The 288,358-nt window shown below is 42.1% G+C and overlaps 1 protein-coding gene and 1 long non-coding RNA gene across 3 annotated transcripts; one reads left to right on the forward strand and one right to left on the reverse strand.

The window, feature by feature from the left end:
• Positions 1-1,237: 1,237 nt before the first annotated feature.
• GALNT7 (polypeptide N-acetylgalactosaminyltransferase 7) lies at positions 1,238-186,295 on the reverse strand. 2 transcript variants are annotated; one of them, XM_075556874.1, is made up of 12 exons: positions 186,103-186,295; positions 86,234-86,694; positions 42,844-43,010; positions 29,353-29,483; positions 29,031-29,110; positions 26,935-27,117; positions 23,882-23,999; positions 17,629-17,751; positions 12,859-13,077; positions 6,904-7,002; positions 5,057-5,185; positions 1,238-1,845 (listed from the first exon to the last, which is right to left on the reverse strand). In XM_075556874.1, the coding sequence occupies exons 1-12, from the start codon at positions 186,226-186,228 to the stop codon at positions 1,708-1,710; spliced, it is 1,974 nt and encodes a 657-aa protein (XP_075412989.1). In that variant the 5' UTR covers positions 186,229-186,295; the 3' UTR covers positions 1,238-1,707. The 2 variants fall into 2 exon arrangements, with proteins under 2 accessions (XP_075412989.1, XP_075412988.1); XM_075556873.1 differs by lacking the exon at positions 26,935-27,117 and adding an exon at positions 26,604-26,786 and having other exon boundaries at positions 186,103-186,293.
• LOC142455208 (uncharacterized) lies at positions 185,926-200,623 on the forward strand. The gene is made up of 2 exons (XR_012785751.1): positions 185,926-187,156; positions 199,544-200,623. It is a non-coding gene; the product is annotated as an uncharacterized LOC142455208 (long non-coding RNA).
• The last annotated feature ends 87,735 nt before the right edge of the window (positions 200,624-288,358 follow it).

The raw sequence follows: 288,358 nt of genomic DNA on the forward strand, positions 1-288,358 counted from the left end.
AAGAGTTGAATGAAAGTTAAAATGGTTGATCACAGATTAGTAGCAAAATACAAATTGGCATTTCAAAAATTATAAATAAAATTCAGTTGTTTAGGATGCTCACTTCTAGGCTTGACTCTCCGTATTTAGAAACTAAGCTTAGAAGAAAGAAATTTGTGGATTATTCTTTGAAACAAATGTAGTTTTCTTCTTTTCTTCTTTTAGGCTTTAATTAAAAATGTGTTACTCTGGCAGTAGTTTGTGAATTCATTTCATTGTAGTATCATTATCAGAAGATAAGAAATGATTAATTTACTTGCCATTTCCCCTTACTCCCAACATTCATAAATTTCGTATTTTAAATCTTTTGGTTAGTATAAGAGAATATAGACATTAAATCTAATTGTTCAGTATTTGGTACTCTTTGAGTAGATATTGTTTTGACAAAATTTTTTAAGTCCAAATAAATTCTTTTCTCTGAAAAGTACTAATAAAAACACACTTCCTAAAAAGAACAAATTAAACACTAGGAATTAACACCCAATCTAACTGAAAATGATTCATATTGTTAACAAACACTTTGTAGATAACCTTATCTTTTTACTTTAAAATATTTAAAAAAGAAAAACATGCAGGGGATTTTATTTGGATGAAGATATAAATGAGACATTAGTTCACTCTTGGCTTCAAAGATTGCTTAGGTTAAAACGCCAGGAGTTTTCTAAAGACTTGATATAAGAAGGGCTTGGAAGTTCTGACCAGGTCAGCATGAACTTTTGACGTGTTTACAGTGGTGTTTTCTTTAAACTGATAATTCATCAAGCTGATAATTATGTGTAGTTTTCTAAGATGACAGGTACTAAGGAAAAAGAACTCCCAAATGTCAGTGAACAATTTTTCTCAATGTTGGAATAACCCTTGGCTTCCTGAGGCATTGGTAATGTTGGGGGGTGAGGGCGTGTATGTCTCACCATCTCCAAACCCAGTAGCCTTCGAATGGTCCATGCTGTCATTTCTTTTCCAAGTCATACAACATTCAACCTCAGAGTAACTGGTAGCACATACATCCCTTTCCAAGTCATAAAGTATTCCTCACACAGGCGACAAGTCCATTGTAACCATCCTCGCAGATTTCATCAAAGGCTCTTGAACTATACACTGAGAAATGAAAGAGGCACTAAATGTGTGCAAGTTCACCTTTCAAAAAAGCAGCATGACTGTGAAGGAAGGCCGCCTTGGCTAATAACCTGTGGCAGTGCTTCAAAAAGATGGACAATTAAATAAAGACGTGACAGGTTGATAATCACCAAGTTATATATGAAATTCCGGTTATGCCAACCTTTTTTCAAGTGTATTAAAAAAAAGATAACAAAACAAACTGCCTTTCAGACCCCTGAGTGTAATCCCAAAGAAGACAACAGTGCTTTCAACTCTGTCTTAATGAAACAGAGCTAAATGCACAAATTACCAATATCATCTTAAGACAGACAGAACAAAAAAAAGATGTAAACATCTACAGAGTTTAAGGTAAAAGCAGTTTTGTAAACAGTAACTGCAGATGATAAATGTTATTGTAAAATCACAGTTTATCAATGTCCTTCAAACTGATTAGGAGGTGCTGGGTTTGGATCTGTCCAGGATCAATAACAGTTGCAGCAGGTTTCAGGCGGTTTCGGTCCTGTCTCAAAGTATGTGTCAGTAGGTAGGTAATTGGTTGCTCTCCTCTTCCTAGACAGTGTGGATGTTGTTCATTTCCCACTTCTGCGTGGCTTTACTGGAGTCACATTTGGAGATGAACACTTGATGGAGGACCTCTGAGCGGTCTAAGCACTTTCCTGAAGGAATGTGAGCGAACTTGTGCAGGGTCTGTAAAACACAGGGAGGGAACCGAATTCAACATGTGGACTGACATGAGAAGCCATAAGGAAATGATTTAAGCCAACTGGATGGGTTTAAAGGAAGCCATACTTCACTCTTTCAATTTCTGTTGTTAGTTCCCCAATTCCTTCTATTGTTCAATCAAGATGTAATACTCAGTCTTCAAATTCAAAGGATGGAAACGCAAATTCATCATCGTCCACTGTAAACCCCCTTCTCTAGTTCCTGTCTTGGCTGATGCTAATACAGTTTCCTCATTGTTAGGATAAAAGGAAGCACTCTATCCTTTCCTTCATTCCACCAATCAGTGACTCTGGTTACCTTCCCATCCCCACTGCACATGTCTTTGTTTACCCTTGCTTCCTCAGTGGCTCTCAAAACCTGGTCCTTGGGCCTCTGGGGTTATCTGGGATCTTTTTGAGAGTTGGTAGGGTACTAATTATTTTCATAATCAAACAAAGATTTTGCCCTTTGAACTTTTTTTTGCCCTTTCTCCTTAGGGCGGAATAGCACTGGTGAGTGAGTCAAAGTGCCCGGACCAAGCAGGAATCTAGGCAATCATGAGGCAGGAGTACCCGCTGTGCTGATGATTGTATGCCTCAGTGCCACAAACAGTAAAACAAGAAAACGCCAATTTCACTTATGAATACCATTGGATGAATAAGAAAACATGACTAATTTTACTAAATTGTGGCCTTTGAGTATACTTTAAAAATATTGCTCTATGAGAGGAAATGGGAACTATGCCTAATGTACTTCTGCTGCCTAGTGGAGTAGGATGGTTATCATCGGGAAGAGCACTTGTAGGACCGGGCTGGGGATGGATTAGCTATTCTTTTCCCTGGGACACCACTTTGACATGAAATAACAACATGAAATATAGACAAATAATTATTCAGATTTGGATTATTCAGATATTCCTGTCACATCAAGAAAAATGAAAATCAATAGTCCCAAACCATTTTTTTTCAAGCAGGAGTTTGACAAACGAGTATCACCATGGACATGGAAGCTTTATCATAGTTACAGACTTCTCTGATGGGACCGGTGGTTACACCTGAATGTGATTTTTGATATTCTAAAAGGATATGTGTCAACATTTCAAAGACCTACATAACTCAAAATGATATACTGTATATGCTCGAGTATAAGCCGACTCGAATATCAGCCAAGGCACCTAATTTACCACAAAAACTGCATTTAAAAAAGGGCTAAAGAAACTTGGCTTATACACGAGTATATGCAGTAACAACTACATAACCAATATTTTCCAAATGAACAATGCATGATGTAACAAAAACACACTGGTAAAAAAATCCACTCAAAGTCTAAGGGAGATGAATGGATTTTAATAAGACAGACATGATTATGCTCACTGATATGACTTCAGGTTCCAACTTGCAAATAGCACTGCACATGTATAATGAGGTTATTGTTACTTTCCCGTGAGTTTAAGACATGATAGCAACGAGTTTGCCTAGGCATTTCTGAACTACTACCACATAAACAGACTGCCTGGGGCTGATGTGTAGGAGGATTCACACCATTCTCAAGAGTGTTTAAGGATCCAGAGACCCAAAAGTTTGGGAACTGCTGCTCCAGCTGATCTTGCTTTAAAAAAAATTACTTCACATTTCCAGAATTATTATCCTAAAATATCAATTGTTTGCTATCACTGCCTTCTGCATGTCAGTTACACTTCAAAACCTAAAAATGAAGTTCAGTGCTCTATCAGGTGATGTGTGCACATTAGGGAAACAAAACCAACCCTGATTCCTAGAACTTCACACTTTTAAGCCATGTCTCTGTTCATCCAGTTTTCATATTTATCTTTCCTGGAAAGTCTTTCTACACCTCAATACATGGTGCAGTGACATAAAACTCACGAAATTCATAAAACACAACCCCTCTCTTGCTTTTCTAAGGTATTTTACTTATTTTTATTTCTAAGTTTTTCCTTCTCTGCTACTTTAGTATAATAAGTTCAAGCAACTTTTTGAATCACTCATTACTGCGATTCACTGAATATTTAATAATTTCTAATGTATACATGCATAGTCAGTGTGGTATCCTTTAAATATCTAAAATGTTCTTTTTATGTAGGGCTTCTTGATAGCAAATCTGCTATTCATTATTTATTTTACTTTGTGAAACCAAGTGCTTTGGTCTGATGGGTTTGTGTGAATCTCCTCTTTCCTAATTTTCTACGAGCTGCCCTGCAGTGGATGTGGACTCACGATGACCCGCCCCTGTGAGTTTCCAAGACTGCAGCTCTACATTGGAGCAGCAAGCCCTGCCTTTCTCCCATGTTGCGGCTGGTGTTCCAAGTGCTGACCTTGCACATGGACCCCATGTAGACCCACTCTGACACCAGGGCTCCTTTAACTTACTAGAAGGCAAACAAACAAACAAATCCAGCAGCTCGCATGTGCTCATCACTTGAAAGTTGTTAATTCCTGAATGATGACAACTAGGAATACGGTCACAAGATCATTGCTACATAGCTTACATAACAGATGGGGTATGACAGCACAGATGAACAAGTGAAACTGAGGCTGCCAGTCTCTTCTAGTTTGAGGCAGTTTTCTTAAGTCGAGGTTTTTGGAAACGATGTATTAATAGATTGGATTTCTCCATTTGCCACCGGACATTCTGTACTCACACCTGAAGGGGAGAAACTACCCTAGCAACCAGTGCCAACTGAAAAACTAAATGTCATAATTAGAGCAAAGGCCACCACTTCCCCGTTTTATTTCTAACACAATGCTAAGGAAACTGTGGAGGCCTCCAGCGCCAACATTTCCATTTGTTTGTCTCTACCGCCACCTGCTGGGTGACAGGAAGCATCAACCAAGGGCTTTCACGGCATCAATACGGAGGCTTCTTAAGGACGTTAAAACTTGGATTTGGACACTGAAACCGTGACGTTGAAAGTCTAATCAAACTCTGCTTTTCCTGTGTGACTGAAATTATCAGTAGGCCTTCCTGCACACCACTATGGCATTATATGACGATATTACACCAGAGAATAAAATGCGTTAATGTGCTAGGCGAACCCATACAAAGGACTAAATGAAAGGAAAATGCAAGCCAACTTGAATGTAAGTTTTATGATTTATTCATCTAAATTCTACATGCTAGGTGTTTTTGAAAAGAAAACATCGTATAATATTATTTTAGAAGTTGAAATGCAAAATACCTTGGAGTACTGCCATTCCTTAAATTCATTTAGATTACAGTGTGTAATCATAACTTTTGATCCATCAGGACCCTTTGTCAAACACTGGTCGTACTGCATGAGCTGATTAGCTTCATTGATTCGGAAAAGCTATAAAAAATAAAAATAACAGGCATCGTCTCTATTAGTACACATACAAAAGTAACTTAGTTCCTAGAAATGAGGTCAATTAATGCATTCATTTTTTTGGGTGTTGAGAATTTTTAAGTTTAAAGATAGAAAGTATACTTGATGGTAAGGAAGACCATTCTTTTTGTTTTTAATCATTTCATGGGGGGGGGGCTCCTACAGCTCTTCTAACAACCCACACATCACTTGTATTGAGCATATTTGTACTTATGTTGCTATCACTATTTTCTTTTTTAAAAATCATTTTATTGGGGGCTCGTACAAGTCTTATCACAATCCATACTTCCATCCCTTGTGTCAAGAACATATGTACATTTGTTGCCATCATCATTCTCAAAACATTTGCCTTCTACTTGAGCCCTTAATATCTGCTGCTCATTTCCCCCCTCCCTCCCCACTCCCCTTTACCTCGTGAACCCTTCATCATTCACATATTATTATTATTGTTTTGTCATATATTACACTGCCTGACGTCTCCCCCTGCCCTCTTCTCTGCTGTCCCTCCCCCAGGGAGGAGGCTATATGTAGATTCCTGTAATCAGTTCCCCCTTTCTACCCCACATTCTCTCCACCCTCAGAGATCACCACTCTCATCACTGGTCCTGGAGGAGTCATCTGTCCTGGAATCCCTGTGTTTCCAGTTGCTATCTGTACCAGTGTACATCCTCTAGTCTAGCCAGATTTGCAAGGTAGAACTGGGATCATGATAGTGGGGGGAAGAAGTATTTAAGAACTAGAGCAAAGTTATATGTTTCATCGTTGCTACCCTGCACCCTGCCTGGTTCATCTCCCCACAACCCCTCAGCAAAGGTGTCCAGTTGGCTAGCATTGGGCTTTGAGTCTCCACTCTGCACTCACCCACATTTTCAATATGATTTTTTGTTCCTTGATGCTTGATACCTGATCCCTTCAACAGCTCGTGGTCACACAGGCTGGTATGTTTCTTCCATGGCTATCACTATTTTCTAAACATTTACTTTCTATTTGAGCCCTTGGTATCAGCTCCCCTTTTTTCCCTCCCTTCACCCACCCTCCCACCTTCACGATCCCTTGATAAACGGAAGACCATTCTTAACACGTAAATAATTATATTTCTTAACTTCTTAGATAGCAAATAGGTTAATTAGTTCATATTTTTATGTATTAACAATGGGGAAAAATGAAAAAAAAAAGAACTTTATCTGATAATAGTGTCACAATCTAAATTAGAGGCAAGAAATACATTTACGTAAAGGATTTTCAAAAAGTTTGTGGAAAAATTCCATTATATTATAATTCCATTTTTAAACAAAATTTTGAAGCCTTTGCATATTAGTGAAATATACACTATGGAAACATTCTAGTGTACTGAAAAAATCTTGTGGAGAACTGAATATTATTTGCCAATAAAGTGCTCAGGGAGTTAGGCTTACAGTTATGGCAGTGACAGAAATACATACCCTTACAAGAATATATGTTAATTTTCCAATGAGTTATAATTCTAGATTCTAATAGGCTCTGTGAAAACCAGTATTATTATCTCCTTCAATTAAGTGAATGTTTTAGCACTGTAAATTTCCACAGAATATTTCATTTTATTCAAACAAACCAAATTAAGAAATTACAACTCTATGATCTGCAAGCCTGGAGGCTCCTGGTGCGGACCAGTTTATATTCAGAAGGAAGGAAAGGTTACTTACCTGGTTACCACCCATGCGGTGGCAGGGGCCCAGCTCAACAATGCCTCCGTTTGTTTTCCCCATACTATCAATGCAGTAAGCAGTTTCCAACCCTCTGATCTAAAAAATGCACAAAGAACCAAAAGTCGGGCTACAGCTGAGATTTTAATGACTGCCACAGAGTCTCAGAAGAAATACCCCAAAGGCTCCTTAGAAGGGAGGATGCTAAGATGTTGGCTCCCTCACTTTGGACATGTTAGTGGGAACAAATCGACCACTAGAGAGGACGTCACCTTGGCGGAGTACGGGCTCAAGGCAATGGACTGAGCCAGAGCAACAATGGGCGCGCCCATGATCAGGGAGATCCAGAGAAGTTCCATTCTGCTATACATGAGGTTATGTACTGCTATAGATGAGTCAAAGCGAGTTCAACAGCAACTACCAGCAAGGCAGTTGATGAAAAGAGGTCCATGCGAAATATTATAGCTCACTGGAAATCTGCGTATGTGCAGTGTTGTACTGTCTCATTGAAACAGTTTATAGGACACTACATCTTTGAAATCAGTTATGGTATTGAAATGAACTAAGGGTATTTATGGGCCAATAGATTTCTACAGAAGAAAAGCAACCACAACAAAACCTAGTTACTATTAAGTAGTGTGTGTGGTGATGCGTGAATGAGGGGAAGTTAGCTAACCACCAGTGCAACTGACACTGGCCTCTCGGGACAGAGCCCCTCCAGCAAGTGGCTCTGGCTGGCACTTCAGTGGTAGCTGCCAGGGGAAGTGGGGGCACGAGTTATGCTTGTGGGCCAGGAAAAGAAGGTTTTCTCTGGTTGTGGATGATGAAGGCGAGACGCAAACATAGATTTTCATTTGACCATGCACACGTTGTATAAAAAATAACATTTTTGGAAACACGGCACATTTCTCAATTATCCATGACTGAATGTAGATATTTTATTTATTTGCCCAGCAGATATTGGCTAAGCATCTGCGATGCTAAGATATTTGAAGATACAAAGCTCCGAGGGTGATGGTGCTCAGGACTCTCCGTCTGTGGGCAGGATGGACGGAGGAGGAGGTCGAGGTGGGGACTCACTACCAAAAGGCCCTCCGAGGAGCTGGCCTTTGAACAGGCAGGGTTTCCCTGAGCCCGGCAGAGAATGCCAAGAGATGAAGTGTAAGGTGTGAGTATCACAATAGGGGAAGATTAAAGAGAAGATGTATTCCGAAGTGAAATTACAAAGGGGAGGGCAGAATACGCCATCCATTCTTTCATAAAAAATTCAATGCATTTTGTGTGCCAGATTTTTTAAAAATTGAAAGAAAATTTTATTAGGGGATCTTGCAGCTCTTATAACAATCTATACATCACTTGTATCATGCATATTTGTACATATGTTGTTGCCATCATTATTTTCTAAACATTTAGTTTCTATATGTTCCCTTGGTATCAGCTCCTCCCCCCCCTGCTCATGACCCCTTCATAAAATTTCATATCTTACACTGACTGCTGTCTCCCTTTCCCCATGGTTTCTGTTGCGCATCTCTCTGGTGTGTGTGTGTGTGATTGTGTGTCAATCATTGTGACAAGTTCCCCCTTTCTCACCTCCTCTCCCCACTTTCCTCTACCCTCCTGGTATTGCTACTCCCATTTGTGGCAGGTTTTGATACCTCACTGAACAATAGAGATGGAGCATTTTTATCTTATACAGAAGGAAAGCCAAAATATAAGGAATAAACACAACAAACAAGTAAATTATCTTAGAAGGTGGTTGTTAGGTGCCACCGACCTACAGCGAGCCTGTGCACAACCGAATGAGACACTGCCTGGCCCTGTGCCAGCCTCACAACTGTTCCTGTGCCCACATAAGGTGATAGACACTATCAAGACAGGGCAAGTTAAGGCTACTATTGTTGGGGGGGAGGAGTAGGGAGGGCTCATTGGGAAAGTGACATCTGAGCAGATGTGAAAGAAATACGTTATTGTTGTTGTTAGATGCCACTGAGCTGATCCTGACCCAGGATGACCTGAGATACCATAACAAAGGGTTCTGTCCCTCGTCATCCTCACAGCTACCTGCTCACGTGCTGGAGTGGACTTCGTGACTTCTATGGTAATGACCGCGAGGGTCTCCCACACTGCCGCTGGCTGGCTACTTCACCGTGTGTGATGATGCCCTAATATTGGTCTTTGGATGACGTGTCCAAAGTAAGCAAGCCAGACAACGTTCCCTTATGAGCCACAGGGTTTCCATTTGCTAATTTTTGGAACTAGATCACCAGCCATTTCTTCCCAGGCAGCATAGCAGTTAGCCACGCCGATGTTTGAGGGAAAGTATCCCAAGGAGATAAAAGAGCCCAAGTCCCAAAGGAGAGCGTGCCGGGGGGAGTGTGAGGCCCAGGGAGGCCCGTGGCCTCGGGTGAAGGGGTGAGTCGGGACAGATAAGGCAGAGAGTAAAGGCACCAGAGAGAGCAGAACCTTGGAAGCTACTAGAAAGGATGTTAGCTTTACTCTCAGTGTAATGGTGGCAACGCCACAAAATCACAGTCCTCCTGCATTAATAGCAGGCTGTAGGAAGCCAAGTCAGTGTTAGTGAGAGAGCATGGTTGGTCCTTAAGAGGGTAAAAGGGGGCAGATGCTGGAGAAATTTTGAGACAGGTGTGGAGAGCGAGAAAAAAATAGGATTAGAAAAAAATACTCCAAAGCTTTTGGCCTGAGAAATTAGCAAAGGTAGGTTGGGGAGGGGAGATAGTTCAATTTTTACATATGTGGAGTTTTAAAATGACTAAAGACATTCAAGTTGAATGTCAAGTAGATGGCTGGATTACTTTGCTGTGGTCGGGGAGAGAGATCAGAGTTTAAGAAATACATTTGAGAGATGGTTTAAACCACTAAGACTGGATAATATATCACCCAAAATAATTTACTCCTTTTCCATAAATGGCACTACACTATTAGAGATGCTGAGAGAAGGTGGTCCTGAGCCCAAGGGACTTATGTTCCAGTTGGGAAGTTACCGTATATACTCGAGTGTAAGCCAACCCGAATATTAGCCGAGGCACCTAATTTTACCACAAAAACTGCATTAAAAATGTGTTGAAAAAACTCAGCTCATACATGAGAATATACAGTGACAAGGATATAGAATAGGAAGGTACTAAGATGAAGTGTGGGTGAAAGATGGATTCATTTTTTACTACTTTTAAGTAGATGAGCAAAGGATTTAGAGAAAGTGTGGCATTTAAATTGCGTCTTCAAGGATGCTGAAGGCTTTGCTTAGTGAAGTGGGTAAAAGGTGGCAGCGTAAGGGAGTAGCTCGAGTATCTTTTGTTGGTGATTCCTTTATTCCCAAACGCTAAATGTTGGGGTTCCTTAAAGGTGGGTTCTAAATGCTCTTCTTTATCGCCATTTTCCTTTTAGTCGATCATTTAGTCTCATAAAACAATCTACCTGTTGATGGTCCCATGTGTATCTCTAAGGTGACTTTAAGTTCGGAATTGGAGAGCCGCCCACCCCAATAGGCACTTAGAGGCTCAGAATGCCAAGGGAGACCCTGCAATCTCTACCCCCCATCGTCTTCCCCATCCCAACGGCCACTTAATCAAACACTCAAAAAATTGGTTAACTCGCATCCCTTTCCCCCACATGCCAGTCCATCAGTGAGGCTTCTGGATCTACCTGGCAGGGAACTGCGCCAATTCACCTGTTCTGCTCCTCCCCACCTCTACTCTTGCCACGTCAGGCCAAGCCGTGATCAGTTCTTCAGGGACCTACCCTAACCTGTCGCTGCTGGTTTGTTTCTGCTTCCTGCACGCACCACAAGTCAGAGGGCAGAACTGTCCCATGGGGTCCTCGGGCTGTTAGCGTCACAGAAACGGCTTGTGAAGCCTCTTCCCACAATGACCCTAGGAGGGGTCAAGCCACCGATCTTTACGTTCATAGTCGAATACAAACTTTTGTGCCACCCATGGACCTGGGCGACCCTAATAGTTTCCTAATTGGCATTCTGGTTTCAACTCTAAATCCTCCAAACATGTTGGTCAAAAACAAAGTATCCATCGACATGGTACCTTTCTGTTTCAAACCCTCCCACATCTTCCTATCCTCACCACGGCCTTCCAGCCCGGCCTGTGTCGGCCTCGCCAGGTCTTTTCCGGCGGCGCTTCTTGACTCAGAACTTCCTCCTCTCTTTGCTTGGAACACCTTTGCCGCTCTGTGCCATTGAGTCCGATTGAGCGTCACCTTCTCAGGGAGGCCTTCTTTACCCTGTCCTTGAGTCCTCCTAACCACGGGGTTATTTTTCTCCCATGGTCCTTGCTACCATCTGCCGTGATCTTCTTTGTTTTTCCTGACTACTGTTGTCTTTCTCCCTACAACTCTAAGAAGAATGAGAGTTCACAAAGGAAAAAGGGCTTTTCTTATTTTCTTTTCTCTAAAAGCGTGGCAAATAGCAGGTCTTCAACAAATGTTTGTTCAATAAATAATTATGAAAAAGCACAGAGACCTGACAGGTCAGGGTACATTTTATGATACCTGTAAGACAGTAGCATAAGGCATGTGGGTGGATGTAATTAGAATCCAGGTTACAAAGGCAGATTTGGAGATATAAAATTGCAGTACAGATTAATGTATTTTTTCCCCCTGATTTTGGTTATTTTCAGTTTCTGTATTTTTAGTTTGAGTGCCTCTTACAGATGGGTGTCTGCACTAGTCTACGGGGACCCAGTGGGGAACACAATCCGGAACAGCATACAGACTGGTGTGGTGACAGCTATGAGAACACATGGCAGGACCGTAGGAGTGCATCTTCTCCAGAGTGGGGCCGATTAAGAAGGGCTTTTCCAGACTGCGATCTTTACTCTGAGAGCAGTGGGTCACGCTGGGAGTAGGCAAGAAAGGCAATGAGTGGTGTTCCTCACTGGTGCAAAAGTTAGTGGGGAGAACGGAGGTAGCTCATCAAACCCTGCAGATAGAATGGGTGATTGGGTGGTGGGGGTAGTTTTAATTATCTGGTAAAAAAGATTGGGGAAGTTATCAGACCATTCCTCCCCATGATTTCCATCAAGAATTTTCTTCTTTCAAATTAGAATGGTGCCCGGCTATCAGATCAACAGCAGCCTGGGTCTTAAAGAACTGTTTTCAAACAGGCAGCCATCCAAGTGAGAATGTCAACTCAGCCCACATGGAAGAAGCCCACCAACATCAGTCACCGAAGGCTTGTAAGTCTAGAATCTGATACTGAAGGAGGGACCAGTATCAGAGGCTACGCTGTGAGCACCCGGTTTGCAGAAGGCGCTGGATGACTGGGAGCCCGAGATACGTTTGTGGCAGCTACACAGGACAGGAACCTCCGGTGATTTCCCTCTATCCAGAATACAGGGATGGGAGCCAAGGGATGACCGCACGGAGGGCATTGGGGAGATGGCTGCACAAGACCCAAAGGATCAACCTGACGTGAACAGTTCACACCTTGTCAGTTGCCACCCTGTCGGTCCCCCTGATGCACATTAGTCTGATCTGGTTTTCAACATTTTCTGTTTCTTGTTTGTTCATATTGGGGTTCATCTCAGATGTGTTATATCATTGAAGGTCACCCTCTTGAGTTTTTGTTATAGTTTTCTGTTTTTCAGTATATGAAACCCAAGATGATGAACCCCTAGAGACAGCAAGTAGAATAAGGGTTTTTCTGGAGGGCGGGGTGGGGCAGTGGTGGTGGTGGGCCGTCTGTGAGGAAAAGGGAGCTGACGTCAAGGAGTTCAGGAAGGACAGGGACGTATGGAACCACGGTAGCAATTGCACACTACTACTTGATGTGAATGAACTATGGGGCGACAATGACGTCTGGGTTCACTCCACTATAATGGTTTTGAAAATAAAAAAGGCTTTTCTTCTTTCATATATACTTTTCATTTCTCACTGCCTTTTAGCAAACACACACCCCTTGAGGCCTGAGTATCAGTTTACACTTACCTCCCCCCAGTCCACGTTTTTGGGTGGTAGAGGGTAATGTGCAGTGATATCATAAGCGATTTCTTCCATGAACCATTTAAAACTCTTGCAGTTGTGATCTTCTCGGAATTTTTTCAGCTCAGATATATCTCCATATGGTAACGCCTTTGATTCAGGACGACTGGCATAGAAGTAGTCTTTGTATTCATCCCACCAAACCTCTACAACTCTGACATAATTCTGTGAACAGAGACATTAATATCAACAATAAAATGTGTAATTATCATAGCTTTCCCGGTGTTACTTACGCTACAGTGAAAAGCCTCACGGCCATCAAGTCACATCCTACTCACAGCAAGCCTACGTGACAGCACACGGCCTGTGGATTTCCAAGACTCTCAGTCTCCCCCGAGCGGACGCTTCCATCTTTCTCGGGAGGAGCAATGGGTGGTGGTTGACCTTGGGGAAAGCAGCTCAGTGTGTACCCGCTCCGCCACCAGAGCGTCTCAGACGAACCATCTGAGACAGGTGGGAGGTGTAACCAACACACAGCCAATTAATCCCAGTGGGGCCTGGGATTGAGTCTAGCAACAAATACGAGTGAGCTAATGGCTTTAATATGTCACTTGCCAAGGCTCATCATGCTATGAATATGCAACCAAAAAAGAGTCATCTATACAGATCCGTGACTACTGAACTGGAAGATCATATCTTCTATGCTGCCTACAGAGGAAGAAATTAAAGACCAGACGAGGTTTATAAAAGCCCAGCTAGACACTGGTTCTGCTTCCAGACTGTTCTCCTTCCAACAGAACAACACACTACTGGCATTCATAGTAAAATCTCATTTCAGGTTAAAATTCCATGTCAGAAGCCATTATGAAAGACAACAGGCTTGCTTTATGTAAAGCTTTATATATATTATTTCATAATATATATATGTTAGGTGCCACTGTTGATATTGTTACAACTATATGAGAACCACTTTATTATAAATCAGAATAAACAGGATCTTTTCCCCACTTGAACAACTAAAAGCACAAACCTTACAAGGCAATAAATGACAAAGCTCTGCCTTTGCAGGCTGTGCTGAATGAAGGAACACGTGCAGGATAGAGTCCCTCCCGGAACGAGCGCACACTCAAGCTATCCCCTCGACCGCTGCTGGCACCATGGACAGATAGTACATATTTTTTTGGCTTCGTGGGACATATGGCCTCTGTCACAACTATGCAACTCTGGCATTGTATGAAAGCATCCATAAATAACATATCAACATGTGGGTGTGGCTGTGTTCCAATACAACATTCAAAGGAGCCAAATGAGTCCTATGGGCAATCGTTCCCTGCGCCCGGTTCTCCCTCACCAGTGGGACACCCACCCTCCAGGTTACGTTCTTTCTAGGCGATACGAGAATTGTCAAGGCGTAAGCGCTTTATTGCCAAGGTCCTTGGGTTCAAAAGAAATTTTTAAGAAGCAGTACATCAGGAGATCACATGGTATTATTGCTAAATACTTTGAATCCATATTAGTGCCTGGATGTAGAGAACAGCTACATGACCCATGTCTAGATACTCAAGAACACAAAACTTAGTGCATCCAAATAAGGTTAAGCTGACCAAAAAGGACACTGGATTGTCAGAGGTCGAGAAAGCCAGAGGGGCACATGCAAGAACTGTTTAGCTTAGTGTTGACTCACTCACAGCCATCAAGCTAACGCTGACTCACAGGGCTCTGCAAGTCAGAGTGGGACCACTCCCCTATGTTTCTGAGTCGTGGCTCTTTAGAGAAGGAGAAAGCTTTGTCTTCCTCCCTTGTGGTGTGACTGCTGACCTTGCAGCAGAGTACCTTAACACACAGCCACTCCGCCAGGGCTCCTGCTCTGTCTTGAAAGAGTGTTTCATTAGGCGGGAAAGGTATTCAGGTCAAATTGAAATGCAAATGACAGATCCCGGTGCACTTGGAGGCCTGGCAAGTCGTTCACAGTCAATGGAATGCAGGATTCACCGAGAAATGTGCTTTAGTTTCCTGAGTGTAAGACAGAAAAAGTGACAGGCCTTCTCTCACAGAGTGGTGTGACAATGAAGGCGACCATCTGTGTAAAGCATTTATTTCTATTTGTACACAGAAATCATCCAATAGCTGTTTGCTATTATTATTAAATGATATTTTAAGAACTTTGAATTTTATGCTTAAGATGGGAAAAAGCAGGCAACTGACATAGATTTAATATTCAGAAGAATACGGCTCTGGTGAATGGAAGGGAAGCAAACTTGATGGCAGAGTGCCAAGTGGGAGGCTATTGAGTCCCCATGGGAGAGAGCTGAGGACCTTGAACAACCTAAGAAGGGACAGGCATTAGAGAGAATCCCCAGGGACTGGGCACGGGGATAGGAAATTCAGGAAAAGCAGCAGCTTTGGTGGGAAAATTGTAAAAGTGCAGCTTAGACTGTGCTGTATGAACTGTATGAGAGAGCTCTCACCGGAAAATTCTAGCGGGCAATTGGCTACAGAAGCCTGAAACTCGAAGGAGGAAGCAGGCTGGGAAACAGACCTGGGTAGCTAGGCACACTAGTGGTGGAAGCAGATGATGCTACGGCTGCAGAAAAACAAGGTCCCCGACAGACACACACTTACGTGTCTGCTGAGCACTACCTTTGTTGGCTCGGTGCTATGATGCTGTCATAGGTGCCGTCGAGCCAGTTCTGACTCAGAATGTCCCCTGTACAAGAGGCCGAGACACTGCCCAATCGTGCGCCAGCCTCCCATTTATTGTCATGCTATTATGACAGCCGCACCGTGTTTTTTTGGTTTTTTTTGAGCGGGTAAGAATTTCCCTCTCATCTCTTTTCCTTTTTTTTCTGGAAGAAATCCTCTTGAACCAATTTGAATGCTTTATCGGCAGCTCCTTATTGTCGGTGCAGCTCCAAGAGGAGGTTCTTTCCTGCCAGGCCGGTGGGTCCTGTGGTAGTCTGGTGCCGTCTTGGACAGCTGCATCTTTCCCCCGTAGCTGAGACTTCATCGATCAGCTCTAATGTCATTTGGCCAGGTGGAAAGTAGTGTTGGCGGACTTACCTCTGTCTCTTTTATGGAGTTCCTTTTGCTTTCCTTACATTGAACCCCGGAAATTGAACACAGCAGCATGGCCTGCATCTCCGAATTTATGAAAGTGGAACCAAAGCCACTTCGCAACTGCTTGGTCAGACAAAGGTCTTTGTCGTCCCAGCAATGAGGTATTCAGCTTCGGGAACCTTCACTGGTTTGGTTCACAACAGAGAAGCCCTCACATGGCTGGAAAACTACCCGATCAACAGCATATCTATCTTCAAGACTACATTATGTCTTCAACTACCCTCCCCAGTTAAAAATTCCCTTTCTCGCGGAGTAAGATGCCTGTGATATTCTCATTTTAGGAACGATACCGAGAGAACCTAGCATATACAGAAGGGTAGGAGACACTGGAATTATGATGACATTTTCTGGGGAAGAGAGCTGGAAGGATCCTTACCCACCACAGTCCGGTTTATGGATAACTTTCTTTCTAACACAAGAAGACTCCTTTATTACAGATCAGAGATGTTCTAAGTGGTGGCACGTCTACTGGTCTTTCAGCTCCTTCAGGCTTGTGATGGCGGACTTTACTGTGACTGCAGAGTTCACGTTAGCTGTCCAGCCCCAATAGCGGCTGTTTTCATGAGAAACCACAGCGCCAGATGCCCACAGCTCGGCTCTTCCTTCCGGCTGTGCTGCAGAAGGAGTACGTGCGTGGGGCATGTTGGCGGGTTCAGGTTTCTTCACTATTTTCCTGAGGGAGGCACCGTAACAGATCCTTTATTTACCCACGATCCCAACCTTCTTGGTGTGTTTGACCATCGAGCCCCCAATAAGCTTCAAGCACAGAGATCAAGGACACTCACCATTTTACTCCAAAAGGCTCCACTATCTTTTCAGGTCCATGAGCTTTGATAAATACATATTACCAATCTTAGTGATGCATCTATGGACCAGTAGATGTGATTTTGATCAACACATTAATTATACTGAAAGACTATGCATTACAATAAAACAATTTGGTTGTTTCTAAATAGTGGTTACATGTTGGGCTGCTAACTGCCAGGTCAGAAGTTCAAAACCACCAGCGTTTCTTTGGGAGAAAGACGAAGCTTTCTACTTCCATCAAAGAGTTCCATTCTCGGAAGCCCATCGGGACAGTTCAACTCTGCCCCAAAGGGTCACTATGAGTTAGAATCGACTTGACAGCAGTGAGGTTGAGTGGAAAGTGTTACAAAGGGACTTTTCCCGTCAGAGAGGTGGGGGAAGGGAGAGGCAGAATGTAACAGGAAAGGGGATCATCACACGATTGTCCTTTGAGTCGCGAGCAATATCAACTACAAGCAACGCTCAGCGACTTGATTTCTTCACTAGAAATATTCCTAATATGACTCCCTTCATTTGATAAAACCTGACAAAAATATTTTACTCTCGTGAATAGCAAAAGCTGGCTGGCATTTTCTTTTCCACTATTTACATACAGAAGTGTCAGTTCTTTTTAAAATGTATTTGAGCTGTTTCCAGGGAACACATGCAGTATAGAAATTCTACTTTCCTTAGATGAGAGATAATGAATCATTTTTAAGAACAGTAAGATATTCCACGAGTAGACATGGTCTAAGTTACAGGTGAGGGCCGGCATGACTGCTGAAACTGCTCAGTGAGCTAACATCTGGTAAGAGACATAAGAGCATGCGACCTACATCTGTAGCTTTCTCCTCTTGTAACGAACAGACTCACCTTCAGAGTTGGAGAAGACCCCACGTAAAGGGGCGGGGGATTTCCCTGCCAGCCGTCAAGACGGTAGATGTGTCCCACACGAGAACAAGGGACGAACAACAATTTGCCACCACACTGCCAAATCTACCAAGGAAAAAGACAAGGAGGACCGATTGAGATGGGAAACGGAAGCTTTGTCTCACACACCTAAATCTAAATGGGAGATAATGCCCACCGAAAGTTCATAAACCAAACAGATTCTGAAATAACTGGCGTGATTGATCAAACTTACAGAACGACTCAGAAGGCCGTAGGGAACACATTACTAGATTGCAGCTCAGGGGTCTCTTCTGCCTCCTTAGAGCTCCTAGCAAGCTTTTCCCAAGGGAACCGCGCACGCTCATGCAGTGCCTTCATTTACAATTTCCATTGCTCACACCTTTCCACCTGGGGGATTATTACAGTAACCCCCAGCTTCCCTCAACTCAAAGCCACCCTTAATTACAGCACGCCGATTATGCTAGCTGAAGGGCAGCTTTGGGTCACCTCATTCCCTTCATTAATGTCTTCAGTGGATCTCCTTTGCTTATCAAATTAAATAAGGGGATTTTAGCTCAGCATCAAAAGCTCTCATGAATATGATCCTAACATACCTGTCCACTTTATCTTCTTGGTTTTTGAATTTTCACTGCGATGCAGGGAAATGACAGAATGGCCTCCATAGACCCATCCCCTGACATTCGCTTTGGCACACGGCCTATTTTGTTAAATCTACATGAGACTTTTTCTTTAAAACAAATGCCAGGCAGGGGGGAAAAAAAACGTTTTCCATTATACTTCAGTAAATTTCAAGACTCTTAAAACTATCAAATATCTAGTATTCACATTTCCTTGTCTTCCTCTGTTTGCTTATGTGTTTTCAATAATTGGTTTACTTAAATCAAGATTCAAATAAAGTTTACATATTGCATTTGGTTACATCTCTTAAACTCTCTGTTCCTCTCTGGGTTCTCCTCCCTTTGTTCCCTTCCTACTTTATTCATTTGATTAGCCAGGTTACTTGTCCTGTTGACTACCTCAAAATCTGCACGCGTCTATTGTTATCTCCATGATGCCAGTGACCATGTCTGCATGTCCTCTGCATTTTCTATAAATTGCTAGACTGATGTATCTAAGCTAGAGCTTGTTGGGGTTTAATTTTGCGGGGAGGAAGCATTAGAGGGGCAAGACTTTGTCATAGGTATTGTCTATATCCTATTGCAGCCACTTGGGCGTACCATAAGGCCCGGCCATCTCCCTTAAAAAAATAGTTTTACTGGCACTTCATCCACATGTCATATAATTCAGTAATTCAATCACCTCAAGAAGGGTTGCACAATCCATCACTACAACCAATGTGAGAACATTTTCTTCTTACTAGCACTCACTGTTATTCACGTAATTATTTAATCGTGGCAAAAATATACACAACAAAACATTGTCCAATTCCACAACTTCTACATGTAAAATTTAGTGCCATTGACTATAATCTTTGTGCTGTACAATTATTAATATCCTTTTCCAAATTATTCCACCACCAAAAAAATATAAGGGGGTACTGCCTCAAAACAGAATTTTTTAAACCAAATCTATGTATTAAAATTTTTTTTAACCAAACAACCTATAACCTAACCTTCAAAGCACTCTCCTTTATACTTAACACATTTGTCAAATCTGCAACTGCATTCTTGGAAACTTGTGACAGCACCTCCCCCGTTTTTTCCTTCACCTCTCTCTCTTTTTTTTTTTTTTGCTGCAAAAGGAAGCTTTATTGTTTCCATTTGGTCCCCAGCTGGGGAGAGGGGCTCCAGGGCGGTGGCGAGCGGACGGGTTGGTTCAGGCAGAGGGGCACAGGCCGGCCGTGGGGAGGCAGAGGGCCCCTGGCAGGTGGCTTGGCGCCGCAGGTTCCTGGTCTTCTTTGAGAGTGAGTCTCTTGACGAGATCCTCGCCCAGTCCAGCCCGGCCTGGGGGCTGGCCAGCCTGCGGAGGTGGGTCAGGAAGTGGTTCTCCAGGAAGTCACAGAGATGAGGGTCGGTGTGAGTGGACCCCACGGCATGCAGGTTCAGAAGAGCCTGGTTGAGTTTTTTCTCCAGGGCTAGGGCAGCTTCCATGGCGTCCAGGGCTCGACCCCACTCATCTTGAGATGGTTTCTGCACATCCCGCGCTGGTTCTGCAGCTTCCAGAGACGCTCGGCGCCCTGCGCTTCTCCTTCGCCAGCTCGCGGAAGTGCCCCCCGCCTTCCAAGGCAACAGCGTCGCGGTTGAAAAAGCAGCCCAGAGAGGCAGGTGTCAGAGGCCTGCAGGTGCAGGTTGACCAGGTGGTGGACGCTGGCCTCCGCGTCGGCGGAATCATTCTGACGGATCTGAGAGCTCATGATGCGACGGTTTGGAGGTCACCACACGCCAAATAAAAGTGTCCGCTGGTCCCAAGAGGACGGGCTGGCTGAGAAGATGGTCCCCAAGTTACTTCCGGAAGGAAACCTGTTGCGTGGCGGAGGGTTGGCGGCAGGGAGTCCCCAGATCTGTTCCGTTCAAACACTGTAGAAGCAAGACACAGCTCCACGGACCGCGGGGCGAGCTTCTCCTTCACCTCTTTTATGTTATCAGATCATTGTCCTTTCATGTCCCTCTTCATTCCCAGAAAAACAAAAATAAGTTGTACGGAGCATAGTACAGTGCAGACATGCAGAGCAAGACAGTCATGCTGTTTTTTTGCCCCAAACTGGCACTCTGAGATGGCTGTGTGAGCAGGTGCATTGTCGTGGTAGAAAAACCAGTCCACTGTCTGCCACAAATCAGGCTTTTTAGGGTTGTCATACACTGTTATGCAATCTTTTCAGAACCCCTAAATAAAAACCTTGATGAACAGTCTGACCTGGTAGAACGAACTCCGAATGCACCATGCCCCTCACATCAAAGAAACACATGACCACCATCTCGATCTTGGATTTCATTTGATGAGCTTTTTTGGGGCGAGGTGATGATCCCACTGGCTTGATTAATGTTTGCTTTCGGGGTCGTAGAATAGCACCAGCTCTCGTCCCCAGGAATGACCCTGGGAAAGAAGTCTGGTCGCTTCGGAGCTGTTCTTTCAAAGCTCTTCATGTTTCCACTCAACCCTCTTTTTCCTGGTCAGTCAGAACCCGAGGCACATCTTCGTAGCGACCCTTCTCATTCCTCAATCTTCCGTTACCCTTCACTGAACCAAGCTCCAAGATAGTGCAGAGAACTTCCCCATCTCTGCAAAGGGCCATCGTCAGTCTTTGAGCACAAGTGCACGAATTGTGTCCACATTTGTGTCCATTCAGGAAGTTGACAGACATCAGCACGCGGTTTGTCATCAATAGACATTTCACTTTTTTTTGAAACAATAAAACCACTCATACACTTGAGTTTTTCCCATAGCGCTGTCCTTGTAAGCTGTGTTCAACATCACAACAGTTTCTGCAGCAGTTTTCCCGAGCAGGAAACACAATCTGCAGCTGCATGCTGTTCTCTTCAATCAGCATAGCAGTTCCATAATCTCCTGTCAACGAGGGCAAAGGGGTGGGCTCTAGCATGCCAATCAGGTCATAACCCAGTGGTTCTCAACCTTCCTGACGCTGCAACCCTTTAACACAAGTTGTGGGGACCTCCACCATAAAAGTATTTTTGTTGCTACTTCATAACTGTAATGTCGTTACTGTTATGAATTGGGGGACCCTTGTGGCAGGGCCATTCGACCCCCAAAGGGGTTGCGACCTACAGGTTGAGAACAGCTGTCATAGCCAATGAGGCCTTTGTGTGGGCATGGCCTTCTCCTGAGGATTCTGGGAACTCCTGTCTTCCTCCCTGGAGGCGGGACACACACTCTCTCTCTGTCTTCCTTTTCCTGCTGTTGAGACTGTCAGAGAGCTAGAGGAAACATCTAGAGACCTGCACCAGCATTGAAATGCTTCCGCTGCCATTGGCTCTACAAGACTTTCTACCCTCTGGCCTGTAATCTTCCTGCATTCGGCATCATTGCATGTGCTGTCTGAAGATTTTATGGACTACCATCGGACACTTGGGCTAATATCGGACTTATGGACTTGATCTGGACTGGACTGGGATGTTTTCTTAATATACAATTGCTTTTTTATATAAAGCTCTTTCTTATATACATGAGTGTCCATGAATTTGTTTTTCTAGTCCATCCAGACTAACATAATTTGCCATCACAAAAAAGAAGGTATGACCAAAGTTGCTTTTATGAAAAAATTCACTGTGACCAAAGAGAACCTTCCCAGGTGATGTCACAGGGTACGCTAACTCCAGCAAGTTGTTCCATGCTCCCGAGGGGAAAATGCATACTAAGAAAGTACGCCCAGCAGAGCATTTTTCATTTTTGGAAAGAGAGGTAAACTCAATGCCTCCTAAGCAACAATGTATCCTCCATCACCCATGGTAACCACTGGCCAAATTTGTTTTCTTTCTTTTTTAGTAGTTTTCTTGATATAGTATTCACATATCATACACTTTCGTAGTTAAATCACATTTTAAGAGTTGTGTATACATCATCACAACCAATGATAATGCTCCCTCCCCCCCCCTCTTGCTTTCATTGATCCCCAATCCCCTTGCCCTCCTCCCATTCCCCAACCCGATCCCCAATAAACCATTGCACCAGTGATTGTCTCTATACATCCAAATCCTTCTGTGCTTCACAAACTGGGAAACCCAACAGAAACAGTAAAAAACAAAAATAGAACAAAATGGTAAGAAGAAAATAATAGTACAAATAATAATATAAAGATAAAAATAAAGAGTAAGAAAGAAAAGACCACCATCAACATTAAAAAGCCAGAGAAGAAATTTCTGTCCTGGAACCAGTGAGAAGTACTTGAGCCTACAGCAAATTCAGGCTGGGTCAAGAGGGAGGTCAACCCATGGTTCAATCCACCATAATCAGGTTTATAATAATCCCTCAGTAAAGCTATTTGAATACTGTGCCTTCGGCTAGAGGGGTCTGCCAGAGGCTTAATCTGACTAGATACTCTGAAGATGGATCTGGGGCTCCCACTGTCCTCCATAGCCTTCTATAAATTGGGTGTTCACAATTTAAGCTCTCATACTTTTTCTTTCATCATATTTAGATTTTTTTATCATCATCTTTAGATCCCCGCCTCCCCAACCATCCTCCTTAAGCTCTGATTGTGAATCGGGTGAAAGTTTACAGAACAGATAATCAGTTTTATATTTAGCAATTCATATACATTTTGTCTTGTCTCATTCCTCATAAGCTCCTCAATGTAACATCACTTATTCCACTTTCTCCCTGTTTACTGTCTCTATTCTTTCTTTCCTGATAAGTCTGAACTTTGTCCTTGGGAGTAATGAAGAGTTTTAAAAATCTCAAATGATTGACTATTATTCTAAGATATGTACCCCACTAGTGCTATTGTTCCCCTTACAGAACTGTCTATTGTTTGGCTAAAAATTGAGTTATAGAGGTTAGTTCATTTCCAGACCTGAAGGTTGACCATAGGCCACGTAGGCCACAGGAGTTTTACCATGCTATCCAACCAGTAAGCCCTGTCCTCTTCATAATTTTTAGTTTTGTTCCACATTTTTCTCCCACTCTCTCCAGGACCTTCTAATATGATCCCTCTCAGAGCAGATGATGGCGGTAGCTGGGCACCATCTAGCTCTTCTGGGTTCACAGGTGTGAAGACTGAGGTTTGCATGGTCCATTAGCCTACTGGACTACTAATTTCTATGTGTCTTTGATTTTTAGCACTTTTCCTTCCTCCATGTAGGGAGAGACCAGGAGTTATACTGCTCACAAGTTTCAAACCCACAGCTGCTCCTCACCAGAGCAGAATGCAGGTAGGGCCTTGTCTTTGTGGACTAAGTTATGACAATTGAACTTGGCCCATTTTATCTTCTTCTGCATACCCTCCTTAGTCATACTAGAAGGAGCCCTAGTGGCGTAGTGGTTACTAGTTGGGCAGCACACCACCAAGTCAGCAGTTCAAAACCACCAGCAGCTCTGTGGGAGAAACATGAGGCTTTCTACTCCCGTACAGAGTTAAGTTCTGAGTTCAAATTTTGCTTTATGTTACCAAAAGGCATACACATTTTATTACTTATTTTTAATAATTTGGAGAAGTGCATGATATTGCCTTCCCCCCCACCCCTCAAAGAAACCAGTCTTAAGTGATAGTCAAAGACCAGTAAATACTTACAAAGCTATTTTTGTTTCAATGAAATCTTACCTTGTATGAGATCTCAAAGTTTTCGCCACCCCAAATCTGCAGACCTGGATCATAGAGACCTAATTCAAAGAAGAACTCACGTTCGATGGCAAATAATCCACCAGCCATAGCTGGGGACCTATTAAAAAGAAACAGCAGTAACCATTACAAATCAACCCTTGATATTCTCTATGCTTACAGACAATAAAACTGTTTGGAAAACAGCTCAATGCACACAATTTAAAACAAAACCCTAAACAAAAGCCTGATGGTCAAACATGAAGAAATGATAAAATCTTCACAAATTATTAATATCTCCTCAAATTTAGTATGATTTAAAACTGAAATAGAATTACATAGTTTATCTTAAATCAGAACATTGCTTCAGTTCTCCATTAGAGGGAGCCTTGGTTCCTTTATTGATATAAAAATTAAGCTGTTTTGGTTGAAAAGGAACTTCTCTTTCATTCTTGAAAACACTGAGCCACACAGCCGCGGTCTGCTGACCGTTCCCGCAATGAGTTATGAATCATTCTAGGATGAGCGAAGCCATACACCATGGAACTAGTCTGCCATTTTTTAATTTTATAGCTCAGGGCCTTGCAAATAAGGATGTAAATCATGGCAGAACAGCCACAGTTCCCAGAGTCTGCACATGTAGCACAGAAACGACACAGGAGAATTAGACAGAGCGATTTACTCTGTCAGGGGGTGTAATGCAGCCCGGTGAGTTGTGAGGTTTATTCAAATAGGATCCTGAGTTTGGTTCTTTCGGGGGACAAGAAAAAAAACCAACTTGGTAGCTTTTTAGGGACAAGTCACTTCCACGACTGAGAGACGTGACAGCTGGGATAATTCCCAGCCTCCTCTCTGGCTCACACGGAGGCAGCATACGTAGCTTCTCATTAATGCATCATGGCTCGTCACTCGATTCTCCTACGAGGGTGCCTTTGCTTATCATCACACCTGATAGCCAACCTACCACTACAGAGAAAGCCTGCTGAGTCTACCTTGAAAACATCTCAATTCTTTCTCTTTCCAACTTCACTGCTGCCACCAAAACATCGGTGCTTGGACTAGGGAAGCACCTCCCTAATCTCTCTCCTTTATTCTGCACTGTCTTCAATTTTAATCTGCAGAGCAGAATCAAATCCTCCACAAGGGCCTGCAGGGTGCTTCATTCTCTGCCTCCTGGAGAGGCTAGATATGGTTCCCCAAGATGGTCACTCAAGTGGATAAAAAATAAATTATGGGATATTTTCAATACTGCTTAGAGAATGCTGTGTAACTCACGAAGCCACATTATCACATTTTGGGTTATATTTTAATGTCACATTTATTTTATACCCACTTAAAATTTATCTAAGGTTATTTGATCTTTAAACATATCTTCACTCATCTCAGTATATATTTGAAAAACCACCTTAATGGTTTAAGGGAAATCGTCAATTTTTCCAGATCACTTGTTTCATTTCTCTTTGCCCACAGAATTGGTAAAAATCACATGAAATCAGCAGGTTTTATTTTTTCCTAGAATGATTTGTTAGGTTAAGCACATGGGAAGTGAATTTCTGAACTATTTAGAATAAGAACTTCAAATGAAAATTTGCAGAGTGTCAAATAAAACCGAAGCTTCTATAATTTCCTTATGTTTGCCATCTCAGTAAGCAGCTGCTGCATCTTGAGAGCCCGCTGGCATTGCTATGGCACCGGGAGCCTTTCCTAGGCAGGGCTCTTGGACCATCAGCAGTGGGACAGAGGCAGAAAACAAAAGCAGAACCATCAGGACAGAACAATGAAATGAGGCGTCACTGGGACAAGGTGACATCTGAGCAAAGATCTCATTTGGAAGCGTTGTTTTGAACCGCAAAACGCTCCGTTTAAAAGACCCAGAGAAGAGTGCAGTGTAAATTGTTCTAGTTGAAGAAATAGAAGAAATAGAAGGGACAGCAGCTGATTTGGGTGTGGATATTCTTTTTTTTAATCAAAGCCTGCGTGAACATGAGCCCTGGTGGGAGAGTGGTGAAAGTGCGTGGCTGTGAGCCCGAAGATCCTTCATGGGAGACCACCTGTAGCTGCCGCCTTGGGCTTGGGCTTCGCTAGAGAGTCAGCCTGGGAAACCCAATGCAGCGCCAGCAGGGTCAAGGTGAGTAGTCCGGATCAGATCAATAACAGCGGTTTTGGTGGGGGGTTCTGATAATGAAGCAACAAAGGGTCGCTGTTCTATTTTCTACAATCACATGTTTTTAGTCATCAGATTTAACTGGGACCAAATTAGTATTAATATATAAAATAGAAATATAAAAAAACTCAACCTTTGTTAGTGCCTTTCATTGTTAATATTAAAGTAGAAACAAAAGCCTTGGATTTTAAGTAATTTATGGTATTTTGAATGTATGGAATAGTATGATTACCAAAATAACAGCATTTGATGTCTACTCTACGAGGACACAAGAGCAGAGATCTTTTTTTTCTTCACTTGCACTTGGAATGATTACCATCTAACATTATTATTTTTTTCCCCAATGGAAAAGTATAATTATGGAGTAGGGCTTGCATTCATGGGAAAGCCAATTACAAGGAAACAACTGTGAATTCAAAGCTCTCACAGTGCAAGCAAGGATGTCCTTTCAAAATCGGAGACAACACAGACAGTTTTAGTAAGTAATTTTGGCTTAGCAGTTCATTAGTAGATTAGCAATTAGTGGAGAAAAGAAAAATATGTAAGTGATTTAGTGATTACCGATATGGTTCAGTTTTTGTCTTTCTCATTCTCTTCTCTTGCTCGTTCAGAGGCACCCGTTTCCAGAGCATACTCCAGTCCCATGCTCCTCGGGCATACCCATCTTCATCACCACCCCCTTGGGGCACAATTTCATATGTGTTGCCATTTATGACATCTATAAGTGGCACAGTGCAAACGGTTCTGTAGTGTGTTGATGACGACAGCAAAGATGAAATGGAAGGGTGTATATGGACCCCCACATTTATACGAGTTCATGGAGAAGGAAAAACAAACAAACAGTACTTAGATAGACAAACATCTAACAACAACACCAAAAAAGAAACTTTACCGATAAGGTTCAGTTTTATATTTTCTTTTGGCCTTTTCCTTGTGGCTCAGAGGAATACGTTTCCAAAGTAAACTCCAGTCCCAGGCCCCTCTGGCAAAACCATCTTCATCCCCACCTTGCTGTGGTTCAATGGAATAATCATTCCCATCTATGTAATCTATTAGAGGCACAGTACATGTAGTTCTGAAACATTTACAGAAAACGAAAATGCATTTAAGAACGCAAACCTGACGAGGTCAGCATGCCTAACCACATTCTCTCTTTTGGTCCTGGGTCTGCTTGTTTCTGCACTAGGGGCTGTTCCATGGAATGGGAAACAGAAGACAAGGACTGTCCCATGAGAGTCAAGGAGCCTGATTTCCTAGAGGAAGGTCAAAAGAGACTGCTCCCTAGTTCTACAGACAAAAACCTTAGGGCAAACAGCCATGTCTCGAGCTTTACAGAACTTTCTCCTTTCTGCTTTTTATTCTACAGGCAACTTTCTTTGGGTAATTTTGTATCATTAAAAAAAATGCTGTATCAGTTACAAGACTTTCCTGTGTGTCATTTTCCCTACCCTACATTAAAAGCGTGTGTGTACATGTAGACAGTCTTTGCTACATTACTGGTAGTGCTACCAACTTTTCTGTTGCTTTCTAATCCTGGGGAAACAGTTATTATGAAAATGTCTCAGTACTTTTGCTTTTCTTCTCGGACCTATGAAAACAGCTTTTCTTGCAGAAAAAAAACCCCAAATGCATTCTTGCTTAAAAAGTGAACAAACAAGCAAAAAAAAAAAAAATCCCTTAAAGTCTGCTGAAGAATTTAAGTAATGGCCCGAAAGTTTGGAGCCAAGAATGTCTTTGTATTCGGGCTTGTGGGCTGAAAGCCAATTAGGTGAAGAGTCAGCATTATAAAGATAAATTGGTACCCTGCCTGCTTCACCATGCATTAGCAAGGCCTTTAAAATGCATTTCTCACAATAGCAAAGATGGCTTTTCATAATCATTTAATACCATGTTTCTGGATGTTTTCTCCCCAAGGAAAGGGGAGAAAATGATGCCATGGGGTCTGGAACTTTGATGTGAGGGAAGTGGATTTAAGACATGTGCTTCAAGCCCTCCAGGGTGCGGCTCCTCACCTGGCAGGGAAGGTTCACTGCCAAACCTCTGCTATTGCACCCAGAAGACTAGCAGTGTTCTCCCGGAGAGATAAAGGACAGCATTAACGTTTCTTCTCATGGGTCTCACGTTTCTAAGTACATGGGAGAATGTCAAGCGTCGAGCTAGGTGTAAGAGCTATCTGATTAGAAGGGAATGCCTTGATTTTCTCAGCTTCGGTAGTATCTTCTGTGAAATGGAGGTTAGAATATTATCTTTCAAGATTGCTGTGAGAGTTAAATCAGATGGCACAGGAAAAATATTTATGACAGGCTTTTACATGAAGCCTTCTGCTGAGTAAATTCTCGAAAGCTCTTTCTTTGCCTTACTCCATTTAGGGCTGGCTTGGCTCGAGTGAGGACTAGAAGGAGGGAAGCTCTGGGCACGAGCTACACGTTCTCTTCTGTTGTTGCAGACATTGTTGGACTTTTCATGGTGGCCACTTTATTTTCACGGACTAGTTGTTTAGTTTCTAATTTTAAAATTTCTGTAGGAGCCCAGACTCGCCACAAGTTGGGTTGGCTCAACCCAATTCAACATCATGCCAAACATCATCCTACCCAATGTAGTAATTTAGAAAACAGTGGGTTTAATTTTAAAGCACACTTCCTCATAGCTTTAAAACTCTTACCCCAGTTAAAAGGGTAATATTAATAATACCCAGAAAAAGCGTTTTTAGAGAGAGGAAGTCTAGTCAGTGAGCCAACCACCAGGTGACTGGAGCATCCTAGGCTTATGCCACATGCCTGAGCCCCTCCGTTTCAATCAGTGCTAAGCAGCCAAGGAGCTCCAAGCAACGGACACCAAGCTAAACGATAACATCTGAACTACAGGGCTTGATGTTGTAGATGGAACTGGAATCAGGCCAATGAGAATATTATTGGTGCTTCTAGGAGGAGGGTTACTTTACTTTTCAATCAGAAAAGAAAAAAAGAAAAAAGCAAGGTAATGTTTTACCTGTCCTTAGATATGGGAGCTACAAGTGGTGCATACCAGTTAACTGCCACCTCACAGTGAGCATCAAGGTATATCAGAACCTTAAAAAAGAGAGGCAGGGTGAAAGAACACTCCTCATTTATGATGCATGCAACTTAAAATCAGATGCTAATGGACATTTAGCACGTTAGTCAATCATGACACAGAAATTCAACTATTAAGGCCAACGTTCTTATTTCAATAATAATAATAATAATTAATTAATTGAAGGGTTTTTAAAAATGTATATATTTTGTTTTTTAAGTCCAAAATGTTGACATTGTAGGCATCAAATATTTCCTACCTGTCCAAGTTTAGCCTTCTGAGCACCAATACTTCGTGCTTGAATTAAACCTTCTCTTCTCTCATTCCGAAATACCTTCACCAGGCCATTCCACTGCTTAATGTAATCATCTAGTTTTTCTTTTAAGTGCTCTATAAGAAAATAGAAATTTAATACACATTAGATTTACATACAGATATGTACACACACATCCCAATGGCACTATTTTAAATTTTATTGAAATTTTGGTGCACGTTGACACAAAATGAGGGTCTCCGTGACACTGGTGACCCTTTTCACGTGTGATCATTCTCATTATTTATTTTCATTCTTGTTCTATGGCTGCTAACTTAACTTCCTTCTGCCCCTCCCCCACTTAGGTTCTCATCTTTGCTTTGGGCTAAATGCTGCCCGCGGCTGAGTCAGTTCTACCTTCTCCTTTGCTCCGGATCCTCCACTTCACAAGGCAAAGTGGTCTCTTCTGCTAACAGGTCTGCAAAAGAGAGAGAGATGAAGTCCCACCATCGTGATTCCAAGAAGCCAGCTGGCTGTATTTCTTCCACACGGCATTTGTTTTTCTGGCAGCCACGGTCTACTCACTATTATTCACCAACCGCCATTCAAAAGCATCGAGTCTTCGTCCTTCGAGCGGCAGTTTTGCTCTGCAGGTCGTTTGCAGATTTCCCCTCAGCAGCTTGCTGTTTTATTTCTTGACTGCTGTTTCCACTCGCGGTGATCATGGCACCAAGGAAAATGAAGTCTTGCAAGGCTTTCCATCTTTTTTTCATTCACCGTGATGTTTGTTCATTATTGGTTCTTTATTGAGATTTTTTTTTTTCCTTGACACTGAGGTGTGATCCATTCTGAAGGATTCAGCTTTGGGTCTTGATCAGCAAGTGCTTCAAGACCTCCTCTTTTTTAGCAAGCAAGGTTGTGTCATCTGCATATCAAAGGTGATTAATCGACCTTTCTCCAATCCTGATGGCACATTCTTCGTCAGATAGCCCAGGTGCTGTGATTATTTATTCAGCCCAAATATTGAATACAGATGGTGAAAAGATACGCCCTTGCCGCACACCTGTCCTGATTTCCAACCATTCAGTGTCCCCTCCTTCTGTCTGAACGGCTGACTCTTGGTCTATGCACAGGTTCTGAATAAGCACAATGAAGTGTTCTGGGATTTCCAATTCGTCACAATGTCATTCACACAGTCGAATGCCTTTGTATGGTCAATAAAGTAAAAATTAACATATTTCCAGTATTCCTTGCTTCCAGTTAAGATCCACTTGGCATCAGCAATATCGTTCATTCAATGCCCTCTTCTGAATTTGGCTTAGATTTCTGGCAGCTCCCTGTTAGTGTACTGCAGAAATTGTCTTTGAACTATCTTTAGCAAAAAGTTTACTTGCATGTTCTATTACTTCCATGCAATATACTACATGATATTGTTCAATAACTTCCACATTCTACTTGGTCACCTTTCATCAGAATGGGCACAGATAGGGATCTCTTCCAATTGGCTGGCCTGGTAGTTGTCTTTCAGGTTACTTGGCATAGATGAGGTACTGCCTACAGCACTGTTTCACTGTGTTGAAATATTTAAATTTGTATGTCAATTGGTCTCATATAGATTCTTTAAAGAAATACAATACTAATGTGTGATATTATTTTATAGCCCAATCTTTTATATGTATAAAAATATATGCACCCCATATGAACATGCACAGACAGACACACACACACACACACACACACACACACACACACAAACACACGGGTACCCCCCAAAATCTGGAATTGCAGTAGAGCGTTTTCAAAGTACACATTTTTCATGCTAGGTGAGCATCTAGCAACTTGCTCTGAGTTAGTGCATCCAGTGGCGTCACCTGGGAAGGTTCTCTCTGGTTACAGTGAATGTTTTCATGAAAGCTGTTTTGCTCAAACCATGTTTTTTTTTTTTTTTTGTTTTTGTGTGTGTGATAGCTGATTTAAAGGAACAGCATGTGACTGCTTGAGAAAACTGTTGCAGAAACTGCTGTGATGTTGAACACAGCTTACAAGGACAGTACTATGGGAAAAACTCAAATGTATGAGTGGTTTTCTCATTTCAAATAAGGTGAAATATCATGAGGGAAGGGGGAGCGGGGAGGGAGGGGAAAATGAGAGATGATGCCAGGGGGTTAGGTGGAGAGCAAATGTTTTGAGAATGATGAGGGCAATGAATGTACAAATGTGCTTTACACAATTGATATATGTATGGATTGTGATAAGAGTTGTATGAGCCCCTAATTCAACGATTTAAAAAAAAGGGTGAAATATCAACTGATGACAAACTTCACTGAGAACATCTGTCAACTTTCTGAATTGAGGAAAATGTTGACTTGTGCATTTGGAAGTCGTTCCACCAGGTCAGACTGTTAATCAAGCTATCTATTGAGAGGTTCGGAAAAGATTGTGTATCAGTTTGCAATGAAAAAAAACCTGATTTGTGGCAGACGGGGGACTGGTTTTGCCACCATGACAATGCACCTGCTCATGCAGCCATCTCAGTGCATCATTTTTGGGCAAAAAGCAACATGCCTCTCTTGCCCCATACACCTTACTCACCTGACCTCGCTCCATGAGACTTCTTTTTGTTTCCATGAATGATGAGAGACATTGAAGGATAACGATTTGATGACATAAAAGAAGCAAAGAAAAGGAAGAGAGGGGGAAAAATGAGGAGGTGGCTTAAGTGGAGAGCAAATGTTTTGAGAATGATAAGGGCAATGGATGTACAAATGTCATTTACACAATTGATTTATGTATGGATTATGATAAGAGTTGTATGAGCCCCTGATAAAATGATTTAAAAAAAAAGAAGCAAAGAAAAAATGAGGGAAGTACTGTCAGCCATCCAAACAGATGAGTTTGAAAAATGTTTCCAAGGATGCAATCACAGATTTGCCAAATGTACTGTGCAATGGAGCATACTTTGAAGGTGATAAGGCTGTTTTGTAAAAAAATTTAAATACATAGGTTTGAAAAAAAAATTGTTTTTGGGTGGGTACTCCATCGTATACCTACAAATGCACACCCATATACCCACATATGCCTTCCTATACATATCTAATAACATATCTAAAGCAAACACATATATGTCTTGGTTGCTAGATGGCTGACGCAAAATTGTGTTACAGTATTTATTTCAATGTACTTTTGTCACCACTCGCCTTGGTCTACAGTAATGCTTTCCCTAATAAACAGGGCTAAACAACAGGTGCTTTGGTTTTAATTTTATATAGATCAAATCAAGTATTTAATCTATAAAGAAGCAAGGTGAAGGGTATTAATTTTAATATGCCTGCAGCAAAATAGACACCCATCCAAATTAATGTCAAATAATTGAGGCCTATATTTCATAAAGGTGGTACAATGGTTATGAGTTGGGCTGCGATCTGCATGGTCAGCAGTTCGAAACCCCCAGCAGTTCCTCAGAAGAAAGAGTGGACCTTCTACTCTGTACAAAATTAGTCTCGAAACCACAAGTCAGCACTGACTCCGTGGCTGCGAGTGTACTTCATAAATATACATTTAAATTCACATCTTGGAGCACTGGGTTGAAGTCTGTTCCCTCTTCCTCTGTGGAGGTATAAACAATACCCTCCCCTTGGGTGGGTTAGTGCCCTGGTTCCCCCGCTACACATGTCTTTTGTCCTCTTTTTTCTCCCAATAATGAGAGTAGTAATACCAGGAGGGGGAGGGGAAGGTAGGGTAGAAAGGGGTGACTGATCACAAGGATTTACATATAACCCCCTCCCTGGGGACGGACAACCGAAAAGTGGGTGAAGGGAGACGTTGGACAGTATAAGACATGACAAAATGATAATAATTTATAAATTATCAAGTGTTCGTGGCGGAGGTGGGGCAGAGAGGGAGGGGTAATATGAGGAGCTCATACCAAGGGCTCAAGTAGAAAGAACATGTCTTAAGAATGATGATGGCAACAAAAGTACAAAGGTGCTTGACACAATAGATGTATGTATGGATTGTGATAAGAGTTGTATGGGCCCCCAGTAAAATGATTTTTAAAAAATTTGTATGTTAATGTCAAACCTAAAAGCCTTTGGGCATACTGTTTACTTTTTTTTCCCATTGTTTACTTTTGACAGAAGCAATTGCTTAAGATTTTGTTTAAAATGTGCTGCCTCTGCGTAATATAAACGGAACTGGTTTGGAAGCAGCACAGCCACGGTGCTCCTTCGAGGCAGGAACGGCGGGACTTCGTTTCACATACTGTGGACGCGTTGTCAGAAGTGACCAGTCCCAGGAGGATATCATACTTGGTATAGTAGAGGGGCAGTGAAATGAGTTAGGCCTTCAAGGAGATGGAGTGATAAGTCCAATTGTGAGGACAGCACAAGACGAGGCAGTGTTTCATCTGTTGTGTATAGGGTCCTTAAGGGTCAGAAGCAACTTTGATGGCATCTAACGACAATGCACAATGCTAAGTGATACTAATGGAATTCACATAGGGAATAGTTTATTTTAAGGAGATCTGGGTGGGTAGTAGTGTAAGCATTGAGTTGCTAACCACTAGGTCAATGGTTCAAAACCACCAGCTGCTCCATGGGAGACAAACGAGGCCACCTGCTCCAGTACATATTTGCAGCCCTGGAAATTCTCTACCGGGTCATTGTGAGTCAGAATCAACTTGTGGCTTTGTTTCTCCCTCGTGTTTACTAGTGCCGTGGGTTAAGCACTGGGCTCAAAACCAGACTGTCAGCAGTTTGCCCTTGCCAGCTCTTGGAGGGCGAAACTGGAGGGAAGTCTGTTTCTGTAACTACTTCCAACCTCAGAAACTCTACAGAGCAGTTGGTTCCACGATGGCAGTGGGCTAAGTGTTGAGCTGCAGATTGCAAGGTCAGCAGTTTGACCCCACAACTGTTGCCTGGGAGACAGATGTGTCAGTCTCCTCCTTTAAAGTCATGCAAGCTTGGAAACCCTGCGGGGCACTGTAAGGAGTATCGTTTATCTAAACATTATTTCGGGGCCATCTTTCTCTAACCACAATTAGTGACAAAAGCTGTTATCTTGGTGTGATGAATATTTCCATCAAGATATTAAGAAAGAGATAGCTTTTTCTCTATTTTAAATACCAACAAGCTAAAAAATACTTTTTTTCATAACTTGGTAGAAAAAAAATATTGTGCTATAAAAATTTGATACGTTTGCCAGAGTTTTCATATCGGCCTACTATTGCAAGAGAACAGCTTTGTATATATCTCCGTGGGCCCATGGAATTGGCTCCCCATAATCATGACTAACTCCTGGATCTATCCTTCAAAGATGCTTTTTGAGGACATACAAGAAATTTTAAACTGCTTAAAAATTTGGCTCATGAAGCACACACAAATGCACAAAATTTAAAGATAAGCTAGTATGATTTAATGGGCAAATCATACTATATACTTAGTACTTTACTCACTTTTAGGGAACTTATTATTAGCAAGACACCCACACATGGGTATTCAGAATTGAGAAGAAAATCTTTCCCTTTTTCTATTCTGACATCGTTTTAATGAGTATTATCTACGTGATTTTCCCCCTCAAGCTAAAGAAAAAAATTTTTAACTTTTTTTTTTTTTTTTCAAATTAAGCCTGAGTTGTACCAAATTGTTACTGGTCGTTAGGAGCCACCGAGTCCCTTCACCGCCAAGGACAACAAAAGGAAACACCAGCTGGGCCTTCCCCACCTCACAATTGTTCTTCTGTTTGAGCTCATGGCTGCAGCCACTGGGTCAATCAAGGCATCTTGTTGAGAGACACTTTCTTTTTTTGCTGCTTCTCTATTTTACCAAGCATGATGTCCTTCTCCAGGAACTGGTCTCTCCTGACAACATGTCGAAATCACATGAGATTTCATCTCTTCATCCTTGCCTCTAAGGAGCATTCTGGCTGTTCTCCTTGACACAGATTTGTCTGTTCTTTAGCAAGTTCACAGCACTTCCAATATTCTTTGCCAGCACTACCAATCAAATGCATCAATGCTTCTTCTGCCTTCCTTATGCAATGTCTAACTTTCATATGTATATGAGGTGGCTGAAAATACCCATGGCTTGGGTCAGGTACACTGTAGTCCTCAAAGCAACATCCTCGCTTTCCAACATATTAAAGAGGTCTTGTGCAGAAGGTTAACCCAATGCAATGTGCATTTGATCTATTGATTGCTGCCTCCATGAGCATTCATTGTGGATCCAGGCAAGATGGAATCCTTGACAACTTCAATCTTTTCTATCTACCATGATGTTACCCATTTATTGGTCATGTTGTTAAGGATTTTAGGCTTCCTTGCATTGAGTTGTAATCCTACTGAAGGCTGCAATCGTTGATCTTCACCAAGGGCCTTTAAGTCCTCACATTCAGCAAGCAAGGTTGTGTCAACTGCCTTCCTCCAATCATCCCACATTCTTCTTCACATAATCCAGTTTCTCTGATGATTTGATTAGGATACAGATTGAATAAATATGGTTAGAGGATACAACCCTGATGCACACCTTTCTGTTTTAAGCCATGTAGTAGTCTTTCTCTGGTTCTGTTCGTGCAGCTGCTTCTTGATCCAGGTACAGGTTCCACAGGAGCACAATATCGTGTTCTGAACGAATTCCCATTCATCTCCAGGCTATCCATAGTTTTGATCCACAAAGATGAATGTCTTAGCATAGTCAAGAAAACATCTTTCTGGTATTCTTTGCTTTGAGCTAAGATCTACCTGACACGAGCAGTAATACCCCCTGTTCCACATCCTTTTCTGAGTCCAGCCTGAACCCCAGGAAGCCACCTGCAACCATTTTGGGGTGAATTTTACTTGCATGTGATATGAAGGATATTGTGTTATAATTTGAGCATTCTGTTAAGTCACCTTTCTTTGGAATGGGTACAAATATGGTTGTCTTACAGGTTGACCATGCAGCAGTGTTCCAAATATCCTGGCAGAGATGAGTCTGCTTTCACTGCTTCTTGAGTTAACTGAAACATTTCAATCAGTACTCCATTAATTCCTTGAGACTGGTTTCTGGCTAATGCTTTCAACGCAGCTTGAACTTTTTCTTCAATACCATTGGTTCTTGCGCATATTTAAATGGTTGAATGTCATGGTTTGTTTTTTTTGGTTCAGAAACTGTAGTTTTTCTATCTTCTTTTTATGTTTCCAGTATAATTCAATATTTTGTCCATACAAGCTTTCAATATTGCAACTCAAGGCTTAAATTTTTTTCATGAGTTCCTTTGGCTTAAGATGTTTAGTGTGATCTTCCTTTTTGATTTTCTAACTCCAGGTCTTTGCACATTTCATTATATTTCACTTTGTCTTCTTGAGCTGTCCTTTGAAAATTTCTATTCAAATCCTGACTTCATCATTTCTTCCATTTGCCTTAGCCACTCCACATTCAGAGCAAGTTTTGGAGCATTTTCTGATATTCAAGTTGATCTTTTATTTCTTGTTTTCAATGATCTTTTGTTTTATTCATGGGTGGTGTTCTTGCACCACGACTTCTGTCCCTAGTGTCCAATGGGTCAAATACGTTCTTGAGATGGTCTCAAAATTGAGGTGGGATAGACTCAAGGTTGTATTTTGGCTCTTGTGGACTTGTTTTAAAGTTTCTTCAACCTCAACCTGAACTTACGTATGATCAAGGAATGGTCTGTGGGGTTTTGTTGTTCGATGACACCGAGTTGGCCCTACCTTATAGGGACTCTGCACAACAGAACACAGAAGCTGATACGGATTTCTTCATTTTCTCTTCCCAAAGAGACAGTCCAGTTGATATCTCTGTATGCGAAGTCCAAGTGCATAGTTTTCTTTTTTGTTGTTGAAAAAAGGTATTTGTGATGAAGAATCTGTTGGCCTTGCGGAGTTCCATCATGTGATCTCCAGCTCCACATTCATCACCAAAAACCCATTTTCCAACCAATATTCCTTCTTATTTCCAACTCTTGCATTCCAAGTATTAATCATTACCAATGCATCTTGACAGGTCCATTCCAGACTACAGACATTGGTAGAATTCGTCAGTTTCTGCATCACTAGCCTTAGAGGCGGGCACATAAATTTGAATAATGGCTGTAGTGACTGGGTTTCCTTGTATGCAGTTCGTGATTGGCTGTGCTGTTTTTGACAATGAACGCAATGCCATTACTCTTGAATTCGTCGTTCTCAACATAGTAAGTCACATGGTTTTCTGATTCAAAATGGCCAATAGTAGTCAATTCCAGCTAACACCTAGATAGAAAGTTCGTCTTTATGCATTCCATTTTTTACAACTTTTATTTTTCCTAGATTTATATTTCATATATTCCAAGTTCTGATTATTAATAGATGTTTACAGCTTTCTTATTTTGAGTCATGCCTCATCAGCAAATGAAGGTCCCAAAGGCTTTACTCCCCCCACATCATTGTGGTTGAGTGTGGTTTGGAAGGAGCTCTTTCTGAACCATATTTTGAGTGCCTTCTGACCTGAGGGGCTCATCTTCCGGCACCATCTTGAATAATACTCTGCTCTATTCATGAGGTTTTCAATGCTTCAATGCTATCCATAGGGTTTTAATGTCTCTGAGTCTAGTATTTTTTAATACCCATTTCTAATTCTACTAGGTGCATTTTTTAATAAGGAAGCTAAATTAGAAACTTTTTTTTTTTGGTAGCCAGGAATGAATTTGTGATCTGTTCTTCAAATTTAGAATCTTGGTTAAAATGGTCCCAGTGGGGGGATACAGCGAAGAATCAAATGACTTCTGACTTCTTTGAGATCTCACATAGACATATTAAAGTTAAGACTCTTCTTGGAGAACAGCGCCTCGGTGAAGTATATGGTTTGTGAATGGCTGCTAATGGGAAAGTTAGTGGTTTGATCCCCCAACCGAAGCCACCGAAGGCCTGGCAATGATCTGCTTCCATTAAAATTATAATCAAGACAACACTACAAAGTAGTTCTACTCTATAACACATGGGATTGCCATAAGTCACCTTGACCACAGCTAACTACAACTTCTTGAGGCTTGTTTTAATCCACATCTAATCCATTCACGTAAGGCCGAGCTTTGTGATTTGGGCTGGCCCAGGAAGTGCGGGTGGAAATGGTAGGGGTCACTTGGTGGCATAAATGTTAAGAGCCAGTCTGGGCTCCACCATGTCCTTTCCTTCCCTCTGCTCCAACATCAGCAATATCTGTGATCAGACTGCTCTGCCAGCCTGGTCCTGAGTGGAAGAAGTAAACTCACAGGGAACTTATACAGTGAGCTGGCGATAATCCTTCCTGTTTTAAAGCCAGAGAACATGGTTGGGTTCTGCCTCAGCTCAACTTTCCCTCAGCTGACTGAAGAATAAATATACAGAAATGTGCTCTACCACGTTTACAGACGACACTGACATTTCCAGGAACCCAGCTGTTATCTTAAGGAGCTCTGGTGATGTAGAACGTCATGAGCAGGGCTGCTCACCACAAGGTCGCAAGTTTGAAACCTCCAGCTGCTGCACGAGAGGATGCAGCTTCCTGCGCCTGTAAAGATTTACTGCCTAGCAAGCCACAGGGGGAGCGCGACCCTGTCCTATCGCGTCACTATGAGGCAGAGTTGACGTGATGGCAGCAAGTTTGAGTGTGTTGAAGAGTTATTTCAAGTGATGTGTGTATAGGAGCATTTTGCCCAAGCTGTTGCGGGAAGAACACATTTTCACTCATGTCAGACTATTTAACAGTGTGTAACCTTAATGAGGATACACATGGCAGATGGCAAACTCACTGTGAAATTAGGGAAACGAAGTAAAGTTAAGTAAAACTCTTTTTTTCCTGTCTAACGATAGCCCAGGTACTCTAAGCTAAGACTGCCAGTGAGTGTTCTCTAACTGTAAGATAAGATGCCCGGTACCAGAGGTCTGTAACAACAGAAGCAAAACCAAAGCAAAGAACAAAAACTAAAGTCCAAAATTCTGTTTTCGTTGTTTGTTTTGGGGGCGGGCGTAAGTATTTATTTTAAGATAGTAAACACCTTTTCACATATTGTCACTCTTAGTTGCTCTGTCTGCTCCCGTGAAGATATCGTCTCAGAAACCCTCAGATATCGTCTCGTTCTACACCGTCTGACGGACTGGAGTCAGCTCGACGGTGCTGGCTAAGCCTTCACCTGTGCTAATAACAGCCACCCACCCAGCAGCAGCAATTCTGACCTGTGCGGACCCCATGTCTTAGAAAGCTGAACTGCTCGCTAGGATTGTCTTGGCTGTAATAGTTACAGACGCAGACAAAGCCCGGGGCGGGTTTGAATCACCAACCAAGTTGAAGGTAAGCTATTTATGCCACGTGAGGACCTTTGGGGCATCTTAAAAATCAATGTCATCCTTGATAGGGGGGGGTTCTTAAAGTTATTTTTGAAGATTTAGGTTTTTCTAAATCTAAAATACATACTACGGTACAACATTAAAACATACTTTCAAATATCTGTTTTGAGACAGGAATAGTATTCTGAATGGAAACATTCCTGTCATAAAGACTTGCCACCAAGATCAGATATTTAAGTCAAATGCACTTGAAGTGACTAAAAATGTTAAATCTATACATTCTCTAGTGTAATTAGAAATACGTGGCTTTAATAAGTGATTACCATATATACTCAAGTATAAGGCAACCTGAATATCAGTTGAGGCACCTAATCTTACCACAAAAACTGCATTAAAGATGTGTTGAAAAACTTGGCTTATACACCAGTATATATAGTAGTTGCACAAAGATGGAGGGAAGAGGTCATGGGCCAGTATTATAAACATATAATGTGTATAAGATCAAGATTCTAGCCACATCCTTGCAAAAACAGAAGAGGTTTAACCAGTTATCTAGGCTGCAGGAGTTTTAAATTAAGTTTTGAGTGAAAGCTACAATGTTTTTAATGGTACTGCATGCTATCTGTAATCTGTCTTTATTTCTACTATTATATTCAGTGGTATCACGACTTACACACAGAAATTCTCTGCAAACCTTATTTGCCAAAAGCAAATATCCTGTTGTTACTGAGTAGTCTGGGTTCTCTGGTCACTTTTCAAAGGTTTCAATTTACTTTTATGATAAGCAAAGAAGGATAAATGAATACCCAGATTAGAGTTTCAGCAACATAATTACATTTTTATTTCGCATGCTGCTTATGGGTCTGCGCTGCAGCATTACCTATCATTTGAGATTTATGTCAACTTAGAGCCAAAACCAGTTTACAATACTGCATGTACCTAGAGAAAAAAATTAAAATTAACCGAAAAACAAAACAAAAACACCCTGTATTTATCTAGAAAACCACTATTCAACCTTTCTTGTCAAACTGAACTGAGACGAACTCAGACTCCCTGACAGCGGTGACAGTTGCTCCCGAGGAAGAACAGGAATAATTTACAAGAGGCATTTTATCTTTATTTAATACCCTCAATTAAGTTGAGGACAATGTAAGCATTAATGGGTACTTCCTATTATAATTAAAAAGAGCCAACCGTTCTAGTAAAATCCAGGCTATCAAACAAGTACATGTAGTTTGACAAATACGGGTAGTTTCAGATGGAAGTGCATTCATATCCTAACTGTATTTTTCATTATTTTAATAACTATTTCTGCGACTGAAGTTTTACACTTATCCCCCAAATTGAGATAGTGTAAGATAGTGACAAACTACACAGGCTGATGAGCTGATGAACTTAAATTAGCTGTTAATTCCTAGTTTTGAGACTTTGGCAAGTTACTTAACATGTATGTGAACAGAATGCTGATCTCCAAACTACTGTTATGTGCCACCCAACTGGATCTGACTCACAGTGACCCCGGGGAGAGGGAATTAAACTCTGTCTGGTCCTGGGCTATTCTCACAATTATTGTTACGTTTGCACCCAGAGTCGCAGCCACTCTGTCAGTTCAACTCCTTCAGGGGCTTCCTAGTTTTCGCTCTCTACTTTACCAAGCATGATGTCCTTTCCAGGGACAAAGCATAAAAGTTAGACAAAGTCTTGCTTGCTCGTTTCTTGCTTCTTCAAATCCTTGTTTCTAAGAAATATTCTGGTTGGTCTTCTCTCGAGATGGAGTTGTGTGTTCTGGTACTTCCCATATTCATCACCAGCGCTACAATTACACGGCACCCATTCCTTTGTGGCCTTTCTGACTCCTTGTCTAGCTTTCACATGCACACAGGTGACTGAAAAACACCTTAGCCCTCAAAGAATGACATCTTTGTTTTTTACACCGAGAGATCTGTGTAGTAGATTTTCCCCAATGCGACATGTTGTTTGGTTTCATGACTGCTGCTTCCGCGAGTGTTGCTTGTAGATCCAAATAAAATGAAATCTTTCACAACTTCAATCTCCATGTAGTACAACTTCTGGGTTATTTGCTTAGCAAACCATATGGTGAAATGATACAACTCTGACACAAACCTTTCCTGATTTTAATCATGCTATAATCCCGCGTTTCGACGAATGCCTATGTACAGGTTCCCCAGGAGCACAATGAAGTGTTGTAGCATTCCCATTCTTTGCGACGGTATCCTTAGTTTGTTATGATCCATAAGCCAAAATGCCTGTGCAAAGCCATTAGAAGAGAAATAACCAGTTTTTTTCCTGGTATTTTCTGTTTTCAGCCAAGATCTGTCTTTGCCAGTAATTGTGTCCCTTGCCCTCTTCTGAATATGGCTGAATTTCCGGAAGGCCCCTGATGATATGCCAATGCAGTTGCTTTTGATGCTCTTCAGCGAACTTTTAATTGCCCAACAAAACTATTGCCCTGAAACAATCTTTAACCCTTAAGCTCTAAACTAAGCCACTCCCTGAAGTCTACTTAAATTCAAGCACGTTTAGCTTAACTAGGAAGAGTGACTGCTTTGAATATTGTCTCTTCTAAGATCTATCTATACAGCATCAAATTGACAACAGTAACTCAAACGATCAGCCCAGGTTCCTCACTTATGAAGCGTTACGTTTATTTTACTCGGGGCGGAACCACTCAGAGAAGGTGAGTCAGAATGCTTGTGAAGCTCAAAGAATATAGTCAGTCAATGCCCCTGAACATGTGGAAATGACTGAATTGGTGTGTGCATTCTCAACAACAACAAAAAGAAATTATTTTAAAAATCCATGCATAAGTTTTGTTAGGAGCAAACTAAATAATTCAAATATAATGTTTGGTACAGTACCAACTTGATAATAAACTTAATAAAAATACTTTCTGTTCTGTTAAAATTCTGATTTGCGACAACCCAATGTTTATATGAATTTGACAATAGTATTTTCAATGTCTGTGATCTTCCAGAAGCAGATGCTTCAAAGTCTTTCCGGTGAGTCACCTGTCGGTGCAATGGAAACTTCAATCTTTTGATTAGCAACCAGCAATGTAAAGTGTTTGCTACGCAGGAGCTAAATCCAAGGTCTTCAAAGACTATTTGGTAATCACATTTATGAAATTGCTAACAGCTTACTTATTTTACAGACAACAACAGCAACTCTATAGCCATTACCTTTATTACTGAAATCATCAATTAATACAATTTCTGCTAAATATTTCCTTGGAGTCCTCTTAATGACACTGTGAACGGTTCTCATGAGAGTGGACCAGCCTTCGTTATGGAAGACCACGACGACACTGGACGTCAACAGGTTCTCATCATAATGCCAGTATCTGCATCTGTGAAGGGAAATGTAATCATATTTATTTGAGACAATCTATAATCCTAAGTGTATTACGATTATGCTGTCTGGTTAGTTGAATTATTACTGACATAACTAAGATCAGTTAACAAAATACAAACATTTCCGTTTTAACAGAAGCATAAGATAGAGAAGCCATGTGATGCAGTTATTCCTAGATAAAGCTACTTCCTAACCAACTATACTTACCGTATGATAAAGAGAACAAATTTTTGAATTAATGCTTCCCAGTTGTGGATACTTATACTATTTACAGGTATCTAGTTTTCCTTTTCCTTTTCAAGACCTAGATCTTAGTTTCCTGAATCAATAAACAAGATAAATGGAGAAAAATCAAAGTTGCTAAGGATTTCACTTTACTTCGATCTAATCAATGCTCATTGAAGCAGCAGTCAAGAGATCGAATGATGTACTGCAGTGGGTAAATCTGCTGCAAAAGACCACTTTAAAGTGTTAAGGAGCAAAGACGTTACTCTGAAGACTAAGGCGCACCTGGCCTCACGCCATGTAATTTTTAATAATGTTATAGACACTCAAAAGCTGGACAATGAATAAGATAGGAAAAGAATGGATGACTTAAATTATGGTGCTGGCAACGGATACAGAAAGCATCACACATTGCTAGAAGAACACACAAAAATCTGTCTTGGAAGAAGTACAGCCATAATGTTGGTTACGAGTGAGACTTGTCATATATTTTGGACATGTTCTCAGGTGAGGCCAGTCTCTGGAAAAGGACATTATTCTTGGCAAAGCAGTAAGTCAGCAGAAAAGAGGAAGACCCTCGACGAGCTGGAGTGACACAGTGGCCACAATGGGTGCAAACACAGCAACAATTGTGAGGGTGGCGCAGTGTACTGTTCCGAGGAGCCGACTGACTCGCAGCACCTAGCAACATCAGACCTGTTTGGTTTCCTTTTTTACGACTGAAGCCTTTGATAGCAGGGAGTTAATTAACCTAAATGCGCCGCTGTGTTTGAAATCTATCTGGTTTAATATGGCTAATATATTTAGGAATTTTAAAAAGGAACGAGGCTGCCTGAGGTATATAGTGGGGATGAAAAATGTACTGCTGAAGGAAAAAGCCAACTTCTACTATTGGTTAGCACTATCAGATTGGCAAAAGAGAGATTTTCATTTTTTCTAGACAAAACTATTTGGAACAGGAATTAACATGTCAGAAGCCTTTCCTCCTTAGAATGAAACCTAAAAGCCACTTGACAGCGAGTTACTCCCAACTCACGGTGACCCAGTGTGCCTGAGGAGCATGGTGACCCGGGTGCTGGCTTTCAGGGGCATATTTCTGGAAGCACATGATGCAGCATTTCTTCCCAGGAGCCTTTGGGACTCTAAACCCTAGCCTCTTGGTTAGCAGCCACGTGTGGTAACCGCACCACCAAGGACCCAACCGCAAACACTGTCTGTGAAGACCAGCCTTACACGGTCAAGAAAGTACGTACGTGGAGTTTCACAGCAGCACGGTGCGGAGAGAGAACGCTCACACACTTGTATTATTTTCTGCTTGGCTATATGGTAAGAAAAGAAAGATATAGACCACTGAGAATGATTTGAGAATCATTGTGTTTATCACTGTCTTAATATGTGGAAGTTTGTATTTTTCAATAAAAATAAATAAAAAGTTTTAAAGGAAGCAGTAAATAAGCTTGTACCACATAGGAAACTAAAATTTAAGCCAAGATACATCGATGCAATAATTAGCAATATCACCTTGATAGCCCATCCTAGCATGTAGCAACCACATCTAGAAAAGGGCCTGGCGTAAGAGAGATGGAAACAATTTTTCTCCTGGTGTTTATTTCTCTTTCCAAACTGGCCTAAATTGCTTTTGTTCCTAGAAGTGATTTTTACAGAACACCAGGTTGAGACTTTTTAACCCACTTAATCTTAATTCTTATATCTACATTTGCTCATTAAATCTGTATTAAGCACCTAACTTCCCCACTTGTCTGTCAGTTTGTCCTACTGTGGTGGCTTGCACGGTGCCGTGATGCTGGAAGCTATGTCATTAGTATGTGAAATATGAGCAGGGCCATCCATGGTGCACAAGTTTCAGAAAGGCATTCAGAGTAAGAACAGACTAGGAAGAAGGAACGGGTGGTTGAGTTATGATGGATTAACCGCTGAAAGCCTTATCAGAGCACTGTTTGATATAGTCCCTGAGACAGAGCACCTCACAGAAAAAGATACTTAAAATACGACTAGGGAAGAGCTGCCTCCTCAAAGTCTAGTCAACCTTGATGATGAGGATGGAACAAAGGACCTTCATTTGTTCAAGGGGCATGACTCAAAGTGAGAAGAAACAGCTATAAACATTCATTAATATTTGGAATGTAAAAAGTATGAATGTAGGAAAAAAGTTGTCAATAAAAACCAGGCATACATAGATTGATATTCTAGGCATTCGTAAACTGAAAGGAACTGGCATTGAACATTTTGAATCAGACAAGCATTTAATGTATTATGCCAAGAATGACAAATAGAGGAGAAATGGTATCACATCCCTCATTAAAAAGAACATGCAAGATCTGTCTTTTAAGATCTTTCTCCAAGTACAATGCTGTGCATGTGATATACCTATATGCCTACAAGGAAAAGACTTCATATAACTGTTATTCAGGTTTTTGAACTAACCACTAAAGCCAGTGATAAAGAAATTGAAGAATTCTACCAACTTCTTCAGTCTGAAATGGATCAAATATTCAATTGAAATTCACTGATAACCACCAGCGATTGGAATGTGAAAATTGGAAGGCTCAGTAATTGGAAAATAGGTCCTCGGTGACAGAATGAACAGAAAATTTGGGATGGACGGTTAGAGCATGTTTTAAGGCTGATGACTTCTTCAATGCCAACATCTGATTTTCAACAACTATACATGTGAGTGTCACGAGATGAAACACACATGAATCGAACTGACTACCTCTGTGGGAAGAGATGATAGAAAATGTTCATCATCGTCAGTCAAAACAAGAACCAGGTCTGACGTGGAAGAGATCATCGATTGCTCTGATGCAAGTTCAATTCGAAGCGGAAGAAAACAAAAGCAAGTCCACAAGAGCCATGCTATGACAGAGAGCACATCTCCATGAATGTAGAGACCATCTCAAGACACTAAGGTATGAAGAATAGTTGAGGTGTGGCATGGCATACAGAGCATCATGCATGAAGAAAGCAAAGGAAATTAGAAAGAAAAGACCAAAATGGATGCAAAATAGACTTGGAGGCTGGCAACGTAGAGTAGCCAAAATGAATGAAAGAAATGATGAAGTAAAAGAGTTGAACAAAAAATTTCAAAAGACAGCTCAAGAAGATCAAGTAAGGCATTATAAGGAAATGTTCTAAGACCTGAAGTTGGAAAACCAAAAGGGAAGAACATGCTCGGCATATTTTAGCTGAAAGAATTGAAGAAAAAGTACAGCACTGAGTTGCAGTGTTGGAGAATGCACAGAACACTGAATGATGAAGTTAGGATCGAGAGAACATGGAAGGAAGATACAGCCTCATAGCAAAACAATAACAAACAACCCAACAACACTCAAACTGATGGGATGGAAAGAAGCCCACGATGCACTGAAGACATTGAAAAACAAGTCTCCAGGAATTGATAGACTACCAATAGAAATGTTTTTTTAAAAATGTAGTGATGGAAGCATTCATGAATCTATACCAAGAAATTTGGAAAACAAAATCAATATTCGGAAGGGCTTTCTTTTTTATTTTTTAAAATACTTTTCTTGGGGGCTCTTACATCTCTTATCACAATCCATACATTCCTCCAATGGATCAAGCACATTTTCACATATGCTGCCATCATCATTTTCAAAGCATTCTCTTCCCACTTGAGCCCGATATCAGCTCCCCATTTCTCCCCACTCCCTTCCCTACGCCCCCTCCCTCAAGAACCCTTGATAAGTTATAGATTATTTTTTCCATATCTTACATCATCCTCTGTCACCCCTCACTTACTTTTCTGTTTTTTTGTCCCCCTGGGAGGGGGTTATAGGTTGATCCTTGTGATCAATTACACCTTTCTCCCCACCCTACCCCCAATCCTCCTGGTATCTCTACTATCATTGTTGACGCTGAGGGGTTTATCTGTTCTGGATTCCCTGTCTTGGGGGCTCTTATCTGTAGCAGTGTACATGTTCTGGTCTAATCCGATTTGTAAAGTAGAATAGAGGTCATGATAGGTGAAGAAAGCACCAAAGAGCTAGAGGAAAGTTGTGGGTTTCAATGGTTCTATACTGCACCCTGACTGCCTCATCTCTTCCCTGTGACCCCTCTGTGAGGGGATCTCCAATAATCTACAGATGGTCATTGGGTCTCCTTTCCATACCAAGCCCCATTCCACCTACCCCACCCCCCACCCCATTCACCTTGGGTATGGCTTTATTCTGGGTCTTAGATGTCTGATACCTGATCCCATTGACACCTCGTGATCACACAGGCTGGTGTGCTTCTTCCATGTAGGCTGTGTTGCTTCTCAGCTAGATGGCCACTTGTTTATCTTCAAGACCTTAAGACTCCACATGCTATATCTTTTGATAGCCAGGCACCATCAGCTTTCTTCACCACATTTGCTTATGCACCCATTTTGTCTTCAGCAATTGTGTTGGGAAGGTTAGCATCACAGAAAGCCAGATTGTTAGAACAAAGTGTTCTTATGTTAAGGGAGTACTTGAGTTGAGGCTCAATGTTCATCTGTAACCTTAATTCTTAACATATGTATGAGTACATAGTTCTATTTCCCTCATTATATATTTACATATGTACAAAGCATTCACCTTTTGATACTTGAGAGTTGATTGTATATATTAGCAATAACAAAGTGAAATTATAGGTTAACATGGAAACATCAACATAATTTACTATTTACTAAGTTTCTGAACAGATGTGTAAGAAGTTGTTTACTGAAAAATGAACTAGTTCACAGATAATTTTCTCTATCTATATAGTAGAAATGCTTGATTTGCAATACTTAATTTATTTTAAATTAAATTTAGGTGAAAAATGCAAATATAACAAAAGGGCGATTTTGATTTAAGTCATCTCTCATGTAAATGTGCATCTGGTTGTTGTTTATCCAAAATCCCTTTTCACTTTCTTCAACAAAATTCTGATTTTGTTTGGATTAGTAATTTAACTAGCTAAAACAATCATGGATGGATGGAAAGCCTGTGAATTGATTATTAAATCTATACCAGCTATGCTTTTAATATCTGCAGTTAAATGTAAGGAATCCTAGTGGTGCAGTAGGTCATGCACTGGGCAGCTAACTACAAGGTCCGAGTTTCAAATCTACCAGGTACTCTGTACAGATTTATAGTTTAGAAAACTCAAAGGGGCAGTCTACTCTGTCTTGTAGGGTTGCTATGAGTCAGAATCAACTGATGGCAGTGGGTATAATTTAATATAAAACCTTGAATTAGTATTTAGTTTCACTGGGTAAAGAAATCTAACTAATCAGTTATGAAAACTTGGCACTTCAGGCTACAAGTCCCTGAGACCCATATGTGCTGTCATTAGTAGAATGTTTTGAGTGTGGGCTGAGAATTGTGTTTGAAAGTTGCTCCTTTTAATTACTGAGAGCTGAATGAAGGTTGAACATGATAGTGGGATAGGAGGAAAGTAAAAAGAAATAGAGTAAAGAGCTAGGAGGCAAAGAGATTTATAGAGGTATAAATATAGGCACGTATAAATGCAAATATATTAATATATAATAGGTCTATGTACATATACTTATATGTTAAGTATCATGGTAGCAGACAGTGACTGAGCCTCTACTCATGTCCTCCCTCCAGGCAAGAACACTGCTCTAAGGATCTGGCATTCTGTGATGCTCTCCTTCTCAACACAATTGCTAAAGATAAAACGGGTGCTTAAGCAAATGTGGTGAAGAAAGCTGGTGGTGCCAAGCTATTTGAAGATATAGCAGCTGGAGCTTAAAGGTCTGAAGTTAAAAAAGTGGCCATCTAGGAGGGAAGCAACAAAGCCCGCATGGAAGAAGCACACCAGCCTGGGTGATTATGAGGTGTTGACGGGATCAGTTAGCAGGTATCAGAGACCCAAAACAAACAGTCATACTGATGTGAATGAGGGAGATTGCAGTGGAGATCCAAAGCTAATCTGTGGACAATTGGACACCCCCACTGAAAAGTCACAAGGAAGGGACAAGTCATCCAGGGTGCAGTATAGCACTGATAAAACACACAACATTCCTCTGTTTTTTAATGCTTACTCTCCCTCCCACCCCCTTACTATCATGACCCCAGTTCTACCTTACAAATCTGGCTAGACAGGAGCATGTACACTGGATAAAAGCTCTCCACACACAGAATCCAGGACAGATTAAACTCCTCAGGAACCATAATGGGAGGAGCGGTACCATAAGGGAAGGTAGGGGAGAAGGGGGAGAAAAAGGGAACTGGTCACAATGATCAACTTATAAACCCCCTACCCCAACCCCCAACGGGGTTGAACAACAGAAAAGTGTGCAGGGAGCCAGTAGATGGTGCTAATATATAAAAATAATAATTTATAATTTATCAAGGGGTCGTGAGAGTGGAAGGGTGGGGGAGAGAGGGGAAAAGAGGAGCTGATATCAAGGGCGCAAGTAGAAAGAAAATGTTTTGAAAAAGATGACAACATATGTACAAATGTGCTTAATATAAGTGATGTATAGATATTTATAAGAGCTATAAGAGTCCCCAATGAAATGATTTATAAAAAAAGGAAGTTATTCCTCTTACCCCTTCTAAAGCTGTGTCTTACTTCTAGAGAATTCACTGAGAGCCTCAAGAAGATGTCATTTTTAAATTCTCGTCCTTTCATTTATTTTTTAGGCATAGAAGACAAATCTTCAATTTGGGAAACTTTTTTCCCTCCTCTAACTATTAACTTTTATTTTTAAATAAATTGAAAGTTTAAATGTCCTTTCTTAATTCCTATAATAAAAGAGTTGAAAAAATCCTAACAACTCACATAGAACAATGCTGAAATGTAACAGCTGAAGAAATCAGTAATGTAAACATAAAATTTAACTTAACATTCAGAAACCTAAGTGCAGTTTCAATGAAAGTAGATTTATTATAGTTAAAACTAATCACTTAAACCCAACAGATTGTGGAAAATGAATTTTATCCATGTATTTAGTTTCTATATACTTTGGTTGAAATGAGAATTGGACCCATGTTAGATTAATTACATTCCTTACAGTACACTACACAAGGCAAATTAAAGGCTCAAAGCCTCAAAAGAAATTTACAAATCAACTTCCCAACTCTCTGGATGTGTTCCAATTTGTCAATGCTTTTCCCAGAAATAATTCAATATAGAGTAGATAACACAGGAGGAATTATTGAGGCTATTATGTTGGATATCACGCCTTTATAAGCATAATCTAACACAGCATTTGACCTGCATGTAGTCTTGAAGCTCACGAGTCCCCAGAACCTTTCTCTCCAAATCACTGCTGAGCCCAAATAGTTCTCATTCGATATTTTTGCAGTTGAACTCTGTAAAATACCATGTCTAAGACTGGGTTTTCTAGAAAAGCAAAACTAATTCACACACACACACACACACACACACACACACAGTTTGGGAAACATTTTTTCTAACTATTCACTTTTATTTTAAAATACATTGAAAGTTTAAATGTCACCCACACCCACACACAACTATTTATATCATTTATCTCCAGGTTGTGGAAGCTGGCGAGTCTCAAATCCAAGGGTGAGGAATCAGATGGAGGTTTCTCCTGATTTACATGGCTGCTGGGCTGATGACCTCAAAACCAGCAGATGAAGGCAGAGGCTGGCTGGTAGCTGAGGTCACATGAGGAGGAGTAATACGCAGGCTCCAGGGGAAGGGAGTGAGACTTGAATCATGCCTCCCTGTAAGGCTGTGATTCAAAATACACCCAGCACTAGTCCTGGTCATTAATGTGCTATTGTTACGAGGTGCTATCAAGCTAGTTCTAACTCACCTTGACCCTGTACCCAGCAGAACAAAATATGGTCTAGACCTCTACCATCCCATTGTTATGTGTAAGACCATTGTTGGAACCTCTGTGTCGATTCATCTCCTTGGTGGTCTCCCCCCTTCGGACAACATGCACAAAGTACGTGAGACGAGGTCTTACCATCCTCCTTCTAAGTAGCACTCTGGCTGTCTTTCGTCCAAGGCAGATTACTTGTTCTTCTGAAGTCCATGGCACTTTAGCATTCATGTCCAACACCATAATTCAAATGGCTAAGTTCTTTCCTGTCTTTGTCATTCATTGTCAAGCTTTCTCATGATTAAAAATATCATGACTTGGGAGCACATTAGTCTTCAGAGAGACATTTTTGCTGTTTAACACTTTAAAGAGCTCTTTTATAGCTGAGTTGCCTGTGAGTCTTTGATTATTTGACTTCCTGATTGCTGCTCTCATGAGCATTCACTGTGGATCCACATAAAATGAACTCCTTGACAATTTAAAAATATTTTCCATTTGTCTGGATGTTGATCATTTGTCCAGTTGTGAGGATTTTTGGTTAAGATTCACAACATGTAAAATGACGGATAATCACCTCCGATAAAAATGGAGGCCGAGTACACAACACTGAGAATCACGCCCCAGTCCAGATGGCACAGAACAGTAACCACCATAGAACGTGTTTGCTCTATCGCACGTTGTACTGCTGGTTTTACATCCATGTTGTAGCAAGCTCTGCACTTGATGGCTTTGTTAGTGAATTAACTATCCCTCCTAAGTTTCTATGCTGACAATGGAATGATGTGATTTCTACTTTTACATCCATTGTTTACTTGGATGAACATGGGAAGGTCAAATGCTGTGCTTTGAAGCTTCCCCTGAGAAGCTGATTTAACTCTATTCATCAACTTGATCTAACAGTACTGCCATTCACACTTCATTACTTTATCTTGTCCTCAGGGATCTGAAGACTTTACTCAAATGCCCTGCTAAAATCAAGATGTATTAGGTTTCAGAGTCTCCTGGTCAAATAGTTCCTATCTTCTTTTAGATGCAATTAAACTTGGTCTCCTTTTCATAAACCATGCTAGAATCTAGTGACAACTGCATTTGAATATTTATAAATGATCAGTGGCAGATTTTCTCTCTCCCATTTTGAAAATGTAGGACAATATTTTCTACCTCCAGTTTCCTAAAATCTTTCCTTTTCTACACTGTACCTCTAGATTACGTTCTCTTAAATTCATTGACAATCCTCCAATATCTACTGATATAATTAATCTATGGCTAAAGGTTTTAGCGAATTTAACACAGTTATGTGTTTTCTTATTTTATTTACATTATCTTCAGACCTAATTCCCTTTTTTGGTTTTGCTTTTTAAATCATTTCATTGGGGGCTCATACAGTTCTTATCACAATCCACACATCAATCGAATCAGGCATGTTTGTACATATGTTGCCCTCATTCTCTTTTAGACATTTACTTCTATTGAGCCCTCGGCACCGGCTATTTTTCTCTCCCCCCTCTCCTCCCCTATCCTTATAATTCCCCAATAGATTATACATTGTTATTATTTTCATCTCTCACCACCGACAGCTATCTCCCTTCCCCCAGGTTTTCTGTTGTTCATCCCCCTGTAGAGATATGTATGGTTATATGTCGATCATTGTGATCGGTTCACCCTTCCTCTCCCTCGCTTCCCCCTACCCTTCCAGCATCACCATTGTCACTCCTGGATTCTGTGTGTCGTAAGCTCCCGTCCCTTTCTATACCTGTGTACATGTTCCAGTCCAGTCTGAACTGGGAAGCAGCACTGGGGTCATGGCAGTGGCGGGTGAAGAAGCCTCAAGGAACCAGAGGAATAGAGTGTGTTTCACTGAAGCTTTACCGCACCCCGGTGACTCATCCCCTCCCTGTGGGCCCTCTGCTGGGAGATTGTCCCACCATCTACAGATGGACTTTACATCTACGCTAATTCCTGTTCAACATGTTGATTACATGACTTTCACTAGAAAGACGACTCCTACACATAGCTACGAAGGAAACAAAAAAGCACAGCACTTAAGTCGATTTTCTTCTATGCGAAAATAACACAATATGCTTACTCTTTGTTATATCTTTCATTCCAAACCGTTTTAAAATACTGTTCTGTTTCCGAGGAAGTAAGTCAAGCTCTGGTGGTTTGATGAGCTATGCTTTGAGCTGCTAACTACAAGGTCATCTATTCGAGCCCCTCGTTGCTGCTCAAGAGAAACATGAAGGAAGTTTTCAACCCACGAACAGATTCAAAATCTCAGAAGACTCACAAGGGGCAGTTCTACTCTGTTCTATAGGGTAGCTAGGAGTTGGAATTGACTTAAAGGCAATCATTTTGATTGGTTTTGAATTATGTCTGGAAGGAATGTCTCTTTATTCCCTGCAAGATGTCTATCACGCATAGTCATGCTGATATATGTTAAGAATGGGGACAGCACAAGGTCATCTTTGCTCTGGCAGAAGGAACCAGCAGTGAACACATGTCTACCTGAGCCTATCAGAGGCCCCTTCCATAGAATCTGGGCTTTTGATACTCTGGTTGGTTCCTATGAAGCTCGACGTTCTCGATTTAAACAATCTTATAAGGAAAGAGTTGGGTAAAACAGCCACTTCCATGAAGCAGCAGAGAAAAGGAGAAAGGTGGGTCCATACACCCTCCAGAATACAGAGCACGTGACTTTGGTTTTCAAAATGTGGGTTCCTAGTTCAAAGTCTTCCATGAAGATAAGGTATCTTTCCTGATGTTGGGTTCTATGACATGCTTTGGTATCCTTTCAAAGGATATCAAATGATCCTGTCATTTTTTTTGGCTTACATTAATTGAATAGATTTGTTTCTATAAATAATGATTATTTTTGGCTTTAAAAGAAAACATAGCAAAAAGCGACTTATGCTCATTGATTATACGAACCGCTGTTGTGCTGACTCCAAACCTCAGCAACCCGACAGGCAGCGTTGCAGAGGGCTGCCGGGGCTGCACATCCTGAGGGACGCAGAGAGTCTCATCTGTCTCCTGAGGAGGAGCGAGGGGTGGGTGCGCCAAGCCACTGTCTTTGACTAGCAGTAGAATGTTGAGCCCAGTGCACAATCAGGACGCATGCCTTCATTATGTTTACATCATCAAATATTTACACTGAGAGATTACAATGCTGGCGTACTCCTCAGAATTCTGGGAACTCCTGGAATTCCTCCTTGGAGGCGAAAGACACTCTCTCTCTGCTCACTCCCCGAGAGACGCTCTACTGACAAGACACATGACGCTACACCCTGGGAGCTGAAGAAGCCACATGGACCTACACTGATGCAACCAGACCTCTGGAGCCAGAAGAGTCACGCAGAGAGCCCTGCCAGCCCTGAGATGCTTACAATGCCACTGGATCCAGAAGACTTCCAACCCACTGGCTGTGATCTTCCTGCATTCAGCATCATTGCACGTATTTCGTGAGTCTCAAGAGGACTTTATAGATTGGTATTGGACGTAGGGACTAATATCATACTTATGGACTTGATCTGGACTGGTTTGGGATACTTCCTTAATGTAGAGTTACTCTTTATAGAAAACCCTCTCTTATACACATATGTGTCCATGAATTTGTTTCTCTAGCCCACACCCTGACTAACAGAATATCCTAGATATTAGTGAGCTGAAATCGACTGGTATTGGTAATTTTCAATCAGACAATCACATGGTTTATTATGCTTGGGATGATAAATTCAAGAGGGATGATCACCATTCATCATCAAAAAGGACATTTCAAGATCTATCATGAAATACAATGCTACCTGTGACATCTACCCACATACATGGAAATCCAGTCAATACAACTATTATTCAAATGTACTTACCAACAACTAACTCTAATGGTGACAAAGTTTAAGAAGTCTACTAACTTCTTCTGAAATTGATTGAACATGAAATCAAAATACATCGATAATTTTAAGTGTTTGGGATAGAAAAGTTGGAAAGAAAGAGGAAGAAATACTAGTTGGAAAATACGGCCTTGCTGATAGAAATGAGGCTGGAAAGGTGACATGACAGAGCTTTCCAAGACCAATGACTTTCTTTAGTTTAAATAACCCACCTTTCCCAAGAACACAAACAGTAACTATACTCATGGGCTTCTCCATATGTATAGTTGGAGACTATACATCAAATTGATGATGTATACCAAGACATCAAATTGATTACAACTGTGGGCAGAGACCATGGAGGGGCTTAAGCCAAGCCAGCGGGGCTGACTGTGAAATTGACTATCAATCTCTCATCTGTAAGTTCAGGTTGAAGATGAAGAAACTTAAAACAAGTCTGCAAAAGCCAAAATATCACTTTGAGTTTATCCCACTAGAATTTCAAGAGCACCTCAAGGGCAGATTTGACTCAGTGGACACTAATGATAGACCTGAGGAGCTGTGAGGTAACATCAAGAACATCGTACACGAAGAAAGCAGAAGACCATTAAACAGACAGGAGGGAAAGGGAAGAACGAAGTAGATGCCAGAAGAGACTCTGAAACTTGCTCGAATCGTAGAGAAGCGCAGGGAAGAAGTGAAGTCAAAAAGCCAAATAGAAATTTTCAAAGGGCAGCTTGAAAAGACAAAGTATTATCGTGAAATGTACAAAACCCTGGAATTAGAAAATCAGAAAGGACGAACGTGCTCAGTATAATCTTAAGTCAAAAGGACTGAAGATAAAATTCAAGCCTGGAGTTACAATACTAGAAGATTCTATGGGCAAAATATTGAACGACAGAGGAAACATCAAAAGAAGATGGAAAGAATACAGCGTCACTGTACCAAAAAGCTGGTAGACGTTCTCTTCCCTTGGGAACTGTACAAAGATCAAGAAGCAGTTGTGTGAGGAGGGAATACTGCCTGGTTTAAAATCATCCAGGTTGTATCCTCTCACCATGCTCAATAGATCTTTAGGCTGCACAAACAGAGAAGATGGATTATCTAAAGAAGAATGTAGCTTCAGGATTGGAAGAGGGCTTATGAATGGCAGTGCAATATGCAGGTGAGACACAATCCTGCTTGCTTAACATGAGCAGGACTTTACAACTCAATGTAAAGACCAAAGCCCTCACCACTGGCCCAATAAGTCACATCGTGATAAATGGAGGAAAGATGAAGTTGCCAACGATTTCATCTTGCTTGGAGCCGTAATCAATGCTCGTAGAAGCTATCAAAGGAGGTCTTGTGTTGGGTTAATCGGCTGACCAAGACCTATTTAAAATGCTGAAGAGCAAGTTTGTCACTTTGAGGACTAAGGTGTGCCTGACTCAAGCCATGGCATTTTTTGTTGCCTCACATGTACGAGAATGTAGGACATTGAATAAGAAGTCTAGAGAAGATCTGATGCATTTGAATTATGGTGCGGTTGAAGTACCATGGGAGGCAAACACACAACACTACATGTCTTAGAAGAAGTACCACCAAAATGCGCCTTAGAAGTGAGACTGGACACACACACACTTTCCCTGATTTTAAACCATGCACTATTCCCTGGTTCTGTTGTAACCATTGCCTGTTAGTCTGTGTACAAGTTCCTCGTGAATATAATTAAGTGTTTTGGAATTCCTATCCTTCCCAATGTTATCCGTAATCTGTTACGATCCACACAATCAAATGCCTTTGCATAATCATTAAAACACAAGTAAATACATTTCTGATCTTTTCCTTTAAGCCAAGACCCATAAAAAAAAAAAGAAGTGAGAATGGCCAGACTTTAGCTCATATACGTTGGAAATCTTGTCAGGAGAGACTCATCCCTGGAAAGGACACCGTGCATGATAAAGTAGAAGTGCAGTGACAAAGAGGCAGACCTTTGACAAGACAGCGTCACACAGTGGCTCCATCAAGGGGTCCACGCGCAATCACTGTGGGGATGGTGTTTATGGAGCACAGGCTTGCTATGAGTCAGACCAAACTCTATAGCAGCCAACAACTGAGTAGGAGGCTGATAAACATTAAAATGAAAAACAAAACAGCAAAAACTGAATTTTGGGGTAGCCTTATTGTCTCACATATCTGCATGGAAATTCTGGTCACAGATTGCTTGGTGGACCTGGGATCTGATTGATGGTCTTACAGTTTTAGAAACTGTATGCCTTTCCACATTAATGTTTGCTGAACAGACTAAGCTCAGGCTGGATGACTCAGCTCTCCTTTAGATAGCTGAATATACAATGATCATATCTTTTTTTTTGTTGTCTTAACCTTTATGTAAACTGTTCTATTTTTGATACTATGGGCTTTTTTATTTTTAAATTTTATTAACATATAATCAAAAGTTAAATGTATAAAAAGAATTGTGCAATCATCACCATAATCAATTCCAAAACACTTTCATTCTTTCTTTACTTAATATCATTAGTTTCCCATTTCCCCACAAACCTCCTCGGTCATTAACAAAGAAAGTATTAATTTAGTTCCAGACTCTATAGATTTAATAAAGCCTTTCTTTTGATTCGCTGCCACTTAATCGATTCTAACTCACAGTGACTCTGTAGGGAAGAGTAGAAGTGCCCCTGTGGATTTTCAAGACTAGTTGTTTATAGGACTAGAAAGACTGGTCACAATAAAGTTTAAGTTATGTCTTGTTTTTTATTTAATAATATTCCAATATTCTATTTCAATGCCTGAAGTGTTATATATTCCTTTTCTTGACTATTAGAAACACTCAGATGACTTGGCTACTCTTCCTCAATGCTCTTATGAATTCTTCTTTATCCATCAGTCCTCCCTTAAAGGTAAAAGTTAAGTACAGATGACCAGAACTCAGTATGCCTTACTATTCTGAAGGATAAAAATGTCAATAAAAGCCCTGTTCTTATTGAAAACATTTTTATGTATTGTGTTGACAGTATTCATTGACTTGATTTCAAAAAATTTCTAGAACTATTATTTATTTCCAGTGTTGTTCTTTTTTTTCCAGTGTTGTTCTATACCATAGAAATATTTACTTAATTTCTTCATCAATGAAATAATTATTAGATGAGGGGGAACTGATCACAAGGATCTGCATATGGTCTCCTCCCTGGAGGATGGACAACAGAAAAGTGGGTGAAGGGAAACGTCGGACAGTGTAAGATATGACAAAATAATAATAATTTATAAATTATCAAGGGTTCATGAGGGAGAGGGGAGTGGGGAGGGAGGGGAAAAATGAGGACCTGATACCAAGGGCTCAAGTAGAAAGAAAATGCTTTAAGAATGATGATGGCAACAAGTGTCCAAATGTGCTTGACACAATGGATTTATGTATGGATTGTGATAAGAGTTGTATGAACCCCAAGAAAATGATTTTAAAAAAAGGAACATAATAAATCTTTAACATCTTTGCCATTAATGTTGGTAGTCAAAATCAATGATCCTGAAATCAATGGTTGGAGTCTATATACGTTTTTAAGTATACCATCTTTCTGGACAAAACTGGTTAAAATTATGGTGATATATATCAACTTTGTTTTGGATTGTCCTATATGGGGTTGGATCTTAAGACAAGAAATCAGAACAAAGATAGAATGGGTTGCCCAAGTATGACCAACTGGAGATTTTAGCTCATCGTGTTTATATCAGATCTACATCTCCCGATGAGCTCAATAAATAAAAAAACAAGTAGCAACCAAATTATTGCCTCTGAACATTTTCTGGGACAGATTTTCTTTTAAGGGCAGAGGTACCCAGATTTGTTTTAAGTCTAATGACTAGTAAGTTAGAAGAAAGGGGAAATTCTTAGCAGAAAAACTTTGATCAGAAATACTCCAGCATATCGTGGCTGGATTAAAATTATATATAATTTTTTTCTTACAAAATTTAATTGTAAATTAGGTGCGGTTCACAGTTCAGATAAACAACCTTGTATTCAACAGTTCAAAGTGCTCATCACACCCCCACCAAGGGACTACGAAATGAGTGACAGAAACCAGCTCCTTATGTAGTTTATGTCACAGAGCAGCCCGGTGATCCAGGGCTCTTGGAAAAATTTGGGTTTGTATTTAGTCCTATTTTCTCCAGCCCTCTGAGACAGCGGATTTCCTGGCAGCCCATAGGCTGCAGCTGTCCATTCATTCACCATGATGTCACTTTTCCTTCAGTTCCCCATCGGGAATCAGGCTGTCCATTATCCACCAACGCCAAGTGTAGTTGGGAATTTACAGTTTCAAACAAGGTAGAGGGGCTTCTGACAAGTGACATGGACTTGGGACGGCTCCGCCTGCAGTCGTTGATAATGTGCACAAGCTCGGGAGCAGAAACTGAAGGTGGCTTTAAACACCCCTTTATCTCAGCCATTCTGTTGACGCTTCTCCCCATGCCACTCAGTGGCTTACAAGCCCAGGCAGGGGAAAGGAGAGTTTCTCCATTTGGAGATACTGTAAGAGAAGACGTCAGAGAACATTCGAGTTGCCAGGTCTCAGGAGCGGTGCCTGACGGGAGATGGCGGTAGGCCCCTGTCCCCAGGGACCTTACACTATAGATTCAGCAGGCAATGAGTACCTAAGCAGCAACAGAACGACCACTTCGGTGAGCCAAGAAGAAATAGGAGAGCCCCACAGAGTCCCAGATACTTTGTTCCTGACCATGTGCTCGCCATCCCTGGCTGACTCTCAGAACTCCTGGAATTCTGGGAAGAATTCTTGCAGAGTATAGTGTCCGAGCCAAATAATGGTGGTTTTTTTTTTTGGTTTGTTTGTTTGCTTTTTTTGCGATTTGCTTTGCTATTATTTGACCCTAGACTGAGGAAATGAATATCGCATTTGGGTTTTACAGTAACCTTTTTGAGGTAGGTAAGAAGAGCATTAATAAAACCCACAAGGAAACTGAGCTCCATTAGGTTATATGGTTTATTCAGTCACACACATGATTCGTGACAAAGGTGGGATTTTAATATCAAATCTTGACTAGCTTTAAGATTTCCTCTAAACCATATCGATATATGTAAAATAGTTCCAAACATGAAAATAAGTTTTCAAAAATTATACATTGGGAATTAATATGCATATCATATTAATTTCATAGTTCAATCACATCAAGCAGTATTGTACAATTGCTCCACCGTTTCCAAACATTCTTTTCCTTCCTGGACTCCTTGACATCAGCTCCTTTTACCCCCGACCCCTCCCCACTCTACCCACACCCCCAACCAAAACCATTTTTTCCCAACTTGCTGTCCCTACAGGTTCAGCATCCTGGGTTTCATATACTGAAACATAGAAAAACATGTAATACAACTTCAGGAAGGTGACCCTTTTGTGCACTATCCAGGGAACACACAGCCACTCCCAGAATAATTGAGTGCCCACTGGTCAATAGCTTGCTGCTTGCTTTTAAGGGTGGATGATACCTGACACATTAGGGAAAACCCAGAATGCCGAACTATTTTTATTGGGTAGCTGTCTTCAAATTTCCCTTTTGAAAAAAGGAAAATACACACAGACAGATGTGTTCAGTTAATGATCTGAACTTCTCAAATCGCCATTTAGGTGGGGAGAGAATCTGGCAGGGAATTCTAGGCCAGGACATATGTTCTTGTACCTTTCTTCACAACTCACTGGGAAAGGGAAAGAACATTCCTCAGTGGGAGCCTTATTTTTGGCTGTCCTGGACTCTCAGTTCCAATGCGAGCTTATATACCATAGCGTGATTTTAGAAGAGTAGCAACTTATTCAACATCAACAATTTGGAGCTGAAACTCACTGCCAACAGGAGTAAGGAGCCCATTAAGGCTTGCATCTTTGACGTAGTTATTAATTTATGCTGCAACCTAGTCCATAAAGAATTTGGGACCGTTTAAAAAGGCACACAGAGAACAACAATATTACAAAAATTTAAAGTAGGAGGAAAAAGCCGATTTAAAAAAATGATGAGACTACGGTGGGGAGCCAAGAATGAGGTCTGAAAAGTGCAAAGCAGAGGGCCCAACCCTGCGAATGGCACCATGTTGAATTGGGCGACCTAGCAGTAAAGATACCCTGTAGCCAGGTCCTTCGTTGTGAAGGTGTCACAGCTGGCTTTAATTTTCAGCAAAGAGAACTGGTGGAGTCTGTCTTTAACGAGCCAGCGGTCCAGGAGAAGAACTACCTCAGTGTGCGGACCAGATGGAGCCTCACGGGCTGATCTTCATTAAGGCTGTCGATGGAGGCTGATGGCAAAGTGCAACTCAGCAAAAACAATTCTGCAGAGACCACGCTGGGAATTGCAGTTCAACACAGATTTGGAAATCACGCACTGCAAACATTCCTTTGGATGCTGATTGAGTCATCTTTTTCCCTTGTTGCCCTCCTATGTGAGCGATCATACGCCTTCTCAACGTACAAGGATTTCGATGAGGAACACACATTGGCTATGGGAGCTCCTGTTTCCAAAAGGAATTTTTCCACGGCTAAGGACCGAAAAGGAGGAATCCACTTATGGAGCTAGCAGTAACTTTAGGTTGGAGTTTGTAAATAATTTCTTAACAAAATTGTGAAGAGGACAGCTGACTCTCAGACCTCCAATCTGAGCTCTAATCTGGGGAGACACAGAATCTTTGCAGAGTAGATAGTGCCTGAGCAAAATAATGGTTTTTTGGACTATGCAATTTTTACTTCTGGAAGCCTTGAAGATGGACCAATATCCCCAAGCTGCGAGGAGGAAGAAGCTCCAGGTCAGTGCTCTCGGAAAGAGTTACAGTCTTGGAAACCCGACAGACAGGCTCATTGTGCAGGAGTCAATGAAGGTGGCTTATGTTCCCATAGCAAAATGGGGAGATGTGCCAGGTCACGTTTTGAAGATTCTCACACCTGTAAAATCCTGATTACAGATGTAAAAAAGAATGTATAAAGGATAATAGCATTTATTAATTTAAAGAACAATTTCTGCGACTAATAGGAATATAATGACTATACTTAATAATTTATCTTGTTAAAAGCATTAGGAAGTCAGGTTGTTCATTTAGCATGCAATATAATTAATTAATCTGTTTGATAAATATTGTGGAGGAGAAAATTAGATAATATTATTACCAAAAAATCATTAGAGTAGTCTACCTCTTTTCCTGTACTAACTGAATTATATTTCTTTCTCTCTTACATCTTTGCTTCATTGTAATTTTCCAGAAAATAAAATCCTTCTGGGGCTACTTAGTCACCAAAAATAAGCCAGAGTTAGTGATTCAAAGGTCTAGGGTTCAACGATTGAGTAGGGCAAGGGAGGAGCTAGAAGGGTCTCACGTGTAAGAACACAGATGCCAGGAAACCTACAATGAAATTTAAGAAAACATTTGGGTTCATTCAGAACCTGGCGGGGAATCCAAGGCCTGCAGGCACGTGAGCACTACAAGTGAGGTCCTTTTAGCATATTGTTATCTGGAGACCGTGTAGACTGATTTGTTCCTGCTTTCCTCAGGGCCCCTGGAGCTCTAGGAAGTCGACAGACAGCCACAGGGGAGACTGGGGCAACCACGGTAAACTACTGGCAAGCTAAGCCTCTGTTCTGTCTGGGTGAGCAGAGCGGAGAACTAGGAAAAACAACACACAAGTAAAATAGCTATTACTCCTTTGATCTAATGATTACACTATGAATTTGTCCTACTGAAAGAGTCGGTGACGGTCAGAGAGATTCAGCCACAAGCTTGTTCATCACAGCAATGGTATGAGAAGTTCGAAAGAGCACAAATGCCCTAAAATAAAGCACTGGTGAAACAAAATATAGGTTATCAATGAGTGGAACATCCGTCACCCAGTTATTAAACTATTGTGGAAAAGTGAGGATGTAAAAAATGTCAGCTACTATGATCGGATAATATAATTTATGAAATAGTAGATTTCATTTTGGGCGGGGCTGGGGGCTGGGGTGGAATCCTATCTCAGTGGTAGGATTATGGGTGCTTTTTATTTTTTTATTCCTTTAAATTTTCTATTAGATTTATACTCTTTTCCTTTGTCACACACACACACACACACACACACACACACACACACACACACAAAACAAAACTATTGCTTATGACAACCACAAGCGCTCGGCTTCATAACCAGAAGACCACAGCGCTGGCGCTCGACCCTGATACCTCTTCCCCAGGACAAGAGCTCCGCCTTCCTGAAAGAATTACATAAAACTCTCCTACGCACTGTGCAGATTACGTGGCTGAAACTCATTGATTCTAAGATGCAAATGAGCATATTTCCTAAAAAGAAAGAAACAGAGAAAGAAAATATCACCCAGATCCAAACCTGTTTTGAATTTGGCAATTAGAACAACCGGACTCTTGGCAATGCTGTGTGTTACAGGACAGAATTGTTCCTTAAACGTTTTCTTTATGGAAGCAGATTTCCAGGCCTTTCTTCAGCAGCACCAGGGGGGTGGGTTACAACAGCCCACCTTTAGGTTAGTGGTTGAGGAGAAAACATTTGTGTCACCGAGGAGTCTTTGCCAATTACGCCCACTCTTTGATTCAATAGCAAGATATTTGATAGATTTACAAATAATGATTAATGTGCTTCAGTGTTTCATTTTTGACGGTTTTCCCCCTTCTTACACATCTAATTCCATCTCATTACAAGGGTGCATTATTTTCCAAAGGTGGGTATTTAAACTTTTTAACAAAACCACCTTATCACCTTCGAAGTACTCTCCATTACGCGTCATAAAATGTGATCCGCACCCCTGCACCCCAGGGAGGGTGCTCCCTAAGAGTCCTGTTGGAAGAAATCTTAAATGAGGGCCAGTTGCCAAGTTTTGGTGTTTTATAATTTTATAACTCCAAAAGGGAAAGCCAGCTCTCTGGAGTTCCAGCATCATGTTTCAAATGTTCCTGAGTAAATACGTTTAATTATCACCATTTCAAAACAAAGTATTTCATACAGCAGAAAAATGCTACCTCTTCAAAGCCATCAGAAGCTTTAGAAATCCTAGATATTTTGAAGCAATTCAGATATACTCAATTATGTTTCTCAAGGGAAAAAAGGTTTGATTTTCAGTTCTTTGAAACTAGCTATTAAGGCGACATCACTTCATTGCAATCTAACGAATTGTACTTATGTATTTAAATGCTCAGCTGGCTACTCAGGTCCACTCGTTTCTGAGAGCTTCTGCGGACGTGTCATGTCATCAGCAGACAGTCCACCCTTATAACACTGACCTCCAGGGTAGTCTTGCACACTTCTTTCAAAGTTTCTTTAATGAAAGGAAGTTTATGCTTCTGTGTGTGTTCCACAGCTTCTTTATTAGTAAGCTAGAAGCAGAACATCAATTTTTATTCACAAAATACTTGTCTTAATTTTTTTTTTAATCTAAACGAAACACAAGGTAATATAGAAGCAATCAAGTTTTAATTACAATTGAAATCACCTGGCTACGCTGCCTTGCTTTCTGAAGCTGATGTTAATCTGTTAAATCTTAATTCTGGGGACCACAGTGACAGTATAAAGGAAAAAATACCTTGCCTTCATTTTTCTCCACATTATTCCCACCTCAATCTCAAGTTTCCCTTCAAAATTCCCTATATCCTTATGTATTATCAATAAGAGTATCTTTGCGCCTGTGCAGGACCGTTGAACTAATGCCTATACTTAAAAAAAAAAAAGGACCTGTATGGCACAATGGCTAAGTGGTAGGTGGCTGCTAACGGAAAGGTCAGTGGTCGGGAAGGACTAGTGGGGACTGCGGAAGAAAAGGCCAGGCGATCTGCTTTCTTCAGAAACAGAGCCTAGGAAATGCTGCCGGGCTTCTTGATTCTGACACGCAGGGTCACAGGGAGTCCCAGGGATGCCAACAACAACAACACAATTACTTCAAACTGTGTTTCACTAGTAGGCTCTAAAACCTTCACACCTTTGTATTGCTTTGTTCTTCACAGGACTTGCAAACAACTTCCGCACAATTACCTAGGAGAAAGTGTTCTAGCTCCCTGTCCTGGGCTGTGACTCCCGAGCTTGGCCCGACTCTATGTCCCCAGACCAGACCTGAAGCAAGAAGCAGGTGTGATGTCCTTTTGTTTGTGTGCTACCTGGCAAGAATTTGAATTATTTCTCTTCAGCATGAAGGAAAAACAAAATCTAAAGTTAATGAATGCTCCTGCAAAAAGTCTGGGCCGGTTCCCAGGAAATTGAACAGATGCAGGATCGCGTGAAAGAGGTGCGTGGGGCCTGAGAGGACGCACTGTGCGATCACATTTGCATGGTCAACAGAACTCTTTGAAACTCTGAGTAGGCCTACCAATCAACAGGCACTATTTCTGCATGAAATCTAATAAATATTCCAAAGCGTGCAGAAAACCTGGGTTTCACTGCTCATGCCAGCGACAGCACCAAGTGCGGCTGCGCCCAGGCTGGCGTGATGCCAATTTCCCGGAGGCCCGTTTAGCGGCAAGACACCTGCAAAAGGAGGTGGAAGGGGCTGGGTGGGGCTGGAAAGGAAGGGTGGGGAGGGAGAAGAAGAATGAACGGTGTGGGTAAACACAATAATAACTAGGTCGGTTTATTTTTGTTCCTTGAATGGAAAGCATTAATGTTCAATTCTTTTGGGTCTTGACATTTCCAGAAGCCATTATCAGGTTTTTTTCTTGGGTGTAAGTTCACAGATGTGAAATATTTGCTCTCTTCCATTGTTAGTGTGACTGAGAGTCAGGCTTAATGGGATGCTGTACATTATGCCAATTAACCCCAGCTCCAGACCTACATATAATAAAGTACATCAAATGCAGATGCACGAAAATTACATGCTCCGATAAAGACAGTTACAAGGGGTCAAATATGAAGTTTGTCACTTTTTTTGAGGGCTTGGCATAAAAGGGAAGCTTGAGAGGTGGTCTGAGTTTAATTCTCTGAGAAAATGATCTAATTGCCAAAATAACCTGCAGGATGTAAGGTCTCAATTAGAATCAAATTTATGCTTTGGAAACAAAGGCTATAATGGAGGACGGCTTTATCAGCAAAAAATTAGGGTTAAATTTCAAACACTGTAAAATATCAGTGCTTCCTGGTTTAAAAAAACACATCCTGAAAACCTCATGAATGTGCGAAAAGAAGAGAAAGATAGTTAGAAATAGTGATAGGGAGACAGAGATAACTTGACTGAGATTGAGAGATAGAAAGAGGGGGGGAGGAGAAGAGAGGAGAGAGAAAGAGATTGATTTAGAACTCAGCAGCAATAAAAATAATCAAAGCCGGTCACAGAGAATGAATCCATTTCACAGAAAAACTATCCTTTGATGGACAATGTGGGCTCAAACTCACATAACAGGGTAAGATAGAATAAAAATAGGGTTAAATTAGAAAACAGATTTATATTCTTAGAACTTGAAAGGTGCTCATGATTATGAAGCATTCACATAGCAACCCCAGTTAGATGGTTTTGAATCATTTATATTCCTGGTGAGTCCACGAGTCTAGAGGAGGAGGGGAGGAGTCGGAGTCTGCATGGCTGATGATTCTGGAGGTAGATCACTAGTTCTTTCTTCCACAGATTTGGCTGGTCTCAAATCTCTACTTTTCAGTTAGCAACTAAATGACTAATTTGTTTACATCATCCCGGATGTCACACTAAACGCTGTGGCCATCTAAAGATTTTTCTTTACTTTCTAAGATGCTGCCATACAAACTGTAGATTCGATCATCTAGAATTTTTAAGCCAATGTAAAAATTAGGCTTAACCTTATGATTTTTTTTAACCTGATGATTTTTCACTGCATTGTCCTCTAGTTGCGTTTCTTAGGTCTAGTGGCACTATAGGGTAAGTGCTGGATTGCTGACTGCCAGGTCATTGGCTCAAACCTACCAGCTGTTCTGCTGGCGACAGATGAAGCTGTCTGCTCCCGGAAAAAATCCCAGCCTCAAAAATTCTGGGGCAGCAATTTTCCACGATGGCAGTAGGTTATTTGCATACATTATGTCTATGTTAAGGACCCTGTGTTTTCTCATTTTTAAAAAAGTAATACTCGAGGGAGGGGGGAGCGGGGGTGGGGAGGGGGAAAAAAGAGGACCTGATGCAAAGGGCTTAAGTGGAGAGCAAATACTTTGAAAATGATTAGGACAAAGAGTGTACGGATGTGCTTTATACAATTGATGTATGTATATGTATGGATTGTGATAGGAGTTGTATGAGCCCCTAATAATGTTTAAAAAAAACTAATATTACAAAAAAAAGTTTTATGAGCCCCCAATAAAATGATTTTTAAAAAACAAACAAACAAACAAAAACAGCAATACTCTCCTTATGTAGTGGGATAACAGAATGCGGTAAACAAGTTGAAGGCAATGGTGAGGACAATAGATTCTAAAGAGGAGGCTGATTGGCATACGACTAGTGTCACGCAGCTTCTGCAGAAGAGAAAGCGCTTCTGTCAGTGTCTCTGTGCTGAACTTGTGGTTGGCAGTTCTGTCTTAACCCACTAGGCCACGGGGATCCTTATAAGGGACGAAAGTGGCCTCTGACCGCTGTGACCCTCAACTAGAGGGGCTAAAGTTACCTTCTCTGCTATAGGACTTATATACACACATGCACACACACATCCATACACATCCATGTATATAGACACATACATATATGTATATATGTAAATGTGTGTACACACACGTACTTTCACCACATTGAATCTTATAATATCTTTGTGGGTTAAGCATTCCTACCCATGGTTTACAGAAGAGGCAGCCAATGGTAACTCTGTGTGGGTTCCCATTCTGAAATGCCACTGCGGCTCTGTGGGCATTCCCCGAGGCATGCCACCACGATGCAGCACCGCTTCCCTCGGGTTGGCACAAAGCTGCAGAAAGGCCATTGCTCAGAGACTCCAAAGCAGGCACACTGCTGAAGATGCTTGCCAGGTAGCACCAAGGCCGTGGTTTCCTGTCACTGCAGGGGCTTCGACACGGAACGGATGCTGCGCTCACACCTCTAGTGTGGAAAGCCACCACCCAGACTTCTGCCATCCATGTGAACGGTGTGAGTGTCAGGGGACAGACGGGGTGTGCGTGTGAGTGTCAGGGGACAGATGGGGGGTGGGGGGGATCCACGGCAGCCCTTCATCCACGACAGTCAGGTTTGCTCAGTCTCTCCACACTGACCCCCTGCTCTTAGACCAGATCCGTTTCTGCTCTCTTCTTGGGAGCTCCTTCCAGAGAAGCTCTTGGGATTTTTTTTCCTTTACTTTTTTGGCACAAGGTGACCCTTGGTTGACGTGCTTCACAGGTTTGCTTAACACAGTTAGACATTCCTGAGTGTAGAGTGACCCAAGTTAGGTTTAAACAGAGCTTCCTGCTACACAGAGTTGGGATTGCATGTGCCCACATTTACGGAGAGTTATTTTGGAATCGAGAACATGTGAGGGGGTTTCAAGAAGTTTGTGAGAAAACGCCATTATTTTACATTCATTTCTTTTGCTCCTAAGTAAAACCAAAACCTATAAAAGTGTTTTATGAATGTGTACCGCATATACAACACTGAAGCAGTCTGATAAATCGGTTTTCCTGAACTTTCGTCTGGTTCGGCGCAAAGTCCCCGGGGGAGAGGTGGGGTGCACACACTCCTGCCAGCTGCATCATCCTGAGAGTCACTTCTCTGTAGCTTTCTGGTTCCTTACGTACAACACGAGGGAACAGAATCAAGCGATCTCTCAGGTGCTCTTCGGCTCTAGAAATTCTACGAACCTATGAAATATTTAATATATTATGATCAAGATTCTAAATGTGCCCAAGCCATTCCTTTTAAAAGCCACCCAGCGACTCTGAGCGTGGAAACTTAAGCACCTAGACCCCATCCATTCTGATCAGCAGTTTATCAGGGCCATCTGAGAAACGAGGCACAAGCAAAGACATGGACTCAGCAAGAGGATGGAGAGGCAAAGCCTCAGAGTAGGATGTGGAAGGAACTGAAGGCAATTCCAAGTTGCTCTAGACAGAGAGCTAGAGAGGGAGGGAGGGAACAAGGGAGGGAGGGAGGGAGAGAGAGAGAGAGAGAGAGAGAGAGAGAGAGAGAGAGAGAGAGAATGTATACCACCACCACAGCTATACCCAGCTAGCAGGTAAGATAGGGCAGTGTGCTTAACCATGCCACAAGCATGGTTCTAACAGCAGGTAAAAAGGCTGATTGGCGGAAGCAGACAGTACTCAAGGACGTGTAGGGGGTGATGGGCATGACACTTCTATGTCCTAAAAGCTTCAAAAGGTTTGTGAGAAAAAAAAGGAATAAAAGGTAACTGTATTTTTCCATGAACATACAAGCCTCCTTGTATGTACAAAAGTGTATCCTGAAAAGTAGCTGGTAAGGATAGAGAAATGGAAATTTCACCCTGGTTTCAGTGGCAGAATGGGTTTTTCCACCCAATGGAGCAAATGGGCACTGCCGTCACGGGGAGGAGGCATCCGCCTCACAGGATCTGTGTTGGGGATGCCACCAGGGAAGCTTGGCAATCTAATGTGGCTGAGTGCCTTCTAGCTAACCCACCCGGCTCTCCTGTGGATTCATCCTGCGCCTGGAGAAACCAAGCAAAGACAAGCTGGCCTGGCATTCGGGGAGCCCATCTGACGCTCTCTCTGCCATGCTGGGCGCACACCAAGCGCACGTTTTGCCAAACAGGGCCAATTGCTAAAGGGCTGGCATCAAAGCAGAGCTTGCCTCTCAGCTAAGTCAAGAGTGAACCCTGCGCCGAGCATTACTTTCTAAGACAGTGGTTCTCAACCTTCCGTCCATACAGTGCCTCATGTGTGGTGACCCCCTGCCATAACATTATTTTGGTTGCTATTTCATCACTGCAGTTTTGCGACTGTGATGAATCAGGCGACCCTGTGAATGGGTCACTATCCATCGAGAACCGCTACTCTAAGAAGAAGAGAGAGAACCTGTCACAGAGGACGCTTAACCCCTCAGTCCTTCCAGAAATCAGCAAGTGCCAACATCTCACCAGAGAGACGCCTCTAAGCTTGAGTGGTAACAGCTGCCTACCGGCTGTGTGCGCCCTGCTTTTACTCCATTTCTGCGTCCAGAGGAGCCCTGCTGGAAGACCCAGGGAGGAACGCACAGACATAAGGCGAATTCATTGGAAAATGGCAGGGCAGCTTGGAAGACATCTACTCTAGGCCAGCAGTCTACCACTGGCTTGAGGAGCTCAGCGGGGGTGTGGGGTAGAAAGAAGTTGGCAACCGCGGCAGCTCCTTCTTTTGACAAACAGCGACACTGAGGCTCAGGGAGCAGTACTTGGAGAGAAAGGCCCACCTGATCCTACAGCGTACCCCAATAATTCACGGCACATTAGGACAGAGGCAGGAGCACCAACACTGAAAGGTGTGTAAACACGCACACACAATACACTCTATCGTGGAGATTCATGGGGAAGAAGAAGACTTATTAATTTATTGTCTTGTAGGGTGGAGTTGTGAGCGGAACGGCTTTTTTCCCCTCACAGAATGCCATTTCACTCGAAAGCGAACCAACAACAGACAAGCTGGTTATCTGGCATTTTCTTGAACGTGACTCCAGAACGCCTGCCGCTTCAAGGAAAAGCGCCGACAGCATTTGTTGCCAATGTTTGTTGTGCTTTTAAGCAAAACTGAGAACATTGAGAAACATTTTCTTGTGAGCTTAACAACTTCTCAGTAGTGAAACTTTCTGGATGAGATGGGAGCGAGGCAGAGACCCCATGATGGGTAGAGAACATCATTATCACCAATATGCTCGGATTCGCTGTCATGAGGTAGCCTGGGACTACCCTCCTCTCTAGTAACTGAGTTCATTTTGTGCCTGGGAATGGTTATCAGCAATGTTTGTCCATGCTGAGTGACCCCGTCTCAGAAGCAGGGACAACTGCACTAGTGAAATACAAAGCCCTGGTTTTCCTCACGGCGTCTTTTCTCTTTTTAAAAGCTCATGTATCGTGGGACCTCCCTTGGGCACTAGCTGAGCATCACGAATAAGTCAATGTGGTACAGAAGCTACAATTTGTAACTTGGCGCCACCATTTTCTAATCATGTGACCTTTAAATTATCTACTGCGCTGAGTCTCACTTTCTCTTCTAGAAATACCGTCAAACAACTCACTCCAGTCACAGGGTGCTCCGTAACTGGGGGCTGATCATCCTGACTGTCGCTTACCCCTTGTCTTCATTAGCTGCTGCAAAGTAAAAATAAGGTCCACAGCCACAGCGACCATTCGTTAGGTAGAACCGGAAGAGACCGCTCACACCTCATCTAAAGTAGCTGAGAATTATTTTCCTAGAAATCATTAAAACGAACTAACTCACTGCCTTCAAGTCACAGTAACCCCACAGAACAGGCAGAACTGCCTCTGTGGGTTTCTGAGACGGTAACTCTTAATGGAAATGAAAGCCTTATTTTCCTCCTGCTGAGCCTCTGCCTGGTGGAATCGAACTGCTGATTTTGGGGTTAGCAGCCCAATGTAACGCTACACCACTGGTACTCCTAAATAAATACCCAAGCAATATCATCTGTTTTTCTGCGCCGGGCTGCATCTTCTAAAAGCCAGCTGGGATGGAGGTAATAGTGATTCTGAATCTCAGAGTAGAACTGTACTCTATAGGTCCCCCCCCAAAAAAATAACCAGTTTGATTGGCAAATAATTTGCATAGCATATAATCCAATAGTTCAACCATATCACAGGGAATTGGACAACCAGCCCCTTATTAGTTTAGGGCACCCCCCCCATGCATGGTTAAATCGCCTTTAAGACTATTTATGCAATCCATCAATTCGAGTGCTCCTTCCCTCATCCCATCTTCATTAGTTTCTTCCGAAATCCCCTTTCCCTCCCTAGCTCCCTCCCACCCTGTTCTCCCTATCTCCCCTTACATCTGTTATCATCATTGTGCCTTTCCTCCCTAGCTCCCTCCCACCCCACCCCTGTATTCCCTGCATCCCCATGTATCCATGATCATCATGCATCCACTCTTTGTGTGCTTCACAGCGGGGAGACCCAATAGAAAATAAAATTCTGCTATGGTGGTCAGGGTAAAAACATTATGGCACACAGACAAAAATACTAATAATGCATAAGTAGGAAAAGACCCCCAACAATTAAAAAAAATCCAGGAATAAATTTCTGTCATGGAGTCTGTAAGAGATACTTGCACCCAGAAGAAATTCAGATCCTGTCTATAGGGTGGCCAACTGGCCGAGTATTGAGTTCTATCCAGCATGACCAAGATTACAATGGCCTCTGCCCAATAGGAAGGCTGGCTGAGACTCCTGCCTGTGGTTAGAGTGGATCTGCCACTGGCTCAGTCTAACCAGATACTCTTTGGGTGGGTTTGGGGCACTCACGCCATAGCCCAATCACAAATTGGGCATTCCTAATTTTTGCCCTGATGCCTTTCTCCTCACCATACTCAAGTTTTGTAATTGTTATCCTTGGATCACACAAGCTGGTTTCTTCCGTGTGGACTTAGTTGACTCCTCACTTAGATGGCTGCTTGATTGAATACAAGCCTTTAAGACCCCAGACACTATTCCCATTGATAGCCGGGCACCACCTGCTTTCTTCACCACACTTTGCTGCACCTCCCTTATCTTCCGCGATCCTTTCATGAAGGTGGGTGTTGAGCAGGGCCACGATGCCCTGATTAGTCACTGGCCAACTTAATAACTGATTGTTCTAAAGTTGGGGCTAGGACTTAGTGCAAGCCCCAAACTATAGGGTTTTCAGTGGTTGGTTTTTCAAAAGTAGATTCCCAGGACCTTCTTAGGACTTGAATCTCCGATCTTTGGCTGGCAGTTGTTGGTATCACCCAGGACTCTTCTAACAGCCATTCTTACTCAGAGTGACTCCACAGGAAGTGCCCATGTGGTTTCCAAGGCTGGATTCTGAACAGAAACATCTTTCTCTCGCAGAGGAGATAGTGGCTTCGGGCCACTGATCATTTTGGTTGGTAGCTGAATGCTTTATTTAACCACCATGCCACTAGGACTCAGACACGTCCTCCAGCATCCCGACTCAGCCCTTCTCTCTAGCACCATTGTCTAGCAGAAGACGGTAGACAGGAGATCCAGTCAGTCAAACCTTAATCTAGGTTGCTGCATTGTCTGCTTAGGAAATGAATTCTTTGCATTTAATTGAAATGAGAACATCGTATGGTGCTTTTATAAGCAGCTGTGGTCCGCAGACTTCAAACAAAAGCTTTTCAGAAGGAGTCTTTCATCCTTCAAGGTTCCTCCTCGTGACTGTTAAAAACTATCCTTGAATTTGATACCAGGAACACCCAGGCTGGAGAAGTCCAGCTGCTGGCAAACATGGGTGAACAGGTTTAATAGCACATTTTGAAAAATTAAAATCTTATTAAAGTAAAAAACAAACAAACCCTGCCAGCAGTTCTGCAGTGTCGAATGTTTGGGCTCTGGAGGGAGCTCCTGCCTTGATAAAGATGAACCAGCCACTGCTCACACTCCGACTGGAGACTTCACAGTGCTTTCCTTTAAAGTGACAGTTGTGCGTCTCCAGGGTCTTCAGAATGTGTGGCTTAGATTCTCAATCTTTCTCCAGAGCCCGTGATCCTGGGTTTGATTTGCTCTCTGGGACACGCTATGCTGGAGAAGGCATGGGTAGTTGTCCTTGATTAACATGGCAGGGCTCATTATTACACATGTGTACGCTACATTTCAGAGACGGGGACCTCCTCCTCCGGATTCAGCAAAGAGGAAAACCACATTATAGGCCACTTCCCAGTGGCAGACTAAAAGGTATTACCTGATTTAATTAAACAATACTAGTTATATAATTTCAATTCATGTAATTAGTTTGGCTTAAGCACTAAGCCCTTTTCGCACTTTAGAACATTCACCTCATATGCTGCAAGAGCAATTCTGTGTATGCGATACCGAGTGCATCTTTTACATGTTCAGCTCAAAGTGAGCAAAGATAATTAACTTACAAGCGCATTAAAGAGATTGCAATGCAAATTATTCATATTACTACTTCCAGCATCCTAGCTTAAGAAAAGACACTGATGCTGATGAACTTGTCTTTAGCACAAGGGAGCCGTCACAAATTGCCCCCCAAACTAAGGAATGGATGCTGCCTTGAAACTCAATCCAAGCCCCTGGTTTTGGCCTGATTCATCTACTTTTAGCCAGTCTCCTCCCCGAACCAGTATGACTTCTTCTCAACACTGGTCTTTATACCAGACCTTCCAGAGGTCAAGATTTATATATGTTCATGAGAAAGGGAGCGAGGCTGTCACCCTGGGTTTCTACTGCCTCTCTGGTGGCACTGCGGGTTAGGTGTTGGCTGCTAAGTGCAAGGTTGGCAGTGCAGACCTACCAGTTCCTTGAGGGAGAAAGAGGAGTGTATACAGGATTGCTACACATTATAATCAATTCGATGGCAGTGAGATAATGGAGGCAGTGAGATCTGTCTTTAACCAGGTCGTGGTTTCTCCAGAGTGTGGCTCAATGCGAGTACTTAACTATTGAGTTCTGTTTCTTTTTTTTAGAATCAAGGGAGAAGTAAAGGATCTCCTTTTTCTTAAGTGTTGGTTTATGCTTGGCTTTAACAGCTAACCAGCACATGCACACTATTAATCTTAGATATGGAAAACACCTCCCCTTCTTTATTTTGTGTAGCTGTCACACTTCAGAATTAGGCTCTATGACTAGAGGTTTGGCTTTAACTACCCTTTAGATGCAACACAGATATTCCTGCTACAATGCCAAACACATACACACACACATACACACACACGTTTTCCATGTCTTAGCTTCCTGGTGCTTCCAGGAAATACCAGAAATATTGTAAGTAGGGAGTTTTAAAGAATATGTATATATAGTCTCATAGATAGGGGGCTACAGTCCAAGTTTAGAATGTAACTCTAGAGAGGCCCTTCTTTATGTAGCTCAGCTTCTCTGAAACACACCAACAAACAGTCCCTGTTATTGAGTCAATTCTCATGAACAGTGGCCCTAAAGGACAGAGTAGAACCGACATCTTGGGTTTCTGAGGTTGCAAATTCTTATAAGAGCAGAAAGCCTCATCTTTATTCCTCAGAGTGGCTGATGAATTTGAACTGCTGACCTTGTGGTTAGTAGCCCCACGATAACCCACTGTACTACCGGGACTCCCTAGTTCAGCTTCTGTTAGTTGGCAATCCTTGGGAGTTCTGGGCTTACAGAATTATCTGCTCCTATTGTCTGATAATTGCTTGCATCTGGATATAACCTGCCTTTTTTATAACTCAGAAGTGACTTGGTTTACGACATATCCTACACTGATATGCATTAGAAAGTGGATTATTGCAGATGCAGTTTGGTTAATATTTAATACCTTATCATTCAATCTCCCTTTTGATCCATTTAAATTTGTTCTAGTTTTTAATATTTTCTGCTTTTTGGATGAAATTTGTATCTGTTTTACTTTGTTAATGTTGTAGTTTTTGCTTTTCAAAATGTTTCTGTACATGAAATCCAGGATAGGTAAATCTACAGAAACAGTAGCTGGATTGATGGCTCCTTGAGAGCATGGAAGGGGAGGTTGGGGGGATGGCAGGGTTTCATAAGAAGGAATATAAGAAGAAAAAAATTCTAAAACTGATTGTGGTGACGATTATACAATTCTTGACGTGATTGAAGTATTACATTGTATGATATGTGAATTATATTGCCAATAAAACTTGAAAAGAAATAAAGTAAAAAAAGGCGCAAATCTTGTTTCTGAATAGAATTACATACTTAAGAGTAAGCATTGGGGGAGGATAGAATTCAATCTATAACATGCTGAAAATAAAGGACTTACTATGAGAACATAGGGAGAGGTCCAAACCTCTCACTAGTTTTGCGAATGTCGGAAACCCAGTGCCCTGCCGCCATCCATGTGAATCGTCACTGCTGCCTGTACAGCCCTTCCCTGAGGCTTGAAAGCCCAGCAGGTCTGTGTTGTCTTTTTTCAAAGCCGGGTCCCTAAAGACAATTGCGTCCAAGACAGGCCGACTTGACCGAAATGACAAGTGTAATTTAGGGTTAGGCTTCTTTACCCATCGATTTTCTTCATCAGAGAAGATCCCTGTTTAGCTTTGCTTTCTGGGCGCCCAGCTTTCCCAGACAGCTTAACATAACGGAGTGTGTACTGGGTCTTGAAGCCTCTGACACTACTTCTTCTTCTTTTTATAAATCATTGTATTGGGGGCTTGTGCAACTCGTATCACCATCCATCCTTCCATCCACCCATCCCTCCCTCCCTCCCTCCATTGTGTCAAGCACATTTGTACATTTGTTGCCATCATCATTCTCAAAGCATTTTCTTTCTACTTGAGCCCTTGGTATCAGCTCCTCATTTTCTCCCCTCTCTCCCCACTCCCCTTCCTCATGAACCCTTGATAATTTGGAAATTATTATTGTTTTGTCATGCCTTATACTGTCCAACGTCTCCCTTCACCCACTTTTATTTTGTCGATCCCCCCGGAGGGGGGGGGTGTTTATAGGTAGATCAAGCGTCCTCAAACTATGGCCCACGGGCCACATGCGGCCTGCCGAGGACATTTATTCGGCTTGCCAGGTGGTTTTTGCCCCATTTGTTTTTTTAATTCATAATAAGATATGTGCAGTATGCATAGGAATTTGTTCATAGTTTTTTTTTAAACTATAGTCCGGCCCTCCAACAGGTCTGAGGGACAGTGAACTGGCCCCTGTTTAAAAAGTTGAGGACCCATGATGTAGGTTCTTGTGATTAGTTCCCCCTTTCTACATCACCTTCCCCTTACCTTCCTGGTATCACTACTCTCATTATTGATCCTGAGGGATTTATCTGCCCTGGATTCCCTATGTTTTAAGCTTTTATCTGTACACGTGTACATGCTCTGGGTAGCCGGATTTTATAAGGTAGAATTGGGATCATGATAGTGGGGGAGAGAAAGCACTAAAGAACTAGAGGAAATTTGTATGTTTCATCATTGCTACCCTGCACCCTGACTGGCTTTTCTCCTCCCCGAGACCCTTCTGTAAGGGGATGTCCAGTTGCCTACAGATGGCCTTTGAGTCTCCACTCTGCAACCCCTCAATCACAATGATATGATTTTTTTTGTTCTTTGATGCCTGGTACCTGATCCCATCGACTTCTCATGATCACACAGCTGGTGTGTTTCTTCCATATGGGCTTTGTTGCTTCTTGGACAGATGGCCGCTTGTTTATCTTCAAACCTTTAAGAATCCAGATGCTATATCTATTGATAGCCGGGCACCATGAGCTTTCTTCACGTTTGCTTATGCACCATTTGTCTTCAATGATGTGTCAGGAAGGTGAGTATCATGGAATGCTAGGTTGTTAGAACAAAGTGTTCTTGCATTGAGGGAGTACTTGAGGAGACTACTTCTAACATGAATGAAAGATTATGTAGAACTGTAAGCTAACCCTCCCCTCCATAACCCACCCCCCCTGCTAAGGTCTCCATATAGAGTTAACTCTAATTGTGAGAAACCTTTCCCTGAGACTATCCAAATAGTAGATGGTATGGTCATAGGGTGAGGGGAAAGTATGAACTACCTGGACTTCCACATTGCATTGATACATTTATTTACCAAACACATTAATCTGCATTAAGGAAAGCACACATTATAAGAAGAGGCTGTGTTTAATGGCCTTCGCTACACCTAACAGCTTGAGTTATTGAACTACTAGAGGGGGCCATGCCAACCGTCTGAGTAAAAGAGCGTTTGTTTAACATCCACAATGCATTCTTGAAAGTCTGGATCTGTTATCACAGGCACCTCCTACTCTGTTTTTTGTTTGTTTGTTTGTGTGTCTCTGTGTTGAACCAATCATCTTTTAGAAGAGGACATGAATTACTAGTCATGAATGATATCTGGAAGGGATCATGTAGAATCATCACATATCCTGAGAACAGAAACTGGATACAATATTGAAAAAAGTCTATGAAGGGGCTTAAAAATTTTGTGGAAAAGTAGAATTAAAAGATAAATTAAAATTTAAAAGATTTAATAGATTAAAATTTAAAAGATAAATTTCTTGAAGTCCCCTTGTATATACACATTATGAGCATACAAAGGTAAAAAGTATTGCCATTAGGGTATTGGTTCATACATGCATGCTTCATTCCAAGTAAGACATGTTTACATGTGTCTTTGTGATGTGTGCCATGGTGGCAGACATGTTTTTTTATTAGTAATACACTAGCCTTCAAAAGAACAGTCAAGTCAAAACAGTGGTTTTTGAGGTGATCTGCCAGGCAGAGAGATCAACTCAGAAGGTGAGGGAGACTCTTTGTTTGGTCATGGGGTGGTGTGTGTGTGTGTGTGTGTGTGTGTGTAATTCAAAGGAGTCATCTTGATAAACTTTGATTAAAATTCCTCAAAGGATACAGGACTATCTCAAAGGCTTGTTCATCGAACCAAACATTGCCAAACCAATCATGGAATGGATGCCATCACAGGGACCCTATAGGGCAGGGTAGAACTGCCCCTGTGAGTTTCCTAGATGATCACCCTGGGAGTAGAAAGCCCCATCTTTCTCCTGAGGACAAGTTCTTGGCTTCCAACTGACCTGCAGTTAGCAGCTCAACGCTGGGCCATTATGCCACCAGCAGTTTTAAGAACATTGCAGTGGGGAGGAAAAGGGCAGCACCGTTGCACAGAGGATTTTCCCATCATGCCAATCATCTAGCTGCTCATTCAGGAAGGTAGGAGAGCTGTCCTAGGGGAATTTCAGTGTAAAGCCTATTCCGCCCCCATCCACCCTACTGCCCGGATCTTGCCTCTTCAGACTTCTTTTTGTTCTCAAAAGTCAAAGAACACTGAAAAGGAACACAACTAGAGTCCCTCAGGGATGTCAAAAAGTACCATTCTGACATAATATAAATTGAAGAGCAAAATTCTTCAGGGATTAGAGAGCTGGAAACACTGCCTTCAGAAGTGTTGAAGCTATGTCAACAAACAATAGCTTCACATTTTGATGCTTTCAAAAAATCAAAGCTTTCTTTTACTGTTTACATCTCTACCTTCCCTTTTAAGGCTTATATATTATTCCAATAATTTATTTTAACCTCATGTGATCAGGTCCTTGGAGCTTTATTTAGCTCTTTGGGTATACTTGAAAGTAATTAAAATATAATTTTAATATATTCTCTATTCTAAACAACTTGGTAGGTTTCAAAGACACCCTTTACCATAGGAAGAGAGAAAAGTAGCCACTCACAATTCATCTTAAATAAAATTACCCAAACCAAACCCACTGCTGTCGAGTTGATTCTGGCGCATAACGACCCACCAGGTCTGCCCCAGAGGGTCTCCTGTGGCTGTTAGATGTTTAAGGAAGGCAACTGCTACATCTTTCTTCCATGGAGTGGCTGCGAGTTCCAACCAATCACCTTTGGTTAGCAGTCATTTCTTTGACCACTGTGCCACGAAGGCTTAGAGAATAAAGACAGTTACTTATTTTGGAACCAGGTAAGAGAAGAATTATCTGGTCCATGAGACACGGGTTAAATATAAAAAGATCTTAAAACACACACACACACACACACACACACACACACACACACACACACACACACACACACACCCCAAAAAACACAAAACCCTATTTCCCACAGACAAGCAAGCTTAGACAAGATAGACAAGCTTAAGGAAGTTATTAACAATTAACCATATTAACATTTGCATAGCTCTCAGAAATTTTTCAAAGCACATTCAAGTCTATTATTTCACTTTATAAATGCAACCAAGATAGCTTTCTACATAACTAAAATGCAATAGGTATGTAAGTGGGAGAGAAGGTTAAATATTAGAAGCAGATGAATTGCTTAATTAAGTCAAAATATGTAATTCATTTATTTGAAACAGAATAGCTTGGATTATATACTTCTGACTGCTTTCTTGGGTGGAAAAAGGGTAAGAGTAATTTTCATGTGTTTGCATCAACAGTTTAGTAAAGAAAATAATTCAAATCCTAAAACTTATAGGAAGAAAATCTAGTATATCCATGAATAGAACTTGTCAACTCTTTTCAGAAACAGGCTCCTCAACTTGACTGGCTCTGCCTGAATTCACCTAATGCCAGGGAGCAAGGTGACTGAGGTAAATTAGCTCCGGCAAAGTAAGCTTGTTCTATCTTGACCACCCTATTTCTGTGAATGGTATTATTTTTCTTTGTGTTACTTCGTTTCAAAGCCTTCAAGTGATCTTTGATTTCTACTTCCACGCAATGCTCAGTCAAGGCCGACTGGCTTTGACTCGCGTTCTTGCACTTCACGCCCTCTCCCGTGGTTCTGTAACTTGAGGTAGCGGTGAGTCAATGGTAAAGCCCTAGCCTTCCAGGCCAATGCCGCGTTTCTAGACTGAAGGCCTGGCGGTCTGTGTCTAAAAACCCGCTCACAAAACTTTGTGGCTTTCAGTGGTGCAGACCGGGCAAGGCTTTGTCCCATGCGCATGGGATTTCCACCAACGGATGGCAACTAACGACAGTCATCATCTTTACTGAACTTGCAACTCCGACGGGTCTTCCGGCTGCTTTCCCCAAGCTCTCTTCCCACACCTTCAGGGGCGCTTCGCGGACACCAGATTCAGTACGATGGAACCATGACCTTGGTGAGTTCCAGCGCAGTGACCCGACGGCACAGAGCAGAGCTGCCCTACAGGGTCTCCAAGGGTGCACTCTGCCTGGCTGTCACACCTTTCTCCCAGGCACTCCCTGGGGGGTTCGAACCAGCGACCTTTCAGTTAGCAGCTGAGCACTTAACCCGCTGCACCACCACAGAGAAAGCAAGCCAAACTCACTGCCATTGAGCTGATTCTGACTAATACCAACCCTAAAGGACACAAGAGAACGGCCCCGGTGGGTTTCTCAGGCTGTCTATCTTTATGGAGAAGCAAGCCTCTTCTTTCGCTGTCAGAGCAGCTGTGGGCTCACAATGCTGGCCTCGTGACGGGTTGGCAGCCCGACAGAACCTATTGTGCCACCGTACTCCAGTACAGCATTAGTGAATGCCGCCAGGTCTTCCAAAGCGGACCAGGCCCGTGGCCACCTTTGTTTCTCTACACGGTTGGGCCCCGGGAACGACACAACTTGCTTTCCTCCCACTCAAGGCCTATCTGCCTTTCGCCTCCCTCCGCAGCATCTTCCTAGCGAAGGTTGACTCAGCCTTCAGGCTCCTCCTGAGTGGTTCCCTCCTGCAGGGGCAGGCGGGGTTTCTCATCCGGCGCATTCGGTAGCGCACCTAGCCTAGCCTTGCTTACTGAGCTAGCCAATCAACAGATCTGCTGAGCTGCGGAGGAAAGCACACGTTCTTTTAGATAGCAAATAAGCAGGAAGGCAGACTCGGGCACTCCTGGCTCAAGCCTCTAAAAAGAGAAGCAGGAAACCAGCTCAGAAGACATTCTGTTACTCACCCTTCTAACAAGCACGCAATAGCCAGTCAATTACTTCGTGAATGTAATTCAAGGCTGCAACACACGTTAGTATGAGTCACGCTGGCAGCGGGGCAGCGTGGTCCTGTTTCGAGAGTACAGAACATGTGTCTGAGACGCCACGGCACAGGCACAAGAACAAAAAGCTAACCACCGTGTCAGACGTCACAGTCGCGTCACAGCTGGACAGACAGCCCGAAGCCTGGCTTGTGAGCTTTCCAGCTGGCTCCCGTCTCTGACGACAGTGCCAAGAGAACAGGTCGTTAAGGTCTGCGCTCTAAAGCTGCAGTGGGTCAGGGCCGCCCAGCCAGTGATTGGCGGGCTCCGCAGCACATGCTTCATGAGGCACTGCAGGTGCATGTGTGTCGGATGTTTTTGTGATGTTGCCAGTCAGTTCAGGACAGTACATAGCAGATCATATGCAACATCTAGAAGTCTTATTTATCGTTAGAAGAGAAAAATCTTAAAGCGTATTCATATTCAAACTCGTGACTAACTAAAAATTTATTTGTTATACTCTATTTCTAATGAGTGCTGGTGCTTCAGCGATGAAGCACTTGACTGCTAACCCAAAGGTTTGTGGTTCAAACCCATAATCCGCTCTGCAGGAGAACGTAGTGGCAGTTGGCTTCCATAAAGATTTCAGCCTTAGAAGCACTCTGGGGAAGTTCTATTCAGTCCTGCGGGGCCACTGAAAGGCACCCAGATTTCAGAGCAATGGATTACGTTCGATGTGTAAGTCCCGAAGAGGAATAAGATCCATCTCACTTATTAAGAAGTCGTAAGAAAGAGGTGCTCCGGGGGTGTGGTGATTACTCGTAAATTGATATTGTATTACTGAGCTCCTAGGTACCATACTGCGAAAACAGCTGTGGAAAGCGGACACAATCCTTGCTCTCAGGAGTTCATCGTCTTGTAAGAAAACCAGTCATAACTATATAAATCAATAAGTAACTACATAATTTGATAACTAAGTATGATGAACAGAGAACGGTATAAGGCATTACTAAATTAGTCAGCATGCATAGCTCCCAGTGAGACCTAAAAGATGGGAGAACCCAACCATGATGCTGTCAAAGAGGAAAGCGCATGTGTAAAGGGAACGGGAAAAGGCCGCGCACTGCAGCACTGGGTATGCGGGGCAGAGGAGCCGGAGCATGGAGGCCACTGCAGGCTGATCATTTGAGATTTTGTTCTGCATACGAGTCATGAGATGTTCTGAAAATCTAGATTTTTGAAAGACTACATTTGTGTTTTTAAAAGGTCACACTGACTTTGGTGTGAGTGATAGGAGATAGGAAGCAAAGGCAGAAATGGAGAGGCTAACAAGGAGGCCCTTGCAGGGCTCCAGGGAGCTAAGGTTGGCCACAGAGCTTGGGCGGTGGCAGGGCAGATGAACAAGGGGACTGATGTGAAATCTATTTTGGTGGCAGAAACATGAGGCCCAGCTGGTGGGGTGCATGTGTGAAGTGAAGGACTGGGAGGCACAAAGGATGGTAGGAAAATCTCTGCCCTGCTCTCTATCTTGTATGTCACTGGATTTTCCTAGCCGATTACTCCTGTCAAAAGAGCTAGTAGACTTAGACTGGAGTTTTAGAAATACTTCATGTGCTGACTGTTCAGAATATCAGTTTTCCACACCACGCTCATGTTCTGATTGTAGCAGCTCCACCATCGGCCTGTTGCCACCAAGAGAAAGGCTGCATGGTGGTGTGGTGGAAGTAGGGGCTTTGGAGTCAAACCTCCTAGAGTTGAATTGAAGCTTCGCCATTTCACGGCACAAATGCAGGGAGGTGAGACTTTACATACAGAGGGAATACGTCTCAGTGTGGTAGTGAGAACGAACGAAGATAACTAGGAGTAGCATGCGAGATGCTTCCTCGTCTTCCTTAAACTGTTAAAAAGCAAAGATGTCACTCTGAGGACTAAGGTCCCCCTGACCCATGCCATGGCATTTTCAATGGCCTCATGTGCTTGTGAAAGGTGATCACTAAATAAGTAAGACAGCAGAAGTGATGCATAAGAACTATGGTATCGACAAAGAAATGAATGCCCACAGACGACCAGCAAAATAAATTTGTCTTGGAAGAAGTACAGCCAGAATGATCCTCAGATGGGAGGATGGTAAGGCTCAGTGACTCACATACTTTGAACTGTCAGGAGAGACCAGTCCCTGGAAGAGGACACCACTTGAGGTAGTTAGTTTATTGTGCCAACCTGGCCGATAAACACACGTGGGTCCAGTTCCCTGCTTTAGCTGGCAAGGCTCACTTCCTGCAAGGCATCCCTGAGGAGAAGCCGCATCGACCTACCCTGATGCAGCCCTGGGTGCTGGAGCAGCCATGTGGAGACCCCTGCCAGTGCTGAGATGCTTACACGCTCACTTTCCTCAGCTTTCCTCCTGCAGTCGGCATCATTGCGTCTGTTTTGTGAGATGGAGGAGGACTTTGTGGATTGGTGTTGGGCATATGGGTTAATGTTGGACTTGGGCAGCACTGGGTTGGAATGATTTCTTGATGTACACTTAACCTTTATAGAAAACTCTCTCTTGTACATGTTTCTGTGGAATTGTTTCTCTAAAGTACCCAGACTAACACATCATGCGTGGTATGAAAGACAGGCAATATGAATTAGGAAGACCTCTAACAAGATGGAAGTAGACAAGGGCTGCAGCAATGGGCTCCAGCACAACAACGTGAGGATGGCTCTGCAGTGGGCAGTGTTTTGTTCGATCGTGCACTGGGTCGCCATGCGTTACAGTCAACGTGAGTATAACCTACCAAAAATAACAGCCACTCCACTCTCCTTCATTACAGTGCTGAGAAGGCCATCAAGCCAGTGCCTCTTGTCCCAGAGATCAGTAATGTGACTGAGTGCTCTGTTGGAGAGTCCTCGTGGAAGCGTGGTTCACTGCTAATTAAAAGGCCGGTAGTTCAATCCTACCAGCTGCTCTGTGGAACAGCTGCGGCAGTCTGTTTCCCCAAAGATGATTCACGTAACAGCCCTATGGAGCCTTCTCCCGCCCTACACAGCCACCTGAGGCAGAATTGGCTTGATGGCAATGGGTCCGTCCGGCTGTTGGTGCTTAAAATCCGGATGTAAGATTACTGGGCAATGGCTCTGGCACATACTCCTGATGAGGCGCTGCAGATCTTGTTACAGGTGCCAAGTTCTAACAACACTGGCCACGCACATTCCTTGGACACTGCAGTTGAGAGATAAAACTTGGGACTCCCAGCTAGACTTAAATTTCAGATAAACAAAAAATAGCTGTGTTTTGCTTTCTGGTGGTCAATATGTAAGTATGGCTCAGGCAGCACTTTGTACATGCTCGTGTCGACATTTCTCCCTCTTTTTTTAAGGACAGGCAGCAACACTGGGACATATTTATGCTAAGTGTTTTGCTTTCACTTTCTTTTAAGTTTACATGTACTTTGTGCAATATAATTACATTAAATTTTCTTTTGATTTGATCTGAATTTCAAAGTTAACTAGATGTCCCGTGTTTTCACTTGCTCAATCTGGCCACACTACGACTAGGCATGTTTCTCCTTTGATTTAAAAAAAAATCATTTTATTGGGGGCTCATACAACTTTTATCCTAATCCACACATATATCCATTGGGTAAAGCATATTTGTACCTTCTTTGCCCTCATTATTCTAAAAACATTTGCTCTCCATTTAAGCCCTTGGCATCAGCGCTTCATTCCCCCCCCCCTGGGTAATTAGTGATTATTTTGTCGTATCTTACACTGTCTGACATCACTCTTCTTTGATTAGAACAAACTGCACCGTGAGTTGTGGCCCCTGGAGACATTCGATTCCTTCTGTGTGTGACAAGAGCTTGTGTCAATTGCTACCGTGGTTATACAGTCTCCACTTCTGTTTTCCTTGTCCATCTCACTCCTTTCACGCTCACCAGTAAGTATATGAACGCAAGACTCCACTGAGTGGTACTCTCTCTGGCAAAGACTGCTACTTAGCGGTCAGAAGCATGCAGGTGTGTGTACGCAATGTGTTAACCTTTCCAAAGGACGATTCTGTCACCAGGGAATACATCTAGAGAGATTGTTTTTTAGCAGCAGTGAGTTAGATTTGTATCCAGATTAATAGGTGCTTTGGGGGTTCTACAGCAGAATTAGTTATTGAACTACCAAAGCTTTGAGTTTATCAATAATCACTACCTATCAAAAAAGAGTTAGAAAGCTTTCATATGAAAACTATAGGAAAATCACCTGAAGGCTTAGTCCAGGCTTTTATCCAGTTGATACTCAAGAGTTTCACATTTCCAATTTTGGTACTGTGGGAGAAAACAAAACAAAATCACCCCCTCCCCCGATAATTAATCATCTAGAGCAGAGTTATTATTTTTACTGTGCCACACCAGATAAGAACCTTGCTCTAGGATGAACGTTTTTACTATTACAATGTGTCTAATGGCGTTCCTGATTCATATTCTGGTACCAGTTCATTTTTGTCTTGTGGGCTAGTTATAGAAACTGCGCAGATGGGTCTCGTCTGCGAATCACATTTTCTGTAGCACTGATGTAGAAGACCCGCACTGTGACGGCACAGAACCAGTTTGTTGACCATATAACCCAGAAAAGCCAAACCCACTGCCACTGGGTACATTCTGAATCACAGTGACCCGACAGGAACCCACCAGAACAGAGGAGAGCTGCCCCTCTGGGGTTTTCAGGCTTGACAAGAGAGAAAGAAAGCCTTTCCTTTCCCATACCCACGTTCTCCACTCTAACAAGGTGTAGCTAAATATACACAGCTACCAACACAATAGGTGCCCCAATTTTAGAAAGAAGAGAATGTTTGCTTACTCTTCTTGACGTAATTCATTGATGCTGCGGTCCAGCGAGATCATGTCACTTGCCACCATGTTAAATCCAAACTCTTTAATGCTAGCTTGAACAGCGGGCTTCAATTCTGGTCCCAAAACCAATGGCTTGGCATTCTCTCCAGGGCCACCAACCGCTCCATGAGGCTCTGGCTCTTTGGGTTCAAAGTTACCGAGGATCCCTGGGCGCAGCACAGGGTCATGGTAGGTGATGGTCTGAGGCTTAAATGTGAGATACTGCCTCTGCATGATGTCCTTTTGGGAATCTCCGCCAGCATGGTGTTCTTGTTCATTTTTAGCCTTGTTTTTTCTTCGAATGGATTCTAAATCCACTTCTACTCCTTCCACATGAGGCCATGGCACCACAGGTTTGAATCTGTCATCCCCAGGAGCTAATCCGTTGCCTCCTCGGTTGGGCATGGGGTTATGGACATCTCTGTCTTCCTATATGAGAGGGAGGGGGGATATACAATGAATACATGAAAGCAAACCACCACACTGCAGTTTATGATTCCAAGGAACTTATGCAAGAGAGAGAGACTGAGGCAATAAATAATAAACTGGCTTAAAATGTAAAATATAACCAGACTGTAATCAGGACTTCCTATACTAATACTGAGAAACAGGCTGGCTTCCTCAAATCACCATTCTAAAATAAAGCCACAATTAAAAAAAATCATTTTATTGGGGGCTTGTACATCTCTATTATAGTAAGTACAATCCATACATCCATTCACTGTTTCAAGCACATTTATACAATTGTTGCCATCATCATTTTCTAACCACTTTCTTTCTACTTGAGCCCTTGGTATCAGCTCATTCCCCCCACTCCCTCCCCACCCTCCCTTCCTCATGAACCCTTGATAATTTATAAATTATTATTTTTTTCATGTCTTACACTGACCGGTCTCCCTTTACCCACTTTTCTGTTGTTCGTCCCCCAGGGTGGGGGTTATATGTAGATCACTTTGATGGGTTCCCACTTTCCACCCACCTTTCCCTTCCCCTCCTGGTATTGCTATAATCTCATTATTGGTCCTGAGGAGTGTATCTGTCCTGGATTCCCTGTGTTTCCAGCTCTTATTTGTACCAGTGTTCATCCTCTGGTCTAGCTGGATTTGTAAGGTAGAACTGGGATCATGATAGTGGGTGAGAGAAAACATTAAATAACTAGAGGAAAATTGGATGTTTTATTGGTGCTATACTGCACCATGTCTGGCTCATCTCCTCCTGAAGACCCTTCTGTAAGGGGATGTCCAGTTTCCTACAGATGGGCTTTGGGTCTCCACTTCACACTCCCCCTCATTCACAATGATACTATCTTTTGTTCTTTGATGCCTGACACCTGATCTTTTCAACACCTCATGATTATACAGGCTGGTGGGCTTCTTCCACATGGGCTTTGTTGCTTCTGAGCTAGATGGCCACTTTTTTACCTTTGAGCCTTTAAGACCACAAACGCTATCTCTTTTGATAGTCAGGCACTATGAACTTTCTTCACTACATTTGCTTATGCACCTGCTCTGTCTTCAGCGATCACTTTGGGAAGGTGAGCATCATGTTGGGAAAGTGAGCATCATGGAATGCCAGCTTAATAGAACAAAGTGTTATTGCATTCAGGGAGTAATTGAGTACAAGTCCAATGTCCATCTGCTAACTTAATACTAAACCTATAAATATATGTACATAAATCTATTTCCCATCATATATATTTGCATATGTACATGGCTGTGTTTAGACCTCTATAAATACCCTTTGCCTCCTAGTTCTTAAAGGACACACTTTTACTTTCCCCTTTGTATGCCCCTGTAACCATGCCTTCCTACTAAAGCACATTGTTAAGGGTTAGAGCAATGAGGTTCTACCTCTCTGATTAAAACGGACACTTAAGAAAGGGTCGTGTTGTACAGTGTGTGGTTTCCCCAGTTCTCCTGTGTGTGATAATTTTAACTTTCCCTCAGTGATACAGCTATAGGGTGTAGCACCATTAGATGTTATCCATTAGCAGAGACAGGTGAATTAAAGCACTTGCAATGTAGGAAAACTGGTCTGCCACTTCATTGCATAAGAAGACCCTCTGGTTCCTAACAGATTAATAATAGAATTAGCACCATCCGACCAATTTTTTTTCCTATACTGTTAGAGCTAACTTAAAAAAGCATAGCTAAAAACCTCATTAACAAACAAAAACATAGAAGTCTGGCTTCTGGCATGTAGGTTTTGTAAACTTAAAAAGAAAGTTGCTATATTTAGAGAATCAATCTCTACAGAAAAGCCAGTTAATCCAGATTTTAATTTATTTTTTTGAGGCAACCAGAGCTGCCACATTCTTGTGAATCCTTCCAGAAATGTGATGTACACATTAACAGACACGTATAGAATAACAAGACAATTTTTAATGGATTCAAACTTTATGCTTATCTTCCTCTGAAAGTTGACTTTATCCTTTTTATTGACTTAATAGGGGTGTTTCGGTCCAGTCTTCGACTGCTTGTGTTCCTTAGGTTTCTGCTGGAGGCCTTCTTGCTGGCCCACCTTCATCTGGATCATCTACTGCTCTTTTCAATTGAGTTACTGGCGACAAACTCCCACAGCTGCTAATTCTTACAGAAGAATTCTCCAGCCCACATCACAATTTTAATCTCTAGACCTTCTAATCAATTGTTTCCCAAACACTTCTACTTATATTTCTTCAAGCATCTAAATTTACACAGCCAAAGATGAGCTTCTCCTTCACCCCACACCTCAAATCTGCTTCGGGCTCCATCAACCCTGTTTCAGGGACCGGGACCACCACTCACTAAGGGGATCAAGTTCAGAATCAAGTGCATGGCAGCTTCAACTTCTTACTGTCAATGTTATCCCCTCCTAATATACAGTCAGTCGCCAACTCACCTCTGCAAGGAGCCCTGGTGGTGTAGTATGTTACATGCTGAGCTGCTAGGCACAAGTTAGCAGTTTGAACCCCATTAGCTTCTCCGCGGGAGAAAGACGAAGTCTGCTCCCATAAAGACTTACGCACATGGAAGCCCACAGGGGGAACGGAAATGGATCTTCTAGAATAGTTGTGAATCACAATGAACTCGATGGCAGTGAGGCTGGTAGTTACTGAATCTGTGCTTTACTTTTTACCACTGCTACTGTCATGGCTAAGCTGCTCTTTCCTTTGAAGAGGAAATATACAGTCTACAGTAATAATGGCGAGGACTGCAATCATTATGCTTGCATATGTTAATTTACTTAATCTCATAAATTAGGTGCTATGATCCCTACTACCTTGAGTATATTCCATCTGCATTTAGAGACATCACAAGAATAGATCTGGCATGCTGACCACAATGGCTGGAGTTCCGACGAGTTGTGACATGACATCAAAAACAACATATATGAAGAAAGCAAGAAATTACTAAAAAGACAGGAAAGAAAGATAAAGCCAAAACAGATGCTAGAAGAGACTCTAAAACATACTCCAGAATGTACAAAAGCTGAAAGAACTCGAAGAAAAACCAAAAATTCTGAACATAAAATTTCAAAGGGAAGCTCAAGTAGACCAAGTAAAATAAAGTATTATAGTGAAATATGTAAAAACCTGGAGATGGAAAACCCAAAGAAAAAAACTCAAGCCTTGATTTACAATATTGAAAGACAGCAATATTGAAGCCTCAAAGGAAGATGGAAAGAGTAACCAGTCACTGTACCAAAAGAATTGGTCAACTTTCCACCATTTCAAGAGGCAGTAAGTGTATGATGAACCAATGTTATCAATAGAAGTCCATGCTGCACTGAACGCACTGGTGAGAAACAGGGCTCTAGAAAAGACAGAACACCAATCAAAATGTTTCAACAAACAGATGAGATGTTGGAAGCACCCACTAGTCATGCTGAGAAACACAGAAGACACCTGGTTAACTGGCAGTCAGAGATCCGAATCTAAGCCCATTATGAGAAAGGCGATTCACTAGGCTATCATCTTGCTGAAGATGTTTTAAAAATGGCTGCCACAGGACATCAATAAGGAGGTGTGAGAAACTCCAGTTGGTTTCAGAAGATGGCATGTAATGCGGGGTGTCACTGCTGGCATCAGCTGGATCTTGGCTGAAAGCAAGTGTACTGGAATCGGTATATTCACCTATGCTTTAGTCACTGTGTAAAGGGGTTCAACTGTGTGGATCGTAACAAACTATGGATAATAGTGCAAAGAATGGGAATTCTGAAACACATAACTGTGCACATGCAGAACCTCTGCACAGAAGAAGAGGTCATCATTTCAACAGAATGAGGGGACACTAAATGGTTTACAATCAGGGAAAGTCTCTGTCCATAACACCTACTCGGTGTGCTGAGCAAATGAAATCAGAAACCGGGCCATACGAAGAATGCAGTATCAAAACTGGAAGACTATTCATTAACAACCTGAGATATGCAGATAGCATGACGTTGCGTATTGAAATCAAAGAGCACTTCAGGCACGTACCGAAGATCAAAGCTAGTGTTTATTATGGATTATTGCATAATGAAAACAACAATCCTCCCAATTGGCCCAATAAACAACACCACAATAAATGGAGAAAAGCTTGAAATTGTCAAGAGTTTAATTTTACGTAGATCCACAATTAATGCCCAGTGAAGCAGCAACCAAGAAATAAAAGGATGGGGGCGGGGGGCTGATAGCATGGATGACCGTATCACCCCACTTGATGGGACTGAACAACAGAAGGGTATGTGGATGGATATATTAGATACAAAGCCCACACGGAAGAAGCACACCAGCCTACGAGATCACGAGGTGTCGAAGGGATCAGGTATCAGCATCAAAGACCAAAAAATCATATCATAGTGAATGAGGGGGAGTGTAGAGTGGGGACCCAGGGCCCATCTGTGGGCAACTGCACACCCCCTTGTAGAAGGGCCGCTGGGAGGAGAGGCGCCAGTCGTCAGGGTGCTGTGTAGCAATGATGAAACATACGATTTTCCTCTAGTTCTTGAACATAACAAATATAACAAAGATAAGCAAGTTGGAGTGTGAGCGTATGGGTCCCCACACTGGAACGGGTCCTCAGGAGCAAGTTTGTGATTGTGGAAAATAATAAAGATAGCTAGAAAAGCAGGACACAGGGCCTCCTTGTCCCTGCACCAGGATCAAGAGGCGAAAGCATTTTCCAATGGGTGTATACATGGGGATTACAGATCTTTCCAAAGGCATACACATCACACAGCGAACTTATTGCACAGTCAATGGGTAATAGCATAAGTGGGTAATAACAAGCAACCAAGTGAGTCATCATTTTGATCTAGTGCTAGTTGACCTCAGACGTCCCTAAGCCCTCCCCAGGGGAGTAATCTATGCTCCATATTAGCAAGGGACACCAGAATAGAGTTTGCTTGTTTATGGTGGGTCAAGGTTTAGAACCTGATGGCTCTTACTGACAGATAACCTTCCAGCATCGTGAACAGCCCCACAAAGGAACGGCAGTTCCTCTATGGGTGGTTTTTGGAGGGCCTGTGTTTGGTCATGAGGATGTGTGCTAAGATTTATTTATATCTCATAACCATGAGGGCCCCCCCCCCGAATCGGCTTTCCAGACCCATAATTATGAGCATTGAGGATTCAGCTGCATTACCTTCTCATCCAGTGCCTCAGTTTACCACATTGGAGCAGGATTGGTAGAGTTTTGTTCTACTGTACAGGGGCTTGCTGTGACTCAGAACCAACTCAAGATTACCTAACAACAACGAATCCCATATCTATTTCACAGAAAGAAAACTGGTAGAAAAGTTAGCTGGCATCAGCATCAGAAAGTGGCCAGCGTCAAATATGAACCAGAACATCTGGCTCAGGGTCCACGTTCTTAACTACTATGCGAGTGCGTGCTGCTTCTTCTTCCCCTATAGTGTGTACGTAAGGCTGCCCTTTATTTACTTATCTTTCTTTCCCACCTATCAGCCATGGTGACTTTTAAAAAATCCAGATGTGAACAAGTTACCTTCCTCACTTAACCTATTGCACAGGTGGCCCACTGCTCTCCAAGGAGTTTATATTCCACTTTCTTCTCCATCCTCACCCGGGGACCAATTATTTTTGGTAAAGGGCTAAATTCTGACTGAGAAGTCACAACTACTCAATTTTGCGGTTGATGGGAATGGCTGTGCTCCAACAAAACGTTATTTACAGAAAGCGGAAGTGCACCAGATTTGGACCACAAGCTGTAAGTAGTAGTTGTGTAGACCTGTACTACACTGCAAATTCTGTGAAAAGGCAAAGGTCATGTTTAGTCTATGCAATAATGTATTCCAAATGCTTAACCTGACATGCAGCAATTCCTAAATACATATATTAGTAAGCAAATGAATGACTGAATCCTGAAATTTCTGCTTTGGTTATGAGAGTGACTTTGAGAAGAAAAGAGGAACATAGAGAATGGGGGAAAAGCAATGAGGAGGAAGGGTTTGGATTAGAAAGAATCTTTGTGGCAACAACTTCAGAATCCAGCAAGAGCACAGGACATATAACTGTATATTTTCTATAAAGTATTATGTTCTTAATAATGCTATGTAATAGTTGGCAGAAAAATTAAATATGCTCACTTCTAAATATCTCTATGCCATTAAATCTCAAGGTAAAACTAAATATAATTATCTAACTCAAGACAATTAAGAATCATCATACATATTAATGTTACATGATTCCCAAAAATGGCTAGAAACCCCTACGAAGGGAAACGGCACTGCTCCTGACAGTGAATGAGGATCAGTAGATGCTTTTAAGGCTCACTGATGCTCTGATACCTTCATAAGCACCAGCTGATTTACTGTATTGACAAAATCCATGAATCATTCTTGACTAGAAATGGAAAAGGGAATCAGTGGATAATCTTCCAAGATCAGCATGTTCATATAGGCTGAAATGTCCTGAAAATATAACAATCTATCAGCGGGTAGTAATTATGGATTACTGGAGCAGGTCAGACTATTTAATACCTACCTTAGACATTTTAGGCCAAATACACACACAACATGGGCTTCAAAAATTTGTAGAAAAATGGAACTGAAAGAAAATGGGCAGTTCCCAAGAACACTTGGAAGCGCCCTTGCATTTGTGTGTGTGTGTATACATGTGTGTGTATAGATGTCTGTATAGATGTGTGTGTATAGATATGTGTGTATAGATGTGTGTGTGTGTACAGATGTGTGTGTGTATAGATGTGTGTGTGTGTATAGATGTGTGTGTGTATAGATGTGTGTGTGTATAGATGTGTGTGTATAGATGTGTGTGTATAGATGTGTGTGTATAGATGTGTGTGTATAGATGTGTGTGTATAGATGTGTGTGTGTAGATGTGTGTGTGTAGATGTGTGTGTGTATAGATGTGTGTGTGTGTATAGATGTGTGTGTGTATAGATGTATGTGTATAGATGTGTGTGAATAGATGTGTGTGTGTATAGATGTGTGTGTGTATAGATGTGTGTGTGTATAGATGTGTGTATAGATGTGTGTGTGTATAGATGTGTGTGTGTATAGATGTGTGTGTGTGTATAGATGTGTGTGTATAGATGTGTGTGTGTATAGATGTGTGTGTATAGATATGTGTGTGTATAGATGTGTGTGTATAGATTTGTGTATAGATGTGTGTGTATAGATGTGTGTGTGTATAGATGTGTGTATGTATAGATGTGTGTGTATAGATATGTGTGTATAGATATGTGTGTGTGTATAGATGTGTGTGTGTATAGATGTGTGTGTGTATAGATGTGTGTATAGATGTGTGTGTGTATAGATGTGTGTGTGTATAGATGTGTGTGTGTATAGATGTGTGTGTGTATAGATGTGTGTGTGTATAGATGTGTGTGTGTGTATAGATGTGTGTGTGTATAGATGTGTGTGTGTATAGATGTGTGTGTATAGATATGTGTGTGTATAGATGTGTGTGTATAGATGTGTGTATAGATGTGTGTGTATAGATGTGTGTGTGTATAGATGTGTGTATGTATAGATGTGTGTGTATAGATATGTGTGTATAGATATGTGTGTGTGTATAGATGTGTGTGTGTATAGATGTGTGTGTGTGTATAGATGTGTGTGTGTATAGATGTGTGTATAGATGTGTGTGTGTATAGATGTGTGTGTATAGATGTGTGTGTGTGTATATAGATGTGTGTGTGTATAGGTGTGTGTGTGTATAGATGTGTGTGTGTATAGATGTGTGTGTGTATAGATGTGTGTGTACAGATGTGTGTGTGTATAGATGTGTATGTGTATAGATGTGTGTGTATAGATGTGTGTGTGTATAGATGTGTGTATAGGTGTGTGTGTGTATAGGTGTGTGTGTGTGTGTGTGTATAGATGTGTGTGTGCTGCTGTTGGGAGTCAATGCATAGCCACCCTGTGCACAGCAGAACAAAACGCCGCCCCGTCCTGAGCCATCACGAAAAAGTGTTCTGCTTGAGCCCATTGTTGCATCCACTGTCTCAATTTGTCTTGCCCAGGGTTTTCCCCGTTTTCGCTGCCCCTCCACTTTACCAAGCAGGATTTCCTTCTCCGGGGACTGGTCTTTCTTGATAGCATGCTCAAAGAACGTGAGATAAAATATCGCCCTCCTCGCTTCTGAGGAACATTCTGGCTGTGTTTCCTCCAAAACAGGTATTTGTTCTTTTGGAAGTCTATGTCAATATTCTTCACTTGCACCCTAATTCCACTGCATCTACTCTTCTTTGGTCGGCTCAATTAACCCTTCAACTTTCACGTGCACAGGAGGTGACTGAAAAACCCATGGTATGTTGTCAGCCACCTTGGATCCCGAGACGAGGTCTTGTGCAAGATTTGCCCAATGCAATATATTGTTTCCTTCCTTGATTGCTAGTTCCATGAGCACTGATTATGGATCCAAGCAAGATGAAATCCTTAACCACTTTAATTTTGTCCCCTTTATCATGATGTTATCTATTGGTCCAATTGTTGGAATCTAGATTGAAGGCCGCAGCCATTCATCTTTATGAGTAAGGGCTTCAAGCCCTCCTCGCTTTCAGCAAGCAAGGTGTGTCATCGGTATACTGAAAGTTGCTCATAGGTCTTCCTCCGATCTAGATCCCATGTTCTTCATATGGTCCAGCTTCTGGGGTTATTTGCTCAGCATACAAATTGAAAAAGTACAGTGAAAGGACATGACCCTCGAGCACATCTTCCCCGATTTTACACCAAGGAAGAACAAACCCTTGTTCTGCTCCTCTACCTGCCTCTGTTCTGTATGAGCACGATTAAATGTTCTGAAATCCCTGTGCCTCTCAAGGCCATCCAGTCTGTCCTGCTACATACAGTTGAACATAACCAAGAAATACAAATAAACATCCTCCTGGTGTTCTCGCTTTTTACCTAAAATGCATCCGACGTCAGCAACATCCCGTATTCCATGTTGTGTACTGAATCTGGCTTGAATTTGTGGCAGCTTCTGTTGATGGAATGCTGGAACTGTGGCTGCATGATGTTTAGCAAATCTTTATTTCTCCCTGATATTAATGCTATTGTCGACAATTTCAGCATTCTGTTGTATCATCTTTCTTTGGAATTGGTACAAATATAGCCTTCTTCCAGTCAGTTGGTCTGGTAGCTCCCTACCTTTAAAAATATATATATACAAATGAATGCTTTATCAGCGTATTGAAACATTTCCATCGGTGTTCTGCCAATTCTGGAGGCTTTATTTTTCACTAATGCCTTCCGTGAAGTTTGGACTTCCTTAGTAGTGTCAGTTCTTGATCATAGGCTACCTCTTGAAATGGTTGGATGTCTCCCACTGCTTTTGATTCGGTGACTGTGCATGCTTTCCATCTTCTTTTGATGGTTCTTAGTGTTCAATATTTTGCTCATAAAATTTTTCAGTATTTGCAACTTAGAACCTGAATTTTTCTTCAGTTCTTTTAGTTTGGTATTTATTATATATATACATATATCTATATCCCTATATATATATCTATATAGATATTCCAAATTATTTTTCCAAGAGGTCGTGCTTTGGTAGAAATTACATGAATACAAAGGAGCTTGGAAAAAATGGCCCTAAGAAGAAATGATAGTAGCACAGACTTGTTTGAATTTGAAATGATGGGTAAACCTTCAAAAACAAATCTCTTCATGATGAACGTTAGCTACATGATCTCTTGAGAAATTACTAGTTGGCTGTAATAAATGGCCACTGTTGAACAATAAACAAGCTGCCGGCTTCTCGTTCTTCATGCGCCACAGAGCTTAAAACATTCAACAAGCCAAGCTGCAGGTGGTGATTGAAAAACCCTCCTGATAAACAGTATCTTCAGATTAGAAAAATGACATCAACCAGCTTCCTTTAGCTGTACTTCACTGAGAAGGAGCTTGACAAGGGGGCACAGGAAGCAGGAAAGGAAGGGGTAAAAATAAAGCAGACACTGAAATTCAGTAAACATGGGGTGCTCATGTGGACAAAAAAATAAGAGTGGCAGTCTGAGGTGCTCCAGCCTCAGTACACCTGTGTCTTTGGGAACCAGAGCTTGAGTCTACGCAAATGTCTCCTACGTGCAGACCAGCAGGGCTCGCTCCTTTCAGAGGTGTGAGAGTGGACTTCGTTGGGAGACACTGTGCCTGTGAGGCATGGTAGACAAGGAGGCAAAGGTGAATTACACAGGAAGCAAGGACAACCAGGGCTTACTTGTGTTTACCTACTAATGTTCGGTGAACAATTTTGCATGGGTCTCACCACAAAACAGGTGACAGGGTTGACTGCACATTAGTAAGTAAGCACAGTATGACCTAACTTGCCTTGCTTGCTGGCTACTCCATCCTTGTCAAGGACTGTAAATTTGAAAACAAACAGGCTTAGCATGTGTAGAAGGTGCTGTGGAGATGGGAGCAAGATGTGCCAGCCATATCTTGAAACAGAATCCTTTATTTGGTGAAAAAGTGCGAAACTCTTCACTAGATTAGTAAGTAAATAAATGTGATCCCAAACTTTGCTTACTGGGTAATTTGCCACTGGGGATGGGTGAGGACTAAGACATTTATCTGTGTTTAATCATGGTTTAAAATGGACAGACAGACTCAAGATCAGAGACCTTACCAGCCCTTGAATATTTTGGACATCATTCCTTATGGAAAAGGACATTATTATAAGTATATTTTAAGACTGGTAAGCCACATAGAGATTTAGGGTCACTATCCAATGGTGATGCTTCTGTTACCAACGAGGAAGAACCAAACATAGAGAAGTAGAAGTATCTTTAGGTAAACTCTATTTAAATATAGAAATTCTACATAAGATTTGAGTATGGCTTATGCAGGGACAGAGAATTACTTAATGCAGTTCTTCTAGCCAACGTTTATCTCACTCCCACCAAATGACCCTTTTCTGCATAGGTTTGGGTAAGAAGGTGGGGGAAGACGCTGATAGGATTCACTTGTGAGTCACTGTTAACAAGGTACATTGTGATCGCCATCCCGATGGGTATAAAATGAGGTATGTGACAAGCAGAACATCTGGAGGAATTTCACTACCAGCAAGAGCCAGGAGTGCATCCTTTGGACCTGGAATCCTTGCACAGTGAACCTCTTGGATCTAGAAGACAGCTGTGATAGAGGAGTAGCAGCAGTAGAACCAAGAGCCAGAGCATGAGACAGACAGGAGGGATTTCCCAGCCCACAGAGCAAGGAGAACAGAGTATTTGGGGGCAGGTGATTGACTTGTGGAGTAGGGTGCCTTTGGGCACTTAATTGGGGGAGGTGGGCTTGCTCACCCATGGAGGTTGTGCCTTCAGGTTGTGGTTTACTAGGGTGAGATGCCTCTGGAGTAGGGCTCTCTGACCCATGATGCTTAAGCTGAGTGCCCTTGGGTGGCGGCTGACAGTGGGGTGGCATGTCCTTGGCGCATTATTAGCAGCCCTAAATAATTCTGTTAACATGTCCTAGATGAACAACTGTATCCTGAACATCTGTCACCTGCAATATAACCCATTAACTTTCTTAACAAACCCTGTAATTGTGAGCATTGTGTGTGAATTCCATGTGGCCATTGCAAATCTATATTCAGAATTATAGTACTGTTATAAACCTATATAAAATGTAAATCTATATTCAGAATTATAGTACTGAGTAGCTAAAAAGTAGTGCTACGGGAGCCCCCCAAAACAAAATCCGAACTCATGTCATTGAGTAGATGCCAATTCATAGTGACTCTATAAAAGGACAGGGTGGAACTGTCCTGTGAGTTCCCCAGCCTAACTTTATACAGGAGTAGAAAGCCCAATCTTTCTCCCAAGAAGCAGAGGGTGGCTTTGAACTGCTGACCTTGGGGTCAGCAGCCCACCTCATATCCACACCACCACCAGGGGCCCTGCTTTGGAAGATGGAGAAATAAAAATAGAACGTGTTGTGTTGAAAAAACAATACAGCTTTATCAGTGGGGGCATAAGTATGAGTTTCATGAATTATATGCCGAAAGAAAGAGACTCACTTAGAGGGATCCCTGTTCTTCTTCATCTTTTTTTAAGAACCAGAGTGGGATAATAGTCCTAAAGGTACTAAAACATAAAAAGTATGACTGACAGACATCACAGTAACTCCCCAAAAGAATCCAAGCCAGCAACTCTTGAATTATACATTAGACTTTGGTAGGGTAAACACGACACAGTAATATTCAGTAAACCAGTTTGATCCAAATTTACCCTAGAAACGGAAATGGTTAAACTCTGGATTATGGCGAGCTCTGCCTAGTGTACAAAAGCTGAGGGTTATTTCCTTTGTTGTCTCTCAAAACGTCCACTTGATGTGCTGCGGCCACCACAGCTATAAGCACGTATGCAGGCGCTGGTGTCTTATTCACTTACTGAAAAGGTTTTGTGGCTGAAAAGGTTTTGCCAGGTTTGTAAGAAACCAAAGTACCACTCCTTCTTAACCAAATAAAGAAAATTCCACGTCCAGTTTTACCGGACACACCTATGAAATATTGCATATGAATACAATACTGTACTGAATAACGCTAAAATTAATGGATGCCTTTCTAAAAAGTTGGCTGGGTCAGATGTTTGAACACTTAATCATCTAAACAAAAATATTTCTATTTTAAGAGAGCTTCCCAATAAATACCACAGTAGTGCAAACAGCTAACTAGCATTTGCCAATTTAATTTTCATGTGCACCATCTGGTAGTCTTAAAAGAGGTACCCATCTGCATTACAATTTTCTGAAGACCTGTGGTGCAGATTAATGCTGGTCAACTGCAGACTATCTATGGCAAGTTTTAAGTTTTAGAGTTTTTTCCTCCAGTTTCATCACAGTACAAGTTGTTCTTTATCATTAGGATGGCATAAGATAATTTTGTGATTTGCCAAACAAATAATGAGAAAATAAATGTATTAAAAATACAACATATTCAATAGAAAATTATCAACCATTTTTGGGCAATCAACTATTTAAGTTCTTCAAGATAATCACGTGAGTTACCTTAAGAAAAATCTACTTTTTCTTAGTTAACATGCTTAAAGTGAGCATTTTTTAATGGACTCTAGTCCAAGAATCCTTTCCAATACCTTGTTCCCACCGTTACTTTTAGGTGCTATCAAGTAGGTTCCCACCCATAGTGATCCTATGCGTGACAGAAGGAAATACTGCCTGGACCTACGCCATCCCGTCTGTGTCTGGAGGCCCGGAACTTCCTTTTCAAGCCAAAAGCACAGGTACCTCAGGTCATCCCAGCTGCTGTGGATCCACTCAGACTTTAGGGTAAGAGGTGAAATTTGGCTGCAAACGAGCCAGGTGGGTGGGATAGTTAGTTTCTTGCTGCGCAGCTAACTGCACAGTCAGTGATTCGAAAGACTTTCTTCCAGGGTAACTAAGAGGCAGAGTTGACAGAGTACATTTGTGGGAGAACGCACGTATGAGCAGGAGCGTGTGAATGTGAGAAGTGAACATTTCTGACCCTGTTTCAGTGTCTGAAACTCACTGAAGAAACCAAACAAGGGTTAAACAGGTTTCTTCTCACAAGGGCAAGTTCCTATTTCAACTGTGTTGTTAAAAGAAGTGAAACATAATTTACCACACGTCTACTTCTGGGTGATAATTTTTACTCTGGTGTTATCATAAGATTTAAATTGGCCAGAGTCCAGTTACCAGGCCATCTCTTTATTAAGAACTGTTTGCAAGGGGGCTTCAAAAAATTACGGAAAAATCTAATGGAATTTCCCACAACTTTTTGAAGCCCTCGTATACTTCAGAATATTTTTTATATTTAATCTTACTTTAATGGGCACTGTATGTAAACATGGGAAGAGCATTGGTAACAAAGTGGTGATACATTGGGTGGCTAATCGTAAGGTCAGCAGTTCGAAACCACCAACAGGATAAAGACTGAGTTTTTCTACTCCTGTAAAAAGTTACCATTTTGGAAACGAGAGAGAGAGAGAGAGAGAGAGAGAGAGAGAGAGAGAGAGAGAGAGAGAGAGAGAGAGAGAGGGGGGGGGGGGGCAGACACAGAGTGCTACCCTGTCCTAGAAGATCGCTGTGAGTCGGCATCAACTAGTGAGTTTGCTGGGTTGTTTTTTTTTTTGAGAACATGACTTTTTTTAAGGGAGAAAAGAAACATCTTTTCAATAAGGGTTTAGGAACATCATTCTTCAACTGTGAAGGACTCTTACCCTAATCTCACCCAAACCAAACCTTCCCATAGCATACATATATATACACATATACATATATATATTTAATGTGTTTGGGAGAGAAGATACTCTTCTTAAAGAGAACACTTTTGAAATTAAAAAATACACTAATTTTAAGTTAGATCTTTATTCCAGTGACTAGATAAGGTTAAAAGGGTTTCTGGCAGTGGTTAAAAAGCATGAAAATAAGTCAATCCTCAGAACTACTTAGTAAAAATTATAAACATTTAATTCATCCAAACTTAAGCAGGTATAGAATTGCCAAAAATTATGCTGAAACTTGTTTTAGAAACCATGTCAACGCATTGCATAGTTTAAAGGTATGAGGGTAACTTGAAAATTCCTTATTAATAAAAACTTTCTCTTGTCAACATATGAAGTAAAATTTTAACTGAAAAGAAATGTCACATAAAAGCTTCCACTTTATTAACTTGTATTATATCTAATACTATTTTGTAAATGTGAAATTATCATTAAGCATACAATAGTTCAAACTTAAATGGAGGACTCAATGCTCCAGGAAAACTGAATATTTTAACACTGTTCTTCCTAAATCACTGTATTAGTCTGGGTACTTTGGAGAAACAAATCCACAGAAACGCATGTATGCGAGAGTTTTATATAAAGGGAAAGTGTACATCAAGAAAACATCCCAACCCAGTGCTGCCCAAGCCCACAAGTCCATCATTAACCCCTATGTCTGATACCAATCCACAAAGTCCTCCTCCATCTCACAAAACAGATGCAATGATGCTAACTGCAGGAGGAAAGATAAATCAGTGAATGTGTAAGCATCTCAGCGCTGGCAGGGGGCTCCACACGGCTGCTCCAGCACCCACAGCTGCATCAGGGTAGGCCCATGCGGCTTCTTCTTAAGGATGTCTTGCAGGAAGCGAGCCTTGCCAGCTGAAGCAGGGAACTGGTTAAGGCAGCTGCAACCTGGTCCGTCCATCAGAAAGCAAGAGACCGGAGAACTTGAAAGGTGAGGCTCACCGAGCCATTTATCTCTTGGCCCTTCAATTAACCCCACATGTGTTTATTGGCCGGGTTGGCACAATAAACTAACTATCTCAATCACTTTATAGGATATGTGTACACATTTATCCCTGGTCTTAGGGCTCTTTAGGATAGTGAGTGTGTACAATTGGTCTGTGTGTCCCAAGCACCTCAGTTGTAAGTAGCAGGTCCTAGGTAGGGTGTTTGTTCATGGACTGAATAAAGGGCTATAGCTACTGGCGGAGACTATCTTGCTAAAATAAACATTATTTGGGCTCCATTATCTCATGCTATTTGTTGGGCATGGTTTAAAGATCCATTTGGGAACCCAAATGAGACGACTGAAAACATTACTTTCCCTACAAGTCTAAAATTTGAATCATTCTCTAAATTTTATTTTCTCTCTCTTTGGATTTGGATAAGTCATGTCTGCAAGTGAAATTTGGTATTTCATGGAAAACAAGTACTTTATTTAAATATGAAAAAGTAAATCTGCCAGTGTTAGTCTACGTTCTTTAGGCCAATTTATCTTGGAAATCGTTTCTTGCTAAATTTTCTTGTAACACAGTGACTGACTAGAGATTCTAAATCAGGTTACAAAAATGGGTAATATTCAAGGGGGTGGGGGTGGGGAATTGAAAGAAGAAATGGGCAATTAAAGTACCAAAATTTAAGTTAATTATAATGTTTAACCCAACCCAAGTCCACCTCCCTCATGTCAAAGTCTGACTTGCAGGGACCCTCCAGGCAGAGTAGAACTGCTCCATGGGAATTCCCAATGGGAATCCTCTTAGAAGCCAACTGCTTCATCTTAGCTGGTTGGTCGGCCAGCACGGCCAACCTTTCCTTCAGCGGGACGTGTGCCACCAGGATTCCGGGTTAAAATCTACAATAGAAACCAACAAACAAGCTAATTATCCTTTCCAAAAAAGACAAAACACTTTTAGACCGCATACTGCACCAGTTATTGTCATAGGCAACAAGCCCAGAGGCCTCTGAGAGACATGGGTTTTAACATTTGAGAGTAAGTCCAAATTTACTGCTGCAACTGGTACAATTCATACATGCACAGGCTTATTTCACACCAAGCATGCTTAGAAAACACGTCTCTGCCATCACTGGGTGGGTGCAGGCAAGTTCGCTCAGTAATTACACTTCTCTCATCTCCTAGCTGCCCCAAAAGGTTTTCTTTATTTTTTGCAAGGGAAGGAGATGATTTTGAGGTCAGACTAATATCAAATTTTTAACAAAACTCAAGTGGACCTCTCCCCAAATCAATGGTTCTTTGTAACAAGTTTATGGGACTGTTACTTCACATTAAACAACAGTTCCCAGGCAGATCAGGCATTTTAAGAATGGTTGGGAAGACTGTCGACCTCAATAAATGAAGAAACTGTGGCTGACATCTAGAATTAAATGGAAGAAGACTGTAGAATTGCCATTGATGAGAGAGGTACCAAAGTTAGGACTGCATATGGGCTGGCAATTTCAATCTTAAGCGAATATCTTGGCCTCAGCAATTTTTCCAGCCATGGGTGTCAAAGGTATTACACAAAGACCAGCTAACTCAAGGAGATGATTTTTCCTTCACTCTTCAGCAAGGGCAAAGCAAGGGAACCTGGTTATACTGGATGAACTATATCATGAGGACGAGTCTTGGATTTAGCTCTATGACGCAGGGGCAAGGCACATTCTGACAGTGGCTTTGGAGGGGAGGTGCTTGGCAAAGAGGTCAGCTCAGCTTTGTTAAGGCAACTAGTTTTGAAAATTTCTAGGTAATCACATGATTTTCTCAAAGGATACAGGGCAATTATGGGGACGAAGTAGGCAGAAGTTTTAAGAGACTTGAGAACTGAATTTGGTGATTAAAAAGGCCAGCAAAGTTGTACCAAGCAATTCCTTCCCCCATCATGACAGCGCACTTGCTCTTTTGTCAAGGGTAGCGAGGGCTGTCCTCTGGAAATTTTGTTGGGAAACCTTACCTTACCATATCTAGCCTCCAGTCTTAAATCTTGCCCTTCAGAATTCTTTCTGTTCCCAAAATTCAAATCATTTCACAGGAACATGATTTGAGTTTCTCGAGGATTGTAAGCCTGTCATTTTGATGTGATGTAAATCAAAGTGTGCAGAATGTTCTGGGAAGGACTACGGAGGTGGAAACACCACCCTCACAAGCGTATATACATTAAGGAGAATGTATACAAAAACAAAAGCTTCACATTTTGTTGGTTTTGTTAATAAAGGTTTCTATGATTCTTAGCAATACATTTTGACTTATATTTGGTATTGAAGAAAACCAAATAACTCGTGCCCTTCCCCCAAGAAACTTTAATTAAAAACAAAAACAAAGCCTGAGATCATGAACGGAATCAAACTTTACAGTGTCAAAAAAAATTGTACTGTGAATATTTAACATTAAGCTTTTAGCTGTCTTAAATTAGATTTTAAGATACAAACAAAAACCTACTAAATAAATGATCAATCTATCTTCTCATGTATATTTCAGCGATGAGGTGATTAGTGTCAAATTCTCTGATCAGAGCACAGAGTTTAAGACAACAGCTCTAAATATGAGAGGGCTTCAGTTGGTGGGAAAATGGAGTTAAAGGGTAGACATTTTTCCATGAAGGTTTTGAAGCATATAAGCATAATCTGGTCATGTATAAGTCTCCTCTCCTGTAAGCAGTGAAGCCCTGACTAAGTAAGGTACCATTTAGAAACCACAAAAGGCCACAGTAGATAGATTTGAGCTCTTCTAGTAAGGAACAACACAGTTCCTGATTTTTCTTTAAACTCCTAAGTAGTATTTTCATTCTAAATAATTACACAAAATTGTTAATAAAACTATCAATACCTTAACCACATTATCCCTACAAAATGACTGGTCTAAAAATAAGTGCAGTTTTAGGAAGAGTAAAGGGAAGAAACGAAAAGAGAGAAAGCAAAGCTGTGAGAAAGATTATAAAAGAAAATCTGTGATTTTTAAGCACATGAATAATTTATATATGCATCTATATTATGTATGCACATGTAGATGGGAAATACACCATTTAAACCCTAATAGCTTAGTAGGATAAAAATAAGAAATTAACCCTGCTGAATAGACCCTTCAAAAGAACAATCCCAGCATTTCATCAGGTGGAGAGGGGAAGAGCGCCTTAAAGCTGAATGTATTGGAAATGAGGTCACATCTGCTTCTTTTCTGCCCATTCACCCAGTGTTTGGGAACTTATTCCCAGCATCTGCCAGTTAGCTCTGCTTCTTTACCTAGAAACGTTTAGAATCTCTCTTTACACTTTCCTGGACCATCTTGAAGATATTTTAAAAGAGCAACCCCAGCATCAGTCTGCTTACCTCTTTCTATTCAGAACGTGCTTGCTTTTACTTCGTATCCTTTGATTCCTGTTTCTAATATGACAAGGCATTTCATAATCTAATACTAGCCACAACCAGGCAGGCAGCTTAATTCATAATCCCCCCTCACATCTGTCTGTTCCAGGGAAACCACATAACGATTTCTAAATCTTCCTGAAAACCTTATAGAAAATTATGTCACCAATAGAATCATCAATAATTCTTATGACAGTGTTTTATTGAGTGAGAGCAGAATGAGGTCAGAAGTGTATTTGAATTAGGAGAGAATGTTTGTATTACCCTTGGGAAGTCTGAAAGCAATGCTGTTATCCCTCTAGGGGAGAAATGCGAGAACGGAGACAGCACTTCCACATGAAGTGTTACTACTCTCTGCAGCTGGAAACACGAAAACAGGTTTTCCGCTGGTGCTTCCTCGCGTTGCCCTTAAGCTTGGCTTTCATAACAGCTCATAAAAAGCGCCACTCCATGGGCTGTTGGAACACGTGCGATTTGATTGGTCTAAAATAATCTCTTGAGAACCTGAAAAAGAAATCACCTGAAGAAAGAAACTAGCGGACCGTTTTCAGGACAGGAATCTTTTTAACTGTAGAGCAGCATTTTACTACCATGCCACGGCTAGACATTCGTTTTAGGAAGGCGTGACGAGGAAACCTAACCATGCGCGATGATCGACGACCTTCGCAGCCCATCAAAGTTACCTTTGTAATAAACTTTTTGACATTTTCGCTTTCGTTGACCAACAGGCCTCGTTTCCAGGGTGAATACTGACTCTGATAGTTAGAGAATCCGGTGACCCTTTGTCTGCCACTTTCCTTGGCATGCACTCAGTTCCTTTCACACTCACTGCCATCAAGGCCGTGCTGACTCAGTGACCGCACAGCACAGGGTAGAATTAGCTGTGAGTTCCGGAGACCCTAACTGTCTGCGGAGCGGAAAACCCCATCTTCCTCCAGAGAAGCGGCTGGTGGCTTGGAACTGCTGACCTCGGAGAATCACAGGCCAGCACATACCCACTAACCCCCCGGAGCGCCAGTCATCCAATATACTTATTACGGGTCTAAGCCATGCCGTGCCTGACAAAGCGCTGTGCTGAGCCGAGATTAAGATTTGAAAGCCGTAGAAACAGCCACCGTCCAGAAGGTTGGTGGGATATTTGACAGATATGAAGGTGAGGATGGGAAGTGGGGCTAAGCAGTGTCTTAAGGCACACAATTGCACAAGAAGGCTGAACGTGAAGAAAACTCCAAATAGTTTGGTGTAATAATATGTGAGGGGGTGACAGTCCATCTACTACCAAGAGGCTGGCAAGCCGCAGCAAGCCCTTAGGACGGGAACACGATTCAGAGCCGATTCTCTTAGACATGGGAGCCACCAGAGCAAAGCACGCCGGATCCCAGAGAACTCCTGGGACACAAGCGACTGAGGAGAGAAGCTAAGATGTTTTCAGAGGGATAAGGAAGCCACCAGAAATCCAATACTAGGGATGCCAATGAGGAAGAGGATTTCAGGGCCGACGTGGCTAACACGGGCACAAAGCACACGTGTGCTGCGCTGTAATGAGATGGACGGGCTCTGAGGGGGGGGGGCTGTCTGTTTGTCCCTCAGTCCCGCGGCACCAGTCACTCACTAGCTCTGTGACGCAGCTTTGGAGAAACCCCATTAGTGTGGATCTACACGGGTATGGAAATGCCTCCTAAGGATCTAGCCAGCTGTAAATGGGAATGTCTGACTGGTTAGAAACCGCCTGGGGTCCAGGAGGCCTTTTGTTGCCATTCTGTCCTCAGAAATGCTAACGTGGCTGTGTCCTCACACAGCTTTCCGTTCCCAGTTCGTGGAGGAGACTAAGGATCAAATGATCATTTAAACTTGGTGTGGTAAGAGTAGATAACGGGGTGGATTGATCTAATCACGGCAACTAGAGTGCTCATTCCTTATCCTGCGTCCGTCCGCCCGTCCGCCCCGTCACTGAGCAGAGATCTGAAAAGCGTGCAGACGGCAGCGAGGCGCGGAGAGAGGAGCGTATCCCTGGTGGAGAACAGCACTGTGCGTACATCCTTGCTGTCAGAAGGGATTGGACAAAAAAGCGCCCCAAAGCCCGGGGTTGGAGTTAGAAGCGGCTCTGGTCTCGGAGGAGCCACTCTGGAGCCAGGCAATGGCCGCATCAGGCCAAGTGTTGGGGCTGCGATGAAGTTTGGTCTCACTGTGAGGGCAGTGAGAGGTTAGGTCATCGTTTTAATAGCTATGAAGGAGCGCGCTGTTGGCAGGAACCCTGTGGTTGAGGAGTAGAGCAGACAGGGAGCCCAGAGAGGATGAAGGGCAGATTAGTTACCAGCCCAAGGGCGCAGGCTCAGGAGAATCTTGGAGTATAGGGGCGTATAGAGAGACAAGGGAGAGGAAGAGCGGGGAATGGGAGGGTGAGAGAGAGACTTGGAGAGATTCGAGGGTTAATTGGAAATTAACCATCCAGTTTGATGATGGACTGGATGTGGCTGGTGAAGGAGGTAGAGGTGGCAGGGCCCCCTTAAGGTTTCTAACTTTACAACTGGGTGATCTTCACGGAGAGGAGACATTGAAAAGACCACAGTGGAAGATCAATAACTCCTTTTGTAGATACGTTGGGTTCGGGGTGCTTTTGAAGCATCCAGGAGGAGATGGAAACATAAATTCTGGATCTCAACAAAGGGGCTTGGAATGAAGGTTGTAAATTTGACATCTTCACATATAAAGACTAAGATATTGAGCTGGATGAGATTATCCAGGGAGAGATTTTAATTTGAGAAGACTGGTTAAGGAAGGCAAAACTGCCTAGGAGATTGATTACTGCCTCACCTAAGATTCAGGAAAACAAAAAAAGCAAAGAAAAAAGCCGGCTTTGAGACATAAGGAACTGTGGACAGTGTTTAATGCAGTTTTAGACGTCAAGTACAGTGAGGATTAAATCTGGCGATTTGAGTTGGCAGTGTTTGTAAGAGCAGGTTTCCCTGTTGTTATGGAGCAAGGCAGAGCACATATTTGTGGAAAGTTTCTGGTTTTTCCTGTGAAGGGAAGAATAGTGGTGTCAGCATGATATGAGGTGGAAGGGAGTTGTACTGTTTATTTTTAAGAGGCAAGCCTTTGCATTTTTAAAAGCCAAAGGCTTAAGGGAGATTTAACACGAAAGTGAGAGAAGGGATGATCAAGGTGGATTGAGAATCTAGAAAGGATTTAAGTCAAAGAGGTGGGGAACTGGCTAGGCCAGGAGGGAGGGACGGCCCTTGCTGGTAACAGGAGGCTGGAAGGTGCGGACAGACACAGACGTGTCCCTCCTCCGTCCCACCCACCCCGGGGCAAATTCTCATCCCAGTCATCTAAATTATTCCTCCAGCCTCCTCGCTGCCTGGGCACTCTTTCCCACTTCATCCACTCTGCACCTCTGTTAAACACCGCTCTCACAGTATGTATTAGGGATTTTTAAAAAAGGAAAAAGACTCTCCACGGACTGTTACAAACATCAGATTCGAGCTCCTCAGCCTGACATCCAGTGTCACCCACTGTGGCCTCGCTCAATCTGTCCTGTTACTCTTTAATCAGCCCTGCCCCTCAGGAGATCTTCAAACATCATGCTCAGGCTTGCCTCAGGGGCTTGGCTCCTATGCTCAACCCCAGCCGAGAGCACAGTCTTGTGTTTCTCCTCTGCTTTCTTTGGAGATTCAGTTCCAATTCTGTGTCTAAAGATTCAGCCCCTGCCATCTACCTCAGTCCCGGAGACTCTCCTCTGCATGAATTTCTACTCTTTCATACTTGGAGCATTCTCTAGCTGCCCCACATGGTCGGCTTTCTTCCTCAAGCAACTAAGAGCTCTGGGGGAGAGCCTTACATCTTTTTCTCCTTTTGCCCAGCAAGTTTCTATTAGTAATCCTTTTTTTCCTAAATTCTCTACCATTTCTATTTCCCTTAATCCTATCTCCATAAAAAAAATAGAAGAACGCATTCAGTGGGAAATATTGTCTCCCATGCTCCATATTTCTAAGGGGTCGTGCATCTTGTATTTTCAAAAGAGTTTTGGGAGCACAGCAATGCAAACTCTTTGATGGGACAAAGACAAAAGCCAGAGACTGTCAAGTGCATTATTAACGTCATCCCTCAACCAATCCTGGGAGATAGGTTGTGTCATTTTATCCCCCACCCCCAACTTCACAATGTGAGGGAATAGAGGATTAGCGATATTAAATAGCATGGCCAATGTCACACAACTAGCAAGGAACACTAGGACTTGAACCCTGTTCCTGGAACACTTAATCAGAATGCTAAATCACGTATCAAGAAGGCTTCGATTCTATTTTCTTGTTGTTTGGTGTGTTTAGTCTATTCAGACTCATACGGACCCTGTTTATAACAGAAGGACGCACTGCCCCAGCCCTGCACCGCCCCCACAATTGCGTTTGGGCCCATGACTGCATTCACTGTTGCCCATCCTCGGTTGTCACTGAGGCCCTTCCTCTTTTTTGCTGACCCTCTATCTTACGGAGCATGGTATCTTTCTCCAGACACTGACCCCTTCAGATAACAGCTCCAAAGTAAGTGAGATGAAGGCTCTAGTTAGAAGCATTCAGATTGTACTTCTTCCAAGACAGATTAATTTGTTCTTCTAGTGGTGCAGGGTATAGTCAATATTTCTTGTTAGCATCCGTTTCAAAGGCATCAATTCGTCTTCTTTGATCTTTTTTATTCACTTGTCCAGCTTTCGTATGTATATGAGGTGATTAAAAATACCACCATGGTCAAGGATACTGTAGTCTTTAAAGTGACATCGCTGACATCTGTTTCCTAGGAACTCACACACTTTCAACAACAATCACATGTAGGGGGCTTTAAAAAAATGTCCAGTTAATAGGTGATTTAAAGTCTCTTGCTTTTACATCACATTGCAGATGGTGTACAAGGAGACACATTGCCAACTACTTACACCAAAGAATTAGCCAATTCTGACACTGCACAGTATTTCCTTTGTCAACAGTACTTTTAGCCCTGAAGCATGTCAGATTATGACCCCCTAACAGTATCTGAAATAGGGGGAAATACTTTTAAACTACTTTACACAGCATTAAAATGTATCTCTCCATAAAAATGGACTTAAGTGCTTTTGGTCTAAGTTAACCACTGTGAATTCTGAGCTGCTTAAACCCACTGAAGAGTTCTTACATTTTTGTGACCAAAACTATTGCTAAGCCCATGGACCACAGCAAATTAACCACCAAGCCCAGGATGATGGCTTCATTAATATGCTACTCTAATAAAAAACTAATCAAATGCTTGACAGCTCAAAGATGGTAGAAGAGTTGTACTATCACAAGGAATTCTATATTCTTCTCAAACTTGCTATCTACACAAAAGACCCAAGTTCTATTCCCCACCCCACCCCTCCTTCGTATAAAGATACATCATTGTGACAAGGAAGGGGAAATCTCGCTCACTGAGTAACTAGAGCAGATACAACAAGGGGGATGCTCACTCTGAAGTCAGAGTTAGTATGGCAAATTCCTACTTCAACGGGGAGCAGTACAGATACGCTTTCCATTTACAGAGAAATCGATTTTATTCGCATTAGAGCATCAAAACATGATGCAACATTTCCCATTTCTTCCCATTTCCTATGTCTTAATCTTACAGTCATCTTTTAGGCTTCAAATGAGGACAAGTTCTAACTAAAAGTTCCTAACTATGCATAATGTGCACAGTACTTAAATACTGTGTTTCTAAAACACCTTATAAGCAATTGGAAGAAAGATAATTTAACTTCAAGAAACTCTTACTCTGAGGGAAGGATTCATAGCATCTGTTCAATTTGCAGCAACTCTGAATTAACGGAGAGAAACCAGTCAATCACGTATGCCCAATTCAAACCGTCTGCCACATTCCCACCAACCTCCGTTGGTCAGATTGTAATTACAAACTGGTGTGTGTGTGTGTGTGTGTGTGTGTGTTGGTACAAACTGAAATATTTATCCCTATTCAACTAAAGATAAAATTTTGCAAAACAAAACAACCTGGAATGACCAAACCTACCCAATCACCTCAATGTTACTGTGCATTTACTTCTGATGATCCTAAAGCATTCAAGTGTGTTCTATTAAAACTACTCCCTTCTCTAATCCAGTACAAGGAGGATAGGAACACATTCATCTTGAAAGCTATGGTGGAAGAGAAAGACATCCCAGTGTCACGGTAGCACCCACTGGGGACAGTACACCAAGCTGTCAGCTTGAAAAACCAAACAAAAGACCAATTGCAATGCACAGCAATGCTGTCGGGGGCTCGGTTGGATTGCCCTGGTGGGCTTCTCAGACAGTCACTCTCTGTGAGAGGAAAAAGCTTCATGGCTGGTGCTTTTGAGCCGCTAATCCTGCAGTTAGCAGTCCGATACATACCCACCACCTTACCAGGACTCCTATGTCAGATAAAAGAACAATGAATTTTGTCCCATTTAGAATAGAACCTCTGGAGCGTCATAAGAAAAAGGAAAACTAAAAGCAGTGGTAAATCTGCTTGTTTTTTACGGAAGGTGTTTTACTGAGCACCAATTAGGCATGGTGGTGACAATGATAATGAGCAGGAGGAGGATAGAGTGTGGAGAAGTAAAAGATGATTAGGTAATACTTCTTTCTTTTTGAAAAAAAGATCTTTTTATTGGGGCAGCAGATACTCTATTTATCTACTTGTCTTATGCTTCACGAATGCAATCTATTCAGTGGGACCAAGGAAAGGTGTTTACAGATTGACGTAATACAATATAGCAAAGTACATTTCAACTTGCTTGAGGCCCATGTCATCAACTGTCTACTGAAGAGGACGGCTGTCTACAGGTCACGGAGACTCCCAGTGCAGGGTGTATCCTCAATATGCTCATCTCTTCTCCACCTCCAAAAATCACAGTTCTTCAATCAATCACACTGAACACCATCCTTTAATTATTCCTCCTACCCATCCTTAGCTGCTGTCAGGAGCCATCTAGTTGGTTCTGGTCCACAGTGACCATCTGCACGAAGGTCCTGCATTGTCCTCACCTTGGTTCCTATGCCCGAGCCTGTTGCTGCAGCCACAGGGCCAATGCATCCACTGAGGGCCTCCTCACCTTCGCTGTCCATCTACCCTACCTAACATGATGTCCTCCAGGGACCGGTCTCTCCTGACATGTCTAAAGAGAAGATCAGAGGAAGTCTCGCCATCCTTGGCTCTTAGAAGCACTCTGGCCCGTTTCTTCCCAAGCTCCATTGGTCTGTCCTGTTAGCAGTCCAATTTGAATTGTGGCAGTGGAGAAAAATACTGAAAGTACCATGGACTACTAAGTGGGCAACTTCACTTAGAAAACAAAAATGTACCAAGCGCCTTCAAAGTGCCTGTCACCTACTTTTTAAACTGTTGTAATTACTCTTTGAGGTAGGTACTGTTATCTCTGTTTACAGATGAGGAACCTGAGAAGCACGGTTTGAGTAACTTGTCAAAAGCTAGACAAGGGGGAAGTAGAGGCAGTGTTAAGCACAGGATCCATTAGCCCCGCATGCCGCTACATCCAGGGAGAACGGCATCCTCAAGTGCTTCACATCTCAACTCAGAGTCTCTAGAAATTTTCTGCTATGAAAGTTGGTAGATATCTTTAAGAATTTTAAAATATCCAAGTACATTTTCAAGTGCCACTGTTAAAAGTTAAAATTCATTTCAATAAGCTATATCCGAATTTTCAAACCAATACAATTCTATTAGTTAGAATTAATAATAAAATAATTCAAAAATGATTACACTAATATAATTAAATTCTGAAAACCTAATTAACATCTCAAAAAGTAGCAGTAACTTCTGATACTTATTAGCTTAGACAAGCCCCAGGGAATAGAAAAGTCGCATTTGCTTTAGAATGGTATATTCCTGAAACACTTAAAAGCATTTTCCACAGAGAAAGGAATACTTCCCAGGCAGTCACCTGGGCACACAAGAGCACAAGCTGAGCTTCGATGCTTGCTACTTGGGTCTCACAGAAAGAAAGCCGATGGTTTTTAAAATCGACCATCAGCTGCTGACAACCATGAAGTAAATAAGACAGGGTCTTTCAAACTGGCAAGGAGGAAGAACTGCCACCATTTCCTCTTTCCAAGACGCTTTGCTGTGCTAGGAGCCATCGAGTCCATTCCAGAGCACAGCAACTCTCTCCAGCACAGCAAAACGCTGCCTGGTCCGGCACTGTCCTCACAGCTGTGGTGTTTGGGCTCACAGGTGCAGCCACTGTGTCCATCCCTCTTGCTGAGGGTCTGTCCGTTTTCCGCTGACCCGAGTTCCTTGTCTTTTTCCAGGGGACCGGTCTCTCCTGAGAATCATCCAGAGCGTGTGAGATAGTCACCTTACCAGGCAGGTGTGTGTTTCTGTTCTTTTCACAGGTCATGGCACCTGAAATATTTCCCCCAATCTCATCATTCAAATGCACCTATCCTTTTGCCATCCTTATTCACCGTCTAGGTTTCACATGCATTTTAAAATACCAGGGCTTCGGTCAGATGCGCCTTAGTCCTCAAAATGACATCTTTGCTCTTTAGCACTTTAAACGGGTCTCAGGTAGCAGATCTGACCAATGCGTTAAAAACATCGCTTAATTTCCTGACTGCTGTTTCCACGAGCATTGACTGGAGATTTAAGTAAAATGAAATCCTAGACAACTTCAGTCTCTTCCGTTTTCCATCGTGGCTTCCACTGGTCCAGTTGTAAAGACCGGTTTTCTTTACATGGAATTGCAATCTATGCTGAAGGCTGCAGCCTTTGGTTTTCATCAGTAAGTGGCCCCAGTCTTCCTTTCAGCAAGCAAGCTTGTGCCATCTGCCTAGCCCTGGATGTTAATAAGCCTTCTCTCAAACTTGATGCTGTCTTCTTCTTCCCCTAATCCAGTTTCTCACATCATTTGCTCAGCATACACATTGAGTAAAGATGGGGAAATAATAAAAGCCTGGTGCACACCTTTCCTAATTTTTAAATAAAACCACAATTCTCTATGTTCAAAAAGACCTTTATACAGGTTCTGCATGAGCATAATCAAGCTTTTTGAAATTCCCAGTCTTCTCAATGTTTCCATAGTTTATTGTGATCCTCACAGTTCGATCATAACAACTGATAAAGCAAAGGTGTACACAAATTTTTAAAAAGTAAACATCTTTCTGGAGTTTTCTTGCAGAGAAATTCATCGGATGTGAGCAATGATAACTTTAGAACTTCTTCTGAATCTGGCTTGAGTTTCTGGTAGCCCCATGTTGCTGTACTGCCGTAACCACTGCTGAATTATCTTCAGAAAAATCTTACTTGCACATAAATGTTAATGATCATTTTGGCATTCCTTTGGAATGGACATAAATATGACATCTTCCAGTTGGTTAACCAGCTAGCTGACCTCCAAATTTCTTGGCGGAAACTGCATCAGCTTGTTGAAACATTTCAATTGGCATTCAGTCAACCCCTAGGGTCTTGCTTTTCACTATTATCTTTCGTGTATCATGACCTTCTTCCTTCAATGACATCGTATTGTTACTTCTAGAAAAGTTCATCTGAACACTGGCCAATCCTTTCGGATGGAGTTACTGGGTTTTCCTTCGCTGGTCTTTGAATGATGTCCACTCCCTCACATTTTGGCCATAGAGTCCTTCGAAAGCGTAACTTCAGATTTGGATTTCTTTTTTAGTTCCTCCAATTTAAAAAATGCTGAACATGTTCTTCCTTTTTTGGCTTTCTAACTCCAGATCTTGGCACATTTCATTGTCACTGCTTTACGCTGTCTTCTCCAGTTGCCTTTTGAGATGTTTCGGTTCAGGCTCCTTTACTTAATCATCTCTCATTTGCTTTAGTTACTCTGTGCTCAGATCAAGATTCAGAGTCTCTCTGGCATTCACTTAGGTCTTCCTTTCCTGTCTTGTTAATGACGTTTTGCTTTTCCATGCATGAAATTCTTTTTATCAACCCACAACTGGTCAGGTATTCAGCCATTAGGGTTCATTGTGAAATCTAACCTTGAGATGTTGTCTAAACTCAAGTGGGATGTAATCAAGGTCATACTTTAGCTCACATGGACTTATTTTAATTTTCTTCAACTTTGACCTGAAGTTACATAAAAGCAGTTGGTGGTCTGTTACATTGTTGGCCCTGGCTTTGCTTTAGCTGAGGAGACTTAGCTTTTCCATTGTCTCTTCCCATGGGGGTAGTCAGGATGATTCCTGTGTTTTCCATTTGGTAAGCTCCATATGGAATCACCATTTATGCTGCTGGAAAAAGGTGTTTGCAGTGATGAAGTCATTAGTCTTCCAAATTTCTATCTTGTGATCTCCAGTTTCATTGGTATAACCAAGGCCATATTTTACTACTACTGATCCTTCCTCTTGGTTTCCAAATTCTGTATTTTAATAATGGATCTTAGTTACATGTTTGATTCACTTCAGACTGGAGAAGTTTGTAGAATTCTTTAACATTAGCTTTGGTGGTTGGTGCATTTATCTGAATAATAATTGTACTAACTAGACTTCCTTGTCGGCATACACATTATTATTTTAGCACATAGAGCTGGAAGTACACAGAAGATGTACTTCAAGACAGAAATTGAAATGTTCTTTTTGATGATGATGTGGTACAATTCCTCTTAACTCTTGTCATTCCAAGGAACTGCAAACCATATGACTGATGCAAAACAGCCGATACCATTCCATTTCAGGCCTACAATATTAATCTTTATGCCTCCCATTTTATTTTTGATGACTTCCAATTTTTATTCATATTACATACATTCCACATTACAGTTACTGAGGTATGTTTGCAGCTAATTCTTCTCATTTTGGGTTGTACCATATTTGTGGGCTTTGAGAAGGCAGGCAGCTCTTTCCCAGTCTTACTCTGAATGCCTCCCAACCTCAAGGGCTTGTTTTCTGACGCTTTTTCAGATGACGTTCTGCTGCCCTTCGTAAAGCCTCACTGGCTAACCCCTCAGAAGTAGATAGGCTGTTCCTTCATCCTAATCTGTTCTTCGTCTGGAAGCTCCACTAAAAAGCTGCTCACCACAAGCGATGCTGCTGTTACTTCAAATTCCAGTGGCATCGTTTGCCACATCACAGTAACATGAAAGCCACCCCAGTACAACAAACTAATAGACAAATGGTGGAGGAACTTCCGTGTTCCTGAACAAAAATATTTGCTCATTTACTTTAGGCTATCCTAGCTGCTAGGCTTCCAGAAGGTAAAAAGTAATGTCCAAAAAGAAGTACAAATTCTCCTTTTTAATAAGTATCATATATAAGTGCTTGAGGGTCACAAAGATTTCAGAATCTCTTCACACACAAAAAAGTCCACACAGGGTAATGCTGGAAGCACCCTCGAGGGCCCATCTGTCTGTATGTATCAACATCCTTGAAAGCAGCTATTCCTTCCTCTTGACCATAATATTTCAAAACTCAGAATATATTCTAGTTATAGAATAAAAAATGATGTATAATTGTGCACTGAAGCATATCGTAAGAAAAATACTAGAAACAAACTGAATGTCTACAAGGAGAAAACAGTCAAGAAAATTATATAACTGAATTAGTACGTAAGAATATGCTTATGAAAATGTTTGTGAAAAATCCTTGTGACAAAATGGTAATATTTCTAAATAGCATACACCTATCTATTTTATATCCATACTATTTATATGAAATGAGTTCAAACATAAAAAACAAAACAACCCAAAGCAGGTACAGAAATGACTGAAAGTAAAGAAATAAGACTAAAAGCAGATTTCCCTGGAAAGATTTCAGTTGTTATTTTCCTTAATGTCATTTTCCTGTTTGCTATAGTTAAAGTTAAGTTTTCTGTTAAATGTGTCAAATATTTTTTATTTGGAAAATAAAATTTGGTGCTCCATAAGACAGTTTACGTAGCTTGACATTTCCCCCCCAATAGGAAGACCAGCATCGCAGCCAGCTATAAAATGTGTTCATTGCTAAAGAGATCGCTACAACTCTGTGGCACAGGGTTTAAAGGCTCAGCTGCAAACCGAAATTTGGCAGTTAGAATGCAGCAGCTACTCTGTGGGAAAAAGTAATGATTTTCGCCATCGGAGAACCTACGGGACAGCTGTGCTCGGTCCTAGAGGCTGCAATGAGTTGGAATTGACTCAACGGCCTTTTCAGGTTTTGTTTCAAAGAGGTCGGTGTGTGGAACTGAAGGCTGAAATGAAGAGCAACTATCTGAGGTACAGGACTGAGAAAAGGGTCAGAGAAACAACACCTGTAGCCACAAAAGGGCTAGGGTAAAAGCTCACAGGGCACAGATAGGGTGTCTTCCATTTGAGAACGGGGCCAAATTTAAGTAGCATGCGTACACGCACGCGCACACAGCAGCCGTGGAAAATTTTCTCTCTCTCTCTCTGTCTCTCTCTGTCTGTCTCTCTCTCTCTCTCACACACACATACACGCGCGCGCACGAGAATGCAGTGATTTAAATTAAAATTAAATTAAAGTCAATTAGCAATCACTTAAAAGCTAAGGGGAAAGAATTAGGCTGTGTGCATCTTTTAAAATGCGACATTTATGCGGGAAGAAGGCCACATGCTAACACTGCACAACACTTTACATGAAACACACGCATCTTTTGAAGCATGAAGACAACAACTGAATTACATTACATTTTATTCTCTACCGGTTTTTCCTACTTAAAACTTGTTCCCTGCTAAATATCCAAGACTTTTCTTTAGGGAACTTAAAAAAACTAAATTAAAAAGGTAAAAGCACATTTAAGTTAGAAGCTGGATTACTCAGCATAGCAATAGGCAGAATTGGCAAATTGAGAAAAAAGGAATTTAAAAGATTAGTGGGATTTTAGCATGGATTTTATTTGTTTATTGGTCTTATTTATTTAGAATGCAGGCTTTTTAAACACATATTGATATATTTTACATATGCATAATTTTAAAGATTGTTAGCTTTTTGGAAAGCAAGGGAATTATGTTACTGGATGCCCAGAGTCATTGTCTCAGAAATGACTTACTTTTAAGGAAAACTACAGTGTAGGCATATTGGAAGCAACTGGAGATTTTCCAATAAAAATCAAGACCAGTATGCACCAAAAGCAATTCAAATAGTGCATTTAGACTATGTAGCCTGAACTAATTCAAATGACATGAACGCGATATTTACTTTGCTGAGAGTATAGCTGCCAGCAGCAGCAAGCCCAAAGGAACAGGTCAAGTGGAGCTCCCTGTGCTAGAAGGTAGGAGCGCACACAACCCTTCTAGCTCTAGGTTCATACAGAGGACAGGCTGCTGGGACAGAGGGCGGCTGGGAGCCAAGTGCCTCTTTACATTAGAGAATCACAGCTGAAGGGTGGATTGTGAACGTCACAGAGGGGGTTTTACAAAGAAGGGTTTGGCATCCAGGAGGGCCTCAGCATGAGTTAATACATGGAACTTACTCCAGGCACAGTTTCAAGCAGGGTTATAAAGGGAAACAGAGTGACAATTTGAGGGCTGAGTTGATTCTAAACATTTGATGTTTAAAAGCAGTTCAAGAAAAGTTTTCTGCATGCAAGCCTTCTGGCTCAGACATTATTACAAAAGGCAAAGCGTTTTTAAGAAGCTGGTAACAATGAGTGAAAGGACAATTCTGGGCAGTCAGTAGGAAAGAGAAGTCTTGATCAAGAAAGCTCACTGGGAATGTGGGAATCCGAGCTCCCAGATTCCCCTTTAGGAATAAAGGCCTTACTTCCCAGCTGCTGGGAGGACAGGAAGAAGATGGCCTATGGCTGTCAGCCCTACCTGGGGATCTGAAGAAACTGTCGGGGCCAGGCCAAACTTTCTTCTCGAAACAACCCACAGGCAAGGAATGACGAATGCAAGGCTGCAAAGAAAAATCCCTGTCCCTTTGCTCCAAATTGGGGAAACTCTCCTAGCTCGAGAGCGCTCTGCAGCTGGGAGTTTTGTAGAAAATGTTTTTCACGGCTCGCTTCCCTGCCCCTTGTTCTTCCTGTCCTCCCTCTGCATGTCTCGATCCCACTCTCTAATGCACACGAATTTCTATCTAGGAACTGGCTGGCAAGCAACCCAACTTGATAGAACTTGGTAGAAAATAAGACTTAATGTTTCCCCTGAAAAGTAGACACAGTCACGGGACAATCCAGTCAGTTGGTGTCATACAGCACTTAAAACTGATGTTTTCGCCCTCCCAGGCTGGCGAGTCGTTTCGGGGTCTTACAGACCTAGGAGGGGCCATCTAAAGTTCCTGGCCTCTTTTCACTGGAACAAAAGAGAAAAGAGGAAATCCAGGACCTGAAGAAACAGAACTGTCTACATCTGGGGTTGCCAAGGGGAGGCTCCTAAGCGAGGTGGCTCTCCTGGTGTGTACGTGTAGCTCTGAAGTACAACTGAAAATGAAAACAAAACTTACTCAGGTAGCCGTGATTGCATTTACTTGTAAAAAATAGATGCAAGACTGGAATGATTTTTAACTTGTTGTGAGGGACAGGATTGGAACTTCTGCTTCAGAAGTCTGCCAGCCCCTAGTCTATGCAAACGACCTACCTGGGGATCAGAACTGGGCAGTGCCTGGCTACCCCTACTGAATGCTCTTCTCAGGAATGTAGTAAGGAAACTGATTACAAGGGAGAGAATCCATACTTACTGTACCGATAATGCGCATGAAGGATGCCCTGGGGCTGTGTTTTTTTTTCAAATCTGGAATTCAAACTATCCCTGAAGGCAACCTTTAAACCAAGTAAACTCAGTTTAACCCAAAAAAGACAGTCATCCTTGACTACCTTGTTCTTTTAAAAAAGAAACAGGGCCCCCCCAAAACAAGACAAAAATCTAAGACCAAAGGCTCCATGGCTATTAGGTGAGGGAGGGGAAGGACAGGGAGATTATGCACGTGAGTGAAACAAGAACAAACGTCAGGAGAATCTTGGTACAATGTGAAGAATGTAGTCCCTGTCTCTAATCGTGTACAAGAATTCCTAGAGAAATCACATGCGAAAGACCGCATTGCTCAATTCTTTTTTAATTCAATAATAATGTTTGTGTTCCCAGTAGCCCTATCTACGGAATGGGTAAAAGTCACCAAACACAAAGATGGGGAGCTGATTCCCTGAAGATTTGTAGTTTTGGAAAACTCACAGGGGCAGCTCTTGAAACTCACGGCCATCAGGTCAATGCTGACTCAGAGTGACCCTTCAGGGCAGAGTAGAACTGCTGGCAGAATAGAAAGCCTGGCCTTTCTTCCTCCGAGCAGCTGTGGTTTTGAACTGCTAGCAGACCTTGGGGATCACAGTTGGATTCGTGAGCACTACACCCCTTGGTGGTTATCAGCCAGAATCGGCTCAGTGGCAACAAGTGAGGGTGTGGGGGTTTGGGCACTAGCAATGCTTCTAGAGACAACACAATGTGAATAGAAATGCTCAAACGAAAAAGAAACGGAAAATCTATGCGATTGAGAAACTTGTTTGAAACATTGCTGTGTAGAGTAGATGTACATATGGAATTTATTTTGAACAACTCTCCATCACACACACACACACATGCACACACACACACCCTCAGTGGCTACTGCTGCGTGTTGTTTTTATACCAAAAGAAACCAAATGTTCTGGGAAATTTTTAGCTAAGTGTGCTATCTTGTTCTTCATTAATAAATTCTTTTTTAATTCTCTCCAATTCACTTTAAGCTAAGACAAAGCTTTTGAGCAGCTCTTCAGGAAACCTTCTCAATTCCTAACATTTTTCTAAGCCAAGGGTGATTGAATATGATAAAATTTAAAAAACAGAAGCTACATTTCATTGAGAAGTGAAATGGCTTCTTTTCTTACCAACACAAAAAGTCTAAGATTTGAGGGTAAACCAGAGACTGTAATCTATCTTTATCATCATTCAAAAAGTTTAAAGATACTCTGCCAAGTCCCCTGAATAGTCCTGGGAGAACATAATGTGTCTTTCTACCCTATCCTCAGAAGGCAGGAGAAAATTTAACGAAGTGATTCAAAGAAATTACAGTTATTATGGATTTTAAGCAGAGCATTCTCCTGGTGGCTGGTGGCTTTATGATATTTTAGAGAGCATTTTCAGCACATTAGGTGTTTTTTCCCCCTTTAAGTGGAAGTATCTATGAAGGAGGCAATCTTCTATAAGCAAGGTTACAAGTTTATCACGTCATGCTTTAATGGCTGGCAGAATGAAGCTGTGTTACAAACATCTGTGCTCTATCGAATCTGCAGGAAATGAGACGTGTATTAAATCTAATCTTGGTTAGTAGTCTTTAAATTCGACTGGATAAATGTAGTTCAGTCTGAAGATTTAAGAAAAAGATACAAATGACAAAACCACATCATTTGAAGCAAAGAAATGTAGAAAATTCTACCACTTGCTTTAAGTCTTTGGGCAATGCAGATATTAAATTGAATTTAAATATGAGAATTACGCACAGTAATTTGGGGAGTGGTGGTGGGAGAAAATGGCTTTGAAACCCACAATCCAAATATGCATTTCATTTTACCATTATGCTCAAGGCATGTCCAGCAATTAGTCATCAGGGCAAATTAGTGGACTAGTACCATGGGGTGAGGCTACATTTCTTAGTATGGGTCTTCAATCCATGACTCTCTAACTCCCACCAAATGATAGGGTAGTCCAAGCACTGCTCCTCTGTGGTGTCGCAAACACGCTCATGCAAACAGGGTGTGTGAAACAGGAAGAGAGGGGATTGGGCCATTCTAGTTGCTACTCCCTGGTTGTAATAACGAGCCATTTCAGGAGCAGTGGCCTGGAACAGCCAGGAGTGGAGCACACCGGAGATTGCTATCTCAAGTGGAGGTGCCAAGACGAGCTGTCCCAGAGGTTGCACCGGAAAGGAGCCAGGCAGAGGCAAGAGGGAGGAGGCAAGGAGAAGGGCGACACCACCGAGGAGCCCTGCTGAGACTGAAGCAGAGCAGAAGGCGGGTTCCTGGCCCACAAAGGCCAAAGGACCATGCAGCTGAGAACCAAAGGGAGACCTGGCTCCTGGTTGAGCCGTATTCGTGTGGACCAAGGACTCTATCCTTACTGTTTATGGATCATGACTCATGGTACCCGTTACCTTCCCCAATAAACACCCTGAATTGTGAGTGTCGTCTGTGAGTATTGTGTAGCCACTGAAACGGACAACCTAAGCCAGCTGAAACGGAGAGTGTCGTTAGCGGAACAGTTGATGTCAGACTAGGGGAAAGAAGGATGGCGGGAGGGGGGGAGGTAGGTTGACCTCTGCCTCGCGGCAGTTGGCCTTGAACTTCGGAGACACTGGATTCTCCTTCTCCTTATGTCGCCAGAGGAAGTCAGACATGGCCTCCACATCTTTTCCACACACCATATGAAAAATGAGACTTTTAATAAAAGCAAATAATGCACCTAATTTCATATTTTACCATTCCCCTCACCCCACCCCACCGCCCAGTAGTTATTACACCCTTACTTACAAACCTCATCCGTCCTGCAAACAGGTGAAGTGTTCTTGCTCTAAGGAGGGTCACAAGCCCGGATTTCACCTGGGACCTGACTGTGAGCCTAAGCAAAACTACATGAGGATCATGCCCTGGGGTAACTGGGTTAATCGGCCATGCATTCTCTTTAAGGGGTTCACAACAGATAGTGGATAGACTGCAAAATTTGGCAAAAGGAAGAAAGTTGAAAAGGCAACCACATTTTCCACAGATTAAATTTCTTAGGCTATATTAAAATATGTAAAGGTAATACGATACAAGAAATCTAATTGCCAAGATCATTAGACATAGTACCCTCAATTCAGGAACCATCACAACCAATACCTCGGGGAACACACCCATTACAGGCTTGCCAAATAAAGGGGCCAGTTATGGAATGAGCGTTTACTGAAGGAAACATACCAAAAAAAGAAAACATACCAGTGGTCTCTATTACAACTAATTCACTTGTGCAACACTCTTGACAACTGCAGTTTTTATAGATAAAGACATTGGGGCTTGGAAAGGTCTATTATTTGTCTAAGTTGAGTCAACTAATAAGTGGCAGGGCCCTTAAAAAATAAGTCTCATGACTGAAAGTGTTAAAAGCCGCACTTTCCCTGATGACACATTACCTCCCACCTAAAATTGACATACCATACATACTCTTGTATAAGCTGAGTCTTTCAGCACAATTCTAATGCAGTTTTTGTGGTAAAGTTAGGTGCCTCGGCTGATATTCGGGATGGCTTATACTTGAGTATAAACAGTAACTAATAGGGATATTGTAAGAAACTATTTTCAACATTTCAATTTTTGTAAACTAGTGCTCATTTAGATTTGGAACTGTTGGTTTTTATGGTTTGGACTTAAAACAAATTCATACACTGTTTACTTCTGCATACTTTAGGAAGAAGGTATTTTCTAACGGGGTGGAGAGTTTACATATTGAACCATCTTATATAGAAAGAACATCACATTCTTAGTAATCATTAAAATCAATTTCATAGATATGGCTGTATGTAAAAATGCATTGAAATTGTCTATGCCAAGCCTAATTTCCAGAACGGCTTCAAAATGACTGACACAAATTTTAGTTTTTAATATGGTTCTAGCATTCCATTAGCTAGAAGTAATCTTCCTAGTTAATTCCAAATATTCATTTCTACTGCACATCTGAAGAACACTTGAGATTGGCACCCTGTCAGTGATGGCTACGCCTAAAGCAGTTTCATGCTTATTCCTAAACAGACTCACTTCCCAGATTTTTCATAGCCATTTCAATCTCATGTAATTTCATCTTGGTCAACAATGGAGGCTTAGGGAGGTTTTCATTTTATGCCTTGGTAAGACTGTCTAGATAAACATTCACACACAGCTATTTTGCTTATTGTTTTAAATATGAAATTACTCTATATATGATTAGAGAAAAATAGCAGTACCCCTCCTGCTGGAACTGTAATCCTAGAACTCGGGGGGGCCCCAGGATTGGTCGGCATACGCTTTGGAAGGATTCCTAGAGTACCACAAGGTGCCATGTCCTGGACTTGCTACGAGTCAGGATTGGCAGCAAGTCTTCCCCCTGTGAGCAGCTCTAAATCTTACTCAGTCCAGCTAGCCTACGATTATAGTGCACTAAAAGGAGAAAGAGCAAAGATGGGGGGGGGGGCGCCCTGAGGCACTAACTCAAACCCCTTTAGTCGTAAGATTTACTCCTTACAGAAATCCCAAGCACTCACATGTTCCCAGTATAGTGTTTTAAGTAGCATTCTCTACTTTACATCTAGATTCTAATATCCACTGAGTTGGCTGTCCAGAACTACAGACAAAATTCACGATTAAAGGGTTTTCTAAGGAAGTTCAAGTTGTAATGCCAGGGAGCAATGCTCAGGGTTGAACTATGTATCACAACATGTGCAGAGTTCTTTCAAGGTCTGCTAATACATGCCTTAAGGGGCCTATCACTTTGCTGTTAGCTTCAACACGGAAGACACTGAGCTCAAACTGTGGGTCAGCAAACCCAGCTCCCTGTATTACATCCCCAGAGGCACCTGACTGCAAGCTAGCCTCCTGCACAAGAAAACTCAGCTTTCCTTGCTCCCCAGCAGCTCTGGTGGTGTAGTGGCTGTGATCCACAAGGTTGGCAGTTTGAAGATGGGGCTTTCTATTCCTGTAAAGGAAAACCCATAGGGACAGTTGTACCCAGTCCTATAGATCACCCTGAGTCCGTATTGACGTGATAGCAGTGAGTATGTTTTTGTTTTTCTAACTTTCCCTTTGGGGTGGGGAGATGTTCATCATTCTGTTCAATGCTCTGGCTCCTGGTTCTGCTGCGGCTTCTCTGATGTCATAGCTGGCTCTTCTGGACCCAGGAGATTCACTGAGAAGGGATCCTAGGTCCAGAAGACACGCTCCACTCTTGGCTCTTGCTGGCAATGAGGTCCCTCTTCCTGCTTCCCAGAGGACTCATTTTATACAAAGCAGGATGGCGCTGCAGGGAATGCATTTGCAGTTCACTCACAGATGAATCCTGTCAGCTTCTCCCCCCACCTTCCCACCCAGGCCCATGAAGGAAAAGGTTCTTTAGTGGGAGTGGGAGGTCTTATTAAAAGAGCCACATCAAATAATTCACTGCCCCTGTGCCTGGCAACCCAGGTCTGGAAATAACAGATAACAGAGAAATCATAGAGATGAGTCTGCCCTCTGGGAGGTTAAGAGTCTTCTGGTGGGTGGGGGTAGGCGGGTAAAAAGAAAGCAAGCAATAAAGAGGCAGTTACAGAGGGAATGGGTCCACGAGTCTAAACCACACGTTGGGTTCATGAGCTGGCATTTGGCGGTCACCCAGGCAGCCAATGTATTCCTGAAGTACAACCGTGGCTAGAGGCCAGGAGCTGGTCCCATCCCTGATAGGGGCGAGGTGTGCAATAACCTTTTGGAAACTGTTGCCCCACTGCTAGGACTGGAAGATGACTTTTCATTTTAAAAATCCATAAAACTGTCATTTTGGGAACAAAAGGCAGGTGAGGACAACAGGTTACCGCTTGATTCCATCAAGGCACAGCACAAACTGCTGCCAAGTGCCAGTAACTTGACTCCCTCCCAGGCCCAAGAAGCGGGCTGTGGACTCCGGGTTGGCTTAGCTCCGCGGAGAGCGTACGCAGAGTGGGCACGGCAGCACACACTGCACTTTCCCTGGGGCTCATCGGAGCCTGTCAGTCCTTCTCTACCTGAAGATTTCTTACAATCTGGTGTTTTCTCAGGCCCTGCGTTCCCTGTGGACTCAACTTAACCATGCCGCGATCTTGCTCTTTTTCACGGAACACGCTTTGTGTCTCAGGGGGCAGGCCAGGTAGAGATAAGCGACCAGAAGCCACCAGCACCGTACAGAGTGATCTGAGCCAAACCACAAAGTTAATGACTTTTCAAAATAAAGCTTCTTAGGTTATCAAAATCCAAAGGCTGAAATACTTATCACAATGCGAACGCTTTAAGAGTCTTTAAAGAGCTTTCCCTTTATTCTGTATTCTGCACTGAACCTTATTGCTTACAGGAAACAACACTTCCATTAAAGCAATACGATTAAAGGATAAGCGGTTTAAAGATCGCATCTTTAGTTTGCCTAAAAAAAAGCAAAGACATGACATTGGTCTGTGTGTTACTTCCAGAGATACCCACTATTCTACGTTTGGGAGCCAGCAGCACCTGAAGGTTTAACAGATTTGCCTAAAGCAGTGGAAAATCCCCTACTTTAAAATTTTGTAAAGTGAAATGCATACTGCTGGTGGGTAGAGGGGTCAACATTTCAAAAAGGCAAAACAGAACAATCCATTTAAGCACATGTAAAGGCCCTAAGTCTAAAACCTAAGGCGCGATAGAAAATTATGAAGAATTAATTTAAATTTTTTTAGGAATTGATCTTAGGAATAATATGAATGTTTATAAAACACACTCCAGGAGAAAAAAGGGAACTTTTACAGTTAAACTTCAAAAGAAGTTTGGTCATCAGATAACTAGATTTGATGTACTGTATGCATGTGAGTGTTCTAATGTTTACATGAATGGCTAACTTTTGATAACTTAATCTTTAATTTTAAAGGACTAAATTTTGTTATGAGTGTTTTTGCTGTTTCACTCTGTTGTATGCATGGTAGCTATGAGTTGGCGCTGATTCAATGGCCACTGATAACACACTGTTGACAGACTTTCAAACATTACAAAGAAATAATCACTATACTGTTATCAAATTATGGTTTGGGAATATGTGCAACAGGTTCCTTTATGTGACTGTGAACTGCAGTGCATAAGAAGACTATCAAATGAGTGCTCTTTCAGGACCATGTATGATTATTCATATTTGCCTAGTACAGCTCGGTTGTACTGGAGGAGACTAGCTCACTGCCTGACCAATTTTACAAGCACTCGCACTAACGCAGGAATAATCACTTTTTTTTTTTTTCTTGAGAGCTTCTACTCTCTTGAATCGCAATTGCTTAAGCCTAAGAAGCTCTGAAGGTATAAGAGGTTAAGCGCTGGGTGCTGACCTCAAAGTTGCTGGTTCAAACCCACCAGCCGAGTTGCAGGAGAGAGATGAGACTGTTTGTTTGTGTAAAGATTTACAGAATAAAAAATTCAAAGGCACAGTTATGCTCTTCCCTACAGAGTCACAATCTACTAGATGGCAGTGGGTAATCCTGCCAGAATGAAGTAGCTTCCAATAAACTCCCAGATTTGGGGAGTGGGTGGACAGAGAGGGGCCAACGGAAGGCAGCTCGATACTGGGGTAACTTAAATAACACAGAGTAGCAGTTCATGTTGATCAGTTTTAATTCCACAATAAAAAACATTGCCCACCATAAAAAGAAAAGCAACACTGGACTAGATATTTTGACAAAGGAAATCATGTCCAAATCCAAAAGAAACTGGATTTTTTTTACCCTAACACTATGCATTTAAATTTAATTCCCCCACAAAACCACCTTATCACCTTCAAAGCACTCGCCATTACACTTAATACATTTGTCAAATCTGAGTTTCTGTTCTTGGAAACATTTTTCAAACTCATCTGTTTGGATGGCTGACAGCAAGCACCTCCCTCGTTTTTTTCTTCACCTCTTCTATGTCATCAAATCATTGTCGTTTTATGCCCCTCTTCATTCATGGAAACAAAAAGAAGATGCACAGAGTGAGGCCAGGCAAGTTAAGGTGCATGAGGCAAGAGGCATGCTGTTTTTTGGTCAAAACCTGGCACACTGATATGGCTGCGTGAGCGGGTGCATTGTCATGGTGGTAAGACTAATCCTCCATCTGCCACAAGTCAGGCCTTTTTTTTGCCGCACACCATTACACAGTCTTTTCAGAACCTCTAAATAGAAAGTTTGAGAAACAATCTGATCTGGTGGAATGAACTCCAAATGCTTAAGTCATCATTTTTGTCTGTGTGGGAAGTTGATAGACATCCAGACACGTCATCAATCAACATGTCACCTTTTTTGAAATGAGAAAACCACTCGTACACTTGAGTTTTTCCCATAGCGCTGTCCTTGTAAGCTGTGTTCAACATCACAGCAGTTTCGGTAGCATTTTTCCCAAGCAGGAAACAAAATTCACAGCCACAAGCTGTTCTCTTAAATTGGCCATCACAAAAAAATGAGATTCCAGTGAAACTGCATTTACAAAAAGATTCATTGTGACCAAAGAGAACCTTCCCAGGGGACGCCACTGGGTCCACTTAGCGTGAGCTGCTGGATGCTCACACAGCGGGAAAATGTGCACTACGAAAGCTCCACCCAGCAAATTCTGGTTTTTTTGGGGGGGTACCCCCTCATATACCTGCATACTCCAAATATGGAGGTTTTTTATCATTTGGTCATCTTTTATTTTTTAATTTGGTTATCTTGAAATTACTAATATGTACTTTCCCCCTCAGATTTTTAATGTGTTATATATATTACCTAATTAATAGTAGCATGAACGTCCCAGAGTATTCTATACACATAATTGTACTCATTTACTCAAAGTAGCACTCTTTTAGGTGAAAACAGAAAAAGACCATGGTCTGGTTGTTAGGTGCCAAGTTGGTTCCAACCAACAGTGACCCTTATGCACAACAGAACAAAACACTGCCTGGTCCTAGGCCATCTTCACAATTGATCCTGTGCCTGAGACCATGGTGGCAGGCATTGTGTCAATCCAGCTCCACAAGGACCTTCCTCTTTGTCACTGCCCCTCTGCCAAGCTTGATGTCCTTCTCCAGGGACGGGTCTTTCCTGACGACGTGGCCACAGTATGGAAGATGAAGTCTTGCCATCCTTGCCTCTAAAGGAGCGCTCTGATCTTACTCCTTCCAAGGCGGATTGATTTGTCCTCTGAGCGTCCATGGTACTTTCCATGTTCTTCTCCAGCACCATGATTCAGATGCATCTACTGCTTTACTGTCTTCCTTATTAACTGTCCCACTTTCACATGCAAATGAGCTGATGGAAAATACCAGGGCTTGGGTCAAGTGCACCTTAGTCCTCAGAGTAACAGCCTTGCTTTTCACTACTCTATAAATAGATCTTGTGCAGATTTACCTAATGTAACTTATCTTGATCTCTTCAGTGCTGCTTCCATGAGTATTGATTGTGGAGCCAAGGAAGACAACATCTCTGACAACTTCAAACTGTTCTCCATTTATAGGATGTTACTTATTGGTCCAGTTGTGACAATTTGGGTCTGCTTTGAGTTGTAGTCCACACTCAAGGCTGCAATCCTTGATCTTCATCAGCAAGTGATTCAGGTCCTCCTCACTTTCAGCGAGCAGAGTTGTGCCACCTGCATGTTACAGGACGTTAGTAAGCCTTCCTCCACTCCTGATTCTCTGATGATTTGTTCAGCATACAGATGGAACAAGTGTGGTGAATAGGGTACGCCCCTGATACACACCTTTCTTAATTTTCAACCATGTAGCATTTTACACAAAAGGCATTTTAAAAATGTGGTGCTTGTATTCAGTCCTATTTTTGAAGAACAGGTTACTTAATGTCACATGGTTCAGAACTCAGAAACAGAAAGTCAGGCTTCTATTTTTTTAATTTGATTTTATTGTATTGATAAGCCCAATACATTTATCTCAAAATACTGTTAATCATTGTCTTACAGAAAACCACCCCATCACAATGTTCCACTCTATCCTGAAAAAAGCAAGCCTTCAGAGGGGAGGGAAAAGAAAAGCCAGTGAAGGGAGTCAGCAGAGAGTTGCAGGCCAGAGCTAATCCCTTCATCTCTTCCAATCTCAGCCTGTTGTTTGTTTGTTTTTTAATTTGTAAAAGGGGAGTTGGATTGGATAATGTGGACTCAAGCCTCCATACAACCATCCTGACAGCTGTTAAAAATCTGTTAAAGTCTCCAAACCTTTAGAGAGCCTTTTAAAAGTTGTTAGGGACTGTGAGTACCAATATATTATTTAATAATAATAGCAATGGTCTTGGTAATTAGCTGTAACTTCTGTGAACTTACACAGATTTTTAAATAAACAAGGATGGGGATTTATTTTAAAAACCATAAGACTATTTCATTGGTAAATCACTTACCTTAAAATTAAACTTTAACGATCTTTTAAGTTTAGGCACTTCAGACAAAATTGGTGTTCAAAACCGTATTTTCTCCCTGTCTTTAATTCATTTCAGATAAATGTCCTATTACCTTTAGCCGAGCTCTCTCCAGTCTAGTACCTTCCTAGTGTCAGTATTGAGTGGAGACCCTGACAGCTCTGCATAAACAGAGAAGGAAGCCGCTGCGACGCACCCTATAAAGAAAGCCCGTAAATTACAGAGACGGCAACTGGACTGCCTGCTGCTTTTCAGGCAGTCTTGTCATTAAAGATATAAAATTTTTACCTGAAAACTCAAAAGGTGTGTTCTTCACACTTTAAAATCTGTTACGCCAGTTGTTCTATGACAGAAATTTCTTCCCTGGCGTTGCAAAGGTTGATGAAGGGGGTCTTCTCCTTCTTACGCATTATTTCTATTTTTGTCTTTATACTAGTATGACCTTATCCTTACCACCTTAAAAATAAATAACTAAATAAATGCTGTTACACCGAAGCACATTTAGATCAGATTATGATGTCCAGATACAATAAAGCTACATAGTCTGCAATAGCGCTTCTGTGACCGGAATTGACAAGCAAATGAAAACACCACCACCATTAGTCCACAAGGTGCCTCTAAAAGACATCAAGTGAACGCTGGCATGTATAAACCCACATGCGCTTCCTACCACAGAGAAACTGCAATTAACTAGACTACTTAGGAAATGGATGTCTCTGTGTGCGCGCACACTCATGCGTACACATTTAATTCTACCTTTAATTTCCTGACAAACTAGAGATTCACCTGAAATCCTCTTTTGTCGCTAAGTCTTACTTATTGAAAATCCTGATGCAATATTCTTTCTTATGCAATCTTGCAGAAATGGTGGGAAGTCAAATAGCAGGGAAGACTAAGGTCTATATCTTTACTTTCTGAACAATCTTGTAAATTGTGTAAGACATATGTCCTCGGAGGTACAGTAGAGGAACTATTCTAGCTCAGTGGTTTTTATTTAATGGCATTAATTATTATCAACTAGGTGCAATTTTGTGGTGATGCTTTAGGCTAACGGCATGATCAGCAGTCCCAGACCGCTCTGAGGGAGAAACATGGGGCTTTCTATTCCCACGAGAAATACATTCTTGGAAACTCAGAGAGGCAGCTCTGTCCGATCGAGGAAGACTCATAGCCCTAAAGAGTCACTGTGGGTGAAGATTGACTTGATGGCAGGAAGTTTGTTTGTTGTTGTTGTTTTAAATCATTTTATTGGGGGCTCATACAACTCATCACAATCATACATACATCCATTGAGTCAAGCACATTTATTTGTACATTTGTTGCCATCATCATTCTCAAAGCATTTGCTTTCTGCTTGAACCCTTGGTATCAGCTCCTGGGTGAAGGGAGACATCGGAAAGTGTAAGATATGACAAAATAATAATAATTTATAGATTACCAAGGGTTCGTGAGGGAAAGGGGGTGGGGAGGGAGAGAAAAACAGTTTGTTTTTAAAGCACATTTTTCCCCCAAGATACATGCCCAGGCTAATCCCCCTCAGAGATATTTTTTTTCAAAGCTCAATTTATCTAGTAAAGATATAAAAACAAGAACATGTATTTGGAAAAAACTACCTGGTGGTTCTGTCCACCCTAGTTAAGAACTCGTAGAAATGGCTACTTTCAAAACAGAAATAAAGTAAGATGGGCTCCGAGTTGGAGGTTTTTGGCTACTGAGTCCTTGGAATGTGACCAGTTGAAACTGAGATGTGCCATAAATGTAAAATACACCTATTTCCAGCCTAAGACAGAAGGCAAAGTATCTCAGTGTTTTAAATATTGGCTACATGCTCATATGATAATATTTTAAACATGTATTTAAATACATATAAATAAAATGTGTTAAAATTCACTTTTTAAAAAAGGTTGTCAAAATATGATTATCAGAAAATTTTAAATTCCATGTATGGCTGGATGGCTGTGGAATAAAATATCAATAAAACGGGTTCTATTTAATTTGAACATTCCAATTACTTTGAGAAATAATTTTTTTAAAGGGCAGGACTGAGAAAAGAAATGCAAAAGGAAAAATAAGTGGCCAAGATGATTTCCTGTCCTCAATCGCTTCTGAGAGGAATTGTGTGCGAAGGTTACTACGTTTCGTTTCACTCGAAGTATGTTTGCGAAAGTCTTTGTAAAGGTGAGTTTCTGGCCGTTGGCATTCTATCTCCCGTCAAGCTCAAGCACCATGCCCAGCGACTCCAAAGCACAGGGTTCTTGGCAGCATTCCTGTCCAAAAACAAACACTCATTCTTCCGGATGGAACGAGCTGTGTTTCTGCCGCCATGCTAGGGTATAAATTTAACATTCTGAGTATTTTGTGCCACTCGGGGTTGAAAAGCAGGGGTTCATTGAAAGATTATTTATGGGACACCCTCACCCGTTCCTATGGCTTCCCTTTCAGGACAGGCAGAAACCTAAGCAAAATACAGTCAGCTAGTCTTTAAAAATATCAGCCCCTGATGAGGAAAGCTAAGGCTTCCAGAAAGATGTTATAAGCTGACAGCAACGATCTTAATCTGGTGCTGGGGTGGACAGGGCACGGGCTCTACTATGCGCCCCAAGTGAAGGCTTTCAGCGGCCTCTCCAAGTGTCGCCCTCAGAAATGAGAGAAGGACCTTTCCAGGAATCACATCTGTGTAGGCACAAGCAGAAGAGGCCCACAGAAACGTCCCCATTTTCGGATTTAAATGTAAACTGTCCACAAGAGGAAGGTCAGGTTGGTGGTGGAGATAAGAGGGGTGTGAAGGGGGAGTGGGGGAGGGGACTGAAAACTGAACCCTGGAAGAAATAAAGACAATTCTGTCACCAAGGGGTCTGAACAAAAAACCAGAAGACCAAGCAAAACAACCCAACAGATTTGACAACGACTGCAACCATGAAGTAAAAACTGATGAATAAAACCACCTGAGCCTGGTGTGTTCTCTTGGCATAGTCTTTGATAAATTCAAAAAATAAGACTAGTAGACTCTGAAAGAGGGAAACAAAACAAATATTATCTTTTCTAAAAAAAAAATAAAAGGCAAGGAAAGGGTGCAAAACTGTTAGCTGCTGCTGAGTGGGCTCTGACCGCTAAGTGCCCTGTGTCACGGGATGAACAGTCCCCAGGCCTGCACCAGCCACGCCATGTTTCCTATGCTTGACCTCAAGGTTGCGGCCACTACTTTGGAGGCCTTCCTGGTTTCCCGCGACCTTTCACTTTACCAAACATGAATGCCCTTTTCTAGGGACTGGTCCCTCTTGTAAACACACCCACAGCATGTGTGACCAAGTTTCACCATCTTTATTCTAGGGAGTATTCTGGCTATATTCTTCTTTCATGACAGATTCGTCCATTGTCTGCGTCAACACCATGATGCAATGTAACAATTTATCTTTGTTCTTTCTTACTCACTGTGCAGCTTTCACAAGCATATGGGGGTAACTGAAAAATGCCAGGGCTTAGACCAGGGACACCTCAGTCCTCAAAGTGACATCTTTGCTTTTTACTTGTGCCAACCTGGCCGATAAACACATGTGGGGTGAATTGAAGGGCGGAGAGAGAAATGGTTCAGTGAGCTTCACCTTTCGAGTTCTCCGGTCTCTTGCTATGTGATGCTTGGACCAGGCTGAAGCTGCCTTAGCCAGTTCCTGCTTCAGCTGGCAAGGCTCACTTCCTGCAAGACCTCCCTGAGAAGCTGCATGGACCTATCCCGATACAGCCCTGGGTGCTGGAGCAGCCTTGTGGAGACCCCTGCCAGTGCTGAGATGCTCACACGTTCACTGATTTGGCTTTCCTCCTGCTGTCAGTGTCATTGTGTATGTTTTGTGAGATGGAGGAGGACTTTGTGGACTGATGTCAGACAAACGAGCTAATGTTGGATTTGTGGGCTTAGGCAGCACTGGATTGGGATGTTTTCTTGATGTGCAGTTAACCTTTATATAAAACTCTCTCTTACACATGAGTTTCTGTGGATTTTTTTTTTCTCTAAAGTACCCAGACTAACACAGTAACATTTTTTAAAGAATTCTTTTTGGGGAGGGAGAAAATGAGCTGATACCAACGGCTCAAGTAGAAAGAAAATGCTTTGAAAATGATGATGGTAACATAATGTGCTCGACACAATGGAAGGATGGATGGATTGTGATAAGAGCTGTATGAAAGCCCAGTAAAATGTTTTTTTTTAAAGGAGTATTTTGCAGCAGATCTGCCTGATGCAATGCCTTGTTGGATTTCTTGCCTGCTGATTTCAGCATAAAGAGGAAAAAGAAATGGACAAGATGAGGGACAATATAAAAGTAATCATCAAATAGGACCAAGCCTGGAGGTCCAAGAGCCAGTTAATGGAAGGAGTGGAAGAAACAGAAAACAAGAAGAAATCATCAGTAAATAAAAGGGACAATGAGGGCGGTGACATAAGTTATCCTGTAGAAAGAGCCCACTGCACAGCCAGGGCAATCGCTGGGAGAAAGGCCTATGTCTGCACATTGCGCTCTGAAAGCCTCAGCACTGAAGGAAGCGAGATGAAGACAAGTCAAGACATGTGAAAAAAGATCGCCCATTTTGACCTTGTCAGTGCTAGAAACTTCTGAATAGCACAGGGATTACTAACATTGGATCAGTGGAGAAGTAAAGGTCATTTAAATACCATGGGCCAGATGCAGAAAGTCATGAAATGTAAACACCCAGTGTTTGTACAAAGCTCAGAAGACTTGCTTGTACAGGAGATAAACAAAGATATTGACAGTGGAAAAGGGGCGTGGCCAAGGGAAGGGACTGGACCAAGTGGTAGAGGTAACCTCCACATCTTACAGCTGAATGAATACGAAAAGAATAAAAACAAAGGATAAGCAATGTTAGGAGGGAATTCAAATGGAATTGAAAGATAACAGAGTATTTCCAACAAACTCAAAGTCCCCTGAAGGCACAGGGGTAAGCAGAAAGCATTTTAAAAATAATCGGGCGAGAGGTAAATGGGACGAGGTAAGTAAAATGGTCATCTTTAGTATCAGAGTAAACAGAAATTTTCTAATATTAAAAACAGAGCAAACTGCATATTCCCTAATGTGATTACACAGACAAGGACTTGAAGCACTTGCCGATGAAGATCAAGGATTGCGGCCTTCAGTATGAATTACAGCTCCATGTAAGGAAGACCAAAAACCTCACAACTGAACCCACTGGTCTCGTTACCATCAAGTCAATGTGACTCATAGACAGGCGCTGTTTACCAGAGTAGAAAGCCCAGTCTTTCTCCCACAGAGCTGCTGGCGGTTTTGAACTGCCAACCATGAGGATAGCAGCCCAACACGTTCACCACTACACTACCAGGGCTACCAATAGGAAACATCATGATAAATGGAGAAAAGGCTGCAGTTCTCAAGGATTTTGTCCTGGATTGAGGCCAGGGGTGCTCAATACGTCAATCGCGATCTACTAGTCGATCACAAATATAGTGTGGGTAGATCGCATGGCATTAAAAAAATAGAGGTAAATCTAACATCAATCCCGACACTTAATTGATATACCGCGCAGCCAATCAGATGCAATCTTAGGTGCCAAACGCATGCGCAAACAACTGCGGCTAAGTGCAGAACTGACAAGCTAAATTATCGCCAATTTTAGACCTTGGTTTTTTACTCTTAAACATAAGAAAGGGTACTAAAATGAGTGGGGGAGCTGGACTGAGTAGGAAGACAAAAACGTATCACTTTCATACAAAATGGGAGATTTTTACACTACAAGCCAACATTCAGCTGAAGTCCAGAGCACATGAACACTTCTGGAATTTATTCACAGAGGGAAAGTACCCAAACATGAGAAAATGTGCTACCTCCCTGACTGCATTATTCTGCTCTACTTATTTATGCGAGTCAGCATTTTCCTACATAAAGATCATTAAGTCCAAGTACCATTCCACCAGGACTGATGATCATTTGGAAGTGTGCTGGAGGCTGGCTGTCAGCAGCTACTGTCCAGACTATGCATCCCTGGCTCAGTCCATACAGTGCAAGTCATCAGAGTAAACTCGGATAATGACAAAAGATGTACACAGTTAATTGTGTTGTGTTGTGCAATGTGGACTCATACGGTTATGCAAGGTACATAAACATACATTGTACATATAAATAATTCTCAATGCATTTAAGAATAAAGGTAATACGTATATAAATAAAATAAATGTTTTGCATGTTTGCAGTTGGTAGATCATTTTGATTTGATCATTTTATAAGTAGCTTGCCTGCTGACAAAGTGTGAGCGCCCCTAATCAAGGTTGATGGAAACAGCAGTCAAGAGACCAAATGACACATGTACTTGCCCTTTTGTGTTTGGCTAACTTCACTCGGCATAATATCCTCCAACTCTTCCCATGAAATGAGGTGCTTCATCTTTTCATCACTATTTCTTAGGGATGCCTAGTACTCCATTGTGTGTATATGCAGACAGCACTTGACTTCCCCCACTCTCTCATATGCCTTTATGGCCCCCAGAGGGGTGGGGAAGGATAAAAACAACAACCAGCAATGGGGTGCCAGGGCACTACCCCACCCACGGGGAGGGTACTGCTTATGTCTCCATAGGAAAGGGAGAGAGTAGACCTCATTCAGTGTGCCAATCCTTGAAGGCGATGTTCCTGCTCGGAGCAGCTTGTTCACAGAGAAGACTGCAGCGCTGCTCTCCACTCAAGACATGACGTCCCCTCCCTAGATGACAGTACTGAAGATGGTGTGGGGAGGGTGGCCAGTCTGACCCACCAAGAAAGGAGTGCAACAGACCAGCAATGGGAGCGAAGCCACGGAGTCCCTGAGGAATCCTGATTGTGGACTTCTGACCCACGGTGCAGCGCCTGGCAGCTCATCTGAACTGGTTGCAAGCTACTCACAAGGGGCCACACTGAAAGTCTAAAAAGTGTACTGGGTATGTGCGGGGGCACCAGACCACTCCCTCCCTGACAACAGGAAGAGCAATGGGGACTTGTGGGTGGTGCCCCCCTCAGACATGAATGCTGACAACTAAAAGGATGTTAGTGCTGTTAGGTATGTGGGTCCGGGGATATGGATCCCTGAAAGAGAAGGGGATTGGACTGATGGATTATAACAGGGCCTGCTCTCTATTTAACAGACAGATACTCATCTACTCTGGGTAAGGACAACAGAGTTAGAACTATTTATATGGCTTTTCTTTTGGGGGGGAGCTGATAGAAATCCCAAGGAGGCAGCAATAAGACCAATAGTTCTGGGGGAGGGGGCGTGGGAAGGGAGGAGGCAAGTGGGCGGGAGTGGTGAGCCAGCAACAACAAGGACAGGGGAACAGCAAGAGTTCCAAAACTGACGGTGAGGAGGGTATGGAGTTCCTGGTTGTGTTTGATCATTTGAAATGTATCCGAGAGGAATTACTGAGAGGTGAACAATGGGGAAACATGATAGTGGGGCAGGAGGAACAAAAAAGGGAGGAAAGAAGATGAAAGTTATATATATGCATAAATATAATGTGTTTAATATATATATACATTCATAAAGATCTACACATAGGTGTGTGTATATATACACACACACATACATACATACACACAAGGATGGATTTTAGGCCTCTACTTAAATCTCACCTCAGTACAAGAACGGTTTGTTCTAATAATGTGGCATTGTATGATACTCACCTTCCTGACACGATCACTGAAGACAAAATGGGTTCATAAGCAAATGTGGTAAAGCTGACAGTGCCCATCTAAAATAAGATATAGCACCTGGGATCTTAAAGGCTTAAAGTTAAATAAGCAGCCATCTAGCAAGGAAGCAACAAAACCCACATGGAAGTGGCACACCAGCCTCTGTGGTCATGAAGGGTAGATGGGACCAGCTATCAGAAATTCAAAACCAAGCAATCAAATTGATGTGAAGGAGCATGGACAAAGTGGAGACCAAAAACCCACCGGTAAGCTAATTGGACAGCCCCTCATAGAAGGGCCACTGGAAGGGATGACCTAGCCAGTGGTACAGCATTGATGAAACACATAATGATCCTCCCCTTACTATCATGTTTACCTCATTCATCTTGTTCCACCTGCATTTGTTCATTTGTATAACTATATAGCACTGATGAAACACATAATGATCCTCCCCTTACTATCATGTTTACCTCATTCATCTTGTTCCACCTGCATTTGTTCATTTGTATAACTAAGTACATTCAACGCATGAAAGCCAAGATAGATGTGTTAGTCTGGGTAGACTAGAGAAACAAACCCAAGGATACACATGTGTGTATAAGAAAGAGATTTATATGCAAGAGCAAGTGAACACTGAGAAACCATCCCAGCCCAGTCCAGATCAAGTCCATACGTCTGATATTAGCCCATATGTCCAATACCAATCTACAAAGTCCTTCGAACTCACAAAACACATGCAATGACACTGAATGTAGAAGATCACAGGCCAGTGGGTTGAAGATCACAGGCCAGTTTGGATCTAGTGGCATTGGAAACATCTCAGTGCTGGCAGGGGGCTCTGCATGTCTTTTCCAGCACCCAGGGATGCATCAGGTTGGGTCCAGGTGTCTTGTCAGCTGCTTTATCTCCCAGGGTGTGAGCAGAGAGTCTCCCACCTCCAAGGAGGAAGTACCAGATTTCCCAGAATTCGCAGGAGAAGGCCATGCCTACACAGAAGTCTCACTGGCTATCTCCAGATTGACAGCCTAGACTCCACCCCTACACTCTTAATCCTTAAATTGACACCAGATTAGGTGACTACCACAACAGATAAGTCTTCAGAAACTAATGATTCCCTGAGGGTACGGGAAGAGAGGGGGGAAAGGGGAGCTGATAGCAATGATAGTATAACTCCACTTCAGAAGAATAACTAACAGAATTGTAGGTGAATGGATATATCGGATGGTGTAAGATACGGCATATACATACACACACATACACACACACACACACACACACACACACACACACACACACACATACATATATAAGGGGTCCTGGGGGGTAGGTGGGAGAAGGAGGCAATAAAAGGGAGCTGATATCAATGAGTTCAAGAAGAAAGAAAATGTCTTTAAACTGATGGTGGCAGCAATAATTGCATCATTATGCTTGACCTAATTGAATTATGGATTAGTGTAATATCTGTAAGAGCTCCAATAAAATGATTAATAAAAAAGTGAGAGATCAAAAGACAAATTGCATCAAGTAAATCTGCTACACAAGGGCTCTTTCAAGTATCGAAAAGTAACGATGTTGCTTTGAGGACTAAGATGTGTCTGACCCAAGGCACAGACTTTTCATTGCCTCATTTGCATGTGCAATTTGAACACTGAATAAGAAAGGAGAATCCTTGCATTTGAATTGTAGTGCTGGAGAAGAACATTTAAAGTACCAGGGGCTGCTCAAAGGGCAAACAAATCTGTCTTCCAAGTACAGCCAGAATATTCTTTAGAGGCTTTGTATACTTTGGACATGTTGTCAGGAAGAGACTAGTCCCTGGAGAAGGACATCAATTGTGGGAAAGAAGAGGGGGAGGTAAGGTGAAAATGAGGAGGACCCTCAATGACATGAACTGACACTGTGGCTGCAACAATGGGCTCGAACACGGGAACAATTGAGGATGACGCAGGGCCATGCAGTGTTTTGTTTTGTGCAGTAGAGTCAATGTGGGTCGGAACCGACTCAACGGTACCTAACAACAATATTACACAGAAACTAGAGAAACAGGAACATCAGGTTTTTGTTTTTGCCTTAAAATGTTTTCAGAACGATGAAGGCAGCAAATGTACAAATATGCTTGACACAATTTATATATGTATGGATTATGATAAGAGTTGCATGAGCCTCCAATAAAATGATTAAAATATTCTCTCAGCATAAATGGCACTATGATTCAAACACCACAAACACTCATAATAAGTCGATTAACCCTCTGGTGAATCCCCTCTGACCACTGACTAGGTTTCATTGACCAAAAATCAGAAAAACTTATTTCACAACTACAAGAGCGTAATCCCCCACTCCATAGCAAATCTGAGATATGCCCTGATATGATCAAAAAGCAAATATATCACAATGATTGTCACAGACTTGCCAGAGTAATACATATTTTAATACAACATCGATGTAGCAAGACCTTACTTGTCTGCCTACCAACAGCTCTCCAAAATTAGTACAACTGTCTTCTGCTTCCTCAGACACCTTGTATTGTCTGGCCGAAGTCCTCAAGTTCTAGGGGCGTCTGAGTAGAGTCCAATGCACTCAGTGGAATTCCTGCCTGGGATCTCACTGGTGCAGCCTCTGGAGCGGGCTGTGCACCTTGAAGATCCAGGATGCAGTGTCTCAAAGCACCATGACACCCAGGATGCAATCCGAAGCTGGGGTCAATGTGGTTCATTTGGTGCATGTCCCCAAACACCCTCCCCTCTACTCCAGTGACCCCAAAAGCATTTTTAGTCTTTCTACCCAGACCTGGATGTCCATCCCCCCTCTTTTCCTACAAACTGATATGCTATTGTGTTCCCCAAGGCATGTTTACTCTGCTTGCCTTCTCCTTTGCTGTTCTTCCCTTCTGTATCCTTCCTTCTTGTGATAGGGATGTCTCCCTGTCTGGGGAGAGGGGTGGGTCATCACAGATCTACATGTGAGCCTCACATTATACACTTCCCTTTCCCCAGAGGGTCATTCTTAAAGCATGAACATCCCTGGTTGACAAGGGCAACAGATCTCCTACAGAGAACGTGCTGGAGTTGAATGTATATTCCCAACTATAAATTGGGAAAGCACTGGGGAAAAGGAAGTGAGGAAATGACAATTAAGCACACCTCAAACTTTATTCTATATATGATGAAGATAAAGAAAGCCAACACCAAGTCCATTTTTTAGATGGCAAACTCCAGCAGGTGCTGACAGGTGCTAGAACTAGAGAAGCTGGTGATGGCCAAGGCAACAAGAACCAAGGCAGCTCCTTTTTCAGCCTCCCCTCCCCTCCAACCTTTACAAAGAAAACTCAGATAGCAGCAGCGGCAGCAGACAAGCAGCCCTACCTGGCCTGGCCCTGCCAGATGGGAGCAGTCAGAGGCAGCTAGTATCCCACCTTAACTGCAAGGTGTTTAGCAAATCCAGAGACACAGGGTGAAAGCGAGGTCAATCTCTTCTCACTCCCAGGCAGCAGATGCCACTCTGCAGATGCACATGTCTCCATCCTTCAGAGATCTGTTCTATTTCCCATTTCTTAGAATATGAGAGAAAGAGAAAAACCTAATTTGAGAGTTTTGATCCACGTAGTAGAGGCAAACAAACTGGGGAGCCAGACCCTGGCAGGAGACGTAACTTTTCTGAACTCCAGTTTCTCAAATGTTTGAGGCGATGATGGTACCTACCTCATGGCGCTGCTGTGAAACAAAAGCAAGCACAGACCAGGCAGGTATTCACCAGATGTCAGCTGTATCAGGAAACAGCAGCAGTGCCTGGTCAAGGAAGCACTCCTTGTGGTGCAGAACTTAAGCGCTCAGCTGCTAACCAAACGTGTGACGGTTTGAACCCACGAGCTGCTTCATGGGAGAAAGATGCAGCAGTCAACTTCCATAAAGATTTCAGCTTTGGAAATCCCTGCGGGACGATTCCACTCTATCCGATAGAGTCACTATGAGTCAGAATTGACTCAACGATAATAGGGTGGTTTCTTGGATCCAATCAAAGGCCAGATGATGTGGTCAAATGGCCAGAAAAGGGAAGATGTCACTATGAATAGGAATGGTAAGGTAAGGCTTCCCAGAGGAAGGTTTGACACATATTTTGAAAGCTAAAGATGGAAGAGGTGAAAAAAAGTGAAGAAGGTAATCCAAGAAAAAGGTAAACAGCATGGACAATGGCAAGAAGACACACCCTGTCCTCATCTTTCAGTGAGGTCTCACGTTCTAAGGTCTGAAGCCCAGTGGTGTAAAGACTAAGCTTCCAGCTGCTAATTTAGAGGCAGGTGGTTCAAATCCATCCAGAGATTCTGTGAGACAGAATTGGTGATCTATTCCCATAAAAATTACAGTCTAGAAAACCCCAGGGAGCAGTTCTACTTTGTCACATGGAGTCTCTGAGTTGAAATACCAACATGGCCACTGCAGATCTGTTAAGAATCAACTGGTGAACATGAAGCTTAGGAAGAAGTGGTCTCTGTCTTTATTATGTCTGCTACACAGCCGGAACCACAGTCCCCTGGACCTCTTTACAGACGACTCCTTCAGCACCTGAGTATCTGAGTAAGCTTTCGGGGGCAACGCTGTATACCTGGCATGGCAGACGAACCAGAAAAACAACTTTAAGTGTGATCTGCTTCTCAATTTTCACTAGTACAGAAATATTATTTTTTAAAACAACAAGATTATATAATATTAAGGATGGTCTAATGTAAGAAACATCATAGAACAGTGAGTATTATGACATTTCCAGATGGGCACAACTACATTAAGCAAAACCAGACCTCCTATAATAAACAATTCATAAAGCTAGGATTTGCTGTTTATTTTTAGAAACTTTCCGCTCTCTGGAAGGATGCGATCAACCATTTACAGTAAGGCTGTCACTTTTCTAAAACTTCAAAATTCACCGAGACATCAGATTCTGAGAGTCTTCTGCCTTCCCAAGGGAAGGAGGATGCAGCCATATCCTGATAGAGCTAAAAACAGATTTTTAAGGGGGTTCTGGACCACCGTGCTATGACATCACCAAGACACTCCAAACTAATTCACATTAAAAGAGGTAGGACAGTTGCTGGAAAAAAGGGGTACTTTTCCTAAAATGTCCTTTCTAGCATCATCCGTTGGCCATTTTGCTCTGCATCGGAATTGTCATTTTCATTAACGTGATACAACATTGAACTGCATGCTGTAAGAAAGTGAGTTACTGGTTTGGCTGAAGACAGAAACAGAATATAACCCAGTTCTTCTTGCTCAAAAGTAGATTGTATTCTAGTCAAACAAATTAGCTGTGAACTTTTTCCATCTATTTAATTTTATCTTAAGTTTAATCAGGTTTGAGTTTGTATTAATAGCTGGCTCTTCTATAGCCTATGTGAGGCTTTAGACAGTTTTAGTTAATTCATTAATTTAATAACCCAAATTTATATTAAAAACACTGCTCCCGAGTCAGGTAATCTATAAAAACAGTGGGGAGAAAATAATAAAGATAGGAAAATCTGGGGTGGGGTGGTGGTGGTCAATAGTGTTCTGTATATGTTCTGTATAGTTGCTTAAAAAACAAAACAAAAAAAAAACCCTGCCATGGAGTCAGTGCTGACTCAGTGAGACCCCTGTGGGTTTCTCAGACTGGAACTGTTTACAGGAGTAGAAAGCACAATCCTTCCCCCAAGGGACAGCTGATAGTTTTGAACTGCTAATCATGCAGATCTCAGGCCAACGCATAACCACTACACCACCATGGCTTCTATCGCAGTTGCTAAACGTACATCAGCATTTGGCTCTGAACTTTATAGAGGCTTAAGCAAAGCCTAAAACAATCATCCACAAGCCCCGTAGGCAACTTGCTTAATTTAAACAAGTTCATCATGATGGGTATCATGAAACATGAAGGTTTATTAAGAAGGATCACACAACTATGGAAACACCTCGTATAATTCCCTAGCACGCAGTAACCGTCCCATAAATGTTCTCTCGTTACTCTCTCTTGAGCTCTTCTGTGATAGAGTTCCCTCTTTGAAGCGGTCACGATTCAGACATGAGATTTGAGAAATACTCTGTAATCCTTTTCTCATGCAGGCTTTTGTCTCACTTGAAAAGCAACATAGAACACACTCTATAATATAGGACTTCAGGATGATAATCTTTATATAAAACCCCAGCAGGTACAGAAAAATAACTGTAACCTGCAAAATACATTTGCTGTAGCATGTCTTATAAAGATACATTCACCTCCCACTCGTTAGCATACCCTAAAGACCACACGGGGCATAAAAATAAAAGGATGTATGAAACTGCTAATAGCAAGCTGGAGAGACTGTGTGCCATTCAAAGAACTGGAACAACAAGGTCTTGCACATGGAATCCTACAATAATACGTAGGAGGTTGTCGGCTCTCTGATACTAGTGTGCTAATTAGGATTCCCCAGAATAAAATTATGTCAAATGAGACATTCTTTTTTTTTTCTCTTTTATTAGGAGTAGAACGTAGAGAGTAGATTTTAGAAAGCAGCACCTAAGAACATATAGGACGTAGCAGCACGTATGTCATATACAGGGAACTGAAAGTAGTTTTAAAACAGATTAATCTGAATAGCTTTAAATAATCCAGGGGAATTTTAGCTCTCTGTGATAGAAAGACATGACATTTTCTCTCTCTTTTTTTTTTTTTTGGCATAAAATTTTCATGTAGCAAAAGGTGAGTGACTTTCAAAAGAATGTACTCAGATGAATACCAAAGGGTTGCTGCAGAAATTAGATATATAATTGGTTAGCTAAATATTTCTCCCATGTACAAATGCAATTTTAATCATTTCCTTAGTATTTTAAAAATCCTTTGTTTATCTAAATTGGCTGGGGGGGGGCAGGGAGGATTTCTTGAAATTAACTGAAGTTTCTGACCTCTGAGACTTAACTTATTCTGTTCTTGAATTGCCAGTTTTCTATGAATTAGAAATCAGTACGGTGCTAAAACCATTCCAGAAAAATTTGGACTTTGGTTGATTCAAAAGGAACATGGTGATTCTTTTAGTGCCTCAGAATCATTGTTACGGTAATCCATTCCTCTTCTGGAAATGTGGTTCTCATTTAACCTAATCCTGCCAGCAAGTGGTTCATTTCCGAGTCTGATTTAACCCATCCACCTCTCAGGCGATTACCCACCCTCATGCAAATATAATAGAAGGCAACCAAGTTTACAAATCCTGAAGAAACTTCTGTCGTTTTAAACGTTAATACAGGGAGAAATGAGGAGAAGGAATTTCAATCTTTTCTTTTGCCCTGTAAAGACCATGTCCACCTCCTGGATGATCATATTCAGGGCGCTCATGTGAAGGTCAGGGTCCCGTTAGGAGTGGATGATATTCAGGCAACTGGGCCAGGTCAAAGCAACAGACTGAAAAGGATGATGAAGAACTTTACAAGCCTCCAGCACTAACAAAATGTCCCTATTGATGCCATTGAGCTGCTACCTGCTCAAGGCAACTGCCATGTCACAAAGATTGATTAACTTGCCCAAGGTTACACGCCCAGTTAAGAGAGAGGATTTGAAATCAGGCAGCCTGATCTATCCCAAACCATTATAAATGATGCCACCCCACTCACACCACTCATCACCCTGGCCCTGAAGTTGGGGTCTTCTTCCGTGAATTACTGAATCTTTGTTACTGTGTGCTCAGGATCCATAGCACAGTGCCTCGAAGTTTCCAAACTCATCTGGCCCACCACTCCCCTTCAAAAACAAACAAATGAACCAACAACAAGCAAACCACTCAGCACCTCTCTGGCAATTAATTTTTGTTTGTCCTATAGCCTCAAATCCAGGCTACAGGGGTGCTATTACCCCCTTGGGAAAACACTGAGACAGATGCTCAATACATTTTTATTATATATCACGTTCTTTTTTTGTATGAAATCATTTGGGGGCATATGCCTGCTGCCCCTTTTAAGAGCGGCTTTTCTCAAAGCGTGCTTCCTCACAGATTCTCTTGCTGTTTTCTTTGCCTGGAAGACTCTCTCAGACAAGATTTTCAGAGGACTTTCAAGTGTATCCTTCCAGGTCTCAGCTCAAATATAACTTTTCTGAGCGGTCATCTGTGACCTAAAGTCATTCTCATCTCTACCTACCACGAGTCACACGGACAAGCTCACCGTGTCCACTATGAAATCATTTTATCTGCTTCTCTCCCCCTCCCACAGGCCTCCCTGTGACAGCCCAGGGCAGCTCCTGGCACACACAAGTTCTCCAACATTATTGACTGACAGAACAATGAAATCACGCTAATCCTGTAGCTAAAGTACTAAATAAGGAGGCTGGTTTCATGAAAGTGTGTGAAATGCTGGGTTGGATAAAGGTAAGCAAAAATGTTAGATTTTTCAGACTTGTCCATCTTCAAGGAGCAGTAATACATACTCGTAGGCAAACTTACCTGGCAGTGGGAATTAGGAACACTTTTAGTGGAACACCTCAAAGGAACCCACTTTTGGACGAATGGCAAATAATAGACATTTTTGTGTAATGTCCTAAGAATTGCTGTTTTCTCTAATTTTTTCTTCCCCAAGGAAACTAGCCAGTAAGATGAGCTCACAAAAGTTAGGATCAGTGTTTGGATGAGAATGCAAGGCCACTAAAGCCAAGTGCGGAGGAGCCCTAGTGGTGCGCAGTTACAAAGCGGATGCTCCCAAGTCGATCAGCAATTCAAAACCACCCGCAGCTCTGAGTGACAGAAAGGAGGCTCTCTACTCCGGTAGAGATTCAGTCACGGAAAGTCAATATGAATCACAATCTACTCAGTAGTAATGAGTGTTTTTGGAGTGAGAAGTAGAGTATCAGCTAACTTATTTCAGTGCTTCCCACTGCCCTTCTAATAAACAAGGTCTTCTCCACTTCTCAAGTCTTTATCATTTGAAAGTTCAAGACAAATCAAAGAAAGGAGAGCCTATCTTTTCAGTAATTTCCCCAAGGGCGAGAATAAGGAAGAACAGCCAAATGCAGGAGTATTCTACTTTCAACTAACAAAGAATTGGCTGGATGCGCCAGTTCTTCACATACTACTTGCCACGTGAAAGTTAGGGGAAAACCTGGTTTTTACATTAGAGTTTAAAAAGTTTGGGAGATTCTTATTCACACACACACACACACACACACACACACACACACACACACACACACACGTTCTTTCTTTACATGCACTGTGTACTGGGCTTCTGCTACAGCTTCTCCCAGTTGGCTCTTTAGAGTGTGACCTTCATCTACTCCCTGCTTCCATTCACTGATCTGCTCCCTTCGATCCTTCAATCTATTGACCATAATGGGCAGTGGTAGCGGGAGACTGGATTATAGCATATAAATCAAGCATTCAGCTACATTTTATCCTCAAGTTGGCCCAATTTTTAAAAGATATTTTACATGAAAGACACAGCTATGAAAGATTGAATACATCCCAATTTACCTACATAAAGAGAAGGTGGATGGAGGGTGGGGGCACAAACTGAGAATTTCTGTCTTCAAAGCCCATCCCCTTTCCACTAATGCACACCTGACCCCTTCAACTTCCTGGGGTCTGGGATTTGAACTGCACCTGAGGCGGTCTGGCCAGCCAAGTTGAGAACAGCACACTGTCCCCTCACCCATGTCTGCTGCCTGAATAATTCTCAGACAAGAATAAACTACTGGTGGCACAAGAGACTTTTCTTTTTTAAGTTGAATATTAGATATTACAGAATCTAAGCATTGAAACACAATAGAAGCATCTCTGATGACTAGTAGTACAACCCTTTTTTTAAAAAAAACTTTGCTATGTAAGATTTGAGAAAAGAAATGAGTCTTTTTTCCACGACAGAATCAGCTGATTATCACAGTAAGAAGTATTTTATCATAAACGTCTGGTCCAAGCCTCATCAAAGCAATCCCTATACCTTTCTCCCTACTATGGGCAATCTTCCTACTATTTTAACCAACCATCATCAGCTCTAGTTACTATGTTCTTAAGGCAATATACTTTCATAAGAGCACGTTGTTGTTGTTATTGTTAGCTACTGTTAAGTCAGTTCTGACCCAAAGTGACGTGATGTAACGAAATATCGCCTGGTCCTGCGCCATCCTCACAATGGTAATGTTTGAGCGCATTGCTGCACCCACTGTCCATCACCTCCTGGGGTCTTCCTCCAGGGACTGATCGCTCCGGATCACATGCCTCCAAAGAAACCCAGCGTGACAGCACCACTTTGTTCACTATAATTCAGGGATACAAATATGAAATTTTATGGTTGCTTCCCAAATGTTACAAGAAGAGCAGCCACATGTGAAATGAAAATAAACTCCCAGTGCAGTAGTTCCAAGTTGGGCTCCAATCTGCAAGGTCAGCAGTTCAAAACCACCAGCTTTCTACTCCCGTGAAGAGTTAGTCTTGGGAACTCACGGGGGCAGCTCCAGCCTGTCATAGAGGGTTGCTAAGAGTGACTGTCACCTTGACAACACCAAAAAATATAGCTCCTTCAACTTCTCTGCACAGAATGGGGATCTAAAATTTCCACCCACTCTGAAACGTGTCTTAGATGGTAGACTGAAGGCTTGGACAATGAACCTGACCCATATGCATCAACCTGCTAGTAAACAACAGGAATGGATGAAGCTAACGGAAAAATGAAAGGCAAAGCAACTCCACATACGAACATGCTCCGAGGCTGAGACGGTATTACACAACTGCAGTAATCACCAAGTGGTTTCCATGGCAGGCGCACAACAATGTTTACAATACCAGACAACAGTGCTTTACCTTTGCCCCAAATCCAAGTTCTTTAGAACCACTTGGGGAGCACATTAAATGTTTACATTTTAAACACTTCAGTGTATTAAGACTCCTTCTGTTGTTATGAATTAGAAAATGATAGCAGAATTTTGTATTGTTCAGGAGTTAGAGTCCTCTTCACCCTCACCCCCCCCCCCCCCCCCGCCATTAGTTAGGGAACTATCAAGTAACTCCAAGTTTCTCATGACAGCTGAAAGCCAGCAGTTAGGGTTGTCGTTTCCATATTAACTTGAAGGCAGCTATTCTTGTGACTCTGTAACATCAATAAGAGCACCTTTCAGTTTTAGGGTTTAAATTAATATGTCGATAATCAAGCCACATGGTGATGTGCATTTTCTTTTTTCTCATTATTAAATCCCACATCCCATTTTTGAAAGCTTCTTTGGATTCCATGCCAGACCTCCACTGCCTAAGAGGCTAGGCATGCGAATGTAAATTCCTTTAGTTAACTTATCCAAAGTACCCACTGTTTAGCTCAGGGACTTAAAAAACCCCGCCAGTATAGCAGCACCAAATGGAACCGAAGGTAATTACAGAGCATCCAAGGAAATCAAACAGGCTGAAGACAGCACTGCTCCTACTATGGGATGATGTACCTCCAGGATTCAGTGGACCTCCAGCAAAGAAAATGTGTTATAACACTCAAGTATTGAAAGCACCTGGCCGTACAGAGGGTTTGAATATCACCTTTGTTCTTTGCAGAATGACCAGAAGATGCTGAAAAAAGTACACACCAAGTTTACTTCAGAGAGGATGTTAAATCAACTCAAGCTTTTTAAGGCCTCGAGAACAGAAACACATTAAACGCAGAGGCGTCCTAGACAGGAAACTCACTTCAAAGTTAGCTGAAGACATGAATCAGGCACCCAGTTAGTTCACCTCACTGCCCGTCTTTACAGATTATTTAATACCTTTCAAGAAACAGCTAACTTCATAGTTAAAGAAGTGACTGAAGAAGTAAAAAAAATAACAGAAGTATGAGGTATGACAGATTCCTAAATGGTACTGCATATCAAACCCAACCTTCACCATTAACTTGACACCCCAAGAATGGCCTTTGTATTTGGGCTTGAAATTAAAGGAAATAAATTGCTTTATAAAGACACAGTGTACCTGAGGTCGGCAGAGGGAGCGAGAGAAGCTGACTGAATTTTAAGAATCACTGCCTTCAAGTGGTGAGTGCACAGGACAGGGCAGAGGTGAGGACAGCCTCTCCACCGCTGGTGGTTTCCAATGCACAGCCCAGCACACACCACTGTGCCACCAGGCTCCTCGCTGCATTTTTAATATTAAACCAGCACCTAAAACCTTATCTGCCACTCACCAACTGCTACAAGGTGCAAATTTGGCTAAAGAAAGGTAAGCCAGGAACTCTCAGACTTACCAAACCCTTAACTGGTCCCTTAAGAGCAACCAAAAGCACGAGGGCATTTTCTAGGTTCAACCTCAACCCCTTTAGCTAAAGAGGAGACTCAACTTCTCTCCTATAAAATGAAAGATGTACACAAGACGATCTCCAAAGCAAACGTTACCATCCGAAACTTGTTATTGGCCCCATTTTATTATCAGCAAGCACCGTCTCTCCTTTGTTTCAGAATACAATGGATTCCTGAATTCACATTCAAGACACAAAATACTACTCTAACTGTGAACGCGTTGGCCAGAAGGTTCCTGAGAGCTTTCCAGACATTTTTTAAAGTTGTAATACAGTACATACTGACCCGCAGACAGTGTGACAGGCTTCCCAAGCTGATAAACACATTGCTTGTTCGAGTCCTTCTCAACAACCCAAAGCACATATAAAACACACCTGTGCATAAATGCTGTGTTAATATGCTATATTCTAAGTCTGACACTAAGAATTCTAATTAGTCTCATTAACCTCCCATTATCTTACTGAGCATTTAATTGTGTAAACTGGAATACAGTAAAATACATAAAGTCATGAAGCAATTAGTTGAACCATTAAAGAAATATTTAATTGGTTGTTAGACGATCAAAAGGACCTTAAATCTATTTACAATTAGGAAAGCTGAAAACTAAAGTCTAATTGCTTTCAGTATACAATTATCTAACTACATAGCATATGAACAAAATTTATATTAACCCAAAACAGAGTAAATAATACAGTAACAAATTAATATTGTTAACATGCTACATGTTTAGCCTCATTTTATTTAGCATAACAGCTAGTAGTTTTTGTTACAATTATCCATTCTATAATCCATTCAGATGAATGTTAGGTTTTAAACTCATTAAAGTAATATTATTCAAAATGTGATATTAAAATTTCATGTGGAAAAAGTTAAAATTATACTTTTCTTTAAAATATTTAAAATTTCCAGAAAAAATTTTTAAATGCTGTAGCTAAATTCACTTAAATTCATTAAATGGTAACAATTTGAGAGGTCAGTAATTCTCTGTCCATTTTGTTTGCTGTCTCCTAGCTTGCCATCCATTTATACGGAACTTTCTACCTACACAGTTCATACTACAAATCACATAGTTAATAATTCTTAATAATCAAAAAAGAACAAAAAATCAGACAGCATACAAATTATACAAAAGTGAATTTTACTTTGGGGCAAAAACATGTTTCCTCTGTTAAGATTGCCACCCCTCAAAGGGGAAAGGCTGTAGGTGATGAGAGAAAGGAGAAAGATACGGACAGAAAAGTAGCTACAGAGAGACACACCAGGCCAAATCGGCAACTTCCTGGCAGGGATTGGAGGGCCCGTTCCGGAATCTCCTCTGGCTCACATACACAGTTTCTATAATGGCGAGTTCTTTTGGTTACAGCAGGCAATCCTGTGTTTCTCCATGGGGTTTACAGGGAACCCTGGTGGGACTGCGGGTCAGGCGTAGGGCTACTAGGCGCAGGGTCGGTTGTTCAAACTCACCGGCTGCTTTAGAAAGAGGGCTGTAAAGATTTACAACCTTAAGGAGCAGTTCAGCTCCATCCTGATGGGCAACTAAGAATTGGAATTAACCAGATGGCAGTGGAGTTTATGATGTGTATGTTATTCTACAACCATTTGTACACAAGGTATAGAAGCCTATTCAGGTGAGTGAAGATAAAATGTTATTTATTGTAAAACTTCAGTCACATACCAGAGAACCTAATTTCAAGGAAACTCGGATGGGTCTTATGGGGATAAGGTTCTCAGGCAGAGACAGTATCTATTGTCTGTCTGGCTCTCCGCACATTATCTTTCATCTTTGCTTCTGGAAAGAATGCTGACTTCATTCCTTTCTCTACAGACAGACTCCCTTGGCAAGGTTTTTAGAGTTTCCTCCCTCCAAAACTTTGCTGTGAGTGTGACTTTGGTGCTTAAGGAGCAATCTAAAGGCCAATTAACTCTTAACTTTCTCCCGCCACATGACTCAAAATTCCCGAGATAAAGAATCTAAGTGAATCTAAAGAATCTGGTCTGGATCTTTCAGTTCCCATCTGTTGTTCCCAGGCCCTGGATCACCCACTGCCACCCAGTCAGTTCCAACTCACAACCTTCTATCAGGTGTTCAAAACTATAAATCTTAAAAAAAAATCATTTTATTAAGGGCTCCTACAACTCTTATCACAATCCATACCTACATCATTGTGTAAAGCACATTTGTACATTCACTGACCTCGTCATTCTCAAAACATTTGCTCTTCACGTAAGCCCCTGGCATCAGCTCCTCATTTTTCCTCTCTCTCCTCGCTCCTCCCTCCCTCATGAACCCTTGATAATTTATAAATTATTATTTTGTCATATCTTGCACTGTCTGTCTCCCTTCGCCCACTGTTCTGTTGTCTGTCCCCCAGGGAGGAGGTTATATGTAGATCCTTGTAATCGGTTCCCCCTTTGCACCCCACCCTCTCTTAACTTAGCTCTCCCTGTATCGCCACTATCTCCACTGGTCCTGAAGGGATCATCCATCCGCCCTGGACTCCCTGTGCGAATCTATAAATCTTAACAGGAGTCGACCACCTTATCTTTCTCCCGTGGAGGGGCGGGTGGGTTCCGGGTCCTTAGACCATGGATAAGGGCAGGTTCAATGAAAATGTCATCTTGTCCAGAGTGAAATAGTCGGCACTGATGTTACAAAGTCCTATTGATCAAACGTTACATGTTAACCCACTGGACACAAACAAGAAGACTGAGGGAGAAAGGCTCAGACAGGCACATTTTTTTTCTTTGTTTTTTTCTCCTCTTTTCTTTTTTTACATTTTATTAGGGGCTCCTACAACTCTTATCACAATCCATACATATACATACATCAATTGTATAAAGCACATCTGCACATTCCCTGCCCCAATCATTCTCAAAGCATTTGCTCTCCACTTAAGCCCTTTGCATCAGGTCCTCTTTTTTTTTCCATCTCCCTCCCCGCTCCCCACTCCCTCATGTGCCCTTGGTAATTTATACCAAGACAGGCACATTTTGACTGTCTCTACAACTCACCTCTGCTTCTTTCCCAGGCATGCCAATCATTCAAAAACTCAATGGTACACATGCGAGTGGCATTACATGCCCCTTCTGGTGAGATGGCCCCACAGCACCTTTCATTGCTTGGTGATCCTGGCAACTCTCAAGACAGCCTTTAATAATTGGGTAGACCCCACTTACAGAAAGAAATCAATTGTTCGGTGACAGGCAATTACTATAGAAACAGGGATGAGACAACTTCAGTTAGAAATAAAGTAAAAATGGTAGGACTTTTTCTCAATTCAGGAAGGAGAAGCCTGCAAGGATCTAGCTGAAATCAAGAACAGCATAATGAATGGGTCAAGGGTGTGGGAAGGGTACTGGGAAATCTATTAAATACACCATCCTGAAACAGGAAGACTCCCTTGGTGGTAAAACAAGGTTTTATGGAAAACTAATATCACTTCTTTAAACATTTAAACTGATAAATATATAGTACACGTCATCTTAATCATCACTTCCTCCTTTCCCCTTAATCTGTAGTTCCTGCTAGCTTCCTTTCCCCACAAAACAGCTACACATACTTCTCTCTCAGCCTGGCAGGTCCTACACTTGAAGATAATGCTTACACGTTTCCCCCACCAGCCCGCCCTAGTCCACTGCCCAGGTACAATTCATTCTCTTTACTATCTAGCAGGTATTAGCTTCTTCACATGCTCCTTGTGTTACAAACTAGGTTGTGACTTCCCTGAGGACAGAAACTGAATCCTAGTCATATTTGAATTGCAAGGGCAACTACAAGACAAGACACTGAAAAAAGTCTCACCAAATAATTTTTCAAAGAGTCATGGACACAAAGCCCAACCAACTCAAGTTAGGAAAGTTACACACAGCATTTCACCACAGGTTTATAGAAACGGGGAAAATCCACGCTGAAGGCTGTATCGCAATCTCTCCAAGAAAGCAAACATGCTCTTTCCTAACAATGACTTTGGTGCAGATCTAAGACAAAAGACCAGACTAGAAGGACTTCTGGTGTACTTGTTATGCAAATAAATGGAATCAGTAAAAGAAGCTGGTCTAGTCCATTTAAAGAAATTCATGTTGTCCAGATCATGTCCAGTACACATCTACCCATCTACTTGTCTACCTGCTCTCACAGTACTTTGTAGCATGGACCTTCCAAAAGCACGTTAGACCCAGTGCTGTGCTTGTTATGAAACTGTCATTTCTCTGCTCCAAACCTAGTCTTTTATATTCTGCTTCTTGACGCTGGGTCTGAAACTCTGCAAACATTTCCCCTTTGCCAACTGGCCGCCTGCTAAGCTCTACCAACAGGGCAGCTGGAGGGAAACGGAAGAGATTGGCTCCTTGTTTGCCTGCTGTCGAATTACTCAATAAACACTCTAACCCTGGGGGTTCGACTGATCCCAAACTCCAGCATGTATCCAACTCTGTACCCACCCACTAAACTAACCTCCTCATAGTCTAGATAAAACCAACAGTTGGCCAATGCCTCTCCTGACCCGCCCAACACCTCCAGAGTTCTGAACTGTAGGCCTTCCCTTAGGGTTCTAAATTCCGAGACTCCCAGTGTCTTCCGTTTATCCCCTCACCCCGAGGAATGTCCGTTTTCCTTGCAATCCAATCTCTGTGCTATCTCAATATTCTTTAATATTCTCACCTCCGGCAGCACCTACCTCTTGGTGCCGCTAGGCTCACTTCCGCTAGGCTCACTTCCGCTAGGCTCACTTCCCCAACGTCCTCTTCCCCTTCCTTATTCCCTTGACTACAAAAGCAAAGGTGTCTAAAAGTGGCGAGGGTTGCGCAATTTTACCCACTGTGAACATTTCATACTTGTACGTTTTCCATAAGCATCTGATACAGGGCAGCAGGGATTTCTCTACTGCTCTTTTTTTTGGGGGGGGCAGAAAAAAATGAGACCATTTTAATCTATTAACAAATAAACAAATATGGAGGACTATAAAAATTATCATTATTCACCCTTATTAATTTTTTGAATATCTGTGCTAGCAAATAAGATGGTTGCTAATTAAAAGGCCAGCAGTTTAAACCCATCAGCTATTCCACAGGAAAAAAGATGACGCTTTGTACTTTTGTAAAAACGGACACGTCTCTGAAACCCATAAGGACAGCTCCACTCTGTCCAATATGGGTCACTGTGAGTCAGAATAAACTCAGTGAAAGGGAAATTGATTGGTGGGGGTGTTAACATTGTTTGGTCACAAAGGGGGCATCACACAAACACCTGGTCCTGAGCACCTAGGAGAAAAGTACGACAAGAGACTTGGAACCAACAATCATAGAACACAAAAACCTACACTAGATACCAAAACCATGCTGAGCCTTCTAGTAAAGGAAAGCGAGGTCGAAGAACATCGGATTCACGTGTACTTTTTTTGGACCCTTGTTTTTACAATTTTGTTGTAAATAAAAATTATAACATGTAACTTGTGGGAAAGACTCCTCTTCTTCCATTAGTTAGCCCACCCTCCCCAATTGTTAGCTGTGAACATGGCCACCCAGAATACAGATACATTATCAAATTACCTCAGAGTGATCCCACTCTGGCCAATGAGATGTGGCTGAAAGTATTGTGTGCATAAGACAGATGGTGAAATTCCAGACCATGAAGGCACAATTTTCTAGGAAGATGAAATAATAAGATAGAAAGGACATGGATGGATCTCTGATGACTTCATATAGAAATATGAAGAGTTATCATCTAAGTTTGGGTACTTTCATGAGAGGGGGAAAAAGAAGTCGAACTTCCTGTGTTTCTGCTGCAGTAGTCAACTACTTGGAGTGAACTGGACTACAGATTCCAACGAACTTGAGCCTCAGACAGGAGCTAGTTACCACAGAGCTAAGACGGCAACCAATAACTAACTTAATAGTTGGCCTGCCCTCCGCTTATTTCCACAGGGAAGTTTGGGGGAGTGGTGGTGATCATTTGTCTCCCAGCAGATATCCTTTAAGGATTTCCAGAAACATTTGTGCACACTGAATCGGAGTGAAGACATTTAAGACAGATGACATTAATTTTGTACACAGAAGTTCTCTGGAACAAAGAAGAATATCCATAATTACTAGAGGGTGTTCCCAAAAGAAAAGGTGGTGATTTCAGTGTAAACGTTATTAGACTCATATTTTAGGAAGCTTCCCTCAATATGCAATTTATATTCTGGACCTCTGTCTACTGCTTTAGGAATAGGAATCTGAGTTATACTTAAAACCATTTAGCTCACGACCAAAGACATAGAACCAGTTATTATGTTGAGATTCCTTGTAGAAATAAAACCCCTAAATATAAATACTTAGCAAATTCATCAGGCTGCTGAGTAAGATGCAGGTGATTGCTAAGCAGGAGATGTGCAGGGATTTCTATTTAACTGATTTGTGGTATTTTTCTGTAATTGTGAACTATTTGCTGGGTATAAGAATTAAAACTTGCTGATTTACTATGCTGGGACTGAATACAACCAAGAAGACTGGTATTGTATTTGTAATAAAAATATGTCAAGATCTATCTTGATGTTCAAAGCTATCTGTGATAAGATAATGTCTATTTGCATACAAGGAAATCCAATTAATACAACTATTATTAAACTTTATGTACCAACCACTAAAACTAGTGATGCAGAAATTGAAGAATGCAACCAACAACTTCAGTCAGAAACTGACCAAACATGCAAACGTTGGGAATAAAAAGGAATAGTAGTTGGAAAATAAGGTGTTGATGCCAGGAACATCGCTGGAGATGACATGATAGAATTTTGCAAGACCAACGACTTCTTGGTAGCAAATACTTCTTTTCAACAACACAAAAGGCAACTATACATGTGAACTTCTCCAGATCGAATACATAGAAATGAAATTGACTACATCTCTTGAGAGAGACCATGGAGAAGCTCAATAGCAGCAGCTAAAACCCGGGCAGGGCCAACTTTGGAGCTGACCATCAGTTGCTCCTATGTAGTGAGTTCAGGAGGAAGTTTAAGAAAATGAAAACAAATTCACAGGAGTCAAAATGCGACCTCGAGTCTATCCCACCGGATTTCAAGAACAGATTTAACTCATTAGAAACCAATGAGAGAAGACCTGAGCAAGAACGTTACACATGAAAGAAAGCAAAAGGTCAACAAAAAGCTAGGAAAGAACAAAATGTCAAAGTGGATGTCAGAAGAGACGAAAACGTGTTCTTAATCGTAGAGTAGGTACGGCAAATGGAAGAAAAGATGAAGTTAAAGAGCTGAACAGAAAATTTCAAAGGTCTGCTTGAGAAGAGTCAAATATTATAATGAAGTATTCAAAGACCTAAAACCAAAGCCTTAGAAACCCAAAATGGAAGAATTTGCTAAGCATATCTTAAACTGAAAAAACAAACAACTCCAAGACTTACAGTTGCAATATCGATAGATTCTGTGGGGGAACATACTGAATGATGCAGGAAGCATCAACACAAGATATATAGAATGCACAAAATCACTATACCCAAAAGAAATCATCTACATTCCATCAATTCAAAAGGAGCAAGAACCAATGGTAGTGAAGGAAGAAGTTCAAGCTGCACTGAAAGCATGAGCCAAAAACAAGGCTCCAGGAAATGATGAAACACCCATCGAAATGTTCCAACAAGCTGATGAAGCACTTACTCGTCTGTGCCAGGAAATCTGGAAGACAGCTACTTGGCCAAATGACTGGAAGAGATCCATATTTTTACCCAATCCAAAGAAAAGTGACCCAACAGAATGCACAAATTATAGAATAACATCACTGATATCACACGCAAGTAAAATGTTGCTACAGATCATCCAACATCAGTTGCAGCAGTACACTGCCAGAGAGCTGCCATAAGTTCAAGTCGAATTCAGGAGAGTGTGAAATAAAGAACATAATTACTGATGCAGGATGATCTAAGATCTTGGATCAAAGAAGAAAATACGAGGAGGAGGTTTGCTTGTGTTTCAGGCATTCCATTGTGTGGAACATAACAAATTCTGGATAGCCTTGAGAAGAATGGGAATTCCAAAGACTTCACTGTGCTCATGTGGAACTTAGCCATGGATCAAGAGGCAGCTTTGAACAGAACCAGGGAATGCATGGTTTTAAAATAAGTAAAGGTGTGTATCAGAGTTGCATCCTCTGACTATACTTATTCAAACTGTAGGAAGAGCAAATAATCAAAGAAGCTATGTTACACAAAGAAGAAGGCGATATCAGGGTTGGATGAAGTCACTTGAAGCACTTGCTCATGAGGATCAAGGATTACAGCCTTCAGTGTGGATTACAACTCAATGTAAAGAAGGCCAAACAAGTGGATCGATAGGTAATAAATATCATGATAAATGGGGAAGGAAGGGGAAGATTGAATTTGTCATAATTTTCCGCTTGCTTGGATTCACAATCAATGCTCACAGAAGCAACAGTCGGTCAAGAGATCCAACCACAGAGTGCACTGGTTAAATCTGCTGAACAAGACCTCTTCGAAGTGTTGAAAAACAAAGAAGTTCCTTTGAGGACTAAGGTATACTTAACCCAACCCATTCTCTTGTCAACTGCTTCATATTCCTGTGAAAACTGGGCACTGAAGAAGGAAGACTGCAGAAAAACCAATGCATTTGCCCTATGTTGTTGGTGAAGAAGATTAAAGCCCCACAGACTGCCCAAGGAATAAACAAATTTGTCTTGAAACAGTACAGCCAGAATGCTCCTCAGAGGCGAGGCTGATGAGACTTGGTCTTGTGTATTTTGTGCACGTGGTCAGGAGAGACCAGTTCCTTTGCATGGCAAAGTGGGGGGCAGTGATAAAAAGGAAGGCCTTCCAGGAGACATGGACTGACACAGCGGCTGCAGCAATGGACTTAACTATTAAGAACAGATGTGAGGGTGGCGCAGGACCAGGTAGTATTTCCTTCTGTTAAATTTACAACAGAACTCAAGTCACTTTGTATTAATAATAAAGATAAGTGAGTTATATCCAACTGAAAAACAACATAAGATCATGACTGCTGACATTAATGCTTGGTAAAGTGATTCCATGAGTTCAAGTTTGAGGTTTATGCTCAGGATCCACTGTGGGCTTGGAGCTGCTAGAGGACAGCAAAACCAGCACTGACCAGCAGAGGGCCGAGAGGTGGGATCAAACAGGACCTGTGGTCAAGGAACTTGGGGACCAACTGTGGTGACGGCCATTTGAGATGGCAGCAATCCTGTGGACTAAAGTGGGTGAAGGAAGTTTCAGTGACGAGGTGGAACTGACGGGACCGGGATGGTCACATTTGGACAAGTGGACGATGACATGCCAAGCAAGAATATATAAGTACAGGCCTGAAAGCAGAATCCGAACGGCCAACAAGGCTCCATTCCTGTTCTAGGGACAGAGAGAAGCTTCCCCAGGAGGTTGACCAGCATTCCCCAGGTAACTTCCTTACTTTGGCTATCCTAAAACTGTGCTCTCATGACACTAACCAGTTACTGTCCGATGGCCGCCCACTCATGGCAACCACTTCAGGGGCAAATGTTTGCTAAGGAGATGACCAGTCTTTTCTTCTGAAATATCTCTGTCCTCCAGGCTCCCATAAGTTTGCCTCAGGAACCATGTGCACACTGCTGTGAAGATTTTAGGTACTTTGCAGAGGAGGACAGGGACGCTAAGAGAAGTGACGCCCAGTCCCCAGTAAAACAGTAAGCAGCGATCGGAGCAGGATGTAAACACACGTCAGAGTGCATGCGTACTCTTTACCAGGCAATGCAGTCAGCTTTTCTCTTAATCTGCCGGCTTGTCCTTGGGGGTTATATTACACAGTAACATAAATTAAATATCAATATAATTCCTCTATGACGTGTAGTATGAATGCAGACTTCGGGCTATTAATCTCTTTGGAAAAATAAACAAAGCATCCTGTTGCCACAATGATTAAACACTGGGCCAAGAGCTGAGAGGCTGGAGCTCAGAAGCAACTTCCTGAGGGAAAAGTACTGGCGTTCTGCTCCCATACAGAGGACAGCCTGGGAGCCCCAGGAGGCAGTTCTACACTCCGCCATAGGGACACTATGCATCAGAATGCACGCAGAGCCCAATACCAATCATATATGGTTCGTACTGCCCTCATCCTTCCTACTTTTAACCCCCCCGTACAAAAGACAACCTAACCCATAACCCTGTACCACAGCAAAACGCCTTTTCTTCTCATACATCTTAAAAGCTTGTACCATCTGTCTTTCCCCAAAGCTAACAGAGCCTTGGTGACACGATTACTGAGTTCAGCTATTTAGTGGTTTGAATCTATAATTGGTTCCATGGACATTACTGACAAAACCAATCCCACTACTATGGGGTCAATTCAGACTCAGTAGCCGGCCCTAGGTATGGTTTCTGAGACTGTCGATTTTTATGGGAGCAGAGAAGCCTCCTATTTCTCTCTTGGAGTGGCTTCTGAGTTTGACCTGCTTACCACATTACCACCCAGACTCCTGGAGATCTGTTCCCATCAAATCCGTGGTGGTGGCATGCCACTGAATGTATCCCTATTCACAAAGACTGACTTCTGTCCTGCTAAGTGGTGGGTGGGTCCAAACTGCAGATCTTTCTGTTAGCAACCAAGCATGTAACCACTGCACTACTGCGCCTCCTTCAAAGAGTACAGTCTTGAAGACCCTAGAGGGCATTTCAACTCTCCAATGGGGTCAATATTAGTTGAAAACTGACTTGATGGATCTTAACAACCCAAAAGCATTTTAGTATAACGTGCCACAGTCAATTTCAATGTGTTTCTGCTCCTATCTTCTGAGCTAATTATGGACTTGTTTGGGTTTTCAAAATACCAGTGAGACGGCAGTAAGAAGTTATCACCAGGATATCTAAAACTTCAAACCAAACGCAACTGCCATAGAGCCAGTTCCCAGTCACGGTGACCCACAGGACAAGGGAGAGTTGTCTCCCTGGGTTCTGAGACTACCTCGCTCCATGGGAGTTGGACAGCTGACACTGTAGCCAGCAGCCCAATGAGTAACCCACCGGGAATACCACCAGGATATCCAATTTTTACAAAATCATGTAATTATGGAATCTCTTAAAACCAAAAACCAAGCGAGTGACTAATCAACCAGTTGGCTTACAGTTGTGTATCTCATTCATTGAGGAGACCACAAGTGTGTTAGGACTACGATTATGCTCATGGAGCTTTCAGAAACAGATCGCCAAGCGTTTTATCTGAGGATTGCTGGGTGTACTTGAACCACCCACCCTGTGGTTAAATGTCAAACACTTAACAGTTTGCACCACTGAGGGGCTCCCTTGGAAGGAAACAACGTTTCTGTCTCTTACTTGATCAGAGACTGCCCAGTTCACCCAACACCAGCAAACAGGAGAGACTGGTGAGCTCCAAAGCTTGCTCAAGGAAATGAAAATGTTCCCAGCAGGACATATTTAACCTCCCCGACTTCCTGGTTAACTAATACACAGCACACAATTCCAAGGTTAGCTTTCCAGAGCTGTGGGTCTCCATGGCTTATGCCAAATGTCAAGTGCGTTAAATTCACTACAGCGCCTGAGTTGTGAAGCATCAAAGCAGTGTTAGAAAATCACACAAAGGCTTAACAAGTGGTGCTGGAAAAAATGGATATCAACATTCAGAAAAATGAAGCAAGACCCTTATCTCACTCCATGCACAAGAATAAACTCAAGGTGGATCACAGACCTTGAAGTTAAACCCAAAACTATTAGGGCCATCAATGAGGGAATTGGGACCAACTTGAGAACTTTGGCGCAGGGAATACACAGGCTATCAGAAATAGGGAAGGACACAAACACAGAGGAGGCACAAATCGACAAATGGGATATACTGAAGATAAAACACTTGTGTACATCTAAAGAATTCACCAAGAGAGTAATAAGAGAGTCCACAGACTGGGAAAACATCTTTAGCAATGACACATCAGACAAAGGCCTTATTACTAAAATCTACAGTACTCTGCTAGCTTCCAAAAAGAGAAAAACCAATAGCCCACTTGAAAGGTGGGCAAAGGACTTGAACAGAAGTTTCTCAAGGGCAGAAATCCGAATGGCCAACAAACATATGAGAAAATGTTCCCGATCTTTAGCCATAAGAGAAATGCAAATTAAAACAACAATGAGGTACCACCTGACACCCTCAAAGGTAGCCCAATTCAAAAAATCAGAAAGCAACAAGTGTTGGAGGGGCTGTGGGGAGACAGGAACTCTCATCCACTGCTGGTGGGGCTGTAAGTACGTACAGCCACTATGGAAATCAATCTGGCGATACCTAAAACAGATGGAAATAGAGTTACCATATGACCCAGCAATCCCCCTACTGGGCATATACCCAGAAGAGGCAAGAAACAAACCAAGACCAGACATCTGTGCTCCAATGTTCATTGCGGCACAGTTCACAATTGCAAGGAGTTGGAAGCAACCCAAATTTCCATCAACTGACGATTGGATTAAAAAACTGTGGTATATACATACAATGGAATACTACGCATCACTAAAAAGCAGTGATGAACGTATGAGGCACATAGCGGCATGGGAAGAACTGGAGGAAATCATGCTAAGCGAAGTAAGTCAGGCACAAAAGGACAAGTACAACATGAGTCCGCTGAGGTAAGAATTTAAAAAAAAAATTTTAAAAAGCAAAAGTGGCATAGGGAAAAAAGCTACTGTATACAAACATTTTAGGGGTGAAGACGGTGTAGTATGGAAGAGACCAGACCAAAACCAGGGATGTACATGGTAGACAATGGTGGAGGAGGTGGGGAAAGGAAAACAAAAGGATGAATATAAGGAAGAAAAGGGTAGTGGGGTCATGGGGCATTAATCCACCCAAGGGGAGGGTATTGTTTATATCTCCAGAGGGAAAGTGGGACCAGACTTCAACCCAGTGTCGCAAGGTGTGAATGCAATATCCCGGCGTGGAGGAGGGAACCAGTGGAGAGGTCTGGGAGGCTGGCCCCAGCACCATAAATTAAGTGGATTCCTGCCCCTCCCCCGAAAATAATTTGTGCCAAAGGACGACATTGACTCTGCAGCTCCGGGAGATGGACATATCTGATCAGAGCACACGGGAGCAGACGAAGGGGCAGGAAGAGAGTGGAGCACAGCCTGGCCCACCAGGCCGTGATGATGATGTTCCTGAGTAGAGCAGCCAGTCCACAGAGAGAACAACATGGCTGGCCCTACTATGAGACATGATGCCCCTCAGTGACTAAGGGCGATACAGGGGACAGCACCGGAGACACAGTGTGGGAATTGCACCTGACCTGATCCCACCACACCGAGCCAAATCACTGGGGGAGTGCAGCGGAACAGCAAGGGAATGGAGTGGCAAGGTCCCCAGGGAATGCTGAAAGTGGACTTTGGTGGTGCCCCAACAGACTGGACTGGAAAACGCTCCTAAAGGCCAGCAAACGATCCCTGAACTAACTACAAGCTTTTCTCTTGTGAACTGTTTTGTTCTGTTCTTTGTCAGTGGTTTGTTTTTGTTGTTTTGTTGTCTGGTTGTATACTGTTGCTTTGTTTTCGTCTGTCTTGTTTTCATGCATGTTAGTGACTCCACAGGTCTGTCTGAATAGGACAGGCTGGATGAACTATCTGGAGGAAAAACAACGGGACCGACAGTTCCGGGGGGACTTGTGGTGGGGGGGTAAGGAAGTGGTGTTAACAAACCCAGGGACAAGGGAAAAACATGGGACCCCAAATGGTAGAGAAGGGGGAGTGGCAGGCATGGTGGGAAATGATCAAGGGTAAGGTTGCTTAGAGAAGAGGTATACTCTAGCCCAGGTGGCGATGAAGCATGGTAGTAGGGCAGGAGGAAAGTCAAGGGAGATGGAGGAAAGAGCTAGGAGTCAAAGGGCATTCATGGAGGTCTAGACAAAGACATGTACATGCAAATATATATAGGAGGATGGGGAAATAGATCTATGTGTCTATATTTATAGGTCAAGTATTAAGGTGGCGGAAGGACCTTGGGCCTCTACTCAAACACTCCCTCAATGCATGAATACCTTCTTTTATTAAATTGGAACTCTATGATGCTCACTCTCCCGACACAACGGCTGGAGCCAAAGTGGGTGAACAAGTAAATGTGGTGAAGAAAGCTGACGGTGCCCGGCTATCTAAAGAGATAGTGACTGGGGTCTTAAAGGCTTGAAGATAAACAAGCGGCCATCGAGCTCAGAAGCAACAAAGTCCACATGGAAGAACACACCAGCCTGTGTGATCGAGTGGTTCCGAAGGGATCAGTTACCAGGTATCAAAGAACAAAAAATCATATCATTGACTGCACACCTCCATGACAGGATCGCTGAAGACAAATGGGTGCATAAGCAAATGTGGTGAAGAAAGCTGATGGTGCCCGGCTATCAAAAGAGATAGTGTCTGGGGTCTTAAAGGCTTGAAGGTGAACAAGCGGCCATCTAGCTCAGAAGCAAAAAAGCCCACATGGAAGAAGCACACCGGCCAGTGCGATCATGAGGCGCCAAGGGACCAGGTATAAGGCATCATGCAAAAAAAAAAAACAAAAAAAACCAACGATATAAGTGTGTGTATGTATGTGTATATATATGTATATGTATATATATACGATATTAAATGAAGGGGGAAGTGCAGAGTGGAGACCCAAGGCCCAAGTGTCGGCCAATGGAGATCCCCTCATAGAGGCGTATAGGAGAGGAGATGGGTTAATTAGGGTGCGAGGTAGTACCGATGAAGAACACAGCTTTCCCCCAGATCCTGGATGCTTCCTCCCCCCAACTACCATGATCCGAATTCTACCTTGCAGGCCTGGATAGGACAGAGGTTGTACACTGGTACATATGAGGGCTGGAGGTACAGGGAATCCAGGGTGGATGATACCTTCAGGACCAAGGGTGTGAGGGACGATGCTGGGAGAGTGGAGGGTGAGTGGGTTGGAAAGGGGGAACTGATTACAAGGATCCACATGTGACCTCTTCCCTGGGAGAGGGACAGCAGAGAAGGGGGGAAGGGAGACTCCAGATAGGGCAAGATATGACAAAATAATGAGGTATAAATTACCAAGGGCACATGAGGGAGGGGGGAAAGGGGAGGGAGGGGAAAAAAAAGAGGACCTGATGCAAGGGGCTTAAGTGGAGAGCAAATGCCTTGAGAATGATTGGGGCAGGGAATGTATGGATGTGCTTTATACAATTGATGTATGTATATGTATGGATGGTGATAAGAGTTGTATGAGTCCCTAATAAAATGTAAAAAAAGAAAAGAGGAGAAAAAAATGATTAGGGCAAAGACTGTACAGATGTGCTTTATACAATTGATGTATGTATATGTATGAACTGTGATAAGAATTGTATGAGCCCCTAATAAATTGTTAAAATTAAAAAAAATCACAAAGGCAGTACCTGTATTCTTATAAAATCAGGGTTATCTCAGTGAAGTCGTGTAGTAATCCAGAGCCTAAATTATCCTAACTTTCCCTCCCTTAAAACAATGCTTTCCAGTTTTCTTTTTGAAAATTCTTCACCTCCACTTTCTCTGGGGTCTTCATGCTTCGCAGAAGTTGGGCATCCAAGAGATGTCGTCCTTTCGAGATTCAAGCGCCACCTTGAAACAAAGTGACAGTCCTGTGCGCCATCCCCAGGCTCTCCCAGAGCACCCAGGGGAGGTCACCACCACAGGCGGACAAGGCAAAGGTGCCTCTCTACTAACAATGGACAGACTGAGAAGCCACAGCAAAGCTTGTATGCGTTCTGCCCACCAGAAACAAATTACAACATGATTGTTTTTGTCTTTTTTATTTTGGGGGGTGTCAGACATAACAACAAACATGGTTTCAAACACACACATGCAGTATCTGAAGTAATGGCACTTAAAAACGCCAGCACTGGCCCCAAGAGTTAGAACTAAAAGAAATAAATCCAGTGTGTGTGTGTGTGTGTGTGTGTGTGTGTGTACATGTATGGAAGACACTAGAAATATTATAGGAATCTGATACTGTATGTTTTCTGATCAGGGGTACCACTTAGAAAAGGTTATCATGGGGCGGGGAGAACCCTTCTAATATGCAGAATCGTTACTTATAGTCAACTGGTGAGTGGTGGTGGGAGGGGGTGGGTTTGAAAAGTAGGTTGAGATTTCACTGCTAAAATTTCAGAATATTAAAACTTCAACATACCAACAACACTATTTTAAATCTGTTTTTTTTTAACAAACATTATCAGGAAGATGTCCTACTTTGTAATTTAAATTAGATTCAATTTTCATCACTGCATATATGAGGCAATTTTAAATTAAGCCCATGCCAATCCAGGAAAATCTACACTCCTGTGACAGAAAGGGACCTCTTACAGGAAAACCCAAGCGCTCATCTTTCCCTCAGGCCTGGCCAGTCACCAGCCGTTCACGCTTCACCCCTCTCGAAATCTGTGGTGTGGCAAAGGCTGGAATGGCCTCTGGAGGCAGATTTTTAAAAGGGTAAGCAAGGTGTTTGAGGGCAGTGAGAAGGGACAGGGTTTGCACAGAAGGGAAAAAAAGGTTCATTATCTTTATTTTTAGAAATGAAATTCATTTTCTCATTAGTACTGACTCATCACAAGAGTTGCGGCTATGACAGAGAACCGTAAAGGCTCAGTTATCTTTAATTAAAAAGAACTGGGAATATTCAGAAACTGAAACTCTTCTAAGTGTGTTTGAAAATTCTGAGTAAGCTGCTAGCCTCATCATTTAGAGGCGACATTCTCTGGACCCAAGTGGCAGAGCTGGTTTCTCGAGCTACCTTGTCATCAAGAATGCATGAGTGACATCTTTAACCTTGATCGCACCACTCTTACATGTAGCACCCACCAAAACCGACCAAACACTAACAAAGCCACACTTCATAATGAGGGAATAATCCTCTGTCCCAAGGGAGAAAATGACGAGTTATTTTTAGAAAAATTGAAGGACTGGGAAAGGTTCTTTCAGAGTTCATTAGAAAACAAAAAAGTATTGAAACATATAACATATAGTCTATGCTATTTAAGTTTCTGATTTTCTGTGATATTAAAAAAAGCATCTTTTCCTAATTGTCACTTAGAGCAACTTCCTTTTTATTTTTTAAAAACATTTTATTAGGGACTCATACAACTCTTATCACAATCCATACATACATCAATTGTGTAAAGCACACCTATATATTCTTTGCCCTCATCAATTTCAAAGCATTTGCTCTCCACGTAAGTCCTTTGCATCAGGTCCTCTTTTCCCCCCCTCCCTCCCCGCTCTCTCCTTCCTAATAAGCCCTTGATAATTTATAAATTATTGTTTTGTCATATCTTGCCCTGCCCCATGTCTCCCTTCACCCCTTTTCTACTGTCCGTCCCCCAGGGCGGAGGTCACATGTAGATCCTTGTAATCAGTTCCCTCTTTCCAACCCACTCAACCTCTACCCTCCCAGTATCTCCCCTCACACCCCTGGTTCTGAAGGTATCATCCTGGATTCCCTGTGCCTCCCGCTCCTATCTGCACCAGTGTACATCCTCTGCTCTATCCAGACTGGCAAGGTAGAATTCGGATCATGATAGTTTGGGGGGAGGAAGCATTTAGGAACTGGAGGAAAGCTGAATTCTTCGTTGGTGCTACATCGCACCCTGACTGACTCATCTCCTCCCCTAAACCCCTCTGTGAGGGGATCTCCAGTGGCCGACAAATGGGCTTTGGGTCTCCACTCTGTACTTCCCCCTTCATTCACTATGGTAAGATTTTTTTTTTTTCTGATGATGCCTTATACCTGATCCCTTTGACAGCTTGTGATCGCTCAGGCTGGTGTGCTTCTTCCATGTGGGCTTTGTTGTTTTTGAGCTAGATGGCTTCTTTATAGCTATTCTTCTCTGCATTTTTCCAGTCCGCCGAAGTCATAAATCATTATTTAAGACATGTTTGCCTTTAAACACGAGTACCTGCTTTTAAGTTAAAGTGGTAGATGCAAATCAGAATAAATGTTTCAAGCCATTCACATTATCTTCAGGAAGTGATTTTTGCCAACATGTAACAAAGATTTTAACATTTACTTTTCTCCAAGTGTTACTAGTTAATTGAGCAGAGGTCAAGGAGGAGAGCTGCCTCTAGGAAGCATGATTGTACCACTGTGAAGCTATTTATTAGACTCTCTGGTTGGGGTTGTCTTCAATTTAGTCTCACGTACTGGCTGCTCAAACACGAGTGGCTGGCACTCTTTCTGAGGTAACAATTCCTGGGAAATGAAGTGAGGCTGCGTTCTTTAAAGCCGTCCTCACATCTGCAAGGAGCGCAGCGTGGAGGGTAACCCGAGAGAGAATCCATGCACTCTAGATATAATGTGAGTAGTGCTTTCCTCAGGCTATGAACATAGCAGGACCCGGGAAACACACAGCATCTTTGCTCTACCTTTGCAGATCTGACGTGACTCTTCAAAAGTTAGCAACTATGCCTACCTGAACTCTACTTTCCTGTCCAAAGACAGGTGATGTGTGCCTTGCTTTACAGTCTCATGGTCAGCTGTAAAAAGAGGTATAAGAATGATCTTAATTTCAAAGCAAAAAAAAGAAAAAAATGTATTTCTGTTAAGTTACCTACCTACTGGGAAATTACCTTCCTTCAGCACTTTTTTAGAATACAGGGTTTTAGAAAATAACTTGCTGAAGGTATTTCTTCTCTTTACTGCCCAGTGTGGTCTCCCTGGACAGTAAGCAAGTTTAATTGAACTGGAGAATGGAAACATTCTCCCCTCTCATTCTTTTGCATTCTGGCCTAAGAAAGAATGTCTTGTAAGCACCACCAACTCGGGGAGCAACAGTTAAAGGAACTGCACACCTGTGTTTCCTCTTTCGACCAGTCCTGTGCTTAAATGTTAAAATGAGTTATAGATTTTTAGTCATCAAAATTGTCAGTTTCCAATCTTGACAACGATCTTTTAGTTAAAAAACCCCACAAAAACTAAGCATTCTGGCACAGATGAAAACCTGCATGTGCGGTGCAGTAAGATTTTAGTCATTTCCATCCCATTACTCTAGAAAGCACTTTGAAGTCATTTATTCGGTACCATAATTGAAAGCTTATTTGCCAAAAATCTGATGGATTTTTTATTCATTTTAAATTACCCTGGCAAGAGTTAGCAGAGATTTGAACAGGGGGTTTTTAAACACTTTTGAAAGAAAAGATGTGAAAACCTGTGAACAGATTGTAAAGGTAATACATATCAAGAAGTACACAGCACAATTTGCATTATTAGAGATTACGAGACTCAGTTTGTGAGATTAGATAATTTTTTAAGAAGTTTAATAAACAAGATGTCCAATATGAATTGCATGGTAAAAGATCAAATTGCCAGAAGAAAATAATGGGGGAGGGGGGGTGAAGGAGCTAAGCTATCCCAAAGTATCTATAATTAAAACCTCTACATACACTAAGCCAAGTATTTTAGAAAACGTCTAAGATATGTTTCAAACTGCTATACAATGTTACAATGTGGGCCTTGGACTTCACAGGTCCACAATCTGTTACTGACACAGGTCTGCAGTACACTGTAACTACAGCGCGTGGTGAAATCCCCATTGCAAATGGGAGGGGCTTCAAAAGTTTCATGTCTTTTCATCTTTAACTTTATTTTCCCACAAACTTTCAGAGACCCCCCTTATGCATTTTGCATGGCAGCCCTAGCCAATCACCCAAAAATATCTAAACGGACTTAAGCCCACTAGATTGCTCCTGAGTAATTAATTTATTGAAAAATTTACAGTTGTCTAGAAACTATAAAGCTAAATACAATCTCCATATCGCGTTCCTCTCTTCCAATTTTTGAACATTCTTAGCCAGACATCTTTGCTACTTTGAGGCAAAATGACACTTCCCTGACTAACTTATGCATATTGATCTTGACTTATGAACTTTGTTTTTGCTATGTACAATTTTACTTTATTACTTTTTGGTTTCCTTTTCCTCTTTAAGTTTCCCAAAGAACTTATTTTAAAAAATTCTCAGAGAGCATGAGATGATATCACTTCTCAACAAGTGTTAATTTTTAAAATTATGTAAAGTTGTTCAAAGTGTCACATGTGCTACATTAAGATTCTGAGGCTACTGTTTCATTCACTTCAATTGCCCAAATCAACGGGCTCCTTTTAAACCGAAGATTCCGGGGGAGAAACTGTGTGGCATTTGCACGGTTTTAATAGATACTCGTAAACCTGGTTGACATCAAAGAAAATATATTACCATGGGTTTGTTTTGTGCTTTTGGATTTTTATTTTTTAGTGTGCATTTTTATTAAAAGGAAAATCAAAGTCAGAGGAGAATATTTACAGGTGGTTTAGTAAGTAAAAATGCCGACACACTCAATTTCTCATAAGAGTGACTAAAAAAGTTCTGGCAGTTTCTCCTAAAATGCCTATTTATTTAAAACATACATACTCTTTAATTAACACCAGCTGTCTTTTTGGAAAGGTACATCTATTACAGTGACTACAGAGTTCGTACAGTAAGCACCATAGCTCTTAAGGATGAAACGATAATGTTTTATAAAGAAGTGTAAATGCTAACCATCATGCTTAAGCCAGATATTTGTTAAGCCTGTAAACTGATTGTTGAGGTCCAAATGTATTCCTAAACTCAGGGAATCAATTAAATTACAGATGAAAAAGCCGATTAGGTCATCTGGTCTGAGAGAGAACTGTTCCCAGTAGTACATGATTTAATTTTAATTCATCCAGTTTAAAATATCCGTGGAAATAACAAGTTCCAATTGCTTTGCTGGGAAGCCTATTAGCAGACTAGTTGGTATTGATATAATATTGCAGCTAATTGTACCTTCCAGATTTGGGAAACCAGACTGCTCTGCAGCAATTCTATAAACCTAATTAGATAATGCAAAGTTAATTTTTTCCTCAAGTTTCAGTGTACCAGTTCTTATACTCAGTGAACGGAATCAGGTCTCCCTGCTGGCATCCTTAAATGCTTCTCAAGAGCAACACTAGAAAACGCTACGAAGGCTGGGGGCACAGAAGGAAATGAGTAACTGGAATGGAAGTAAGGACATTTCTCATTTTGAAATATTCGGGATTCTTAGCAAGTGAAGCAACTCAAAGTTCTTCCCTCTCCAAAAAGACTTAAGCCCTGGAGAATGGCAACTCAAGGTGTCTCCGTTGCTCTTGGGATTGGAGCGTTGGGCTGGAAGTAATGGTCACTTCGTTTTTTAAACTGAGATGACTGAACTGCTGACCACTTAGTTCTGTTATTATGTGTGTGTATGTCCCATTCCCCACCCCCTCCGCCCCTTGAAATGTACATAAACCCAAGTAATCTACTAAACACTGCATAATATTCTCAGGATAAAATTTCTTCACCAATTTTAAGTATTACACTGTCTTTTTAATCCACAGCTTAAAGTTATTTCAGACATAATGAGCACAAAATATCTAGTTAATATTATAATCGTGTTATGATATATAGTATCAAACCGACATGATAATAGTTCAACTCATATCTCTGTGTCTCTCTTCACACACACACACACACACACACACACGTGTGCAGTGGGGGTGGGGGGAGTGGAACGACACCTAATTAAGGCAGTTCTTAACCAAAAGGAGGTTAAGTTCTCCTGTGACAATTTTGATTCTCTAACGAACCCTTCCTCATCTCTTTGCACCTTTCTCTTTAGTGAACATGACTGTCCTGCACCTGAACTCCTCCTGTACCGTCTGAACCAGCGGTCCCTGCTCTCAGGGACTGAGAGAGCAATAAAGATGCTAGGACAGTCCCTCCCTACCTAGATCAATGCACTCACTCCCTGAGCTGGCAGAGATGCTCCAACAGTTATCTCCTGTATCCTTAATTCTAGCCAGTCCTTTCTCAAATACTGTCGTAATTGAAATTGTTGCTGACTCTCTCTCTGTCCTTAAAGAAATGATTTCCCCCTCCTGACTTCGGTAGGGCTACATTCTTCAAGTCAGTTGACCTCCGCATGTGCTTTCTTTCATTTCCCACACTCCTAAAATCTAAAAGAAAGCATCCTTTATGGACCCTCCCCGTCCCAGGGCTTCAGCTATCAACTTCCTGCCACTGATTTCTATTCTAAGCTCCTTCCACCTGTTAGACACCTTCATCTGAACAGCCTAGGGTAAACATAAAACAAAACAAAGCGCCTAACATAAAACAAAGCGCCTACCCCAAACAATAGATTTATCTGAGATGGAGAAGTGAAGCCCAGCAAATGTGTGTTAAGTTGTCCTCTGGATGATTCTGATGCCCGCTGAAGGGCAAGTCCTCCTGAAAGGTCCTGGTGGCACAGTAGATATGAGTCTACCGGCTCACCACAAGCCAGTGGTTTGCTCTGAAGAGAAAGATGAAGCTTTCTGCTCCCAGAAATATGTACATCCTGGAAACCCACAGGGGCAGTTCTTTCTGTCCCCCAGGGTCACTGTGATTCACAATCAACTCAATGGCAGTGAATTTGGGTTGTTTGTTTTTTTTTATAAGTCCTTCGAAAAATGAGCCCTGGTGGCGAAGTGATTTATGCACTGGGCTGCTAATCATAACGTTGGCAGTTCTAATCCACCAGCCACTCTTTAGAAAGATAAGGCTCCTCTTTTGATAAAGATTTATAGTCTCCAAATTCCTATGAACAGTTCTATTCTCCTATAGGGTTGCTGTGAGTTAGCTTCACTCGATGGCATTGAATTCAAATGCCTCCTAAAACCATCAGCAGCCTTTCTTTCCCATTTCATTATGTATAATTTCTCCTTCCAGCAGTGTAATGGGTAATTCTACTTCCTTACATAATGCCTCTATCTTTATATTTCTTCCCTCAGCCACTGTCCTAGTTCAGGCCCATTATCCTCTACAGATAAAATTCTCTCCTTGCTGAAACCTATCCAACATGTTCCTTCCAGGTTATTCCCTACAGCCCAGCTCTGAGCACTCAGATCGGAAGTCATTCGAGATTCAGATTCAGCCTATCTTTTCAGAGTCATCGCTCCTTTCTTCCGTGGCCACACTCAAGCTAACCCTCCTGGCACACACGAAGGCTCCAGGACTGGCCACAATGGTTCACGCTGCTGAACACACTGTTCCTCTACTTGGGACTGACCTATTGAAAATGAGCAATCGTCCTCCCAACGCGGGCTTTCTGCAGGCAAGCTCTCTGGCAGCAGCCAGCCGGCAGAGGCAATGCCTCTGTCTTTATGATGGTGTTTTTTCACCAGGCTGTAGCTGTTTATTTGTGGATCTGGTCCACAGATCTGTGGCAAAAGAGTCTCTTACACATTTTGTTTAGAACAATGCATAGTAAATGATTTGTCCGTATAATTTATTATCCAACTCAGGACATTTCCAGAAAGAAAGGGAGTTCGATGAATGATTACTGTGGAATAACGACCACCAGTTGACTGTCAGGTTGTCGTACTGTGTGACGAGACGTGTTGCTGGGGTGCTGGGAGTGATGTCATCAGTATGGCAAATACCAGCAGGGTCACCCAAAGGGAACAAGTTTGGGTGCAGCTTCCGGAGGAAGAACAAACCACAAAGAGGGAAGAGGTAGTCCACTTTGGAGGCATTTTCCACGGAGAATCTTATGAATAGCACCATAACATTGTCAGATAGAGCGATGAGATCCTTTTGTTGAAGAAACTCAAAATACGACTGAAGAAGAGCTGCCAACTCAAAGTAAAACCCAAACCAACCAACTAACAAACTCACTGCCATTGAGTTCATTCCAGCTCATAGCAGTCCAATATGTTAGGGTACAGCTGCCCCCGTGAGTTTCAGAGAGGGTAACCCTTTATAGAACTAGAAAGGCTCATCTATCTTCTGATGGGCACCGGGTGGTTTCGAATTGCTGACCTTAAAGGTAGCAGTCCAACAGGGCTCCAGTTCTCAAAGGAAAGTCGGCCATAAAGACATAGACGGAGTAAAGCCATTAGGACCTTCACTTTCTGATGGAGTATGATTCAAGTGGAGGAAAAAATAGCTGCAAAAATCTATTAATAATCAGAATGTGGCATGTATAGAATATGAACCTATGAAAATTGGAAGTCATCAAAAATGAAATGAAATACACGAAGATCACTAGCTAAAAGTATGAGTGAGCTGAAGTCGTCTGGGAGTGGTCATTTTGAAACAGTCTCGTGGTTTAGGATGCCAGCAGTGAAAAATTCAAAGGGAATGGCATTGTTTGTTCTCCTTGATAAAAAGATCATTTCAAGATCTGTCTTTAGGTCCAATGCAGTATGTGATAGGATAATACCTAGAAATACAATTACTACAACTGTTATTCAAATTTACACACTGTGTTAGGCAGGGTTCGCTATAGAAACAGGACAAGGACACTTATGATTTTATATATATATGAACACTTATGATTATATATAATATGATATATCATATTATATATATGTAGACTTATACAGCAAGAAGGACTATAACAGCTAATTAGTCCACACAGCAGTACAGAGAGCTCAGTTCAACTCACTTTCGTGGAACAGTTAACATATTGGAAGTCCTTCAACTCACATGGACAGCTGGAGCCAAGATCAAGGAAGCAGACTGTGGAGTCCTCCCTCGGGCAAGGCAGTCAGAGTCTGCCCGCAGGCAGCAAACAGCAGGGTTGGTCAGCAACAGCCAGTTGCTCAGGAGCTTACCAAAGCAGGCCCGGATGGGATATTGCACTCAAGCAAAGCAAGGTGACAAGATTCACCAGACTCAAGCTCAAGCAATGGATGCACCAGCAACGTGACAGAACAGGTCTCAAAGGGCTCTCAAGCTCCAGGATGATCCATGAGCTAGCATGGTTGAGGCAGAGAACCACTAAAGCAGAAGCACGCTGGTTCAATCACCAGAGAGCAAGTGAGACAGGGGTGGGCCTTGCAGAGCCATTTATCTCTTTGCCCTCCAATCAAAGTTCAACCTGATTAATCTCACATGTTTCTCTTGGCCAGATTGGCATAATAAACCTAATGTCACACACACCAGTACCAAAACTAGTGAAGAATTGAAGAATTCTACAAATTCTTGGCCTGAAATTTATCAAACGTGATCACAATGTGTTGATAATTGTTGGCAATTGCCTTGTGAAAGTTGGAAACAAAAGAGGGAACAGTAGTTGAAAATATGGCCGTGGTGATACAAATGATGCTGGAGATGGCATAAAAGAATTTTGTAAACCAATGACTTCTTCATTGTAAATATCTTTTTCAATAACATAAATGGCAACTATGTAAGTGGATTTTGTTGAATGGAATCACAGATTCAAATTGACAGCATCTGTGACATGAAATGATGGAGGAGGTCAGTATCTTCAGCCAAAGAAAAGTCAGGGGAACTGTAGAACAGACTAACAATTCTCAGCTCTAAGCTCAGGTTGAAGATGATGGAAATTGAAGAAGTCCACCTGAACTTTGAGGACATCTCAAGAACGGGTTTGAATCACTAAACACTAATGACAGAAGACCAGTTGAATTGTGGGTTGACATCAAGAACATAATACATGAAGAAAGCATAAGGTCATTAAGAAAACAGGCAAGAAAGAAACGATCAAAGTAGATGTGAGAAGACTCTGGAACATGCTCTTAATCACAAAGTAGCTACTGTATATACTCGAGTATAAGCCGACCTGAGTATCAGTCGAGGCAGCTAATTTTACCACCCAAACTGCATTAAAAAATGTGCTGAAAAACTCGGCTTACATAGGAGTATATCCGGCAAGTCAAATGGATGAAATAATGAGGTCAAAGAGCTGAACAGAAAATTTCAAAGGGCAGCTTGAGAAGACAAAGTAAAATCTTGTAATGAAATTCACAAAGACATAGAGCTAGAAAACCAAAAAAGGAAGACCATGCTCACTGTATATCAAAATGAAGGAACTGAAGATAAAAACTCAGACCGTGCTTTGCAATATTGAAAGATTTTATGGGTAAAACATTAAATAATGCAGGAAGCATCTAAAGATGATGGAAGGAATTAGATAGAGTCACTCTCCCAAAATAACCGGTATGAAATGCAATAATTTCAAGAGGCAGCGGAGGATCAAGCACCACTGGTACTAAAGGAGTAAGTGTAAGCTACGTTGAAGGCATTCGCCAAAACAAAGCTCCAGGATTGATGGACGGTCAAGTGAAAGGTTTCCACAATCTGGTAGATCACTGCCAATACTCACGCATCATGCTAGGAAATCTAGAACACAGCTACCTGGCCAAGTGACAGCAAGAGATTCATATTGGTACCTATTCCAAAGAAAGGTGACCTAGTAGAATGCTCAAATTATAGAATAATATCATTACCATCACCTGTAAGTAAAGTTTTGCTGAAGATAATGCAACAACAGTTGCCGTCGTCGTCGTACATTGACAGGGCCCTGCCGGATATTCAAGTCAGATGCTAAGGAGGATATGGAACAAAGGACACCACTGCTGACATCAAAGAGATCTTAACTGAACGCAGAGAATAACAGGAAGTATTTACTTGTGTTTTATTGACTATGCAAAGGCATTCAACTGTTTGTACCACAACAAACTATGGATGGTGTTGAGATAAACGGGAATTCTAGCCTACTTCACTGTGCTCACAGAGAACCTGTGTATGGATCAAGAGGCAGTTGTGCAAACAGAACAGGGAATATTGCAAGTTCTAAAAGCAGGAAACATCCATTGGAGGGTTGGATGCTTTAATCACATTTATTCAATCTGTATGCTGAGATTATCCCCGAGCTGGACTATATGAAGGAGACATCAGGAATGGAGGAAGGCTAATTAACAAGCTTTAATATGGAGATTAACCTTGATTGCTTGCTTAAAGCACTTGCTGACAAAGATCAAGGACTACAGCCTTCATTATGGATTGCAATTCATTGTGAAGAAAATCAAAATCCTCACAATTGGACCAAGAGATAACATCCTGAAAAACTGAGAAAGATGGAAGCTGTCGTGCATTTCATCTTGCTTACATCACAGTCATCGTGCAAGGAAGCAGTAGTCACGAACTCCAATGACATATTGCAATGGATACACACAAGCACCTCATTGCAATCCGTCAATTCTCACTCATAGCAACCCTATCAAACAGGGTCGAACTGCCCCGTGGGGTGTCCGAGATGGTTGTTTCCAGGACTAAGACGCCTCATCTTTCTCCCATGAAACAGATGGTGGTTTGACCGTCCGATTTTGTGACTGGCAGCCCAACATGCCACTAGAGCACGGATGTAATTATGAGGACTAAGGGGTGCCTGACCAATCCCTGGTACTTTCAATCGCTTTATAAGCAGGTGAAAGTTGGTCAATGAATAAGGAAGATTAAAGAGGAATCGAGTTTGATTCATGGTGTTGGTGAAGAACATTTAGACTACCATGGATTGTCAGAAGAACTAACAATTCTGTCTTGGAAGAGTACAACCAGAATGTTCCTTAGAGGTCATAACACTTTGGTAGTTCCATAATCTCCTGTTAACTTGCGAAGGGGTGGAGTCTAGACTGTAATCATGTCTCAGCTTCATGACCTCATTTGGAGGCACGAAGGAGATGAATAGCTTATTGGAAGGCAGACACATGCTCTGCTTGGTCTTCCTGCTGACAAGCCAGATGTGCTATTCTGATGGAGCCAGAGCCCTTGGGCTGGAGGAGCCACATGGGGACCCACGCCAGTGCTGAGATGCTTCCACCACGACTGGATCCACAAGACTTCCCATCCACTGGCCTGTGATCTTTCTTCCTGCATTTGGCGTAACTGCATGTGTTGCATGAGTCAAGAAGAATTTATTAACTTGTAACGGGCATATGGGCTATATCAGATTTATGGACTTAACCTGGACTGGGCTGGGATGTTTTCTTAATGTACAATTGTTCTTTGATATAAAGTTCTCTCTGACACACAAATGAGTGTCTATGGGCTTATTTCTCTAGTCAACCCAGACTACCACACATACTTTAGACATGTTATCAGGGTACGTACAGAGTGCTTCCACGGCGTTGTTAGGATTCAGTATGTGTGTTACTGATGATTATTTTCCACTGTACACTATCTTTGAGCTTTTGTAGCACTGCAAGTGTTGGACTGCTATCCAAAAGGCTGGCAGTTCAAATCCATTTGGTCGCTGAAACTCACCAGCTACTCTGCAGCAGAAAGCTGAAATTATAAAGATTAACAGGCTCGGAAACTCTATACAAAAGGTTTCTATGAACTTGAATTCACTTGCTGGCGGTGAGTTTGGTTTGTCTTGTTTCTCTAATGTCTGGAGCATTGGCTGGCACTTACGAGAAAGGTTTGTTAATATTTTAAATATTTGTTAAGTGAATCAGGGGTTGGCAGGTAAACAAATATCACTCCTCCCTGAAGTTCACATCCAGACTCCAGAAATATCTCCTCCCCAATGAAAAAAAGCCCCAACCCAGTTCTGTAGCCTGCCATTTAATCCACTGCAAATTGCAGCCCAGATTTACTTTCCATTTAAATCCCATAACTTCTTACCAGAAAACTCCTACTTCTTTCTGGTCCCCCATGCTTCTGTGGTCTAAAATATTCTTTCTAGAATGTCTTCCTGTCCAAATCCCTCTGACACTCCAGGATACCCATGTCCTACCCCCCTGGAAGAACCTCTTTTTTATTAGTGCTTCATGTTGTACTGCTTATCTCACTATGACAGGAATCAGGGGCTAAGTCTTTGTCAACGGTTGTGTTTCCAGAGCCCAGCCCACTGTCATGGGGGAGAAAGCATTCAGTACATTACTCTGAGCGGATGCATGCCTGGGGGAGGTGTTATAAAAGACTGTCTCTGTAACAAGAGCAAACTGCCACGGGATGGACAGCAGTTCCTGTGTGCCTATTAGGTCAAGCATTGAGGGATGCCTTTATGATGTGAATACTTTTGATTCCGAGAGCATGATATTTTGCTGTTTCGGGCTTAAGGGTTTAGTGAGCCGTGCAGGTAGGTGCTGGAGGTAGAACAGAACTGAAATCTAAACACATTCTAGAGCTGCTAATGTAAGGTGGACAGTTCCTAACAAATCAAGGAAACCCAGTAAGAACGGCCTTCTCTAATTCGGGTAGATGAAGAAGAAGAAGAAAGTTTAGCCATCCAACCTGAGGACTGTCCAGTAATATGTATGAATTTGAAATGGACAGACCCGTCGCTAAGAATTATCCTAAGCAGAGAACAAGCCAAGTACGCAAAGATATATTTCACTATCTTACTGTCCAAACCTTGTCATCAAGTTGGTTCTGACAGTGAATCTATGAAGAGTATTCAAGACTGTTAATCTGTACAGGAGTATGATGTCTTCAACCCAAGGAAGCTTGCAGCTCGTAGTGCAACACAGAACAAATACACCACACTTCACTTCACTTGACAAAATGCGGCATGGGCCTTCAGTCAGCTCGGCACTGTGGAGGGAGGGAATACGCAACTAGCAGGACCCGTGAATCCTGCCTCCAAGGGGATCACGCAGTAGTCAGTGCTTCTTAATGTTCTTTGGCTTACAAGCACCTTGAAGAGTCTGAAAACTTCTGATCACGCTGCCCAGAAAAAAAGATACTAGTACACAAACCTTGGCATTCATGTCCCGTCTATAAATTCCAGATGTCTTAGATTTGGTAACATTGGATTTTATTATTATTTTAAATATATAATTATTATTTTAATATACATAATTTATTTTAAATCGTTGGTCAGGGGAGGAAGAAGGAGAGGAGGAAACAGCAAAATAAAACCCAAACCAATCCCCAGGCAAGAAGTCTGGAAGACCATCCATAGGAGGAGGGACCATTTGAGATGGGTTTTGCAGTGAAGGAATAACTCTATCCCTAATGTATACAAGGAGCTTCCATTTGCAATAAAATTGCACTGTCAAGAGCAGAAGTTTCCAGGTTACAAGGTATCACTGAGATAAAATGGTTTTGAGAAGAGTGAACTTGATTGCTACAGAATATCCAATTCATAGTCACTCAGCTTCCTTTAAGTGGCATTCCTTTAGAAACTGTCTTATATTGGCTTGCATGTGATATAGAACTACTCTGCCCAGGGATGTCTTGAACTAAAGTGGCATTACTGGCTCCACTAAAGTAGCATGTGTACATGCAGCTTCTTACCAGTATTAAGTCTGTTAGGCCAGAAGTGAAGCTAAAGATCTGTCGACATTTCCATTACAAACTTTATTTTTAGAAGCTTATGATTCAACCTTAAACACTCAGGACAAAAAGCTGGATAAATGGTGTCAATCTGGGAAATATTTTCTGTATTGGGAACTTTCTGCACTTTACAAGTGCCAAACAGATGGTCTTAGTAACTACTTACTTTAAAATAGTCTAAAGGTGGACAAAGACTTTAACAACAAGCCTGCTCATGACCATAAAGTACAACATAAGGGTGTGTAAATTTGTCAGTAGAACTTTCAATCATATAATAAATAATCTACCATCCTAGGCCTCCTTGATAGCTTCTTTTCCACTATTACAGCCAATCACTAAACTGATAGCTCTGTCCGAAACCTACAGGTTGGGGTGAGGAGTCGGCATATCATGCCCACACAGAAGCAAACCAAGAAAGAAAAAGAGAAAGGAAAGGTTGATCCAGACACCATATATATATATTTTAAATCATTTTAGTGGGGGCTCATACAACTCTTATCACAATCCATACATACATCCAGACTCCATATTGACACACCAAGCCTGGAGGTCGATGCCCCAGCATGGAAGTGCTAAGGCACAGAGATGACTGTAGGGCCGACAAAGCTCAGGACATGTTGTCCCCTTGCTGGAGCATTCTGTGACAGAGGACAATGCTGGGGACCCACAGCAGGGAGGAAGTGGGGTCTGATTTGCTGGGGTTGTTTTGTTTTGGAGGTTTTTTGTTTCTGTTTTTTTATCCTTCTTACTTCTCTCTTTTTTTTTGGGGGGGGGGGGTCAACCGTTTTCTATTTGTTTGGTCTATGCCATGGTTGGTATGCCTATTTACACGACAGGCATAGGAAGCAAGCTCGAGGAGAAAGCAACAGGATCAACAGTGCCAAGGGGACTTGGAGAGAGAAGGGGGCGAGGAAAAGGTGCAATGGGCAAACGGCATCATAGACAGGAGAACAGCTAGGGAATAAAAAACAATAAGGAGGTGGATATAGAGATCCTCGGAGTGCTGGCGCAACAGCAATCTAGCTGCAAGGAAGTCCTATGGGGCAGAAGTAGAGAGAGCATGATGGTGGGACAGAGCAAGAAGGTAAAAGGAAACAGAGGAAAGATCTAGGAAGCAAAGCATGGATAGAGGCAGGAGCATAGGGGTGTCCGTATGTAAGTACATTAATCCATAAAAATAGAAGTATTGGCCTATGTATATATATTCACATAGCAATACACTGAGGTAGTAGATGGCCTCTGGGCCTCTGCTCACACCCTCCCTCAATACAAGAACACATTGTTCTCACAAATTGGCAAACTAAGACGTGCATAAGCAAATGTGGTGAAGAAGGCAGATGGTGCCGGGCTATTAAAAGTTATAGATAGCATCTGGGGTCTTAAAGGCTTGAAGTAAAACAAGCGGCCATCCAGCAGAAAAGCAAAAACTCCACATGGAAGAAGCACACCAGTCTGTGCAAGCATGAGGTGTCATCGGGACCAGGTAACAGGCATCAGAAGACCCTTAACAATCAAACAAACAAAATCATATGGTTAAGAATGAGGGGGATCGGAGACCCAAAACCCATCTGCAGACAATGGAACATCCCCCACAGAGGGGTCACAGGGAAGGGATACGTCAACCAAGGGGCAGTAAAGCACCGATGAAACACACAATATTCCTCTGGTTCACTTGAGGCTTCCTCACCCCCACCACCAGGACCCAGTGATGCCTCTTACTTCGGACTAAACCGAAGCATGTACACAGCCGTAGACAAGAGATAAGCGCTCCGGACACACGCAACCCAGGGGCAGGAATAGAGAGATACCAGATGGGAAAGGTGAAGAAGGGGAAAGGTGAGGAGGGGAAGAAGGGGAAACTGATCCACATACGACCACACATACCCCTGCAGGGGAAAGAACAATGGAAACCATGGAGGAAGGGAGACAGAGGTCTGTGTGAGACATTGAAAAAATAATTTATAATCTATCAAGGGGTCACGAGGATGTGGGGGGGGAGGGGGTAAAAACAGGAGCGCATACCAAGGGCTCAATAGAAAGTAACTGTCTAGAAAAGAATGACAGCAACATATGTACAAAGAAGCCTGATACAATTGATGTATGGATTGTTGTACGCATTGTAAGAGCTCTCAATAAAATGATTTTAAAAAACAACTTACTAATATTAGTTTGTTCAATTAATCATTTGTGCAGAAAAATAAGCTGAAACAGAAAAAAATATCATTTTATTGGGGGCTCAGTACAACTCTTATTATAATCCATACATCCTTGTCAAGCACATTTGTATATATGTTGCCATCATCATTTTCAAAACATTTTCTATTTGAGCCCTTGGTATCAGCTTCTCAGTTGACCCTCCCTCATGAATCCTTGATAATTTATAATTATTTTTTCTTGTCTTACACTGACCCATGTCTCCCTTCACCCACTTTTCTGTTGGCTGTCCCTCTGGGAAAGGGTTATGTGTAGATCACTTACTTGGTTTTAATTTTCTCTCCATCTCTATTGCCACTGCTCAGAAAACATCCATGCAACATCTTTTCTCACCTGAACTATGGTAATAACTTGAAAGGACTCCTATTATCTGCTCTACAACAATTTGTTCTTTCTGTAGCAGAGTGATCTTTTCAAAGCGCCTTTCTCTCCTCTACTTAAACCCCTTCAACAGCTTCCGGAGAAAGAACTGCTGCCTTATTACTACCGGTTCCCTCATTCTCCATACTCCAATTACCATGGTCTTTTTCTAGCTTCTAACTTCACAGTGCTACTACCCCCACCCCCACACCCCCTGCCAGAGGACCTGTGCACATCCTATTCCCACTCAGAATTCTTTCCTCTAGGATAAACACTCCTCAAGTCTTCAGACTTTTACTCAAAATCATTTCCTGAGGTAGGACTTTCCCAGCTCCTCCATTTCCTTTTCTTTCATAGCAAGAGTGCTGTTGTAATTGTTGTGGAATCTTGATTAATGAGTGTTTCTCACTAGATTGCAAGAACCAGGAGGCTGGTGGCAAGGAGTGTTTCCAAAGCGATTAGCACCCTAACTGGTACATGACAGACACTCAAAAAGTATTTGTACAATTAATCATGGGGAAAAAATGACATGCCTAAAAAATGATTGGAATAATAAGAACATTTTCCCAAATCATTCACCTCAGAGAAAGGACAAAGGCTCCAGAGGCAGGTCTTTCTCCTGTCTTGATTTTGAGTAAAGCACATGGCCAAGGTACCTTCCAGGGCTGGTTAGGTATAAAGCTTGAAAAAAATCAGTCCTAGGAAGATGGACCATGTTGTCATAAACTTTAAGTGCATGGAATCTAGGTGGGATAAGACAGTAAACAGCACAGGAGAGAACCAGGAGTACACGAGCTTGCTAAAGAGTTGCAGAATTGTGATGCAATCAATTTCTGTTCTTTGAGGCCATCTAATTCGTGGTATTTTGCTATGGCCCTCCTAGGAAGCCAAGGCAAGAGATCTTGGAAGGTGTGGATCCGTGTGAAAGGAGAAGCAGGGTCTCAGAGCAGCTGGGAGGGCAGCGAGAAGCAAGGTTCCCATGGCAGTCAGAGGAGAGAACAACCCCAAGAGGAAGGGGATGTCCCACGGTCAGAATCAGACTGACTTGGTCCGAACTTTCCCCCAAGAAGATGTTCTTCCTGTGCTTGTAGGCAGTCTTCGGTGGGTTCTTATTAAAGGGAGGCAGTATTCCTTTATTTATGCTATATGATTGTGCTTTCCTTTAACACTATACTGTCAACGGCTTGGATTACTATTTGCCTGGCAAGTTAATCAAAGGCATTCAGAGGCATTCTTTTTAAAGTTCACTAAGCTTGAAGGTCTTAAAAAGTTAGTTTCTGTCTTTGCTAATAACAGAAAACTTACACGAGATCAAATGACAAACTTTATTTAAGATGGATGGAACACCGAGTAATACCTTATGCAGTTATTAAGTGGGCACCGCAGCTCAGAACCTACTTGGATATCAAGAATAAGGGAAGGGTGTTTCAGAAGAGTTGGGAACTGGTGCTGATGCAAAAAGCTTCTCCATCAAACTCAAAGGACATTCTGAGCTTGGCTAGTGTCATCCATCAATTGCTCTCGTAGAAGAAATAGTCTCACACAAGTGCAATATAAAGTTCTCTTCTGTTGATATATCTTTATAGAAACAAAATCATAAAATAGACCACCACCCGCACTCAGAAGCTGAAAACCACCAACTTTGAAAGGGAAAAACTTGGTACTTCTTAATCATCAACCTACACGACTTCATGTTCAAAGATAAGGAACTTCAGTGCTGTGAAGATTTAAAACATGAAAACCCAGACAGTCTAAGCTTATGTTGTAAGGCAAAACTGATAAAGGGGTCTCCACCTAAGATTCCGTTAAGACCGCCACAAGCGTTCTCATACAACTTCTGGTTACTTTCCGGAAGGAAAGTTTCTAAAAGGCGATTATCAGCATGCCATGCAGATACAATTTGCAGAAGGCAGTTTGCTACGAGACGTCTCCCCCACCGCCTGTCTGTGGCCCCGAACTTATCTCACCCTCTCTTTGCCCGGGGACAGCTGTGGCCAGGGGCACCCAAGGGATGGATGGGAGGAGAAACAGGACGCGGGCGTCTCGGTCGCCTGGCCAATGGGCCAGGGTAGCCAAACTCGGTCCAGGCGGCCCCCGGCGCGCGGTAACTAAGGCTCAGGGGCGCCGCACTAAGCCTGCAGAGCACGCGTGTCAAAGCCACCAGTCGCGCCTTGGGCAGCAGACGAATGGGTCCCAGCGGAGCCGCCGGGAGCGCTGCGGGGCTGAGCCGGCGAGCAGGCGGGCGGCGGGGCCCGGGCGCAAGTTAGTTTTCCGGCCCAAGCGGCCCTGCTGCAGTCGGGGAAGAGGAACTGGCTCCACGACCCCGGGGCTCCTGGGGCTCGCAGCGGGCGGGCGGGTGAAGGGGCTCCCGGGGCCAGGGAGGAAGGCGACGGGAAACTAACGGGATGGAAGCTCTCCCCCCACCCGCCTCCCCGCGCTCGGGGCCAACTGCCGCTCCCCCCACCCCCCACCCCCGAGGAACGGGAGGGAAGGGCCGGCCGGGGCGAGGCCGCAGCTGCACCGCCCGGCCGGGCTCCCGGCCTCGGGAGTTGGGGGGCGGGGGGGCGGCGCTCCCGGTAAGAGGCGGAGCGCCGCCGCCCTCCCACTCCCTGGCGGGCGGGGCCCGGGGAGCCCCGGGCGGCGAGCACCCCCGAGCGAGCGGGCGCGGGCGCCCAGGCTGGACCGAGGGGCCTGGTCCGGCGGCAGCTCGCCGCCTTCGGGCCTGCACCCGCCACAGGCCGCAGCCTGCACCCACGGCGCGTCCCCCGGCCGCGGGCGCGGCGGCCCCGACGCGCAGGAGCCAGGCGCCCAGCGCCCGCGGGGCCCGGGAGCCGGCCCTGCTCCCGCGTCGCCCGGCAGCCGGAGCGCGACCGGCGCCGCAGCGCGCCGGCGGGCGGCGGGGCCCGGGGCGGGGAGGGGAGGGGGCGGGCCGGCGGTGGCCCCGCAGGGACGGGGAGCTCGGGGCGCGGCGCCCCGATCGGCCCGCGCTGCGCCAGCACCACCTGCGGAGCTGCGGCGCCCGAGCGGCTGCCGACCCCGCGCCCCCCGCGCGCGCGCGCGCGCGCCCACAAAACAAGTTGCCGGTCGCCGCCTCCGGAGGGGGCCGGGCGGGTCACTCACCCTCATTCTGCCCCGCGGGCTCGGCTCGTCGGGCCGCGGCGAGAGCGAGGACCACAGCACCAGCAGCCCCAGGAAGCTTGCCACCACCAGCAAACTGCGTAAGATGAACCCAATCTTCAGCCTCATCTTCCTCCGGCGGCGAGAGACACGCAGCCGGGCGCAGCCGCCGCCACAGCTTTCTCCTCCCTCCTCCCCCCACTCCTCCTCCTCCTCCTCCTCTCCCCCACCCCTCCGGCTCGGCAGCCGCCCTCCCCGCCGCCTGCCCTTTACAGCTCCAGATCCGGAACTCCCCTCGGCTCTACCTTCCTCCGCGCTCTTCCCCCCGCCCCCTGCGGGCGGCCCGCGAGCCCGGCCCGCGCGCCGCCGCGCGCCCCCTCCCCTGCGCGGCCTCCGCAGAGCGCGGCGGCCCGGGCGCCGGTTCCTTGCCAGCCGCCTCGTCTCGGGTCTGCTCCCCTTCCAGATCCGCAGTGCCCCTCTCCGTCTCCCCGCGGTCCACACGGACCCCCCGCCCCCCTGCAGTTCCCACGACCGCGGCGCCTCCTAACTAACTTGCACTTTCCTCCCGTCCGGTCCTTAGCCTTTGCCCCACCGCTCAGCTCCTTCAAGCGGCTGGCTCCCCAAACTTTTATTGTCCTTCTAGACAGTAACTCTGCCCTCGATCGCAGGTGCCTTCCAGGACGCCCCAGCCCGCCGCCCCCTGCTGCCGGCTGGGTGCTGCTCCGGATGCAGGTCCCTGCCTTAGACCCACTGCCCTGAGCCCCCCACGGTGAGGCTAGCAGGAAGCAAACCAGGAAGTCAGGGCAACCGCTGCAGCTGCAGCAAAGCGGCAGCTCCACGTGGCTGATTTATAGCTGGGAGGATTTTTTTATTGATTGCGCTTGCTTTTCTTTCCCTGAGCCTCCGTAAGGAGGTGGATGTGTAACTGAAAGGCCCAGGTGAGAGGTGTGCAAATATCACTGGACTGGAGTAGCTGACCTGGAGAGCCGGCATTTCGCTTTCTGTGTTGTGATTTTGGAGAAAAGCCAGTCTAATAAACGGAATTATTTATGGGCTGGTAAGTTTCTAGTGGGCAGATCTGGAGTTTGGATTTTTCAAAACAATGCGCCCACCATAATTGCCTCCTTCAGATCTGAAGTTTGCTCCTTTATGAAGATTCCTTGATTTCTAGCTTTCAAAGGTGTTTTCTACCTTTGAAATTTAAACGATACAGGGAATGATGTTAAGCAAATGTTTAGCGAATGCCCCACCCTTTATTCTGCCAAAAAGGATGCCGATCCCTTTATTATAGCAGGAAATGATCTTCAATTATTAGTACACCATATGCCGGAACTGCCTAATTTAAGGTAAACATTTTAGGATGCTGATTATTTCTCCCCCTGATACTGAAAATGCCACCAGACTCATATCTCCAAGTTCGTTAAATATGAGTATTTAAAAGGTGAGGGTGAAAGAGGAATTTGAAATATCAAGATAGGTTTTTTTTTTTAATTGCACCTAACCAAGAACAAACTCGCTGCCTTTGATTGATTCCGACTCAGTAATCCAATAGGACAGAGAACTACCCTTTAAGTTTCTGAGACTGCCAGTCTTTGCTGGAACATAATGCCTCATCTACCTAATATATTAGGGAGCGCAACAGATGACACACTTTCATTATTCCCACAAAATCCAAAGGCGTATCTTAGCGGACCAGAGAGGGAAATGTCGGCAACAATGTAGTCACACATATATATGTATTCTTAGCTGGTTGTATGCAGTGGGGGTGGGGGGTGAGGGGGACTTAAAAAATTCTCGTATTAATAGGATCATTTATGGACTTAATGTCTGGGAACTTGAGCTGTTTCTTAGTGAGGTGGCCTTCCTAAGCAGAGACTGGGTTTAGACAAAGTGACCTTCATTGGTTCTTATTCTGATTACCTGAGGGAATAATTCTGTTTGAAATTAGTCAGTGAAATCTTCCAGGAGTAATTAAACTTTTCATTTTCACAGTCAAGGGAGGCAGCTCTGCAGTATTAAGAAAAATAGAAAGCTTTCTTTTGATTATTATGAGCCTCGTTAGAGTGGAAGGCAAATTGGAAGTGGTACTTGTCACTAACGATCCTTGAGGGGCTGGGAGGCTAAAATGCACCAGCAGTACCACAGAAAGAAAGGCCTGGCGATCTAGTGCCTGCGATGGTTCCCCGTAATTGTCATCAAGCCCAGTCCGGCTCACAGTCTCTCTCGTGTCCTAGTAGAATTGCTCCCCTGGGTTTTCAAGACTGGCCTTTGGGAAGCAGATCGACAGATCTATATACTCAGGTGCCTCTGTGGTTTCCAACCAACGTCACCCTTTGGCTCGTTGCTGAGCACTGAATCATTTGAGCTATCCAGGGACTCCTCCTTCCACTGACAAGACTTGAAAACCCTATGAAGTTCTAACCTGACATGTGAGATCACCATATGTTAGGAGTGAGTGGAACAGTTCTTTGGCAGAAACGATATTCTGAGAAGATCCTGCTCCCTTCTGGCCTTTTGCTTTACACATCAAAACCCACCACAAAATAACAACAGCTTTGGCTGGGGAGTTTATTCCAACTAATGGTAACCCTATGGGACCCCGTAGAACTGCTCATAGGGTTTCCAGATGTGTCGTCTACACATAGTTCTCATAGGAAACGTCTGTGGGGTTTGAACTGCCAGCCCTTTCTGTGGTTAGCAACCCAGCGCTTCATCGATGCACCACCAGGGCTTCCATTTTTGCAAGAGGAAACATGAATGAACACAGCAGTAGAAATCGGTCAGTGTGGCATATATTTATAAAACGCATCTTTCTCTCACTTATAATTTGATGGTAGGTGTCCTCGAATGCATCCTAAGCCATAGCTACCCCAGATGATGGAGTACAACTACCTCATTGGGTTTCCTAGACTGTGATCCTCACTAGCACAGACTGCCGGGTCTTCCTCCTGCAGAGCCTGTGGCTCGGTTCAAGCCAAGCTCAACTCAACCACTGCACCACTGGGTCTCCCACAGTATTTAAAAGAAACCCTTGGAAATATATGCCCTTCGCAATAATTGCTGAGAGGCAGCTTTTGTGTAGCTGACAGAATTCTGCGTAGAAATTAAGGATCTACATTCAAAGTCCAGGTCAGGGTAAATCATTTAACTTAGGTGAGGTGAGCCTAGCTGTCTTCTTTGCTAATAACGAGGGGGCTTCAAAAAGTTCATGGGGAGAAAAAATAGAATGAAAAGATAATGGAAATTTTCTAAGAATTCTTTAAAGCTTCCTGGTAGAGATAAGAAAACTCCACAATATTACCCAGAGGAATCATTGAGGTCAAGTACATATGATAATATATAGATGATGTGGTGGGACAAGCCTTGAGTGTTAAGTGGGTACAGTTCTTGTTTTATGAATGCTGCAGTTATTGTGTGACAGGAACGGTTACACTGAGCTCCTACTTTGTCTAATGCAAGGCCATGTTCCCTGGGGAAGAGGGTAGAGAATAGGACTGAGTGGGAAGGACATGGGAGGTGGTCCCAAGAAACATTTCCTCCTGCAATGTCAGCTGTAAGAGCCCTTAAGTAGTGGGAAATGATCAGAGAAGCTGGGTTACATGTCGACGATTGCAGCATCAGGATTGGAAGAAGACTTATTAACAGCCTGCAGGTTTCAGATGACACAACCTTGCCTGCTGAAAGTGAGGAAGAATGGAATCAATTGCTGATGAAGGTCAAGGATGGCAGCCTTCAGTATGGATTACAACCCAATGTAAGGAAGATGAAAATCCTCACACCTGAACCAATACGTAACATCAGACAGATGGAGAAAGTAACATCATGGATAGATGGGGGAAAGGTTGACGTTGTCAAGGGTTTTGTCTGGGATCAACAAGCAGCAGTCAAGAGATCAAAAGACGTGTTGCATTAGGCAAATCTGCTGCACAAGACCTCTAGAGTACTGAAAAAGCAAGGATGTTACTTTGAGCATTAAGGTGCGTCATGTATTCTCTATTGTATCATATGCATGTTGGGCATTGAATCAGGAAGACTCTAGAGGAATGGATGTATTTGAATTGTGGTGTTGGAGAAGAATATTGAAAGTACCATGAACTGCTAAAAGGACAAATCAATCTATTAGAAGCAGTAAGGCCAGAGTGCCTCATAGAGGCAAGGATGTCATGACTTTTATGTACTTTGAGTATATTTTCAGGAGAGACCAGTCCCAGGAGAAGGACATGTTTGGTAAAGGGACAGGGCAGCAAAAACCAAGGAAGTCCCTCAACAAGATTGATTGACAAAGGGGCTGCAACAATGGGCTCAGGCATAGGAACAGTGGGACGACGCAGGACCTTGCAGTGTCCTGTTGTGCATAGGATCACCATGGGTCGGAGGTGACTCGATGGCACCTCACAGCAACATAGGTGCCCTGGTAACGTGGGTTACATGTTGGACTGCTAACCATAAGGTCAGCAGTTCAAAACCACTAGCCTTTCCATGGGCAAAAGATGAGGCTTTGTACGCACATAAAGTTACAGTCTCAGAAACCCACTGGGACAATTCTACACTGCCCTGTAGGGCCACTGAGAGCTGGAATCTACTGGATGGCAGTGATTTTGTTTTTTCATAATGTCAGTTAGGAGGCCATTTGGGGCCTCAAAGTCAAGGTAACCAGGAGGGAAGATAAGTTCACTTTTTCGAGCACTTACCAAGTGCAGTGGATTTCACATTTGCAACTCCATTTAATCTTAACACCGTCTCGGGTTGGTATTACTGTTCTTTGGTTGAGATTCAAGGTAAGTCTTCTGGCCGCAGAACTCCTGCCACAACATGCAGAATGCTTGCCCAGCTGCCCCAGCCTCCTACACCAGGAACATAATAAATGTCCTCAAAAGGAAATGTCAGGGCCTACAGGTTTGTGAGGTGCATGTTTTAAGGTTTTGTTTTGTTTTTTAATTTGTTAGTTGGTTTTAAAAAAATATTTCCCATGCCCACTCGCCTAAAAGGAATCTAGCAAAAGGAGGAATTTTGCCTGCTCGTAGGCTGCAATGTGAAGATCTAGTGTACTCCCTCAGGTTCGCACCGCTGCTCCACTGCTCTGTACTGTAGCCAAGCATAACTTCAGAGTTGCTAAATGTGTCTGGGACTTAAGTTTTATAACCTTTGGTTCACACCTTGGTACAGGGAGTTACTTGGAGCCAAAATACCTTCCAGCACCTTAAACCCTGCCTTATGCTGGCAGGCTCCTTCATAGCTAGTAATGATAGCCTTAGATGTCAACTACAAAGACCTAGAAATGCACCGCACCCTCATCCTTTTTCCCCCATAACAAACTGGACTGGATATGGGAGCAGACTGTGCTCTGTCGTTTGGAATTCCCGGGATTCCAAGTAGCAGAGTACATTTATGGGATGGTCTGTAATTCATTTTCCTTTCTCAAATAAGACTCACCATATTCCACAATTTAAGCAAGGCCGTGGGAAAAAGCTGTCAGCTCTTTCCAGGGAACCAAGACTCTGAAAGTCTGACCTTCAACTGAGATAAAGTAAATGCTTTCTCACGCGTTCCCTGGGAAACAGCTGAAACACAGCATTCTGCAGGTGTTCAGTTATACACCCCCCCCCATCCCATCGTCTAATTGGCTAAAGATATTCTTGCTCTGTTTGCCTTCAGAGAAATTATCAACAATCCCTTTGTGTGCGAACTTGTCATGGACTGCAGGAGACATGACAAGAGCTGTGTCTGAACTTGCCTCCTGTAAAGTTCTGGACCCTGGAGTGTGTAGTGTTGCAGGAGTCCCCTACCTCCCACCTGTCCTGCCTCGATCTTATTGCTTCTGTCTTTCTTAACTGAACCCCTGGGTCATTGTGAGAGAGCTGGGTCTCACTGAAGCTCACAGTGAGACTCTGCCAGTCCTTTCTTTGGACCCTCAGCTTCTAATAATTATCACTGCTAATTATCACCGCATTGTCATTGCCTCAAGTTCTTTATTCAGCTCCCAGATAAGTGGTATGGGAAGCCTGGAACCTTCTATGAGTAGATCTAGTTGTGGGTTATATCCCTGGGTCAGGCAAGTAGAAAATGTTACAATCAGGTGTTTGTTTTTGCTTTTTATGGTATCCTGAATAAGAATGAAAAAGGGAAGATGAACCATATGAACCGTCAAAGAAGAGTCGTGGCTACTTCAATGCCGTTCCTCCTTACCTGGAGAGTCTCCCTTTAAGAAACAAACTTGAGCGGGTTTTTTTGTTTGTTTTTTTGTAATCCACATAGCTTTAATGAGGGACAGGGAAGTTTCAGGTATTACAGCCTCAGAAAGCACACGTTATCTCTGAAATGCGTGCAGGCCCGAGAGTTCAAGACTGAAGACGGCCACCTCGAGAGGGTGGGGAAAACCACGTTAAAGGAATTTCAGAACAGGAAGGCTACACCATGCGCGCAGAACCAAGAGCAGGAAGTCCCGAGCATGCACACCCACGGCAGAGGAATCTCACCCCAGACCGGCAAGAGAACACCCGAATGAGAGAGAGAGAGAGAGAGAAAGACAGCACTTGAGAGGTTTTATGATTTAAAAAGTTACTGCTGATAAACCACCATCAAATGGTCCTCTGTTTCCCCTTATTTATCATTCTAAGGCTAAAAAAAATGAATTTTATTTTCAATTTAAATTTAGCTATTTTAAATTTTGTTTTGTTGTATTTTTGTACCAACTTTGAGGGGGGTGGGAGGAGACTTGTTTTGAGGTGGGAACAAGAAACTACGGGCAATTAGCCTGTGCCATGAAATGTGAATTTTAACTGGTCCTGCCAAGCGCACCACCTGTGTGTGATTGCCGCCATGTTGCTATGATGCTGGTTGCTATGCCAGTGACGCTTCAAATACCATCCGGCTCAACCACAGCAGACAAGCTTCAGTGGTGCTTCCAGACTAATGGACTAGAAAGACAGGCCCAGCAACCTGCTTCCAAAAAGTAGCCGTGAAACCCCAATGAATCAAAGACGACTTACTGCCCGAGACTTTGTCTCAGTTACTGTGGGCACCTCTCCACAAGGGACTGATTGCTGGAGAAGCACAGCATGTGATTAAAGTCTTGGGTCAGGGAAGGTGAGGAAAGCCCTCAGGGGCATCACTGACAGTGACTGCAACATGAGCTCACACAGACATACAGACATGATGGTGAAAATGGTGCAGGAGCAGGTGGTGTCTCATGTTACACACAGACGTGCCGTGAGTTGGAGCCAGCTTGATGGCACTTACAACAAGTTGCCAAGGTCTTAAATATCTTCCTTACCCATTCTGTAAACCACTTAGTTACTGCTTCTCAGAGAAGAGCACCAGTAGTAGTAGTTTGGAATCAAGAGTGTACCTATGATGGGAACATTGCATTGATTAGAGACAGGGTTGCTTTGCTGATGGATAAGTTATGTGCCTACAAATTGGCAAAAAGTCACGCGATGGCCATCGTTACAACAATGACAAAACAATAAGTAACCGGTGAGGCTGCTTATATAAAGCCAAATAACCTCGCGGGGATTTCAGTTTGGAGGTTCAGGGTGATGGTTTCCGAGGACATCCCAGTCTGCTGGCCTACTAACATGCTTAGTGCTTCTGTTCCACCAACTAGCTTGTTGCGTAGCATCTGAGTCTTAAAAGCTTGCAAGTAGCTGTTCAAGGCACAGCAATTCGTTTCTGCTTGCCTATAGCAACAGCGGAAGGAGCGTGAAGAATAGGAAGAGGAGAGGAAACGTGCGGTTAATTGCCTCTGTGAACAAATGCCTCTTTGCCATGAGATCAGAAGCTGGATGGTGTCCAGCTATCATTACTGGACATTTTGATCCAAGATTCAATAGAAGAATCTTGATAAAAGGGGGAAATGCAGAATTGGATTTCAAATTCTGTGGCCTCCAGACTTTTTGGAGCCATGCAGTCTAGGTGAACCCTGAAAATTATTGCCCTAAAATAATCTTTTAACCTTCAACTAGAAATACTGCTTGAAGTCTTTTTAAGAATAAACTAGTTTACTAGCTTAATAGTAAAGAATGTCTGCCTTGAGTGTTATGTTTTCTTTGAGATCTGTCTCTATAGTATCAAGCTGACATCAGCAATTCAGAAAATTAGATTGGAACCTTGGGGAGCAGTGAGATCATATTAATGGAGGAGAAATGACTCAGAAAAGGAGGCTGAGCACGACCGCACCCCTTGAAGATGTAATCCGTGTCACTGAAAGGTAGACGCACCAGGCTTGCATTGCTTTATATGTTTGCTGTGTGTATTCTCAACATCCAAAAATGAATCCCTGTCTTAATGTACCTCGGCATTGTTTGTAACTGTGGGGCTGATCAAGCATATTGAAACTGCCACAGACTGCCAAAAGGACAGCAAGTCTCTCTTGGAAGAGTGTTATGGCCAAAGCACATCCTTATAGGCAAACATGGTCAGACTCCGTCTCACGTTGTATGGACATGTTGCTCAGTCCCCGGAGAAGGACATCATGCATGGAAACGTAGAGCTGCGGCAAAAGAGAAGAAATTCCTCAAGGGGATAGGCTGACAAAAGGTGCAGAAGTAGACTCAAGCACAAGCACAACTGGGGGGATGGTGCAAGACACCACCATGTTTCATTCTGTTGTGCAGAAGGTCACTGTCAGTCAGAACTGACTTGAAAACACCGAACAACGACAGGTGTTATTTCGAAAAGAATTATTATTTTGATATTATAAAACTCGTTTAAAGTTGTTTATAATATATTAATGTTATTATATTTTATTATGTAACAAATTACCCCCAAATTTAGAAGCTTTAAACAACATTTTTCTCACAATGGTTTTGAGGGTCAGGAATGCTGAAATGTCTCAGCCGAGTGGTTCTGGCCAAGTTTCCCAGGAGCTTCTTTCCAAGCTCCACCTGGGGCTACAGGCCTCTCAAGACTGAGCTGGACCTGGAGAATCGGCTCCTACACTCACTCACACGCTTGCTGGCAGACCCCAGTTTCTCACTGACTGTTGCCAAGAGGCTTCAGTTCCTTGCAGTTTGTAGCATGGAGCTGGTTCCCCTGCCAAGGAAGCAATCCAAGGGGGGAAAAAAGAGGACTCAGTACAGAAACCACCCTCTGTTACAGTGGGGGGGCGTTCATTACACCTGGTCTGAATGACTACCGAGAGGCTGGAATTATGGAGTGCCATTTTGGAAGTTTGAAATTAGTATTTCAACTCAAGCAGCACATTTTGTTTTTCCCATGTACTACCTGTGACAATTCACTTAGCGTGATCTGCTAAATTCTTTTTAAATTTTTGTTTTATTGACATATAATTCACATATAACTGGTTTAAACATTCAGAGTTATACATTCACCACAATCAATTTTTGAATATTTTCTTTATTCATATTCATTATTTGGGTCTCCATTTCCCCCAACCTACCACAACCCTAAGAAATTATTAATCCAGTGACTGTCTCCATAGGTTTCCCTATCTCATGTTTCCTATAAAGGATATATATACACACACACACAAAATAAAACAAAAAAACTCAACAAAAAGCAGAAAATAATACAAACGAACAAATTCAAAATGGGGCAAAAAAGAAAAAATTATAATGTGTCAAATTTTAGGCTAACTCTATCTGCATCAATCTACTCTCCAATGCACTCTGTCTGAAAACAAGGCTATTCCCATCCCTGTTCAATGGTCAGAGGGGATTCTCAGGAGGATTAATCCGCATAGGGACCTTACAAATCGATTTTGGGTTTACACTGTCATCCATAGCCAAACCAGATCCTCAGAACGTAAGCCCTCTAAATGGTCCCCTCCTCTACTCTTGGATTTAATTATTTGCAATTCTTGGATCATATAGGCTAATGTGCTTCTACTGTGTTGACTCAGTAAACATCTCACTTAGCTGGCAAAAAATGGCTGCTTGGTTTAAGACAGGCTTGCAGGACCCCCGACAGTATGATAGCAGGGCACCATCAGATTTCTACACCACACATTGCTGCAGCATCCACATGTAAATTAAGGCCTAGTCCTAAGAACTCATTGTTCTTAGACTAAGGCTATGATTAGATGGGGGCTCAAAATCCATTCATCTATTTCTAGTTTATACCTGTCCCTGGTCCACGGTAGATACATCACTGTCATTTTATTGGGGAACGTTATAAATCATCCCATGGAGATATGCTGAGTTGTTTCAAAAAGAATTTTACTCTTCGGAGAATTGCCATTTTTATGATTTCGCTTGCAAAGAAATACTTCTGCATACTGTTTTGATAAAATGAAGAGGTTGGACCAGATGGTCTTTCACATGGCTTCCAATATTGAAGTTCTCTTGTGATGCTAATACATAGTTGGATCTTTTGAATTTGCACTCTTCTATGGAATATAGCAAAGTCCAGTTCTGCCTTTGTACTTTGTTCTCACATGGATTACTATTCCTATCAGAAGCTCAGGAAGAGAGCAATTCCAGAATTGTGCTCATCTGGAATAAAAGGCCGTTGTCACTAGGACTTCTATTTGATGAGGTTGATGGTCTCCCACAGTGTTTTGAAGGCAAAAATGCTTGTTTAAACACCCTGTTAGATGAAACACTGAAGCACACCCTTCTTCATTTGGCACTGTTTTTGGATTCCCATAATTCAGAAGTGCTCTTTTGATTTAAGAGCATTATTTAAGAGGTGATTGAAACAAATTTTAATTGGACCTTGCCCAAACGCCTTACTTTATTACAAAGGCTCTTCCAAACTTAACAAGTGTCTCTGCATAACTGGTCAGTCAGTTCTCTGTCTCCAACTTCAAAACTACGGCCATGTTGACCTTGTTTCCTTTTCTGGATCTGGCTTCACTTCTAGGCCTTCATGCAGACGATTATTTTCTTGCCTAGAACATTCCATTGTTTTCTGCACTAACACCTTTCCACTTAACTCCTGATCAGATTCTAAATTATATGTCAGTGCCTTCGGAAACCTTCAATTCTCTTTAGCCCACACCTCACTAGCACAGGCACTCCAGTTTTCTGTTCGCACAGCACAGAGCACCCTGCCTTGTAGTAGCTTTTGCAATGGGCTGTTACCCCAACTAGACCACATTTTTTAAGGGCAAGGACCATGCTTGTATCACTTAGCACTCGCTTCCTATCTGTTCATAATGCCGGGCACAAAGGAGATTCTCACTATTTGAGTGACTGAGTAAACGTCTATTTCATATGCTACCTGCTTTAAGCATAGAGGAGTTTGGGATAATTGTGTAATATATGAAAAACTGCATAGATGTGCCAGGGAGTTGTGTCACTTGGGGAAAAAATTAGGAAATGAATCTCCATTGCTACACATTCTCTAACCCCAGCTTTTAAAATCTTTTATCTTAGTTTCTGTCATCTTTATGAAATTTAGTCTTTATTACAACTTGAGAGTGTATGTAGAAATGGAGATACTTTTTCTTCCCTATAATTTAATAATTACAAACTTATAGATCTTAAAAAAATTAATATTTTTTGTTGTTGCACCTGGGTATCTTTGCCCTTATTTGGGGATTGGGATAGAAGAGTACATTATGGTACAATTTTATCTGACCAAAATGGATACTATAGTTCCTTGATAATGAACTAGTAGCTGATTGAACCCTATGCACTGATGTAAAGGGTTATATGCACATACTGTAAGAAGACTTAGAGTGATACCTTGAAAAATTTCAGCTATCAAGACTTTTTTCATATCATTTAACTACACTATGCTGAGAACATGCATATTTCTTCAGTGAATTTCATGGAAGTTTAGCACTTGAAGGGACATTAGAAATTAGATTCTAGCGAAGCCCCTCATTTCACATACAGCAGGATAGGTTCTCTGTTCATTTTAAAGACTTAATTTCTTTCCCATCCATCCCTGTTGCATCAAAGTTATGCTCTAAGAGTATCCCTATTAACAAAGAGAGAGGGTTGGTAGAGTTATGGTAAAGTTATTCTATACAAAATTGCCAACATTAACAGAGAGGTAGGTGCCAGGTCCCCACATGAATGTGGGGTGCTGGGCAATGAATTTTGCCAAATCTTTCTGATTTTGACCACTATGGACAGCAGGTGGATGGGAGGCAGGTAAACCACCCCAGTGCTGTCGGATTGATTCCGGCTCCTAGTGCCCTCTGTAGGCTTTCCAAGAGAGACTGGAAATCGGTGCAAGAGCAAACAGCCTCAACGTTCTCCTGAAGAGTATCTGGAAAGTTTGAACCACCAACCTTTCGTTAGCAGCCCAATGCATACCCCACAGCAGGACACAGGTCCCTTGGAGAGAGGTCAAAATACAAAATAAGCCCATGGCCAGCATATGGATTCTTACAAATAGCTACCCTATTTAGTGTTTCTGAGGCTGAACATCTCTATGGGAACAGATAACCTCATCTTTCTCCTGAGGGGCAGCTGGTGGGTTTGAACCACCTACCTTGAGGTTAGCAGTCTGTTGCTAACCCAATAGCACCATTTGGGCTCCATTGGGAGATGGCATGAGGAGGAGATAAAGAGGAAGGGCCATTTCTATCCACAATCCAGGCAGGCTATCCAGCCTGAACGACAGACAGCAAACTGACGGCAATCAATAAAGAAGTGCTTTGAAGGAGCAGCGATGCCATGAGGGTAGGAGGAAGGTATGGGAAGAAGGGGGAGAAAAGGCTAAACAATCACAAGAATTGATGTATAAGCACCACCCTACCACCCTCAATCCTAGAGGGATAACATAAACATGGGTGAAAGGAAGACAGCTGACAGTATAAGATATGAAAACAATAATAATTTATCATTTATCCAGGGTACACAAGGGGGAGGGGAGAAAAGGAGCTGATACTAAGGGCTCAAATAGAAAGAAAATGTTTAGAAAATATGATAGCAACATATGTACAAATGTGCTTAATACAATTGATGTATGCATTGGTATAAGAGCCCCCAATAAAATGCTTTTTTTAAAGTGCTTTAAACTTTTTTGAATTTTAAAAATTATAAATAAGTCCACTGCCATTGAGTCAACTCTGATTTATGGTGACGTCACGTTTCTCAGATGAGAACTGCCCTCCAGAGGGAAATCAGTGGCTGGTCTTTCAGCAGTCGACAGACAGTTTTTCTTCAGAGTCATTAGCCATTTGTACCATCTGGGAATCCAGTTATAAATAAGGTGAGGTAATTTTAAATCATGGACACTCACCTCTTGGACATTTCAGGGTAATAAGCAGAGCTGCAAACAGCTTTTAAAAACCTGAAGGGCAGATTAGAGAGAGGTTATTTTAAACGATCATTAGTGGTAACTGGGCAGCACAATGGTTAAGCTCTTGGACACAAATGGAGAGGTGGGCAGTGTGAACTTGACAGCAGCTCCATGGGAGAAAAGATCCACAGTTTGGTTCTCAGAAATACTATCCTGAGGAAGTAGTTCTCCTCTGTCCTGTAATGTACTTGCTAGCACATTACAGAAGATACTTGTTTTCCAGAGAAAGACAGACCAAGAAGGCGAACCTGGCGATCCACTTCTGAAAGTCAGCCTATGCAAACCACGTGGACCCACTCCGTCTGATCCGGGAGCGTCTATGGGAACCGCATAGGACTTCAGAGGCTTTTCTTGTGTGCCTGGAGTTGCTGTGAGTGAGGTGTCTCCTCAGTAGCAGCCAGCAGCAGATACCTCTTCATTGCTAGCGATTTCGTTTCCAAATACCCCATACTGTACCTTGCTAATGCCTGGAGATCTTTGTGATTTTCTAATAGCGGACAATGGCGAAGGACATGTTCTCCGTATTTGAACACATGGCTGTGTGTTAGGTGACTGAAGAGCTACACCAGCAAACTGGGAGCCAAGACAGCTGTTCTGGGTACTCAAAATATGGTGCTTTAGATAATCATAGCTTTTTGACATAGCCCTATTTTCCACCCATCTTATTGTTGTTTCAAATGCTTTTTATTGTGAATTGGGTGATGGTTTGTGCAGTAAAAGCCAGTGTTCCACTTAGCCATTCAGAGACACGTCAATGTTTGCAGTCCCCACCAATTCCCATCCCTTATCACCCACCTCCCTGTGTTTCCAATTCCTAATCCCCTGAAGTAGTTAGTTTACTGTGCCAATGTGGTTGATAAACACATATGGGGTTAATTGAAGGGTGGAGGGATAAATGGTTTGGAGAGCCTCGCCTTTCTAGTTCTCAGGTCTCTTGCTTTGTGATGGTCAGACCAGGGTGCAGCTGCGTTAGCCAGTTCTCTGCTTCAACTGACAAGGCCCAGTTCCTGCAAGTCATTCCTGAGGAGAAGTCACATGGACCTACCCCGATGCAGCTCTGGGTGCTGGAGCAGCCATGTGGAGACCCCTGCCAGTGCTGAGATGCTTACACATTCACTGATTCGACTTTCCTCCTGCATTCGGCATCATTGCATGTGTTTTCTGAGATGGAGGCCTTTGTGGATTGGTGTTGGACATATGGGTTAATGGGTTAATGTTGGACTTGTGGGCTTGGGCAGCACTGGGTTGGGATGTTTTCTTGATGTGCACTTACCCTTTATATAAAACTCTCTTTTATATAGAAGAGTTGCTGTGGATTTGTTTCTCTAAAGTACCCAGACTAACACATCCGCCTTGCTTCCTACCCTTCTGAATTTTACCCTTGAGCCTAAGCTGTCCTTTTGCACTCAAAAGGCTGATTATGCCAGTGAATATTATCTTAGTGTTATTGTTCTCCTTTTAGATCTATTGTTTGGCTAAAATTTAAGGCAAGGCTGAATAATTCTGGAACCGCAGAGTAAATAAAAGTCACGGTTTCCAAGGCTTCCACCAGTCTCTATCTGACTGGTCTTTTAAACAATTTGGAGTTTTGTTTCATATTTTTCTCCCACTCTTTCCAGGACCTTGTCAATATAACCAGACACCCTTTCAAAGCGGCGAGCAGTGGTAGCCAGGCACCTCTCAGGTTCGTGGAGACTGATGTTTGGGTGGTCCACTATTCTGTTGGACTAAGTATTTCCCTACTTAGGAAATCACTCTTCTTCCCTCTGGACAAGAAAACCAATAGTTGCAAGTTGGATGGCCACTCACAAGCTTTTCCGACTCTTAGTCACTACTAATCCAAGTGGAATGTAGAACATTGCTTTTGTGGACTATGTTTTGTCACTTGATCTTTGTTTTCCCTTGCCCATGATTCTGATCCCTCAGGCCCAATGAATCATTCTCTCAAGGTATTTGATTATGTGTATTTCAAAGAGTTCTGCCATGAGATCCACACCATCCACTGGTCTTTCAAGACTTGGTCTTATGGGAGGCCTTGAATTTCACAAACTATATAAAATGATCATTAATGAGTAGAACCATTTTCTATGATCTTTTATAGCTATTTCTATTCATCACTGCATTTTTAAAGCAGCCAATATATACTGTCCACTGTTCTGGATGCTGGGGATATGCTCATAACACTAATCTAAAGAGCAGAACTCCCTGCCCTTATGGAGTCAGAGGGTAAATAAATACTTTATAATATATTGTTATTGAATAAACTGGTAATAACATTTCCCAAGTATTGTTCTAAAACATTTTTAAAATGAACTCATTTGTGATAGGTTTTTATATGCCAACATGACACATGTAAAGATCTGTGTGGAGTTTAGCCTGTCAATCAGGTCGCAGCTCGATGGCCTCATTTGGAGGTGCCACCAAGATAAATGACTCTCTGGAGGCCAGACCACTCTCTCTCTGCTTCACCTTCCTGCTGGCGAGCCACTGGGACACTTGCTGGAGACCCGCCAGACCTCTGGAGATGCATCCATCACCATGGGATCTACAAGACTTTTCACCCACTGGCTGGTGATGCTCGTGCATTCTGCATCATTGCATGTGGCTTCCTAAGTCTGAAGAGGGATTTGTGGACGTATCAGACTAATGAACTAATGTCTGACATATGGACTTGAGTTTGACTGGGCTGGGATGTTTTCTTGATATATAATGACTTCTTGATATAAAACTCTTTCTTATACATATATGAGTGTCATTTGTTTCTCTAGTCAACCGGGCCTAACACATTCATTAATTTAGATAATATACTAGAAGATTAATGCTATGAACAGAAAGTAGGCAAGTAGAATATGGGATGCTGGAGAGATTTAAAGGTTGGTTTCGATTTTAAGTATCTGTTACTGTAACATTTGGCTAAGACCTGAAGGAAATGCAATAAACCACATAAGGATATTTGAGGTGAGTTGGCTGCAAGTGCAAAAACCTCGATGCAAACATGTCCTGCATGTTTGAGAAGTGAGTTTGGGAGAGCATTTGGTCAGAGTAGTGACTCTGTCTTTAGAGTACGCTGGAAAGCCACTAGATAGTTTACAGCGGGAGAGTGACATGATCTAACGTATATCTTGATAGAATTACAGACTCTGGCTCCTAGGTTGGAATAGCCTGTAAATAAGCAAAGATAAAAAGCAAGGACTAGTTTGGAGGCTATTTTAATAACCCAGGCAGAGACAGTGGTAGCATCAACTAGGATTATAACAATAGAGGTGATCAGGATAAGTGAGAATCTACATATATTTGATTATTCTTCACCTATAATGGGTCCAAGTAATTTAGTTTGTTGTTTGCTTCTGGACTCTCATAATTAGTTAAATTATTAACCTGTAAAACAAACTCTTTAAAATGCTCTGGCAACACATTATTTAAAGAAACTCCACAAGCAATTACCAAACAATTTATTTATTGTTCTTTTGTGCACATATATAAAGTATATCATGAAACAGTACAACCTATATTGGGAAATAAACACAGGCAAGATCACAGTTTAGTTGCTAGGGCCAACTGATCTGATGAAAACAATTTTAAATGCCAGGTAAAATGTTTTTAATTCTTTTAAAATACATATAGGCTAACAAGAAAATAAAATGTATATGGTCAGGGATTGAGTAAAAGAGGTAAGCTGAGCACCAAACTGGCTTTTTTAGTTAGAGGGTTTGGTTCACATCTGATACACCCGAATATCAATTATATTCCTGAGTACATGGGTTTTTGAGACAGAAAAGAAATTCAAGACCTAGCCTAAAATAGAAAATTTCACAGAATCTCAAAATCTAGATTTCCACTAGTACAATAGAAGAGAAAGAATTGACATTAACCCATTCATTCTATCTACTGAATGGAAACCTGTGCATACAGACACCACCCAAGAGATTAGTCATCATAAACTAATCTATATGGAAGTTTACAGCCCAACTACACACTATTTAGAATGGCTACAAATATCCCCAAACTAAGTATTCAGTATAAAATAATCCCAAGTGTATTAGTCTGGGTAGATTAGAGGAACAAATCCATAGACACTCATGTGTATAAGGAAGAGTTTTATATACAAGAGCAATTGAATATTGAGAAAAACATCCTAGCCAGTCCAGATCAAGTCCATAAGTCTAATATTAGCCCATATGTCCAATAACAATGTATAAGTTCCTCTTCAGACTCATGAAACACATGCAATGGTGCTGAATGCAGGAGATCACAGGCCAGTGAGTGGGAAGTCTTGTGGATCCAGTAGTGATGGTAGCATCTCAGTGCTGGCAGGTGTCTCCACATGGCCACTTCAGCTCCAGGGCACTACCATAGTTCCATGTGTCTTGTCAGCTGCAATGTCTCCCAGGGAGGGACAGAGAGAGAGTGTATCCCAGGCCTCCAAGGAGGAATACAGGAGTTCCCAGAATCCTCAGGAGAAGGCCATACCCACACAGAGGCCTCATTGGCTATGACCTGATTGACAGGTTAGACTCCAGTCCCTCACTCTTTATCCTCTCAACTTGACAAATGATTATATAACTACCACACCAAGCATCTAGCAAGCAAATACTAGTTTCTGGAAAAAACCTTCTTCATTTCAGTCTTTGAAAATATTGTGTTCATATAGTGTCTGAGAAGATAAGCAGCTCATATGTGAAAATCATTGAACACCCAAAGTCCTGAGAGAGACTCAGCAGAAACAATCGTCTAAAACTGATGTATAACATACTAAGCACTTCATATTAATAGATTAAAAAACCCTCAATCTCACTGCCATCAAGTTGATGTTGACTCATAGTGGCCCTATATAGTAATAGATAGAATACAAAGTACATGTTTACTACCTTTCATGAAGTGAAAAGAAAGCTCTGGAAAATGAGTAAAATTGAGAAAATACTAAATTTCTAGAAATTAAAAATACAATTAAATTAAATACAATTTTAAAAATGCAATTAAAACATTTTTTAATTTAATTGATGGATGGATTAAAGAGCATATTACATTTTATATGGTTGAAATTCACTTTTACTTTGACTTCTATGCATCTCTTGATCCTTACCACTACTTTGGACCCCCTTTCTTGGATTCTTCCACCGATTTCTCTGTTATTCTTGGGGGTCAAGGAGGTTCCCCTCTTTTAGAATTCAGTTCTAGTTCTTTAAATTTTTTTGAGGTTTTAATCTTCTGAATTAACCCATTCACAAGGTTTGAATTATCTTAAGAATTCCAAAAGCTAAATTATTAGCCCAGATTTAATTTCTTAATATTATTATGAATTTCTTAACATTGATAAGAATTTCCTATTTAGATTTCCAATGGTACTTAAGCATCCACATTTCCAGAACAGAATTTAATTATTTTCCAAATCTATTCTTCCCACACCACTGATTTAGCCACTCACAAAGACAAGAGATTTCTAGGATGTCTTCCATTATTTCTTCCACATTGTTTTCCCACTTATTCACAAGTCAAGGACTAGTCTGTTGATCTTTCCTTTTGCACCTTTTCCTACTACTATAGTCCAGGGTCTTTTACAGTTTCCTTCTACATGTTTTCCCATTTAAACTCTATATTCTTACAACTATTTTTCTTAATGCTGCCAGACTTATCTTTCTAAAACATGTTCAGGCATAGCAGCTACACCATCCTGACTTTCTGTGAGATCTTCCAGTCCATGGCTATCTTTGAGGGCCCACAACTAGCATCCCCTGAGAGGGCCATTCAATTTGCCCTTCAAATAACAGAATACTGGTTGACTATGGAAAGAGTAGTAGGATAGTTGGTTGGTAGATAGATAGATAGTAGGTTGAAGTGGTAGCCTGGCCCACCAGTGCAGTTAACTGCAGGCAGTCTGAAGGAGCATTCCTATGAGTCTCCCAAAGAGAGAGTCCAGTGCTCTTCAACTCTCTGGAAAATGGTGCCACACTTCTCTAAAACTACACACAGCCATCAACCAGCCCCAACAACCACAATTTAAAAACAGGAGAAACAAAAGGCATAGTCAGACAAAGTCCTGACCTAATGATGTGCATAGAAGAAGCAGATGTTGATCTACCACAGAAATAAATCTTCACAATGCTGCTTGGAGTCATTCAGGGTATGAGGGAAGCAATACAGAAAAAAGATGAAACGATAGAGGAGATAAAGGCCACACACCAAAGGGAAATAAAAGAGTTAAGGGACAAGCACCAAAGGAAAATACAAATTATAAGGGACAGGTAACAAAAGCAAATCATCAGTTAACAGACATCACTAATAGACTGGAAGAAGCAGAGAACTGTACAACTGACCTTGGGGATCTCCAGGCAGACTTCAACAAATTGGAAAGACAGTCAAGCATGTTAATCAAAGAAGCTGAAGAAAACCTAAGACCAATGTCATAAAGAGGAGCAACATTCAAATAACTGGATTACCAGAACAGGATACAACTAAGAAGTCAACTGCAAAAATAGTGAGGGAATTCCTGGAAGAAACCCTGCTTAACGAATAAGAATCAGGCAACCATTCAGGAAGCAGAGAGGACACCAGCTAGACTGAAGTCCAAGAAGTATCCAAGGCACATAGTTAAACTACCCAACTTTGAGGAAATGGAGAAAATCATAAGAGCAGCAAGGGGGAAAAAGATAGTCACCTATAAATGTACTCAGATAAGAATATGCTCAGACCTATCAGCAGACACCATGAAGAAGAAGAGAGAATGGAGTAACATCTTCAAAATGTTGAAAGAGAACAACCCAAGAATCCACTACCCTGCCAAACTATCTGTCAAAATAGATGACGAAGTCCGAGTCTTTCCAGACAAGGAAAATCTCAAAGAATATATGAAAAGAAACCCTGCTCTATAAAAAATACTCACCAACCCACTGTGGTCAGAAGAACAACGTGCATTGAGCACAAAAAGGGGACCACCACCACATAGAGCAATTCCACCCAGAGGTCAACACATTGAAAAAGCCCTGAAAATAACATTAATTCAACATTGAAAAGACGAAAACAATGAACACCCTCCTCCTGCCACCCCACCCCCCCACAGAATGCAATGATACGAAGGGAGGCAGGTAAATACCCAACACAAAAGGTACCAGATGACATCACAGAGTACACAGAGGGATGCAATAACTCTGAATGTCAACAGACTGAATTCACCCATTAAAAGACAGAGACTAGCAGACTGAATAAGAAAACACAACCCATTGACATTGTCCACAAGAGACAAATCTAAAGCTCGTAGACAAAAAGAGGCTGAGATTTAAAGACTGGCAAAAAATATACCAAGAAATGGAAAATCAAAGAAAGCAGTGGTTGCAATCCTGATCTCTGACAAAACTTATCTCCAGATGCAAGCCATAACAAGAGATAAAGAGTGGCACTATATAATACTCAAGGGAACAGTAGACCAAGAACAAGTGAGCATAATATATATATATATATATATATATATATATATATATATATATATATATATATATATATATATATATATATATGTGTGTGTGTGTGTGTGTGTGTGTGTGTGTGTGTTTCCCTACAAGAGAACTTCGAAATTCATCAATCAAATGCTCCAAAAGATGAAAAAAGTAATCACAGGCTCAACAATCATAGTAGGTGAGTTGAATACTCCGCTCTCTGAGAAAGATAGATCACAGGGAAAGAAGCTTAACATGGAAGCTTCAGAACTAAACTCTACAATTAGATGCCTTGACCTATAGATATTTTTAGAGCTCTTCACCCAAAGGCAAAAAAATCACATTCTTTTCAAGTGTGTGTTGCACATACTCGAAGATAGACCACATGCTATGGTACAAGTCGAGTCTGAATAAATTCAAGCATATAGACATTACTCAAACTTCCCTCTCAGACCACTATGCAATAAGGCTAGAAATCAACAAAAGGACGGATAAGAAAACAAGGGCAAATAATTGGATGATGATTAAGTCCCTACTGCAAAATGAGTGGCTTCAGTTTTGATTGACCTCATTAGACTAAATGGGAAGCCCAGGGAGGCACAGATGTACATTTCAGTTGTTTGGGCACCAAGGTATAAAGGCTAGAGCTCATAAAGAAAATAATAGAAATGAGTCTGTTTTTCATGAACTGCTGAGGAAATAACAAGTGTATCCCTTGGCTCACTCGGGTCAGTCAGAAGGAGGAATCACTGGACTTGTTCATGCTCAAGAGACAGGGCTGGAGAGCGGGCCTAACACACTGGAGAACAATTCAGACTGCTTACCCAAGGGCTCTGTGTGAAAGATGGTTGTTTGAGTGTTTCTCTTCTCAGGCACATTACATTGACATTAGTTATTGTTAGAGTTACCAAAGTATCTCTCCTTAATTTATGATAGTCTCTGTTAACCTTACAAACTGTGATAAGAGCAAGTTAAACTAATCTGTTTAACGAGGATTAAATTAAATGGCTTGAGGTGAAACTATGCTTGCAATACAGATTCTTAGTTAAGTTTCCCTTTACAAAATCTCCTAGTTAAAGTTGGAGATAGGAGTTTGTTAAATTTAGCTAAGTAGTTACAAACTGAGTAAATAGGTGAACAAAGTAGAAAATCCTGTGCTTTACAAAGCTATGGACCAGAAGGAAGGTAGACATTATGTTATACAATGAATATTATAAGAGATATAGTGACCTGGTGTTGTAATGGTTGCATGTTTGGCTATGAACCACATGGTTGGTAGTTCAGAATCACCAGCAGCTCCTCAGGAGAAAAACTGGGCTTTCTATTCCCAAAAATAGTTACATCCTTGGAAACCCACAGGGGGCTACTTTGAGCCAGCACTAACTGGATGGCAGTGAGTTTTTGTTTGGTTGCTTTGGGCCAGTGCACAGTGCAGTAGAGATAGATACCTACTCAGTTGCCATCAAACGCTCCCAACTTAGGGTGATCTCATGTTTCTCCAGAAAGACCAGTCCCTGGAAAAGGACATCATGCTTGGTAAAGTAGAGGGTCAGTGTGAAAAAGAAAGACCCACAACTTGATGGATTGATACAGTGGCTGTAACAATGGGCTCAAATGTAGCAATTGGGAGAAGACCACAGGATGGGGCACAATGTACATTGGGTTGCTATGAGTTGGAAGCAACTCAATGGCACCTAACAACAACCTCAATAATGGGTGTAGAGCTGAACTGGCTCCTAGGGTTTCCCGTGGCTGATTTTCAGAGAGACTGCTAGGTCTTCCTTTCAAGGGACCTCTAAATCGACTCAAACTTTCAACCTGTCAGTTAACAACAGAATGTGCCAATGGACAACAAATCTGTGCCAGTGGATCAAAACAGGACCCCTGACAGAAGGCTCCACTTCCAGGCAGATAAGATAAACAATAACACCGAAGGATACACAAGGGATGAAAACAGCAGCATCTGAGTTCAGATCATAAGAACAGATTGGCAAGAAGAACTGAAAAAAAGCAGAAGCAGCAGCAGCAAAATCAAAAGCCTACCAAACTCTTTGAAGTCCATTCCGACTTGCAGTGACCCTGTCAGACAGAGCTAAATTACCCCCATGGGTTTCCAAGGCTGTAAATCTTTATGGGAGCAGGAAGCCTCGCCTTTCTTCCTGGGCATGGCTAGTGGGTTCAAACTGCTGACCTTGTGGTTAGCAGCACAACCCTCCACCAGAGCTCCAAGAAGGATCAAAGGAAGGGGTTAAGTGAGAAAGGAAGAGGGACGAATGTTGTTACATTGGTAGGATTGCAGTCAAAACCTCTGAGAATCCAATCAAGTTCTGGGGAAATGTTTTTTCCCTTTTCCATTGTGATCTGGGTGAAAGCTTACTGAGCCAATTGATTTTCTATTCCATAAGTCCTACATTGTTTCATGACTGATTGGAAACCTCACAGTGTAACAGCACTCATCCCACAGCCTCCCCTACCAACAAAGAATAACCTGCTGCCATCTAATCAATTCCAACTCATGTGACCCTATAAGACAAAGAACTTCCCCTGTGGGTTTTCAAACCTGTAAATCTTCTAAGGACTGCGGAGTGACCGGTGGTTCCAAATCACTGACTTGTAATTGGCAGCTCAATGTGTAACCAAGTAGCCATGCTGGGTCCATCAACAGCTTTCTTGGGAAGTCCCTTAATACCTCATTCTTTTTCATATATATATATATATATTTGTCTTATCTTGTGACTTGTGAGTCTGAATTTCTCTCACATTTAAAAGCAGGATGATAAATTAATTACTTAGTATAATTTAATAGCTGAAAATATAGTGGGACAATGTATAAGACACTAGAGCTGATGCTTTCTAGCCAATGAAATTTTTCTGAATCAGAGTCCCAAATAACCCCAGGAATAGGCCTAAAAACCAAGACACCAAGAAAAAGAAATTGTTTTTTTGCTTATTTTGTTTCCTTACCTCTCAGTCTTTGAAGTTACTATATTTGGAAATGAAGAAATAATTTGTTTTATGTTACCAAATTACCTTTTTGTTTAAAAACAAGTGCATACCATATGTCCAGCATTGGACTAGAGATATAAATATGATGAACAATGTTCCTGGTCTCTGAGATTACAAACGGGTGGGAGCTAGACAGATAAGAACAAATTTAGCAAGGTACGCAACAATAAAAGGGTTTGCGACCGTATGTGAGCAGCCTTATGAGCCTGTTTCCTTTGCTCCCTCGTGCTGCAGGAATGAGAGGAGAGCAGCATTTTTCTGACACAATTTTGAATAAGACGCTTGCAAGCTACCACATACATTTCCCCCCTAAATGTCTCTAAATATAATAAGGTTATAAAACTTATACGCCGTTTCCTGTTTGGGAGGGACCCTTTTGGCAATCAGAAAATGAACAGGTGGAAAATTGCATCCTAGAGTGAAACTGATTGAACCATAAAGCAACATTGTGAGTGCAATTAGACAACTTTCTAGTACCCCTGGTAAAAGGAAATCTACCACTGGACTAGAGTCCTGAAAACTTTACAGGAATGTCCACTTTGCTTTCTTATTTGCGTTAAGGGCTAAATCAACCTAGTTACAGTATAAGCATCTCTGGGTAGTACAAATAGTTAATAAACCCATTTGGCCATCAACGTGTTCAAGCTCACCTAGAGATATTTCAGAAAAAAGACGTGGGGACTTGTTTCTGACAAATCATTCATTGAAAACCTTAGGAGGCCAAGTCTACGCCAACACACACAGGGTTGCCCTGAGTTAATAGTAGCACAACAGTAACTGCATTGGTTTTTAGGTTTATTCATAGTATTGAAAAGATTTGTATGGCTTTCTTTTTACTTGTTCCACATCCATTTTCATATCTCAACAGGAAAAGGTTTCTGGTTTTATTTGAAACATGCAAAGATATCACAGCTCTCCCATTCATATGACTTCATCCATACATTCATTCAGCAGATAATGAGTGGTAACAAGTTGTGCTAGACTGAGAACAGTATCCTCACTTAAGAAGTTTAGCTTGGAGAATCTGGGTGGAATTATTAATGGTTATAGAAAGTATTGGAGTGTATTTGTGTCGATTAAAAACCACTCTTTTGGGATCCTTGATACAAAGCTTAGAAACTTAGACTGAAAAAATATAATTTTTGTCTAGCAACATGTAATTATATAATTGCTTGGTTGAGGTTTCTAAGAGGTGAGCTGTCTTTAACATATTTTTAATAATAATAGTATTAACAACAAATGTTTTCATTTGATAATAAAAATTAAGTCATAGTTTATATATTTAAAAATCACTTTTATTGGAATGATGTGAAAATACTCCCTTTTATGGGTATTTTTCATAAGTTTTAAGCCACATGAGCCATACCATGAACTTATCAAGGGGGTTCACCAGCATGCCTCATTTAACCCAGGTTAAATCTTTGTGCTTCAAAAGGAGGAAAGAAAAAGAGAAAAGAAAGAGGAAAGAAGGTCCCTAATGAGCACGAATATTACAGAAGCTTTTTATGGGTGATTTGAATAAGAAAAAGGGGGGGAAAACCGAGTACATCTTTTTCTGGGAATCAATGACTTAAAGTATGGATAGAATTTTATATCAAATCAGAATTGTTTTAATTAACCTTGAGGAAACAGGAGCTTAATAATCAGCTGATACACTCTGAATAAAAGCCCCAATTACATAAACCAAGAACTGAGACGAACCGGAAAAGGATATGTTATCAAGAAGAAAGCATTTTGCCATTTCTTAATTCAGCATTAAATAAAAATTCAGTCACCAATTTCCCATGCTGTAGCTATCAGTGACCAATCGCCCATGCTATGTCTCATGTATTTTGGACATGTTGTCAGGAGAGACAAGTCCCTGGAAAAGGACCATCATATTTGGCAACGTAGAGGGGCAGCGAAGAAGAGGAAGACCCTTGACAAGACGGATCGCCACAGGGGCTTCAAGAATGAACTCTGTAAGTATACAACTGGTGAGATGACCCAGGACTGGGCAGTGTTTTGTTCTGTTGTACACATGGTTGCTATGAGTCGGAACCGACTTGATGGCACCTCACAACAACAACATGTCTCTATGTCCATCAGGGGTCTAGAAAGAGCTCAGCTCAAATGATTGCAAAGGCATACCTGATGTCTGATTTCATGACTCATGTGATGTCCAATCACAAAAATAAATTAACCAAGGTGAAAAATAGAGGATCATGTATGTTGACTTGGCGGTTCTACATATCATTCTTCTTTAATTTTGAAATCTCAGCATTTGAAATCTGAATTTTTCATTCCATGTCTCTTCTTCAAATAGTCTCCAGTGACAGCTTATTGAATTCATGACATTATCTATGTAAATTTTAAGGTGCAGATTGTTTTACGTGATCGGTTTTTGGAAATGTTGATTGCACAGATAGAAGGTGCTATGAATAAAAATTCACACCTGTTTGGAAATGTAGACAGTGCTTTTAAACTGTACATCACTTGAAATATTTGCCTTCATACTTTGGGATAAGTAAGTTAAAAAGAGGAACTTTTTTTAAAAAGAGGAACTTTATGAGTTTCCATCAGTTTCTGTTTATTGCCTGCCCAAGCCCAGGTGGTTTTGATAGCACTACATCCTCATTCAACTCACAGTAGTTCTATCATTTTAGTGGAGCCAGTGGTCTACCACCCAGCGCAGAGTTTACGGGTAACTTTAACTGAGGTTCAGCAAAGACTTGCTTATTTTTATATCGTTGGAAGACTGTGCTTAAAATATAAACTACAAGAACACTGGAAACTCAGAGGCTGACCTCTCTCTGCCCCTCTGCCTTCATGTCTATTGGATCTCTGCCTGCCTCGAGGGTGGCCTCATGTGGACTGCCTGGCCTTGGGAGTTGCTGTCACCCTGTCTTGTTCCCACTAACCTTGGATCCACGCGATCCTGCATCCACTGTCCTATAATCATCCTGCATTCCGCACCACCTCTCTGCATCATCAGCTTGCAGACACACGTCTGAAGAGGGCTCTGACTTCCATCACATTTGTAGGCTTGAGTTGGACTGGGTTGGGATGCCTTCTTTTCATATAAGACTACTTGTTGATAAAAAGTTCTTTTTCTTTTTTCAAAAACATTTTATTAAGGACTCATACAACTCTTATACATACATACATCAATTGTGTAAAGCACATCTGTGCATTCTTTGCCCTAATCATTTTCAAAGCATTTGCTCTCCACTTAAGCCCTTTTGCATCAGGTCCTCTTTTTCCCCCTCCCTCCCCGCTCCCCCCTCCCTCATGAGCCCTTGATAATTTATAAATTATTATTTTGTCATATCTTGCTCTGTCCGACGTCTCCCTTCACCCCTTTTCTGTTGTCTGTCCCCCAGGGAGGAGGTCACATGTAGATTTTTGTAATCCTCTTTCCAACCCACTCACCCTCTACCCTCCCAGTATCACCCCTCACACCCCTGGTCCTGAAGGTATCATCCGCCCTGGATTCCCTGTGCCTCCAGCTCCTATCTGCACCAGTGTACATCCTCTGCTCCATCCAGACTTGCAAGGTAGAATTCAGATCATGATAGTTGGGGGGGAGGAAGCATTTAGGAACGGGAGGAAAGCTGTATTCTTCATCGGTGCTACATGGCACCCTGACTGACTCATCTCCTCCCCTAAACCCTTCTTCAAGGGGATCTCCAGAAAACGTTCTTTTGCATACATTGTGTTAGTCTGGGTAAACTAGAGAAACAAATTCATAGACACTCATATGTGTATAAGAAAGAACTTCATATATAGGAGCAATTGAATATTAAGAAAACACCGCAGCCCAGTCCAGATCAAGTCCATAAGTCCAATATTAGCCCATATGTCTGATACCAATCTATAAATTTCCTCTTCAGACTCATGAAACACATACAATGATGACGAATGCAGGAAGATCATAGGACAATGGGTGGAAGTCATGTGGATCCAGTGGCAGTAGAGGCTTCTCAGCGCTGGCAGGGGTCTCCACGTGGCTTCGTCAACTCTAGGGCCCTAGTGTAGCCCCATGGGTCTGGTCAGCAAGCATGTCTCAGCAGTGTGTCAGCCTTGTCAAGAGAGAGTCTCCAAGGGAGTGAGCATGTGTCCCACTTCCAATGAGCTATTTATCTCCTTAGTGTCTCCAAACGAGGTCATCAACTGCGGCCTGAATGACAGGCTAAACTCCACCCTTTCACTCTAAAGTCTCAAACTAACAGGTTATGTAACTACCACATACCTATATGAAAGTCACTGGATTTATTTCTCTAGACAATCAATCTAACATAGTGGGTGTGGCATGGATAATTATTGGTTATTGAAATGTGTGGTAGTTACAGAACTCAAATTGATCACATGTGTGGGAAGAGACGATGAGAAATCCCATGTCACCAGTCAAAACAAGATCAGTGGCTGACGATGGAAGAGCCCATCCATTCATTACTCACAGCCCGTTTGAGTTGAAGGTGAAGAAAATGAAACAAGTCCATAGAGACAAACTGTGACCTAGAGACCACAATTCCCACTGGACTTTTGAGACCATCTCAAGAGCAGATATGGCTCATTGAGCACGAATGACAGAGACCTGGTGAGCTGTGGGAGGACATCAAGAACATTATAAAGGAATAAGCAAAAGGTCTTTTAAGTCAGAAAAAAGGACAGATCCAAGTGGGTAGCAGAAGAGACTCTGAAACTTGCTCTTGGTCATAGAGTAGCTAAAGTACCTGGAAGAACTGATGGCGTCGAAGAACGGTAGAGAAAATTTCAAAATGCAGTCTGAGAAAATAAAGTAAAATATTCTAACAAAATGCACAAAGACCTGGAGTTAGAAAACAGAAAAGGAAGAACATGGCCCACATCTCTTAGGCTAAAAGAACTAAAGAAAACAATTCAAGCCTCACATTGCAATAGTGAAAGATTCTGTGGGTAAAATAGCGAACGGTGCAGGAAGCATGAAGAGAATGGGAGGGTGTACAGGCATTGCAACAACGAGCTACTCAGTGGACAGTCATTTCAAGAGGCAGCAGAGAGCCACGAGCTAACGGTAGGTACTGAGGACGAAGTCCAAGCTGCACTGAAGGCAGTAGCAAAAACAAGGCTTCCTCTTAATGATTTAACATTGCTACGTTATTAAGAAAATACTTTTCTGATAGTTTGCCTTCAGACATTGTTAATTACCACTCTTGTGAGATAAAGGAATTTGACACAAGAAGAGGATAGAATGGATTCTTGCAGCATAGAAACAAATAGCTTTTCAAAATTGTAATTTTTCATCACCTATTATAGCACACTATAACGCTATAGTAATACAACCACAGTAGTGGTGGGGCCAGAGGAGACAGATTACTGCATTCAATAGAAGGCCCAGAAATAGGTGCAAGTGCATAGATGTCACACCTTTATATAATTTAAAGCATATTTGGTTGTATTTTGGGGCTTTAAAAAATCACTTTATTGGGGGCTCATACAATTCTTATCACAATCTCTACATCCATCCACCGTGTCAAGCACATTTGTTGCCATCATTCTCAAAATGTTTTCTTTCTACTTGAGCCCTTGATATCAGCTTCTCATTTCCCTCCTCCCTCCCATGAATCCTCAATAATTTCTAAATTATTATTTTGTCATATCTTACATGGTCTGACGTCTCCCTTCACCCATTTTTCTGTTATCCGTCCCCCAGGGCGGAGGTTATATGTAGATCCTTGTAATAATTTTCCCCTTCCCACCCCACTTTCCCTCCACCCTTCAGATTTCACCACTCTCACCACTGGTCCTGAAGGGATCATCTGTCCTAGATTCTCTGTGTTTCCAGTTCCAATCCGTACCAATGTACATCCTCTGATCTAGCCAGATTTGTAAGGTATAATTGGGATCATGATAGTGGGGGAGGAAGCATTTAAGAACTAGAGGAAAGTTGTGTGTTTCATCCTTGGTACCCTGCACTCTGACTGGCTCGACTCTCCCCACCACCATTCTGTAAGGTGGTGTCCAGTTGCCTACAGATGCGCTTTGTATTTTTGGACTTTTTGATTAAATATTTCCTGCTCTGTCTATTGTGTTTTCTTATATGTTCCTTTAAATTGTTGTGTTTTTTAATATCCAAAGGGTTTTTAAAAAATCCATGTGAAATTTCCATTATGTTTTTTCTTGAAAAAAAATTGTTATTAATTGGGAGTGAATACATATCACACCACAGTTCAATCACATCAAGCAGAATTGTGCATTTGCTACCACAGTTTCCAAACATTCTTTTTCTAACTGGACTCCTTGACATCATCCATTACGTTTGAATTCAACATTTCCGTAAACGTTTGCACGTCCCCTCATGTACTCTAAAATGAAGGCCAGTGATTTATTTCCCTAGGCTCACATCCCTACCTTGTGTATGTTCACTTTCCCCAAAGTTGATCTTTGGGACCCATAAAATATCCACTTGGCCATGCATCACGTGGCATGGCATCGTGTTATAAAGACCGTGTGCGTTTGTCCGAGGCAGTTGGCCCCCTGCTTTCTTGGCTCGCCCCCTTGCAGAAGCAGGCTGCCATGCCGTGAGAACCTCAGGTAAACTCAGCAGAGGCTCAGCGGTGATCCCAGCCAACAGCCTGCCACCGGAACGAAGTCCTGCCAGCAACCACAGGAGTGACCTTGCAAGTGGATTTTCCCTGAGTTGAACCTTCGGATGATTTGTAATCCCACATGAGAGCTGAGTCAGAACGACTCAGCTCAGCAGCTTCAAGTGATTAACTCTCAGAAACTACATGAGGTAACAAAAATTGGCCACTTTAAATTGTTACATTTTTAGATTATTTTCACACAATAGTCATATGCATAGCATATAAATAAATGAATAAATCAACCTTGTCCATTATTATTAAATCAGATGAGTGGGTAAGTTTTGACACTTGTGTTTTCTTCCCAATTATTTTTCTTAAAATTAATTCCTATGAATAAAACATGTTAAGAGTAGTTACTAGCAGTGCATAAAACTTATTTTTTAATATTTACTTGTGGGTTCTAATATCTAAGTATTACATATTATTGGAATGTACTTGTGCCTATATTAAGATACACTGTATTAGGGCCCTTGGAGTAATGCATGCCAAATGATTCTGAAAAATAGAATTCTTTTCTAGCATTGTGTATTAATATAACGACTGCACAGTACAAGTTCCCAAGAGGTGGACTAGCTTTAAACATAATATAAACAAACAGTTTTGAAGAACTTAAGATGATTTATTCTATCAGCAACCTTCTTTATACTCCTGATACTCTTTACAATTTCTATAAGGATGCTTGGTGAAAATGAAATTTTAATAGATGATTTGCATGGATTCTAACAAATTCTGAATCAATGAAATTCAAAATAATGATCCTTTCCTCTGTGCAAAGAATCTGAATTGCTTAAAACTCCTAAGAGACGAGTCCAAGCAGCTGTGTCTCTAATCTCGTCTCCACGAGTGTAGTCATGAGTTTGGCTATGATCTATAAGGTCAGAAGTTCCAATCCCCCAGCCGCCCTGTGAGAGAAAGAGGGAGTGTTTTTTCTACTCCTGTAAACACTTACCGCCTCGGACATGCATGGGGCAGCTGCACCTTGTCCTGTAGGGTCACTATGAGTCGGCATCAACTCAGTGGTAGTGAGCTTTTTTGTTGTTGTTGTTTTTTTTAAAATGAATCTCCACTGAGATTAGATCTCAGCCTTCGGTAGTAAATTATCTGACTTTTGCCTGACATGTTAATTGCACTTTACTTCAACTAGATGACTAGGGATGAGGAGGAAAAAGAATATTCATCGATAGGATAAGATTCTTGGTGATTTAAATGAAGGTGAAGAGGAGCAAATCACGTGAGGACTATAATTGTTAACTGACACTAGCATTCAAGCATTTCTTCTATTTAAAATCGGGTTCAGAGGAATTTGGAGATAGAGCAACAATGGCTATTTGTGAAAATACAAAGTATTTGAGGAACAGAAATGCCAATATTATTTGAATGGAAAATGATGATTTCTGAGTAGGAAAAAAAAGAGGTTGAATGCAATTCTCACTTTACCCAGGGTCCAGCATAAAATTAGTGACATTGTCTTTGCATTAAGGTCAGAGAGCCTTGTACTGCATTAGGCATAGTCTACCCCCCACCCCACTCCGGCCCCTCTTTTGAGAACTTATGCTGTGATTGCTCGGTACTTCATGGCTAGTGTCCAGGTGATGGATGCTATGCTCCCTTCACCCCTCCAAATCTGTCCAGCCTGCTGCCCATGCTGGGTAAACGTCATCAAGTAAAATAGCAGAAATTGAGTTTGGTTTTTACTTCCTGGTAAAATTGAAGTGACAGTCCTGGTTTGGAATACTGGGAACAGTACTGTGAAAAACACTCTTTATTTCAAAGTACACCTAGCATACACCATTATGCTAACAGGCTGTTCAGAGACTTTTTCCTATTGGAGAATACCTGGAAATGATGGCTGGAAAATAGGAAATAAAATTTTAAACATGATTGAGCTGCCAATAAAGTTGGAGTAACAACAGGAAACCAGAAAGAATGAGAAAACATGATTCCACGGACATGAAAGGGCTGCGGCAGTTTGGGCCTGAGGACTACCACCAGCTCCCCATAGATACAAAGAGGAACTGGAGTGCACTCGTGGCAGACACAATAACAATTTGCGTGTCCCATCGGGGCCACAACTCTTAAGAGGTGACGTTTACCTATGGATATCTATGGGGGTCTACCGATCGATAGACACCTAAGTTGGTAACATAGAAAAGAGCGTACCAAAGGGAAGGCAAATTAATGGATTTTATTTCAGCTAATCTTTTTTTTTTTCCTTGACAATAAAATACCTCCCACGAAATTCCTGGCCACAAGTTCATCTACACTTGGGATGCTTTTTGGAGAAGAGGTCAGGGGCTGGCATTTCTTCGAGGTATATGCCTGAATATCCCCCTGAGCTAAAATCCTCATTTAGGAATAACTCCAGATCCCTACCAGAAGTAAATATATGCCATTTGTGTCAAAGAAGTGTGTTTTAAACACAGTGCTCAAAGAATTTACACACAAAAAATGTGATGAGTCAAAGAAAATAATACAACTAGATATGTACTTTCCAAACTAGTGGAGGAACAATACAATAAGGGGAAAAATCAACCAAAGAGAAGTAAATAAAAGAAGGAAAGATTTGGAAAAAGTAGATTAAAAAGCACAAAAGAAGGTGGTAAAATTATTTAAAATATATTTGTAATCACAATAACTGAAAATAGCCTAAATCTTCCCATTAAATGACAAGAATAGATTGAATTTACAAAAAAAACCCAACAACCCCAAAACCCAAGTGTATGCTGTTTCCCAGGGATAAGCAATGGCATAATAAAGACATAAATTTAAAAATCAGAAAAGATAGATATGGGGGAGAGGGGAGGGGAAAATGAGGAGCTGATACCAAGGGCTGAAGTAGAAAGCAAATGTTTTGAGAATGATGAGGGAAACAAATATACAAAAGTGCTTGTATTGTGATGAGTTGTATGAGCCCCCAATAAAATGATAAAAAAACCTACATTAAAAAATCTATAAAAAAAGAAAAGATAGATAAATGGTAACAAGAAGAAAATTGGCATAGGTATATTAAGCATATTCAAAATAAACTTTAAAGTAGAAAGCATCACTACATATTGATAATAGATATATGTTAGCAAGAATATATAAAAATTTAAATTTTGTAAATGCTTAAGGACCACAAAACATATTAAAATAATTGATACATCCAGAGGAGACATTGAACATTTCCTATTATATTTAAACATACCTCTGGTTTGACCTACCTTTCTCAGTACTTGATTATCTAACATATGTACATACATTTTAGGAAGGTTTTAGAAGATTTAAACCAGCTTATAATGAATAATTGTAGATCATCAATACAAAACTGGAGAATACATATTATTATTAAGCACATGTAAAATATTCTCCTTACTACTGCGGAGTAGCACACCACTTCAACACTGAGTGGCATCTAATAACTATGTTATTATGCCAAAGGGCTTTGTGCATTAGCGGATGGGTTTGGACCACTTTCAGTTAGCAGCTTAGTGCTGAATCACTGTGCTTCCGGGGATCCTTCCTAAGCAGTGCAACCCCACTCCCCCTCCAAAAAAGATGAGGGGTGTAGAGATTGAAGAGGAGGAAATAGTATTCTTTATTTGCAGATGACATGAATTTTGACATAGAAAACCCAAAGAATTTACAAAAGTTATTAAAATTAATAAGAGAATTTAAGCAAAGTTGAAAAAATATTTAAGTTAATAAGAGAATTTAAGCAAATTTAACCCAATGAACCTATAACACAATATTTAAATTAATAAGAGAATTTAAGAATTTTATAAATCAATTTCACACACAAAGATTTTTGCTGTGCTATTTGTAATAGCAAAAGGCTGGACATAATCCAAATATCAATCAGCAGTGGGCTGGTTGAATAATGTAGTGTGTCCACACAATTGAATGCAACTAAATAAACAGAAAAGATCAATATCTTTATATAATACTATGAATTAATCTCCAAAATATCTTACTAAGTGAAAGGGAATGATAGTGGAGAAAAGTATGTATTCTATGCTGCCATTTATTTAAGAAAGGATGTGCATATGAATGCTTAAATATGCTCTCGGATATCTGGAAAAGAGCAACAAAAATGGCAAAGTCTGCAAGCTGAACGAGTACGGGCCTGAGAAGTTACCAACGCTCTGGAAGCCTTCAGGGCGACAGAAACCCCTTGGCAAAGAGCTGCCCAGAGCGACGCGGCCGTGCAGATTTGCAATTGATGTGTTCTCAAAGACTACACCCAATATCTCATCTTTACACCAGTGCAGATTCCTGCACACCACTCCGGCAAGAGAAGGATCAGAAGTCAAGCATTGCCTGAGATTTGTGAGTACTTCCCAGTTTGTTTTTCATGAGTAATGGTCTATAGACAAAGTTAATATATAGTAAGTGGTTTATAAAAAAAATGGCAACGTCAACAAGTAGAGAGAAGGGAAAGGGTGAAGAGGACAGAAATAGAAGGCAAATTTCTCTGAATGTAATTGATGCTATAGATTTAATTCTACAATCATTGAACTATTTTACATATTTTAAAAGTTAAGTGAAAAATTTACGAAGCAACTCTAAATTGTGAAGGTAAAATAAAACAAATATTTAATTGATGATGGTTTATCTATAGAAAGAACTATTCCAACTGATATTTAAATAAAGTTTTTGATTGTTTATCCTTTGTGAGAAATACCTATGGTGACTGTATGTCCAGGTCGCTTAAAAACAATTGCGTAATATTTCTGTCTGTCACAATCATTAAGAGCAACATATTTCATTCTGATTTTATATTCTAAATTGTGAAGTCGCCTTTGTTATATTCTAATCGTCAGAGGTACAACAAAAAAGATCATATTATTGGTGAGCCTGTCACACAGAGATAGGTTTTGGTGAAGTGTAGAATAAAGAAAATAACCAATTATGTTGGTGTTATTGGGCCCTGGAATTAAAAAAAATTATTGGGGGATCATACAACCCTTATCACAATCCATGCATCCATCCATTTGTACATAAGTTGCCATCATTGTTTTCAAAGCATTTTCTTTCCATTTAAGCCCTTGGTATCAGCTCCTCATTGTGTCCCCCTCCCTTCCGCCCTCCCTCCCTCCCTCACAAACACTTAATAATTTACAAATTATTATTTTTTCATGTCTTGCACAGTTCAATGTCTGCCCCCACCCTTTGTCTGTTGTCTTTCCCCCTGAGATGGGGTTATAGATAAGTCATTGTGATTGGTTCCACCTTTCTGCCTCCACCTTCCCCTTACTCTCCTGATATGGCTACTCTCAATATTGGTCCCAAAGAGTTTATCTGTCCTGTATTTCCTGTGTTTCCAGCTCTTATCTGTACCCATGCACATGCTCTGGTCTAGCCAGATTGGCAATGTAGAATTAGGGTCATGATAGTGGTGGGGAGGAAGCATTAAAGAACCAGAGGAAAGCTGTATGTTTCATTGGTGCTATACTGCACCCTGACTGGCCCATCTTCTCCCCACGACCCTTCTGTAAGGGGATGTCCAATGGCTTACAGATTGGGCCTCCACTCTGCACTCCCCCCACCTCATTCACACTTGATCTTAGCCAAAAGGCCCAGAAGTGATTGTCCCCACCTGATTCACATTATGATTTTTCACTCTGGGCCTTTAATGCCTGATACCCGATCCCATCGACACCTCATGATAATACAGGCTGGTGTGCTTCTTCCATGTGGGCTTTGTTGCTGCTGAGCTAGATGGCCGCCTGTTTATCTTTAAGCCTTTAAGACCCCAGATGCTATATCTTATGCACCCGCTTTGTCTTCAGTGTTCTTGTGTTGAGGGAGTTCTTGAGTAGAGGCCCAATGTCCATCTGCTTCCTTAATGCTAAACCTATAAATATATGTACATAGATCTATTTCCCCAGCATAATATATAAATATGTACACATATAAAATATTTACATATTTAGAATAATATATAAATATGTACACATATAAATATGTACATATTTATATATTTAGAAATATAAATATGTACACATATAACTATATACCTATGTACATGCCTGTATTTAGACCTCTATAAATGTCCTTTGCCTCCTAGTTCTTTCTTCTATTTCCTTTTACTTTCCTCCTGTCCCACTATCATGTTCAGCCTTCATTTGGGTTTCAGTAATTCCTCTTGGTTACATTACACTGAAATTTTTGACTTGGGTAAAAATGTAAGAAGTTAATTAAAAAGCCTGCATTCCTGAGAGAATGAAGTATTATGAATCCATATAATGAATGTATGGATCATTATAAGAACTGTTAGACCCCCCAATAAAATAATTTATTAAAATAAAAAATATAATGAAAAAGCCTGCCTTCTGAGTTTGGATAAATACGTATGCACTTATATGAGCTGTGTGTGTTTCTGTGTGTGTGTTTTCTAGTCCTGAACAATGAAAAGGTCTAAAAACTATGACCAATTCCTAGTACTCAGGTAGTTTTCTTTAATTATCCAGTGATTTTTATAGAATTATCTGATATGAAATCTGGGAGAGTAAATGTACGAAGGGAGCCTTGAACAATTTGTCACAACAGAAAGCAAAGAGGCCTTCAGAATATTCTGAGGTGATGTCAAAGAAGCCAGCACTGGTAAAAGATGGCTGAAGGGGCAGTTGTTCAAATAGAACAAGGAAGTACAGCATGGTTTAAAATCAGGAAAGATGAGTGTCAGGGTTGTAACATTCGCCACATTTCTTCAATCTGTCTGCTGAGTAAAGAATCTGAAACACTGGACTAGGTGAAGAACTGTTCAATGAGGACCAGAGGAAACCTTAGAAACAGACCCTGTGATTTGAAGACGACACAGTCTTCCTCGCCCCACCGACGAAGATCAAGGACAGCAGCCTTTAGTATGGCATCTAACTCAATGTAAAGGAAACCAAAGTGCTCACAGCTGGACCAATAGATAACAACATCGTGATCAGTGGAGAAAAAAATGAAGTTGTCGAGAATTTTATCTTGCTTGCATCCACAATCAATGATCGTGGAAACAGTTGTCAAGAAATCAAATCAATTGGGTAAATCTGGTATTGAAGAAACGTGTTGAAGAGCAAGGATGTCACAGTGAGGACTAAGGTGTGGCTGACCCAAGCCAGGCTATTTTCGGTGGCCGCATGTATGTGAAAGGTGGACATTGAACGAGGAGGATGAAGATGAATTGGTGGATTTGAATTGTGGTGCTGGCAAAGAATTTCAAAAGTTCCATGGACTTACAAAAGAACAGACATGTCTTGGAAGAAGTACAGCCAGAATTCTCCTTAGAAGCAAAGATGGTGAGACTCTGTCTCAGGTGTTTTGGACACGTTGTCAGGAGAGACAAACTCCTTGGAGGAGGACATCATACTTGGTACAGTAGAAGGACAGCCAAAAAGAGGAAGCCACTTGGCAAGATGGATGGACCCAGCAGCTACAACAATGAGCTCAAACACAGGAACAATTGTGAGGATGCTGCAGGACTGGGCAGTGTTTCATTCTGTTGGACATTAGGGTCCCTGTGAGTCAGAACTGATTCGGCAGCACCTAACAACAACAACAACAATGGGTCAAGATGAGATCAAATCAGAAGAGTAACCGAAATTGTGGAAAGCAGCCAATATGTTTAAATCCACATGTTCAAAATGAAATGAAACCAGTGAATCACAAATAAAACAAACAAAAAACAAGTTAATTCTCCTAGGATAATTTAATAATGGTTGTAGCTGTACATCAACAGAGAATTGCCAGAAATTCAAGCTGGATTCAGAAGTCACATGCCAAGAGGGATATCATTGCTGATGTCAGAAAGATAGTTCCTAAAAGCAGAAAATACCAGAAAGTTTTATTTGGTGTTATTGACTATGAAAAGACATTTGCTTTTCTGGATCATGAAAACTATAGATAGCATTGAAGAGAATTCCTGAAACCTTTATTATGCTTATTCTCAACCTGTACATAGACCAAGAGGCGACTGGCAGTCAAAGATAACAAGGGAATATTGCGTGGTAAAATCAAGAAAGATGTGTGTCAGGATTGTATTCTTTCACCATATTTATTCAAACTGTATGCTGCGGCAGTTACATAATCTCCTGTCAACTTGAGCGAAGAGGTGGTCTTGTCTGTTGATCAGGTTGCAGCTTGATGACCTCATTTGGAGGTGTGAAGGACATAAAATAGCTCACTGGAGGCCAGACTCAGTCTCTGCCTTACCCGACCTGCTGTTGAGACACTCAGAGAGCTGGAGGAGATACATGGAGTCCCATGCCAGCATTGAGATGCTTCCACTGCCACTGGATCCACAAGACCTTCTACCCACTGGTCTGTGACTTTCTTGCATTTGGCATCATTTCATGTGTTGCGTGAATCTAAAAAGGAATTTATGGACTAGCATTGAACACATGGGCTAATATTGGATTTATGGGCTTGATCTGGACTGGGCTGGGATGTTTTTGTAATATACAATTGCTTATTTATTCATTTATTTGTTTATTTATTTTTGCTCTTTTATATAAAGCACTTTCTTATACACATATGAGTGTCTCTGGGTTTGTTTCTCTAGTCAACCCAGACTAGGATTTATGCTGAACACATACCGGTAATTTGAGATGTGAACCTAGATGAAGTAGGTAACATGTGGAGTGACAGAGGGCTCACTAACAACTTGTTTGCTGAAATCCAAGAGAACTTGAAGCACTTGCTGATGAAGATCAAGGACTGCAGCCTTCAGTATGGATTACAACTCAACGTAAAGAAAATCGAAATCCTCACAACTGGATCAATTGACAACTCCACGATAAGCAGAGAAAGTTGAAATTGTCAAGGATTAGAGTTTACTTGGATTCACAACCAATGCTCATGGAAGCAACACTCAAGCAACAAAAGGCTTATTGCATCGGGCAAGTCTGCTGCATGATGCCTTTTTCAAGTGTTCAAGAGCTACGACGTCACTTTGAGGACTAAGATATACCTGACCAAGTCATGATACTTTCAATTGCCTCAAATGAATGTGAACCTTGGCCAGTGAATAAGGCAAACCAGAGAAACATTGACTCATTTGAACTATAGTGCTGGGAAGCATGGTGAAAGTACTATTGGCTGTAGGAAGAACAAACAATTCTGTCTTGGGGGACCTATACCCAGAATGTTCCTTTGCAGTGATCATGGGGAGACTTTGTCACTGCTACTTTGGATATGTTATCATACTTGGTAAAGTAAATCAGTGAAAAGGAAGAACACCTCCAATAAGATGGATTAACATAGTGATGACGGCAACAGCCTCAAGCATAACGCTATTGTGAGGATGGAGTAGGACAGAGAATGAATTCAGAACCTACTCTTTAGCACCTAACAACAAACACGACAATGATGTGCTAGGCAAGGAACTTTGGTGATCAGTAGTAAGTGCATGATCGTTAACCAAAAGATTGGCAGTTCCAATCCACTGGCAGGTCCACAGGAGAAAGATGTGGCAATCAGTTTCCACAATTATCATAGCTTGGAAATCTTATGAGGCAGTTCTACCCCGTCCGAGATGGCTACTGTGAGTCAGAATGGACCTGTAACAATGCCTTTCATTTATTTTATTTTTATTTGTCAGGCATTATGCTACATACATTATGTGTCTAGACGTCCCACTTTTGGCGGGACAGTCCCGATTTTTAACAATTTTTCCCGCTTCCCATAGTATTTTAAAAATGTCACGATTTTTGGAACGAATTCACGACAAGCTAGGGTATACGGCTTTCGGCTGTCATGTGGCTATTTCGCCAGGATGAGTTTTATCAATGGTGTCCCGCTGGTGTCCCACTTTACCAATGTTAAAATCTGGTCACCTTAAGTCTTATCCCATTTAATTGTCTCTGAAATCCTTAGTTATTCTCAATTTATAAATGAAGAACTTGTGCATAGCAAGAAACTTCTGAATGGTCATAAATCTTGTAAATAATAGGGTTGGATTTGTATTCTAGCAATCTGAATCCAGAGTGTATGTTCTTTTATAATTTTTAATAAATCATTTTTATTGGGGGCTCTTCCAACTCTTATAGCAATCCATACATCCATTGTGTCAAGCACATCTGTACATAATGTTGGCATCAAGTTTTTCAAACCATTTTCTTTCTACTTGAGCCCTTGGTATCAGCTCTTCATATTTTCCTCCCTCCCCAACATCCCACCCTCTGTTGATGAATTATAAATTATTATTATTTTCATATCTTACACTGTCCACTGTCCAGAATGTGTGTTCTTAAGCACTACTAATATCTGGGTTCCTTAAGGAAGATGTCCTTAGTACCATTGTTATGAAGCCAAATTTCATAGATGTTGAGTCTCTTAGATTCACCCCAATGAGATAGATCTGCTGAACCACAAAAATCTTATTTTTAAGATTATTTCACCTCTCAGTTCATGTATTCAAAGCATGGATATCAAAGATTGTGAAACGATACATTTCTTCACCATTACCTCTCAATCATATCGCCTCTTTTTATGCAAATGAAATTTACTGTTATAAAAGGTGCCTACTATGTACCCCGGTTAAAACAACAATAAGAAGGATGAGACAAAAGTAAGGCGTACACAGTAGCATTTGTACAATTATGCTTGATCTAATTGAAATATGCATTGTTACAATATCTGTAGGGGCGCCCATTTAAATTTAAAAAAAAGAAAGAAGGTATACAGAAATTTTATTTAGATAATCTCATGGCAAATTTTATGGCTATTTTATGTGCTTATCTTCATCTCACAAATGCTATTAATGCAGAATTATCTGGACTACAGATCCAGAAGGTTTTCCTTGATCCTGCAGTCATTCTTCTATCCTCCTAAGGAAAGATACTTTTAGACAAGAACAAGGAAAGAGATTGCAAGCGAGTAAAAGGTTATATCCCTATTTAGAATTTCCTTCCTGTGACAATTTAGGCTCGTCTCTTAATCACCTTCAATTACGGGAAAGGAAGGATCGAGGCAATAACAGCTGTAGTTCCAAAATAATTTCAGTTGCTTCGTTCGACTGTGGAGGTTCAATGGGGCTCCAGATGCACTGGCTTTAATGAGAAGAAACCCAGAATAGGCAAAGGTGCAGAAACAATGGGGAATGGGAGCAGCGATGCTTCCTAAACCTGTCCTTCCTGTGCTCTGCTCACTGGCAAACATTTGATTTAATCCAGGGCTTCTGACCAGTTGCATCATTGCCAACTGATTGAAACCAAGATGAACTTGAATTTGCAAAATATGGCTGCTGAAACAATAACTGACCAAAAAATTCAAACCCAATGTCAACAAGTCAATTCACCTTTCTCCGTAGAGCAGCAGGTGGATTTGAAAGGCTGACCTCGGGGCTAGCAGTGGCTTGCAGTCCAATGCCTACCCCATGCCACCAGGGCGCCTTGGAACAATATCCGGGAAAATTGCGGGTGGGAGTCCTGGAATAGGAGACTCTGAAGAGGCTTAGTGCACCTGCTCAGAAGCCAGATGCGGGAGATCAGATCATTGGCAAGGCTGGAGATGATCACACACATTCAAAGAAGTCTGGTCAGTCCCCATCGTTGAACCAGGGACTAGAAGAGAGCTGGTGGCTGTGCGATGCACGTGCTGCCTTTGTTGATTAGCCAGATGTTGTCCCATAATTCTCCAAGTTCTAATTGTCCTGCCAGGTACATTTGTTTCACAGGTTCTGCTTTGTACTGGTTCTGCTCCACTGAACCCATTGGAAGCCCTGATTCCCTGTGTGCTCTGCCAAGGGAAAAAAATATTCTTCTTAGAGAATCCTTGATTTCTAAGAATAATTTCTATTTTAAAGTGTAATATGTACATATATTTATGAAACAGATGGTAGGAAAATGAAAGGGGTATTTCCCCCTTAAATAAACAAATAAAGAAATCAAGCCGAAAAAGAGCTGAAAATAACGGGTGTTTTCTATACACACCAACAGAAACTCATTAAAAATGACTTCAACCCTTCCCCCAAATGGGACATTTCATGCATCTATGAGTTTTTGTTAATTGACGATTATTCTCTTCTTTGGGAAGGATCGAGGAAAGCGGTAGTTTTTGTTCTTTTTCCAGCCCTGTGGATGATTTCAGATTTCAGAATGGATTTCCTGTGTGTGGATTCGGACTCAGCATCCTGCCGGACAGAGAGAGCGGCCACTCAAGGATTCCCAGGTTGCTGTCTTCACCGAAGGAGCACTGGTGCTGCAGTGGCGAAGCACTTACTGCAAACAGAGAGGTCAGGGGTTCTTACAAAGCACCAACCACTCCTCCCAAGGAAGCGGTGACAGTCTTCAGCGATTATAGGCCCAGAAGCGGCAGGGACACTCTGTCTTCTACAGTTACTATGGGTTTTGGCATCAGCTCAATGGCAAAGGGATGATTTTAGTTTAATCTTTACAGAATCAGCTCACCGCATCTTTCTTCCATCTAGCAGCGAGTGGGGAGCAGCTTTTTTAGAGCAGTTTATCACTTAATTACTGCATCACCGGGATCCTTTCCATTTGCAGAATGAATGCGTTTTTGATCAGACCCTTAAGCTCCAAAATATTAGGACAGTCTTCTAAGAAAGGCCTTTGCAAACTCTTGGGAGAGCTATTCAGAAATTTCATTTCTCTTTTAGAAATGGGCTCGTGATCCACCTGTCTCACTCACTGCCATGAAGTTGACTCTGACGCCTGGAGACCCCACAGGGCAGAGTAGAACTGTCCCTGTGGGTTTCCAAAATTGTAACTCTTTATGGGAGTGGAAACCTCATCTTTTTCCTGTGGAGCAACTGATGGTTTTTGAACGGCTGACCTTATGGTGAGCAGCCAAATGTGTAACCCACTACACAACCAGGGCTCCTAGCTTACCCACATGCAGTTAATCTAATGTGCAAATCTTTACTGAGACGGGTTTCAGAAACGGCACGCGGGCCACATCTGAAATTGTTTGGCTACACAAATGAGAAGGAAAATCCAGCTCTGTACCAGCCGAAGGACAATGGCCAGAAGACGGTGATTAAATTTGCCTCCACCCTTGCGTTAGTTAGTTTATTGTGCCAACCTGGCCGATAAACTCATGTGGGTTTAGTTGAAGGGCCGAGGGATAAATGGCTCAGTGCACCTCGCCTTTCTAGTTCTTGGGTCTCTCGCTTTCTGATGGTTTGATCAGGGTGCTGCTGCCTTAGCCAGTTTCCTGCTTCAGCTGGCAAGGCTCACTTCCTGTGAGACATCCCTGAGGAGAAGCCACATGGACCTATCCCAGTGCAGCCCTGTGTGCTGGAGCAGCCGTGTGGAAACCCCTGCCAGCGCTGAGATGTTTACAAGTTCACTGATTCGGCTTTCCCTCCGCAGTCGGCATCATTGTGTCTGTTTTGTGAGATGGAGGAGGACTTTGCAGATTGGTGTTGGACATATGGGTTAATGGGCTAATGTTGGACTTGTGGGCTTGGGCAGCACTGGGTTGGGATGTTTTCTTGATGTGCACTTACCCTTTATATAAAACTCTCTCTTATACATGGGTTTCTGTGGATTCGTTTCTCTAAAGTACCCAGACTAACACAACCCTCCATCTTTGTTTTACCCTATTCTGATGCCACCTGTTCCTCTTATGCCCCTCTACTTCTCTGCTAGGTTCAATAAGCCATTGCAAAGACCACACAGAACTCACATCCAGCACTCACAATTATGGGCATTTACGAGGGACGCTAACAGGTAACCACAAGCCACAATCAGAAAACTTTAAGGATTCAGTTTTGGATTCTCAAAAACACCTTTCTTCACACAGTAGCCCAGTCTCTCTCTGGTCTTCAGCCTCTTAGTCACATGGACACTTTGCTTCTGCCTCCATGGATTGGAAGCCCACTGTTGCTCTGCCGACCTGTCCCACAGCCTCAGCAGCACAGCTCCTCTGCTCTGTGTTGGTTGGGCTCCATTGGTCTCCTTGCCTTAGCTCCTGTTGCCTCTGCCACTTCAGACAGGGATCTCACACATGCTCCAATAGTGACTGTTCTTTCTTGATTTTTCCGGAATTCTCTCTGTTCTTGCTTCTTATAGCCAGAAAAATGACAAAACTAACCGATCCCTGAGTTAGAATCCTCAATATGTTATTATCATGGGCCCACCAAACCATCTGGTGGGAGATGCAGAGACACGGAATTGAATCCACAAAGGTCATGTGAGGTAAACAATGCTCCACACCATATCTCTTCATGCTTTTTACTTACTGCTGCAACATTATGTTCTTGAAGTTGGAAGTAAAGTGACTGACATCCCCAAAGCAGGAGTATCCTTTAAACCTTCATAAGTAACAACCATTCAGTATTTACGAAACACCATCTGTGGTGGGAAATTCTATCCTCATGTGATAGTCCGTTTCATCTTTATGATTTCACGTATAGGCACAAGAGTAATTTATCAGAATATCAGAATTTCTCATTTCTCTGCCAATGGTTACCTGTTCAGCTTCAGACTTCAAGGTCAGGAGTTCAAAACTACCAGCCACTCTGAGGGAGAAAAATGAGGCGTCCTATTCCCTTAAAGAATTACAGTCTTGGAAATCCACTAGCACAGTCCTAGCCTATTCTATAGGCTTGCATGAGTCAGAATAGATGTGATGGCAGTGAGTTTTATTTTTAACATTTGAAAATAGGTGTGTACACATAAGCCCTTTCTGTCTTATTGTTTTGCAGAAAAAAATAACATAGGATTTAAGATCAAGCCAACATTCAAAACTAGTTTCTACCACTTTTGTATAAGTGGGCTTATACAGACCTGGGTACAAGATGTAATGTCTTTAAATTTCTGTTTTCTTTAGTGAAAAGGTAGAGGAAATAACATCCATCTCCCAGCATTGTTACATGAATTAATGTCTGCCAGTTGCCTTGGACGTGCTGAGTTTGGTACCAGTTCTATGACTCCAAGTCTCCACCCTTTGTCTCAGTCATTCTGCAGATACAATAGGAGAAGCTTCCCAAACAGTTGCTAACAGTGTGCCCAAACAGTATAAATTGTGGTGGTGACATAAACGCGGAAGATGAATGAGTGCATAAGTAAGTGTGGTGAAGAAGGCTGATGGTGACCGACTATTGAGAGACATAGCGTCTGGAGACTTAAAGGCTTGAGAGTAAACAAGCGGCCATCTAGCCCAGAAGCAGCAAAACCCACATAGAAGCAGCACACCAACATGCGTGATGATGAAGGGCCGAGGGAACCAGGTTTCAAACAACAAAGGCGGGGAAAAAAATCATATCACCGTGAATGAGGGGAGTGCGTGATGGGGACCCAATACCCATCTGTAGACAGCTGAACATCCCTTCCAGAGGGGTAGTGGGGAGGAGATGCGTCACTCAGGGTTCAGTGTAGCAACAATGAAATTCAAAACTTTCCTCTAGTTCCTGAACGCTTCCTCCCCCCAAATTATCATGATCCCAGTTCTACCTTGCGGACCTGGTTAGACCAGAGGATGCACAACGGTGCAGTAGGGATCTGGAAACACAGGGAATCTAGGATGGATGAACCCCTCAGGACCAGCTGTGAGAGTGGCGACACCAGGAGGGAAGGGGATGTAGAAAGGGGGAACCGATCTCGGGGATCTGCATGTAACCTCCTCTCTGGGAGATGGGCAACAGGAAAGTAGGTGAGGGGCGACGCCGGGCAGTGTAAGATAAGATAAAATAATAATTTATAAGTTATTAAGGGTTCGTGAGGAAGGGGGAGAGAAAAAAAGGAAAATGAGCTGATTCCAGGAACCCAAGTGGAAGATGAATTTTGAGAATGATGAGGGCAACAAACGTATAAGGGTGCTTTACTCCATTGACATATGTATGGATTGTGATAAGAGTTGTATGAGCCCCAATAAAATTATTTATTAAATTTTTTTTTGGTGGTGACTAGGGTGGTGTGGGTATGAGAGAAGGCACTGCATTCATTTTCATTTTGTCTCTACTATGGAAATGTTTTTCAGAATAAAAATCGCTCTTCTCTCTCCTTCATGTAAGTATTGTTGGTATGATAGAGTCAGGTCAATGTTGAGTCACAGAGACCCCCTGCCCAGGAGCGTGTTCTAGGATGCGACCGTTACAAGTACAGATCACCCGGTCTCGCCAGTGGGTAGCCATGGGTCGGTTCAAACCACCAATCCTCAGCTATCAGCCAAGAGCCTCATCTTTGTACCACAAGATTCTACATTCTTTTATTAACCACATTTAAATAGAGAGTTCTGTTAGAAATAAAAGAGCAACATTCTATAAGAGCAACATTTTTATCCTTGACTCTGTTTTAATCCCACAGACCTAAAAAGAGTGTTCACATTTTCTTGTTACCTCCTCATAATAGCCAAACAAAGTTACCGCGATCAAGTAGATTACAACTCATAGCAACCCTTTAAGCCAGAGTGAAACTGCCCCTTTGGGTTTTGAAGGCCTGTAAATCTTGATGGAAGCAGAAAGTCTTTCAACCTCAGATTATTGCTGACCTTGTCATTAACTGCCCAACAGGTAACCTGCGATGGCACCAGAGCTCTGCTTTTGTTACCTCCTCAAACCCAAACCCAAACTCACTGCTATCAAGTCAATTCCAACTCATATGGACGCTATCTAGGGCTTCAGAGTCGGTACAGAAGCAGACAGCCTCAACATTTTCCCAGTGAGCAGTTGTGGTTTTGAACCTCTGACGTTGCAGGTAACAGCCTAACACTTACCTGACAGTGTCACCCGAGTCCTAGTGGTACAGTGGCTAAGCACTTGATTGCTACCCTAAAGGCTTGTGGATTTGAATCCATCAACCATTCTGGAGAAAAATGTTATAGTCTACTTCTATAGGAATGTATAGCCTTGGAAACCCATAGGACCATTCTACTCTGACCTACACAGTTATTATGAGGCAGAATCTACTTGATGGTAATGATTTTTTTTGGTTATCCTATAAATGTCATATGGGGGTGTGTGTGCTGTGCTATTAACAATGTAGGGAAGCACCACAATATGATTTACTAGTCCTGCTTTGTGGGTAGCACTAGAACTAGCAAACATTAGCCTCTACAAGGTGAAGGAGAGTGGACTGGACTATGTTCTTCATTTGTCTTGCACTTGTTACTTGTAATTTGCAACTTAAAATGGCATTTGGGTCTTGAGAGAGTCACATCAAACTGTTAATTGACATTGCAGTAAACCATCTAGCAATAATATAGATCGGCTCAGTTATTCAGAGTACTTACCTGGTGGCATAGTGGTTACTAGTTGGGCTGTTAACCAAAAAGTCAGCAGTTTGAAACCACCAGTGACAACAAGGGAGAAAGATGGGACTTTCTACTCCCATAAAGAGTTCTAATCTCGGAGACCCACAGGGGCAGTTCTACCCTGCCCTATGGGGTCACTGCGAGCCGGCATCAACTGTATGGCAGGGAGCTATTTTGGGGGGCTTTGTAGGGGCACTATTCCTAGGCACTGTGGGAAGAGCCTTGCAAATATCCACAGCATTCCTTCCCCTCATAGAACTCCAAGAACAATACACCTTTAAATAAAGCCAATAGCATTGACAGCATAATTTGAATTAGAAAGAAACAAAAGGATCCTCAAGCTGATGCTCTGGGCCATTTATATTCAGTGGGGGAAAATCTCAGAGTCCAAGTGGAATAGAAACAAATTGCCTTAAAAAGTAAACTCCTAATGCTTTTTAAAATCTTCATTTAATACAAATAAGTTCAGATTCTTCTTGATTGTGCCTTATGATATGTGCCTTCTATTCACATACTGCACCAGCTACATCTTTGTAATATTCAAAGACGAGATGTCTTTCTTCTACTAGCTCCTAGATGTTCTTTTGATCAAACAGAACAGGATCAATGCAGAAAATCTGTTAATTTCACTGTTGGTGATGATGGACAATGATCAATTGTTATATACTTTTGTATATAATAATGTATATGACAGGCTCTGATAGGCTATGCCGCATTTGGCAAACTCCAAAATATCAGTGCTTAATAAAACCACCTATTTTGCTTATTTTTCACTTATGCTAGATTTCTATCTAGGGCTGGAAGGTGAATTCTGCTTCTGAGAAACCACTCAGAGGTGCCTGTTAACCAAGCAACTACCATCTTGAATGTTGTCTATCTCCAATCCAGGAGAAAAAGAGATGTCAGGGAGTGCCCAGAAAAAAAAAAAGGATTTCTCATACCTCACTCCCAAGCAGCCAGGAAAGTACAATCCGACACTGAGAAACAACCTGGACTTTTGAACCACCGCAGTGCTTGTCACAGGAGTACTTAGTGGTGTTTTCTTTCCTCGATTCTTGCTGCTTTAAGGTGCTGAGCGTTTTACTTGGTCATCTGTGCTCTCAAAGAGCCGGCATCAACTTGATGGCAGCGGGCTTATGATTGATGAACAATTGTTGCGATTCATAACACTGCATTAAATGTAAAGTTCTTATATCTGTCAGGTGCCATCATCAATATTGAATATACACTTTAATGAAATATTTTGATTTTCAATGTCAAAAAAGTAAAGTTTTATACTTTTGTGATAGAGGAATATTGATACAAAATACTTGGTTTTCTGAATCAGTCTGGAATGCCGTAGACTTTTCACATTGGGTTGGAGTGTTCTCAACACCTAAATGATATGAATTCATTGCAGTACATGATTCCTAAGCGATCTTAAAAATGTCCTAATAATCCCTCGTAAGTCATCCAATTTTCATGCAGAAACATGAGGGGCTCAGGGTTTTTCAAGCAATTAGGCATTAGAGATTTCTAGATTGTGGATACTTTGGGTTGGCTCGGGCAGCGACAGTCAGAGTGTGTTTGTGAATTCTTGTCCTCGATGTTCCATAGAGCACTATTGTGGTTGTTAGCTTCCATTAGGCTTTGACGATGTGGTCCACATGGTTTCACTGACTGGTCTTTTAGAAGTATGCCACCACGTCATTCTTCCAAATCTTCGTCTGGAAACTCCACTCACCCTATTCGGGATCAGAGCAACATGTAAGCCCTCACTGACAGATAGATTGTGGTACACATGAAGTACATTAGACAGAAATTGAACCTAAATCAACTGTTCCTAGGTATGCTAGGAGGTGATTAAAAAAAACAAGCACCATTGTTTAGAACTTGGAGTATAAAAAGTCTAATGTCTAATGATTCTTTTCAGATGCATGTTTCTTTTATGAAAATTCTATTACAAAATGCCTTTGTATTTTCTTTCTAAAGAAAATCTTCTTTCACTTCTAAAGAACCTGATTTTGATCTTCCTGCCGGGGTTTCCTTGTAGGCTTTCTAGCTTGTGTCGGCTTTGTTTGTGTTGATGTTCTATTGCGTGCACCTCTGTTAGAAGTGACTATTTTTCTCTTATTCTTTGTTTAATACAGGAGACTGCACTGTGCACTCTCCTCTGTGATTTGAATGTGCTTGGAGCAGTCTTTCAGAACTCCCACATGAGGATGACAATGAAAGTAGTCAGTAATTGTTGATGAAAGCTTTGGAGCTTCTGCATCATATAACAACATGGAATTGTTAAGAACAAAACTGGTCCCTTAGCCTCCTTTATATTCTGAGGAGGCTTAAAGGAACCTCAAGTACAGTCTGAGTATGCATTGTTCCAGTTTAGAAAAGGCAATAAAATATACACAACCCGATGAGAATGAACAACATAAATTGACAAGTTAATCTTCAGAGAACTAGAAAACACTCCCTCTTACAGATAGGTTTGTTGTTCTGTGAGGTTATGGAGTGCTCATATATTTAAGACATGCATTCCCCATTTTTCATTCATTTCTGCCAAAAAATCTCAACAAATTATCCATTGTTTATTATGAAATTTTTATGATTTTGGAAGGTTGAAATTATAATTACTTCTTTGTTGGAACATAAATCGAATAGAATGACCTCCTCATCTTGTGTATTTATAGCTCATCTATTTTCTACTTTATTTGTAGATCTGTGATAATATGTGCACAAAGAAAATAATGATTGAGGAAATTCAGTATATAAGAAAAATATCAATGAAAACACAAGGTTATGAGAACTATTAAAAGCTAAATCACACACATACACACACACACAACACACACACATAAAATTCCTCTTCAAACCAGATCTCTGAGTCTCTATTTTATAGTTGTACCAAAAATTCAAAAATAATTAAAAAATGAGGAGTACTAAATCACATGGCTTGGCTCTTACTAAGAACTATTGTTCATAATGTAACTCTTAGAGCAAAAAAAACGTCGTTCTTAATAAATAAAATGAACTTAATTTATCTTATTCCTTTTTCTATTTTAAATATCCAAAATATAGCTGCAAATGACTTGTGTATAAGGAAGACATCTGGCACACTGATAACAGATAGCACAGCTGTCGGGGAGCGGAAGGGGATCTGGGAATGAAGGGGGTTGTACTCAGCAGCTGTTTGTCAGGAGATGCTGTGGCCATTTGCTTCTGTAAACATGTACGGCCTTGGAAACCCTATGGGAAGTTCTACTGTCCCCTCCAGGATCACTATGAGGTGGAATCGACTCCATCGCAGTAGGTTTGGTGTTTTTGTTTGTTTGCCAGTAATAAAGTCAGGGCATGATTAGACTAATATTTTGGTATCTAGGATAACAAACTTAGCTTGGTCTTTTTTATCTGTGTTTTTTAAACTAGCCCTTGGACTTCCCCGGGGTTCCAAGGTGTCTTTGTTTTTCCAGATCAGCTAGGCACAAATCAATGCCACGTGGCTAACTCACGTCAGAAACATCTTAAACGTCACCTTGGCAACAGGCCTCAGAGAGGAAGGGGGGATGATGAGACCTTGGAACAAATCACCACAGTCTGACTCTAGGTATCTGTCAGCAGGGTTAAAGACATACGTCTCTGGATTGGTACCAACATGTCTGCTGATCCCTATTGGGGTGGTCCAGTGGGGGGTATGTTGAGTCTTGTAGGCTTTGGGATAGAAAACAAGGTTGGGGGAGGAATCGTGTGGTCCCTTGTCTAGCCAGGTGAAGGAATACATGCAAGATTTCTCTTTTTCCACCAGGGCAGTTTTCAGAACCAAGAAGGTTGGTTGCGGTTGGGGTGGGGTTTATAACAATCCCTTCCAGCCCCTCATCTCTGGGACACCGTGGGACGCGCAATGAAGTTCTCTGTCTCTGCCTGGGCAGCTTCAGAGCTAGGGGAGCCTGCTGCCTGTTCCATACTGTCGGCTTCTTATTTCCAGTTCTAGTGGCTGCTTTTCGTGTGTGAATGCTCTGGGATCATCCAGCGTTTTCAGGCTCTGCTTGGAAGAACATGCTATTTACGGAGAAATCTTTATGAACAATTAGTCTTCTCTTTCTAATGGCCCCCTGGTGATGTAGAAACCTGGAACACCCCGGAGTGCCTCCCAGTGGTTGTATGGGTGATAATATGAGCGAGCAGTCCAGCTAGGAAGCAATTAGAGGAGTATGGATGAGAAACGAGAAGGTTGTGGAATCAGAAACGAGAGGAGAAGGAAAGCGTATTTGAGAACTAGGTAGAGGAAATACTCACTGGTTTTAATTAAACATATGAATCATTGAATTTTGCAAATTTCATCCAAGCTCACTCCCCAATGTGCACATACCATATATAAGAATGTTTTATTATTAAATATACATACCAAAGGTTTAAAAATATAGAGAGACAATTTAATGAATATCAATAAAATTAACATTATATTTTCCCTACCACTCTACCTAAGTAAGGGAATATTACCAGACATGTGGAAGTACCTCTCCAATCATAAAGTTTATTTTCTTTCACCCACTAGAGTGAAACTTTTGCTTATTCTTATTTTTAGGTTGTTCTGATTTATACAACAGAACAGAACAAAACAACCTTGTCTGGTTACAGAGCTCCTACTTCCCAGCCACCAGATAGGAGGATTTTATCACTTGTCAATTAAGAGCAGTCAAGAGTTGCCAGAGTTTTCCACATGAGCAAAAAGCTTATTAGAAAGAATCAGCAGTTGGGGATGAGGAGGGTCCAGCAGTGGTTCTCAACCTGTGGGTTGCGACCCCTTTGGGGGTTGAACGACCCTTTCACAGAGGTTGCCACGCATTTCCGATGGTCTTAGGAACCGAGACACTGCTCCTCTGGCCGTCTCCAGGCCGGGCTACCCACATGCAGATACACCCACATATGAGTACCCGGCGTGAAGACTGTTACCCATGCTGCACCATGCTTCAAGACAACATTTCATTGATTAGTCATTAGAAATCAATATTTCACAATACAGAATGACATATTGTTTTGAGGATTCATCACTATGCTTTAATGATGTTCCATTTATAACCATGAAAATGCATCCTGCCTATCAGATATTTACATGACAATTCATAACAGTAGCAAAATGACAATGATGAAGTAGCAACTAAAATAATTTTATGGTTGGGGTCACCACAACATGAGGAACTGTATTTAAGGGTTGTGGCATGAGGAAGGTTGAGAACCACTGGTCTGTGGAATATTCAACTGCTATTTTTTCTAACAGAATTGTAGCTTGAATTTTAAAGGTTGTGGAATATTATATTTATTCACTAGGTCGGTAACAATTCCCAGGAATTGAGCCCATTGAGGGGGGTCCATGGTAATTAGGACACAACAGCCATGGTCCTGGGAGATGGGAGTTTGCAGGGCCTTTTGGTAATGTGAATAAGGCTTGTTCTGGAATGCCACAGCTGCCTGGTTTGGTTGGGTAATCAGACCTCATTTTTTTTTAAAAGATCATTTTATTGGGGCTCTTATGGATCTTATAACAATCCATACATCAATTGTACTGAGCATATTTGTTCATATATTGCCATCATTATTTTCTAAACACTTACTTTCAATTAGAGCCCTTGGTTTCATCTCTTTTTTTCCCTCACACCCTCATTAATAAATTATAAATTATTTTCATATCTTACACCAACTGCTGTCTCCCTTCCCCCACAGTTTCTGTTGTTCATCCCCCTCTCGTGGTGGTGGTGGTGGTTATGTGTCAATCATTGTGATCGGTTCACCCTACCTCCCCTCCTCTCCTTTCCTTCCCCCTATCTTCCTAGTATTGCTACTCCCATTTCTGTTCCTGAAGGTTTTATCTGACTTGGATTCCATGTTTCCTGAGCTCTTATCTGTACCTGTGTACATGCTCCGGTCTAGGCCACAGTGAAAGGCAGCATTTGGGTCATGGTAGTGTTGGTCGAGGAAGCCTCAAGGAGCCAGAGGAATATTGTGTGTTTTACTGGTGCAATACTGTACCCTGGTTGACTCATCCCTTCCTTGTGACCCTTTTATGAGGTGAAGACCCATTGTCTTCTGATGGGTTTTGGGTGTCTGCTCTGACCCGCCTTATTCGCAACAATATGTTTTTGTTTGGTTTGGGTCTTCTGATGCCTATTTCCTGAGCCTGTTGACACCTCATGATCACATAGGTTGGTGTGCTTCTTCCACATGGGCTTGTTGTTCCTCTTCTAGATGGCGGCTTGTTTAACATCAGGTCTTTAAGACCCCAGATGCTATATCTGTTGATAGCTGGGCACCATCCACTTTCTTCATCACATTTGCTTGTGCACCCATTTTGTCTTCAATGATCATACCAGGAGGGTGAGAGCATCACCGAATGCCAGGTGGCTAGAACAAAGTATTCTTGCATTGACACCCCACATTTCTGAAGGCCATGCTCCTGGGGAGGAATTCTCTGCACATGCCCAGGCTATGGAATCAAAGGAAGTGTCTGGGAGTCAGGAAACTCTGTGCCATAGTGCATGCCATGGCTATTACCATCTGTCGAGGCATGGCCGATTTCCTTCAGATGAATTGTCTGGGGGCCCTTTCAACAGGAAACTTTGCATGCCACAAAATATATCACAAATGCTATCATTTATATAGGCAGCAGCCAAGTTCTTTCTTATTTGACTGACATCCTCTCGCTCATGATTAGGGTAGTGTAATACTACTAAGATGGTCATTTGGCCACCTTTCACAGAAATAGTTTTCGAGGTTTTAAATGTCTGTGTATTGATTTTCTATTCTAATGCATTTTTACAACGTTATAGAAATTTATGTAACATAGTTACATGATGTCAATTATCATCGTATTTAAGGTTATGGCTCTTTTATTCAAAGTGTTTCATATGTGTGAACACACATGCTGTCTCTAGAAAGTATTACCACCCCCAGGACCCATTGCCATGGAGTTGATTCGACCCATGCTGATTCTGTTGGACAGAGTGCAATTGCTTTGTAGGGTTTTTGAGACTGTACATCTTCACTGGAGCAGATGGTCCAGCTTTGTCCCCCGAGCAGCGGTGAAGTGGGCACCGCTGGTCATTCAGTTAGCAGCCTCACATCCACTGCACCTCCAGGGCTTCTTCAAAAAGCACCGCTGCGTGTTTTATTCAGAACTAAAGTCTCTGGCATTCTGAAGTCTGGAGGTGACCATACGACTGCCATCGGCGTTTGAAAATGAATTGGCATGTACAGCTAAGAAGTACTGATGTAGTTTGGAATCCTACACAATAAAGAAGAATGTGATGTAAATCGAGTTGGAAATCTCTTTGTATTGAGCTGACAGTTTTGTTCCTTAACATTAACTATCTCCCATACAATAAAGTCTTTCAACCTATGACAGTCTCCGATGAATTAGTTCAATTGCCATGCTTCAGTTCAAGAGCAAGGTTATGTACATCCTCATTGAAAGAGTGATGTTGTTTTTTAAAAAAAATTCATTTTCAGACTCCTTCAGATTTCCAATGGGGTATTTTTTTCTAAAAATATTTAATTTTAACTTCTTGTTCACCTTTCTTATTACTTCTTTTTGTCTAGCATGATTTTTATGCCTTTAGGTGTATATGAATTATTTATGCACCCATATGATTTTCTTTCTACATCTCCATGCTGTGTTTTAAGTAAAAAGTTATGAAAGAATATTAAATAAGATGAGAGCAAAACCAAGGGAAATGCAATATAGTTATGTGTGTGAACTGATAATACCAACCCTCAAGTATTACTGGACTCAGTTGGAAAAAAAATCCCACCAAACCAACAACAAATATGAGACATTCTGTAACTGCCTTCTGCACTTGCTCATTTCACATTACCCTAAGGCAACACGATCTTCTAGAAGACACCATCCTGTATTATAACCGGTTTTACCTCGGCTCTTCCTCATAATCACCCCCTTCAGGCCCCCCCTGCCCTGGCATAACAGGCAGCTTTACTAAATCATAATGCATTTCGGTAGCAGTACAGGGGAAAGTACTAAGTGAAGGTTCAGTCATCAATTATGCCAATAGATGAGCTACGGGTACACTTTCCCCAACCAAATGCATTTTCAAATGAAACCCTGCACTAGCTGTGAAAAGCAGACATTCCTAGACTCATATTTTACTTTCATTTAAGTCATAAACCTTTAGAATACCTTTAAGTTCACAGATCCAATTATATATCTCCTTCTGTGCCATTCACCGAGAGTAGGATAATTCGCCACACTCGCAGAATTATATACGAACAGTCCATACCCTCAACAGGCCTTTCACAGAGCCCTATCTCTCCCCTAATCTCCAAAAGCCATGAAGTGCATGCATTTTTCGGTGTTCGAGAGACAGTTTTAGTATGAAATCCCCAACTTTGCATTTTCATCTTAAAAATCCCCTCTCGGTAAGGAGTAAGCCCCTTTCCTGGTTTTCAAGACAGAATAAATGGAAATGGCGTTTCAAGTCTGAGTTGATCTTATGTGTCTTTATGTCACCCAACACCTGCTCCCTTTTCTCTTCTCACCGTCTGCCATAACATTCTTGTGTTAAAAATTACACCTCATCCATCACAAAGTTAGAGATCAGAAAAACTGCCTATCAGGCTGTTGTGAAAGAAACCGTCTGCTGACTTCCGAATGGCTTCTGGAGTGCTAAGCAACGCACTTTCTACTTGTAGCTTTAAGAGAATGAGACGACAGGGCTTTGGGGCAACGACTGAAAACAAGAAGTGAGTCTCCAGAGAAGGACATCACGCTCGGCACAGTAGAAGGGCAACGAAAAGAAGAAGCCCTTGGCAAGGCTGGCACAATGGCTGCAACAATGGATTCAGACACAAGACAAATTCTGAGGGTGGCCCAGGGCCAGGCAGTGTTTCCTCCTGTTGGACGTAGAGTCAGATACAATGGCATCTAACAGCAGCAGCAGCAGCAGCAGCAGCAGCAGCAACAACATGGAAATCTGTAGTAACGGCAATCCTCTGTTTTCTTTCTTTTCTTCTGCAGTGAAAGAGAATACACTGGCATGTCAGATGACCTGTAACATAATGGTGCAGTAATGTTGTCAGAGTTACTTAAAGCAATGCACGGGATGTCTTTAAAGCGTTGCAAAGCAAGAATCTCACTTTGTGGACTCAGGTGCGCCCGGCATAGTATTTTTCAATGGCCTCATATGTAAGTGAAAATTGGACACTGAATAAGGCAGACAGAAGAGTTGATGCATTTGAATTACGGTGCTGGCAAAGACTATTGAAGGGACCCCGGGCTGTCAAAAGAACACATCTGTCTTGGAAGAACTGTAGCTCCTTAGAAGGCTCCTTAGAGGCAAAGATGGAGAGACTTAGTCTCACGCACTTTGAACATGTTGTCCGTAGAGACCAGTCCCTACCGGAGGACGTCATGCTTGGCAGAGTAGTAGATTCGCAAACAAGAGGAAGACCTTGGACAAGACGGATTGACACAGTGCCTGCCTCTCGGCACTCAAACAGAACAAGTGTGAGGTTGGCACAGGACTGGGAAGCATTTTGTTCTGCTGTGCATGGGGCTGCTGTGGATCAGAACGGACTCGATGGCACTTAACAACAACAACAATGTGGTCAGCACAGTGTGTTCAGAATCTGGAACTCAAGAATGATCATGTGGTACAATGTTTGACATCCTTATTCTCTTGATGTTCTCTTAGGCGATCTTTCTCTCTGTAAAAGCCACCCCGTCTTTTCTCTGCTGTAGCAGGAACTCAGAAGCACCTCGGAGAAGCACCTCGTTGTTGTTATCAGCCACTGGGGGGTTGGCTCCTGGCTCTTCATGACGCCATCAGACACGGTGGGAATGATCCACCGTGAGTCATAGGGTTTTCACTCGTTGAGTCTTTGGAAATCGATCCTCAGGCTTTCTTTCTAGCCTTAGTCTTAGTCTGGACGTTCTGCTGAAATCTGTCAGGATCAGAGCAATGTACATTTGTCCACCGTCAGGTGGATGGCGGTTGCTCGTGATATACGTTAACCTGGGAATTGAACTTGAATCTCCTACAGGGAAGACAAGAATTCTTCCACTGAACTAGAATGCTTTCCGGTCCAGGGATTTTGAAGTTCTCTCTCTCTCTCTCTCTCTCCCTCTTTCTCTCTCAGTCCATTTACTTTTTGATTTCATTTGTGCTTGGCTTCTTTGCCAGTCCCCTAAGTACCATCTATTTTAGCTACTGACATTTTTCTGTGTTAATTTTTTGCTTTCAATAAACATATATAAAAGATCCTGAACAATCATGGCAGGTCTTTATAATTTTCTGTAATGGAATCCCACGAATAAAGCACATTGCCTTAGCTCCCTTCTCTAAGTGGTTCATTTGTATTCTTTCTAAACTACTCTAAAGGCATGATAAAATGGACTGCACTTCCCAAATCTCCCTTTGCACAGATTTTACAGAACTCCTAGTGATCCACCGTGCTTTCATGTTAAACAAAGAATTGACACATTGGCTGAAAGAAGGTAAGCTCAGCTCCAGCTCCAGCCGGTGTAAGGAGTGTGGGCTGATGGAACCCTGCAGGCTCCAGATGTGCCCTCCCAGTCCTCTCAGCTGTGGGGCCGCATCCAGTGGGCCAGTGAAGGCACTTTCCTCCTTCTCCAGAGGACCGAGGACTGGGGATCGATCGTGACTGGCTCCACGGCTGGATCCCGATACGTATCGTTTCAATACCGTGATGAGAGAAAGAAAGGCTGCTTTTGGTAGTTATTGCCAACTGGCACAGAGCCATCCTCACCACGGTGGGTATGCTTAAATGCACTTAAAAAAACCCATTTCATTGGGACCTCTTACAGATATCTACCATTCTATAGTTCAGTCACATCAAGCAGCATGATACAATGGCTACTACAATCAGTTTAGAAACATCTTCTTCCTTCTTGCACTCCCTGGTATAGGTTCCCCTTGCTCCCCTCCCTACCCCCGCGAACTCTGCCACCGCAACCCACAGGAACCCTTGTTTACGTGTTGTCTCTATAGGTTTATCCATCCTGGGTTTCATATCCCGAAAAACATATAGCTGCAATTCAAGAGCCCTACCCACAATGACAAAATACATCAGTGATAAATCCCAATATGAAAAACACATATAAAAAGTATTGAAAACCATATCAGATGCAGAGTGTATCAGAGGGGGGATCAAGTGAAAAGAATGTAAACCGATCAAATCAGATTTATCATTTTGATCTCCTATAGTCATCTCTCTCCAATGCTATCTGTTTGGTAGTCAGTCTATTACCATCTTGCAATTATGGATAGAGGGAATTCACCAGAGACTTACTTCCTGTGTAGATCCTGCAAATGTATCTTGAACTTCCACAGTCATCCGTAGCCTTCTGCATACCAGAAGCTCATACCTTAAGCTCTGGTACTAGTCCCTCCTTCAATTTTGGATTGTATAATTTACAATCCTTAGGTCACAAATACTGGTGTGCTTCTTCCATGTGGACATAGTTGGTATCTCACTTAGATGTCTGCTTGTTTGGAAACAAGCCATTAAGACCCTAGACACTAGTCTATCTGATAGCTGGGGACCATGTAATTTCTTCATCACACTTTGCTGTAGCACCCATATACTTTGTGATTCTTTCATGCAGTCTTTTATGGAACAAGGCCAAGTTGTAAGAACTACTTGTTCTTAAATTGGAGCTAGAAATTAGTATGTGAGTCCCAAATCCATTCCTGGATCTATGTCTTTTATATGCTTTGACTCATTTTAGAGACCTCCTTGTTAATTTATGGTAGAGAATTTCATTGATCATCTCTCTGGAGCATAAACAATCTTCCATTAATAGTGTCATTGATTAGTACTAACCTTTAAGACACTGTTAAAGGAGGGATACTTAATCCCCTTCTTGCAGTCACTGCATCAGTTTCTCTCATTCAAGGTTCCTCTGGTTGGTTTTGTTTTTTTTTTTGGCTAACTCACTACCAAGTATGATGTCCTCTTCCAGCAATTGGTCCTAGGTACGAGAGACAATGTCCAAAGTATAAGAGAGGCAATGGCTTGCTATCTTTGTTTCTAGGAAGCATTCTGCCTATACTTTCTCAGAGACGAATTTACTCATTCTTCTGCAAGTCTATAGTATATTAAACATTCTTCGATGGCAGTGAGCTTGAGTTTGAACACCACAAAAGATATTTTAGCTTTGACAGTTAAGGCTGTATGGCTAGATTCCATAAGCATTCAGTTTAATCCATAGAGATCAAAATATTCGCATTAGATCTCTGCATAATTTCAGTTTAATCACAGCCAGATAAGGACCAATGTGGTTTCAGAGTTTGTGCAGTCACCCACTCACTGCTCTCAAGTGGATTCTAACTCATAGCAACCCTATTGCACAAGCTAGAGCTACCCCTAGCGTTTCTAGAGGCTGTGGATCTTTTGGGAGGTAGCTTATCTTATTCCTTTCTTGCACAACAGCTTGAACGTGAAATTCTACCCTCTACATGGAGGAAGCACACCAGCCTATGCGATCATGAGGTGTCGATAGGATCAGGTATCAGGCATCAAAGACCCAGAACAAAAACAATCATATCAATGTGAATGAGGGGAAATGCAGAATGGAGATCCAAAGCCCATCTGTAGACAATTGGACACCCCCTTACAGAAGGGGCATAAGGAAGGGACATTCCAGTCAGGGTGCACTATGGCACTGATAAAACATACAACTTTCATCTAGTTCTTTAATGCTTCCACGTCCCCCCCACCCCAATCATGATCCCAATTCTACATTACAAATCCAGCTAGACCAGAGCATGTGCAGGGCTATAGATAAGAGCTGGAAGCACAGGGAATCCAGGACAGACAAACTCCTCAGGACCAATAATGAGAGTAGCGATAGCAGGTGGGTCAGGGGAAGGTGAGGGGAGAAAGGGGAATCCTATCACAATAATCTACATATAACCCACTCCCTGGGGGACAGACAACATAAAGGTGGGTGAAGGGAGACATCAGTCAGTGTAAGATGTGAAAAAAATTTATAAATTATCAAGGGTGAAGAAAGGGAGGGAAGGGAAAATGAGGAGGTGATATCAAGGGCTCAAGTATAAAGAAAATATTTTGAAAATGATAGTGGCAACAAATGTACAAATGTGCTTGATACAATGGATGAAGGGATATATTTTGAAAAGAGCTGTGTGAGCCCCCAATAAAAAGATTTTTTTAAAAAAAGAAAAGCTGGCCCCTTAGTTAGCAGCCCAATGCTTAACCCACAATGACCCCAGTGCTTCTGTCAGCAAGCACAGGGTGTGGATACGGTTCTTTTCAGGAGGTGTGCACTATCAGCGTGTTGGCTATGGAAGAGCAACCGTGGGTAGGGCAGTGTGTAGCTTCCACTGTTCTTCTAGTGACGGCATTGCCCATGGCTTTCCACCCTCTCTGCTCTAGTCTTTTGTGGGCTGAAAGCAATTTTGGTAAGTAATGTTGAGGAACTGACTTTTAGGAGGAGTGGAGGATGGAGTGAACAGAATTTTTAAGAGGAGTGGAGGATGACGGCTACGACAGTGAAGCCTCTCTCTGGAGAGGGGGGTATAAATGGTTAATACGTTCAGCTGCTAACCAGGCATTTTGAGCACACCCACAGTTGCCTCGGAAGAATGGTCTGGAAGATCTACTTCTGAAAGATCAGACCAGCCATTGACCAACCTAAGGAGGACAGTTCTTATGTGACACATGTAGGACTACCATGAATCAGAAGAAACTCAATGGCCACTGGGTTCTTTGGGACAGAAAATTGACTGTGGAAAATCACTGCCTTCTCTTGTCAAGTTTCTTATGAAATCACTCTTTGGATTTGACTGCCTGTGTTTTAAACTTCTGACCTTCAGAGCTCTTTGTACTGCAGTGTGGGCTAGAGGCTATTTCCACGGTGCCGGGTTTTTGTTGTTGGGTTCCTTAGTGCTTTCTAATCAATGTCGACAGGCAGACAGAAGTAATAGTCTCATTTTACATTTGTGTTAAGTCTCTTAATACTAACAGTAAATGCAAAACAGGTGCTGAAAAGAGCCTAAAGCAATTATAGCAGGGATGACACATCAGTAGCTGTTATAATGACTTAACAATTAAGGGTTAGCTGAAAATCTTGTTAAACTCAGGAGACTGCTCACTATCATCATCATGTGGAAGTGCAACAATTAAGCTGACTTGCTTGCCACGTTGTTATTCAGAGTGGAGAACGCCCTTTGGATTAATGTTTCCTCATTTCCTGGTCTACACATTTTACTGAATGACATGCTTATGTGACTCCGGTAAGGTTTGACTTGCCTTCTCTTCAGAGGCTCATTTTTATGTGTTTTCTATTAAATGCCATTTGTGTCCACTCTCACGCCTGCAACCAGCCCCACTTAGACCATAAATGAAATGGTGTATTTTGTAGACGATACTCAAGTTGAATACACGTTGTTATTTCCTAATCTTACATTGACTATAGCTCCTGTAATCTCTTCTTATCAGTACTGAAATATTATTTGGAGGTGTATGTTAACAAAACAGATTCAAAATCAGTTAAAAATTCTATCAAAATGCCAACTTAATTTTTACCACTGTCAGTTTATAGGAGGGTAGAAGTTAAGCTTGAGTTCCTCTTCCTAATGCGAAAGTTCCAGTTGGCTTCATTTCTTTTATTCTCCTCCTTTCCCCCTTTTTAATTTGTCTTGAGTCAGGTTTTAGCTCCACGTGTTCTAGTCCTGCCTTTGTTTAAAGGCTATAATTTAGTCTTTTGTTTGTTCTGACTGCAATTCAGTCCTGGCACTGGATAAGAGCGAGGCTATTGCTCCTCCAGGTTCTTCCCACAATAAAAGTGGAGGGTAATAGTAGAATGATTACTAGCTTTTCTAATGTGAATTATAATACATATGACAAAACAAATTCACTTTCATACCAAGTGGGATGTAAAACTTCATTCCTCAACCACCTGTCAAGCTAACCCACTTAGAAATTCTGAAATAGGTTTAATCTTCGAATTAGCTTCTTTTCATTTATTCTCAAAAAATACATCAACATTTAAGTGACTTGCTCTTCCTTGGGTTTTTGTGTGCTGTCACTTACTAAGAACAATTAATATACTAGATTACAAGGACTGCTTCATGTATGAGGGGACTTCAGGATATTCATGGAAAAAGGAAAGGAAAAGTTAATGGAATTTTATCATGAACTTGTAGAAGCACTCCTATCTATATAATTTTATTACTATATAAGGGAATTTTTCCTGGAGAAAGGTTATTTTAAGAAATACATTGATTAATATGTCTTTATTTTCATGTGTACCCAAATCGCTTCCTAGTTTCTAGAAACATTACCCAGTTAATCTTGTTTTAGCGTAAGTGTGGAGGGAAAACACCATTTTTTCCTGATTACTCTTAATGCACCTGGAGTCACCTTCTGTATTATGAAGGAATAAACTAGGCATTAGAAAAAAGACAACTGATCCCATACTCTTAGGCCTAGCACAATAGCAGACATATCGGCCCCGCCCCCTAAAAAGGATTATGGAAAAGAACATAAAAATATTAACATATAAAAATGAATCTGGATTATTACTATCTCCCCTCTACATTGGGCAACTGAGATTAAACATTTTAAGATTATAAAATGGGTCAGGGAATGGGGATTAAAGTCAGCTTTCAGACTCCTTTTTCTGTGTTTCATTACCTATACCAAATACTATGTGGATGTCTGCCCCCTCCACCCCAAGAATTTATATCAAAGGACAGCATTGAATCTGTAGCTCTGGGAGAGGGACATATCTGATTGGAGCACACGGGAGCAGATGAAGGGGGAGTAGGAGAGATTGGAGCACATCCTGGCTCACCAGGTCTTGAGGACGATGACCCCAATTAGAGCAGCCAGTCCATAGAGAGCACCACATGACCAGGCCCTCTATGAGACATGACACCCCTCATTGACCCATGGCCCTGCGGGGGACAGCACCGGAGACACAGTGTGGAAATTGTGCCCGGCCTGATCCCGCCACACCCAGGCAATACACTGGAGGAGTACAGGGGAACAGCAAGGGAATGGAGCATCAAGGTCCCCAGGGAATGCTGAAGGTGGACTTTGGGACCAGGGCGCGGTGCCCCAACAGACTGGACTGGAAAACACTCTTAAAGGCCAACCAACAATCCTTGAACTAACTACAAGCTTTTCTTTCTTGTGTTTTGTTTTGTTCTTTGTCAGTAGTTTGTTGTATACTGTTGCTTGGTTTTGCTCTGTTTTGTTTTTGTGCATGTTATTATCTCCGCAGGTCTGTCTAAATAAGATAGGCTGGATGAACAATCTGGAGGAGAAAACAACAGGACCGACAGTTCTGGGGGGACATGGGATAGGGGAAGCTGGGGGGGAAAGAAAGTGGTGTTAACAAACCCAGGGTTAAGGGAACAACAAGTGATCCAAATTGGTGGTGAGGTGGGTGTGGGAGGCCTGGTAGGGCATGATCAAGGGTAATGTAATGAAGAGATATGGCTGAAACCCTGGTGGGGACTGAGCATGATAGTGGGATGGGAGGAAAGTCAAGGGAAATAGAGGAAAGACCTGGGAGGCAAAGGGCATTTATAGAGGTCTAGATAAAGACATGTACATATGCAAATATATTTATATGAGGATGGGGAAATAGATTCATGCGCCTATATTTATAGGTTTAGTATTAAGGTAGCAGAAGGACATTGGGCCTCCACTCAAGTACTCCCTCAATGCAAGAATACTTTCTTCTATAAATTGGCATTCTACGATGCTCACCTTCCCGACACAACCATTGAAGACAAAGTGGACGAATAAGCAAATGTGGTGTAGAACACACTAGCCTGTGCTGAAGGGATCAGTTATCAGGTATTAAAAAACAAAAAAAATCATATCATTAGCTGCACACCTCCATGATATGATTGCTGAGGAAAAATGGGTGCATAAGCAAATGTGGCGAAGAAAGCTGATGGTGTCCGGCTATCAAAAGGCATAGCATCTGGGGTCTTAAAGGCTTGAAGGTAAACAAGTGGCCATCTAGCTCAGAAGCAACAAAGCCCACATGGAAGAAGCATACGAGCCTGTGCGATCACGAGGTGTTAAAGGGATCAGGTATCAGGCATCATCAGAAAAAAATCGTACCATAGTGAATGAGGGGGATAGTGCAGAGTGGAGACCCAAAGCCCATTTGTAGGCCACTGGAGATCCCCTTGCAGAGGGGTCTAGGGGAGGAGATGAGCCAGTCAGGGTGCGATGTAGCACCAATGAAGAATACAGCTTTCCTCGAGTTCCTAAATGCTCCCCCCGCTTACCTTGCAAGTCTGGGTATACCAGAGGATGTATACTGGTGCAGATAGGAACTGGAAACATAGGGAATCCAGGGCGGATGATACCTTCAGGACCATCCTTCAGGTGTGAGTGGTGATACTGGGAGGGTAGAGGAAGAGTGGGTTGGAAAGAGGGAACCGATTACAAGGATCTACATGTGACCTCTTCCCTGGGGGGCAGACAACAGAAAAGTGGGTGAAGGGAGACGTTGCACAGGGCAAGACATGACAAAATGATAATTTATAAATCATCAAGGGCTCATGAGAGAGGGGGGAGTGGGGAGGGAGGGGAAAAATAAGGACCTAATGCCAAGGGCTTAAGTGGAGAGCAAATGTTTTGAGATTGATGAGGGCAATGAATGTACAGATGTGCTTTACACAATTGATGTATGGATGGATTGTGATAAGAGTTGTATGAGCCCCTAATAAAATGATTTGAAAATTTAAAAAACAAAAACTTCCATTTAAAACACACAGTTCTAAGGGACTAGGTCTCTCTCTTTTCAATTGTCCTTGTATTGATCCTATTCTCATCAGCTCTGTTTACTATTGAACACAAGACACAATGTGACTCTTCCTTACTTGTTTGAACCAATAAGAGGCAGATTCCTCTGATCACACTGTGTTTGTCCCTGTTTCCTTTTTATCCTCCTTCCTTTATTCCATATAATGTCATTTCTAATTCCACTTCCTATGACTCCATTTCCTACCCGTGAGTGTTCATCTCTACTCTTCTTCATTCCGCTTCTTTTGCTGCCTGTCATTAATATCAGTTTGTTCCTTTTATCTCTGAAATTTATCTTTACACTGTCACATGCTTTTGCTTTGTTTGTATTCAATTTTCTACCTAGAAGCACAAGTGGTATTTCCTACTTCTGTACCTACCACTAGCAACATAGTAGTTGGGTACATTCCTATTTAATGGAATTGAGACACCAAGAATTTCCCAGGGGCTCTTATTAGGTCCTAGGTCCATTCTCTCATTCTGGTGGTTTGATGTGGAGACCAACTGAAACAAATGCAAGAGTACAGCCGGACGGCGGTGGTGGTGAGAAATAAACCAAAACAACAGCCCTACACTCTTTCTCACTGCTGTCCATTCGGACTCGCACCCCCCCCCCCCCCCCCGTAAAACTTTACAGGAGTAGAAAGCCTCATCTTTGTCTTGAGGAGCAGCTGGTGGTTTCAAACCACAGAACTTGTGCATAACTGTGCAGCCCAGCTTGTAATCTACTACACCCCTGGGGCTCTTCAGCCCAAACTAGATAGTTTAGTATTGAGAACAGGCTACACAAGTTTTAAAGAATGAAGACGGGAAATTATGAGGCTGGAGATTAGCAATAGCAGGAAGTCGTTAGTGGCTCTAGACATGAGAGACCAAGGAGGACGTGGTTTTATACAAGTTCAGGAACTAGGGGGAGGACCATTGAGGGAGGGGTTGCCTAGGTCAGAGCTGGGGCAATAGAGGAGACCCTGGTCAAAGCAAGGCAAGAGAAGAAGCCTATCCTGGCTTCACACGATGTCTATACTCAAGTCTCTTACTGCTGAGTCTTTAAACAAAATCATTTTATTAAGGGCTCATACAACTCTTATCCCAATCCATACCTACATCACTTGTGTAAAGCACATTTGTACATTCATTGCCCTCATCATTCTCAAAACATTTGCTCTCCACTTAACCCCCTGGTATCAGCTCCTCATTTCCCCCCTTCCTGCTCCCCCTCCCTCATAAGCCCTTGATAATTTATAAATTATTATTTTGTCATATCTTGCAATGTCCGATGTCTCCCTTCACCCACTTTTCTGTTGTTTGTCCCCCAGGGAGGAGGTTATATGTAGATCCTTGTAATTGGTTCCCCCTTTCCACCCTACTCCCCCTCAATCCTCCCAGCCAATGAATCTTACTGAGCAAATTAACCTAAAACTAATGGGCAAGGAAACCTGTTGTTGTTAGGTGCCATCAAGTCAATTCTGACTCGTAGCGACCTTGTGCACAGCAGAGTAAACACTGCCTTGTTCTATGCCATCCTCACAGTTGTTCCTGTGCTTGGTCCCATTGTTGCAGCCCCTGTGTCGATTCATCTCTGTGTGGGCCTTCCTCTTTTATACTGCCCTTATGCTTTACTAAGCATGTCCTTTTCCAGGGACTAGTCTGTCCTGACAACATGTCCAAAGTATGTAAGACCAAGTCTCACCCTTCTTCCCTCTGAGGAGCACTCTGACTGTACTTCCAAGACTGAACTGTTTGTCCTTTTAGCAGTCATGGTGCTTTTGATATCAAATACACGAATTCTTCTTGGGTCATCTTTATTCAAAGTCCAACTTTTACATGCACAAGAGGCAATTGAAAATACCATGGCTTGGGTCAGGCACATCTTAGCTTTCAAAGTAACATCCTTGCTTCTCAATACTCTAAAGAGGTCTTGTGTGGCAGATTTACCCAATGCAATTCTTATTTTGATCTCTTGACTGCTGCTTCCATGAATATTAATGGTGGATCCAAACAAGGCAAAAGCCTTGACAACTTTAATCTTTCCTCCATGTATCACAATGTGATCTATTAGTGGTTTGGGTCTTATTTACATTGAGTTATAATTCATACTGAAGGCTGCAATTATTGATCTTCATCAGCAAGTTCTTCAAGTCCTCACTGTCAGCAAGCAGGGCTGTGTCATCTGCATATCACAGATTGTTAAGGCCTTCCTCCAATCTTGATGTCACATTCTTCTTCATATAATCCAGATTCGTTGCTCAACATACAGATTGAACAAGTACAGTGAAAGGTTACAACCCTGACACATACATTTCATGATTTTAAACCATGCAGTATTCCTTTGTTCTGTTCCCACAACTGCCTTTTTGATCTGTGTATAAATTCTGCATGAGCTCAGTGAGGTGTTCTAGAATGCCCATTGTGTTTTCCCAGTATGACTAGAGAAACAAATCCAGAGACACTCATATATCCATAAGAGAGAGCTTTATATCAGAGTAATTGTATATTAAAAAATCATCCCAGCCAAGTCCAGATCAAGTTCATTAGCCCAATATTACCCCATAAGTCTGATACTAGTCCATAAATCTGTCTTCAGACTCATGAAACACATGCAATGATGGTCTGTCAACAGGGAGGTGAAAGCAGAGAGAGAATGTGTAGCCCGCCTTCAGGGAGAAAGAGAGAAGGAGGCCGCCCTCGGAAAGCCATTTTTTAGGGTCACCCTCCAATCAAGCTGTGACCTGATTGACAGGCTAAACATGTTCCTGCGGGAGCCATGTTGGCACAGAAAACCTAACTATCATACCATAATTTGTTAAAACCCACATAGTGGAATGCCTTAGCACAGTCAATAAAACACAAATAAATATCTTTCTGGTGTTCTCTGCTTTGAGCTTAAGTGGAGAGCAAATGTTTTGAAATTGATGAGGGCAATGAATGTACAAATGTGCTCTACACAATTGATGTATGTATGGATTGTGATAGGAGTTGTATGAGTGCCTGATAAAATGATTTTTAAAATAAATAAATAGATCTATAAATAAGTAAATAAATGAAGCTGGAAAAAAAATAAGATCATCCTATCAAAGTTTTCAGCAATATATTGACAGGTTGTTGTCAGAGATTCCCGCCATTTTCAGAAGAGGATGTGGCACAAGGGATATCATTGCTGATGTCAGATGGACGTTGGCTGGAAGCAGAGATGTTTGCTTGTGCTTTATTGACTATGCCAAGGTATTCAACTGTGTAGAACATAACCAACTATGGATAGCCTTGCGAAGAATGGGGATTCCAGAACACTTCATTGCGCTCATGAGAAACTTGTACATGGATCAAGAGGCAGTTATCGGAACAGAACAAAGGAATGTTGCATGGTTTCAATTTAGACAAGGTGTAAGATAGGGCTGTGTTTTCTTACCATACTCACTCAATCTGGATGCTGAACAAATCATCAAAGAAGCTGGCTTATATAAATAAGAATGTGGTATCAAGATTGGAGGAAAGCTTATTAACTATCCATCATATGTAGATGATACTACCTTGCTTGGTGAAAATGAGGAGGACCTGAAGTACTTGCTAATGAAGATCAAAGGTTGAAGCCCTTAGTATGGATGACAACTCAATGCAAAAAAGAACAAAATCCTCACAATTGGACCAATAGGTAGCATTATAATAAATAGAGAAAAGATTAAAGTTGTCAAGGATTTTGTTTTGTAAAGTTGTCAAGGATTTTGTTTTGCCTGGATCCATAATCTGTGCGTATGGAAGCAGCAACCAAGAGATCAAAGGATGGGGGAGGAAGGGGATAAAGGAGGAGCTGATAGCAAGCGCTCAAGTAAAAAGAAAGTGTTTTGGAAATGATGATGGAGACTATGTACAAGTGTGCTTGATACAAGTGAATTATGGATTATTATAAGATATGTAAAAGCCCCCAATAAAATGATTGATTGAGAGAAAGAGAGAGAGAGAGAGAGAGAGAGAAAGAGAGAGAGAGAGAGATCCAAGGATGAATTGCATTGGGTAAATCTGCTGCACAGATTTTTACAGTGTTGAAAAGCAAGGATGTTACTTTGAGGACTAAGGTGCACCGGAGCCAAGCCATGGTATTTCAATCACCTCATATGCATGTGACAGTTTGACGTTGAATAAGAAAGGTCAGAGACGAATTGATGCATTTGAATGGTGGTGCTGGTGAAGAATATTGGAAGCACCATGGCCTGCGGAAAGCCAGAACAGTCCTTAGAAGCAAGCATGGCAAGACTTCGCCTCACGTACTCGGGACATATTTTTCGGAAACATCAGTGCCCGGAGCAGCACATCCTGCTTGGTAAAGTAGCGGGCAGTGAGAAAGAGGAAGACCCTGGACAGGATGGATGGACACAGTGGCTGCAACAGCGGGCTCACAGGTAACAGCAATTGTGAGGGAGGGGCAGGATGGGTGATGTTTCGGTCTGTTGGGCATAGGGTCATTCTGCGTTGGAGCCAACTTGACAGCACTAGCAACAAACAACCACTGTCTGAGACAGAAGATTTGGGGCCTGAGGTTCGTATGCCTCAGAAGGGGCACCATGAGACGTTCTGTTCCAATAAAGGGTTACAGTTCCGAAAACTCACGGGGCAACTCTACCCTGTCCTTTAAAAGTTGCTTTGAGTCTGAACTGAATGGCAATGAGTTTGGGGGTTGTTTCAGAAAGGTTGCCTATCGTTTAGAAGCCTGGGATTTTCTCCTATATATTCCCTATATTTCTCCCTCAGGGCTGTTGCTGGGTTTGAACTGCTAACCACATAGCTAGTAGCCCAACACTTAACCCACTTTGCCACCAGCGCTCCTACGAGGCAACTTGAATTGTATCCATTTCTACAAAAACTTTAAATTGGGCGCAAATGGCTGCGTGAAAGACAGGTTACGCAGATCGTGACTTTAGTTGCTGTCAGATGCATCCTGTTTCCTTCCCTCTTGAAAGTATGACACAAAAAATTGAGGCCTCAACTCCTCCCTCCGAGAGAGTAAAAATTTTAATCTGCATTGAATAGTTAGGAAACATGGCTTGCCATCTCTCCTGGATATATATCGGTGTTGTTAGATACCTTCCCGTCCGTTCTGACGCCTAGCGACCGGATGTGCAGCTGAATGAAACACTACCCAGTCCTGCACCATCCTCAGAATTGCTCTATGTTTGAGCCTGTGGCTGCAGCCACTGGGTCATTTACTATGCAGGCATGCACCATTAACCTCCAGGTTAGGGAATGTTCAACCACATCTACTTCCTGCCGCCACTGGGATGATCAGGAGTAGGCCCCTAAAAAGTGTTAATATGGTCTTTACACAATATGCACATCACATAATAAGCATAGACTTGTATACTAGACAGGTGACTTGTATGGCATGGGAACTATATCTCAATAAAGACGTTATCTTAAAAAAAAATTAAAAACAAAGGAGTTCGTACACTGGTACATATGAGGGTTGGAGGTACAGGGAATCCAGGGTGGATGATACCTTCAGGACCAAGGGTGTGAGGGACGATGCTGGGAGAGTGGAGGGTGAGTGGGTTGGAAAGGGGGACCTGATTACAAGGATCCACATGTGACCTCTTCCCTGGGAGAGGGACAGCAGAGAAGGGGGGAAGGGAGACTCCGGATAGGGCAAGATATGACAAAATAACGAGGTATAAATTACCAAGGGCATATGAGGGAGGGGGGAAAGGGGAGGGAGGGGGGGAAAAAAGAGGACCTGATGCAAGGGGCTTAAGTGGAGAGCAAATGCCTTGAGAATGATTGGGGCAGGGAATGTATGGATGTGCTTTATACAATTGATGTATGTATATGTATGGATTGTGGTAAGAGTTGTATGAGTCCCTAATAAAATGTAAAAGAAGAAAAGAGAAAAAAATGATTAGGGCAAAGACTGTACAGATGTGCTTTATACAATTGATGTATGTATATGTATGAACTGTGAAAAGAATTGTATCAGCCCCAATAAATTGTTAAAATTAAAAAAAACAAAACAAAACAAAACAAAAAACAAAGGAGTCCACAACCTACCAGTGTCCGTCTGTTCACAACAGGCAAGACCATCAGAGCCTGTGAGGTTGAACGCAGGGAATGTCAGACATGTGCTTAGTGTTAGCCCTTGTCGGCCCCAGTTCGTTTTTATTCCCCTGGTATAAATCATATTCTGCTTGACCTGCTTCTGCATTCTTATCTGAGGTTGAACTCAGTGACTCATGGATTTGTTGAATCCAAGAGAAATTATTAACTTGCCAGTCCTCATTCTCTGTTTTCAACTTGGCAATGTCAGGTTATTACATACGTTCTATTATGAATAATTACTGATATATGTTGTTTACCACCTACCATGTATTCTGTGCAATAGAATGTTATATGAATCGGTTAAGCGATATAATAAAACATTCAATTTGGGGATAATTTTTGCATGTACAATTCAGTGACCTTCATTATTTTTATCAAGCTGAGCAAATTTTTTTTTCATGGCTACGCACATCCTTTTCATCGCATTAAAAAGAAAGTCTATGCCCTTTAGCTATTGCTTCAAGTCCTCCATCCCACATCCCTACAGCCCTCAGCAACCATTAATCTACTTTTTGTCCCTATGCATTGGCCTCGTCTACATATTTCATAAAGTGGAATCACATATTCTGAGGTCTGCTTGTTTGCACCTAGAATAACACTCTCAAGGCTCACCCATGTTGTGACATGAATCAGTGCATCCTTCCTTTTGATGGTCAAATAATATCCCATTGTCATTGTAGAGCTGTCTTACAGTTTATTTTTCTGATAAGTGGATGCATGTTCCATGGCTTCTCGGTTAAAATGAAAAACGTCGTAAATAATTATAAGCAAGTTATTGTGTGGCCATCGGTTTCATTTCTCTTGTTTAAATGTCTACAAATGGAATTGCTGGTGTGATGGTAAACTTATGTTTAACCTTTTGAGAGGCTGCCAGTCTGTTTCCCATTTTACATTCCACGCCCCTTTGCTTTTTCTACTCCTCTTAATACTGTTGAGTCTTAGTGTTGCAATGGGTTAAGCATCAGGCTGCTAACGGAAAGATCAGTGTTTCTAAGCCCAGCGGTTCCACAGGAGAAGGATGAGGCAGTCTACCTCCATAAATATTTACCATCTTCAGACTTCCTGTGGGGCGGTTCTGCCCTGTCCTATAGGGTCACCAGGAATTGGACTAGACTCTACAGCAGTGGCTTTGGTTTTAGGAGTATTTAGGAGTCCCAGTGGTACAATCTATTAGGCAGGCATTAACTAACAAAAAGGTAATGGTTCAAACCCATCAGCTACTCCTCAGTAGAGACAGGAAGCTGTCTGCTTCCATACAGATTTGCAGTCTCAGAAATCCTAAGAAGCAGTTTTATTCCATCCTAGAGGATGACTACAGTCAGAATCCGTTCAATGGCAGTAGGTGTGGTTTTGGGTTTTAGAACTGTTAAAATGGCAGTCAACATCAAAGTAAAGCCACACAGTCCAGGCTTGATGCCAGCACAAAGAATTCTCCCCTTGAATAGAGTCTATTTTCACTTTCCCATCTAAATGTTTACCAAGGATTTACTACAAGTTACAGTGAATCTTAGTGAAGGATTCAAAGAAGAGCTCCGTAATCTTTCATACTAGCACTGAGAGATGCAATCATCTTATTTCATTCTCAAAAAGTTTGGTGTGTTTTTTTTGGCAGGGGGGTATAATAGAAACAACATGGTTGTCTTCATGAAACAAAGAGCAAACTAAAACAGGAAATTTTACACTTTGCCTTGGGACAATTCTAAAGGTTGGTATCAGGGTAGTATCGCTATTTTCAATCTCTTCCTTCAAGGAAGTTACAATCAAGTAGGGATGATAAAATCTTGGCATAGAGAACACTGCTGCAGGACGCCTGTGCTAGGAGTCAAATGGATGAGAACCTTTAAGTCAAATTCAACACATGTGTAAGACAGTAGTAAAAGGTGAAAGCAGAGGCAGATGGGAGCATATTGGAGAGAAAGGAGAAACAGGAAATGAAGGTTTTCCAGAGGGGGAAAATGGACAGCACTGGAACTGAGCCTTGGAGAATGAATAGGAGTTTAGGGTGGATGGCTGAGTTGAGAATGTAAATGTAATAAGATCAAGGACTTGAATTGTACAAGCAAAACTAGGGAATGGTTTGAATACAAGCAGTTTGGATTATTACAATATTCTAATATTTTCTAATTCTTTTATTTTTAATCTTTGTAGTAAGTCAGAAAGGTTAAAAAGATTTAGTTTGACAAACAGTAATCTAAGTGATGTGTCAACCAAGTCCACATGGAAGAAGCATCCCAGCCTGTGTGATCCAAAGATGACTATAACAAAATCCAAATATGAAGAAGGTAATGAGATAGCTTAAATTGTGAATACCGAATGTGTGGAAGGCTATGGAAGAAGGTAGTGTGAGCCCAAAAATCTACTACTTAATCTAGTCAGCTTAAGCCTCTGGCAGATCTCCTCTAGTCACAGGCAAGGGTCTCGAACAGCCTTACCATCAGACAGAGACTGTTGTAAACTTGATTATGGTGGATCGGACTATGGTGTAATATGATACTTGGTCAGTTGACCTCACTCTTGACCCAACAGAAATTTCTTCTTTAGCTTTTAAAATATTATTGGTGGTCTTTTCTTTCTTGTTCTTTATTTTTTCTTTCTTTCTTTTTTATTTGTATTTATTTTTATTGTGAATAAGACTGTCTTTCATACATTTAAGAGGCATTTTCTGTGAAATATATGTTATGTTGTTTGCTTTTCTTTTTTTAATCATTTTATTAGGGGATCATACAACTCTTATCACAATCCATACATGCATCAATTATGTAAAGCATATTTGTACATTCATTTCCCTCATTAGTCGCAAAACATTTGCTCTCCACTTAAGCCCCTGGCATCAGGTCCTCATTTTTCCCCTCCCTCCGCATTCTCCCCCTCTCTCATGAACCCCTGATAATTTATAAATTATTATGTTGGTATATCCTGCTCTGTCCCACGTCTCCCTTCACCCATTTTTCTGTTGTCTGTCCCCCAGAGAGGAGGTTACATGTAGATCTTTGAAATCGGTTCCCCCTTTCCAAGCCCCCTTCCTATGCCCTCCCAGAATTGCCACTCATACCACTGGTCCTGAGGGGATCATCTGACCTGGATTTCCTGTGTTTCCAGTTCCTATCCGTACCAGTGTACATCCTCTGGTCTAGTCAGACTTGCAAGGCAGTATTCTGATCATGACAGTGGGAGTGGGGGGGGGGAAGCATTTAGGAACTAGAGGAAAGTTGCATTTTTCATGATTGCTACATCGCACCCTGTCTCGGCTCCTCCCCAAGAGCCTTTTATAAGGGGATGTCCAGTGGCCTACAAATGGGCTTTGGGTCTCCACTCCACACTCCCCCCCTCATTCACTATGGTAAGATTTTTTGTTCTGATAATGCCTGATACCTGATCCCTTGATACCTTGTGATCGCACAGGCTGGTGTGCTTCTTCCATGTGGGCTTTGTTGCTTCTGAGCTAGATGGCCGCTTGTTTACCTTCAAGCCTTTAAGACCCCAGGCACTATATCTTTTGATAGCCGGGCACCATCAGCTTTCTTTGCCACATTTGCTTATGCACCCACTTCATCTTCAGCAGTTGTGTCGGGAAGGTGAGCATCATAGAATGCCAATTTAATAGAAGAAAATATTCTTGCATTGAGGGAGTACTTGAGTGGAGGCCCAATGTCCTGCTACTTTAATACTAAACCTATAAATATGTGCACATAGATCTATTTCCCCACCCTCATATATAAATATGTTTGCACATGTACATGTCTTTATCTAGACCTCTATAAATGCCCTTTGCCTCCCAGCTCTTTCCTCTATTTCCCTGGACTTTCCTCCTGTCCCACTCTCATGCTCAGTCCCCACTAGGGTTTCAGCAATTCCTCTTGGTTACATTACATTTGATCAGGGCCTACCAGACCTCCCACACCCTCCTGAACACCAATTTGGATTGTGATAGTTAGCCTGAGTAGAACCATCTTGTAGCAGTCTCCATTTTGTGTCAAGCTATGGGAATTCCCCTGAGGTTAAGGTCAAACAAACATTTTCCAGAAAATAGCAGCTGCAAGATAAGGCCGCACATCTATCTTGAAGGAAAACAAAGTGTTAAAATGTCAAGGCTAACTGCAAAGTCTGCTTCTGTTCCTGCTTGCTTGCTCGCACAGCTGAAAAGCCCCCGGTTTTTACCCCACCCTATAAAAACCCAAGTCTGTGAGCGATCGGGACCAGCCATTCTCCCTCTCTTCGGGTCCCCGCGCAGGTTCTTTTTTCTCTTTCTCTCCCTCTTATGTAAACTGCCTTGCTTCTTATCAGAGACTGAGTTGTTCTTGTCCGGTTCATGTACAACAGGATCACTTTTTGTTCCCTTGTCCCTGGGTTTGTTAACACTACTTCCTTTCCTCCCCTCTCCCATGTCCGCCCGGAATGGTCTGTCCCGTTGTTTTCTCCTCCAGATTGTTCATCCAGCCTGTCTTACTTAGACAGACCTGCAGAGATAATAACATATGCTACTTCCTGAAATGATGAAACTTTAACTATGTCTTTTTGGGACAGTGAGTGTGTATTCTTTCCATCATTTAAAAAAATAATTTTATTGGGGCTCATACAGCTCTCATCACAATACATCCATCCATCCATTTGTGGCAAGCGCATTTGTGCATATGTTGCCATCATCGTTTTTAAAACATTTTCTTTCTTCTTGAGCCCTTGGTATCAGCTCCTCATTTTCCCTCCCTCCCCCACTCTCCCTTCCTCATGAACCCTTGATAATTTATAAATTATTATTTTTAAAATTAGGCAGTCTTGCCAATGCTTTTAACCACTTCCACAATTTATGTTCTTAGCAGCTGGGGATTTTTTTATATGATTAAAGGACATGACCTTAACATGCAGGCATTTACTATGTGAGTGCTCAGACACTAACCATCATCTGTTTGCCCAGCAAGTCCCCATCTCTACCCTCCTTCCCTCTCTTCTCTATATATGGAGGATGACCTTCGAGCCTACCAATGACTTATCTTATTCTCTGACCCCAAGGGGTGCACTGACAGGAAATTGGAGGGAGAGGCAGGAAGTGTGGGATTAGTATACCGATATACCGTCTGGCACGACTCTCCCCTAGTAGAGCTCTGCCACCACAAACATCTAGCCCTGTCGTATGGCCTTCTCCATACAGTCCTCTCTGTTCTGAGGTCTCAGAACCACTCCCTCCCTGCCTGATTTTGGGCCTGGAGTGGCAACACCTGCTGGCCCCAAACCAGGAATTAGAAATAATCTCTGTGGTTTCTGTACACCCTGCCCACACCTTTATAAAAGGCCCTTTCAAAAACTCTTCTTGAAGTTTCATGTTATAAATATGCCTTTTGTTTTTCTAATGGATATAGTGCTAATGGGTGCTCCCCATCCCTGACGTGGTCCCACTTTCAGTTCACACCCTCTCCTTGCCTACTTCCTGGGCAAACTCTATTCCCTGGCCTAGGAGGAGACATTGACCTCTTGGAGCCTTCCCTGAATCTTAGTCTTATGCAGGACTTGACCCAGGCCAATTCTGGTTTAGTCTTCCCACCTAGCAGGGCTGGGAATCTGCTAGCACTTAATCAATTAGTCACAACTCTCAAGTACATGTATTGATTATTTTCTCAGAGAGAAGAGTGACTCACCTAAACTGCAGGGAAAAAACACCTCTCCCTCATTAGGAGGGCCCTAGCACAGACCTAGAGACAGAGGGTCTTAACTATTGTAAGCTAAAGCATCACATTCAGACCATTTTCTGTGCTGTGTGGGGCCCGGCGGCATTAAGAGATGGCCATCGTAGCTTGTAGTGATCCCATGGAGAACGCCGGTCTCATAGTTTGTTTCAGAATCGGGGGTTGGGGTTGGGGAGAGGATCAGTGATTCTTCCTCGTCCATGAATAAATTACGAGTATCAGCTTCCCTTTCTTGGGATTGTCTTTCTTGTTCATCTTCTACCACAAATGCTGACCTTCTGAGTGACTATGGAATCGTAGCGAAGGCCCTGGGCTGTAGTGGGTACACGTTGGGCTGCTAACCCCGAGGTCAGCAGTGAGAAGCTACCAACTGATCTGTGGGAGAAAGATGGGGCTTTCTCCTCCTGTGAAGACTTGCCATCTTGTAAACTCGCAGGGGCAGTTCTACTCTGTCCTCTAGGGTCTCATGAGTTGGCATCGACTCGTGGGAATGAGAAAGAAAGCCTTCAGAATGGGACCTGTTAATTCTCGAAACATCATGATGTCTTCTTGTGAGGCCAGGAAGTTTTGTCGTATGTCTTGTATATGTGTATGTACTCTTTGGTCCTTTAATAACACACCAAGTAGTCCCCCGGGTATAAGGAACAGTGTGTGCAAAGGCATGGGGGCCAGAGAAAGCATGCACAGCCTGGGGGACTGAACAAGGACTGCATCGTCCCCAAAGTATATCCACTACCAACATCCTCAGACACCAAGGATGACCAGATCAGGAATGGCACCAACAAGGCCATATTAGTTGCATATAGTTGACATCTTCTCTGGTTGGTTAGTATCCTTGCCTAGAATGACCAGCCATGCCAATTTCCCTAGAACTCTTCAAGTGTTAACACTAAAAGGCCTATGCTACTACCGTATATACTAGAATATAAGCCGACCCGAGTATAAGCCAAGGTACCTAATTATTACCTGGGAAACCAGAAAAACTGATTGACTCAAGTATAAGCCTAGGGTGGAAAATGCAGAAGCTATTGGTGAGTTTCAATAATCAAAACAAATGAAAATAAAATTATTATTAAAATTGAGAGATTAGTGGGGTAATGTATTTAAATATTTATTTTAAATAAAAGGGAAACAAGTAATTTAACATTAGTAAACCAGCACAGTAAGTGGAAAATAGGTTCAACAAAAACAATAAGGCAGCAACAACGATGCCTTAAGAGTACTATTCCCTGAGGTCAATCAGCAACCAAGATAAAATGTAAAGACTTAAAATCCTTCCAAACTGGGTTCCTCACCATCTGTATCCCAATGCAGAACTTCAGCGGGTATGAGGTCATCATAGACACTGTCCTCACTGAGATTGCCATCATCACCATCACTGCTGTCATTTTCATACAAAGCGCAGTCTTCACTGCCATCCACAGCATTACTAATATTACATTTCTGGAAGGCACGTCGCACCATCTCTTCTGGAATGTCTTCCCATGCATCTCGAACCCACTTTGCTGTAAACTCTATGTCAGGCTTCATGAGATTTCCTCCTTTTGTTAGTCGGGCTTGACCAGATGACATCCATTCACGCCACATCCTTCACACACGGTCTTTAAAAGGCTTATTCAAAGATACACGTCATAGGATGACTCTGATTGGTTAGATGTGATTATACAAACATTCAAAGCCCTGCAGTGTCAGCGGAGCTTTGAATGAACAGCAGAGAAACGGCAATCACCTGCAAGATAAGGGGCGCTTGTCCCATTATCTCGGTGGGGGGTGGGCAGTGAAATGTTACACCTCACTGGGGTACCACTGACCCGTGTATAAGCTGAACCCCAGTTTTTCAGCACATTTAAAAAAACTTGGCTTCTACATGTGTATATACGGTAGGAGGCTGCTGTTGTTAGGCCCTGTAGAGTTGAGGTCAGCGCACAGCAATCTCATGTCAGAGAATGGAACCACCCCATTGAGCTTTCTAAGCTGTAATCATTATGGAAACGGAAGGCTAGGTCTTTCCCTCATGAACCCGCTGGTGGGATTGAACTGCAAGCCCAAGCAGCTGAGTGCTAGTCTATTGCATTACCCTGGCTCCTATACTCCTATACCCACACCTTGCTTTATCATATGTGCACACATGTACCAGGTATCCTATACATATGTTCTGCGTCCTTGGTTTACAATACTCCTTGTCTTTAATTCATTCTCACTCTTTTTGTCTTGACTGGGAATTCTAACTGGACAGTGTACTCTCATATAGCTCCTAAGATGACCTCTGCTCACCTTGAGAGGCTAAAGTGCTTCTCCATTCATCTGGTCTCTGGGGCACTGTGAACTTCCCGGTTATCAGAAGAAGTTTCCCTCAAGGATCTTTGAAGGACTCTTCTTCAGACTCTTCTTGTTTAGAGGAAATGCCTTCTTAGCCCAGGAAGAAGGTTGGCTGTATTAAAAGAAGTCCTGCTCTCACCGGAATGTTTGAAGACTGTTCTAGAATTGTGGGTTCAGTTTAATTTTAATAGTCCTTGAATTACGTATTGAATATAGACCGATTTGCAAGCATAGCAGATATCCCAGCGGACTTCAGCGGCAGGCAGAAGTGTTTTTCCTCTCTGCCGCTCGCTGAGCCAAACATCTGTGCTTTGAATCTGCTCACAGGCAGCTGCTGCGCGCGGCATCCCTGCTAAAACACTTTCCTTTTTGGATACCACACTTGGAAACGCAGACTGTAACTGAACCAGCAAAACTAGGTGATACCCTGTTCAAAAAAGAAAACCCGAAAAACAAAAGCAGACCCCCCCCAAATCTGTTACCACTCCTTTCTGCACACACCTGACACTTGCCAACCTTTGTAAATGATGCTCCAAAATATCGATGCCTATGTTGCATTAGACTTCGTGATATACCTGCTTAGTAAGGGCAGACTGCGTATTGGGCCAGAACCTTTGTCTTCAACTCTGCGAGGCTCATCAATGACCTCTAAGCCTGTGTCACCATCATCACCACTATCATCATCCTTACTCGTTTTGCTGCTGGAGAATTAGCTTGCTTGATAAACAGCCTAATGGGCACCTTTCCAAGTTCACATTCCAAGGAGTCTCGTTCATGTTCCACTCTCATCTCCCAATTCACATTTTCTGTATCTGAGTCTGTGAAATGCAGGCCAATAGTAAAAAAAACCATTTCCCTCTGCTCTGGCTCCCACTCTGCCTGTTCGGCTTCACTGCATCAGTTCAGCAAATATTCATTGAACTCCTCCCATATGCCAGACACTGGCAGTGCCATCCCTGCCTCTGCTGGTGACAATTTCAGACCAGCTTGGGAGGGATATTTTGGGGATGATGTTAGTTAACCTACATTACATATTTGTAAGCCTTAGCCCATCTGTTCAGTGTTTTGAGAAGGAAACCTGTACAGTATCTAGGTCGATGGAGAAATTAGACATTTTTTCTTCACGGAGCTACATAATTTTATTCGAGTTTGAAAGGCTTGGCGATCTTGTGGTCAGACTTTCTCAAAGCTGTCTTTGTCCTTTGGTTCCTACAGATTTATTAACAACAACAAAGTAGCTAGTGGCAATTCTGAGATACAGATTCAGGTTCCTTGGCTGTTTGCTTTGCGGGGAATGGTGGGGACCAAGGGTCAGCATTTAGAACCTCCCAGCTACTCGGTGGAAGACAAACGTGGCAGTCTCTTTCTACAAGGATTTAGAGCCTTGGGACCTCTATGTAGCAGCCCTCTGTCCTTCAGAGTTACTATGGATTGGAGCTGACATGATAGCAGTGGGTGGACTACTGGCTGAAACCTGCTTTACACTTACAGAGCATAATACATTGAAGGCAACAAGATGATGTGTTACTGTACATTATTTGTATCATGCTCTAGACCCACAAAACCAAATCAAGTCTATACTGATTCAACAACTCAATAGATAAGAGTAATAATGACTCTACGGGTTTCTGAGGCTTTAAATCTTCTTTTTTGTTTTTGTTAATTTTCTTAAAATTAAAAAAATTATATTTTTATAAATCATTTTGCTGGGGGCTCTTACAGCTCTTATAACAATCCATATATGAGTTGTATCAGCATATTTGAAGGCCATAAATCTTTATGGGAGCAGAAAGCCTAATCTTTCACTCATGAAGCAGTAGGTGGATTTGAACTGTAGACCTTGCAGTTAGCAACCCAACTCATAACCCACTATGCCAACCACGGTCCCTGCATCCAGCTCAGAGTCTGAAAACATTCACTTGGAAGAAGCTGAGCTGCTGTTAGAGCCACTGCCTTCTTAATTTTTTAAAAGATCATTTTATTGGAGGATCTGACTGCTCCTATAACAATCCATATATCAATTGTATCAAGCATATTTGTACATATGTTGCCATCATTATTTTCTAAACATTTACTTTCTATTTGAGTCCTTGGTACCAGCTCCACTTTTCCCCCTCCCTACCCCCATTCCACCCTCATGACTCCTTGATAAATGATAAATGATTACTATTTTCATATCTTCCAGTAACTACTGTCTCCCAACCCCCATGGTTGCTGTTGTTCCTCCCCTTTGGGCGTGGAGGTGGTGGTGATGTGTCCATCACTACAATCAGTTCCCCCTTGCTCCCCACCTCTTCACACACACACATGCCCTTACCCCTACCCTCCTGGTATTGCTATTCCTATTTCTGTTCCTGAGGGGTTTATCTGACCTGGATTCTGTGTGTTGTGAGCACTTATCTGTACCAGTGGGCAGGCTTCAGTCCAGCCTGAAGTGGAAGGCAGGACTGGTGAGGAAGCCTCAAGGAACCAGAGGAATGGTGCGTGTTTCATCGGTGCTATACTGCTCCTTCCCTTGTGACCTTCCTGTGAGGGGATGTCCTATTGTCTACAGAGGGGTTTGGGGTCTCTGCTCTCCCCCACCCCGAGAAGCATACAAGCCCACATGGAAGAAGCACACCAACCTGTGAGATCATGAGGTGTCCACGTGCCCGGGTGACAGGCTTCAGAAGACCTACACCCTCCTTATGAGAGCGACAGGAGTGAAGCAACAGCAAGAGGAAGAACCAAGGGATGGATTTTAAAGTTAAAAGACGCCACTGGAGAGACTAAATCTGGTGGAGCTTGTTTCATGTCTTCCTTCCTTTTTTATACCAGTTATATTGGGGCATATTTTACATATCATACATTTCAATAGTTCAATCATTCCATCAGATCAAGGAGAATCATGCAATCATTACCATGTCAATTTTAGAACATTCCCCCTCCCCGTGGTTAAATCGTCTTTAAAGTGAGCTGTGAGTCACAGATAGTGTTAGTACTCTCTCCCCACTCCCACCTTCCGTTTTTACTCCTGAAGTCCCTTTCCCTCCTCGTTTAATTTCTTAACAAAGACATGCTTAGTTTCAACTACATGTCATGGACGCTGCCAGGGATGGAAATGCTGTCTGTGATTTTGGGGGGTCACTTTTAGAAATCGCCAAGATGAGGTGTTTGATTAATTGTGGTTTTCTATTAATTAACTCTATCAAATCATAGGTTCCAAAACTTATTCAGTTTACCACTCCATTTTTGGAAAAAATGTTACTCAGTACCTCCCTAACCATTAAAAACTTTTGTACTATAGCCCATAATCCAGGATATAATTTAAATATTTGCTTTTGCAGCCTCTCTACATAGCTCATTTTGGAAAACCTGTATTAAATAATTCTTTCCCCTTCTCACTTTTGTTAGAAGCCTCTAGCATGTCCTAAGATTCCTAGCACTGTTGGGAGCTCAGTTTGGCAATTCCTGATGTTGTCAAACCAGTCATTCAGTCATCAGGAAACGGAGACCCCTGACACCCAAAGAATTAATGACTCAGAGTCACAAAGATTGTGTAAAACCGAGCTCAAGGAGCCTCTAAATTTGACCTCCAGTCTTGTTCTCGTCTTACAAAACCTTCTGGCCTCTCAGTTTATGCTTAAAAGTCAGTTACTGTATCATTTCTCTGAGCTAATACTCCTTAGAACACATAAACCTAATAATGAAAGAGTCCAAAGTCAGCCCAGCAAGCACAGCTCCGGGACTGAGTGAGAGACCTGAGTCAGACAGACAGGTCCAGACAGACCAGCCAAGTCTCGGGGAATTATGAGCTCCTCTCTGTGAAAGTATCTGACAGACCAAAAATGCCTGGGTGGCGTCCAGTGAAATGAGAAACACCTACCTAATCTGGGAAGGAAGCAGGAAGAATCTTGAAAGAAGACTGTATTTGATATTTTTCTGATCAGGTGGTTAAGGAGAAACATGCAAATCTGGTGGAAATTTTGCTAGAATGAGATGGCTTTATTTTTTGGTCGAAAATGTAGCCTTCACCCACTGCACACACTGCAAGGGGAGAAAGGGCATATGTGCTTGTCTTGGTCTTCAGTGGTGCAACATCAGAAATTCTGAACGAGCTCTCATGGCACTAGTGCAGAAATTCTGGGAGCCCTGGTGGGCCAGCAGCGACGCACGGGAGTGCCAGCGGCCAGGCCCCAGTGCGCACCAGCAGCGCGCTCCTCATAGGGAGACAGAGCTGTCCGCTCACAGGGCGACAGTCTTGCATACGGTTTCCAGTTGTACGCGACTCCATGCCAGCTGGAGGTTACCCGAAACTCAGACTCTAGACCCTAGGTGCAGGGTCACATCAGAAATACAAGTGGGTGATTTCAATAAACAGCGTTTTATTTTCTCACAGTTTAGGTCACTAAGGAGCCCAGGTGCACTGCCATGTGAGCACTGGACTGTTAACTACAAGGTGAGTGGTTCGAACCCACCAGCCACTCTACTGGCGAGAGATGATGCTCTGTGTTCTGTTTTAGGGTTGCTACAGGGCTGCGTGGAATACGTGTAGATTTAGGGGTGGTTTTTTTTGGGGGGGGCGTAGAAGGTTAGAAGTAAGAATTCAGGACATTAGTTCTAAGCAAAGGCTTTCTCTAGTCCTTGGGAGAAAATTCTAGGGTCTTTCCGCTTCTCTCTCTCAGTTCCTTAGTGATCTCCAGGTGACGTCAATCATCTCCATTAGTGTTTCTCTGTTCCTGCATCTGCAGACTCTTTTTACACTCGGAAGTAGCTTAAAACATGTTCAACACTGAGATGGCCTCATTAACATAGCAAAGAGACTCTCCTCCCCCGATGGGATCGCATCCCTGAATACAGACTCCTGTTAGGCTTTACAAGTTTCTGGAGGACAAAATTCAATCGATAACACACTGAAGTCTTTCTTAGGAGATGTTTGGGGAGTTAGATTATGAGTTTTGTCTACGTTTTTTTTCCTTTCTATTAATTATTGTTTAATTGGTAAAACCATCAGAAACCTTAATTTTAAATTTTGTTAGAAAACTCTAGTTGCTAAGTTCTTCATATAGTACAATTTCTTGAATTATTTGCTCAGATTACAGATAAATACATTAAAAGGATACAACCCTGATTACACATCTTTTTATTTAAAAACACACCATGTAACTCAGGTGGGGGTTTATATTTCAGATTATTAACTTTGTGTTCCACAGTCTAAACTACTGATCAAGTCCCCTGCCTCAATTAATTTACCCATTGCCCACTCCTTGATTTTCTTCTTCCTCCAGTGGGTCTTTTTCTTCACCTATCTTTCCTGATTTCACACCATCCAGGAGGCCCTTGTATTTTTTGTTTTGGAACGACTGCCACTTGGTCTATGCTCAGGTTCCATACGAAGTGTTCTGGAATTCTCTTTCTTCCAAATTTTATAAACAGTTTGTTATGATCCACTTGGCAAATGCCTTTGCATAGCCAATAAAACACAGGTAAAATTCTTTCTGATATTCTCTGCTTTCAGCCCAAATCTATGTGACATTAGTCATGATATCCCTCCTTCCACGTACTCTTCTGAATCCAGCTTGAATTTCTGGCAGCTCCTTGTGCACCGCTGCAACCATTGAAAAATTACCTTCAGAAAAATGTTACTCGCATGTGATATTAACGACATTTTCCAATAAGTTCCACATTCTTTGAGGTCACGTTTCTTTGGAATGGACACAAATGTGAATCTCTTCTAGTTGCTTGGCCAGGTAGCTGCCTTCTAAATTTCTTGGCATAGACTGATGAGTGCTCACATGTTTCCATTGATAATTCTTCAATTCATAGCTTTTTGATTTTCATTAATGCCTTCAGTACAGCTTGGACTTCTTCAATACCATTCGTTCTTGATTATATACGACTTGAAATGGTTGCATGTAGATCAATATTCTTTGGCAGTAACACCGTGCATTTCTTCCAGCTTCTTTTGAGGCTTCCAGCATCACTCGATACTTTACGCATATTCAGCCCTCAAAATCAAACCCACTGCCATCGAGTCAACTCTGACTCCGGAGAGAGTAGTACTGCCCTTCTGGGTTTCTGAAGCTGCAAACCATCGCAGGAACAGAAAGTCCCGTCTTCTTTGTCTGGAGGAACATGAGCTGGATTGGGATGGGGGAATTTTAGATTAAGCAGCATACTCTGTAGGACACTATGTCAGTAGGACTCCTATTTCTTCAACTGGAGACTTGGACTGTTTTATTCAGTTCTTTCAGCGTGAGATATGCTGAGTGTGTTCTTCCCTTTTGGTTTTCTAATGGTGGTTCTTTGCACCTATTATTAAAATCCTTCACTGTTCTTGAGCTGCCTCTTCGTGGAGTCTCCACTGAAAGAATGTGGTCCCAGAGAAAGGAACAGAGCAATGTGCAGAGGTGGATTACCAGGGAAAGGCGGTAAATACTGTCTGAAGAAGAATATAAATTTCTCCATATCCCCCAGGAATCTTTAGACAAATGGAGGAATAAATCCACACATTTGAATGGGAACCGATGAGCAATACTTTTAAACATCCAGACGGAGCCCTGCGGTTGCTGTGGGTGAGGTGCTGGGCTGCCCACCACTGAGTTAGCGGTTCAAAGTGCTCGGGAGACAGGTGAAGCTGACTGCTTCTTAAAGAGTCAGAGTCTCAGAAGCCACACCGGTCACAGAGGTCGCTCTGAGTTGGAACCAACTCAAGGACAGTGAGCTTGTCCAGTGTAAAGGTCAAATAATTGTGTCTATCCCACATACTGTTCAGTTCAGCTAAGTCTGACCTTCTGATATGCACAGCCATTTATAATCCCTGATTGATCCAAGAGATCCTAAAACTCTTTCCATTTGCTCTGTTAATCCCTCTTCCTAGTTTTAAACCTGTGTGTGCCCAAGTGGGCAGTGCTGCCCTGTGAGGGCTGCCAGAATGATCCAGAACTCTGACTCATAGTGACCCTAGAGGACGGAGCAGAACTGCCTCTGTGGCACATGCAGATATTTACACTGCATCCTGGAGTATGAGCTATAGTGCAAAGGTTTTTTAATTGCCAGGTGGGTTCTGAATAATACCTTTTCTGAACAGGGGTGGTACACCAGATAAGTTTGGGAACCTGTGCTTTTAGATCTTCAACTTGAGTTTGGTGCTCTGCTTTTATAGTGCTGGTTTTTGAGTAACACACAATTCTTGTCTGCCCAGTCATCTGCTTTATTTAAGAATGACTGTCTGCTTCCTGACACAACCACTGAAGACAAATGTGTGCATAAGCAAATGTGGTGAAGAAAGCTGATGGTGCCCAGCTATAAAAAGATATAGCATCTGGGGTCTTAAAGGCTCGAAGATAAACAAGTGGCCATCTAGCTCAGAAGCAACAAAGCCCACATGGAAGAAACATACCAGCCTGTGTGACCATGAGCTGTCGAAGGGATCAGGTATCAAGCATCAAGGAACAAAAGATCATATCATTGAAAATGTGGGTGAGTTCAGAGTAGAGACTCAAAGCCCAATGGTAGTCAACCGGACACCCCTTACTGAAGGGTTGTGGGAAGGAGATAAACCAGGCAGGATGTAGGGTGGCAATGATGAAACATATAACTTTCCTCTAGTTCTTAAATTCTTCCTCCCCCCCCCCCCCCCGACTATCATGATCCCAATTCTACCTTGCAAATCTGGCTAGACCAGAGGATGAACATTGGTACAGATAGCAAATGGAAACACAGGGAGTCCAGGATAGATGACCCCTCCAGGACCAGTGGTGAGAGTGGTGATGCCTAGAGGGTGGAGAGAAGGTAGGGTAGAAAGGGGGAACTGATTACAAGAATCTATGTATAGCCTCCTCCCTGGGGGAGAGACAGCAGAGAAAAAGGCAGGGTAAGACGTCAGACAGTGTAATATATGAAAAAAAAAATTTATGAATAATAAAGGGTTCATGAGGTAGGGGGAAGTGGGGGGGGAGGGAGGGGGGAAATGAGCAGCAGATATTAAAGGCTCAAATAGAAAGCAAATGTTTTGAGAATGATGATGGCAGCAAATGTATATGTGTTCTTGACACAATGGATGGATGGATTGTAATAAGAATTGTACGAGCCCCCAATAAAATTATTTAAAAAAAAAAAAAGAATGACTGTCTGCCGACCTGTAGAGATCACCCTGGCTCTGAAAATAAGAATTGCTGGGGAGCCTTGGGATGTGTTGTTGGAGAGGGGTTGCCTCATGTCGTTGGCGTGGGGCCACTCGTCTCTCCTCCAGTTCCCACTTGGAGCCCAGCCTTCCCTTGCTGGCCTTCCCTCCAACTCCTTTGGTAAGAAGTCAAGGCCACAGGACTTGCTCAAGTGAGGGTAGGGAGGGGCCTGAGGGGTGAGGCAAGTAATCCAGCACACCTGTTCCAATAGTCACCCGATTAATCACCAAGAGGGGGTGTGTGTAAATTGAGCTGTTCCTGAACTGCTTCTGCTTAGTTTACATTTTCTTCTGCAATAAGAATTACAATTTTCTCTTGTATTGGTGTTTTGAGACACTAAATTAGTCATCTGCTTTCTAATTCCCAGAAATATCTCAGAAAGTTGTTTGTCTTTAATTCCAGAACCTTTCTGAGATCACTGGGGATTTAGTCACCCTGTGCCCGGCTCACACCTGGTGAGTTAATTAGGTGCTGTCAAATAGCTTTTGACTCATACTGCCCCCGTGTGATGTGTGACAAAAGCAGAAGTTCCCTGCAGGATTTCAGAGGCTGGGCTCTTGATAGGAGCAGACGTCCCAGACTTCCCCTGCAGTCACTGGGTGGATTTGAATTGCCAGCCTTTGCGTTCACACTGGTGTGCCTAACTATGGTATCTCTACACCCAAATTTGCTGCCATGTTGATTGCAATTCACGTTGACCCGATAGGATTTCTGAGGCTGTAGATCTTCAAGAGATCAGATAGCCTTGTCGTTTTCCCTTTGATCTGCTTGTGGGTTTGAACCACTGACCTTGAATAGTGATCACAGGACAGCTCCACCAGGGGCCTCCTTAAATAACCTGAAGGACCTCTGTTTTTTATTTATTAAAAGATCATTTTATTTGGGGGCTCTGATAGGTCTTATAACAATCTATACATCAATTGTATCAAGCATATTTATAACTATGTTGCCATCATCATTTTCTAAACATTTACTTTTTATTTGGGGCTGTGGTATCAGCTCCTCTTTTTTCCCTCCTTCCCCTTCTCCCACCCCCATAACCCCTTGATAAGTTATCAATTATTTTCATATCTTACACCAACCACTGTCTCTTTTCCCTTACGGTTTCTGGTATTCATTCCCCTGGGGGTGGGGTTCCCCTCTCCTCCTTCCCCACCTCTTCCCTACCCTATTGGTATCGATATTCCATTCCTGTTCCTGGATTCTGTGTTGTGAGCTCTTATCTCTTACCTGTACCTGTGCACAATCTCTGGTCTAGCCCACAGTGAAAGGCAGGACTGGGGTCATGATAATGGGGGGTGAGGAAGCCTCCACGAACCAAAGGAATGTTGTGTGTATTATCAGTGCCATACTGCTCCCTGGTAGACTTATTCCTTCCTTGTGACCCTTCTGTGAGGGGATGTCCCATTTTCTACAGATAGGTTTGGGGGGTCTCTGCTCTGACCCACCTTGTTCTCAACAATATGTTTCTCTTGTTTGTATTGGGTTTTCTGATGCCTTTTCCCCAATCCTCACAACACCTCATGATCACACAGGCTGGGTATGCTTCTTCCACGTGGGCTTGTTGCTTCTCAGCTAGATAGCTGCTTGTTTAAGTTCAAGCCATTACGACCTTAGATGCTATACCTTTGGCTAGCCGGGCACCATCAGCTTTTTTCACATTTGCTAATACATCCATTTAATCTTCAGCGAACATGCGGGGCGGGGGGTGAGCTTCACAGAATGTCAGGTTGTTAGAACACAGTGTTCTTGTGTTGAGGCCCAAAGTTTATCCACTAGCTTGGTGCATTGCCATACAATTGTATGTACGTAGGCCAATACCTCGATTTTTACAAAATACTGTATTTACATATGTACACACCTATGTTTATACCTTTATCCATAGCTTTGTCTTCTAGATCTTTCCTGTTTCCTTTACCCCTAAAGGACCTCTTAAAGCACAGGTTATTGGCCTCACCCTAGAGTTTCTTATTTGGTAGCTAGGGGGAGGCTCGAGTTTGTAGTTCTAAAAGCTCCTTGTCATATTGATTTTTCTGGTCAGAGAAGAACCACTGTTTTAAAAATAACACAGGCCATTTCATAGAATTTTGAAAAGACATGAGGGCATATTCAATTAGTTAACTGAATTGACCCAATTTCATAAGTTTGCTTCATTTGTTAATAGATGCTTTTTAAACCCAAGATTTTGATAGTAGGGTGTGCAAAGCTGCTTGTTTGAGTAGTCCCCTTGCGCTTCAGACTCATTTAAAACTATCCCCAGACCTCTCAGACTCCCGAGGGAACATCCAGTCTCATTCCCCTCTAGAGTTCAATGTTTTCATAGTTCAATTTAAAAAGTAGTTTTATTGGCATCTGCTTCACATAGCATACAATTCAGTGGTTCAATCATATCACAGAGTTGTGTCATCATCACCACACTCAATTTCAGAACAGTTTCTTCTCATATTTACTGTGGTTATTTCCCCATCCCCACCCCCCCTCTCCCCTCCCATGCCTCTAGGCAATTATCAAGCCACTTACTGTGTCTATAGATTCACCTAGCTTGGAGTTTGTTTACAAAAATATCATACAAAACACAGGAAGCAAACAAACAAAACCAACAACAATGACTAGACGAAGTAGAAAAAAACTTCAATCAGGAAAAAAGCAGAAAATATTAAAAACCGAAACAACTTTAGAATGGGTCAAAAGGGAGATCAAATGATGAGATATTGCATTTTATGCTAACCATACCTCCCATTATCAAGGTATCTCATTGCTGATGTCGGATGGATCTTGGCGGAAAGCAGAGATACCAGAAAGATATGTACTTGTGTGTTATTGATGATGGCAAGACAGTTGACTGTCTGGATATGGACTAATGGATAATCTTGAGAAGAACGGGAATTCTAGAACACTTCACTGTGCTCCTGTGGAATCTGCACCTGGATTAAGATGCTGTTGTTCAATCAGAATAAGGGAATACTGCATGGTTTAAAATTTAAAAAGGTGTATGTCAGGGTTGTATCCTCTTACTATACTTCTACCTGTGTGCGGAGCAAATCATCAGCAAAGCTGGCTGATATAAAGAAGAATGTGGCATCAGGATTGGAGGACGGCGTATTAACATCTGTCATACATAGATGACACAGCTTGCTTGCTTAAAGTGAGGAGGAGTTGAAACACTTGCTGATGAAGATGAAGGATTGCAGCCACTCAGTGTAAAGAAGACCCCAATCTCTAAAGCTCGACTAAACGATAATATCATAATCCATGGAGGAAAGCTGGCATTCTCAAAGATTTTGTCTTACTTGGCTGCACCATTGATGCTCAAGGAAGCAGCAAGGAAGAGATCAAAGGAGGCAAATCTGCTGCACAAGGTCTCCTTAGACTTGTGAGAAACAAGGGTGTCACGTTGAGGACCGCAGTGTGCCTGACTCGAGTCATGGTATTTTCAATCACCTCATATGCATGTGAAAGTGGGACACTGAAAAAGACTTGGAATTGTGGTACTTGGGGACATGATGGAAGTGCCATGGCCTGCTTAAGGGACAAACTGCTCTGTCTGGCAAGAAGCCCGGCCAGAGTGCTACTTCAAGGCAAGGGTGGCGAGACTTCATGTTCTATTCTTGGGACATGTTCTCTGGAGAGGCCACGCCCCAGAGAAGGACATTATGCTTGGTAAAGTACAGGGCCAGTGAAAAAGAGGCAGGGCATCAATGAGATGGACTTACACTATAGCTACAATCATGGCACCGAGCCTAGGAACACTTGTGAGGATGGGGCAGTACCAGACAGTATTTGTTCTGTTGTGCGGAGGGTCGCCATGAGTCAGACCTGACCTAACAAAAGCAACAACTGCATATCTGCCAAAACCAACTTCACATCTCTGTTTCAAAGCAGGGCTGTTCACATCCCTCCACTACGGTCAGTGGTTGAATTTGTTTACAGGGGACCCTGTAAATGGATTTGGGGTTTCCACTATCCTCCAAAACCATCTGCAAACTGGGCATTTACACTTGATCTTAGCCAAAAGGCCGAGAAGCGATGGGCATTTACAATTTAAGCTCTAATACCATTCCTTCCTTCGGATTTGGGTTTTATTATTTATAATCCTTGGATCCCACAGGCTGGTGAGTACTTCTTCCATGTGGACTTAGTTAATGCCTCACTTAGATGGCTACTTGTTTTAAGACGGGTCTCTCAGACCCCAGATGCTCTTCTTTCTGGCTGCCGGGCAAAATTGGGGTTCTTAACCAAACTTTGCTATAGCACCCATGTCTTCCGTGTTCTCTTCTTGAGGGCGAGTATAGAGTAGGGGCATCACATCGTCAAGTTTTAAATAAAAGAACAAAGGAGCCTTAGCTTATCTTTGCCATTATGGGTTTAAACATGTATATTCATGAACAAAGAGGAATCCTGGTATGAAAGCATTGTGTCAGAAATTTGTTTCCACTGGATTGAAAGGAACCCGGAGCGCCAGGCATCAGGCACATTTCCAGTGTTGTCTGCACATTTCCAGAGTTGTCTGAGACCAACTCAAATAACTGAATCATTCACTGCAGCCATGCCACTCACTGTTTGCTCAAACTAACCACCGGTGCACAAGAAACCCAGAGAGCTGTGGGAGGCTAAATTTACACTGCTTCCTTTTGACGCGTTTGTAAAAACAAGTGTGACTTGTATGTGTGCAGCAGATCGTCAGAACATAAACTTAACGAGAGGAAATCCTTATGTCAACCTGGAGGGATACTTTAACCTTGAGGTTTCTCTCCTACCACCTGAGTCTCCTTGACTATTTGAATACGCTCTGCTTTTTTCTTGTTCCCACTACCTGCAGTTGAGTACTGAGCTCAAATGCAGCCTATTTTAAGCTCTAAGTACTTTCATTTAAATTTCTGAGTAATTATTACCCCCTTGAATTTGAAACGTCCATTTCTTTGAGTGTAAAAATCATTCTCCATTGAACCAGCTTTTGGATAAATACAGGCAACTTTGGAGTAAAGGAAATCTAAATAAGCCAATCTTGTATTAATTGTAATTTGGCCACATCACACATATATTTGGGGCTATAATCTCCCTACTATAACCTAACAAGTAAAAATACTACCTGTAAGCCTGAGGGTGAGTTATGACTGTTATAGGAATTATAATTTTGAACTTGAAGTTTGTCGGCGTAAATCACAGCTCCATGGCTGCCTATGCCTTTAACTGAGGCAGAAAAATGTTCCCGAGTCTCCATTGCAGACTGTAATGACAGCATTTGACCTGTCTGAGCAATTGGAGACACCATCTAATTTTCCCCCAGATAGCCACGTATCAAGATGTCCTGTAACGTAAGACACCAGCTCGATACTATTGCCCTTTTGCCTGAGCATGGCTTGGACGCCAGTCTCAGAACAGAGGACAGGCTGAGTGGTCTTCGCTGTACTACAATTTCCTCGGTGACAGAAACGAAGACAGAAGGGGGATCTTTGTGGACTGCTTGTATCAAGAGGGGCTCTACCATGGGAACAGCTCTAAGCGTTCGCAGTGGAGCCGTTCTGTTTTGAGAATTTACAGCATCTGCTGCGGCACTGGAAAAAGCTTGTCTCTCGGAACACCAGTCCTGTGTGCTGATGGTGTGAAAACAAGGTGTGAGCCCGTGAACTAAGGTAATAAGACTCACCTTTCCAGATTGGTGTGAAGACGAAGTGGGATTACATTGGCAGGGTGTTTGTCGAGTGCCTGTGATTGCCATATAGGCAGGCGCTCTGGAAAGAGTAGGTCATGCTGTTGAAGGAACTGAATGAAAGAAAAGGCACACTGAGGGCGGAAGGAGACATAAGCCCAATTTGGGCCAGTTGAATGTGGGTTTGATGCCAGGCCAGACTTTAAAGGATGTCTTTCTGGTAAAATCACACTACAAAATAAAAAATCACACGGGAGGAAGAGAAAATGAACATTTTTTTTAAGCAATGGCTTTGGATGAAGCACTGTCTAGTGATTTTAGTTACTTACAAGTTGGGTTGCTAACGAAGTGCCAGGTCAGTATTTTGAAACTCCCAGCTGCTTTGCGGGAGAAGGAGGAAGCTTTCTTGTAGAGACTTAGAGTCTCGGGAACCCACAGGAACAGTTCTCCTCTGTCCTATCGATTTGCTATACACCAGAGTCGAGTTGATGGCAGTGAGTTTGGTTTGACTTTATTGATGTATAACACAGAAAACATAATGACCCACAATAACATAGGGTTATTATGTAATAGTTTCTGTGCTTCAGGAATCTGGGTATGTGGGTTGTGTGGATGCTCTGCTTCAGAGTCTCTTACATGCTATAGTTAAGCTATAGGCCAGGGGTAGGGTCTTCTCTGAAGGCTCAGGTGGGGCTCAGGCACAGAAGTTGTGCTTCCAAGCTGACTTGGTTGTTGGTGAAACTCAGTTCTTTAAGGGGTGTTGGACTGAGGAGTTTGGGGCCTAGATGCTTTTTTGACTGTACCCGCCCCTTGCGTCTAGGACTCTGCAGCTTGCTTCCATTCATCAGAGGAAGCAGTGAAGGCTCTGGAGTCTGCCAGGAAGGTAGACACCTCAGTTTTCTATAACCTCACCATGACAGGGACATTCCATCGCCCCTGCCATAATGTAGTAGCTAGAGGTAGGTTAAGTGCCATATCACCTCCAGGAGGAGGGATTGCACAAGATGGGAACACCAGGAAGTGGGGATCATGGGGAGCCATCTGAGCAGCAGTTGCTGAAGTACCTAACAAGGAAATGATAGAAATTGTAATTATCACAAAAACTAGTCATTTGTTCATTTTATCCTTCCAACAACCTATGAAAACTCACCTTACGTTAGTATCACCGCTATTTTGACAATTAGAAAACTGAAGCATAGAGCGCTTATGTGACTTACCTAAAGTCACACAGTTAATATGTAGTAGAGCTGGATTTGAACCTTGACTTCAGAGCTTGAATTCTTACTCTTAACCACTCTGAGTAGTGATTTGTGGTGGCGTAGCCCCACACCGAGCTGATAACCACCAAGTCAACAGTTGAAGTCTACCCGCCACTCTATGGGAGAGAGATGAGCCTGGCTACTCAGACACGTGTGTAAGTTACAGAAACCCAAATGGGCGGTTCTACCCTGTCCTCCAGGATTGCTATGAGTCAAAAGAGACTTGATGGCAGTGAGTTTTGTTTTGAGGGTAGATTTTGAAAGAGGTGTCTGATTATGGAGGAGCTCTGTGGGGCCGCGGCTCATTTACATGGCTGCTAGCCAAAAGGCTGGTGGTTTGAGGTGTCCAGCCTCTCCACGGGGTAGCGATGCGACCGTCCGCTTCTGTAAAGATTTACAGCCTAGGAAACCTTCAGGGGCAGCTGCACATCTTCCTATAAGGTCACTGTGAGTTACAGAGTGCGCGTCAGTAGGAGTGTGCGCTTCTGATTACAACCGCGTGTAAACTGCAAATGAGAGTGTGTGCGGTCCCACACAGAAGGTGCTCAGTCAGAGGTAGTGTATTTTCCTCATACCCCCAGCTGAGATGGGCACACTAGAGGTGGGGCACCATTCCATATAGCCTTTGAGAGTGTGTAAGTTGGACAGTCTTTCCAGATTATTAGCTCCTTGAGAACCAAAAGAGTGCAGTCGCATTTACTGGGACAGTAAAACAACCCTACGCTTCCTTTTTAAGAGGTATTATTAAGAGATAGGAGAATTTTTGCTCAGCGTGACACCCCAATATTTTTTTTTAGAATAATCAGTCATTGGCTTTGGGTGAATGAATTTCAATAACAGAGTAGAGGAACAATGGTTTAGAATGAAATTCTCTTGTTACCCATTAAATAGAGCTTAATTATAATTCTCTAAGTGAAATGAAAAGTATATTTATTTTACTTATTACGCACATTAGAAATATGCCCTTAAGTAAAATCTGAATCTGAAGGAAGGAATAGTGGCAGAACTTAAATAGTGAACGCCCAGTTTGCAGAAGGCTATGTAGCACAAAGGAAGCCCTAAATTCACCGGCAGGGTCTTCACGTGGATGAAGCCTTCAGTGGATCCTCTTTGAACAGAGTCCAAGGGTGTGGCTAGCCTTGCGATCAGACAGAGGTCACTGTAAAATTGATCATGGAAAATGTAGTTAACTTAAAATGCAATAGCTTATCATTTGATCTCCCTTTTGACTAATTGGAAACTATTGCTGTTTCAATTTTGAATATTTTCTGCTTTCTTTTTCATGGAGATTTTTCTATGTTTTGCCTAGTCATTGTTGCTGGGTTTGTTTGTTTGGTTGCTTGCTTGCTTCCTTTCTGTGTTTTGTGAGATTTTCTGTACATGAAATCTGAGACAGGTAGATATAGAGACAGTAGCTGGCCTGATAATTTCCTAGAAGTAAGGCAAGGGAGGGCTGGGGGCAATGGGGAGCTAAAAACAAGTACAAGAAGAACATGTTTTGAAATTGATTGTAGTGATAATGGCACAAATCTTCTTAATAACCACACAATTATATTGTATGAAATGATATGTGAAGTACATGTCAATAAAATTATTAAAAACTATAAAAAGAAATCTAGCATACTTATATCCATAAAGACATTAACTAACTAGATTAATAGTTTTCAAGGCACATCACAGGGGAGGTTGGGGGAAATGGAGAGCTAACAAGGAGGACAAAAAGAACATGTTCTAACATTCATTGCGATGACTGTACAACTTTTTAATGTGGCTGATATATGACTTATATGCTAATAAAACTGTTAACAACAACAATAAAAGAGCCCCTTAATATTTTTTTTTACTGCCAAGTCCACGGCTCCTTTCTGTTGTTTTGAGGACCAGTTGGTGTTTTTCTTATCTAGAAAAGGGCATGGAAATGTCTACCTGACTCCCATAGAGTCTCTGCTAGTCTCTACAATTTCTTCCTCTAGAGAACTTGATACCTAAAGCAGTACTTCAGAGTCCCAGTTACCTGAATACCCACTCTACAACTTAATTAGCATGTCTGAGAATTAACTATGTTTTACCACATATACTATACACGTAGTATGTGTAATTGTGTGAGGATATCTATTATTAAGAAGAAAAGTGAATTCATGAATTATTATTTAACAAATATCTAATAAGCCCAGATCATCAGAAATCCTCAAGAAGTAAAACAGCATGTATTACACTTGGAAATTAATCCCTGAAATCATTTTTTATGGTATGATAAGTGCCTTTTGAGATGACTCTCCAAATAAACTTCCCATCACCTCCAGTACTCATTGCCCAGCTACTAGACATGTGGGTAGTAAGTGAGCCATGTAGTCCTGCCCACTTAACAAAGATAATGTAGCTGTTTAGCTTAATGTTCACACTTAATCCAGGCTTTTCTGAGAGTCACTTTCATGAGAACTTGAAAATGTGACTCTGGAACTCTGGTCAATGTGTATGAGAAGTTTTCATAGAGTATTGGAATGCTTGGCTGAGGTGAACTCATGCATGCCAACCTAAAGAAATTGGGTCTGCTGGGAGAAAGAAAAGAAAAAAGCCGTGTAAATGTGTAGTGAGAAGAAGAGATGAGATTCAGATGGTCTGAGAGATGCCAACATTAACATTAGCTGTGGACTTTCTAGTACTGAGCATGACTGTCTTGCAAGACCCAGTTCAGATTCATAAGAGCAGACTTCAAAAAGCTTGGGGATAATTCTCTTAACTTTTTTTCCCCTGAAAATAAATGTTGTTGTATAAAATATGACTTGCCATTTTTGCCTTACCCTACATTAATGGCATTCTCTTAATAAACTTGGTCACACTAATATCAACAACATACATATTTGATCTCAATTTCCTTTTAATATCCCTTTTCCACAAACTTTTTGAAAACATCATGCTCTGATTGGCTGCATGGAGGACAACTGATTCATTATCATGAAAGCCCCGCTGCACTTCACTAGCTCTAGGCAGTTTCTGTTGCTAGCAAACTAAGATTTTCTTAATATGACATATCTATATTCAAAGCCTAAAGCATAAATTAAGAACAAATTAAAAAAATAAACAGAAGGCTAATTCATGAATTTCAAATCATTCTCCTCCACTGTATAAATGATGGGAATTTCATTTGTAACTCAGGGTAGTTACAGCTCTTTCATTTAGTTCAGTTATTTTGATTTCATGATCATATTCTGAGGTAACCTGCTGGTGTAGTGGTTACTCATGTCACTGCTCACCACACAAGGTCAATAGTTTCAGACCCCCAGCCTTTCTATGGGAAGAAAGAGGCTTTCTACTCCTGTTACAGTTACTGTCTCTTAAACCCACTGGGTCAGTTCTTTTCTCTCCTCTAAGGTCAACATGAGTGAAAATTGCCTTGATGTCAATGGGTTTGAGGTTATTCATATTCTGTACTATAAATTTGATTTTTAAAACAGAAAGGACCTACTGTGTGTCTATGCTTTTCAGCAAGGATGGGAACACACACCTATATTCCATTAGTTCACTTTAAAAATTGTGTTTGGGAGAGTTCAAGATTTAATCTCTGATTAATAAATTTGAACAAGCTCTCTCTGTCCTACCCATTTCACATTAACTGGTGGGAACAGGTATAGAGCAATCAGGCGAAGCCACTAAGACTGTTCATTATTGAACTAAAAAGGACAAGATTATTATGAATTATGCCCTCTGGGTGTACAGTACACAACATTCATATCAAAAGGTGGAATCCTGAAACGACTAAACAGGAGGCTGTGTAAGCAGCGCTGTTTTATGTAGGAAGAAAGTCCTGTGGGGATCAGTCTACCTAGGAAGGAGAGAAGCAAGGGAGTTTGGTGTTCGCCCATGGAGGAGGAGACATCTGACAGAGGACAGGGGCATTGTAACATAAATACTAACAATCAAGAACAGGGGAGTTAAAAAAAACTTGATGGAGGAATTGGTGGAGCAAAAATCTGCTTCCCCAGCAAAGGTGAACACTGACACGAAATGTTCAAATCAAATTTGTTCCATTTTTGAAATCTAGACATTAAGTAAGGTTTGCAACAAGCCAAGGAATGCTTGGCAAGAAAACTATTGGGATATCAGTAAAAACAGAACGGCATATGGGCATTCTGTTGGCATTAATCCCCCACCCCTGCACCTCCCATCTCTTAGCACCACCTACCAAGTACCATCAAGTTGTTTCTGACTCGGAGCTACAAAGTGTCCAAAGCTGTACGTCTTCTCAGGAGCATGGTGCCGTATCTTTCTCCTGTGGAGCGGCTTATGGATTCGAACTGCTGACCTTGCAGTTTGAAACCCAACTCATAACCTGCTATTCCACCAGAGCTCTTTGTTTGGTTTCACAGTAACCAACCCCCTAACAATTTCACAACTATAGTGGCACTGAAGATCAGAAACCTAGAAGCTAATAGAAGCAGAGTAGGTTTGGAGTTTTCTTCAAACTTCCATCCCCACAGAAACACTACCCCTCGTCTGATAACTTGCCGCAAAATCCCATTCCCAGGGCTTGTCATTAGGTCTTGACTTAGAGCTCTCTGTGTGCCAAGAGATCTGTCCATGGGGCATTTGTCGGGGAAAAAAAATCCATGGAAATTCTTTTTAATTGTAACAGCCTGATGTGGCATTACAAATTGGAACTAACACGGAGCTGGTAAACACCAAACCAAAAACCCAAACCCAAAGGAACCAAAAGGAGGAACTAGGAGGCTTATAGGGGACATTGTAGACCCTGCAGGCTTACCTAATGCAACATGGCTTTTGACCTATGAATGCTACTTCCAGGAGTATTGATTGCGGATCCAAGCAAGACAAAATCCTTGACAACTTTAACCTTTTCTCCATCTATCCTGTTGTTACCTCTTGGTCAGTTGTGGGAATGTTGGTCTTCCTTACACTGCGTTGTAAGACACGCTTAAGGCTGCAATCCCTGCTCCTCATTAGCACGTGCTTCAAGTCCTCCTCACTTTCAGCAAGCACGGTTGTGTCTGTAGGCTGTTAATAAGTTTTCCTCCTATCCCGATGCCACATTCTTCTTCATATAATCCAGATTCTCTGATGATTAGTTCAGCATACAGATTGAGCAACCAATACACACAGCACACATATCTTTCCTGATTTTAAAACATATAGTATTCCCTTACTTTAATGGTAGGCATGCCAAATTGAATAATAGCATATTGATTAGAATTTATTATGGGTAACAATGTTATATTTCAGGATAGATTTTGAAATGTTATTTTTGACAATGAATGTAATATTATTCCTCTTCAACTTTCCACTCCTTCCTGTTTCTTTGTTTTATTTTGAGTCATGGGATATCTGCAAATGCTGTCATCTCTATTTTGAAGAGGTAGCTCTTCCCCAGCTATATTTGAGTTTCTTCCCACCAGAGGGGGTCATCTTTTGACACTAAATCAGGTGGTATTCCACTGCTGTCATAAGGCTTTCACTGGTCAGCTTTTTTTCAGGGGTAGATTGCCAGACCCTTCCTCCAACGCTGTCTTGCTCTGGAGACCTATCCACGACAGTTGCCCTGCTTCTCTTTGGCATTACTGGTGGCATAGCTTCTAGTACCACATTAACACAAACTGCCACTGTACGATAAACCGACAAACAGATGATGGGATATTTAGAACATGGCAATTAAAAATGTCCTGACAATGAGCGATAAAGCTGAACATTGAAAAACTACCAATTAAGATGGAATGCCAACTATGAATTCAAATGGCTTGCTTGTATTTCCAGAATATCTGGAACATTCTTATAGCCCTATCAAAAGGGTTGTTTATTACCTATAATTTGGCTTCTACCATCTGCCTATCTTTTGGGGTCTTTGGGAGAAATCCAGAAGGTTCAGATAGACTTTGAAGTATAATTATTGTAGCAGTGTGAGAAAGGGCCCACTGGAGGATAAATAGGTCAGACAGTCTCTTCTCACATGAGTTAATGCTGACTGGTGGCTGATATTTGGCCTGGTAACATTCAGAAGCTGGAAAAAAATGTCATAGAAAAATAAACCATACCACGCATCCAGCCTCTTACAGCTTTAGGGAAGTTTCTCAAACCTATTGGCATAGTAGTTCACACACAGGGAAAAGATCACTAGTGGGCGAGCACTGGGCACAAAGGTGGGGATAAAAGAAACAAACCACAGTTGGTGAAAGAAAGCAGGGAGGCTGAAGATAACACCACCATAAAGACAGCTATAGATGTACTGCATTCAATTGGAATGCCTGAGTGTGAACAGAACCTTGGACAACTCTTTGTACACCAGACCCTTCGTAAGACATTTGGGAGAAAGATCAGGCTTTCTCATCTTGTCAAGAGTTACAGTCCCAGAAATACAGTTTTACTCCTTCCTACAGAGTTGCTATGAGTTGGAATCAACTCAGTGTCAGTGAGTTTGCTGGGTTTTTTTTGTTTGTTTTGGTTTTGAGTAAGGCATATAGCATATATGAAGGATCGAATGCTATGGTGTCCATTTGATTTTGAGATCATGGAATCTGTCTTCTTTTATTTACATAGTATTTCCATTTTAATTAATTATATTTGATTATCATTGGACTATAGAATAAGAAAAGTTTATATTGCTTTTCCCAATACCAAATGAAACAAAAAATGTGTTCATTGTTTCTGTTAAACCTAATACTGTGAAGGGTCTAAGATTTTACCTTCCTTGCAAGGTAACAAGTTTGCCTGTCACAGCTTTATTTACATATGGAGACAAGGACACAAGTGTTCTGGCTCAGAGAAATAAACCATATATTACTCATAGCAAAAACAACATCCAGAGCAACTTCATATGTCAGTTTCCTACATCCCAAGAACCATATAGTGAAACAATAAGGAACATGTCACCTGCTGATGCAATGGGGTACAACATAGGAGATGAGTCCTTAAATTAGAAGCCTTTACTTTTATGGGCCTGCTGAGACATCTTCTCATCCTCCCCTGTGAAGAGAGATATTACTACTCTGAAATGTAAGCTAATGTTTCTGAGACTGTGAAGAAGACTGTATTATATTACTTTAGGCTGACTCTGCAGAGAATTACCTATCTCTGACTTCCAAGACTATTCATTTTCAAACATAACCTCCATACAGAAGTCCTGGCCCATCCAGGAATGCCAACAAATCTTCATGAATGGTCTCTCAAAAGTTTCAATCAAACAAAAATTTAATCCAGGAGAAGGGAGACAAGATGGCATCCAGGAGAATCACCTGCCCAGCACTCCTGTTGTTAGACCAGAAAATTAAGAGGTAAAGAGGCCAATATTGGGAGGCCAGATGCTAAAAATAGATTCCATGTACTATGGTCTGGTTCAGACCTCCCTCTGCGATTTTCACCCACGAAACAATTTGAGAACTCACTGAAATGCTTTAGGTTCACTGTGTCTGCCTGTGGGCTCCACTAATTTGTTGCCAGGTCCAGCAGGATGGTGTCTGCCACCCCTTCCTGTACCCATCGTCTGATACCAACAGTGAGAACTAATTTCCCCAGGCTCTGTCTAAAAGTGGTCATACTCCCTGGTTTGAGGAGAGGATCTGAGAACTAGCCATGAGACCATGGGAACCAGAGTTCCCATCTCTGCTATCCACTCTTTTCCTACAGTCTAGGGCTTTTCAGATCACCTCCCCAGCCAGGAACAGAGAGATGACATCAGCCATTCCCTTTCTCCCTCACCCCAGATCAATGCCTGCCAGCTTTGGTAATGATAGATAATTAGACACTAATTTACAGTAATTGAAGAGCTTTTGAGATATTTACCTGTTCCAGAGCACAGATCCCTAGAGCACAACCTGCACTGCTAGGAAGTACAGAGCTGGGAGTGACAC

Source organism: Tenrec ecaudatus, chromosome 8 (assembly GCF_050624435.1).
Source record: "Tenrec ecaudatus isolate mTenEca1 chromosome 8, mTenEca1.hap1, whole genome shotgun sequence".
Lineage (NCBI taxonomy): Eukaryota > Metazoa > Chordata > Mammalia > Afrosoricida > Tenrecidae > Tenrec > Tenrec ecaudatus.

Coding starts and splice junctions, on each gene's coding strand:
- GALNT7 (XM_075556874.1), bottom strand. CDS start 186,228: ATGAGGCTGAAGATTGGGTTCATCTTACGCAGTTTGCTGGTGGTGGCA. Junction 27,118..29,030: donor GCTCCCATATCTAAGGACAG/GTAAAACATTAC, acceptor TAAATGTTTCAG/AACTACATGTACTGTGCCTC. Junction 7,003..12,858: donor AAAACGTGGACTGGGGGGAG/GTAAGTGTAAAC, acceptor TGCATTTTTTAG/ATCAGAGGGTTGGAAACTGC.